This window comes from Mustelus asterias, chromosome 22 (assembly GCF_964213995.1).
Source record: "Mustelus asterias chromosome 22, sMusAst1.hap1.1, whole genome shotgun sequence".
NCBI lineage: Eukaryota > Metazoa > Chordata > Chondrichthyes > Carcharhiniformes > Triakidae > Mustelus > Mustelus asterias.
In genome coordinates, this window is record NC_135822.1 from 75,620,941 (window position 1) to 75,854,387 (window position 233,447).

Genomic DNA, 233,447 nt, shown 5'->3' on the forward strand with positions numbered 1-233,447 from the left:
TAGCTTAGAGGTTTAAAAAAAGGGCGGCATGGACAAGTTGGACGGAAGGGCCTGTTTCCATGCTGTAAACCTCGATGACTCTATAAAATAGTGACCTGGCCATTATCGCATTGCATTGGATTTATATTATTGTAAATGCGAACAGTGGCTACAATTCACTAAGTAATTAATTTGTTGCCAACTGATTTGGGATGTAAAAGGTGCTATAGAAATGCAAGTTCCTTCTCTGTTCTTCGAGCACTGCACACTTCCAAACAAGACTGATGTCCCGTTTAACCCATTCCAGCCTTGATGTCCCCCAATCTCTAAATCTCTGCCTCGATTTCTGAGTGATTAGCTTCCTTGTTAACCAACGTCCAGATCAGCTTCTCTGCTGCTGGTGAATGATTCACAATGGGACTGAAATTGAAGGTTGCTCCTTGCTGCTGTTGTGTGTCAGCCGTGTTATTCCCCCTCCCAGGGAAGGGTTAAAAAACCCCAGACCACAGCCAGAGCCCAGTCTGTTCAGCGCCAACCACACCCAACCCTGTCTCATTCAGAGCGAACAAGAGGCTGTGAGGAAGACAGAATTCCCATCTGAAGACTTTGTCTTCATGAAACTGGAGCAACCTGTGTCAGGAATGTACATCTAGCGATGTGGTACACACAGTAAATATCAGGCAACAACATCCTGTGTACCCAACAGCCTTTAGTATACATCAGATTCCAATCTGTAACTCCTTCCCAGTTTAGTTGAGAATTCTGATTAATTCTAAATACCAACATGAGGATAATTAGCAGCTAATGGTTTAATATGTGGTTTGAAAATAAGACAAAATATTTAAGTAACATCTTAATAATGTCTCGAAGAAATTAATTTGTAACATGCCAGTAAAATGAAAGTATTCATGAAAGATATTAGCACAAGGGTGGCACGGTGTCACAGTGGTTAGCACTGCTGCCTCACAGCACCAGGGACCCGGGTTTGATTCCCGGCACGGTGTCACAGTGGTTAGCACTGCTGCCTCACAGCACCAGGGACCCGGGTTTGATTCCCGGCACGGTGTCACAGTGGTTAGCACTGCTGCCTCACAGCACCAGGGACCCGGGTTTGATTCCCGGCTTGGGTCACTGTCTGTGTGGAGTTTGCATGTTCTCCCTGTGTCTGCGTGGGTTTCCTCCCACAGTCTGAAAGACGTGCTGATTAGGTGCATTGACCCAAACAGGTGCTGGAGTGTGGCAACTAGGGGAATTTCACAGTAACTTCATTGCAGTGTTAATGTAAGCCTTACTTGTGACACTAATAAATAAATAAACACAAGTCAGGCACAAATTGTGCAACAAATTACCCAGGCCGGGTAATTTGATAAATGATAAAGGCGCCTTCATTTGGTATTAGAGCCGGTTTAAATTGGTTAGAGAAATGCTGAATTATAAGAAACCATTTTTGGGAGAGAACTTCAGCAAAACGGACAGATGAATGACAGATCAATATTGAAGTGTCAAACTATAATTGATTGAAGGACATGCCATCGTTAGACTGACAGAGCAGTGAATGAGTGAAATTGCTGTTAATTAAGTGCTGATTTGTATAATCTGTTGACAACTCAACTAAACTGGGAAGGAGTTACAGATTGGAATCTGATGTATACTAAAGGCTGTTGGGTACACAGGATGTTGTTGCCTGATATTTACTGTGTGTACCACATCGCTAGATGTACATTCCTGACACAGGTTGCTCCAGTTTCATGAAGACAAAGTCTTCAGATGGGAATTCTGTCTTCCTCACAGCCTCTTGTTCGCTCTGAATGAGACAGGGTTGGGTGTGGTTGGCGCTGAACAGACTGGGCTCTGGCTGTGGTCTGGGGTTTTTTAACCCTTCCCTGGGAGGGGGAATAACACGGCTGACACACAACAGCCGCTAGAAGCAACCTTCAATTTCAGTCCCATTGTGAATCATTCATCAGCAGCAGAGAAGCTGATCTGGACGTTGGTTAACAAGGAAGCTAATCATTCCGCTCTTTGGAATAAAATCTGAGATCCTTTGCGAAAGCCTCATTGCTCATTTTCTGTGTCGGTGAAATCAGAGCTCTACCTTTCGGCCAAAAGAAATTTGTCTTGTCTTAATTGTATGTATGTCTGAATATTTTTAAGTTGTAATGTTTTTGATTCTGACATTTCAATGTTTTAACAAAACTAGTTTTAAAAGAATAAAATCTTATTACGCTTTGAAGGCTGAGTTCCATTTACCTTTGCAAGAGTTTAACTTATCAAAGTTGCTTATTTAGAACTTTCTAAAGTAATCCAGCCACCAAAACGGAATTCCCCACTTCACCGGCTATCTGTTATTCCCTGAGATAAAAGCAAAACACTGCGGATGCTGGAATCTGAAACAAAAACAGAAAATGCTGGAAAATCTCAGCAGGTCTGACAACCTCTGTGAAGAGAGAAAAGAGCCAACGATTCAAGTCTGGATGACCCTTCTGAGCCCGCTCTGACAAAGGGTCATCTAAATTCGAAACGCTGGCTCTATTCTCTCCCCAGATGCTGCCAGACCTGCTGAGATTTTCCAGCATTTTCTGCTTTTGTATCTGCTATTCCAGACTAAAACCACACAAAATCCTTCCATGAGACTCCAGTCTGGACTTTACACTGAACATTCCATGTATCATGAACTCTCTGTATACAATTAAAGGGTATTATTCCAAATAACATTATTATTAAAACATGGTTTCCAATTGTGAGCCTTGACAAGATGCCATTGTGATCAGCCCTGATCTTAATGAATGCTGGAATAGGTTGGAGGGGCCGAATGGCTCCCTCCTGCTCCTATTTGTTCTGTTTCTGATTGAGGATGTGTAGGATGAGGAGGCAGGGTGGTGTTAGTCAGATCAGTGAGCCCTGATCCTCATTCTGACTGCTTCTCCAGTTTAAAACTGTTTCAGAGAACATTCCCCACAATCAGTTCCTGGGTGGAGATGGCAAAATGAAACTGGACAAATAGCAAGGTGTTTCTGGTAATCGGAGTGTTGGAGCTCCCCCCATTGAACAGGAAAGGGGTTGGTCATCTCCAGCAGGTATGAGGAGAGGTCCTGCCTTCACAGGAAGGGAGAGAGAGACCATACCAGGAGTTGTTAAAGGACAGGGACACGGGTCATCCGAGGGCACTGGTCATCAAGCTCTGGGAGACTGAGACATTGGGATTGGGTCTAAATTCTACCAAAGCATTCCCCAAACTGAGAGTGGGCACCACCCCAGCTGGGGTCACAGACACAGCGGTGGGGTTAAAGGTTCCTCTGAAGGGATCATAGAACCCTACAATGCAGAAAGAGGCCATTCGGCCCATCGAGCCTGCACCAACCACAATCCCACCCAGGCCTTATTCCTGTAACCCTACACATTTACCCTACTAATCCCCCTGACACTAAGGTCAATTTAGCGTGGCCAATCAACCTAACCCACATATCTTTCAGACTGTGGGAGGAAACCGGAGCACCCGGAGGAAACCCACGCAGACAGGGGGAGAACGTGCAAACTCCACACAGACAGTAACCCGAGCTGGGAATCGAACCCGGGTCCCTGGCGCTGTGAGGCAGCAGTGCTAACCACTGTGTCACCGTGCCGCCCCCGGTCCCTGGCGCTGTGAGGCAGCAGTGCTAACCACTGTGTCACCGTGCCGCCCCGGGTCCCTGGCGCTGTGAGGCAGCAGTGCTAACCACTGTGCCACCGTGCCGTCCCGGGTCCCTGGTGCTGTGAGGCAGCAGTGCTAACCACTGTGCCGCCCGGGTCCCTGGCGCTGTGAAGCAGCAGTGCTAACCACTGTGCCACCGTGCCGCCCCGGGTCCCTGGCGCTGTGAGGCAGCAGTGCTAACCACTGTGCCACCGTGCCGCCCCGGGTCCCTGGCGCTGTGAGGCAGCAGTGCTAACCACTGTGCCACCGTGCCACCCCGGGTCCCTGGCGCTGTGAGGCAGCAGTGCTAACCACTGTGCCACCGGTGCTGCCCCGGGTCCCTGGCGCTGTGAGGCAGCAGTGCTAACCACTGTGCCACCGTGCCGCCCCGGGTCCCTGGCGCTGTGAGGCAGCAGTGCTAACCACTGTGCCACCGGTGCTGCCCCGGGTCCCTGGCGCTGTGAAGCAGCAGTGCTAACCACTGTGCCGCCCGGGTCCCTGGCGCTGTGAAGCAGCAGTGCTAACCACTGTGCCACCGTGCCGCCCCGGGTCCCTGGCGCTGTGAGGCAGCAGTGCTAACCACTGTGCCACCGGTGCTGCCCCGGGTCCCTGGCGCTGTGAGGCAGCAGTGCTAACCACTGTGCCGCCCGGGTCCCTGGCGCTGTGAGGCAGCAGTGCTAACCACTGTGCCACCGTGCCGCCCCGGGTCCCTGGCGCTGTGAGGCAGCAGTGCTAACCACTGTGCCACCGGTGCTGCCCCTTTCTCATCTTCACACTCCTAAATGTTACACAGTTTGATTGGTTCTGTGTGAGCATGCCAAGCGCAGCATTATTGTCTTGGACATCCTCCACATTACAGCGTTTATCCTGGGCTGCCGACAGGCTGGTGTATGTGAAGTGTGAAGGGTGGTTGTGCCAATGAAGCCATGAAGTTGAGCCTTTGCTATGTTGATTGGGGCCCCACCTACCTTTTGAGGGCATTATCTCTGTACATTGGAAATGAGAGCAGAAGAAGGTTTGACATATTTTATACCTGTCTATACCGCCCCTCTTCCAGCTTGGAGGTTACACAGTGGCACAGTGGTTAGCACTGCAGGGATCTGGGTTCAATTCCCGGCTTGAGTTGCTGCCCGTGCAGAGTCTGCACGTTCTCCCCGTGTCTGCGTGGGTTTCCTCCGGGTGCTCCGGTTTCCTCCCACAGTCCGAAAGACATGCTAGTTAGGCGCATTGGCGATGCAAAATTCTCCCTCAGTGTACCCAAACAGGCGCTGGAGTGTGGCGACTAGATTTTCACAGTAACTTCATTGCAGTGTTAATGTAAGCCTACTTGTGACTAATAAATAAACTTATAAACAATTGAGCCTCCAATGTCAATGGATTTAATGAGTTACCCAGAAAGATGGCTACACCTCAGCAAGTGCATTCAGAAGGGCAGGAGTGTGGCGAGAGGTTAGAAGAAAAGCCACTTGAAACTAACCAAGAGTTCCATTGAATTGAAGATTAGAATTTAATTGTTTTTGGTGGTGCCTGGGCTGGCATTACTTTTCAAGTGTCACAGTGTACATTAGAAAAGAGTTTGGAAAGTGCTGGTCTCTCAACTCCAGGAGACAACAGAAAGAGATCTCAAATGTAGCAGGAACTGGCTCTGGAGCAGGGTCTGTGTCCCTGGGGACTTGCTGCAAGTTAACATCAAGCTGACTTTGATGGTGAAATTGCAGTGAGTGCCCGAATATTCGTCTCGCTTCAAATCGCAGTTGGAACATTAAAGATTTGCCGCAAGCTCCTGCGTTTAGTCAGAGCAAAGAAACTGCACCAGGAATCTTGTTATTTGGTACAGTTTCCAGTGCGCTTGCCATCTCTTTGAACTTTATCTCGAAAGAAATTGTGATTCATTTTTTGCAACAGTCCTTTTCTGAGTGAGCAGAACACGAAGCAGCAAACTTCAGAAACATCAGCTTTGGAAAGTAAAACTGAAACTTGTGTGGGAGTCAAGTATATAGGAGAGAGACTGGCATTGTACAAAGCAAAAGACCTTTTCATGACATCAGATACCATCACACAGTAAACCGACCTCAATATTCACTCAAACCGCTTCCGAAATTACTGAGCATCTTTATTATTGCACCCGTTTCCTACATTGTAGCATCTTTTTTTGTTATTAATGGAATATTGGATGCATTCTTTTGAGAAATATTCTGTTACATCAGAACCAAATTGCTTATTCCAAACACACAAGCCTCAAGTCCCCTGAGAAATGCTCTCAAGATGCTCACATTCTATCTCTACAAGTGAGAGTATTTGCTTCACAGAATATCAAAAAAACAAGAACAGGTAATTCAGAGCATCCCAAAGCAGTCCTCCCACACCCCACTAAACTGTCCCATCAGCTCATCTTCAGCCTGTTTCCTTATCCCAGAGCTTGGGGTAATTTCAAACAGGTTATGGAAGCCCAATTTATCCATCTTGCTAATGACCTGTGATCATCTCTCCCCGGCCCTTCACTCTCCAATAACCAATCTCAGGATGCTTCCCTCCTCCAGAGCAATCAACCCCAGGTTTCCCATCCTCTCTCCAGGGATCAATCCCATCCCTTTATATTGGCTCAGAATTAGACTTTCATATATTTAATCGGAGGTTGTGGTTGGCCAGCATTTATTGTCCATCCCTAGTTGCCCATGAGAAGGTGGTGGTGAGCTGCCTTCTTGAATCGCTGCAGTCCATGTTCTGTGGGTTGACCCACAATGCCGTTAGGGAGGTAATTCCAGGATTTTGATCTAGTGACTATGAAGGAACGGCGATATATTTCCAAGTCAGGATGGTGAGTCAGCACTTTTCAAAGCCACGCCCACTTCTATCTAGAAGGACAAGAGCAGCAGATACATGGGAACACCCCCACCTGCAAGTTCCCCTCCAAGGGGAACTGTGCTGTCTAAGGACCTTTGGTGAGTTGCTGCAGTGTATCTTGTAGATAGTACACACTGCTGCTACTGAGTGTTGTTGATGGAGGGATTGAATGTTTGTAGATGTGATGCCAATCAAGCGGGGCTGCTTTGTCCTGGATGGTGTCGAGCTTCTTGAGTGTTGTTGGAGCTGCACCCATCCAGGCAAGTGGAGAGTATTCTATCAGAGCCTTGTCTTGTACCTTGTAGACGGTGGATAGGTTTCGGGGAATCAGGAGGTGAGTTACTTGCCACATCGTGTCTGCACTGGCTCCCCAAATGAGCATCATGACTTAGTACCATTCTCCTGCCTTTTCCCTGAGCCCCTGCACATTGTTTCTATTCAAACAACCAGCTAATCCCCTATTAAATGCTTTGACTGAACTACCCCCACCACGCTCCCAGACAGTGCATTCCAGACCTGAATCGTTCGTGTGAAAAACATTTTTTCCCACATCACATTTGCTTCTTTCCAAAATCACTTTAAATCTGCGCTCTTTCGTTCCTTTCATACATGGGAAAAGTTTCTCCCCATCAACTCTGTCCAGCTCCCTTTGTCCAGTGACTTTGGCCAGAGTCGCGGAGCAGAAACTGATAGCCAGGTTCCGCACACACAAGGACGGCCTCAACCGGGATATTGGGTTTATGTCACACTATTTCACATAAATATTTCTGCTTTTTTCCTCCTGAGTCTTTATCATGCGATCCTAGAATCAGAATTTATGTCACACTATTTGTAACTCCCACAGTTGCGTGGACCTGCAGAGTTTCACTGGCTGTCTTGTCTGGAGACAATACACATCTTTTTAGCCTGTCTTGATGCTCTCTCCACTCCCATTGTTTTGTTTCTTAAAGACTGGATTAGTTGTAAGTATTCGCATTCCAACCATTATTCATGTAAATTGAGTCTGTGTCTTATAAGTTCTGTTTGTGAACAGAATTCCCACTCACCTGAAGAAGGGGCTCAGAGCCTCGAAAGCTTGTGTGGCTTTTGCTACCAAATAAACCTGTTGGACTTTAACCTGGTGTTGTTAAACTTCTTACTGTGTTTACCCCAGTCCAACGCCGGCATCTCCACATCACAGCTCCCTTTGAGCAGTCCTTTCAAACCTCTTCTTAACCTTCTCTCCAAGGAGAACAGCTCCAACCTTTCCAATCTAATCTCATCATGTCAGTTTCTCATCCCTGAAACTATTCTTGTAAACCTCTTCTGCACTCTATCCATTGCGTTCACATCCTTCCTGTAGCACGGCACCCAGAGATGTAGCCATGATGTGGAGGTGCCGGCGTATACATTTCCACTCCATCTGACGAAGGAGCAGCGCTCCGAAAGCTAATGGTATTTGCTACCAAATAAACCTGTTGGACTTTAACCTGGTGTTGTTAAAACTCTCACTGTGTTCACCCAGAAATGTATACAGTATTCCAGCTGAAATCTAACTGGTGTCTTGTACAAATTCAGCATAACTTCCTGTGCCCTTATTAATAAATCCAGACACTATATATTTTAATAACTGCCCTCTACCTGTCCTTCCACCTTCAGTGATCTATGCACCCAGCTCTCCCTGCTCCTGCACCCCCTTAAGAATTGTCCCCCTTATTATAGACTGTCTCTCCATGTTCTTCCTACCAAAAAGTTTCAGCTCACACTTCCCCACATTGAACCTCATCTGCCACCTATCTGCCCGCTCCACCAACTAGTCCTTTGAAGTTCCACACTGTCCTCCTCACAGTTTACAATATTTCCAAGTTTCGTATCATCTGCAAACTGTGAAATTGTCCCCTGCTTCCCAAGATCTGTCATTAAATTAGTCAAGAAAAGCAAGGCTCTCCACACCAACCCTCGGGAACGCCATGACAAATCTTCCTCCAGCCCAAAAAGTATCCATCGACCATTACTTTGCTTCTTATTATTCAGCCAGTTTTGTATTTAAGTTGCTGCTGTTCCTTTTATTCCATAAGCTATAACTTTTATAGAACATAGACATAGAACAGTACAGCACAGAACAGGCCCTTCGGCCCACGATGTTGTGCCGACCTTCATCTGAAACCAAGATCAAGCTATCCCACTCCCTACCATCCTGGTGTGCTCCATGTGCCTATCCAATAACCGCTTAAATGTTCCTAAAGTGTCTGACTCCACTATCACTGCAGGCAGTCCATTCCACACCCCAACCACTCTCTGCGTGAAGAACCTACCTCTGATATCCTTCCTATATCTCCCACCATGAACCCTATAGTTATGCCCCCTTGTAATAGCTCCATCCACCCGAGGAAATAGTCTTTGAACGTTCACTCGATCTACCCCCTTCATCATTTTATAAACCTCTATTAAGTCTCCCCTCAATCTCCTGCGCTCCAGAGAGGACAGCCCCAGCTCCCTCAACCTTTCCTCATAAGACCGACACTCCAAACCAGGCAGCATCCTGGTAAATCTCCTCTGCACTCTCTCCAGCGCTTCCACATCCTTCTTATAGTGAGGTGACCAGAACTGCACGCAATATTCCAAATGCGGTCTCACCAAGGTCCTGTACAGTTGCAGCATAACCCCACGGCTCTTAAACTCCAACCCCCTGTTAATAAAAGCTAACACACTATATGCCTTCTTCACAGCTCTATCCACTTGAGTGGCAACCTTTAGAGATCTGTGGATATGGACCCCAAGATCTCTCTGTTCCTCCACAGTCTTCAGAACCCTACCTTTGACCCTGTAATCCACATTTAAATTTGTCCTACCAAAATGAATCACCTCACATTTATCAGGGTTAAACTCCATTTGCCATTTTTCAGCCCAGCTTTGCATCCTATCTATGTCTCTTTGCAGCCTACAACACCCCTCCACCTCATCCACTACTCCACCAATCTTGGTGTCATCAGAAAATTTACTGATCCACCCTTCAGCCCCCTCCTCTAAGTCATTAATAAAAATCACAAAGAGCAGAGGACCAAGCACCGATCCCTGCGGCACTCCGCTAGCAACCTGCCTCCAGTCCGAAAATTTTCCATCCACCACCACCCTCTGTCTTCGATCAGATAGCCAGTTACCTATCCAATCGGCCAACTTTCCCTCTATCCCACACCTCCTTACTTTCATCATAAGCCGACCATGAGGGACCTTATCAAACGCCTTACTAAAATCCATGTATATGACATCAACCGCCCTACCTTCATCAACACACCTAGTTACCTCCTCAAAAAATTCTATCAAATTTGTGAGGCACGATTTGCCCTTCACAAATCCGTGCTGACTATCCCGGATTAATCCGCATCTTTCTAAATGGTCGTAAATCCCATCCCTAAGGACCTTTTCCATCAATTTACCAACCACCGAAGTCAGACTAACCGGTCTATAATTACCAGGGTCATTTCTATTCCCTTTCTTAAACTTTTCTCACAATCTGTTGTGTGATGTGGTGATGCCGCTGTTGGATGGAGGTAAACACAGTAAGAAGTCTCACAACACCAGGTTAAAATCCAATAGGTTTATTTGGTAGCACGAGGTTTCGGAGCATTGCCCCTTCATCAGGTGAGACACACGGAACAGCCATGGGGACCAAATTCACACCTCAATATGCCAACAGCTTCATCCACAGGTTCGAACAAGACCTCTTCACCGCACAGGACCTTCAACCGATGCAACACACTAGATACATCGATGACATTTTCTTCCTTTGGACTCACGATGAACAATCACTGAAACAACTATATGATGACATCAACAAGTTCCATCCCACCATCAGACTCACCATGGACTACTCTCCGGAATCGGTTGCATTCTTGGACACGCGCATCTCCATTAAGGACAGTCACCTCAGCACCTCACTGTACCGCAAGCCCACGGATAACCTCACGATGCTCCACTTCTCCAGCTTCCACCCTAAACACGTTAAAGAAGCCATCCCCTACGGACAAGCCCTCCGTATACACAGGATCTGCTCGGATGAGGAGGATCGCAACAGACACCTCCAGACGCTGAAAGATGCCCTCATAAGAACAGGATATGGCACTCGACTCATCGATCAACAGTTCTGACACGCCACAGCGAAAAACCGCAGCAAACTACCCAGCCTTCAGGAGAACAATGACCACGACACCACACAACCCTGCCACAGCAACCTCTGCAAGACGTGCCGGATCATCGATGCGAATGCCATCATCTCACGTGAGAACACCATCTACCAGGTACACGGTACATACTCTTGCAACTCGGCCAACGTTGTCTACCTGATACGCTGCAGGAAAGGATGTCCCGAGGCATGGTACATTGGCGAGACCATGCAGACGCTACGACAACGGATGAATGAACACCGCTCGACAATCACCAGGCAGGAGTGTTCTCTTCCTGTTGGGGAACACTACAACAGTCAAGGACATTCAGTCTCTGATCTTCGGGTAAGTGTTCTCCAAGGCGGCCTTCACAACACACGACAGCGCAGAGTCGCTGAGCAGAGACTGATAGCCAAGTTCCACACACATGAGGACGGCCTCAATCGGGATCTTGGGTTCATGTCACACTATCTGTAACCCCCACAACTTGCCTGGGCTTGCAAAATTTTACTAACTGTCCTGGCTTGAGACAAGTCATGATGTGGAGATGCCGGCGTTGGACTGGGGTAAACACAGTAAGAAGTTTAACAACACCAGGTTAAAGTCCAACAGGTTTATTTGGTAGCAAAAGCCACACAAGCTTTCGGAGCTCCAAGCCCCAGGGGCTTGGAGCTCCGAAAGCTTGTGTGGCTTTTGCTACCAAATAAACCTGTTGGACTTTAACCTGGTGTTGTTAAACTTCTTACTGTGTTGAGACAAGTCATACACCTTTAACCTGTGCTTAACCCTCTCTCCATTTGCATTGTCTGGACCTGTAAAGACTGTACCTGTAAACAGGACAGTTTGCACCTGAACCAGAGGGGCACCAATACCCTGGGAGGGAAATTTGCTCCGGCTCTTCGGGGGGGCGGGGGGGGGGGTTTAAACTAATTTGTCAGGAGGGTGGGAAAACGAGCTGTAGTCCAGAAGCCAGTGTTGAGTGTAGTGAGGTACTGAGGAAGGTATCAAGGTCGCAGGAGTGTACCGGCAGACAGGAAGGTGGGTTGAAGTGTGTCTACTTCAATGCAAGGAGCATCTGGAATAAGGTAGGTGAACTTGGAGTGTGGATTGGTACTTGGGACTACGATGTTGTGGCCATTACGGAGACATGGGTAGAACATGGACAGGAATGGTTGTTGGACGTTCCGGGGTATAGATGTTTCAGTAAGTGTAGGGAAGCTGGTAAAAGAGGTGGAGGAGTGGCATTGTTAATCAAGGATAGTTTAACGGCTGCGGAAAGGCAGTTTGAGGGGGATCTGCACACTGAGGTAATATGGGCTGAAGTTAGAAATAGGAAAGGAGCGGTCACGTTGTTAGGAGTTTTCGATAGGCCCCCAAATAGTAATAGAGATGTGGAGGAAGAAATTGCAAAGCAGATTATGGATATGTGTGGGGGTCACAGGGTAGTTGTCATGGGTGACTTTAACTTTCCAAATATTGATTGGAACCTTTATAGGTCGAATAGTTCGGATGGGGCAGTTTTTGCACAGTGTGTGCAGGAGGGTTTCCTGACACAATATGTGGATAGGCCAACAAGAGGTGGGGTCACATTGGACTTGGTACTGGGTAATGAACCGGGCCAAGTGTTAGATTTGGTTGTGGGGGAGCACTTTGGAGATAGTGACCACAATTCGGTGTCTTTCATTATTGCAATGGAGAGGGATAGGGCCATACGGCAGGGCAAGGTTTATAACTGGGGGAGGGGGAATTATGATGCGATTAGGCAAGAATTAGGGAGCATAAGATGGGAACAGAAACTGTCAGGGAAAGGCACAAATGAAAAGTGGAGCTTGTTCAAGGAACAATACTGCGTGTCCTTGATAGGTATGTCCCTGTCAGGCAGGGAGGAAATGGCCGAGTGAGGGAACCATGGTTCACGAAAGAGGTTGAATGTCTTGTTAAGAGGAAGAAGGAAGCGTATGTAAGGATGAGAAAACAAGGTTCAGTTGGGTTGCTTGAGGGTTACAAGTTAGCAAGGAATGAGCTGAAAAAAGGGCTGAGGAGAGCTAGGAGGGGACATGAGAAGTCCTTGGCGGGGTCAGATCAAGGAAAACCCCAAGGCTTTTTACTCTTATGTGAGGAATAAAAGAATGACCAGGGTGAGGTTAGGGCCGGTCAAGGACAGTAGTGGGAACTTGTGCATGGAGTCAGAAGAGCTAGGAGAGGCGATGAATGAATACTTTTCTTCAGTGTTCACCAAGGAGAGGGGCCATGTTTTTGAGGATGAGAGTGTGATACAGGCTGATAGGCTGGAAGAGGTAGATGTTCTGAGGGAAGATGTATTAGCAATTTTGAAAAACCTGAGGATCGATAAGTCCCCTGGGCCAGATGGGATATATCCTAGGATTCTTTGGGAGGCAAGGGATGAGATTGCAGAGCCTTTGGCTTTGATCTTTGGGTCCTCACTGTCCTCGGGGATAGTGCCAAAGGACTGGAGAGTGGCGAATGTTGTTCCTCTGTTCAAGAAAGGAAATAGGAACATATGAAATAGGAGCAGGAGTTGGCCATCTAGCCCCTCGAGCCTGCCCCGCCATTCAATAAGATCATGGCTGATCTGAAGTGGATCAGTTCCACTTACCCTCCTGATCCCTATAATCCCTAATTCCCTTACCGATCAGGAATCCATCTATCCGTGTGGATAGACCTGGGAATGACCCTGGTAATTATAGGCCGGTTAGTCTTACTTCAGTGGTCGGTAAATTAATGGAAAAGGTCCTGAGGGATAGGATTTATGACCATTTAGAAAGAAGCAGCTTAATCCGGGATAGTCAACACATTCGTGAAGGGTAAGTCTTGCCTCACAAATTTGATTGAATTCTTTGAGGAGGCAACTAAGTGTGTAGATGAAGGTAGAGCAGTTGATGTCATATACATGGATTTTAGTAAGGCGTTTGATAAGGTTCCCCATGGTCGGCTCATGAAGAAAGTAAGCAGGTGTGGGATAGAGGGAAATTTGGCCGATTGGATAAGTAACTGGCTATCTCATAGAAGACAGAGGTGGTGGTGGATGGAAAATTTTCAGACTGGAGACCAGTTCCCAGCGGTGTACCACAGGGATCAGTGCTTGGTCCTCTGCTATTTGTGATTTTTATCAATGACGTGGAGGAGGGGGCTGAAGGGTGGATCAGTAAATTTGCTGATGACACCAAGATTGGTGGAGTAGTGGATGAGGTGGAGGGCTGTTGTAGACTGCAAAGAGACATTGATAGGATGCAAAGCTGGGCTGAAAAATGGCAGATAGAGTTTAACCCTGATAAGTGCGAGGTGATTCATTTTGGTAGGACGAATTTGAATGCGGATTACAGGGTCAACGGTAGGGTTCTGAGGAATGTGGAGAAACAGAGAGATTTTGGGATTCATATCCACAGATCTCTGAAGGTTGCCACTCAAGTGGATAGAGCTGTGAAGAAGGCCTATTGTATGTTAGCGTTTATTAACAGGGGGTTGGAGTTTAAGAGCCGTGGGGCTATGCTGCAATTGTACAGGACCTTGGTGAGACCACATTTGGAATATTGTGTGCAGTTCTGGTCACCTCACTATAAGAAGGATGTGGAAGCGCTGGAAAGAGTGCAGAGGAGATTTACCAGGATGCTGCCTGGTTTGGAGGGTAGGTCTTATGAGGAAAGGTTGAGGGAGCTAGGGCTTTTCTCTTTACAGCGGAGGCAGATGAGAGGCGACTTAATAGAGGTTTATAAGATGATGAGGGGGATAGATAGAGTGGACGTTCAGAGACTATTTCCTCGGGTGGATGTAGCTGTTACCAGGGGGCATAACTATAAGGTTCATGGTGGGAGATATAGGAGGGATGTCCGAGGTAGGTTCTTTACTCAGAGAGTGGTTGGGGTGTGGAATGGACTGCCTGCTGTGATAGTGGAGTCGGACACTTTAGGAACTTTCAAGCGGTTATTGGATAGGCACATGGAGCACACCAGGATGATAGGGAGTGAGATTGCTTGATCTTGGTTTCGGACAAAGCTCAGTACAACATCGAGGGCCGAAGGGCCTGTACTGTGCTGTACTGTTCTCTGTTCTAAAGACTTGATTACCTGTTAAGACTCACATTCCAACCATTATCTTGTAATTGAGTTTGTGTCTATATATGCCCTTCACTCACCTGATGGACTCACCTGATGAAGGGGCAGCGCTCTGAAAGCTCGTGCTCCCAAATAAACCTGTTGGACTTTAACCTGGTGTTGTGAGACTTCTTACTGAGTCTGTTGTGTGGCACTGTATCGAATGCCTTCTGAATATCCACGCCCACCACATCAGCAGAATTACCCTCTGACTCTTTCTGTTATCCCTTCAAAAAATTCCTGCAAGTTCATTAAACATAGGGTGGGATTCTCTGGCCTCACACGCCCCAAGACTGGAAATTCTCACCTGAGCTCAATGGAATGCTGAATTTTCTGTCTCGCCCGCTATGATTCCCACAGCAGCAAGATAGGAGATGTTCCACCATGATTTTCCCTTTTAAAATCTATTCTGGCTCTTCCTAATCAACCCATGTGTTTCGATGTGACTACCAATTATGGGCTGCCATAATATCTCAATAACCCTAACCCTCATTTTACCAAACCCAGCTTGAAATATACCCCATACCCACACCCAAAAAGTGTTTTGACAATGCAATTAATTCCGCGGCCAAGTTTATAGTGAATCAGTCTGAATACATGCTCTCTGAAAGCAAGGAGATTGTCCTTGTGCATGGCTTCAATTTTGGTGTTGCTACACCCCATATCAAACAGGAAGAGGACATTGCTGAGTTTGAACTCTTCGATTCTCAGCACCCCACCACAAACCAGTGTCCAATGAAACTGCTGAGTCCTTGAAAGCATGTCCAGCTGATCTAGCTCGTACGTATCGTTTGATTTTCACATGGTGTGAATGTCTGGTGGCATTGAGAGACCTTCAGGCTAACCCAGTCATACATATTTGCAAGCCAGATTGGAATAGTCTTCCTTAACAAGCATGACTAGAATCATAGAATCCCTGCAGTGCAGAAGGAGGCCATTCAGCCCATCGAGCCTGGACGGACCACAATCCCAACCACGCCCTCTTCCTGTAACCCCACATACTTACCCTGCTAGTCCCCCTGACACTAGGGTCAATTTAGCATGGCAGAATGTACACTATTCTTCATGATGGATCCCAATTTCTCTCCAAAGGCTGCCAAGCCATGACGGCAAAGCTCTTCTCAAAAGCAATTCACAAAAACCTTTGTTAGAAATGCGTCAGAGGAATGTGCTGTATATGATGGGATTTTTCTTCATGGTTCTCTCTGTCCACATTAGTACGGGCTGCCCAAGGCACACAAAGGTGATTTCCTATAATGCCCCACCTGATCTGTGACTCGTTCTACACAATCTGAATTGGCCAAGTGATGGAGTTATTACGTGTTCTGAGTGAGTATTCCATTTGCACGGTGAAAGCTTCCTTCACTTACATGAAGACTTTACTGACCTGCATACATCAGCTGTGCCATGTCCATATGCTCAGAGTCATAGAGGTTTACAGCACAGAAACAGGCCCTTCGGCCCAACTTGTCCAATGCTTGTTGGACATTGCTAGGCTATTAGTATGCTGATGATGGAAGCCACAGATAGTTGCACTCTATCACTATTTCATGGTAATCTGGAGGTGCTGCCATGTTCTGAATCTGTATTCATTGAACTTGTTCATTTAGCAACTGGTACAGTTGAATTCAGCTTTAAGAATACTACCTCTTGTATGGATGGTGTCACCATGGGTTTCCTTCTTGGGACAACTCTCACTGTTACATATCAACTGAAGAAAAGTAATCTAGTGTCACCCCAGTGGGTTACAGTAAAACTCCATGCAGGTTTATTGAGATTTTGCTGGTTCCAGGTATGAGATGGAAGAGCCCCAAAACCCCGCAAATCTCTCTCCTTACATCACCACAGGTCATGTGATGTTATACCAGCAGAGATACAAACACTTTAAATACATAACATCCCTCCCCCTTTACTTCCTTCGTCCCTAAACAACACTTTTCAATGTTTCAATCACAGTGGATACATTATTTTGCATCATTATTCCCAAATATACAATTAAAAAGGCAGTCTCTCAGCTGGATATCCATTTCTTTTGGCTTGTACTCGATGTTCTGCAATTTGGTTACTTGACACCTTGTCTGTGTCTTCATCTCCGCTTCTGATCTTATCGATTCTTTTTGTAGACTTCAGTAGAAGTTGGAAAAAAATTAAACTCAACTGGGGAGCCGTAAACCAACTGGTTGATAGACTGACCTACAGTTGTTGGTATAACGTCACATGACCTGTAGTGACGTAAGGAGAGAGATTTGCGGGCTTTTGGGATTCTGCCATCTCAGACCTGGAATAAGCAATATCTTCTTCATAAACCTGCATCATGTTTCACTCCAACCCACAAGTGTGACACCGCATCACCTTTCTTCCTGGGCAAATCTCTGGCAAACCTGTTTGACAATTGCAGTCTGCTCAGTCCCTTTACTGGCTCACTCACAACCATGTCCTCCTTTCCCTCACTGCTGACCAGAACAGATGACCCCACCCAAAGAAGTGTGACCATCTTCTGGAACAAAGTGCCCACATAATTCTCCCCCTCCCTTACGTAGTGCTGAGTCTGCAGATCAATAATCCTGAATTCCTCCAGCTGTTTATACTTTCTGCAGATGTGTTTGTCCTGGATTATCTAGGCTTCTGAAAGCCTCCACATTCCACTGCTGCAACATAATCCCTGTCCTGCCATTGTTACCTAAGTTATTTAATTTAGAATATTTCCTGAGTATACCAAAACTTACTGTGCTTATTAAATGGCAATGCCACCAATAAATATCGACTGTACTCACGCTTGCAAAACTCATAAATGGGCGGCAGATGCTGAGTGTGCTAGGAATTACACTAACAACCAATTTAAGGGCATCAGTTGGGCTCACAATGCAGCTCACGTACGCTTGATAGAAGTTACATCTATTCATACGCTGGATCTGTGGTCTTCATGTAAAAGGGATATGTCCAGACATTGCACTGAATGGTGAAGCGGGTTTAAAGATCTGAATGACCTATCCTGGCTCCTCAGTCCTCTGTCTGTTTGATCCGACCTTTGAAGCTGAACTTTTAGTGTTGCTCTCCTCAGTTTGTCACGTCAGTTGGCGATGTGACTGCTATTGGAAGCAGTTATGTCAATGTAGCCACAAGATGTCCATGATCACCCGGGCCTGTCACTCTGACCCCATCTCACTCTATCACACCGAGCGAGTGCTTTCAACTGACCCACTTGTCTATCAATTGGATAAGACCTGCACTATTATTTCACGTTTCATCTCCAAATAGTCAGTTTGCTTTTCCCTCTGTCGATCCCATTATAATCTGCCTTTCTGAATTTGAAGGAATTTGATGATAATTCGGAGCTGTCTGAGAATTGGACAAAGCTGCGTTTTCTTGGAGTTTTTGTACAGAGGAAAATATTCTCTCTCAGTTCCAGTCTGATCTTGACCTCCGCAACATCTTTGATTTTAATCCCTCCACCATCTTCATCAAACTGAGACCTAAACTCTGGAATTTTGTCCCAAAACCTCTTTGCCTCTCTTTCTCTTTTAGGAAATTCCTTAAAAGCTATCCCTTTGACTAAGCTTTCAGTCACCAGCAGGAACATCTCGTTCTGTAGCTCGATCACGGATCTATTTTACTGTTCTGAGCACTGGGCTGTTACTAGAGGTAATTCAGTATTGGTGTTGGATAGAAAGTTGAATGATTCTTTGAGCACAAGTTGACTGAGATGGGAACTGTGAGTAATTTATTGAGTGCGATTTACAGTTAAAAGATCAAATGACAGGAAGGAACAAAGTCACTGTGCCCAGCAGACTAGGTTTTCAATTATTTTACTCATTTGGCAAGAAATGCTTCTTGCAAACGTCAGTCAGGTATTATCTGAACACTGGAAAAACGCCACTGTGGCGTAATCCATTTTTTGGATGACATTAAAACAAGGCTTCATTTGTTTGGTCTCTCAGGAGGACATAACACATCCCATGGTAAGTATCAGAAGGTTCTCACCCGTGTCCTGGCCTAAAATTAACATCATTTTTAAAAAGTGTATTGAATTATTCATTTCATTGCTGTTTGTGGGAGCTTCCTTTGCTCAAATTGGCTTCCATGTTTGTTACGACTGCGAATACACTTCAAAAGCACGTAATTATCCATAAAGCACTTTACAATTTCCTGGGAATGTGAAAGTCACAGAGGTTTACAGCATGGAAACAGGCCTTTCGGCCCAACTTGTCCATGCCGCCCTTTTTTTAAGCACCTTTTTAAAGGTGCTACATAAATGCAATTCTTTCTTTTCCATACCTTCTGAATCCTTACAACGAGCCTTCAGTCAGCTAAAAGCAAACTGAAACCTCATCAAGGAAAGAGAAAGCATTTATATAGCGTCTTTCACATTTTCAGAATACCTCAAATTGCTTCACAGCCAAGAAAATATTTTAGAAATGTAGTTACTTCTGTAATTATTAAAATGGTAACCAATTCTCACACAGCAAGCTCCCACACATGTACAGCAATGACAAGCTATGTTGTATTTGTGAATTTGGTTGAAGGATAAACAATGGCTCAGGACAACATGAAAAGCAACTTCACTCTTCACAGAAGCTGTTCCATAACTTGGTGTCCAGCTTGAGTGTGTTAGACTCATGGACGAGGGGCCTGTTCATTCCCCAAGAAATTCAAATTCCCTAATCCTAACCCAATAGCTCTAATTATCATTCTACCTGCGTCTAACCTCACTTTCAAATATGAACAGTCTGTCCCCTCGATTACAAGACCTGACTTAGGAACCCCCACAGGGAGTTGCTCAGGGTCCCGAGCTCTTGCTTCAGGAGGCCACTGACAGGGAGGTACATTGCCTGTTCATGCTTTTCGGAGATCATAGCTTTCCACTTGTTTAATAAACACGGGACCAGGAATGGGCTATCAGCTCCTTGAGTCAACTCCATTATTCAATTAGAAAGGCTGATCTGGATCTGAACTCCATTTACCCACCTTTAACTCTTTCTTATCCCTTGATAACCTTAGCAAGGTTCCCACTGAACTGCCTGGGTGTGCAGCTGCAAGGTTGTGGGCATGTCTTCTTCAAGGAATTGTTCTTCTCACTATCCAGTACACATTGGGGTAAATACCACAGATGTGGCACTGAAAAAACTGGCTTTGCAACGACATTTTATGGAGATCATGGATCCTTACTTGCCAAAAAATGCCTCAATCCTAGAGTGCCTTTGATCCAATCAATTGCAGCCACAGTTCCACCAGAAAGTAGAAAATCAGTTGCTGTAACGATACAAACACAAGTTCTCAATACCCACAAGATTTTCCACCAGCTCTTGTTTTGTGTCACGTTATCAAGGTACTTTTTATTATTTTGACAAAATATTTCACTCAAGAAACTTTTCCCACTGAAATAAGGAGGTAGATCGCCTTCATTCTCAGAACTGCAAAACATGCCAGAGGGAAACCCCCTCAAATTTCAGCAACTGTTTCCAAAGGATTCCAGGAAATGGGGCTGTGGTTTTGGTGACGCAGTCCAATTCTGAGAGTACAGTTAGTTTCAAACATCTTCAAACTCACCCTGCTGGTGCTCACAGAACTAATACCCAGTCCCTCTGAACTGTGGGCATGTCTCATATCAACTTATTGATGGAATAGGTCTGACTCTGGGTTGGAACAAGGGGTTTGGGGTGCATCTACCAACAGAGAATTCACTGCTCACAGGGGCTACATTCAACCCAACTCCTCAATGCCAACATTTATGCTTCACATCAACCCCTGTCCAGCCCTCTGCAGCTCACCCTCTTAAATATTATTTGCCTCAACCACTTCATGTGGAATCAAGTTCCAACATTCTCAGCACTCTTGTGGGCGGCACAGTGGTTAGCACTGCTGCTTCACAGCGCGAGGGACCCGGGTTTGTTTCCCGGTCTGGGTCACTGTCTGTGTGGAGTCTGCATGTTCTCCCTGCGTCGGCATGGGTTTCCTCCGGGTGCTCCGGTTTCCTCCCACAGTCTGAAAGACATACCAGTTAGATGCATTAACCCAAACAGATGCTGGAGTGTGGCGACTAGGGGAATTTCACAGTAACTTCATTGCAGTGTTAATGTAGGCATTACTTGTGACTAATAAATAAACTTTAACTTTAATTCTTTGGTAAAGAACATTCGCCTGAATTCCCCATTGTTAGATAGAGGAAGAAATTGTGCAAGAGTTAGATTCTAGCTCGGGTGAAGTGGGGAGTACTATCACAAAGCTCAGGTCTCAGTGCTGTAAAAGATTCCAAGGCATTATTGAAAGAGGGAAGTTCTCCCCATAGACCTGACCAATATTTATCCCTCTCCAACATCAAGAAAAATACTGCATCCACTGAGAATCTCAAATAAAAACTAGTAGTGCTGGAAATATGCTCCAGCTCTGGCACTATCTGTGGGGAGAAATAAATGTCAATGTGGGCAGCACAGTGGTTAGCACTGCTACTTCACAGCTCCAGGGGCCCAGCTTCAATTCCCAGCTTCAGTCTGTCTGTGTGGAGTCTGCACGTTCTCCCCGTGTCTGCGTGGGTTTCCTCCAGGTGCTCCAGTTTTCTCCCACAGTCAGAAAGAGGTGCATTAGCTATGATAAATTCTCCCTCAGTGTACCCTAACAGGCGCCGGAGTGTGGTGACGGGGGGAATTTTCACAGTAACTTCATTGCAGTGTTAATGTAAGCCTACTTGTGACACTGAAATGTTTCAGGACCACAATATTTCATCAGAATTCTGATGAAAGGTTACCAGAGAAAACATATCACATTATCATATTGCTGTGTGGGGGGATATTTCTGTGTACAAATGGGCTGCTTTTCCTTCTACACTGTGAAATGTGCCATTGGCAGCAGTTTGGGGGATTGAGGAATGTTTGTGGAGGGACGGTCATACAATTAAACATACTGAACTGGAGCTGGTAAATTTCAATGATAAAAGGATTTCAGAAAACATGAGGAAAATTCTGGACCAGTTGTCAGGCAATTAATTAGTTGCTGCAGTGAAGGAGATAATGTTCATCTTTAAATGGCTGTAAACTGGGATTCTGTTATTTCAATATCTAGTATCTTCCCATTCACATTCTATGGAATTCTAACTTCACAGGCTAATACAAGTGACTAACCCGTGCTTGTTGTGCTTTGATTTTCAAAGGGACTCAGAGAGGGAGAAATTGGGCCCTTCCTGAAGACTCTGGACCTGAACCCCAGTACTCAGAATCTGAAGGCTCCATTACAGAAACACAAATTCCAAAATACGACCATTCTCTCCAGCAAGCAAATAATATCTCGGCGCCTCTGCTGCACTTTTGTGGAAATGAATTGAACTTTTGGTTTTTTTGCCTTTTTCCGATGTGAATTCTAATCAACGTTACATTGCGATCAGTTAATTGTTAGGTGAGAAAAGGAAGTGAAAGTTGCAGATTTCACACGGTAAAGTATTTATCAGAGCAAAAACAAAAAAAGCTGAAACTCCTCGGGAGGCCTGGCAGCATGGAAAAACAGGGAAATTGTTTCACGTCAGGCGTCTTTCTTCAGAATGATCCTGGATCGGAAATATTAGCTCAGTCAAACCTGCTAATGTCAGCTCTGTCAGACCTGCTGGGGTGGTTTTAGCATCCACAATATTCTGCTTCTTACGTTTTTCAACAGAACCAATTGTTCAGCAGGATAAGCTTTTGCTGGGTACTTTTAAGGCTTGAACCAATGTACTTTGAGTTTTGTTCTATTCCTGAAGTTGTAGAGTGAAGTTTGCTCGTATCATAACCCATTATCACAGGCTTTATCTCCTGCATTACAAATCCAGCAGTTCTGAAAAAGCAACTGGTTTAGATTGCGGTTCACAAGGCTGTGGAATTAGTTTTACAGTAATTTGCAGTCCTTTCATAGTTTTGTCAGTTTACATCTAGGTCAGAGTCTGTGGTGCAATTTTTTGTTTGAGTTGCACCTGTGGTTTCAGGATTTTGCAAACAGACGTTAAGTTGTTGGTGCAGGGTCAGATCGTATTGAAGCAGATACAATCTGTCTATGAAGACCACTGAACAGCATCTGTGCTACCCGATGCCACAGATGTAGCAACTGTTACTGCACCAACTGGGCACTAACATACCCAGGCCACAAGATGTAAGTGCACCGTACACATACACACAACCAGAAACTCTAATACAGCTTACTGAGTGCTTCTGGAGACTGTGACCTGTTGCTGCCCCCTGGTGCTGAATCCATACATTGCAGCACAGCAGCAATGACTGGGCAGTTGGCAAACTCCACTCAGCAAAGCAAGCAGTACTTGGAAAATTTAATCTCCCGTGCACGAAAACAGGCTTTCCACTGTGCAGCACGTCCTTGTAGGATTTAATTCCACATCTCCATTCCCTGGCAATTGGACTTTCATAGCAATACTCAAGATTTTGCAGAGCTGTGGCAAAGGGGCAGGAGAGGAACTCATTGGGTTGAGAGATTCCATGTGCATTAGTGAGATATGGCTAACATGCCTCCCAGCCTCCAGGCAGCAAGACGCAGCCCACCTCCAACATGCACTGTATGAAAAGCAGCAAGTGTAGCGTACTGGGGAGGGGGGTTGGGAGCAGGGCACTGGAGCGTCACATTTAACCAGGAAAGATGTGAGATCGGCACAACATCGTGGGCCGAAGGGCCTGTTCTGTGCTGTACTGTTCTATGTTCTATCATGTCTGGAGTTCTGCACTTTGCTTTTCAGGCAATGGGAGCTCATTGGAACATTTTGTAACCAGTACGCAGACAGCAGTAATTCATCGCAATACTGCCAATACCAATAGTGTCCTTCCCTGAGGAAGGATGTCCTTGCTATAGAGGGAGCGCAGCGAAGGTTTACCAGGCTGATTCCTGGGATGGCAGGTCTGTCACATGAGGAGAGACTAAGTCGGTTAGGATTATATTCACTGGCGTTTAAAAGAGTGAGAGGGGATCTCATAGAAACTTATTGTAACCCCCAGCTGACCACTATTTAAATATTCAATCAACAGGATCCCGAATTCCTAGCGGTTGATGTTGATTTGGCTAATTCCCTGTTTACCCATAAATGTCAGTACTGTAATCGGGATATCAAAAATAAATTTAATAACACATATAATTAACAGACATAAAACAGTGAGCTCTGAGCTATAATCGTTGGGGGCCCTCCGTTGGTGCACATATAGGGAAACTCATCCTCCGTAACACATTCGTAGATACTGATCCAGTTGGACTGTATAGTCCCCACCAGTTACTCACGACACCCACACACAGTCCAGGAGAGACACACGTGTGGAAGATGATGCCGCAGGAGGCAGAGGTGCCGCGAGCTATCCGTGCAGCAACGTAGGTCCAGTGTGCTGAATGCTGTCCTCCTCAGCAGTAATGAAAAGAACAGGCAGGGGAACGCCTGGCTGCCTCTCACTCCAAACCGAATTCTCCCTGCCTGGAAAAAGCTCTCTCTCTGCACCTTCAGCTCTGCCTCTCTCTCTGCCTCTCCAGCTCTGCCTCTTCACTTCCTGGCACCTTTTTTTTTCCTCCCGCCCCCAGAGCAATCCCATTGGCCCAGCCCACATCACTCAACCAACAGCATCCTGTTTACAGCACCCACCCGGCAAACAGGACACTGAAGCCCACAAAGGACAAAGAACACTGGTAACTGTCTTCCCCACAAATTTTCCTCAGTCCCTTACATTATAAAATTTTAACAGGGTTAGACAGAGCAGATTCAGAAAAAATGTCCCCAATGGTGGGGAAGTCCAGGACTGGGGGTCATAGTTTGAGGATAAGGGGTAAAACTTTTAGAACTGAGGCGAGGAGAAATTTCTTCACCCAGAGGGTGGCGAATGTGTGAATTTCACTTCCACAGAATGTAGTTGAGGCCAAAACATTGTCTGATTTCAAGAAGAAATTAGACATAGCTCTTGGGGCTAAAGGGACCGAGGGATATGGGGAGAAGGGGGGGGGGGGGGGGGGGGAGATCAGGATATTGAATTTGATGATCAGCCATGATCAAAATGAAGGGCGGAACATGCTCGAAAGGCCGAATGGCCTCCTTCTGCTGCTAGTTTCTGTGTTTGATACAATAAGCCACACACCACCAGAACTAAATGTCAACCTTTGACTTAATAGGTCACATTCTCACATCAGATGGTTGTTGGTTCATGTACCAACTTCAGATACCTAAGCACATTGCCTCAGTGGCACGTCACTGGGAATGTCTGACAATGCTGGAGGAGTTGATAGAATGTATTCACGATAGCTTCCTTGAACAGTATGTAATGGAACGGACAAGGGAGCAAGCTATCCTAGATCTGGTCCTGTGTAATGAGACGGGAATAATTAATGATCTTACAGTTAGGGATCCTCTCAGAAGAAGCGATCACAGTATGGTTGAATTTAAAATACAGATGGAGTGTGAGAAGGTAAAATCCAATACCAGTGTCTTGTGCTTAAACAAAGGAGACTATAAAGGGATGAGGGAGGAGTTGGCGAAGGTAGACTGGGAGCAAAAACTTTATGGTGGGACAATTGAGGAACAGTGGAGGACTTTCAAAGCGATCTTTCACAGTGCTCAGCAAAAGTATATACCAGTGATAAGGGAGGACTGTAGAAAAAGAGATAATCAGCCATGGATATCTAAGGAAATAAAGGAGGCTATCAAATTGAAAGAAAATGCATACAAAGTGGCAAAGATTAGTGGGAAACGAGAGGATTGGGAAATCTTTAAAGGTCAACAGAAAGCCACGAAAAAAGCGATAAAGAAAAGTAAGATGGATTATGAGAGTAAACTAGTTCAGAATATAAAAACAGGTAGCAAAAGTTTCTACAAATATATAAAACGAAAAAGAGAGGCTAAAGTAAACATTGGTCCTTTAGAGGATGAGAAGGGGGATGTAATAACTGGAAATGAGAAAATGGCTGAGGCATTGAACAGGTATTTTGTGTCGGTCTTCACAGTGGAAGACACAAATAACATGCCAAAAATTGATGACAGGAAGGCGATGGCAGGTGAGGACCCAGAAACTATCATTATCACGAAAGAGGTAGTGTTGGGCAAGCTAATGGGGCTAAAGGTAGACAAGTCTCCTGGTCCTGATGGAATGCATCCCAGGGTACTAAAAGAGATGGTGGGGGAAATAGCAAATGCACTAGTGGTAATTTACCAAAATTTGCTGGACTCTGGGGTGGTTCCCGCAGATTGGAAAACAGCAAATGTGACGCCTCTGTTTAAAAAAGGAGGTAGGCAAAAGGCAGGTAACTATAGGCTGGTTAGCTTAACTTCTGTAGTGAGGAAAATGCTTGAATCTATCATCAAGGAAGAAATAGCGAGACATCTGGATATAAATTGTCCCATTGGGAAGACGCAGCATGGGTTCATGGGCAGGTCATGTTTGACTAATTTGGTGGAATTCTTTGAGAACATTACATGTGCAGTGGACAATGGGGAACCTGTGGATGTGGTGTATCTGGATTTTCAGAAGGCATTTGACAAGGTGCCGCACCAAAGACTGCTGCATAAGATAAAGGTGCACAGTGTTATGGGTAATGTATTAGCATGGATAGAGGATTGGTTAACTAACAGAAAGCAAAGAGTGGGGGTAAATGGGTGTTTTCCTGGTTGGCGATCAGTGACTAGTGGTGTGCCTCAGGGATCAGTGTTGGAACCGCAATTGTTTAGGATTTACAGAGATGATTTGGAGTTGGGGACCAAGTGTAGTGTGTCAAAATTCGCAGAAGACACTAAGATGGGTGGAAGAGCAAAGTGTGCAGAGAGCGCTGAAAGTCTGCAAAGGGATGTAGATAATCTAAGTGAGTGGGCGAGGGTCTGGCAGATGGAGTACAATGTTGGTAGATGTGAGGTCATCCATTTTGGTAGCAATAACAGCAAAATGGACTATTATTTAAATGGTAAAAAATTGCAGCATGCTGCTGTGCAGAGGAACCTGGGTGTCCTTGTGCAGGAATCTCAAGGAGTTGGTTTGCAGGTGCAGCAGGTAATTAAGAAGGCAAATGGAATTTTGCCCTTCATCGCTAGAGGGATGGAGTTTAAAAACAGCGAGGTTATGTTGCAGCTGTATAAGGTGCTGATGAAGCCACACCTGGAGTACTGTGTACAGTTTTGGTCTCCTTACTTGAGAAAGGATATACTGGCACTGGAGGGGGTGCAGAGGAGATTCACTAGGTTGATTCCGGAGTCGAGAGGGTTGGCTTATGAGGAGAGACTGAGTAGACTGGGGCTATACTCATTGGAATTCAGAAGAATGAGGGGAGATCTTATAGAAACATATAAGATTATGAATGAAATAGATAAGATAGAAGCAGGGAAGTTGTTTCCACTGGCGGGTGAAACTAGAACTAGGGGACATAGCCTCAAAATAAGGGAAGCAGGTTTAGGACTGAGTTGAGGAGGAACTTCTTCACACACACGGTTGTGAATCTGTGGAATTCCCTGCCCAGTGAAGCAGTTGAGGCTACCTCATTGAATGTTTTTAAGGCAAGGAGATATATTTTTGAACAGTAAAGGAATTAAGGGTTATGGTGAGCGGGCGGGTAAGTGGAGCTGAGTCCACAAAAAGATCAGCCATGATCTTATTGAATGGCGGAGCAGGCTCGAGGGATGGCCTACTCCCACTCCCAGTTCTTATGTTCATGCTGCACTGACAGAGGTGCTGCCTTTCAAATATCAATCCCAGAACTGTGTCTATGGTTATTGCCTATAATAGAACATTTTGAAGAGGGCCACGTGAATTCTCTGATGTCCTAATCATCACTCCAGCAACATTATGAGCTCAGAACTTCCCCTGCGGTACTTTACAGCCAATGAAGTACTTTTTGAAGTACAGTCACTGTTCTGATCTGGGAAATATGACAGCCAATTTGCAAACAGTAAGATCCCACAAACAGCAATGTGATAAATGCTCAGATAATGAAGCCAGTTGTTGAAAGGTGTGGGGACCAGGAATATCGAGGTTTAATTCCAGATTCTAACATTCCAACTGATTGTGGAGAGCATCACAGGAGACTGATGCATTGGAGAAACTTGCAGACATCTGACCAGCAGCGCACAGAATCAGGAAGCCTGACCAACTTCTTATCCCTTTTGTACAAACATAACCAGGAAGATCAGGACCCCAGAAAAAAAAACACCTTTATTAAATCCAACAAGTGACAGAGTGAGGAAAGCTGACAAGTGATCAAAGTGGGCGAGGGAATGTTCTTAGTTTGCCGCATGTTGAAGGAATGAGAGTATAGCCAATACGACCCTGTAATGGCGCACTCCGGACCTGGAATAGACTCTGCCAGTAATACAGGTAGGCTCAGAAAATCATCAATACATTACTCTTACACAATTGCCATTGTTCAAAATAAATCATTTCAAAAATCAAGATTCACAATTGTTATTATTTTAGACAGCGTCTTAATTAAAATCCAGATAAAGCCTGCGATCTGTCATCAGAAAAACCTCATCAAACCAACTCTACAGACTCACACAAACACTGCAGCAGATAAAAGCTGAGCAGAGCGGGTCTCAGCCTCCGATAGGGAAGGTGAAGTGGGAAAGGGGGTGCTGGAGCAACCTCTAATCCTGGGTTCTCTCGATGACCCCCCCCCCCCCCCCCCCAACCCTCTCCTGACCCCACTCCTGAAAAGAGGGAAGAGTGCCAGGGTCAGGAGGCCTTCATTTCCTGCTGGAAGGGGCTGTGCTGGGGTGGGTCAAGTGTAATACTAAGGGGGTGGGGGGAGCAGGGTAGAGATGGGGCTGTGGAGAGGGTGGTGATGGGGATGATTTTGTGTCCCTGTTATTGTGATCCTTCTGGGAGCAAGGGCTTAATAATGCTGTCACAGACCTGCCCATTTTACTCTGTATTTACTCCAAAGCTGCGCAGCTTTGAACCAATCCCAATTCTGGGCATTAAGCTGAAATGTTCATTCTGCCTCTCTGCCCAGGCAGTGTCTGACCTACACCTTTTCCACATTCCCAGCACCTGCAGTATGTGGCTTTTGTGTTGCCACTCAGTCACAGCACGACGCAAAGCCAAGAGCACAGCAAAAAAAATCACAAGCTTGCAGCCCCTTTAATTAGCACAGACAAATTAGCCAAACGTACAACACCCAGCGATAAAAGGAATGTGAAAGTCTTATCACCAAAATACTGGATTAGTAAAAACATTAATCTCCACTCTCTTGGTCAGAAAGAGTCCAGTGATGGCTGAGTGTACCCACCCTAACCCTGTCCTGTGGCCCCAAACACACTGACTCACCCAACATCTTATAGTCCTCACCAATTCCCTGGCCAATTGGGAGTGGGGGGGAATGGAGGAGGGGGAAGCGGGCAAAGGTTGGTGGTGAGGTGAGGGAGTGCAGCAGGGGTAAAGGTACAAGGGGGAGTGACCCCTCTAGTGGTTTTAGAGCCAGCGCTTTGAGAAATGAGAACACGACCCTCCCCTCACCCAACACCCCCCCCCCCCCCCCCCCTCTCTCTCTGCTAAATGACAAGGAAAGCGAGGCACTGAGTAGATTTGGCTTGTGATTGGCGATTGAGAACAATGTCTTCTTGGTGCTGATCAGATGGACCGGCACATCTGGCAATCTGTGCGCTGACTAACCGCTCAGGAGCTCCACGTAATTGGCTGGGAACATCCCGAAACTACCATCCACCGCGTAGCCTCGCCACCAACCCTCATCAATTTGCTCAATTCTGGTCAGGATATCATCCGGATCGAAGGATATCTCCGTTTCATCAGCTACAAGTTTCCAGCAGAGAGAGAGGGGGGGTGGGGGGGGGGGGGGGGGAAAGAGGGAGGATGGTGAGGGGTGACACAGAGAGAGAGAGAGAGAGAGGTTAGCAGAACAGTTCCCATGCTGAAACAGCAGACACAGTTTTCTTCTCCTATTTCTCAATGAAGAGACAGACCGAGTTATTGGAATGAATCGGTTTCATGGAATTGCTCTGGAGTCTCAGCGAAGAAAACCTGAGGCGTTTCCAAATTCCTTGATTATTAATTTTAAAAACGTCAGCGATGAGGATAATGCTGTTAGCCAGAGCGCTGCAATCATTCCCCTGGGGTGGACCAATGGTGGCAATGTGTGGGTGGGAGGTTATATGATGAAACCTCCAGGACTACATCCAGACTTGGTAACCTTCGTGCAAATCGCTACCTTGGCAATCAATTGCACCACTAAAACACCATCCACTGCTTCACCCAAATACCTGCACTCAAGACTGAGTGATGATGTGGAGATGCCGGCGTTGGACTGGGGTGCGCACAGTAAGTAGTCCCACAACACCAGGTTAAAGTCCAACAGGTTTATTTGGTAACACAAGCTTTCAGAGCACTGTTCCTTCGTCAGGTGAGTCACCTAATGAAGGGGCAACGCTCCGAAAGCTCGTGTTACCAAATAAACCTGTTGGACTTTAACCTGGTGTTGTGGGACTACTTACCAAGACAGGGTGAGGTTGTAGGTTACAAGGTATCTCCCCGCCACCACATTGGAACAGGAAGTCAGTGCTGGTCACACCACCATTCTGCCCCATTCCCCTTCCCTGCTCACCGGTCACTGGTAGGGTGGAAATCACAATCATGATTCCAGGACTGCAGAAAGTGATGAAATAAAAGAGATTTTATTGAAGCCGCACTTAAGATATCTCTGTATCGCTGAATATCACATATTCTTTGGTGCAGTGACTAACACTGCGACTGCAGGTTTGGTGAATGCACCTTGTGTACAGATGCAGTGGCAGCAAACGCAGCTTTAAGCTGATGAACTACAGCCATAAGTCCTGGTCACAAAGTGAAAAGCAGTGAGTAAAGACAGGAGATCTGAAACCTCGGCCTTTTCTACGCTGCATGACCCCATGACCTTTTGTAGATGACAGTAGGTGACCTTTGGGGGTGCTTTACCATTGGAAGGAAGCACATTCACTCTCCCCAATTGCACATGAACCTTAGCTTGTCCATCCAATCACCGTGCCACCTCTAAACCTGGAAAGTCTGATGGAAATTTTCCTGCTGGGAGCAAAGCCAGGCACAAGGTTCCTCATTCACATAAGCAGGATATGCAGCTTTGGCAGGCCTACCCAGCATTCAGAAAACAGATTGATCAGTGGTTAGCTCTGCTGCCTTACACGCTAGGGACCCGGGTTCGATTCCCGGCTTGGGTCACTGTCTGTGCGAAGTCTGCACGTTCTCCCCGTGTCTGCATGGGTTTCCTCCAGGTGCTCCGGTTTCCTCCCACAGTCCATAGATGTGCTGGTTAGGTGGATTGGCCGTGCTAAATTGCCCCTTAGTGTCAGGAGGATTCGCAGGGTAAATTCATGGGGATAGGGCCTGGGTGGGATTGTTGTCAGTGCAGACTCGATGAGCCTCCTTCTGCACTGTAGGGATTGTGATTCAATATCGACGTCACACAGCTGAGGGGACAAGATGTTATTTCCCAAAATTGGTTTTCGTTGTAAATGTTTTATGCCTGAAAATTTGGATCCAATTTCTCATCCATCAGCCTTGAACTGAATATGAATGGATTCCAGCAGGCTTTAATACACAGGGATTACAAGGTTGATGTACGTACCAGCCTGGTAGTCATACAGTGCCCGGGCACACAGTCCTTGGTATTCAGTATCTGCCACAGGTTGGTACACATTGGTGTCTTCAGTGACAGCCTGTTCCTCAAGGTCCTTAACAGAGAGAGAGAGAGAGAGAGAGAGAGAATGGGAAATAAATACAATATAGAAATGATTGAAAGAAAATTGCAATTTGAGCGTTTACCCAATTCCCTTTTCAAAGTTACAAGTGAATCTGCTTCCAACAGCTTCGAGTAGGAAATTCCAGATAACAACTCAATCACATTTAGAACTCTCACCTTCCCTTGCTTCTCATCTTCAATCAGTGTCCATGGTTCCCAACTCTCTTGCCCCTGGAAGCTGGTTCTTGTGATCTATCAAAACCCGGACTATTTTGACCTCTCCTTTTAAACATCCTCTGAACCTCCTTCGTTTTAAGAACACTCCCAGCTTCTCCGCACAACTCAACTTCCTTATTTCTGGTATCCTTCCAGTAAATCTGCAACCTCTCCGAGGTCTGGGGCCCACAATTGAACACAATACACCAAATACCCTGAGCCAATGGAAACTGACTGCTTCTAGTTACTCTGACCAATCCCTTCAATAAATTCTAAACCCTCCACTGAATCATGCCCTAATCTCCTATGTTTGAACGAGACTAGTCCAGTGCATGATAACTCTTCAATCAAACCAGCAATGAACTGCGTTGTTCAGGTCATTACAGACCACAGGAAATATTGTTAAACTTAGCAAATTTTAACAGGGTTAGACAGTAGATTCAGAAAGAATGTTCCCGATGGTGGGGGGAGTCCAGAACTAGGGGGTCATAGTTTGAGGATAAGGGGGTAAACCTTTTAGAACTGAGGGGAGGAGAAATTTCTTCACCCAGTGGGTGGTGAATGTGTGGAATTCACTACCACAGAATGTAGTTATAGAGTCATAGAGGTTTACAGCATGGAAACAGGCCCCAGGCCCTTCGGCCCAACTTGTCCATGCCGCCCTTTTTTTAAATAAAACCCCTAAGTTAATCCCAATTGCATTGGGCCCACATTTGGCCCATATTCCTCTATACCCATCGTACCCATGTAACTGTCTAAATGCTTTTTAAAAGACAAAATTGTACCCGCCTCTACTACTACCTCTGGCAGCTTGTTCCAGACACTCACCACCCTGTGTGTGAAAACATTGCCCCTCTGAACACTTTTGCATCTCTTCCCCCTCACCTTAAACCTATGCCCTCGAGTTTTAGACTCTCCTACCTTTGGGAAAAGATGGTGACTATCTACCTTGTCTGTGCCCCTCATTATTTTATAGACCTCTATAAGGTCACCCCTCAGCCTCCTACGCTCCAGAGAAAAAAGTCCCAGTCTATCCAGCCTCTCCTTATAACTCAATCCATCAAGTCCCGGTAGCATCCTAGTAAATCTCTTCTGCATTCTTTCTGGTTTAATAATATCCTTTCTATAATAGGGTGACCAGACTTGCACACAGTATTCCAAGTGTGGCCTTGTACACAGTATTCCAAGTCTTGTACAACTTCATCAAGACATCCCAATTCCTGTATTCAATGTTCTGACCAATGAAATAAAGCATGCCGAATGCCTTCTTCACCACTCTGTCCACCTGTGACTCCACTTTCAAGCAGCTATGAACATGTACCCCTCGATCTCTTTGTTCTGTAACTCTCCCCAACGCCCTACCATTAATTAAGTCCTGCCTTGGTTCAATCTACTCAAATGCATCACCTCGCATTTATCTAAATTAAACTCCATCTGCCATTCGTCAGCCCACTGGCTCAATTGATCAAGTTGAGGCCAAAGCGTTGCCTGATTTCAATGAGAAAATGCCATCCCCACACCCCCACTACTCGCCTTCAAACAATCACGCAATCTCAAACAGACCATTGTCCAAGGCAAACTACCCAGCCTCCAGGAGAACAGTGACCACGACACCACACAACCCTGCCACAGCAACCTCTGCAAGACGTACCGGATCATCGACACGGATGCCATCATCTCACGTGAGAACACCATCCACCAGGTACATGGTACATACTCTTGCAACTCGGCCAACGTTGTCTACCTGATACGCTGCAGGAAAGGATGTCCCGAGGCATGGTACATTGGGGAGACCATGCAGACGCTATGACAATGAGTGAATAAACACCGCTCGACAATCACCAGGCAGGAGTGTTCCCTTCCTGTTGGGGAACACGTCAGCAGTCAAGGGCACTCAGCCTCTGATCTTCGGGTAAGCGTTCTCCAAGGCGGCCTTCAAGACACATCAACGCAGAATCGCCAAGCAGAAACTGATAGTCAAGTTCCGCACACGAGGACGGCCTCAATTGGGATCTTGGGTTCATGTCACACTACATATAACCCCCATCATTTGGCCTGGGCTTGCAAAATCCGACTAATTGTCCTGGCTTGAGACAATTCACACCTCTTTAATCTGTGTTTAACCCTCTCTCCACTCACATTGTCTGCACCTGTAAAGACTTGATTACCTGTAAAGACTTGCATTTCAACCATTACCTTGCAATTGAGTCTCTATCTATGCCCTGTTTGTGAACCCAACTCCACTCACCTGATGAAGGAGCAGAGCTCCGAAAGCTCGTGATACCAAATAAACTTGCTGAACTTTAACCTGGTGTTGAGAGACTTCTTACTGTGCCCACCCCAGTGCTGGCATCGCCACTTCAAGAAGAAATGAGATATAACTCTTGCGGCTAAAGGGATCAAGGGATATGGGGGGGAGGGGGGGGGGGGTGGAAATCAGGATATTGAATTCGATGATCAGCCACAATCAAGATGAATGGAGGAGCAGGTTCGAAGGGCTGAATGGCCGACTCCTGCTGCTAGTTTCTATGTGAGCTGCATATAATAATTTGGTCTTGTGATGTGCACCAATGTTCACTCAGATTCTTTAACAGTTGCCTGGAGCTGGCACTGAGCCAATCCACTGAAATATCTGATTTCATTCTGGATCAAGCGGGAAAGGATCTCTATCCAAAGCCCTGTCCTTTCAGAGGGGTTGGCGAAGAAAGGATCGTGTTATTTTGGTTCAGGTCAGTCTCGCCACCCCCTGTTTCTGTTTTAACAAAGCTTTTTTGTGAGACATGGGCAGGGAACATCTAGTTTGAGATGTGTTGCTGAGGCAGTGAATTGCACACGTTCAGATCACCGATTACAAACGGAATCCTGAATGAATTTCCAGGCATGGCTGGTACCACTCATTGCCAGGAGTTTGGGTGCAGAGGCCTGGCTCTGTTAAGCTATCATAGACAAAATACTGCGGGTGCTGCAATTTGAGATAAGAACCAAGAATGCTGGAAAAACTCAGCAGGTCTGGCAGCTTCTTCAGGGAGAGGAAACAGAGTTAATGCTTCAAAGAACAGTACAGCACATGAAACAGGCCCTTCGGCCCTCCAAGCCTGTGCCGCTCATTGGTCCAACTAGACCATTCGTTTGTATCCCTCCATTCCCAGACTACTCATGTGACTATCCAGGTAAGTCTGAAACGATGCCAGGCCCCCACCACTCTGTGTAAAAAACGTTCCTCTGATATCCGAGTTATACCTTGCCCCTCTCACCATGAGCCCGTGACCCCTCGTGATCGTCACCTCTGACCTGGGAAAAAGCTTCCCACTGTTCACCCTATCTATACCCTTCATAATTTTGTACACCTCTATTAGGTCTCCCCTCATTCTCTGTCTTTCCAGGGAGAACAAGCCCAGTTTACCCAATCTCTCCTCATAGCTAAGGCCCTCCATACCAGACAACATCCTGGTAAACCTTCTCTGCACTCTCTCTAAAGCCTCCACGTCCTTCGGGTAGTGTGGCGACCAGAACTGGACGCAGTACTCCAAATGTGGCCTAACCAGCGTTCTATACAGCTGCATCATCAGACTCCAGCTTTTATACTCTATACCCCGTCCTATAAAGGCAAGCACACCATATGCCTTCTTCACCACCTTCTCCACCTGTGCTGCCACCTTCAAGGATTTGTGGACTTGCACACCTAGGTCCGTGTTTCTATACTCCTGATGGCTCAGCCATTTATTGTATAACTCCCCCCTACATTAGTTCTTCCAAAATGCATCACTTCGCATTTATCTGGATTAAATTCCATCTGCCATTTCTCCGCCCAATTTTCCAGCCTATCTATATCCTGCTGTATTGCCCGACAATGCTCTTCACTATCCGCAAGTCCAGCCATCTTCGTGTCATCTGCAAACTTGCTGATAACACCAGTTACACCTTCTTCCAAATCATTTATATATATCACAAATAGCAGAGGTCCCAATACAGAGCATGCGGAACATCACTGGTCACAGACCTCCAGCCGGAAAAAGACCCTTCGACTGTTACCCTCTGTCCCCTGTGGCCAAGCCAGTTTTCTACCCATCTAGCCACCTCTCCTTGTATCCCATGAGCCTTAACCTTCTTAACCAACCTGCCATGGGGGACTTTGTCAAATGCCATACTGAAATCCATATAGACGACATCCACGGCCCTTCCTTCGTCAACCGTTTTTGTCACTTCCTCAAAAAACCCCAGCAAATTTGTAACGCACGACCTCCCTCTTACAAAACCATGCTGTCTGTCATTAATGAGACTGTTCCGTTCTAAATGCGCATACATCCTGTCTTGAAGAATCCTCTCCAACAACTTCCCTACCACGAACGTCAAGCTCACTGGCCTATAATTACCCGGGTTATCCCTGCTACCCTTCTTAAATAACGGTACCACATTCGCTATCCTCCAATCCTCAGGGACCTCACCTGTGTCCAACGAAGAGACAAAGATTTCCGTCAGAGGCCCAGCAATTAGATCTCTTGTCTCCCTGAGCAGTCTAGGATAGATGCCATCAGGCCCTGGGGCTTTGTCAGTTTTAATGTTACCCAAAAAACCTAACACTTCCTCCCTTGTAATGGAGATTCTCTCTAACGGGTCATCACCTCCCTGAGACACTCCCAGTCAACAAGTCCCTCTCCTTTGTGAATACCGATGCAAAGTATTCATTTAGGATCTCCCCTGTTCCCTTGGGTTCTAAGCATAATTCCCCTCCTTTGTCCCTGAGAGGTCCGACTTTTTCCCTGACAACTCTTTTGTTCCTAACATATGAATAAAATGCCTTAGGATTCTCCTTAATCCTGTCTGCCAAGAACATTTCGTGACCTCTTTTTGCCCTTCTAACTCCCATTCAAATCCATTCATCAGAAATAAAGAGCGGGAAAATGTGTTCAATGTTAAACTGTAGCTGTGTAAGATTGCAACAAGATGTAACAACCTCAAGAGCAAAAGACAAATGGCCTGGTGTGGGAGGGAGAGGGTGTCATGGAGACAAAGATGAATGGGTTAAGATGGAGGAGAAAGTTCACAACCACAAGTTGTTAAACTCAATGTTGAGTCCCAAAGGCTGTAAAGTGCTGAGTCAGTAAGAAGTCTAACACCAGGCTGTTCCGAAGTCTAACACCAGGCTGTTCCGAAGTCTTACTGGATTTCAGTAAGGCATTTGACAAAGTCCCACATGGCAGGTTGGTTAAGAAGGTTAAGGCTCATGGGATACAAGGAGAAGTGGCTAGATGGGTGGAGAACTGGCTTGGCCATAGGAGACAGAGGGTAGTGGTCGAAGGGTCTTTTTCCGGCTGGAGGTCTGTGACCAGTGGTGTTCCGCAGGGCTCTGTACTGGGACCTCTGCTATTTGTGATATATATATATAAATGATTTGGAAGAAGGTGTAACTGGTGTAATCAGCAAGTTTGCGGATGACATGAAGATGGCTGGAATTGCGGATAGCGAAGAGCATTGTCGGGCAATACAGCAGGATATAGATAGGCTGGAAAATTGGGCGGAGAGGTGGCAGATGGAGTTTAATCCGGATAAATGCGAAGTGATGCATTTTGGAAGAAATAATGTAGGGAGGAGTTATACAATAAATGGCAGAGTCATTAGGAGTATAGAAACACAGAGGGACCTAGGTGTGCAAGTCCACAAATCCTTGAAGGTGGCAACACAGGTGGAGAAGGTGGTGAAGAAGGCATATGGTATGCTTGCCTTTATAGGACGGGGTATAGAGTATAAAAGCTGGAGTCTGATGATGCAGCTGTATAGAACGCTGGTTAGGCCACATTTGGAGTACTGCGTCCAGTTCTGGTCGCCGCACTACCAGAAGGACGTGGAGGCATTGGAGAGAGTGCAGAGAAGGTTTACCAGGATGTTGCCTGGTATGGAGGGTCTTAGCTATGAGGAGAGATTGGGTAGACTGGGGTTGTTCTCCTTGGAAAGACGGAGAATGAGGGGAGATCTAATAGAGGTGTACAAGATTATGAAGGGTATAGATAGGGTGAACAGTGGGAAGCTTTTCCCCAGGTCGGAGGTGACGATCACGAGGGGTCACAGGCTCAAGCTGAGAGGGGCGAAGTATAACTCAGACATCAGAGGGACGTTTTTTACACAGAGGGTGGTGGGGGCCTGGAAAGCGCTGCCAAGTAGGGTGGTGGAGGCAGGCACGCTGACATCGTTTAAGACTTACCTGGATAGTCACATGAGCAGCCTGGGAATGGAGGGATACAAACGATTGGTCTAGTTGGACCAAGGAGCGGCACAGGCTTGGAGGGCCGAAGGGCCTGTTTCCTGTGCTGTACTGTTCTTTGTTCTAACACCAGGCTGTTCCGAAGTCTAACAACACCAGGCTGTTCCGAAGTCTAACAACACCAGGCTGTTCCGAAGTCTAACAACACCAGGCTGTTCCGAAGTCTAACAACACCAGGCTGTTCCGAAGTCTAACAACACCAGGCTGTTCCGAAGTCTAACAACACCAGGCTGTTCCGAAGTCTAACAACACCAGGCTGTTCCGAAGTCTAACAACACCAGGCTGTTCCGAAGTCTAACAACACCAGGCTGTTCCGAAGTCTAACAACACCAGGCCGTTCCGAAGTCTAACAACACCAGGCCGTTCCGAAGTCTAACAACACCAGGCCGTTCCGAAGTCTAACAACACCAGGCCGTTCCGAAGTCTAACAACACCAGGCCGTTCCGAAGTCTAACAACACCAGGCCGTTCCGAAGTCTAACAACACCAGGCTGTTCCGAAGTCTAACAACACCAGGCTGTTCCGAAGTCTAACAACACCAGGCTGTTCCGAAGTCTAACAACACCAGGCTGTTCCGAAGTCTAACACCAGGCTGTTCCGAAAGCTAGTGGCTTTTGCTACCAAATAAACCTGTTGGACTTTAACCCAGTGTTGTGAGACTTCTTACTGTGTTTACCCCAGTCCAACGCCGGCATCTCCACATCAGTGCAGAGGAGATGCTGCTTCTCCAGTTTGTGTTGGGTTTCACTGGAGCAGGTCAATGGACATGTGCGCACGAGAGCAAAACACTGAGTTAAAATGGCAAGAAACAGGAAGGCTGCGGGGGGGGTTCATGCTTGCGGAACATCTTCTAGACTAGAAACATTCATGTTTTCTCTCCTCACAGATAATGCCAACCTGCTGAGTTTTTCCACCATTCCCTGATCTGTTAAACGTGTGCGCACTCACCCCAGGGGCAAAATTGATGCAGACGTGGGAGAGGAGAGTGTACTGAGGCAAGAGGTAAGCTTTGGAAGGCACTCACCGCACTAACAGGCTCGTGGCTGTCTTGCTCTTGCACACGTTCCTCGGGATCTTCGTAGATATCATCCTGCTCTAACGTTTCAGAATGATGGAACTGCCAGCTGTAACCTTCTTTACTCTCTGGCTTATCTGTGTGGTGTGTGCAGAGAAATAATCAACAATACAAATAGTTGGAGACAGAAACCGCAGCGAGACAGTGAAACAACTCAAGCATGCATACACTCTCCTGAGATATCCCCTATCACCAGGACATCACACCTAAACATGAAGAGGCCTTTCAAACAGTTTGACACTCAGGGACACAAGATTAACCATTTACCCCACAGGGATTTCAGGGTAAGAATCTCAGTTTTGTGTCGGTCGAATGGGGAAACCTCAAAAGCAACGTAGTCCGGGGAGCAAGTTTGAATCAACCCAAAACTGAACTCTGCTTCGACACAAAGCACAAATCCTTCCACACGGACTTGCTGAGCTGTTTATCCATGAACCATACCCCACACCAATTCCCAAAACTGGTCACCCCACAAAGACCCCAGGCACACTAGCCTTGATCCCACTGCAGCAACTGAACAGCAAAGTGCCAGGAAATTTAACAGAATAGTCCAGTTGACACGCAATCTAACTGTGGGGGTTGTCAGAGGTCTTGTGCAGACCCTGCCCATTAAGGGCGTGAGCAGAGTCTCCTCACAGCGGTTTTGGAAGTCAGTGTTAAAATGGGATCAGTTTGTACTCATACAACAACTTTAAAATGGCAATATACCCCCAGCTGTGTCACAGGAGCAGGAACAGACGGACTCATTTTACCATCTCAGCTGAAAGACAACAGTGGACTGAAAACAACTGACTCTTAGTTTAAAAGCAAGTTAAACTCCCCAGTAACCATCGCCTCAACATTACAAATATACACAGATAGAACCCAACTCACAATCACAGACATACCGTTCCACTCAGTTTGCAGATCATCTTCCTGTGGTTGGGTTTCCACCCTTTCTGGGGCATTCTGCAGAATCTCTGCTGAGGATTGCATGTAAACATATGAGTTCTTGTGTATGACACCAATCATTTAAACTTTGTAAACACTGTACTGAAAACTACAGCATGCTATTAAATAATTTCTGATCTTAACAGAAAACGAGGTTAGAGGGGTGGGAATAATGAGGAAGCTGTTTAGTAATGCTCAGAATACAGCAATAAGGTTTCTGCACACAAACACTGCAAATCCCGTCACTTTCAGCAAGGTTTCATTTATAAGTAACTTTTTTTATTGTGCATTTATTACAATGTTGTCCAGATGCAAGGCACAGATTGACAGGGACATTAATGTATGAAGTTATGTTGAAGTTGTATCAGCCTTGGTTCGATGAAACTTTGAACAGTGTGGGGAATTTTGGTCTTTGCAGTATTTTAGATATGGAGGTGCTGGAGAAGGTGCACAAATGTTTCATGAGGATGATCCTAGAACTGAGAGATTGTTAACTATCAGGAAAGGTTGGACAGGCTGTGCCATTTTCTCCAGTAAAGAGAAGGATTGGACAGGGTGGGAGGGGAGAGCTGACTTGATCGAAATTATGGAACCATTTCATAGGGTCGACACAGGGAAGGTGTTTCTACTTGTTGGAGAACCCAACCTCTATTCGCTATAGATATAAGATAGTCAAATTCAGGACAAATGTCTTGAAACAGGGAATGGCAAGAATGTAAAGCTCACTACTGCAAGGAGGAACTGAAGTGAATAGATGGATTAAGAGGAAGCTATTTTAACTGAGGGAGGCATTGGGTGATAGGGTGAAAGGAATTGAGGGGGTGACACTCCTGTGAGCTGCACAGATCAGTTGATTTTCTGTCTAAATTCTATTTCCGCTCATGAGAATGACGGTGATTTGCAGTGTGATCCAGTTCACACGGTCCAGCAGGAGAGGGTGACTGACATCACTCAGAGCTTCGAGGAACACCCTGTTATGATATCCAATTCATCAGGACTCGGGTGAGAACCAGCTGAAAGGGCAGGTTTAGGAATCCAATACATTGTACTCTGATTGCCTGTCAGTCAACCCTCCCTATGACCTCGAGCTGGCCTCCCCCACCCCAACTCAAAACCTCCAAGTGGAAGCGCCAACCTTGTGGTGTTGGCTGGGCTGCTGCACGAACTGGTGAAGGAGGGGGCTCTGGCTGGCTGCTCCGCGACTGCAGGAAGGGACTCCTGAGCTTGCCTGACAGAAGAAAGCAAAACGGAAGCAAGGCACAACAAACAATAAGCAGCACTGTCATCGGAACATGACACAAAGCATCACCGCAAGAGATTCAAAGCAGCTTATTCTGCAAACAACATGGCAAATTAATCGCTGTTTCATTTATCTCCTCCTCACTTTTTATTAACTTGGAAAATGCATTTTCAGGGTTTGTCTTCAGTATTGTGTTGACAGACCTGTGGTGATGATGTAATGATGTGGAGATGCCGGTGTTGGACTGGGGTAAACACAGTAAGAAATCTCACAACACCAGGTTAAAGTACAACAGGTTTATTTGTAGCAAACGCCACTAGCTTTTGGAACGCTGTTCCTTCGTCAGGTGGGTGGGAGTTCTGATCACAAACTGACCACCTGACGAAGGAACAGCGTTCCGAAAGCTAGTGGCGTTTGCTACAAATAAACCGGTTGGACTTTAACCTGGTGTTGTGAGACTTCTTACTGTGATGATGTAATGCAGGAATGCATCAGGTATAGCCTCAGAACATGGATGTCACTGGCAAGGCAACCATTTACTGCCCCATCACTAAATGCCCGTTAGAAGGTGGCAGAGAACCGTCTCTTTGAACCACTGCAGTTTGTACGGTAAAATTAACACTGCATGCTGTAACGTCGGAAATTCCAGGATATTGATCGAGTGACAATGAAGGAATGGAGATCTATTCCTAAGTTGGGATGTTGTGTGACTTGGAGGGCAACTTGGAAGGGTTGGCTTTCTTAGGCACTTGCTGGTCTCAGCCATCAGTTAATGCAAGGCCCGAATACAACACCCTGGAGCCACAGAGCGTATGGGCTGGCTGCTGTTTCTATCCTGCCCCTCCCCACGCAAGCTCCTAACAAAAGCAAAACGCACAATGATACAGCGCAGCGAGCAAAATGAGAGCAGGCGCAGGGGGAGAAGCAAGAAAGGGTTTTGCTGGCACCAACTGGAAAAGCTCGTTGCCAGGGACAAGAATGAAAAACAGGAAAATCAATCAGCAACCCATCATGACAGGAAGCAGCTAAGCTGCAACCACATCCTGCCTGGGATCCATAACTCTGGGCAAAGCCACCACTGCACAGTGTTTGAACTGAATCCTTCAATTCATTCACAGATCATCCGTGGAGTTGAGATCCTGTAGCTGTGATGAGGGTATGGGGGCTGGGAAATCTAAATCGAGGAGCTCAAAGCGATTGGGGCTGAGATTGAACAGATCGGGAGAAACTATTTCCACTGAGGGAAAGACAGCAATGAGAGAGCACAGCTGGTGTGTTAACCGAGTGACTGTCACCTCAATCCTATCTTTCGGACTGAATTCAAATACCGATAAAGCCATTCATAAGATGTGTGGGTTCGGTGGATTGGCCATGCAAAATTCCCCCTTAGTGTCAGGGGGACTAGCAGGGTAAATAGGTGGGATTACAGGGATTGGGCCTGGGTGGGATTGTAGTCTGTGCAGACTCACTGGGCTGAATGGCCTCCTTCTGCACTGTATGGATTCTACGTTGAAAACCTGTCTGTTGAGAAAGATTGCAAGGATTCTGCAAATGAATTAATCTCAGGAGGGAAGGTCTTGTAACCCGAGGTGTTTGCTGCCAATATATGTGCAAGCAACAGCCATTCCCTTTAATCTTGATAGTGTTAGGCCAGGGTTCCACAGTGCCTGGGGCTCACATTACATGTGCTTATTCTATTAAACCACGATCAGATTAAATCCCATCCTAAGAAGTTGCAACATCAAATTCCATGGATCTGGTCACTGACGGCAGGGAAACGTGACAGGACAAGGTGCCAAGTAACTATGCAAGTCAGACTGATTCATTCCAGTGTACATATTTCTCCCTCAATGAATACATACCTCCATTCAGCAAGGATTGCATGGCAGGTCAGCACATACCTTTCTATCTGTTAAACCAGTGGATGCGGTTTATTTAGACTTTCAGAAGGCTTTCAATAAGGTCTCACATAACAGATTACTGTGCAAAGTTAAAGCACATGGGACTGCAGGTAATGTCTTGAGATGGATAGAAAGCTGGTTAGCAGATAGGAAGCAAAGAATTGGCATAAATGGGTCTTTTTCTGATTGGCAGTCAGTGACTAGTGGGGACCGCAGGGATTTGTGCTCGGACCCCAACTGTTCACATTATATATTAATGATTGGGAAGAGGGAACTGAATGTGTTATCTCCAGATGATAAAAAGTTGGGTGGGAGGGTGAGCTGTGAGGAGGATGCAGAGATGCTTTAGCGTGATTTGAACAGGCTGAGAGTGTGGGCATCTGCATGATAGGTGCAGTATAATGTGGATAAATGTGAGGTTATCCACTTTGGTAGCAATAATAGGAAGACAGATTATTACTTGAATGTGTGTAAATTGAGAGAGGTGGATACTCAACATGACCTTGGAGTCCTCGTACATCAGTCGCTGAAAGTAAGCGCGCAGATACAGCAGGCAGTAAAGAAGGCAAATGGTATGTTGGCCTTCATAGTGGGAGGGTTTGAGTATAGGGATAGGGATGTTTTGCTGCAATTGTATAGGGCGTTGGTGAGGCCACACCTGGAGTATTGTGTGCAGTTTTGGTGTCCTTGCTATAGAGGGAGTACAGCGAAGGTTTACCAGGCTGATTCCTAGAATGGCAGGTCTGTCACATGTGCAGAGACTAAGTCAGTTAGGATTATATTCATTGGAGTTCAGAGTGAGAGGGGATCTCATAGAAACATATAAAATTCTAACAGGGTTGATTCAGAAAGAACGTTCCCAATGGTGGGGCAGTCCAGAACTAGGGGTCACAGTTTGAGGATAAGGGGTAAACCTTTTAGAACTGAGGCGAGGAGAAATTTCTTCACCCAGAGAGTGGTGAATGTGTGGAATTCACTCCCACAGAAAGTAGTTGAGGCCAAAACGTTGTGTGATTTCAAGAAGAAATTATTATAGCTCTTGGGGCTAAATCAAGGGATATGGGGAAAAGGGGATTCAGGATAGTGAATTCAATGATCAGCCATGATCAAAATGAATGGCGTAGCAGGCTCGAAGGGCCGAATGGCCTCTTCCTGCTTCTAGTTTCTAACTATCAGAGACACATGTCGCTCACATTCAGTAGATTTGATGCAATCTGGCAGCAAACAGACGAGGGAACAGTAAATGCTACCCAGGCAGCGAAGCAAAGTGGGCTTAGCTGACTGAAGCTGCCTCCTGGGAGGGTAAAGCGTTGAGAAAAGTCCTGGCTGTGGGCAGAGATAAGAGGAGAAAAGCCAAGCTGAAGATGTTCCTGGTTCTGTTACCTGGCTGCATGTTTCCACTGGGCGAAGAGGAGTCCCCCGGCATGCCACGCTCACGCTCCTTGAACAGCTGCTTTGGATTCACTGACCTCTGGGAAATAATGGACGCAGCCTCCTGCAAAGAGATCAGCAAAGAGTGGTGGAAACGGAAGGTCCCAGGGATTACTGAGAAACTTTAAACAAGCAGCATTCAACCTCCACAGCAGCAGATGGAACTCAGCTCAAAGCACCAACCTGTGCCTTGCCACACACCCCTTAACATTCAAGGAAAAGTAACTGGCAATATTCGAGCTAGTTTCTATAAAGCACCATTGTATCTTAATCACTGTAGATTTCTACCAATTTTACATGTTCCAGTGAACATGGGCCCGAGTCAGAAGGTTTGAGGTTCGAGTCCCATTCCAAACCCTTGAACTCATAAATCCAGACCAACATTATTTGTCAGGGCTGTGCTGAGAGTCTGCTGCATAGATAGACCCATGCTCAACAATAGTATTCCATAACCAATACCATCACAAACAGATGAAGTGCCCAGCTGTTTTTGCTGTCACGCTGTGGGAGTTTGCTGTGTGTAAACTGATTGGTACATTTGCCTCCTTTACAGCAGTAACTCCATTTCAAGGCACTTCACTGACTTGAAAACACTTACCCAACAAAAATCTATGTTTGTCACGCGAGGATAGCAACACAACTACACTTTGACACATTGTGCAGGAACAGGATAGTGGAGCAAACAAAGTCTGCATACCGTCGCCTTCTCGATGGACTGACTTCTCTTAAAGCCCTTGCGCATCTCCGCCTGGTATTCCTGCTCCTGCTCATTCTGCAAAAACACCAAGACGGCATTAGAGGCAACATACTGACCCAGAGACTTACCATTAGGCTGGCGAAACTACCCACGCATCATGTCCAGAAAGGCCGAGGAAGGAACCTGATCAGAGAACAGCGAACTGAATTAACAAGCTGAAATGTCAACCAGATTTGGAGAATCTGTACAAAAAAATTATCTATCCATTCATTTGCTCAAAGATGCCAATGATTGAACACCTTGGCAGTGTTTGATGGGGACAGCGTAGAGGGAACTTTACTCTGTATCTAACCCCGTGCTGTACCTGTCCTGGGAGTGTTTGATGGGGACAGCGTAGAGGGAACTTTACTCTGTATCTAACCCCGTGCTGTACCTGTCCTGGGAGTGTTTGATGGGGATAGTGAAAAGGGAGCTTTAGTCTGTATCTAACAAAGAACAAAGAAAATTACAGCACAAGAACAGGCCCTTCGGCCCTCCAAGCCTGCACCGACCATGCGGCCCAACTGAACTAAACCCTCGTCCCTTCCGGGGACCATATCCCTCTATTCCCATCCTATTCATGTATTTGTCAAGACGCCCCTTAAAAGTCATTACCGTATCCACTACCACTACCTTCCCTGGCAACGAGTTCCAGGCACCCACTACTCTCTGTGTAAAAGATCTGCCTCAGACATCTCCTTTAAACCTTGCCCCTCGCACCTTAAACCTGTGCCCCCTAGTAATTGACTCTTCCACCCTGGGAAAAAGCTTCTGACTATCCACTCTGTCCATGCCCCTCATAATCTTGTAGACTTCTATCAGGTCTCCCCTCAACCTCCGTCGCTCCAGTGAGAACAAACCAAGTTTCTCCAACATCTCCTCATAGCTAATGCCCTCCATACCAGGCAACATCCTGATAAATCTTTTCTGTACCCTCTCCAAAGCCGTCACATCCTTCTGGTAGTGTGGCGACCAGAATTGAATACTATATTCCAAGTGCAGCCTAACTAAGGTTCTATAAAGCTGCAACATGACTTGACAATTTTTAAACTCAATGCCCAGGCCAATGAAGGCAAGCATGCCGTATGCCTTCTTGACTACCTTCTCCACCTGCATTGCCACTTTGTGACCTGTGTACCAGTACACCCAGATCCCTCTGCCTATCAATACTCTTAAGGGTTCTGCCATTTACTGTATATTCCCTATCTGTATTAGACTTTCCAAAATGCATTACCTCACATTTGTCCAGATTAAACACCATCTGCCATCTCTCCGCCCAAGTCTCCAACTGATCTATATCCTGCTGTATCCTCTGATGGTCCTCATCACTATCCGCAAATCCACCAACCTTTGTATCGACCGCAAACTTACTAATCAAATCAGTTACATTTTCCTCCCAATCATTTCTATGTATTACAAACAGCAAACGTCCCAGCACTGATCCCTGAGGAACACCACTTGTCACAGCCCTCCATTCAGAAACGCACCCTTCCACTGCTACCCTCTGTCTTCTTTGACCAAGCCAATTTTGTGTTCACCTTGCCAGCTCACCTCTGATCCTATGCGACTTCACCTTCTGCACCAGTCTGCCATGAGGGACCTTGTCAAAGGCCTTACTGAAGTCCATGTAGACAACATCCACTGCCTTACCCTCATCAATCATCTTCGTCACTTCCTCGAAAAACTCGATCAAGTTCATGAGACACGATCTCCCCTTCACAAAACCATGCTGCCTCTCACTAATATGTCCACTTATTTCCAAGTGGGAATAAATCCTGTCTCGAAGAATCCTCTCCAATAATTTCCCTACCACTGATGTAAGGCTCACCGGCCTGTAATTACCTGGATACTTCTTGCTACCCTTCTTAAACAAAGGAACAACACTGGCTATTCTCCAATCCTCTGGAACCTCCCCTGCAGCCAGTGAGGATACAAAGATTTCTCTCAAGGCCCCAGCAATTTCCTCCCTTGCCTCTCTCAGTATTCTGGGGTATATCCCATCAGGCCCTGGGGACTTGTCTACCTTAATGTTTCTCAAGAACCCCAATACCACCACCTTTTTGATCTCAACATGACTCAAACTATCTACACATCCTTTCCCAGACTCGTCATCCACCAAGTCCTTCTCTTTGGTGAATACTGACGCATGGTACTCATTTAATACCTCGCCCATTTCCACTGGCTCCACGCACAGATTCCCTCCCTTGTCCTTGAGTGGGCCAACCCTCTCTCTGGCTACCCTCTTTCTCTTTATATATGTATAAAAAGCCTTGGGATTTTCCTTAATCCTGCTGGCCAACGCTTTTTTGTGTCTCCTTTTAGCCCTCCTTACTCCTTGCTCAAGTTTCTTTCGACTTTCTGTGTATTCCACACTTGCTTCGTGTGTTCCCAGCCTCCTAGCTTTGACAAATGCTTCCTTTTTCTCTTTGACGAGACTCACAATATCTCTCGTTATCCAAGGTTCCCAAAACTTGCCATACTTATCCTAACTCCGTGCTGTACCTGTCCTGGGAGTGTTTGATGGGGGACAGTGTAGAGGGAGCTTTACTCTGTATCTAACCCCGTGCTGTACCTGTCCTGGGAGTGTTTGATGGGGGACAGTGTAGAGGGAGCTTTACTCTGTATCTAACCCCGTGCTGTACCTGTCCTGGGAGTGTTTGATGGGGGACAGTGTAGAGGGAGCTTTACTCTGTATCTAACCCCGTGCTGTCCCTGTCCTGGCAGTGTTTGATGGGGGACAGTGTAGAGGGAGCTTTACTCTGTATCTAACCCCGTGCTGTACCTGTCCTGGGAGTGTTTGATGGGGACAGTGTAGAGGGAGCTTTACTCTGTATCTAACCCCGTGCTGTACCTGTCCTGGGAGTGTTTGATGGGGACAGTGTCGGGGGAGATTTACTCTGTATCTAACACCGTGCTGTACCTGTCCTGGGAGTGTTTGATGGGGACAGTGTAGAGGGAGCTTTACTCTGTATCTAACCCCGTGCTGTACCTGTCCTGGCAGTGTTTGATGGGGGACAGTGTAGAGGGAGCTTTACTCTGTATCTAACCCCGTGCTGTACCTGTCCTGGCAGTGTTTGATGGGGGACAGTGTAGAGGGAGCTTTACTCTGTATCTAACCCCGTGCTGTACCTGTCCTGGGAGTGTTTGATGGGGACAGTGTAGAGGGAGCTTTACTCTGTATCTAACCCCGTGCTGTACCTGTCCTGGGAGTGTTTGATGGGGACAGTGTCGGGGGAGATTTACTCTGTATCTAACCCCGTGCTGTACCTGTCCTGGGAGTGTTTGATGGGGACAGTGTAGAGGGAGCTTTACTCTGTATCTAACCCCGTGCTGTACCTGTCCTGGGAGTGTTTGATGTGATAGTCTTGACGGAGAAACAACTACTTTGCATCTAGCCTATGCTGTAGCTATTTTGGGAATGTCTGACATCAAAAAGATTGGACGCAAAAAAAGGGAAGTGGTTCTTTCCCCAGGAACAAATTATAAGGATGAGAACCCGCACATTTCCAACAGTGAGTCACATCAAGCCCGTCAATCAGATAGTGGCCAGTACCCTGTGATACTCCCGTGGTTAATATGTACAGTGATGCAGCTTTTCACTGCTGAAGTTACACTCACCCAGCGCTGCTTCTCAAACTCTCTGCTCTGGGAATCCTGTTTTTTCTGGAACTGCCTGTAACGGTGGGGGACAAAAGCTGCGTGAATTCAAGGACAATTTCATGAACAGATTGACAACTCAGACATAAACTTGGAACTGCACTGCTTTTCCACGGTTATCAATTCTCAAAACACCTGCAAACTGTATTAAACATACTGGCCATCTCCTTCAGCTAGAGCAGCAATTTGTACCAAATTACCGGAACATGACTGAGAATCATAGAATCCCTACAGGCCATTCGGCCCAATGAGTCTGCACTGACAACAATCCCACCCAGGCCCGATCCCCATAACCTTTACCCTGCTAATCCCCCCCACACACAAGGTCAATTTAGCATGGCCAATCAACTTAACCCGTACATCTTTCGCAATGTGGGAGGAAACCCAAGCAGACACGGGGAGAACATGCAAACTCCACACAGACAGTGACCCAAGCCGGGAATCGAACCCGGGTCCCTGGCGCTGTGAGGCAGCAGTGCTAACCACTGTGCCACCGTGCCGCTCCATCTCTTTCCCAGAGATTAGCGAGTATGTGGAATTTGTGAGCATGGAGAGTGAATGAGAAGAGCAGATACATTTAAGGAGAAGCCACATAAACACATGGGGAAAAAAACCAGGAGGGAGGTGTCTCTGTGGAGCATCAGCACCAGTTTGTAGACCAGTTGAGCTGAAGGGTCCGTCTTCTGTGATATGGGGGTAAAATTTACACTTCCACCCGCCACGGGAATCGGAGCAAGCGAGAGGCGTACCATAGAAAGATCCGCTGACCTCGGACGGTTCAGGATGAGCGCAGCCGGCAATTCCCACCCATGAATTCTATGGATGCGGATCGAGAGGATGGATAAAACTGGGTGGAATGAATGATCCCATTTCAATGTAATAAATTCTAGCTGTCCTGAAGGCCCTGATCCAGCCGCTCGGAGACAGTTTCACTGACAGAAGCAAAGATGACAAGATGATGAGACTCACTTCTCTTGGTCGATCTGACTGGACCTCTCTTTGAACCGTTGCTCCCGCAGCTCAGACTCTTTCTGTTCCCTCACCTTCCTTTCCTGTTCCAAGCCCTCTTGCTCCAGCACCCTCTTCTTTTTATCTTCTTCCCTTCGCTTCTCTTCATCTTTCTGGTGGGAAAGGGGCGAGTGTTTAGTTTAGGATTCAGTTGCTGTGAATCAGACAATCGATACACCGCCTGATTCCAGTCACAGCACAGGTTCAAAACTTCAAGCAGCAACCAATGGGCAAAACGTAAAGACTGCTCCACTCCTGCTGCCTTTATCATCAGCACAGTGCAAGCGCCACTGGCAAAGACAGCATTTATCACCCAGCCCTCGGTGTCATCAGGAGTTGACGTGCCACTTTCTTGAATAGTGCGTGACTTGCTTGGCCATTAGAGCAGGCAGCTGAAGAGTTAACCTCATTGGTGTGGTTTGGAGTCACACAGATCATCTAAGCGTGAAAGCTGTCCTTCCCAAAAAGGGGAGCCAGCTCGGATTCACAACAATCCAACAGTCTGTCCCATGGTCACCATGACTGAGACACATCCTTTCTTTCCCAAGCTTGAGAAGAAACAGATTCTCCGATTGCTGCGACGGGTTTGGAGCGTACAATCCCTGGATGATTCATCAATCAGCCAGCTGGATAACCAACAAGCTCTGACCGGTGACCAAAGCTCACAATATTAACCCTTCCCAACGCAGAGTCAAAACCTTACCTCAGTCTGTGCCCAGAAACTCTCTTTATTCACACTTCGGATTTCCGACATGGCATTAGTCTTCTTATAAACTGAGCCCTAAGGGAAGGGAATGAAAGGTAAGTGGCTATCGACACAATGCTATCCTGACATCCCCGCCAGTAGGTACAGTCGTTTCACCAGCTCTAAATAAGGGAGGTACGGTCATCCAGAGTTTACACCCTTTGATCACTGATCCCTGGTCAAAGTCAAGCATCTCCTGTGGTTGCTATGAACAATGTCAATGCTTTTCCCTGGATAAACCGCAGTGTGTCAAAGTGCTGGGGAAGAGACACTGGTGAGCAACAATCCAACACAAATCCACACCTTCCACAGCAGGAAGAAACTTTGTCTAAAGACATGAGCCAAGCATCCACCTCACTGTCCGTCACTCAGCAGCAACAAGGAAGCAGCAAGCACCAGCTTCCGGCCCTCCTGCCCTTCAACCCAACCTGGCGATGCCAACCAGGTTTCCCAAACTGAACTAGTCCCATTTACCTGCGTTTGGCCCATATCCATCTAAACCTTTCCCACCCATGTACCTGTCCAAATATCTTTTAAATGTTATAAGTATACCCGCTTCTACCACCTCCGCAGCTCATTCCATACACACACCACCCTGTGTGAAAAAGTTACCCCTCAGTTCCCTTTTAAATCTTTCCCCTCTCACCTTAAACCTATGCCCTCTAGTTTTGGACTCCCCTACCCTTAGCTATTCACCTTATCCGTGCCCCTCATCATTTTATAAAGGGCTATACGGTCACCCCTCATCCTCCTCTGTTCCAGGGAAAAAGGTCCCAGCCTATTCTCATCATTCAAACCTTCTAGTCCCACTAACAGCTTTGTAAACCTTCTTTGCACCCTTTCCAATTTAATAACATCCTCCCTATAACAGGGCAATCAGAATTGTATGCAGTACTCCAAATGTGGCCTTACCAGTATCTTCTACAGTTGTAGCATAACATCCCAACTCCTGACCGATGAAGGCAAGTGTGTCAAACACCTTCTTCACCATCCTGTCTACCTGTGACACCACTTTCAGGGAACTATGTACCTGCACCCCTAGGTCTCTCTGATCAACACTACTCCCCAGGGCCCCACCATTAACTGTGTAAGTCCTGTCCTGGTGTGACTTCCCAAAATACAACACCTTGCATTTATCTGAATTAAGCACCATCTGCCATTCCTCAGCCCACTGGCCCAGATCATCAAGATCTCGCTAGAGTCTTAGATAACCTTCTTCACTGTCCATTACACAACAAATCCGCAAACTTAGTAACCATGCCTCTTCTACATTACTGACTCATAGGGGCATAGACAAGGTAGATAGTCAATATCTTTTCCCAAAGGTAGGGGAGTCTAAAACTAGAGGGCACAGGTTTAAGGTGAGAGGGGAGAGATACAAAAGTGTCCAGAGGGGCAATTTTTTCACACGGAGGGTGGTGAGTGTCTGGAACAAGCTGCCAGAGGTAGTAGTAGAGGCGGGTTCAATTTTATCTTTTAAAAAGCAATTAGATAGTTACATGGGTACGATGGGTATAGAGGGATATGGGCCAAATGGGGGCAATTGGGATTAGCTTAGGGGTTTTTAAAAAAAATAAGGGTGGCATGGACAAGTTGGGCCAAAGGGCCTGTTTCCATGCTGTAAACCTCTATGACTCATGCTCCTCCATTGACTGAGACAGGGCTACATCAGTGCTGCTCAGCATTACATTAAACCACGCAAAGCGATAGAAAAATCCTTTGTACTGCCAAGATCCTGCTCTTCCCTTCCTGTCCCTCAGCTGATGGGACGGTATGCCTTTAAGAATTTTTTTTTAAAAAATCATGTTCTCTGCAGTTATAAGCAGGCACCGAGCTGTCTGCTTAGGTGTCCTTTATTGCTGCTTAAATGGGGTTTTGTTTATTTTAATCTGGGCCTAATGTGATGTCCTGGAGTTTTACGAGTTTACGACCCTTTTGAATTGTTGGGGGAAGAGTGATTGATAGGTCAGGTGACAAGAGTTGTTTTACTTTCAGTTTGGCTGCTGTTTTAGTTAGGTGGTGTTTGGACAGCAGACTGAAGACAGGATTTCTGTGCCTCTCTCCCTGGTATTAGGAATGCTGCTATATTGGAAGCAGCTTTTCTTGCCTACCTGGAGTGAAAAATTCTAATCTTGGTGCTTTGCTATCTTGATGCCAGCAGTGGCAATATCTCTACCTCGAGGTGCTGGGAGTTTCCAGAACGGGGATGTCAGAGTTTCCATTCTCCAACCAAAGGACTAAGTTCCAGCATCACGTGAGTGTTCTCATTTTCTGTGCTAAACCTGCAGCAAGTATATGTTTATAAGGATGTTTGTTGCATTGAAACAGTGTGTTCAGTTGTTGAGGTTTATACAATATCATGGGGTTTTTTCTTGTTTCTAATTGGTAAAAGCTATTGCTAATTATCTTTCTGTGTTAACTGTATTCTTAAATAAACTTTGTTTGATAAAAGCTTCCTAGTGGGTCATTTGAATCATACCTGAAGTGACTCTCATGCTCAGCATAGAATCATAGAATCCCTACTGTGCAGAAGGCGGCCATTTCAGTCCACCGAGTCTGTACCAATCACAATCCCACTCAGGCCCTATTCCCGTAACCCCACATATTTACTATGCTAACACTCCACCCCCCCCAACACTAGGGGTCAATTTAGCATGGCCAATCAACCTAACCCACACATCTTTGGATTGTGGGAGGAAACCGGAGCACCCAGAGAAACCCACGCAGACACGGGGAGACTGTGCAAACTCCACACAGTGACCAAGGCCGGAATCGAACCCAGGTCCCTGGCGCTTTGAGACAGCAGTGCTAACCACTGTGCCACCGTACTGCCCTAGCCAAATTCAAATTGCGAAACTTATGGTCTCGGCTGACTTCATAAAACACTTTGGAGTTTCTGATTTGGGTTATAACAGTTGACAAGTTTCTAACAATCTCTGACCATCACTTGGGTTAATTCTGCACGCCCCCTTCTCCGAGTTTCTCTAGTACGGACAGAGACTCACCACTGGTCCCTGTGGGTGTGTGTCCTGGAAGCGGGAACTCTCCTTATGGAAGCTGTAGTTGGCCCCTGAGGCCTTCGCCACTTTTTCAATGATCACCTCTGGTTCCACATCCTCATCTGCACGGGCATTGATAGTGACATGGGCACCCTGGAGAGAAGTACGGGTTTGACAGCAACTTGCATTAGTGAAGCAAAATGTCCCAACCAAGTTCACAGGTGAAAGGTTGGATCAAACTTAGCATGGAGAAGCGTAAATTGTCTCTTTTGGACAGGTGACCAAAAGCCTGGTGAAAGAGGTAGGTTTTAAGAGAGGCGAAGAGAATACTGGAGCTTAGTGCTGAGGCAGCTAAAGACCATGGTGAGGTAAAGGAATTAAACATGTAAGAGATGAAGAAGCACAGAGATTTTCATGGGTTCTAGCTCTGAATAAAGTCAGAAAGATTGGGAAGGTGAGATCATGGAGCGATTGGAACTCAGGATACAAAGCCAGGAAAACATTGGCATAGTCAAGTCTGGAAGCAGCAGAGGCACGAATTAGGGTTTCAGGTGGGCTGAGGTAGGGGCAAAATCGAGTAATAGGAGCATTCGGAAGTGCAGTTAGACACCAGGCACTGCAATATTTGGTGGGATAAACAAAAACCTGGACACATCTTACCTTTAAAAAGTTGGCCACAGTACTGACATGATTGGCACACAACCCTTTCCTGGCATCCTTCACTCCTTCACCAGTCTGAAGAGAAAGGGTCAGGTAAGTAGGCTGAATGTAACTGTGATGTTCAGTTGTTCCTACAGCTGAAACAACTGCAGCTTTATATAACCCGATCTTATCTGTCCCTCAAACTGAGCAAACATGGATTTAAGGAGCACAGTTCCCGTGGAAACCAGGCAAAACCAATAAGATGGTGAAAGGAATTAAAACTGATCCTTGCAAAGTTAATATTGGTCAAATGTTCAAATACCAAAAGGACACAAAACCAGAGGTGGTGTTCTGTTCTCAGCTGTACACTAAAGATGAAGGAGGGATACCAGAACCAGAAGTAGGTGTAGGGACAGGACATAAAGCCGGTGTCTCCCAGCGTTAGCCAGGTTTCACAGTGCAGTGACCATTCAGAAGACGAGGCAAAGAAAAAGCACCATCAATCACCCCGTCATTCATTCACAGTAAACTGTCGAGTCATTTAGAAATAAATACTGACATTGCCACAGCTTGACACTTACCCAGTTAATCAGGACAAACTTGGGCAATCCTGAATTTGGGTCTTTCACTCGGCAAAAGGCATACATCACCTTCCCACTGTTTAGTTCTTCCACTAACTCTTCAAGACCCCCATCTGAAAATGGCAAACGAACAAGCAATGAAGATAAACTCAGCACAAGTTGTCCTGTGTGCACACAGTCTTTCACAATCCTCTTCTTACAATGGGCAAGCTTTGCACCTGGGTTTGTTAAGAATGATGCATTCCTTCTCAAGGAAGGTAAGGAGACTGTCTTGGTGACGGAGAAGAATTGGGAGCCAAGTTTAAGGTCAAAGATGAGATTCAGATTCACACTGAAAGGGGAATCAGTGGCAACAGAACAGTGTGTGGTGAGAACGGCCCCATCTTATTGATGTTTAGACTGGAGGAAAGTGCAGCTATTCTGGGATGAAATGTCAGACCAATAAGCTGATAAAAGGCAGGGGAAGAGTTCAGCAAGGAGGCGGGAGGGGTGATGGCATTGTCATTTGGAGGCTGACCCATATGTCTGCAAGACAAACATTTGGAGATAGGGCAGGAAGGATATGACATCATGGCCACCTGTGACTTAGACCTGGGCTGTTTCAGTGTGGCAATGGAGACAAAAATCTGACTGGAGAGGCTCGGGGGCTGCTGATGAGGATCTATGAAAAGTTCACACGCAACACTGACTGAAATATAGAATCAAAATTAGTTTCCCTGTCTCTCAGTATAAATTAAACAAGAAGTTTAATGAGGAACAGAGTGAGGCATAGTTGCTGCATCTTGGCAGAAAGATCCCTGCAACCGATCCCTGCATCCCTGGAAAGCGTACAAAAGGTCCAGAGACCTCGGCGATGATAGGGATCTAGATGAGTATACGGCTTGTAGGAAGGGGCTTAAGAAAGAAATTAGGAGAGCCAGAAGGGGTCACGAGAAGACCTTGGCAGATAAGATTAAGGAGAACCCTAAGGCGTTCTATAAATATGTGAAGAGTAAAAGGATGAGATGTGAAGGAATAGGACCTATAAAAGGTGAAGGTGAGAAAGTCTGTACAGAACCGGAAGAAATAGCAGAGATGCTTAATGAATACTTTACCTCGGTATTCACCGTGGAAAAAGACCTGGGTGGTTGTACTACAGGATTGCGGCAGACTGAAAAGATTGAGTATGTGGACATTAAGAAAGAGGATGTGTTGGAAATCTTGAATAGCATCAAGATAGATAAGTCGCCGGGTCCGGATGGGATGTACCCCAGGTTACTGTGGGAGGTGAGGGAAGAGATTGCAGAGCCTCTGGCGATGACCTTTGTGTCGTCGATGGAGATGGGAGAGGTTCCGGAGGATTGCGGATGTGGTTCCTATATTCAAGAAAGGGAATAGGGATAGCCCAGGAAATTACCGACCGGTGAGTCTAACCTCAGTGGTTGGTAAGTTGATGGAGAAGATCCTGAGGGACAGGATTTATGAACATTTAGAGAAGTTTAGTGTGCTCAAAAGTAGTCAGCACGGCTTTGTCAAAGGCAAATCGTATCTTACGAGCCTGGTAGAGTTCTTTGAAAATGTGACTAAACACATTGACGAAGGAAAAGCGGTAGATGTGGTTTACATGGACTTCAGCAAGGCGTTTGATAAGGTCCCCCATGCAAGACTTCTCGAGAAAGTGAGAGGGCATGGGATCCAAGGGGCTGTTACCTTGTGGATCCAGAACTGGCTTGCCTGCAGAAGGCAGAGAGTGGTTGTAGATGGGTCTTTTTCTGAATGGAGGTCGGTCACCAGTGGAGTGCCCAGGGATCTGTTCTGGGACCCTTGATGTTTGTCATTTTCATAAATGACCTGGATGAGGAAGTGGAGGGATGGGTTGGTAAGTTTGCCAACGACACGAAGGTTGGTGGTGTTGTGGATAGTTTGGAGGGATGTCAGAAGCTGCAGCGTGACATAGATAGGATGCAAGACTGGGCGGAGAAGTGGCAGATGGACTTCAACCCGGATAAATGTGTAGTGGTCCATTTTGGCAGGTCAAATGGGATGAAGGAGTATAATATCAAGGGTAAGACTCTTAGAAGTGTAGAGGAGCAGAAGGACCTTGGGGTCCGGGTCCATAGGACTCTTAAATCGGCCTCACAGGTAGAGGAGGTGGTTAAGAAGGCGTATGGTGTGCTGGCCTTCATCAATCGAGGGATTGAGTTTAGGAGTCGGGAGATAATGATGCAGCTTTATAAGACCCTCGTCAGACCCCACTTGGAGTACTGTGCTCAGTTCTGGTCGCCTCATTACAGGAGGGATGTGGGAATTATTGAAAGGGTGCAGAGAAGATTTACAAGGATGTTGCCTGGATTGGTTGGCATGCCTTATGAGGATAGGTTGAGGGAGCTCGGTCTTTTCTCCTTGGAGAGACGAAGGATGAGAGGTGGCCTGATAGAGGTGTACAAGATGTTGAGAGGTATAGATCGGGTGGATTCTCGGAGGCTTTTTCCCAGGGCTGAAATGGCTGCTACGAGAGGACACAGGTTTAAGGTGCTGGGGAGTAGGTACAGAGGAGATGTCAGGGGTAAGTTTTTCACTCAGAGGGTGGTGGATGAGTGGAATCGGCTGCCGTCAGTGGTGGTGGAGGCAAACTCGATAGGGTCTTTTAAGAGACTTCTGGATGAGTACATGGAACTTAATAGGATTGAGGGTTATAGGTAAGCCTATATATAAGCCTAGGTAGGCAGGGACATGACCGGCACAACTTGTGGGCCGAAGGGCCGGTTTGTGCTGTATTTTTTCTATGTTCTAACCAATGCCCACTAGGTAGATGAATTCATCACAAAAATATCGTGACAAATCCACAGCAGCTTCATTTATCTTACCTCAGGCCAATGAGGTTATCACTTATTACTGAAGAAATGGGCTATGGGCCAAGTAAGTGCTGGCAAGTGGGATTAGGTGGGCAGGTCAGGGCCTGTGTCGGTGCAGACTCGATAGACCAAAGGGCCTCTTCTGCACTGTAGGATTCTGTGATTTTGTGAAATGTCAGATGCAAATTCAAATGCCAGCCGATGCCAGTGACTGATGGCAGTGAGATGATGTGACCCTCACCTCCAGTTTCAGCCAACCGCAAATCATTGCTGTTCCCTTCATATGTAAAAAGTGCCCTGAAACAGAAGACAAAGCAGTTAGATTCCCTCTGGACATGGTACAAAGTACACACTCTCAACAGGAGATAATACCCAGACAGAAAAGCTGCCAAATGCAGCCAGCATTTCCCATTGCAAGCAGTGGCAGTGCCTCAGATGGAGTTTAGACAGAGGCAATGCAACTCACTACTTCCACACTGTTAATGGAGCTCAAATCAGAATCATACCATGCACAATTCAAGTCTTCATCAGCTGGGAGATGTTTACCTCAGCCCAAGGATGACATCTCTGATGGTATAGCCTCCCCTCAACATTGCACTGGGATCGGCTTTGAAAATTTACCCTCTCTCTGGAGTGAACCAAAGGGTTTTGGACACGGAGAATAGTCCTCACCGAAACCAAGCCACAACCAGCGATGACCTCTCTGGACACGTGAAAGGGAGTGTTAAATGAGACTGAATACGAGATGGTTCATTTGTGCAATGACTATTCCTCTGACTCAGAACTAACTCTTAGACCAGTTTCTCTGGTGAATGCTTATCAAACGGAGACTGACAATGACTACAGTTGGTCAGTGCAGCTGAGTGCTGGGTGGTTAACTGTTATGATGTGGAGATGCCAGCGTTGGACTGGGGTGAACACAGTAAGAGTTTCACTCCATCTGATGAAGGAGCAGCGCTCCGAAAGCTAATGGCATTTGCTACCAAATAAACCTATTGGACTTTAACCTGGTGTTGTTAAAACGCTTACTTTTGGTTAACTGTTAGTCATGAACCAAGATACAGACCTGCTGCTGTTCTGCACTGCAGGGATGCAAATGCATATCTACAATTAATCTGCAGCTACAGGGCCAGGTCAAATCTTGTCTTCCTCCCCAATCAGACTGCTCAGCTTCTCTTTGGCTGGTTTCCTGTTTCCGACACGTAGCAAGATCAGTTGCTGTGTCCTTTTTCCTCTCCCCGCAACAACGTTGGTTTAAATTCACACTCCTGCTCACACAGAACATCTGAACCACACTCTTCATACTGCTCTCACCCCACAGGCATGCAAATATTGTTTTTCTCAATGCTTCACCCAATTCTCTTTCTGAAAGCTCCGACTGAACCTGCTTCCATCGCCTTTTCACACACTGCATTACAGATCACGACAACTGACTTGTGTTCAAAGGAAATGATCACCACCCCACTGGTTCCGTTGACAATCTGTACCTTCTGGTTATACATCCTCCCGCAGGGAGGAACTGTTTCTCTCAGTCCATCTCCCTTTCAAAAAACCTTTCAGAATTTCAAATGCTTCCAACCAATCTTTATTCACATTAACACAGGGGAGTCAGAGCAATGAAGATGAGTCATGTTATAATCAATCCTTTGAGGATTTGGAACGCCAGTGTCGTTAAACACTGCTGCCAGACAGCAGCAGAACCGTACGCCCAGTCATCCCCTGCCTCTCTCTCTCTCTTCCCGCTGCTGTCAATATCACTGGTGTCAGGATTGTAGACCTAACAATATGACCATGTGCCAGGTACAATTAACATAATAAAGCCCTTTAAAATTAGTCAACGGTAACTTTAAAACACATATTGTGGGAAGAGAAACATTTGAAACAATCTCCCAGGCAGGAAGATGAGGCCTATGTCAAAAACAATGAGATACTGCATGAAGGTTTGTGAGGGTAATACATGATGAAAAGGGTAGATCATAAGCATTTAGGACATTATAGCTCAGAATTGTGAAAGCAGACACATTTTCATGGATAGCCATTTTTACCCAGAAGCGGCACGGCGGCACAGTAATTAGCATTGCTGCCTCACGGCACCAGGGACCCAGGTTCAATTACAGCCTTGGGTGACTGTCTACGTCAGTGGTTCCCAAAGGGTGCGGCGCGCCACACTGGTGCGGCGAGAGAGGATGGCAAGTGTGGCGGGAAGATTCAAGGACAATCAAAGAAACATTTAAACATGGATAGATATTTTTCCAAAGTGAGAGCAAGAGCATCAAGTGATGCTGAGGACGATGTCCCATGATCATATTATAAAGTAGTGGTGTTCTGTGTTATGAATCAAGCACTGCAAGGAGTTGTTTTTTTTGTTTTTGAATGTATTTCTTATCAATAAAAAATTCGGTGTGGCGCCAGCAAATTTTTATTCCGAAAGTGTGGCCCAGTGAAAAAAGTTTGGGAACCACTGGTCTGTGCGGAGTTTGCACGTTCTCCCCGTGTCTACGTGGGTTTCCTCCGGGTGCCCCTGTTTTCTCCCACAATCCAAAGGTGTGGGGGTTAGGTGGATTGGCCATGGTAAATTCTCCGTTAATGTTCAGAGATTTGTCGTTAGGGGGATGAGTGGGGTAAATGCACAGGGTTTTGGGGATGGGGCTAGGGATGGGCCCGGGTAAGATGTCTGTCGGAGAGGCGGTGTAGATGTGATGGGCTGAATGGCCTCCTTCTGCATTGTAGGAATTCTATGGGATATCCCGTGATACCATTAAACAAAAGATCTATCCATTGTTGCCAATTCCAGTGGTCCTGGAACAAGTTGTTTGTGGTAGAAGAGGTTCACAAGCTGCCTCTGTGTGAACAAGAGATCCTTCACGTCTGCCGTGAGCAGTCTTTGCCCTGGATTCTACACACCAGAGGAAATAGTTTCTCTCTCCATGTTATCAAAATAATTTAGTATTTTTATGCACAATTAGACAATATTACTGAACAAAAACACAGATCATTGCACATGGTAAGATCCCACACAGCAAAGACACTGCTCCGGTGCCAACTATTCAACAGTAACTACATCTCAAAAGGCACTTCCTTGGATGTGAAGCACTCTGGGAGGTACTGAGATTAACAAAGATGCCATTTAAATACAAGCTTTATTTCCCCCCCATAACCATCGAAACCTAAGGGAATATAAACTCAGCTTCGACAACACAGTCTCTAAAACTAAACTCTTTCTTTCTTACTACCGTCCCGGTGAATCTACGCAGCACGCCCTCAAAGGCAGCGTCCTCCACCCTGAGGTGGTGACCAGCACTCCCAGCTCAAGGCCAGTGTGAAGGCTGAATCAAACAACACACTGTGATTTTGTAGTCGGGCCAAACGGAGAGAAACATTGAAGAACGAAACTCAGGTTCACAAGATAGCTGGGGAAGGGTTTGGGCGTTAATAGTAAAGATGGGAGCCAAGCTGGGAGATAGACAGTGCTATTTTGTAACATAATGCACTGAAGAGCTGCTGCGTGTGGAGCAGACAGAACCAGTAGGACCACTTTCTTCGGCAGCGGGAATAACAAGCGAAGGGCAACAAACTCTCATGTGATTTGACAAGTGATGATAAAGAGGGGCGGAGGGTAAAGGAATTTGCAGAAGCGAGTTGTGGAATTTTCTTTAAGCCGCCTGTGTTACATGAGCACTCAGATCCTGCGCGGATCAGCTGGCGGGGGTATTCACAGACATCTTCAAACTCTCTTTACAACAATCTGAGGTCCCTATTTGCTTCAAGACAACAACCATCATCCCGGTACGTAAGGAAAGCCAGGCAGCGTGCCTTAATGACTATCAGCCGGTGGCTCTGACATCCATCATTATGAAGTGCTTCGAAAGGTTAGTCATGGCACGAACCAATTCCAGCCTCCCGGACTACCTGGATCTACTACAGTTTGCCGATCACCGCAACAGGTCCACAGCAGACACCATCTCCATGGCCCTGCACTCAACCCTGGAACTCCTGGATGACAAAGACATCTATTTATCGACTACAGCTCAGCCTCCAACATTATTCCTACGAAACGCATCTCCAAACTCCGTGGCCAAACAACCTAGCACTAAGTTGATCTTTCTCTACACCCTAGCCAAGATTGTAACACTACATTCTGCACTCTCGCCTTTCCTTCTCTATGAACGGTATGTTTTGTCTGTAAAGCACGCAAGCAACAATACTTTTCACTGTATGTTAACACATGTGACAATAATAAATCAAACGAAACATGTCCTAAACAGATTGGGGAGATCACTGACTGGCACACTGTTGGTGTAGAATGTGGGAAATAAGACATATTTTCAATTGTGGAAGTAAAGCAGAGATGAAAAGAGGGGCAGTGAAAAGCAAACAAACTCAACGCTCATTCTGAGCAATTTCTGATGACTAACTTGGAGAAGCAAAACTCAAAAGCCCACGAATAAGGCTCCCACTCAAGGCGGGTATCTGTTGTACAATCAGAAACTTGCCTACTTCCACTATTCAATCTTGGGCTCAGAATGAATTGGTAACCAAGTATCCCTGCAGTGAATTAACATCCTCTCTTTCCAAGTGTACATTTGTGTGGCAGCTGATTACAAAGTGTTCAGTAACTTCACTCGAGCAGACTGGGATTGAGCAACCTGACCGGTGATAAAGTCCTTGACTTTGTCCGTAACAAATCGCTGGTGTGATCAGGGACCGGGATTTGGCGAGAATATTCTGCACATCCAATCGACACAGATAAGCTGGGAGAGGGTCGACTTTCGATCTCTCTGATTCTGGGGTACTTGATTGCTCTACTCGAGATGTGCACAGAGGCAGTGCAGGGGTCCAGCCAGCTGCGTGTGGTTGTGAAAGGAGGTTAACCAACAAGTGAACAGATCATTGTGAACTTTTACTGGCCAACATGTTTCCACTTATTGAGAACTTGTGGTTAATCACTAGACACATTTTCAAATTCTATCACCAGTTTAGCATGTCAAAGTCTGGATAATTCTTGTGGCTCATGCATGAAGCAACAGTCTAACGTGCAAACATAACTAACATTGCAAAAACCTGGGGCTTTATTCTTTGAAAAAGACAAGGACTGAAGGGTGACTGGACTGAGGTCTTGAAAATCATGAAACGTTTTGAGAGAGTAGATACAGAGTAACAGTCGCCTCTGGCAGGGCCAAGCACAAGAGAAACCATCACTGTAGGAAAGTTAATAAATCCGGGGGGGGGGCGTGCGCAGAGAGAGAGAGTGTTCCATGGAGATGTGCGGGGAAGTGTTTTTTCACACAGAGGGTGGTGGGGGCCTGGAATGCACTGCCAAGTAAGGTGGTTGAGGAAGACACGTTAGCCACATTTAAGACTTATCTGGATAGACACATGAACAGGTGGGGAATAGAGGGATACAGGCAGTTGGTTTAGATAGGTAAACGTGATTGGCACAGGCTTGGTGGGTCGAAGGGCCGGTTCCTGTGCTGTATTGTTCTTTGGGATGAAAGCTGAGAGGATCTGAAGATGTTGCAGAGATTGGGTGAGGTTATGTTCTAGAAAAGGGCAAAGTAAGGAAACTGTAAACGCGATCAGTTAAAGCAAACAAGCACATTCTGATTCACTGAGCAGTGCAAGGACTGCACTAGTTCCTGATTTACTTCCCTCTCAGCTCCCCTTCCTTATTTCACACTGCACCCACTCCAATGGCAGCACAGTGATATATTTCACAATTGCTATGACTACAGCTTACTCACTCCCCTTGAACTGCAAAAGGTGATCCGTCCACATCCTTTATTTCCGTGTCTGGATCGAGTGTAACACAAGGAAAGGTGTTCTTTCACACTATCTCCTCACCTTCAGTCTCCCCCTTCCTCCAACAGTCCAAACCCCCTCAACATCGCTCCACCTCGCTGTCAGCTGTTGCTTTCCTGTGTCACAAACCATTCCTCTACCCGCTATGCTTGTGTTAGAACATTCTCACCCCCAATCACACAGGGGAACTTGGACAGAGACCATTAATTCCGCCTCTTCCCCTCCCAAACATCCCTTGTTCACAGTGACTTAGTCAATCACCTCTGCCATCAATAACCCCACATTACAGATCCTTTTCATTGAAACATTAATAACTTACAGCACAGGAGGCCAGTCAACACATCACATCTCTACCAGCCAAAAAAAAGTGATCCAGCCTCATCCCACCTCCCAGCCCTGTTGGTACTTACCAAGTGTATTTTAAATGTAGTGTGGGTTTCTGTCTCATCCTCTCTTTCAGCCAGTGAGTATACCACCAGTCTCTGGATAGAACAATTGCCCAACTTTCCTTTAATTACTGTCAATTACTTGACATCTATGTCCCTGACTATTGACCTCGCCAAGGGAAATACAATTTTCCTGCGCACTCACTCATGCTCCAAATTAAATCTTCCCCCAGTCACCTCTCTGCCAAGGAAAACAGCTGGTCTCACCTCCCTGCTCTTACAGTATTGCTGAAATTCTTTGTTCTGACAACACTTGTAAATACTCCATGCAGTCTCGCTTGTCCCTGTAATATGGCCACCAGAACTGTGTGAATACGCTAGCTGTGGTCTAATTAGTGTTTTATACAGCTCCAGCATAACTTGCCTACTCTTATATTCTATGCCTCAGCTCGTAAAGTATCCATCTATCTTCTTAAGCACAAGATCTACCTGTCCTAGTACCTTCAAAGATCTCTGGCCACATACTCTAAGGTGCCTCCTTTGCAACATTCAGTATCCTGTCATTTGTCTATTCCTTTGCCCTGCTCCAATGCCATATCTTGCACTTTGCAGACTAAATTCCATTTGGAATTGTCCTGCCCAGTTATCAGAGCATTGAAATCTTCCTGCGGTTGACAGATTCCTTCCCATCAACCACACAATCAATTTTGAGATTGCTGAATTGTTAATCTGACCGCTACATTCAAGTCAACAATATTGGTATGTACTACCACCAGAACACCAAGCCTTGCAGAACCAGACTGAAAACAGCCTTCGAGATACCAAAATACCACCAACCATTCCCCTGTTTCCTGCCTCCGAGTCAAGTTAAAATCCAATTTGCCATTTGCCCTTGTGGGTGGCAGTTAGGTGGATTAGTTATGCTACGTTTCCCCTTAGTGTGCAACGTGTGCAGGTTAGGGGGATTAGTGGGGTAAATGTGTGGGGATAGGGCGGTGGGTGGGCCTGGGTAAGATGTTCTGTCAGTGAATCAGTGCAGACTCGATGGGTGGAATGGCCACCCTCTGGACTGTAGGGATTCTCTGATTCCCACTGGCTCTCATCAGTCTTTCAGTTCTGAGGGCACACTTCAGGCAAAATGTGAAGGCAAGAGGGAGAAACTGTTCCCATTGGTTCGATGATCAAGAACCAGAGGGGATTGATGTGAAATGATTGGCAAAAGAAGCAACAGCAACGTGAGGAGGAACTTTGCGATCTGGTTAAGATCATGAATGCGCTGCCCAAGAATGTGTTGGGAGGCAGATTCAACTAGGTTTTCAGCAGGGAATTGGAGAACGACCTGAAAAGGATCAATGTGCCAGGCTATAGGAAAGCAGTCGGGAATGCCAGGAGAGGAATGACACCCTCAGAGGGCCAGACCGAACAGAAAGGGCCGAATAGCCGCTCTGTTTCCACCATTCTACGAGTCTTGTTAAAATCCATACAGACCACATCAGCCAATCCTTCTTGTGGCCTCTCTGGAGCAGTGGGACAGCAGTGTCCCTAAGTGCACACTGCCCTGGATCCAGCTCCTACCTGCTGCCCTGCCACAATCCCGGCTGCCCCCCTTCCCCCTCCCCGGCTGCCCCCCCTTCCCCCTCCCCGGCTGCCCCCCCTTTCCCCCTCCCCAGCCCAATGCCTACCCACACACAGGATCAGAGCCCCGGCTGCCCCCCTTCCCCTCCCCTTTCCCCTCCCCTTTCCCCTCCCCGGCTGCCCCCCTTCCCCCTCCCCGGCTGCCCCCCTTCCCCCTCCCCGGCTGCCCCCCTTCCCCCTCCCCGGCTGCCCCCCTTCCCCCTCCCCGGCTGCCCCCCTTCCCCCTCCCCGGCCCTCACCCACACACACAGGGCCAGAGCCCTGCCTGTTCCCCCTCCTCAGCCCTCACACACACAGGGCCACAATCCCGCCTCTCACTCCGCTGTCCCCCATCCCTATCACTCCCACACCGCGCCCTGTGCTCACCAGTCAGTGGCGGTCTTGTCGCTCACTACATCCTGGTAGGCCGCCTGCAGCGCCGGCCCGTTCCGACTCAGGTTCAGCGCCATCACTAGCACAGCCCGACACCCAGTGCGCAGTCTCAGCACACAACCCCTGCTGGCCGGTATGCGCATGCTCCGAGCACCGCCCTGTCCACCGCCACTCTGCGCATGCGCCCAGCACCGCCCCTCTTCCGCCACTCTGCGCATGCTCCAAACACAGCCCCGGCACCCGTAACTCTGCGCATGCGACCGCTTGAGGATTTGCCAGGATCCAACCACGCATGCGTCATTTTCATGTCTGCTTGCGACCAACCAACTGCGCATGCATCCTGTTCACCGCCTGCCAGGATCCTTACCGCGCATGCGTCCCGCTCACCGCCTTATCGCGCATTCGCTTGTTAGCCATAACTTTCCCAACATCACGCCTCACTCTGATATTCTTTTTGTGCTTCTTCATAGTCAGGCGGCTGCTGAGAGGCCAAGCAGCAAGAAGCCAGCAATTGGGCAGTCCTTTCAATCTCCCTCCCATCCCAGTTCACAAAACGACATCCAGGCGCCACCTCCAGTTGTTGTTGTCAAATATCCTATGGCGCTGGACAGGCCGGTCAGACTGTGGGCCCGGGCTCGATGCCGGTCAGTGGGTGGGCCCAGGCTCGATGCCGGTCAGTGGCTGGGGCCGGGCTCGATGCCGGTCAGTGGGTGGGCCCGGGCTCGATGCCGGTCAGTGGCTGGGGCCGGGCTCGATGCCGGTCAGTGGCTGGGGCCGGGCTCGATGCCGGTCAGTGGGTGGGCCCAGGCTCGATGCCGGTCAGTCTGTGGGCCTGGGCTCGATGCCGGTCAGTGGGTGGGACCGGGGCTCGATGCCGGTCAGTGGGAGGGCCCGGGCTCGATGCCGGTCAGTGGGTGGGACCGGGGCTCGATGCCGGTCAGTGGGAGGGCCCGGGCTCGATGCCGGTCAGTGGGTGGGCCCGGGCCCGATGCCGGTCAGACTGTGGGCCCAGGGCTCGATGCCGGTCAGTGGCTGGGCCCGGGGCTCGATGCCGGTCAGACTGTGGGCCCAGGGCTCGATGCCGGTCAGTGGGTGGGCCCGGGCTCAATGCCGGTCAGTGGGTGGGCCCGGGCTCGATGCCGGTCAGTGGGTGGGCCCGGGCTCGATGCCGGTCAGTGGGTGGGCCCAGGGCTCGATGCCGGTCAGTGGGTGGGCCCGGGCTCGATGCCGGTCAGTCTGTGGACCGGGTCTCGATGCTGGTCAGTGGGTGGGCCCGGGGCTCAATGCCGGTCAGTCTGTGGGCCCAGGCTCAATGCCGGTCATTCTGTGGACCAGGGCTCGATGCCGGTCAGTGGATGGGCCCGGGCTCGATGCCGGTCAGTGGGTGGGACCGGGGCTCGATGCCGGTCAGTGGGTGGGCCCGGGGCTCGATGCCGGTCAGTGGGTGGGACCGGGGCTCGATGCCGGTCAGTGGGTGGTCCCAGGCTCGATGCCGGTCAGTGGGTGGGCCCGGGGCTCGATGCCGGTCAGTGGGTGGGCCCGGGCTCGATGCCGGTCAGTGGGTGGGCCCGGGGCTCGATGCCGGTCAGTGGGTGGGCCCGGGGCTCGATGCCGGTCAGTGGGTGGGACCGGGCTCGATGCCTGTCAGTGGGTGGGCCCGGGGCTCGATGCCGGTCAGTGGGTGGGCCCGGGCTCGATACTAGTCAGTGGGTGGGCCCGGGGCTCGATGCCGGTCAGTGGGTGGGCCCGGGGCTCGATGCCGGTCAGTCTGTGGGCCCGGGCTCGATGCCGGTCAGTGGGTGGGCCCGGGGCTCGATGCCAGTCAGTGGGTGGGCCCGGGCTCGATGCCGGTCTGTGGGTGGGACCGGGGCTCGATGCTGGTCAGTGGGTGGGCCCGGGGCTCGATGCCGGTCAGTGGGTGGGCCCGGGCTCGATGCCGGTTAGTGGGTGGGCCCGGGCTCGATGCCGGTCAGTCTGTGGGCCCGGGCTCGATGCCGGTCAGTGGGTGGGCCCGGGGCTCGATGCCAGTCAGTGGGTGGGCCCGGGCCCAATGCCGGTCAGTGGGTGGACCCGGGCTCGATGCCGGTCAGTGGGTGGGACCGGGCTCGATGCCGGTCAGTGGGTGAGCCCGGGCTCGATGCCGGTCAGTGGGTGGGCCCGGGCTCGATGCCGGTCATTCTGTGGGCCCGGGCTCGATGCCGGTCAGTGGGTGGGCCCGGGCTCGATGCTGGTCAGTGGGTGGGCCCGGGGCTCGATGCCGGTCAGTGGGTGGGCCCGGGGCCCGATGCTGGTCAGTGGGTGGGCCCGGGCTCGATGCCAGTCAGTCTGTGGACCGGGCTCGATGCCGGTCAGTGGGTGGGCCCGGGCTTGATGCCGGTCAGTCTGTGGACCGAGCTTGATGCCGGTCAGTGGGTGGAACCGGGGCTCGATGCTGGTCAGTGGGTGGGCCCGGGCTCGATGCTGGTTAGTGGGTGGGCCCGGGCTCGATGCCGGTCAGTCTGTGGACTGGGCTCGATGCCGGTCAGTGGGTGGGCCCGGGGCTCGATGCCGGTCAGTGGGTGGGCCCAGGCTCGATGCCGATCAGTGGGAGGGCCCGGGCTCGATGTCGGTCAGTGGGTGGGCCCGGGGCTCGATGCCGGTCAGTGGGTGGGACCGGGGCTCGATGCCGGTCAGTGGGAGGGCCCGGGCTCGATGCCGGTCAGTGGCTGGGCCCGGGGCTCGATGCCGGTCAGTCTGTGAGCCCAGGCTCGATGCCGGTCAGTGGGTGGGCCCGGGCTCGATGCCGGTCAGTGGCTGGGGCCGGGCTCGATGCCGGTCAGTGGGTGGGCCCGGGCTCGATGCCGGTCAGTGGGTGGGCCCGGGCTCGATGCCGGTCAGTCTGTGGGCCTGGGCTCGATGCCGGTCAGTGGGTGGGACCGGGGCTCGATGCCGGTCAGTGGGAGGGCCCGGGCTCAATGCCGGTCAGTGGGTGGGACCGGGGCTCGATGCCGGTCAGTGGGAGGGCCCGGGCTCGATGCCGGTCAGTGGGTGGGCCCGGGCCCGATGCCGGTCAGACTGTGGGCCTAGGGCTCGATGCCAGTCAGTGGCTGGGCCCGGGGCTCGATGCCGGTCAGACTGTGGGCCCAGGGCTCGATGCCGGTCAGTGGGTGGGCCCGGGCTCGATGCCGGTCAGTGGGTGGGCCCGGGCTCGATGCCGGTCAGTGGGTGGGCCCGGGCTCGATGCCGGTCAGTGGGTGGGCCCGGGCTCGATGCCGGTCAGTGGGTGGGCCCAGGGCTCGATGCCGGTCAGTGGGTGGGCCCGGGCTCGATGCCGGTCAGTCTGTGGACCGGGTCTCGATGCTGGTCAGTGGGTGGGCCCGGGGCTCAATGCCGGTCAGTCTGTGGGCCCAGGCTCAATGCCGGTCATTCTGTGGACCGGGGCTCGATGCCGGTCAGTGGATGGGCCCGGGCTCGATGCCGGTCAGTGGGTGGGACCGGGGCTCGATGCCGGTCAGTGGGTGGGCCCGGGGCTCGATGCCGGTCAGTGGGTGGGACCGGGGCTCGATGCCGGTCAGTGGGTGGGCCCGGGGCTCGATGCCGGTCAGTGGGTGGGCCCGGGCTCGATGCCGGTCAGTGGGTGGGCCCGGGGCTCGATGCCGGTCAGTGGGTGGGCCCGGGGCTCGATGCCGGTCAGTGGGTGGGACCGGGCTCGATGCCTGTCAGTGGGTGGGCCCGGGGCTCGATGCCGGTCAGTGGGTGGGCCCGGGCTCGATGCTGGTCAGTGGGTGGGCCCGGGGCTCGATGCCGGTCAGTGGGTGGGCCCGGGGCTCGATGCCGGTCAGTCTGTGGGCCCGGGCTCGATGCCGGTCAGTGGGTGGGCCCGGGGCTCGATGCCAGTCAGTGGGTGGGCCCGGGCTCGATGCCGGTCAGTCTGTGGGCCCGGGCTCGATGCCGGTCAGTGGGTGGGCCCGGGGCTCGATGCCAGTCAGTGGGTGGACCCGGGCTCGATGCCGATCAGTGGGTGGGACCGGGCTCGATGCCGGTCAGTGGGTGAGCCCGGGCTCGATGCCGGTCAGTGGGTGGGCCCGGGCTCGATGCCGGTCATTCTGTGGGCCCGGGCTCGATGCCGGTCAGTGGGTGGACCCGGACTCGATGCCGGTCAGTGGGTGGGACCGGGCTCGATGCCGGTCAGTGGGTGAGCCCGGGCTCGATGCCGGTCAGTGGGTGGGCCCGGGCTCGATGCTGGTCAGTGGGTGGGCACGGGGCTCGATGCCGGTCAGTGGGTGGGCCCGGGGCTCGATGCCGGTCAGTGGGTGGGCCCGGGCTCGATGCCGGTCAGTCTGTGGACCGGGCTCGATGCCGGTCAGTGGGTGGGCCCGGGCTTGATGCCGGTCAGTCTGTGGACCGAGCTCGATGCCGGTCAGTGGGTGGGCCCGGGCTCGATGCCGTTCAGTGGGTGGGCCCGGGCTCGATGCCGGTCAGTCTGTGGACCGGGCTCGATGCCGGTCAGTGGGTGGGCCCGGGCTTGATGCCGGTCAGTCTGTGGACCGAGCTCGATGCCGGTCAGTGGGTGGGCCCGGGCTCGATGCTGGTTAGTGGGTGGGCCCGGGCTCGATGCCGGTCAGTCTGTGGACCGGGCTCGATGCCGGTCAGTGGGTGGGCCAGGGGCTCGATGCCGGTCAGTGGGTGGGCCCTGGCTCGATGCCGATCAGTGGGTGGGCCCGGGCTCGATGCCGGTCATTCTGTGGACCGGGCTCGATGCCGGTCAGTGGGTGGGCCCGGGCTCGATGCCGGTCAGTCTGTGGACCGGGCTCGATGCCGGTCAGTGGGTGGGCCCGGGCTCGACGCCGGTCAGTGGGTGGGCCCGGGCTCGATGCCGGTCAGTGGGTGGGCCCGGGCTCGATGCCGGTCAGTGGGTGGGACCGGGGCTCGATGCTGGTCAGTGGGTGGGCACGGGCTCGATGCTGGTTAGTGGGTGGGCCCGGGCTCGATGCCGGTCAGTCTGTGGACCGGGCTCGATGCCGGTCAGTGGGTGGGCCCGGGGCTCGATGCCGGTCAGTGGGTGGGCCCAGGCTCGATGCCGGTCAGTGGGTGGGCCCGGGGCTCGATGCCGGTCAGTGGGTGGGCCCGGGCTCGATGCCGGTCATTCTGTGGACCGGGCTCGATGCCGGTCAGTGGGTGGGCCCGGGCCCGATGCCGGTCAGTGGGTGGGCCCGGGCTCGATGCCGGTCATTCTGTGGACCGGGCTCGATGCCGGTCAGTGGATGGGCCCGGGCTCGATGCCGGTCATTCTGTGGACCGGGCTCGATGCCGGTCAGTGGGTGGGCCCGGGGCTCGATGCCGGTCAGTGGGTGGGCCCAGGCTCGATGCCGATCAGTGGGTGGGCCCGGGCTCGATGCCGGACATTCTGTGGACCGGGCTCGATGCCGGTCAGTGGGTGGGCCCGGGGCTCGATGCTGGTCAGTCTGTGGACCGGGCTCGATGCCGGTCAGTGGGTGGGCCCGGGCTCGATGCCGGTCAGTGGGTGGGCCCGGGCTCGATGCCGGTCAGTGGGTGGGCCCGGGCTCGATGCCGGTCAGTCTGTGGACCGGGCTCGATGCCGGTCAGTGGGTGGGCCCGGGGCTCGATGCCGGTCAGTGGGTGGGCCCAGGCTCGATGCCGGTCAGTGGGTGGGCCCGGGCTCGATGCCGGTCAGTGTGTGGGCCCGGGCTCGATGCCGGTCAGTGGGTGGGCCCGGGCTCGATGCCGGTCAGTGGGTGGGCCCAGGGCTCGATGCCGGTCAGTGGGTGGGCCCGGGGCTCGATGCCGGTCAGTGGGTGGACCCGGGCTCGATGCCGGTCAGTGGGTGGGACCGGGCTCGATGCCGGTCAGTGGGTGAGCCCGGGCTCGATGCCGGTCAGTGGGTGGACCCGGGCTCGATGCCGGTCAGTGGGTGGGACTGGGCTTGATGCCGGTCAGTCTGTGGACCGAGCTCGATGCCGGTCAGTGGGTGGGCCCGGGCTCGATGCCGGTCAGTGGGTGGGCCCGGGCTCGATGCCGGTCAGTCTGTGGACCGGGCTCGATGCCGGTCAGTGGGTGGGCCCGGGCTCGATGCCGGTCAGTCTGTGGACCGGGCTCGATGCCGGTCAGTGGGTGGGCCAGGGGCTCAATGCCGGTCAGTGGGTGGGCCCAGGCTCGATGCCGATCAGTGGGTGGGCCCGGGCTCGATGCTGGTTAGTGGGTGGGCCCGGGCTCGATGCCGATCAGTCTGTGGACCGGGCTCGATGCCGGTCAGTGGGTGGGCCCGGGGCTCGATGCCGGTCAGTGGGTGGGCCCAGGCTCGATGCCGGTCAGTGGGTGGGCCCGGGGCTCGATGCCGGTCAGTGGGTGGGCCCGGGCTCGATGCCGGTCATTCTGTGGACCGGGCTCGATGCCGGTCAGTGGGTGGGCCCGGGCCCGATGCCGGTCAGTGGGTGGGCCCGGGCTCGATGCCGGTCATTCTGTGGACCGGGCTCGATGCCGGTCAGTGGATGGGCCCGGGCTCGATGCCGGTCAGTGGGTGGGCCCAGGCTCGATGCCGATCAGTGGGTCGGCCCGGGCTCGATGCCGGACATTCTGTGGACCGGGCTCGATGCCGGTCAGTGGGTGGGCCCGGGGCTCGATGCCGGTCAGTCTGTGGACCGGGCTCGATGCCGGTCAGTGGGTGGGCCCGGGCTCGATGCCGGTCAGTGGGTGGGCCCGGGCTCGATGCCGGTCAGTGGGTGAGCCCGGGCTCGATGCCGGTCAGTGGGTGGGCCCGGGCTCGATGCCGGTCATTCTGTGGGCCCGGGCTCGATGCCGGTCAGTGGGTGGACCCGGACTCGATGCCGGTCAGTGGGTGGGACCGGGCTCGATGCCGGTCAGTGGGTGAGCCCGGGCTCGATGCCGGTCAGTGGGTGGGCCCGGGCTCGATGCTGGTCAGTGGGTGGGCACGGGGCTCGATGCCGGTCAGTGGGTGGGCCCGGGGCTCGATGCCGGTCAGTGGGTGGGCCCGGGCTCGATGCCGGTCAGTCTGTGGACCGGGCTCGATGCCGGTCAGTGGGTGGGCCCGGGCTTGATGCCGGTCAGTCTGTGGACCGAGCTCGATGCCGGTCAGTGGGTGGGCCCGGGCTCGATGCCGTTCAGTGGGTGGGCCCGGGCTCGATGCCGGTCAGTCTGTGGACCGGGCTCGATGCCGGTCAGTGGGTGGGCCCGGGCTTGATGCCGGTCAGTCTGTGGACCGAGCTCGATGCCGGTCAGTGGGTGGGCCCGGGCTCGATGCTGGTTAGTGGGTGGGCCCGGGCTCGATGCCGGTCAGTCTGTGGACCGGGCTCGATGCCGGTCAGTGGGTGGGCCAGGGGCTCGATGCCGGTCAGTGGGTGGGCCCTGGCTCGATGCCGATCAGTGGGTGGGCCCGGGCTCGATGCCGGTCATTCTGTGGACCGGGCTCGATGCCGGTCAGTGGGTGGGCCCGGGCTCGATGCCGGTCAGTCTGTGGACCGGGCTCGATGCCGGTCAGTGGGTGGGCCCGGGCTCGACGCCGGTCAGTGGGTGGGCCCGGGCTCGATGCCGGTCAGTGGGTGGGCCCGGGCTCGATGCTGGTCAGTGGGTGGGACCGGGGCTCGATGCTGGTCAGTGGGTGGGCACGGGCTCGATGCTGGTTAGTGGGTGGGCCCGGGCTCGATGCCGGTCAGTCTGTGGACCGGGCTCGATGCCGGTCAGTGGGTGGGCCCGGGCTCGATGCCGGTCATTCTGTGGACCGGGCTCGATGCCGGTCAGTGGGTGGGCCCGGGCCCGATGCCGGTCAGTGGGTGGGCCCGGGCTCGATGCCGGTCATTCTGTGGACCGGGCTCGATGCCGGTCAGTGGATGGGCCCGGGCTCGATGCCGGTCATTCTGTGGACCGGGCTCGATGCCGGTCAGTGGGTGGGCCCGGGGCTCGATGCCGGTCAGTGGGTGGGCCCAGGCTCGATGCCGATCAGTGGGTGGGCCCGGGCTCGATGCCGGACATTCTGTGGACCGGGCTCGATGCCGGTCAGTGGGTGGGCCCGGGGCTCGATGCTGGTCAGTCTGTGGACCGGGCTCGATGCCGGTCAGTGGGTGGGCCCGGGCTCGATGCCGGTCAGTGGGTGGGCCCGGGCTCGATGCCGGTCAGTGGGTGGGCCCGGGCTCGATGCCGGTCAGTCTGTGGACCGGGCTCGATGCCGGTCAGTGGGTGGGCCCGGGGCTCGATGCCGGTCAGTGGGTGGGCCCAGGCTCGATGCCGGTCAGTGGGTGGGCCCGGGCTCGATGCCGGTCAGTGGGTGGGCCCGGGCTCGATGCCGGTCAGTGGGTGGGCCCGGGCTCGATGCCGGTCAGTGGGTGGGCCCAGGGCTCGATGCCGGTCAGTGGGTGGGCCCGGGGCTCGATGCCGGTCAGTGGGTGGACCCGGGCTCGATGCCGGTCAGTGGGTGGGACCGGGCTCGATGCCGGTCAGTGGGTGAGCCCGGGCTCGATGCCGGTCAGTGGGTGGACCCGGGCTCGATGCCGGTCAGTGGGTGGGACTGGGCTTGATGCCGGTCAGTCTGTGGACCGAGCTCGATGCCGGTCAGTGGGTGGGCCCGGGCTCGATGCCGGTCAGTGGGTGGGCCCGGGCTCGATGCCGGTCAGTCTGTGGACCGGGCTCGATGCCGGTCAGTGGGTGGGCCCGGGCTCGATGCCGGTCAGTCTGTGGACCGGGCTCGATGCCGGTCAGTGGGTGGGCCAGGGGCTCAATGCCGGTCAGTGGGTGGGCCCAGGCTCGATGCCGATCAGTGGGTGGGCCCGGGCTCGATGCTGGTTAGTGGGTGGGCCCGGGCTCGATGCCGATCAGTCTGTGGACCGGGCTCGATGCCGGTCAGTGGGTGGGCCCGGGGCTCGATGCCGGTCAGTGGGTGGGCCCAGGCTCGATGCCGGTCAGTGGGTGGGCCCGGGGCTCGATGCCGGTCAGTGGGTGGGCCCGGGCTCGATGCCGGTCATTCTGTGGACCGGGCTCGATGCCGGTCAGTGGGTGGGCCCGGGCCCGATGCCGGTCAGTGGGTGGGCCCGGGCTCGATGCCGGTCATTCTGTGGACCGGGCTCGATGCCGGTCAGTGGATGGGCCCGGGCTCGATGCCGGTCAGTGGGTGGGCCCAGGCTCGATGCCGATCAGTGGGTGGGCCCGGGCTCGATGCCGGACATTCTGTGGACCGGGCTCGATGCCGGTCAGTGGGTGGGCCCGGGGCTCGATGCCGGTCAGTCTGTGGACCGGGCTCGATGCCGGTCAGTGGGTGGGCCCGGGCTCGATGCCGGTCAGTGGGTGGGCCCGGGCTCGATGCCGGTCAGTGGGTGGGCCCGGGCTCGATGCCGGTCAGTCTGTGGACCGGGCTCGATGCCGGTCAGTGGGTGGGCCCGGGGCTCGATGCCGGTCAGTGGGTGGGCCCAGGCTCGATGCCGGTCAGTGGGTGGGCCCGGGCTCGATGCCGGTCAGTGGGTGGGCCCGGGCTCGATGCCGGTCAGTGGGTGGGCCCGGGCTCGATGCCGGTCAGTGGGTGGGCCCAGGGCTCGATGCCGGTCAGTGGGTGGGCCCGGGGCTCGATGCCGGTCAGTGGGTGGACCCGGGCTCGATGCCGGTCAGTGGGTGGGACCGGGCTCGATGCCGGTCAGTGGGTGAGCCCGGGCTCGATGCCGGTCAGTGGGTGGGCCCGGGCTCGATGCCGCTCATTCTGTGGGCCCGGGCTCGATGCCGGTCAGTGGGTGGACCCGGGCTCGATGCCGGTCAGTGGGTGGGACCGGGCTCGATGCCGGTCAGTGGGTGAGCCCGGGCTCGATGCCGGTCAGTGGGTGGGCCCGAGCTCGATGCCGGTCATTCTGTGGGCCCGGGCTCGATGCCGGTCAGTGGGTGGGCCCGGGCTCGATGCTGGTCAGTGGGTGGGCCCGGGGCTCGATGCCGGTCAGTGGGTGGGCCCGGGGCTCGATGCTGGTCAGCGGGTGGGCCCGATGCCGGTCAGTCTGTGGACCGGGCTCGATGCCGGTCAGTGGGTGGGCCCGGGCTTGATGCCGGTCAGTCTGTGGACCGAGCTCGATGCCGGTCAGTGGGTGGGCCCGGGCTCGATGCCGGTCAGTGGGTGGGCCCGGGCCCGATGCCGGTCAGTCTGTGGACCGGGCTCGATGCCGGTCAGTGGGTGGGCCCGGGCTTGATGCCGGTCAGTCTGTGGACCGAGCTCGATGCCGGTCAGTGGGTGGGCCCGGGCTCAATGCCGGTCAGTGGGTGGGCCCGGGCTCGATGCCGGTCAGTCTGTGGGCCCGGGCTCGATGCCGGTCAGTGGGTGGGCCCGGGCACGATGCCGGTCAGTGGGTGGGCCCAGGCTCGATGCCGATCAGTGGGTGGGCCCGGGCTCGATGCCGGTCATTCTGTGGACCGGGCTCGATGCCGGTCAGTGGGTGGGCCCAGGCTCGATGCCGGTCAGTGGGTGGGCCCGGGGCTCGATGCCGGTCAGTGGGTGGGCCCGGGGCTCGATGCCGGTCAGTGGGTGGGCCCAGACTCGATGCCGGTCAGTGGGTGGGCCCGGGGCTCGATGCCGGTCAGTCTGTGGACCCGGCTCGATGCCGGTCAGTCTGTGGGCCCGGGCTCGATGCCGGTCAGTGGGTGGGCCCGGGCTCGATGCCGGTCAGGGGGTGGGCCCGGGCTCGATGCCGGTCAGTGGGTGGGCCCGGGCTCGATGCCGGTCAGTGGGTGGGCCCGGGCTCGATGCCGGTCAGGGGGTGGGCCCGGGCTCGATGCCGGTCAGTCTGTGGGCCCGGGCACGATGCCGGTCAGGGGGTGGGCCCGGGCTCGATGCCGGTCAGTGGGTGGGACCGGGCTCGATGCCGGTCAGTGGGTGGGCCCGGGCTCGATGCCGGTCAGTGGGTGGGCCCGGGGCTCGATGCCGGTCAGTGGGTGGGCCCAGGCTCGATGCCGGTCAGTGGGTGGGCCCGGGGCTCGATGCCGGTCAGTCTGTGGACCCGGCTCGATGCCGGTCAGTCTGTGGGCCCGGGCTCGATGCCGGTCAGTGGGTGGGCCCGGGCTCGATGCCGGTCAGTGGGTGGGCCCGGGCTCGATGCCGGTCAGTGGGTGGGCCCGGGCTCGATGCCGGTCAGGGGGTGGGCCCGGGCTCGATGCCGGTCAGTGGGTGGGACCGGGCTCGATGCCGGTCAGTCTGTGGGCCCGGGCTCGATGCCGGTCAGTGGGGGCAGAACTCCGCCGCTGCAATGACCGGGAGCCTCGGGGAATCTTCCAGAAGCTCGGCCGCGCGTGCCGGTCGGTTCCGAGCACGTGGTTCAACCTGAGTGACAGCTGGACTAGCCAATGGGAGGCTGGTCCCGCCTCAGCCTCCCAGCCAATCAGACCCTGGGCAGCAGGGCCCGGCCTGAGTGACAGCCAGCCTGGCCAATGGGAGCTCAGCCTCGGCTGGAGCTGCCGCCAATCGGGGCGGGGCCCGTAGGCACGTGGCCGGCGGTTGGTTTGACGGGACTTCCGTCCAATGAGAGGAGAGGAGGCCGCTGCGGCTCGGCCAATCAACGCGGGCGCGGGAGAGAGGGGGCGGGGCGGCGTGGCGGTACCCGGGACTCAGAGCGGAGGCGACGGCAGGTGGGAGAGACCGGCCCGGGAGAGAGAGCTGGCCCCGGGGGGAAGGAGACCCGGCCCCGGGGGGGAGGGAGACCCGGCCCCGGGGGGGGGGGAGACCCGGCCCCGGGGGGGGGGAGACCCGGCCCCGGGAGAGAGAGCTCGGCCCGGGAGAGAGAGCTGGCCCCGGGGGGAAGGAGACCCGGCCCCGGGGGGGGGGGAGACCCGGCCCCGGGAGAGAGCCGGCCGGGGAATGGGGAATCCGCCCTGCGACAACTCAGCCCGGAGCTGCACCAGTCTCCCCGGGCTGTGTCTCAAGGGGCCCCGTAAGAGGAGGGGGGGGGGGATCTGGGTCCCGGGGCGGGGGGTTTCTGGGCCCAGGGAGGGGGGGGGGGGTTTCTGGGCCCAGGGAGGGGGGGGGGGGTTTCTGGGCCCAGGGAGGGGGGGGGGAGGATCTGGGCCCGGGGGGAGGGGGGGGGGGGGGATCTGGGCCCGGAGGGAGGGGGGGGGGATCTGGGCCCAGGGAGGGGGGGGGGGGATCTGGGCCCGGAGGGAGGGGGGGGGAGGATCTGGGCCCGGGGGGAGGGGGGGGGGATCTGGGCCCAGGGAGGGGGGGGGGGGGATCTGGGCCCGGAGGGAGGGGGGGGGGATCTGGGCCCAGGGAGGGGGGGGGGGGATCTGGGCCCGGAGGGAGGGGGGGGGAGGATCTGGGCCCGGGGGGAGGGGGGGGAGGATCTGGGCCCAGGGAGGGGGGGGGATCTGGGCCCAGGGAGGGGGGGGGGGATCTGGGCCCAGGGAGGGGGGGGGGGGATCTGGGCCCAGGGAGAGGGGGGGGGGGATCTGGGCTTGGGGGGGGGGGGATCTGGGCCCAGGGAGAGGGGGGGGGATCTGGGCCCAGGGGAGTTGGGGGGGGGATCTGGGCCCAGGGGAGTTGGGGGGGGGGGGATCTGGGCCCAGGGGAGTTGGCGGGGGGGGGGGGGGATCTGGGCCCAGGGGAGTTGGGGGGGGGGGGGGAATCTGGGCCCAGGGGAGTTGGGGGGGGGGGGGATCTGGGCCCAGGGGAGTTGGGGGGGGGGGATCTGGGCCCAGGGGAGTTGGGGGGGGGGGATCTGGGCCCAGGGGAGTTGGGGGGGGGGGATCTGGGCCCAGGGGAGTTGGGGGGGGGGGGGGGATCTGGGCCCAGGGGAGTTGGGGGGGGGGGGATTTGGGCCCAGGGGAGTTGGGGGGGGGGGGATCTGGGCCCAGGGGAGTTGGGGGGGGGGGATCTGGGCCCAGGGGAGTTGGGGGGGGGGATCTGGGCCCAGGGGAGTTTGGGGGGGGGGATCTGGGCCCAGGGGAGTTGGGGGGGGGTGGATCTGGGCCCAGAGGAGTTGGGGGGGGGTGGATCTGGGCCCAGAGGAGTTGGGGGGGGATCTGGGCCCAGGGGAGTTGGGGGGGGGATCTGGGCCCAGGGGAGTATGGGGGGGGGGGGGGGTTTCTGGGCCCCGGGGAGTAGGGGCGGGGTTTCTGGGCCCCAGGAAGGGGGGGGTATCTGGGCCCCAGGGAGGGGGGGGGGGTTGTGTATCTGGGCCCTGGGGAGGGGAGGGGGGGTATCTGGGCCTGGGGAGGGGAGGGGGGGTATCTGGGGAGGGGGGGGGTATCTGGGCCCCGGGAGGGAGGAGGGGTGTGTATCTGGGCCCTGGGGAGGGGGGGTATCTGGGCCTGGGGAGGGAGGAGGGGGTGTGTATCTGGGCCCTGGGGAGGGGAGAGGGGGGTATCTGGGCCCCAGGAGGGGGGGGGGTGTGTATCTGGGCCCTGGGGAGGGGGTGGGGTGTATCTGGGCCCCGGGGGGGGGGGGGGGGGCTGTGGGGCATCTGGGCCCCGGGGGGGGGGGTGTCTGGGCCCCAGGATGTGGGGGGGGGGGTGCGGGGCATCTGGGCCCCGGGGTGAAGGGTATCTGGGCCCAGGGTGTGGGGAGGTGTGGGGTATCTGGGCCCCAGGCCCCAGGGTTTGGGGGGGTGTGGGGTGTCTGGGCCCTGGGGTGGGGGGGTTGTGGGGAATCCGGGCCCCTGGTCGGGGGTGGGGTATCTGGGCCCCGGGGTGTGAGGGGGGGGTGCAGGGTGTCTGGCCCCCGGGGGGGGGGGTGGGTGTCTGGGCCCCGGGGTGGGGGTTTGTGGGGATTCTGGGCCCCGGAGGGCGTATGTGTGGGGTATCTGGGGCCCGGGGGGGTGTTGGAAATCTGGGCCCCGGGGGCTATGGGGTATCTGGGCCCCGGTGGGGGGGCGGGGTGGCTGTGGGCTATCTAGGCCCTGGGGTGTGGGGGGGTGCGGTATCTGGGCCCCGGGGTTGGGAGGGTATGGGGTATCTGGGCCAGATGGGTGGTGGGGGTATCTGGGCCTGGGGGGGTATTTGGGCCCCGGTGGGAGTGGGGGGTGTCTGGGCCCCGGTGGGAGTGGGGGGTGTCTGGGCCCCGGTGGGAGTGGGGGGTGTCTGGGCCCCGGTGGGAGTGGGGGGTGTCTGGGCCCCGGGATGGAGGGGGGTATCTGGGCCCCGGGGGGGTGGGGTATCTGGGTCCTGGGGTGTGGTGGGGTGGGGGGTCTGGGCCCGGGGGGGGGCGGTGTCTGGGCCCTGGGGTGTGGGGGGTGTAGCTGGAGCTTCAGGGGAAATATTCACTGCCCGTTTTTGGTGGAGGGAAGAAATCTGACCAGAACATGTCCAACTTGAATTGGAAATGGTTTCTCTTATAAACAGCTCTCTGGAAGAAACAGCAAGGTTCTGTTCAATCACCACACTTGGAAAATTCCCCATGAGCTGTGAAGCACTCTGGCATATCCAAGGATACCGCCCCCCGCCCCCCGCAGGAGGGCCGAAGGGCCTGTTCCTGTGCTGTATTGTTCTTTGATATTGTTGAAAAGTCTAGAATAATCCACACTGTGCATCCTTCCTTCAGCTCAGATAAAAATCACTTGCCTCATTGTTCTGGTGTACAGGAGCAGCCTGTCTGCTGAGTTCCCAGCCAGCTTCATAGACTCATAGCATCCCTCCAGTGCAGAAGGAGGCCATTCAGCCCATCGAGTCTGCACTGACCACAATTGCACTCGGGTCCTATCCCCGTAACCCCATGCATTTACCCTGCTAATCCCCCTGACACTAGGTTTAGCATGGCCAATCAACCTGACCTGCATATCTTTTGTCTGTGGGAGGGAACCCACGCTGACACGGGGAGAACGTGCAGACTCAACACAGACAGTGACCCAAGCTGGGAATCAAACCCAGGTCCCTGGTGCTTTGAGGCAGTTTGCTAGCCACTGTGCCGCCCAGTAGAGAGAACTTGTCGAACCGGCACCGAGCAACTGAAGAAAGGTCAAAAAGCAAATTACAGCGGATGCTGGAATCTGAAACAGGAAATGCTGGAAAATCTCAGCTGGTCTGGCAGCATGATCAGCTCGTGGTTTCATGGACACGACTTATTAGTATTATCTTCCTTTCTCCTACCTGGAGTCCTTGAGTTTACAATACTCCTTGTCCAGTGAGCCTCCTTATCATTTTCTATGAATGCCCTCCCTAATCTTATGTGTCTGGTTTTCATCCGAGACCTTGGACTATAGACTGGTACCAGCCACCAGTATCTGTGGTCTATTATACACAAGCTTGTGATTAAGCCAGCTAATTGTGTTCAGGAATGTGGCTAACGCAGTTAGTATCCATTTTGTGTCATTTTAATATTCTGAACTTCTGTTCACATGGTGAAGCTTATATGCAGGCCTTTTGTAATCGTATAACAAAAAATTCATACACATTTATTATGTACTATCTATCTCTACCAATATAAATTGCTATACAGGAACCTATGAATATAAATTGTTACCTAGACTAACGATATTATTCCCTCTAAGCCTATTCTTTACATCTCCCTTCACCAGGATGGTTGGCTTCACTGAATACTGGTTGTGAGAAGCAGCCTTGGTTTACTGACAGGCTATACCATAGATCATCTTCACCTAGGTTTACTTTGATTTCTAGCACTGAAGGAAAGGCAAAGGGCACACAATTTGATACTGGCGGCAGAATCCAGTTTGCAAGCAGTTAAATTCCGTGTCAACGTATATTCCAAAGTGAGTGGTTGGAATCTGGAATGCACGACCCCGAGAGTGTGGTGGCAGCACGTTGAATTGAGGCTTTCCAAAGGGAGTTTGATGAGCACCAAGTTGGAGCAATACTGGGATTGGAAGTGGAACTAGCTTAAATTGCGGAGAGCTGGTACAGACTTCACAGGCTGACTGAGCTCCTTTGGTGCAAGAACCACTCTGATTCTCTGTGGCATCCATACCGAGCTATTACTTCTGTCAGCAATACTGGAGATCGATGCATCCTCGAGCCCTGAAAGCAGCAAGAAGGACAAGAATGTTGATTCTTTACAATAGCAGTGTAGTTTTCTTTCACATGCACACAATCATGTCATACTGGTGTGAATTTGATCTATTGGAAATATTGTGGAGAAAATGGAATTGGTTAGCTTTTTCACGCTCATGGGCTGAATAGCCTGTGTTGTGTGATGCAATAAACTGGAGCACACATTTTAACAACAGAGCGCTTAAAATGTCCTGGAATTAAATGAAAAATTAGCTCTAAGGCCAACAATCTGGAGCTGATGTTGACAACTGTGACCTGCATTGATACAGCACCTTTAACGTACGGATAATCAGATAAGACTTGACACACAGCCACCTGAGCAGTGAGGGCGATTCCCAAAAGCTTGGTGAAAGAAGTATGTTTTAAGAAGCATCACAAAGGAGGAAAGGGAGTTGGAGAGTCTCAGGGAGGGAATTCCAGACTTTAAGAACGGGTAGCAGAAGGCTCAGATGTCAATGGTGGAGCACTTAAAATCCAAAATAGAAGAGGCAAGTAGGAAGGCTGGAGGAGGTTACAGAGATAGGGAGGTGAAGACATAAGGTTTGGTAAACAGGGATAAGAATTTTAAAGTTGAGATGTTGCTGGACCTGGAGCCCATGTCAGTCAGTGAGCACAGGAGTGATGGGTGACCAGGACTCGGTGTGAATTATGGGGAGGAGAATTCGGACATTGGGCATCATTGAGATTTGACCCAGTGTTCGGGTAAACAGTGTAAAGACAGAATAAAATTGGTGGGATCTGGACAAGAGTAAGTGGAAAGAGGAGATATGACATTTGATCATGAATATTGAATGAAGGCAGAAGATAATCGAGCATTGGAAGAAACATGCAAGCACTGGTTGTCAGCTGAGGGAATCTGATCAAACGTGTACTGGATTGTGGCCTGTGCAACACTGGATTGAATGTCGAAAGTATAAAACTGTTTTGACATGTGCATACTCCAGGCATGTGAGAAACAGCAACGTCCCAAAGAAAGAAGTGCGGTAGCCCTCGGAGATAAGAACAAAGATGTATTGTTGGATTGAAATTGGTATTGATTTACCCTGCATCCCACTGTGCTTTATGCAGCCACCCTGCTCAATACCAAGTGGCCAAAATATAACTGCGCTCATCCTTATCCTGATGATTGAGCAGTTTGAGATCTGCACTAGACCTCCTCATGGCTTTAGCATTACCAGACACTGCTGCAAAGTGACCCTGCTTACCTTGTGACTGGAGTTCACAACAACTGCAAAATGTCTCTGTTGTATAATGGTGTAAAATTAACTTCCTCCTTTGAGCAGACTGTAATCTGTCACCTGCTTCCATGGAAGTTTCTCATGTCTTCTAGGAGTACGAGTGTGAGCCGAGAGGCTGCCTCATTTGACATGGAGTACATTACCAGTTCACAGTGATAAATTCATTCTGACCTCAACTGTCCTATGTGAAATGAGAGACAAATCAGGATTATTGAGCCCTTCCTTTCACCGAGCATCGAGGATTCTCTTCAGTTTCTGGAGGGAACCTTTCTCCACGCCTCTTTCCACTCCAGACTCCTTCAGGCTGGCTCAGCAGCAACTTGATAGAATGCAGGTGTTTTAAATCACCTGCTGTCCCCCTGCTAAGCTCACCTTTTCTGGGACTGTGAACTAAACTGTCAGTTAAACTTGCTCCCATCACTCAGCTTGTGAGTTAACTGATGATTACAAAGGGGAATATCATCAGAATCTGTTTATAATCTGCACAGTCTCAAACTAGCATTGCGCAGGAGCTAAACAGACAGACCTTGGAGCACCAAGCTATTTGAACTGAAGCATTGGAATCAGTCCACAAAGGACTGCTGTCACAGTAAATCGTGTGCCAAAAAGGCTTCTGTTGCTGGCGTAGTGACAATACCTCTGGCTGCTTTGGGGCATCCTCAAGACAGGAAAAGTGCTATATCAATGAAAGGTAGTTCCTCTCTCAAATTCCCAGAGTGAAATGTTCCATGGAGGCAGCACCACTTTCCTGATGGAGCTTGTGAGCTCACTAGAATTGGAGTTTGATTTGATTTATTGTTGTCACATGTATTGGTGTACAGTGAAAAGTATTGTTTCTTGTGCGCTATACAGACAGCGTACCGTACATAGAGAAGAAAAGGAGTGTGTGCAGAATGTAGTGTTACAGTCATAGCTAGGGTGTAGAGAACGATCAACTTAGTGCGAGGTAGGTCCATTCAGAAGTCTGATGGCAGCAGGGAAGAAGCTGTTTTTGAGTCGGTGGTATGTGTCCTCAGACTTTAGTATCTTTTTCCCAACAGAAGAAGGTGGAAGAGAGTATGCATCCCGGGGTGCGTGGGGTCCTTAATTATGCTGGCTGCTTTGCCGAGGCTGCGGGAAGTATAGACAGAGTCAATGGATGGGAGGCTGGTTTGCACGATGGACTGAGCTTCATTCATGACCCTTTGTAGTTTCTTGCAGTCTTGGACAGAGCAGGAACCATACCAAGCTGTGATACAACCAGAAAGAATGCTTTCTATGTTGAGAGTCGTAACTGACATGCCAAATTTCCTTAGTCTTCTGAGAAGGTAGAGGCATTGGTGGGGCTTTCTTAACTATAGTGTGGTATTGGGGGACCAGGGTAGGTTGTTGGTGATCTGGACACTGAAAAACTTGAAGCTCTCGACCATTTCTATTTCGTCCCCATTGATGTAGGGGCGTGCCCTCCATTACACTTCCTGAAGTTGATGACTATCTCCTTTGTTTTGTTGATGTTGAGGGAGAGATTATTGTTGTCGCACAGATTCTCTATTTCATTCCTGTACTCTGTCTCGTCATTGTTTGATGCCAAGCAGTTTCATTCGATTCCAGTGTTTTTGGTTTCATTAAACAAGCTGATTGCTTCACATCTTTGGAGATGACATGTTTGTCGTAAGAGTGAATGAAAGACCTTGCATTTCTCGAGAACCTTTCACAATCTCGCGACCATCTCTGCCCCCCCCCCCCCCCCCAATAGTCCTTCAGAGTCAATGCAATGCTTGTGTAGTGTGTCTGATGCTCCTTGATAAAATCGTGCCTTGAGATTCTTTACCCACATTGAGAAGGAGCTGAGGCCTGAGTTCCAGCTCTCCTACGAAAGGCAGTATCTGCAATCGGAGAATACTTATTGCTGGCACTGTCAAGGCTGCGTTGTTGCCTTGTGTGTGATGTGAGACTCAAACCCGTGAACTTTTGACTTGGGTGAGTGCTACTTTCTGGACCATCACTGACAAAAGAAATCCAGATCTAGTCCAAATATCGCTGTGTTCTGTGTACAGGATATTAGAATGTAATCTTACAGTGAGGGTGCTTTTTTCACAGGTTCTGGTTCTGCCCTGCGTACTAGATGTCCGATCGGGCGAGTCTTCCTTTCCGAGGTGACCTGCCTCGTGCAGCTCTCGACCCCCGTTTCCCTAGAGCGTGCCAGCAGCCGACACAGGTATCGGGAGTAGACTTGGTGAGAGGGAGGACAGTTCCAAGCCTGCGGCCCCCGAGGTCTGAGTGGGTGGGAGATGTCCCTCAGCTTGCAGCCAATCCCAGACTCTCCTACCCAGTATGTACGGTACGTTGTTTGGATAAAAACTGAAATTAGTTCAGCAAAATGTCTCACTGAGAAAGCTTGAATTTAAATTTAGTGTGGAGGATGTCGGTTTATGCATAGCTTTACAAGAACCTGGTGTTACTCTGTGCAGTTCAATGAATCTATTCATGTACATTAGATCTCTCTTAAGGTCACAAAGCCCAGTTGAAAACAGATTTCCTTGGTAAAGTAAAATCGATGATTCCCAAGGAAATCTTCAGCTAATCATTTCCCTTGCCTCATTTACACTGATGATGTTTAAAGTGAATGTCTGCTTGATTATTTCCTGAATGCGTAACCTCAATCAATATAAAGTGTAGCTGGAGAATGTTCTTGTCATGTTTTAGAGAACAACCTTCTGAAGAAATGGAATCCAAATATGACTTTACTGGAGCTGACTAAATTATTGACGTGTTCTTGGAGCTGTTCAGGGTTCAAAGCCTGTCTTCAAGAAGAATCATGTTCCTCCCAACATTAACTCTGTTTCTCTCTGCACTGATACTGCCAGCCCTGCTAAGTATTTCCAGCACTTCCTCCTTTTATTTCAGATGTCCACCACTCACAGCACTTTGCTTTCATGCAAAGCCTTCAATTTGGGAAAAACTATCAATATCCCTTAAGGAAAAAGTTTGGTGAAATATTCAAAGGTACAGAAGGCCCATGTAGCTTATAGATTAATTTAACCGTGTGTAAAATAACATGGAACTCTAAGAACAACATGAGAACTTGGATTTACACAAAGCATTCCAAACCCTTTGGGTGTCCCACAGCACTTTGTGTCCAATGAAGTGTTGTCACTGTTGTAATGTCATGATGTGGAGATGTCGGTGTTGGACTGGGGTGGGCACAGTAAGGAGTCTCACAACACCAGGTTAAAGTCGACGAAGAAACAGCGTTTCGAAAGCTCGTGATTCCAAATAAACCTGTTGGACTTTAACCTGGTATTGTGAAACTTAAAAACATAAGAACTAGGAGCAGGAGTCGGCCATCTGGCCCCTCGAGCCTGCTCCACCATTCAATAAGATCATGGCTGATCTTTTCGTGGACTCAGCTCCACTTACCCACCCGCTCACCATAACCCTTAATTCCTTTACTGTTCAAAAATTTATCTATCCTTGCCTTAAAAACATTCAATGAGGTAGCCTCAACTGCTTCACGGGGCAGAGAATTCCACAGATTCACAACCGTATGTGTGAAGAAGTTCCTCCTCAACTCAGTCCTAAATCTGCTTCCCCCTTATTTTTAGGCCATGCCCCCTAGTTCTGGTTTCACCTGCCAGTGGAAACAACTTCCCTGCTTCTATCTTATCTATTCCCTTCATAATCTTATATGTTTCTATAAAATCTCCCCTCATTCTTCTGAATTCCAATGAGTATAGCCCCAGTCTACTCAGTCTCTCCTCATAAGCCAACCCTCTCAACTCCGGAATCAACCTAGTGAATCTCCTCTGCATCCCCTCCAGTGCCAGTATATCCTTTCTCAAGTAAGGAGACCAAACTGTACACAGTACTTCGTACTGTTGTACTGTAGGTAAGGTCAGAGTCCACGATGGCATGCATTATAAATAGCATGTTGGAAGGAATGAGCCCAATAAAATAAACATCCTTATCTTTATACTTGGTGTACTGCTCTTAGTGTCTGGATATTTAGTGTCTGGATATTTGCTGCCTTGTCTGTTACATGCCAGAGGAGGGCAGTGTCTAAAGCAGTTCCAAACAGCATTATGTCGCTTCACATTTTCAATGTCAAATTACCTCTGTTTCTTTGGAGAAAGAGATGCATTTCCTCATAACTACAGCTGGCCAGGCCCCATGGTAATTTTACTTTGCTGCTGCTTTACTGGCAGTCCAGTTTCATTTAAACTGACCCGTGAGGACTTGTACCAAATTTCATGTCATTAACAGTTGGATGTTGCTCTTAAATACCTTGCTCACAGAGATATACAATTTCCACAACATCATAATGGTGAAATATTATTCATAGCATCGCAGTGACAACCTTGTGTTTGTAAAGGAATTGGAAAAGTAGCTGATAACTTGGAATCATGGAGAACAGCGGGAAGTCATTCGGCTGCTCTTATTCCCACCGCCGGACTCTATCCTCCAGTCACCTCATTCTCTTTCCTTCCTGCATGTGCCAACCTCCACCAAACTGGGAGCTTGTAAATAGATTTTGGCCATGCCCTGTTTCCTTCCACAGATCTACACGTTGAATTCTGATTGTTTTCAGGAACAGCTGGCTTTGTGACTTGATTTACTAAGTAGATGATGTTCCTGATGGTAAGGGTATTAAGGGTTATGGTGAGTGGGCGGGTAAGTGGTACTGATCCACGTCAGATCAGCCATGATCTTATTGAATGGCGGGGCAGGCTCGAGGGGCTAGATGGCCTACTCCTGCTCCTATTTCTTATGTTCTTATGTTCTCTGCTTTGATTGTACTCTTTTTATCTCCCACGCTTCACATCCTGGAAATGTTCTTTCAAAACAGTTACCCGGTGACCATTGCAGGCTGATGCTGATCAGATCACCAACCACACAATACAAACCATCTTGTTCCCCTGACAGCACACAACCTGAGCCCGTAATCAGGGCTGATGTTCACAGCTAGTACAGAAGGAGTGCTGCACTGCTGGAGGTGATGTCTTTCGGCTGAGATGTTAAGTGAGGCCCATGATTGTCCACTTGGTGATGTTCTTCTCTCCACTGAAGGGATTCTATGTCTTGGCCAATCACCAACATTGGAAAGAATTGATCTGCTCAGTGAGTTCATTGTAATTTGTGGAGTTTTGTTGTGTCCAAATTGGCCGTAGCATTTCCTACATTCCAGCAGCGACTGCAGCTTAAAGGGACTTCATTGGCATTGAAACGTTTTGGATTCACCTTCAACTCATATTGAATCTCACAATAAGAGTTTCAACAAGTATTTAAATAGGAAAAGAATATTGAAAGCTAGTGTTGCCCCTCCCCAGAGAACAAGTCTGGACAATTAAAGAACAAAGAAAAGTACAGCACAGAAACAGGCCCTTCAGCCCTCCACACCTGTGCCGATCATGATGCCCTAATTAAACTAAAAATAAACCTCCTGCCCTTACTTGGCCCATATCCCTCTATTCTCCCTCTATTCCCTGTGGGGCAGCATGGTGGTACAGTGGTTAGCACTGCTGCTTCACAGCGCCAGGGACCCGGGTTCGATTCCCCGCTTGGGTCACTGTCTGTGTGGAGTTTGCACGTTCTCCCTGTGTCTGCGTGGGTTTCCTCCGGGTGCTGCGGCTTCCTCCCATATTCTGAAAGATGTGCTGGTTAGGTGCATTGACCCGAACAGGTGCCAGAGTGTGGCGACTAGGGGATCTTCACAGTAGCTTCATTGCAGTGACTAATAAATAAACTTTATTTTACTATTCATCTACCCATCCATTCTTAAATGTTGCTGATGTGCCTGTTTCCACCACCTCCACTGACAGCACATTCCAGGCATCCACCACACTGTGTGAAAAACGTACCTGTACATCTCCCTTAAACTTTTCCCCCTCTCACCTTGAACCTGTGCCTCCTTTTAATGGACACTTCCACCCTTGGAAAAAGCCTCTGACTATCCACCCTGTCCCAGGCAGAAGTCCCAAAGAGAGAGGGAACAGGGAGAGACCAAGTGAAGAAGAAGCGGAGCAGAGAAAAAAGTGTCCAAGCAGATCAGGGACTGCAGTTGGCAGACTTTAAATGGTGAGGACTCAGAAGATGCCCTGGCAATCAGAGGACTCAGGAGAAGCTCTGGCAATCAAAGAGGAGTCAGGACAAGCTCTGGGGATTGAAGAAGGCAGCAAGCGATTGGGATTGCATGTTGCAGGCCGTTGGGGCAGCAGTAATCTGCTCAGCGCAGTTGAAGAGCTGAAGTTGTGCTTCTGAGTTGGTGCTGGAATGCAGACTCAGTAATCCGGGGAATGAAATCTCGGGAGATGAGATTGAAACCTGCAAGTTGGGCCGCCATTGACATTGTCCAAGTTGGAACAAAGGTTTTTGAGAATTCCAAAGTGAGATCTTCGAAGGTGAAGACCAGAATTTTTCATGGTCGACTCACGGTGCTAACTGACATTTGGAAATGTCGCTGAGAATTCCATGGAATCTGTCTTGGTTGCATCTGCCATTTATTGTGTAGTGTGGTGTGTTTGACCACAGTTTTCCTGTAAATTCACATATATCACATATTAACCCTGAATGTTAAAGCATAATTTTACCTTCCTGACATGTAGTAAAGTTTAATTTTGTTTGTTCGAAATCTGTGGCATCTTGTGGATTGATTTTTTTAGTAAGTATCTTAAATCTCAAACTTAGTCTGCTTTTAAACAAACCGAACTGGATCATACAAGAACTTGGGGGTCTGGTCCGGGATCATAACAAACATCAGGGGAAGGCGATGGCTAACTGGTATTATCACTAGACTATTAATCCAGAAACTCAGCTAATGTTCTGGGGACCCGGGTTCAAATCCCACCACAGCAGATGGTGGAATTTGAACTCAATAAAAAATATCTGGAATTAAGAATCTACCGATGACCATGAAACCATTGTCGATTGTCGGAAAAACTAATGTCCTTTAGGGAAGGAAATCTGCCGTCCTTACCCGGTCTGGCCTACATGTGACTCCAGAGCCACAGCAATGTGGTTGACTCTTAACTGCCCTCCAAGAGCAACGAGGGATGGGCAATAAATGCTGGCCAACCACCGACACCCATGGCCCACAAATGAATATTAAAAATATCAAGAACCGAATGGGCTCCTCCAACTTGGAAGTCCTATATTCCACTGAAGGGTAAGGAGAGGTGATAGGAATGCAAGCTCTTCCTTTCTAATTGTCTGTTTGTTTCCTCAGCCACTGGGTCGTTCAGCCGGACAGGTCCGAGATGTCTCCTCACTGCTGCAGTTCGAAGCATACGGGCGTGGAGATCACCTTGGCAAGTGGATCTGTTCCTCAGCCTACAGAAGAATTGACCCGAGATGTTTGACCCTGCCTGTTGATATCCTACAAAACTGTTGCCAGCGGCGTTAATTATTCTTTGTCTCCCGTCATTCATTGGCTTTAGGAGGTCCACACACACACACACAAACACACACACACCTGCCCCCAGTGGTCCAGAAGGCAGGACAGTTGTCTGACTTGGTTGGATTGGTTCAACACAGGCAGAGGCAGTATGCTCTAACTGAGCCGTTCTTGCAATTCCTTGAATGCAATCTGGAGCTCAGTGGGTTCAGGGAACAAGTCCCTGTTCCATTTAGTTGCTTATCCCTAACATGTTGCCAGTGTTTTATTTTTATTTGTTCTGGGATGTGGCAGTCGCTAGTTAGGCCAGCATTTATTGCCCATTCCCAATTGCCCTGGAGAAGGTGGTGGTGCCATCCTGAATCGCTGCAGTCCATGTGTAGGTACACCCACAGTGCTGTAAGGGAGGGTGTTCCAGGATTTTAACACAGCAACAGTGAAAGAACAGAATACATTTCCAGTGAAGGAACACTGATTATAGTTCCAAGTCAGAATGGAGAGTGACTTGCAGCTGCTGGTATTCCCATCCACCTGCTCCCCTGTCCTTTTAGATGGTAGAGGTCGCAGTTTGGAAGGTGCTGCCCAAGGAGCCTTGGTGAGTTGCTGCAGTGCGTTTCGTAAATGGTACAGACTGCTGCCACTGTTTACCGGTGGTGGAGGGAGTGAGTGTTGAAGGTGGTGGATGGGCTACTTTGTCCTAGATGGTGCAGAGCCTCTTGTATTGTTGGAGCTGCACTCATTCAGGTAAATGGAGAGTATTCCATCACGCCCCAAACGTGTGATTTGAAGATTGCATACAGGCTTTGGGGAGCCAGGAGCTGAGTTACTTGCTGCAGAGTTCCTAGCCCCTGACTTGTTCCTGTAGCCACAGTATTTATATGGCTAGTCCAGTTCAGTTTCTGGCCAATGCTAATCCCCATGATGTTACTGGTGGGATATTCAATGATGGTAATTGGGGAGATGGTTAGATTCACTCTTTCTGGGGATAGTCACTGTCTCACACTTGCGAATGTCACACGCCACTTAGCAGCCCAAGCTGATCAGAGATTTTGTTCAACAGTGTTGCCTCAGATACTCTTATTTAGCTTTGTAAACTTTATCATGAAGCAATGTTTCGGGTTCATAAATACAAGGTAGTTAGTGATAAATCCAGTAGGGTATTCAGCATCTTTACCCAGAGAGGAATGAAAAAATGGACCTTGCTCCAAAAGGGAGTAGTGGAGGTGAATAATGTGTATGTATTTAAGGGGAAGCTAGATAGAGGGAGAAAGAAATGGAAGAGTACGCTGATGTGTTGAGATGAAGAGGGATAGGAGGAGGCTTGTGTGGAAGTTGAAGACTAGCATGTATGAATAGGGCCGAATGCACTCTCTCTGGGCTGTAAATACCAGGTATATAATATGCTGGTTCCTCAGACAGCGGGGGTGACATTATTGTGGAAAGATGGCAGCACCTCGCTATCAGCTGGTATCTGAGCTTGTTCAGTTAGTGGTGGGTCAAAATGTTAACCTGAACCTCACGTCTGAGGAGATTTGGCCTTAAATATTTCCCATTACACAGGATGGAGAAAATGAGCCCATGCCAGCTGGGTGGGGGTTTGTCTGCATGGGTGGTCGGGATGTTAGGGACACAAATGAAGGCCATCGTCTGCCTGTGGTGAGGTGGCATGGAGGTTTGTCTACACTGGTACGGTGGGAGTGGGTGGTGAAGAGAACCCAGTGGACCCTGCAGTGAAGTTGTGTGGCTAGTGGTTTCATGGCTCTTTTCCCTGGAAGAAAATGCCACATGGAATAAGAATGTTTCACATTAACAAGACGAACCACATTTCTGTAGCACCTTTAACATCATAAAACATCCTCAGGTGCTCACAGTTTCATCCGGCAAAATCTTAGAGTCATAGAGGTTTACAGCATGGAACCAGGCCCTTCGGCCCAACTTGTCCATGCCGCCCTTTTCTTGACCAAAGAGTTGGATTTTCAGGATACAGAAATCTCAGGTTCAGGAAAGGAATTGCTGCTTTTGTATACTAATACATATTTGGCCCTTACTAACTGTTTTATACTGTCACTGTCCAAGAGTGTGGTGATGCTGAACTTGTATTCTTTGCTTCCTCACAGGGAGAGGATTGTTGGGAAGAGGAATAAGCAGTGACTTGTTTGGACTGTTCAAACATGAAGTGGATCAGGCAGCTGGAGACACCTTTACCTTTCCAGCAAGGACACTAATGCCACGGGATTATGAACAAGGCAGGTAAGGATATCCAAGGACAACTGGGAGAGGCTGAACTAGCACAATTCACCCACTGAGATGTGTCATTGTTAATTCTCTGTTGTTATCGTTGACATTTTTCCCCAGTCTATAGCAGACTTGCTTCGACGCTGCATTATCTAAGGAACCAAACTAATGTTTACCTTGCTACATTGTCATCCTGACTCTCTGCTCTTCACCCAAAGAACAATGGATTTCCTTAACACTCTGTCTCCTACCAGGGATTGTACTCACTCAGTATTCTGTGTAGCTCAGTGCAACATGCAAGCCTTCCCACCACTTTGAGGTGCAGTCCAGAGGGACACTTGTAGCCACACAGTACATTCCAGTCGGCAACCTCCTACTCACATTGCAGTTGGGATTGCACAAGTTGCAGGTACTCTTTACCCGCCCTTGGGTCACTGTCTGTGTGGAGTTTGCATGTTCTCCCCATGTCTGCGTGGGTTTCCTCCGGGTGCTTCGGTTTCCTTCCACAGTCCAAAGATGTGCAGCTTAGGTGGATTGGCCATGCTAAATTGCCCCTTAGTATCCAAAGATGTGTATGTTAGATGGATTAGCCAGGTAAATGTGTGGGGTTAAAGGGATAGGGCACAGGGGAGGACCTTTGTAAAATGTTCTGTCAGAGAGTCGGTGCAGACTCGATGGGGCGAATGGCATCTTTGCACTGTAGCGATTCTATGATTGGTGTCCTTGGAGATTGGCAGCCAGCATTCTCTGAGAGATTTAGCAGTTTTGGAGCAGGTTTTATCACTAGACGTTCCAGTGTCAAATGTACCAGATATGCAAAGGTGGTGAATGATTTTTTGGTAAAGTGACTGACTTTAAAAGTGAAAAGAGAAGATCATAGCTTAAAACATGCACACACGTCATGCCACAACCTTAAACTGAAAACTTAAATCAATTGTTGGATGGAAAGTTTCATATGAAGAAATATTCTATCCCAGTTTGGAAGTTATTTGTATAATTTTGTATATTTTTTAGAGGCACAGAGGTTTCTGGTGGAGAAGAGGACCATTTTGGTTGTAAAAGTGCTGAGCCCACCTTGCAGTTCTTGGTCTAAAGGTTACAGAATCCCAAGTGGATGTAGTGTTTTTTAAATGTAATGAGGACTCCTGCCTCAAGCTCCTTTCCAGGCAGCGGCTCCGAGACCCCATTTCTCCTCAATTCCCCTCTAATCATTCTGCCAATTTCTTCCAAATCAATCAGAGCTTTCCAATCAATATGGGGCAGCACGGTGGCACAGTGGTTAGCACTGCTGCCTCACAGCGCCAGGGACCCGGGGCAGCACGGTGGCACAGTGGTTAGCACTGCTGCCTCACAGCGCCAGGGACCCGGGGCAGCACGGTGGCACAGTGGTTAGCACTGCTGCCTCACAGCGCCAGGGACCCGGGGCAGCACGGTGGCACAGTGGTTAGCACTGCTGCCTCACAGCGCCAGGGACCCGGGGCAGCACGGTGGCACAGTGGTTAGCACTGCTGCCTCACAGCGCCAGGGACCCGGGGCAGCACGGTGGCACAGTGGTTAGCACTGCTGCCTCACAGCGCCAGGGACCCGGGGCAGCACGGTGGCACAGTAGTTAGCACTGCTGCCTCACAGCGCCAGGGACCCGGGGCAGCACGGTGGCACAGTGGTTAGCACTGCTACCTCACAGCGCCAGGGTCCTGGGTTCGAATCCCAGCTTGGCCTCTTTTAAGGAGAATCCCGGCTTGGGTCACTGTCTGTGTGGAGTTTGCACGTTCTCCCCGTGTCTGCGTGGGTTTCCTCCTGGTGCGCCAGTTTCCTCCCACACTCAAAGATGTGCTAGTTAGGTGCATTGGCCATGCTAAATTGACCCGTGTGTCAGGATTAGCAGGGTAAATACGTGGGGTTAGGGGAATAGGGCCTGGGTGGGATTATTGTCGGTGCTGACTCGATGGTCCGAATGGCCTACTTCTGCACTGTAGGATTCTATGATTCTCTGAATGCCCACAACCTCCCACTTCTCGTACCTGGTTACTGACCTCTCTGCTAATGGAAATAGGTCCCTCCTATTCACTGTATCTCAGCCTCTCATAATCATACGCGTCCCTCAGCCTCCTCTGTTCAAAAACAAACAAACTCGGTCTATCTAACTTTCCCACGTTGCTCAAATTCTTTGTTGCTAACAAGATGCTAGTTAATGTATTCTATATTCTCTCTCTTGTGTGGTCACCCAGTAAGATGGTGTTATCTGAAACCTGATTCTCATCCCAGTTGTAGGGGTAGAGGGGCGGTTCCCGAAGCTCCACTCTCCGGCACTGAAGAACTTGCAGCTCAAATGAAGGGATTGGAGTTAGGACGGGCATTGCTGGGGAGAAGCAGAGCTTTCCAGCCTCCGGTGATAGTTTCACCTGGAAGTACATTTTCCCTCGATGAGGCCGTCACTGGAGCTCGACAGAAAGAAACTCAAGGGTGAGTGGTGAGAATGGAGCACTGAATGGATGTGTGCTGAGGTGAGCTGTGGGGTTGTTGGCCGCCTGTCCAGGCTTCCTGGCTGTTGATTGCACCACCGAGCTGCGTAAGGATTGCATCTTGAGAGGCTGCTACCAATGCACTAAAACCCAAAGATTCAGAAACTGATGTGAAGTTGGTCTTTGGCTCAATACAGACAACCAGTACCAGCTTTAAACCAGCCTTTGTACCTTGGGTTACACCGGGTGGACAGCACAGAAAGAGGTCTTCTGTCCGTACTGGTCTGTGCCATTGTTCCTACTCCGCGTGAATGTGCTACCACCTTGCTCCATAATCCTATCAGCACTTCCTCCTATTCCCTCCCTCCCTTGTGTTTATGTCATTTCCCCTTAAATTAATCTTTGTTTTTTTGCCTCAACCACTCCCTATGGAGACAAGTTCCACAGTCCAACCACTCTGTGGTGAAGAAGTTTCTCCTGAATTCTCTATGGTATTTATTGCTGAGGATCTTATATTTACAGCCCCCGAATTTGATCATCCTCAGAAGTGGGACACCCTCGCATCCCTCCTTCAACATGAATGTTCTATGCAGAAATATTTAAGTGACTTATTTCACTGTTGGTTGAGGCCAACAGACTGCATGTGTTAAATGTATTTTGTACCACGATATGGTGATCATTCCTGTTGTGTGTTTATTTAGGGAACCAGTAAAGAGGGGATCTTCAGGAACATCCATACCTCTGGCAGTAAACCTGACTAAAATACACTGTACAAATGAGGCTGTTTATCAGTATCATGTCACCTTCAGGTATGAGAGTTTAACCTGTGCATGTTGTGTGGGAGCTGGGATTGACTGCATTTGCACACTACAACATTGTGGGTTCACCCTTCAGACACCGAGGCTGGCCTGGGGTATGAACCCCTTGAGTTCTGTTTTTAGCAGAGGAGTCTTTTGGACAGATGGGATTCATGTTCAGTGGGAATTCTTAGTGAAGAATCTGAGTGTCCAGGGAGACCATGTGTTATACTGACGAAACACTGTCTCCAGTTTGAGGTAAAAACAGGGAGGAGAAAGAGACTAAAAAAGGAACAAAGCAAAGAAACACTCATTAATTTCCTCTACAAGTTCCGATAGTTGCCTGTGAAATATTCTGTGCAGACTCTTTGACCAGTTTATTACTGAAAAAATGTGTTTACCCAGCTGCTCTTACTTTATGAGACAAACAAAAGATTGCGGTTGAAACTTAGCTTTATTTAAACACTTATAAGTTGAAGAAACAACTCTTACACAATAAATTAAGTTAACTTCTCTCCAAACTAGGCTGACTGCCTGAAAAACACAGATACGACTTGCTCTGGCAAACTTGACCGGGCTGTTAGATTCACTTCACTGAGCTCATGTCGACGGATTAACTCAGGGTCATCTTGATACGAAGGTGGATCTCGCTGTCCTCTTCCAGCATCACGGGGTGGGACGCAGCAGGCCGGCCAAGTCTTTGTCCGGGGGTTGTCTCCAGCTGTCCATCTTTATCCTCTGTCCGAGCCCTTCTGGAATGTTCTTTGGCTTTCAGCCAAGGGGGTCACGGGACTTGGGTCACAGCACCCAATGACGTTGGGCCAGGTCACCCTAGGTGTCCTGGGTGCGCTTATCACCTTCCAAGATATGGTTCCAAGGAACACAAACTGGGGGAACAGCACGTCACCTTCCGATTAGGCACTTTACAGCCTTCCAGACTGAACATTGAGTTCAGCAAGTTCAGAACATGAACTATCTCCTCCACTTCCATTTAGTTTATTTTATTTTATCTTTTTAAAAAGATATTTTATTACTTTCAAAATTTTTCTTCCATCGTTTCATTTGTCCACTTTTTAAAAAATGTCACTTTCCATCTTGTTCCCTCCGACCCTCACTCGGGCTATCTGTTACATGTCTCAGGTTGTCCTTTGACACTCTGTTTACCTTTGTTCTGCCATTTACACAATCTGCCCCCTTCCCAGCCATGACCATCAACATTTACATTCCCTGTCTTTTTGTGAATGACATCTGTCAGTTATCGCACCCCTCACAGTATAAATCTCATCCTGTTTTCTTTGTCTTCAGCTGCTGCGATTTTCCAACATTTTCTGTTCTTGTTCTGGTTCCAGGGAATCTGGCTGAAACTGGGGAATACCCAAACATAATGTCTTTTTCTATTTGTCTGGCTCAGTACCTCTTGGCGCGTTTCAGCTCATAATGTTTTCATTGTTTCGCTCGAGCACCTCTGTCCCATTTGCAAGACAGGCCTGGGCTTGATTGGTTTTGGACCTGTGGTAACTTGTCCTGTCCGCGTTCTGTCAGGCTTTTTGCTTGCAGAAGCTGTTTAGCTATGGATTAATTAAAGTGTCCAGTTTTATGTTGGGTCTGGTTGCTTAGGTTGTTGGCCACTTGGCCACATGACCTACTGTTCTGAAAGGGTGGACAACCCGGAGGGCTGCCTGCTCCAAATGTAATGCACCAGTTTGGCATTTAAACTTCTGAATACAACCCATATGTGGTACTCAGCCCCGTGTACTTTCATTAAAAGAACACAGGATATGGCAGAACATTAAACCAGTTCCATTATACCTGGTATATCGATGGTTTAATTCTCTCTTTGTCGTCTATCATCGAAGAAGTGACATCCAGATGGAGAGGTTACATCTTCAGCTAAATGACACCATCGGGATGTTGCCTGACCCTAACCAGGGCCAATATTTGTGCTGAGATTCGCTGAGTTCTACTCACTTTAATTTACTTCACTCAAACACACATTGCTGTTTGGTTTAGTCCTAATGTAGAATGTCGGAATATACGCTATGGAATGTTGAAGGAACATCAGCCAATTACTGGAAAGGTCACTGCTTTTGATGGCACCATACTCTATCTGCCTTTGAAACTACCTGAGGTAGGCTGACTTTTTATACTTGTATTCATTGTAATGCATCATGTTTATTGATCAATGTTTGAATGCCTCTATTAAAGTGGCTGCGTATATCGTGGCACTGGGGTTATGTCACAGGACTAAAGATCTGGACATGAGTTCAAATTGCAGCTGAGAGTTTGAAGTTATTGGATGAAATGTGTAATAAAAAGCCAGTACCATTCATAGCAGCCATGAAACTAGCAGCTTCTCATAAAAGTGTATCTGCTTTGCTGATGTCCTTCAGGGAAGGAAATCTGTCTTCCTCACCTAGTCTGGCTTGTATGTGACTCCAGAACCACAGCATTCACTGGACTCTTGCTTGCTCTCTGAATTGGATGAGCAAACCACTCAGTTGTACCAAATACCTACACTTGCAGTGATTCAGAAAGTGGCTCAACACTTGTGCCTTATCAAAGGCATTTGGGGTCAGGCAATAAATGCTGGCCTTGCCAGTGATGTTCACACTCCATCGATTAATGAAAAAATATGTGCCAGGTTCAAGTCCCATTCCAGAGACTTGAGCCATAATCCAGGCCACCACTCACAGTGCAGTACTGAACGTGCACTTCTCTGTTGGAAGTGCTGATTTTTGCTTGAGACATTACAATGAGGTCCCACCTGCCCTGTGTCCTGATGAAGGGCCATCGACCTCTTTCTCTCTTGATCGATGCTACCTGACCTGCTGAGGTTATTCCAGCATTTACTGTTAGAATTTCAGATTCCCAGCATCTGAAGTATTTAATGTTTTTTTTTCGAACCAGCTCAGTTTTGGGAATCGCTGCAAGTTATTGCCCCAGAGCTGAGAGTCCCAATATGTGCGTTACTTGAAGCCTACATCTTAACCCAGTGTTTTGTGTTAGGTGGTCACTCTCAAATCACAAAGAAAAACAGACAACACAGAGGTGGACATCAAAATTCAATTGACCAAGGTCCTGCAGCCAAACTCTGATCTCTGCATCCCGTACTACAACGTAGTGTTAAGAAGGTAACATGGCTGTACTGTCTCCTCATGTAAATAGCTCTCTCCCTCCCTCTCTCTCTCCATTTTTATTCTCTCCCTTTCACTTTGTTTTTATTCCTTTTACTTTCCTTCTTTGGGATTTTTAAAAATCAGTTTTGTGCAGAGAAAATATGAATAAGAGTTGCATATAAATATCGGGGTTTTCAAGCAGGGACATTTACATAATATTTTGGTTAAAGAGTGCTGAAGGTGAAAGGTGATTGGACTGCTCATTGTTAGGCTTTAAGATCGGTTCCCCAAAGGTTATATTGGGGTTTTTTTTACACAGAGGGTGGTGGGTGCCTGGAACTCGGTGCCGGGGGAGATAGTGGAAGCAGATACTGTTGTGGCTTTTAAGGGGCGTCTTGACAAATACATGAATAGGATGGGAAAGGAGGGATATGGTCCCTGGAAGGGTAGGGGGTTTTAGTTAAGTCGGGCAGCATGGTCGGTGCAGGCTTGGAGGGCCGAAGGACCTGTTCCTGTGCTGTAATTTTCTTTGAGTCAGTTCTGAGTGATTTGAGAGGCTTTCTGCTGCATGCACCTTGGTTGAAAGGTAAAATTGGGACAGAAATGCATATCATATGTTTTTAAACACCAAGCTGCTTGGGCAGAGTGGATGCGAGTCCCGGTTGGAAAGCTGGAGGGGAATTAGACGTCATTTAGTTTCATTAAGCATGATGACCAGCTAATTGGATTGTATGGTGCACTCCAGACTTTGTGTTGTGTGAAGACACGTGGTCTTGATTGAATGACAAGTCTGCTCAAGATTTACCTGTCCAAGAATTACAAGAATTTCATATTTCATTCTAGTTTCATCTTGCTAAAGTCTTTAAACAATTGGAGAAAAGCGTGCGTGTTGCGAATATCTAGTTCATAATTCATACATTTTAAAATCTAACTTTTAATTTGGGGAATTAGTGTTCGATGTAAGATGATTGCAAATCCTGAGAAACTAGTAATAATGCAATCAGAGTTGATTTCACTTAAATGGTGAGTGTACATTTGTGTATCTTCAAGGTCTGAGTTAACAGGGTGGAAGCCTCAGGTTAGAGGTGAGGTAGGACCTCACCTCTAACCTCTCCACTCACCCGATGAAGGAGCAATGCTCCAAAAGCTTATGATACCAAATAAACCTGTTGGACTTTAACCTGGTGTTGTGAGACCTTTTACTGTGCCCACCCCAGTCCAACGCCGGCATCTCCACATCACAGCTTGTTTTGAGCAGGCCTGGAGTCACTTGCATTCTGGAGAAGCAGTTGAGCCTTTCGCCCTGCTACCCGCAATCGGGGCTTGCGTTCTTGACTTGTTTCACTGCCATGACCCTCAGTTTCATAGAAATCATAGAAACCCTACAGTACAGAAAGAGGCCATTCGGCCCATCGAGTCTGCACCGACCACAATCCCACCCAGACCCTACCCCCATATCCCTACATATTTTACCCGCTAATCCCTCCTAGGACATCCTGGGACACTAAGGGGCAATTTTTTAGCGTGGCCAATCAACCTAACCCGCACATCTTTGGACTGTGGGAGGAAACCGGAGCACCCGGAGGAAACCCACGCAGACACGAGGAGAATGTGCAAACTCCACACAGACAGTGACCCAAGCCGGGAATCGAACCCAGGTCCCTGGAGCTGTGAAGCAGCAGTGCTAACCACTGTGCTACCGTGCCATTTGGGTTTGTACCCCTTGACTTGCACTCATCCTCCCAACACTTGATCGTGGCTCATATCTCTTAGAACATAAGAACTAGGAGCAGGAGTAGGCCATCTGGCCCCTTGAGCCTGCTCCGCCATTCAATAAGATCATGGCTGCATGGCTGATCTTTTCGTGGGCTCAGCTCCACTTACCCACCTGCTCACCATAACCCTTAATTCCTTGACTGTTCAAAAATTTATCTATCCTTGCCTTACCATTCAATGAGGTAGCCTCAACTGCTTCACTGGGCAGGGAATTCCACAGATTCACAACCCCTTGGGTGAAGAAGTTCTTCCTCAACTCAGTCCTAAATCTGCTCCCCCTTATTTTGAGGCCATGCCCCCTAGTTAGCATTTAGAAAGGAATAAACTCATTAACGATAGTCAGCATGGTTTTGTGCGAGGGAGGTCATGCCTCACTAACCTGGTGGAGTTTTTTGAAGAAGTGACTAGAATGGTTGACGAGGGAAGGGCCGTGGATGTCGTCTATATGGACTTTAGTAAAGCGTTTGACAAAGTCCCTCATGGTAGGTTGGTGCAAAAGGTTGGATCTCATGGGATAAAGGGGGAGGTGGCTAGATGGGTGGAGAACTGGCTTGGTCACAGAAGACAGAGGGTGGTAGTGGAAGGGTCTTTTTCCGGCTGGATGCCTGTGACTTGTGGTGTTCCGCAGGGCTCTGTATTGGGACCTCTGCTGTTTGTGATTTATATCAACGACCTGGAAGAAGGTGTAACTGGGGTGATCAGTAAGTTTGCGGACGACCCGAAAATGGCTGGACTTGCAGATAGTGAGGAACATTGTCAGAGGCTACAGAAGGACATAGATAGGCTGGAAATTTGGGCAAAGAAATGGCAGATGGAGTTCAATCCAGATAAATGTGAAGTGATGCATTTTGGTAGGACTAACGTAGGGGGGAGCTATACGATAAATGGCAGAACCATAAAGGGTGTAGATACGCAGAGGGACCTGGGTGTGCAAGTCCACAGATCCTTGAAGGTGACGCCACAGGTGGAGAAGGTAGTGAGTAAGGCATATGGCATGCTTGCCTTTATAGGACGGGGCATAGAGTATAAAAGTTGGGGTCTGATGTTGCAGTTGTATAGAACGTTGGTTCGGCCACATTTGGAATACTGCGCCCAGTTCTGGTCGCCACACTACCAGAAGGACGTGGAGGCTTTAGAGAGAGTACAGAGGAGGTTTACCAGGATGTTGCCTGGTATGGAAGGGCTTAGTTATGAGGAGAGATTGGGTAAACAGGGGTTGTTCTCCTTGGAAAGACGGAGGATGAGGGGAGACTTAATAGAGGTGTATAAAATTATGAAAGGCATAGATAGGGTGAACGGTGGGCAGCTTTTTCCCAGGTCGGTGGTGACGTTCACGAGGGGTCATAGGTCCAAGGTGAGGGGGGGGGGAAGGTTTAACACGGATATCAGAAGGATGTATTTTACACAGAGGGTGGTGGGGGCCTGGAATGCGCTGCCGGGCAAGGTGGTGGAGGCGGACACACTGGGAACGTTTAAGACTTATCTAGATAGCCACATGAACAGAGTGGGAATGGAGGGATACAAAAGAATGGTCTAGTTTGGACCAGGGAGCGGCGCGGGCTTGGAGGGCCAAAGGGTCTGTTCCTGTGCTGTATTGTTCTTTGTTCTTAGTTCGAGTTTCACCCGCCAGTGGAAACAACTTCCCTGTTTCTATCTTATCTATTCCCTTTATGGTCTGATATGTTTCTACAAGATCTCCCTTCATTCTTCGGAATTCCGATGAATTTAGACCCCGTCTACTCAGTCTCTCCTCATAAGCCAACTCTCTCAACTCCGAATCAACCTAGTGAATCTCCTCTGCACCCCCTCCAGTGCCAGTATATCCTTTCTCAAGTAAGGAGACCAAAACTGTACACAGTACTCCAGGTGTGGCCTCACCAGCACCTTATACAGCTGCAACATAACCTCACTGTTTTTAAACTCCATCCCTCTAGCAATGAAGGACAAAATTCCATTTGCCTTCTTAATTACCTGCTGCACCTGCAAACCAACTCCTTGTGATTCTTGCACAAGGACACCCAGGTCCCTCTGCACAGCAGCAGTCTGTAATTTTTTACTATTTAAATAACCGTCCATTTTGCTGCTATTCCTACCAAAATGGATGACCTCACAATTATCAACATGGTACAACATTGTACCATCTGCCAGACCCTCGCTCACTCACTTACACTATCTATATCCCTTTGCAGACTTTCAGGGTCCTCTGCACACTTTGCTCTGCCACTCATCTTAGTGTCATCTGCGAATTTTGACACATTATGTTTGGTCCCCAACTCCAAATCATCTGTGTAAATTGTAAACAATTGCAGTCCCAACACTGATCCCTGAGGCACAACACTAGTCACTGATCGCCAACCAGAAAAACACCCATTTACCCCCACTCTTTGCTTTCTGTTAGTTAACCAATCCTCTATCCACGCTAATTGGGTTGGATGGAGAGAAATTTGTTGTGTATTCAGGAGGAATTTCACATTCAGTATGTGGATGGCCCGACTAGAGAGGGGGCAAAACTTGACCTCCTCTTGGGAAATAAGGAAGGGCAGGTGACAGAAGTGTTAGTGACGGATCACTTTGGGACCAGTGACCATAATTCCATTAGTTTTAAGATAGCTATGGAGAATGAAAGGTCTGGCCCAAAAGTTAAAATTCTAAATTGGGGCAAGGCCAATTTTGATGGTATCAGGCAGGAACTTTCAAAAGTTAATTGGGGGAGTCTGTGGGAAGGCAAAGGCACGTCTGGTAAGTGGCACGCTTTCAAAAGTGTGTTAACCAGGGTAAACACATTCCTCTTGGAGTGAAGGGCAAGGCTGGCAGAAGTCGGGAACCCTGGATGACTCGGGATATTGAGGCCCTGGTCAAGAAGAAGAAAGAGGCACATGACATACACAGGCAGCTGGGATCAAGTGAATCTCTTGAAGAGTATAGGGGGTGTAGGAGTAGAGTTAAGAGAGAAATCAGGAGGGCAAAAAGGGGACATGGGATTGTTTTGGCAGAAAGGGCAAAGGAGAATCCAAAGAGCTTCTACAAATACATAAAGTGCAAACGAGTAACAAGGGAGAGAGTAGGGCCTCTTAAGGATCAACAAAGTCATCTATGTGCGGATCCACAAGAGATGAGTGAGGTCCTAAATGAATATTTCTCATCAGTATTTACTGTTGAGAAAAGCATGGATGTTGGGTAACTTGGGAAAATAAATATTGATGTCTTGAGGAGTGTACATATTACAGAGAAGGAGGTGCTGGAAGTCTTAAAGCGCATCAAGGTCGATAAATCTGCGGGACCTGATGAAGTGTATCCCAGGACGTTGTGGGAGGCTAGGGAGGAAATTGCAGGTTCCCCCAGCCGAGATATTTGAATCATCGATAGTCACGGATGGGATACCTAAAGATTGGAGAGTGGCAAATGTTATGCCTTTGTTTAAAAAGGGCTGCAGGGAAAAGCCTGGGAACTACAGGCCAGTGAGCCTCACACCTGTGGTGGGTAAATTGTTGGAAGGTATTTTGAGAGACACGATCTACAGGCATTTAGAGACGCAAGGACTGATTAGGGACAGTCAGCATGGCTTTGCGAGTGGAAAATCATGTCTCACAAATTTGATTGAGTTTTTTGAAGGGGTAACCAAGAAGGTAGATGAGGGCAGTGCAGTTGATGTTGGCTGCGTGAACTTTAGCAAGGCCTTTGACAAGGTACCGTATGGTAGGTTGTTGCACAAAGTTAAATCTCACGGAATCCAGGGTGAGGTATCTGAATGGATACAAAATTGGCTTCTTGACAGAAGCCAGAGGGTGGTTGTACAGAGTTGTTTTTCAAACTGGAGGCCTGTGACCAGCGGTGTGCCTCAGGGATCAGTGCTGGGTCCACTGTTATTTGTCATTTATATTAATGATTTGGATGAGAATATAGGGGGCATGGTTAGTAAGTTTGCAGATGGCACCAAGATTGGTGGCATAGTGGATAGTGAAGAAAGTTATCTCCAATTGCAACGAGATCTTGATCAATTGGGCCAGTGGGCTGACAAATGGCAGATGGAGTTTAATTTAGACAAATGCGAGGTGATGCACTTTGGTAGATTGAACCAGGGCAGGACTTACTCAATTAATGGTAGGGCGTTGGGGAGAGTTACAGAACAAAGAGATCTAGGGGTACATGTTCATAGCTCCTTGAAAGTGGAGTCACAGGTGGACCTCAGAGTGGTGAAGAAGGCATTCGACATGCTTGGTTTCATCGATCAGAACATTGAATACAGCAGTTGGGACGTCTTGTTGAAGTTGTACAAGACATTGGTGAGACCACACTTGGAATACTGTGTGCAATTCTGGTCACCCTATTATAGAAAGGATATTATTAAACTAGAAAGAGTGCAGAAAAGATTTACTCGGATGCTACCGGGACTTGATGGATTGAGTTATAAGGAGAGGCTGAATAGACTGGGACTTTTTTCTCTGGAGCATAGGAGGCTGAGGGGTGACCTTTTAGTGGTCTATAAAATAATGAGGGGCATAGACAAGGTAGATAGTCAATATCTTTTCCCAAAGGTAGGGGAGTCTAAAACTAGAGGGCATCGGTTTAAGGTGAGAGGGTCATATTCTGCATGGAGGTCGGTCACCAGTGGTGTGCCCCAGGGATCTGTTCTGGGACCCTTACTCTTTGTGATTTTTATAAATGACCTGGATGAGGAAGTGGAGGGATGGGTTGGTAAGTTTGCTGATGACACAAAGGTTGGAGGTGTTGTGGATAGTGTGGAGGGATGTCAGAAGTTGCAGCGAGACATTGATAGGATGCAAGACTGGGCAGAGAAGTGGCAGATGGAGTTCAACCCAGATAAGTGTGAGGTGATTCATTTTGGCAGGTCAAATAGGATGGCGGAATATAATATTAATGGTAGGACTCTTGGCAGTGTGGAAGATCAGAAGGATCTTGGGGTCCGAATTCATAGGACGCTCAAAGCAGCTGTGAATGTTGAGGCTGTGGTTAAGAAGGCGTATGGTGTACTGGCCTTCATCAATCGAGGAATTGAGTTTAGGAGTCGTGAGATAATGTTGCAGCTATATAGGACCCTGGTCAGACACCACTTGGAGTACTGTGCTCAGTTCTGGTCACCTCATTACAGGAAGGATGTGGAAGCCATAGAAAGGGTGCAGAGGAGATTTACAAGGATGTTGCCTGGGTTGGGGAGCATGCCTTATGAGGATAGGTTGAGTGAGCTCGGCCTTTTTTCCTTGGAGAGACGAAGGATGAGGGGTGATCTGATAGAGGTGTATAAGATGTTGAGAGGTATTGATCGAGTGGACAGTCAGAGGCTTTTTCATCGGGCTGAAATGGTTGCCACAAGAGGACACAGGTTTAAGGTGCTGGGGAGTAGGTGCAGAGGAGATGTCAGGGGTAAGTTTTTCACTCAGAGGGTGGTGGGTGCGTGGAATGGGCTGCCAGCAACGGTGGTGGAGGTGGATTCGATAGGGTCTCTTCAGAGACTTTTAGATAAGTACATGGAACTTGGTAAGATAGAGGGTTATAGGTAAGCCTAGTAATTGCTAAGGTAGGGACATGTTCGGCACAACTTTGTGGGCTGAAGGCCCTGTATTGTGCTGTAGTTTTTCTATGTTTCTATACTAAAGGGTCCAGAGGGGCAATTTTTTCACACAGAGAGTGGTGAGTGTCTGGAACCAGCTGCCAGAGGTAGTAGTAGAGGCAGGTACAATTTTATCTTTTAAAAAGCATTTAGATAGTTACATGGGTACGATGGGTATAGAGGGATATGGGCCAAATGCGGGCAATTGGGATTAGCTTAGGGGTTTTAAAAACGAAAGGGCGGCATGGACAAGTCAAGAACCAAGGGAAGGCAAAGAATAGAATAGTATATCGACTCGTGCATGACCAGGCTGTGTTTCCATGGATTTTCAGTAAGTTTGTTTCATTTGATATAGTGAGCAATCTAACTGATCTGATAATTTGATCTGAAGTTTGTCTGAGAATTCTATCACATGGGAATAGTTTGTCCGTGTTAATGGCATTGTGTTGAATGTGCTGTTTTTCTTTGTGCAGAGCTATGAGGATTTTGGAATTAAAATTGGTTGGACGGAATTTTTATGACCCAACAAATGCGATTGTGCTCCCCCAATACAGGTGAGTGCGATCGACGACTCATTGGCTGGGATCCTCACGGTGCAAAACTCCGAGAGAGGCCAAAAGCAAGATTCCCACTGGCATGATCTCGCCTCTCTCTCTCTCTCCCCCCGCCCCCAACCCCCCCCAATTGGCATAACGAGGTTCCCCACCTTCCTGGGCATTTAAATGCATCAACATCTAACTGTTGGGCTTGCCCACTGTATTGTCCCTGACATTGGGATTTCCCCCACGTCGGTGAGGTTTACGACAGATTTTTTAAAACGTGAATTAGGCAAAGGCAACTGCGTGATGGGATCTTCGTGTGCGTTGGGGAGGGGAGGGATGCGGTTTCTCAGGCCCCACCCTCCAGCACCATGAGACTTGCCTCCAGCATTTTTCTCTTCTCAGTGCTGGACAATATGGTGAGGAAAAACCAAGGGCAGCAGGAGAGCTACACGCTGCTTTTCTCACCTGAGCCAGCACTTAGAAGAAAAATGACCCATTTATGACAACAGTATGTTTTCTGTCAATCTTCTATCCATAAGACATCGGAGCAGAATTAGGCCACTCGGCCCATCGAGTCTGCTCTGCCATTCAATCATGGCTGATATTTTTCTCATCCCCATTCTCCTGCCTTTTCCCCATAACCCCTGATCCCCTTATTAATCAAGAACTATCTATCTCTGTCTTAAAGACACTCAATGACCTGGCCTCCACAGCCTTCTGCGGCAAAGAGTTCCACAGATTCACCACTCTCTCTGGCTGAAGAAATTCCTCCTCATCTCTGTATTAAAGGATTGTCCCTTTAGCCTGAGGTTGTGCCCTCTGGTTCTAGTTTTCCCTACTAGTGGAAGCATCCTCTCCATGTCCACTCTATCCAGGCCTCGCAGTATCATGTAAGTTTCAATAAGATCCCCCCTCATCCTTCTAAACTCCGAGTACAGACCCAGAGTCCTCAACCGTTGCTCATTCTACAAGCTCTTCATTCCAGGGATCATTCTTGTGAACCTTCTCTGGACCCTTTCCAAGGCCAGCACATCCTTCCTCAGATACGGGGTCCAAAACTGCTCACAATACTCCAAATGGGGTCTGACCAGAGCCTTCTCCAGCCTCAGAAGTACATCCCCGCTCTTGTATTCTAGCCCTCTCGACATAAGACCATAAGACATAGGAGCGGAAGTAAGGCCATTCGGCCCATCGAGTCCACTCCACCATTCAATCATGGTTGATTTCAACTCCATTTACCCGCTCTCTCCCCATAGCCCTTAATTCCTCGAGAAATCAAGAATTTATCAATTTCTGTCTTGAAGACAGTGTGGGCATTGCTCGCATTGCGTCCATGCCAATGTGCTACCCCCTAACCACAAGCTTTTATTGTTCGCAATATCCTTTGTGGCGTCTTGTGGAACAAGTAGCAATAGACAATCAAGGTGGGCTTCTCGGCTTCTTTTGCTTCTGAGTTGTTTCTTTGTGTCTAAGGGAAGTTTCTGTTGTGCAGGCTGCAGATATGGCCAGGATACTCAGCAAACATTCGAAGGACAGATGGTGGATTGATGTTACTCATTGGTGTGTCCCACAAAGTCATCCGAAATGACTCAGTCATTGATGTTATGTGAGTATCGTTCTGTGTTTGTGAATGTTTAACATTTAATTTGTTGCTCTCTCCACCTTGGTTTATGATGTCCTAATCTAGTAATCCACTCTCGTTAGTTTTTTATTCATTCATATTCATTTGTGGGACATGGGCGTCGCTGGCTGGCCAGCATTTATTGCCCATCCCTAGTTGCCCTTGAGAAGGTGGTGGTGAGCTGCCTTCTTGAATCGCTGCAGTGCGTGTTCTGTGAGTTGACCCACAATGCCGTTAGGGAGGGAATTCCAGGATTTTGACCCAGTGACTGCAAAGGAACGGCGATATATTTCCAAGCCAGGATGGTGAGTGGCTTGGAGGGGAACTTGCAGGTGGTGGTGTTCCCATTTTTCTGCTACCCTTGTCCTTCTAGATGGAAATAATCGTGGGTTTGGAAGGTGCTGTCTAAGGATCTTTGGTGAATTGCATCTTGAAGATAGTACACACTGCTGCTACTGAGCGTCGGTGGAGGAGGGATTGAATGTTTGTAGATGTGGTGCCAATCAAGCAGGCTGCTTTGTCCTTTGTTCTTGAGTGTTGTTGGAGCTGCACCCATCCAGGCAAGTGGGGAGTATTCCATCACACTCCTGACTTGTGCCTTGTAGATGGTGGACAGGCTTTGGGAGTCAGAAGGTGAGTTACTCACCACAGTATTCCTAGCCTTCCAGCCAAGCTTTACTTAAGGTGAATTGTCCTGCCTCAATGATTTGATTTTTGACTAGCCCTCTGGAAGCCGGTAGGCACCATTCAAGCCACAGAGCAGGGGAGGGGAGAAGATTCCACAAAAGTACATGGCTTAGGATTTCTTCTCTTTTCCATTGACTCTGGTTTGAGCTTTGAATCCAGTGATTCTTCAAGGATTGACATATGAGGTCAAGTTGCTTTGAGTTCCTTTGACTATGGAAGATTAGTGGGTGATCTGGTGAATATTTTCAAAATGTTAAAAGATATTTGCTCGGGTAGGGAAAGGAACGATATTCCCGAAAGAAGAACCAACAGAAAGGTCACTCGGGTAAAATCTGGGAACATTTTTCACGAAAGGTGTGGTGGAACATATTGAGGTTGCTCAGTTTGTGCAATCCTGTTTATTCCAACCCCACAGCCACCACCTTCACCACCACCACCTGCTCCAAACTCTCTGCAATGCATGAACTTCCCTCTGGTCTGGATAACAATTCCAACATAGAAACAGGACTTTTCAAGCAATGGATTCACACTGGTGTTAATGCTGCCCACGAGTCTGATCTCACCCTATCAGCAGGTCCTTCTATAAAAGCAAATTACTGCGGATGCTGGAATCTGAAACCAAAAGAGAAAATGCTGAAAAATCTCAGCAGGTCTGACAGCATCTGTAAGGAGAGAAAAGAGCTGGTGTTTCGAGTCCAGATGACCCTTTGTCAAAGCATGTCCTTCTATTCCTTTCTGCCCCATGTATTTATTGAGCTTTCCTATAAGTACACCTGTGTTAATTAGCTGAAATATTCCCCCTGGTGAGTTCCATGCTCTTGTTGCGATCCGTTTCGTGCTGTTCACTCCAACCCATGTGTTGCCTTTCTTTCCAGGCAGGCTATATACCAGAGGAGCAATGAGAATTTCCAGGATGAGTGTACAAAACAGCTGGTGGGCAGCATCATCATGACCAAGTATAACAATCGCACCTACCGCATCGATGACATAGACTGGGACAAGGCTCCAACAAGCTGCTTTCAGATGGCAGACGGCAGAGAGATTACCTTTAGTGACTATTACAGGTTGGTTTGAAAGATAAGGAGTGACAGTCTAGCAGGAGCAGACCATACAAGCTGTCAGGCTCTCTCCTCCGTTCAGTACAATCTTTGCTGATCTTGGGCTTGAACTTGTAAATAGCTGATGCCCCAGCACTGATCCTTAACTGCACTCCACCTGTCACAGCCTGCCAACCTGAGAATGGATTATTTGTGCCCACTTTTTGCTTCCTGTCCATTCGCCTATCTTCTACCCATGTTGACAGATCATCCCCAGTTCTGTGAGCCCTCATCTTGAAGTATTAACCTTTTGTGTGGCACCTTATCAAATGCCTTTTGGAAATCCAAGTATCTGACATGTTCTGCTTCCCACTTATCTACTAATTATATCCTCAAAAATCTCAAATAAATTTGTTAAACATGATTTCCCTTTGGTAAACCATCTTGACTTGCTCTAATCATACTATGTTTTACAAAGTGTATTATTAAGACTGCCTTAATGATGGATTCCTGGCACTTTCCCGATGACAGGTATCAAGCTGACATGACCTGTAGTTCCCTGTTTTCTCTCCTTTCTTGAATAGCAGTGGCACATTTTTCTAACTTCCAATCATCAGGGACCATTCCAAAATCTAGGGAATTTTTGAAAAATATAGCCAGCATGTTCACTCTCTCTGCAACTCTTTCTTTTCGAACCCAGGAATGTCGACCATCAGGTCCTGGGGATTGTTCAAATTTCAGTCCCTTGAGTTTCTCCTGTGCTTTTCCTCTGATATTAATTACCTTACTTTCCGCACTGTTATTGTTAGAGTGTCACAGTAAACATCTTCCCATTTGAATGTCTATACTGAAGTCTTCAGTGGTTATGAGCATGCGTGAGTGACGTCATCAGTAGCGTGGGCTTTCACAGGTTTAGTCTTACCACGAGGGAGGTGTGTAACTTGTTGCCTCCAGATCTGAATCCATACTGTACTTTATTTCAATATTTTTATAAGTAAGGAAGATTGAATATCACAACATGTTGGGCTTCCTTTCTGTGACCAAGTTACCACATCTTTCTGGTGATGACGGCAAAATAAAAGGAAAAGTTGAGTTTTAGCATGGCGACACACAGATTTGCACAGTGAGTAACTAGTTTGTAATGAGAGTGGCGGTCGAGGGTTCTGATCAACGGGTTTGTGAGTTTACCGCTGAAAAACAGGTTAGTGCCATGACTATGTTCCGGACCATCAGTGAGTTTGTGGAAGAGAACAGGGTCGGGACTGAATGTGTGGAAAGGTTGGAACACTTCTTGGCAAATGGAATTGCAATGTGGCTAAAAAGCGCTCAGTTCTCCTGAGCGTCTGTGGGATGAAGACTTAGAAGCGAGTGAAGAATTTAGCAACACCACGGAACCTGGGGAACATTTCATTTGCCATTTAGCTATGCTCTTTGAGAATCATCACAATCCTAAAACCCTCAGTGATTGTCCAGCGGTTCAAGTTCCAGTCATTTGCATAAAGCAGGACAGTCTGTAGCTAACTTTGTTGCTGAAGTAAGCCAGCTGTCTGAACATCGAGAGTTTGGTGCAGTTTTGGAGGACATGCTCCAGGTCAGACTAGTCTGCGGCATTATTGGAGACAGCATTCAGTGTCGTTTGTTGGGAGAAGCCACACTGACTTCAAGAAGGCTCCAGAAATTTCTCAGGGCATGGAAATGACTGCCTGCATTGCAAAAGATATTCAAAAGATCAATGGTGATGAACAGGCGAGTGCAGCACATCAGGTAAAGGAAGAGGCTGCAAGCAAAAAGGTGAAAGAGTGGAATGTTTCAGGCGTGGAAGGACACTGTGAATCATTGCAAATTTATGGATGCTGTTTCTCACCATTGCAACAGAGAGGATCACTGAGCTAAAACGCAGGAGTTCTCAGAGCAAGTGGAAAGCCGAGCAGCGAAATTCAAATTCAAAAAGCCTCAGTCAGCTACACATCACCTGGAAAGCTCCGAGCAGGCAGAGGAGCACTCTTACCATATGTTTAATGTGAATGAGGGGTGTGCGGAGCCTGTCTATGCTGCAGAGGAGGTGGAGGGGAAACAAATCTGGATGGAGGTGGGCACAGGAGCCTCAGTAAGGAGACTTACTGGAAGACTTGAGGCTCTGAGCAGGCATCAGCCCTCATTCAGGCAGGGATCCAACTTCAGATGTACACCGGAGAGTCATGGAGGTTTACAGCATGGAAACAGGCCCTTCGGCCCAATTTGTCCATGCTGCCCTTTTTTTTTTAAACCCCTAAGCTAATCCCAATTGCCCGCATTTGGCCCATATTCCTCTATACCCATCTTACCCATGTAACTGTCTAAATGCTTTTTAAAAGATAAAATTGTACCCACCTCTACTACTACCTCTGGCAGCTTGTTCCAGACACTCACCACCCTCTGTGTGAAAAAATTGCCCCTCTGGACCCTTTTGTATCTCTCCCCTCTCACCTTAAACCTATGCCCTCTGGTTTTAGACTCCCCTACCTTTGGGAAAAGATATTGACTATCTACCTTGTCTATGCCCCTCATTATTTTATAGACCTCTATAAGGTCACCCCTCAGCCTACTGCTCTCCAGAGAAAATAGTCCCAGTCTATCCAGCCTCTCCTTATAACTCAATCCATCAAGTCCTGGTAGCATCCTAGTAAATCTATTCTGCACTCTTTCTAGTTTAATAATATCCTTTCTATAATAGGGTGACCAGAATTGCACACAGTATTCCAAGTATGGCCTTACCAATGTCTTGTACAACCTCAACAAGATATTTCAACTCCTGTATTCAATGTCCTGACCGATGAAACCAAGCATGCCGAATACCTTCTTCACCACTCTGTCCGCCTGTGACTCCACTTTCAAGGAGCTATGAACATGTGCCCCAGATCTCTTTGTTCTGTAACTCTCCCCAACGCCCTACCATTAACTGAGTAAGTCCTGCCCTGGTTCAATCTACCAAAATGCATCACCTCGCATTTGTCTAAATTAAACTCCATCTGCCATTTGTCAGCCCACTGGTCCAATTGATCAAGATCCCGTTGCAATTGGAGATAACCTTCTTCACTGTCCACCATGCCACCAATCTTGGTGTCATCTGCAAACTTACTAACCATGCCCCCTATAGTCTCATCCAAATCATTAATATAAATGACAAATAACAGTGGGCCCAGCACTGATGCCTGAGGCACACCGCTGGTCACAGGCCTCCAGTTTGAAAAACAACTCTCTACAACCACCCTCTGGCTTCTGTCAAGAAGCCAATTTTGTATCCATTTAGATACCTCACCCTGGATCCCGTGAGATTTAACTTTATGCAGCAACCTATCATGCGATACCTTGTCAAAGGCCTTGCTAAAGTCCACGTATTCAACATCAACTGCACTGCCCTCATCTACCTTCTTGGTTACCCCTTCAAAAAACTTAATTAAATTTGTGAGACATGATTTTCCACTCGCAAAGCCATGCTGACTGTCCCTAATCAGTCCTTGCATCTCTAAATGCCTGTAGATCCTGTCTCTCAAAATACCTTCCTACAATTTACCCACCACAGACGTGAGGCTCACTGGCCTGTAGTTCCCAGGCTTTTCCCTGCAGCCCTTTTTAAACAAAGGCACAACATTTGCCACCCTCCAATCTTCAGGCACCTCACCCGTGGCTATCGATGATTCAAATATCTCGGCTCGGGGACCCGCAATTTCCTCCCTAGCCTCCCACAACGTCCTGGGATATGCCTCATCAGGTCCCGCAGATTTATCTACCTTGATGTGCTTTAAGACTTCCAGCACCTCCTTCTCTGTGATATGTACACCCTCAAGACATCACTATTTATTTCCTCAAGTTCCCTAACATCCATGCTTTCCTCAACAGTAAATACTGATGAGAAATATTCATTTAGGATCTCGCCCATCTCTTGTGGATCCGCACAGAGATGACCTTGTTGATCCTTAAGAGGCCCTACTCTCTCCCTTGTTACTCTTTTGCCCTTTATCTATTTGTAGAAGCTCTTTGGATTCTCCTTTGCCTTATCTGCCAAAACAATCTCGTGTCCCCTTTTTGCCCTCCTGATTTCTCTCTTGACTCTACTACACTCCCTATACTCTTCAAGGGACTCACTTGATCCCAGCTGCCTGTGCACGTCATGTGCCTCTTTCTTCTTCTTGACCAGGGCCTCAATATCCCGAGTCATCCAGGGTTCCCGACTTCTGCCAGCCTTGCCCTTCACTCTCAGAGGAATGTGTTTACCCTGAACCCTGATTTACACACTTTTGAAAGCCTCCCACTTACCAGACATCCCTTTGCCTTCCCACAGACTCCCCCAATTAACTTTTGAAAGTTCCTGCCTGATACGATCAAAATTGACCTTGCCCCAATTTAGAATTTTAACTTTTGGGCCAGACCTATCATTCTCCATAGCTATCTTAAAACTAATAGAATTATGTTCTCGGGTCCCAAAGTGATCCCTCACTAACACTTCTGTCACCTGCCCTTCCTTATTTCCCAAGAGGAGGTCAAGTTTTGCCCCCTCTCTAGTCGGGCCATCCACATACTGAATGAGAAATTCCTCCTGAATACACTCAACAAATTTCTCTCCATCCAACCCTCTAATACTATGGCTGTCCCAGTCAATGTTGGGAAAGTTAAAATCTCTGACTATTACCACCCTATTTTTCTTGGAGCTATCTGTAATCTCCTGACATATTTGCTCAATTGCCCGCTGACTATTTGGGGGCCTATAGTACAACCCTATAAAAAGTGATTTTCCCCCTTCTTATTTCTCAGTTCTACCCATATAGACTCAGTGGCCGAACCCTCGGATATATCCCCTCTCAGTACGGCCGTGATGCTTTCCCTAATCAAAAGTGCAACTCCCCCTCCTCTCTTACCTCCTGTTCTATCTTTCCTATAGCATCTGTACCCTGGAACATTAAGCTGCCAATCCTGTCCCTCCCTTAGCCATGTTTCAGTAATTGCTATAATATCCCAGTCCCACGTACCCATCCATGCCCTGAGTTCATCTGCCTCCACGTCAGGCCTCTTGCATTGAAATAAATGCAGTTTAATCTGAACTTCCCTTGCTCTCTGTCTTGCTTCTGTCTGATCTGTCTGGTACTAGGATTACTGACACTGCCTTTACTAATTAATGTGCTCTCTTTAACTTCCTTGCTGTCCTCAAACTTCTCTTCTGTCTCCCTACTACTTTGGATCTCACCCCCCTGCCAAACTAGTTTAAACCCTCCCGAGTAACTCTAGCAAATCCTCCCGCTAGGATGTTAGTCCACCTCCACTTCAAATGTAACCCATCCCTCTTGAACAGATCAGCCCTTCCCCAGAAAAGATCCCAATGATCCAAAAATCTAAATCCCTGCACCAGCTCTCAAGCCACGCATTCATCTGCCTAATCCTCCTATTCCTACTCTCACTATCACGTGGTACCGGTAGTAGTCCTGAAATTACTACCTTCAAGGTCCTGCACGTTAGCCTTCTGCCTAACTCTATATTCACATTTCAGGACTCATCCCTTTTCCCACCTATGTCGTTGGTACCAATATGTACAATGATCTCTGGCTCACCCTCCCCCTTAAGAATGTCCTGCAATCGCTCAGAGACGTCCTTGGCCCTGGCATCAGGGAGGCAACACACCATCCTGGAGTCTCGATTGCAGCCACAGAAACGCCTGTCTGTGCCTCTAACTAGCGAGTCCCCTATTACTACTGCTCGCTTGCTCTTTGCCCGACCCTGTCCCACAGCAGAACCAGCTGTGGTGTCACAGGCCTGGCTGCTGCTGGTATCTCCCCCTGACAGGCTCTCCCCCTCAACAGTATCCAAAATGGTATACCTGTTTGAAAGGGGAATAGACACAGGAGACTCCTGCACCACCTACCTGCCTCTCCTGGCAGTCACCCGTCTACCTGTCTGAACCTGTGGTGTGACAACCTCCCTGTAACTAGTGTCTATCACACTCTCTGCCTCCTGTACGCTCCGCAGTGCATCCAGCTGCTGCTGCAATCAAACAATACGGTCTGTGAGGAGCTGCAACTGGACACACTTCCTGCAGACAAAGTTGTCAGGGAGACTAGATTGCTCCCTAATTTCCCACATCTGGCAGGAGGAGAATGCCACTGCCCTAGCTGCCATATTGCCCTTATACGGATAAAAGAATTGCAACTCACCTCTCCCTTGCTTGTGGTCCTCCTGCCGACTTTTTTTTGGTTAGAGGAGGCGGGTGGGAGGGCAACACTGAAGTAGTGTTTGGGGTTAAACTGTCCCCTCACAGCAGCTCCTCCACAAACCATTGCATTTATGCAAATGTGACCTGCAACCACCAATCACCTTCGCCGGTAAGTTAGTTTTATACTCACAGTTACGCTCAGCTCCGCCCTCTGACCGCTCCCTGCAGACTAGGCCGCAGATCCCCGAGGTAAGTTAGTTTTATACTCACAGTTACGCTCTGCTCCGCCGGAGCAGAGGTTGTACTATTGCTTGGGGCGTTTGAGGTGGGCATTGCATACCAAAGCAAAGAAGCCAAGAGCTTCTGGTGGGAAAAGGGAAAGGGCCGAGTTTACTCGGGTATGACAGGCTCAGTAAAATTCCATTGAACTGGAGTGAGGTACAGCACTGGGCTCTCACACTCTCCTCTTACCAGTATAACACATAATTGACAGAGGATGTCATTCAGAAATGCTCTGAGGTTTTCAGAGGAACTGGGTACATTGTGTGGCACTCCAGTTGAGTTGTTTGTCGATCCTCTGAGTTCTCGCTTTTTCAAGCCCAGGACAGTGTCGTACCCCATGAAAGGGAACGTGGAGGAGGAGTTGTAGTGACTGCAGAGGCTTGGAATCATTGAGCCCATTCAGTCCTCACGCTGGGGAGCTGCAATTGTTCCAATTCTTAAAAGTGGCAGTCCGATGCACGTATGCAGGGATTGCAAACTTACCATTCATCAGAAGTCCAGGCTGGACACTTACCCAGTGTTACGGATGGAAGATCAATTTTCAACCCTTGCAGGAGGCAAGATGTTCTCAGAACTTGACATGAGCCACACCTACCAGCATCTTTAGTTAGAGGAAAGCTCGTGATACCAAGTAAACCTGTTGGACTTGAACCTGGTGTTGTGAGACTACTTACCAGTCAGAGGAGTGCAAAAAAAAGTGTGCCACAATCAACACTCAGATACAACTGTCTGTTTTTTGAGATTTCCTCCAGTCCTGTGATTTTTCGGAAGATAATGGACACTCTATGTTGCAGGAATTCCTCATGCAGCAGTTTACTGGGACAACATTCTGATCACACTGAAGACCCAGTAACCTGGATCAAGTGTTGGAGATATTCAGAGGTAGGCTGAGCCTGAAGTGTAGCACGTGCATCCCTCCCATGGGCTTGGTGAGAATACAGCACTGGGCTCTCACTATCCTCTTACCGGTATAACATTGTGTGTAGCGCAGGGAAGGTGCATTGACTCCTCTCCCTTACCAGACATGCCAAGGCAGTGGTTCCTCCAGAGACAGTTCTCCCGCTTGAGAGATTTTCACATTCTCCAGTGAATGCTGAACAGTTAGGCAATGGATGGCCCAGGTCCCTGTTCTATATCAGCTGAAGAGATTCCTTCCATAGGGATGACCGATGGTTGCAGGGGGTAATGAATTCAGACCATATGCAAAGCAGAAAGATCAGCTGAGTGCAGAGGATGGTTATATCCTTGGGGGTCCAGAGTGGTTGCCCATCCCTTGGTTGTTCAGAAATCTTGGAAGTTTAGCCAGGTTGTATGCTTGGTGGCCTAATATGGATCAGGTCTCCGGGAACAAGGTGAATTCGGGTTCTGTGCATCAACTGAACCAAGTGATGGCACCTGCACACAACACTCTGAAAGTGGCCTGATTGTCCATGGTCTAGACTTCATGTGGACTTTGCAGAGCCTGTTATGGGTCATGTGTTTCTAGTCATTATGGACATGCATTCTCAGTGGTTAAAAGTACACGTAGTGATAAACATTGCAGCTCTCATTACCATAGAGAGGTTACGGCAAGTTTCTGCAACTCGTGCTTTACCGGATTCTCATGTTTCTGATGATGGTACAAAGTGATTTGTTCCAAGAGTTTCTGCAAAGGAATGGAATGCCCCTTGTGCCTACTGCGTCTTTTCAATGGTTTGGCAGAGTGAGTCACTCGGACATTGAAGGAAGAATTGTGAAGAATGGCAGCTGATAATTGGCAAACCTTTGAAATTTTCCAGTATCGTATCACGCTACAGACAAGAACAGGACTCTCTCCAGCCAAATTACTGATGGCACGGAAACCAAAGTCTCACCTGGATCCAGATGTCAAAGTGAGAGTGAGAAGGAGACTGGAAAAGCAGGAGGAGACACGACGAGCATGCTGAGGAGAGACATTTGAACCTGAATGATTGTGTCTATGAGAGGAAATTTGGCAGTAACCAACATTCGCTGTCTGGACTTACTCTCAACCAAAGCGGTCCAGTGTCTGTCTTAGTGAAACTGACCAATGGAAGAGTTGTTCACAGACACCAGGATCACATTTGTCTACACCATGGTTCAGAGATGGCAGAAGTTCTGGATAACATGGTGGAAATGCTGTAGACATTGGACAGGAAGTGGTTCCTATTGTACAAGGATTTCCAGTGGAATCTACTCCCGGAGAGGAGCAGAGACACTCATTCACAGATACTCAGTCTAATCCTGCACCTGCAAGTCCAGCTCCATTGAAACAAGCTGCTCCAGTATCTACTGAGTACTGCACAGATCACAATGTAGTTGCAAAGCTCCTGAAAGACTGACATGGTTGAAACATGAGCTCCATTATGTTCTTAAGGAGGGAGTAAAAGTAAGAGAAGAGAAGTGTTCGGACTGTTACAATAAGCATCTTTCTATTTAAGTGTATATACTGATGCCTTTAGCGGGTATGAGCAGGCGTGAATAATGCTGGCTTTCAAGGGTCTAGTTTTATCCCAAGGGACCTGTGTAACTCACTGCCTCCAGTTCAGCATTCATGCTGTACTGTATTTCCATATCTTTATAAATAAATCGGATATCATAACACCTTCGACTACCTTTTTGTGGCTAAGTTATCACAGTTATTGTTTATTTCTGGGAGGTAACTTATGTTTTCTGCTATGAAGGCAGATACAAAATATTACTTCAGTTTCTCTGTCATTTCCTCATTCCCCAAAATAATTTCTCCTGCCTCTGATTCTAAGGGAACATTTACTTTTGCTACTCGCTCCCTTTTCATCTACTTGTTAAAGTTTTATAATCTGTTGTTTATATACCTGGCTCTCCATTCTATTTTTATTCCCTTTTTATCAACTTTTGGTGGCCCTTTCTTTGGTTACTACAACAGGCTTGTGACTATCCTTTGCAACTCTATAAGCCTCTTATTTTAGACTAATTTTATGCTTAACTTCCTGAGTTAGCCACAGATGGATCTTTATTGCTGAGTTTTGGACTTGTTTCCTCACATAGTTCCCACTGTTTATTTGCAGTCATTTTAGTCTGTCTATCTGATGAATCTTAGGTAGTTCTCTCCTCAAACTATATAATTGGCTTTGTATAATATTTTTCTTTGTGATTGGAGAGAATACAGCATGAATAGAAGTGGGCAGCAAAGGAGTCTGGGAAGGGTTTTTATTTTAACTTTAAAAGTCAGTTACCTGGGAGGTTCCCCCTCAGTAGTAGTTTTTTTTTTTCTCTCGGGCCCCTAGCCCTATAAATTGGTGCAGAGGAGATACCCGATCCTCTACACTGGTAGAGGATCCCACCCTTCCATCCTCCTCTAACCTAATTATAAGTGTGGGGAAGTTTTTTGTTTTCTTTTTTTCTTGCTGGTAATGGCTTCAGGGATGGCAGTTCAGGCAGTATGCTGCATCTCCTGTGGGATGTATGTGGTGAGGAAATCCAGTAGTGTTTCAGGAGATTTTAGTTGTAAGAAGTGCATTAGATTGCAGCTTCTGGAGGAGCGTGTAAAGGAGCTGGAGGGGGAGGTAGAGGAACTCCGCATAATTCGGGAGGCGGAGGTGGAAGTTGATAGGAGTTATAGAGAAATAGTAACTCCTAGAAATGAGGCTTGGGTCAATGCCAGGAGGAGGGGTAAGAAGCAATCGGGAAGACAATCCCCTGGGGCGGTTCCCCTCCATAATAGGTTTTCGGTGCTGGAGGCTACAGTTGAGGAGGAATCAACTGAGCATAGAGAGCAGATCTCTGGGGGTGAGCCGAGTGAGAAAGCTCAGGTGGTTAGGGGCTGTAAAAGACTGGGCCTTGTGATTGGGGACTCCACAATTAAGGGGACAGATAGGAGGGTCGGAACTAAAGGTAGGGACTCAGGGTTGGTGTGTTGCCTACCAGGGGCTGGGGTCCGGGATGTGTCTGACAGGGTATTCAGGACTCTTAGGGGGGAGGGAGATAAACCACAAGTTATTGTACATGTGGGGACACACGACATAGGGAGGATAGGGGAAGGGGATATTAGGCAGGGATTTATGGAGTTGGGGTGGAAACTAAAGGCCAAGACTGACAGAGTGGTTATCTCTGGACTCTTGCCTGTACCACGGGATAGTTTAGAGAGGAATAGGGAGAGGGAAGGTTTGAATTCATGGCTGAGGGGATGGTGCAGGAGGGAGGGGTTCAGGTACTTAAGCAATTGGGGCTCGTACTGGGGAAGGTGTGACCTCTATGAGAAGGATGGTCTACACCTTAATCAGAAGGGGACCAATATCCTGGGGGGTAAATTTGCTAAGGCCATGCAGGGAGGTTTAAACTGATTCGGGGGGGGGAGGGATCCTGAGTAGTGGGGCTGAAAGTGAGGGATGCATGGATGGGGACTGCAATGCACGGCATTGCAGAGGTGGGGTGGAGCAGGGTTTGAAATGTGTATACTTCAATGCCAGGAGTATTCGCAATAAAGTGGGTGAACTTGCAGCGTGGATCAGTACCTGGGACTTCGATGTTGTGGCTATTTCAGAGACATGGATAGAGCAGGGGCAGGAATGGATGCTGCAGGTCCCGGGGTTCAAATGTTTTAGTCGAAGTAGGGAAGGAGGTAGAAGAGGGGGAGGGGTAGCATTATTGGTCAGAGATTGTATCACAGTGTCAGAGAGGAGGTTTGATGAGGACTTATCTGTTGAGGTAGTATGGCGGAGATTAGAAATAGGAGAGGAGAGGTCACCCTGTTGGGAGTCTTTTATAGACCTCCTAAAAGTTCTAGAGAGGTTGAGGAAAGGATTGCGGAGTCAATCCTGCTTAGGAGTGAAAGTAATAGGGCAATTGTTATGGGGGATTTTAACTTGACTAATATTGACTGGAATTGTTATAGCTCTAGCTCGTTAGAGGGGTCAGTTTTTGTTCAAAGCGTGCAGGAAGGTTTTTTGACTCAGTATGTAGACAGGCCAACTAGAGGTGAGGCTATATTGGATCTGGTGCTGGGAAATGAGCCAGACCAGGTGCTAGACTTGGAAGTTGGTGTGCATTTTGGTGATAGTGACCACAATTCGGTTACGTTCACCTTAGTGATGGAAAGGGATAGGCATGAACCTCGGGCCAGTGGTTTTAGCTGGGGGAAGGGTAATTATGAGGCTATTAGGAGAGAATTAGGAAACATAGGTTGGACTAGGAGATTACAGGGACTGGGAACGTCCGACATGTGGAGTTTTTTCAAGGAGCAGCTACTGCGAGTCTGTGATAGGTATGTCCCTGTCAGGCAAGGAGGAATTGGTAGGGCTAGGGAACCGTGGTGCACCAAAAAAGTTTCTTTGTTGGTTAAAAAGAAAAAGGAGGCTTATGTTCGGATGAGACGTGAGCACTCGGGTAGTGCACTAGAAAGCTTTAGATTGGCTAAGAGGGAGTTGAAGAGCGAGCTTAGAAGGGCTAAAAGGGGACATGAGAAGACTTTGGCGGATAGGGTTAAAGAGAATCCTAAGGCGTTCTATAGGTATGTCAAGAACAGAAGGTTGGTTAGGGCAAGTTTAGGGCCAGTTATAGATGGCAGAGGGAAGTTATGTGTGGAACCGGAGGAGATTGGTGAAGCATTGAACCAATATTTCTCTTCGGTGTTCACGCAAGGGGACATGAATATAGCTGAGGAGGACACTGGGTTGCAAGGGAGTAGAATAGACAGTATTACAGTTGATAAGGAGGATGTGCAGGATATTCTGGAGGGTCTGAAAATAGATAAATCCCCTGGTCCGGATGGGATTTATCCAAGGATTCTCTGGGAGGCAAGAGAAGTGATTGCAGCGCCTCTGGCTCTGATCTTCAGGTCGTCGTTGGCCTCTGGTATAGTACCAGAAGATTGGAGGTTAGCGAATGTTGTCCCATTGTTTAAGAAGGGGAACAGAGACTTCCCCGGGAATTATAGACCGGTGAGTCTCACTTCTGTTGTCGGCAAGATGTTGGAAAAAATTATAAGGGATAGGATTTATAGTTATTTGGAGAGTAATGAATTGATAGGTGATAGTCAGCATGGTTTTGTGGCAGGTAGGTCGTGCCTTACTAACCTTATTGAGTTTTTTGAGAAAGTGACCAAGGAGGTGGATGGGGGCAAGGCAGTGGACGTGGTATATATGGATTTTAGTAAGGCGTTTGATAAGGTTCACCATGGTAGGCTTCTGCAGAAAATGCAGATGTATGGGATTGGGGGTGATCTAGGAAATTGGATCAGGAATTGGCTAGCGGATAGGAAACAGAGGGTGGTGGTTGATAGTAAATATTCATCATGGAGTGCGGTTACAAGTGGTGTACCTCAGGGATCTGTTTTGGGGCCACTGCTGTTTGTAATATTTATTAATGATCTGGATGAGGGTATAGTTGGGTGGATTAGCAAATTTGCTGATGACACCAAAGTCGGTGGTGTGGTAGACAGTGAGGAAGGGTGTCGTAGTCTGCAGGAAGACTTAGACAGGTTGCAAAGTTGGGCCGAGAGGTGGCGGATGGAGTTTAATGCGGAGAAGTGTGAGGTAATTCACTTTGGTAGGAATAACAGATGTGTTGAGTATAGGGCTAACGGGAGGACTTTGAATAGTGTGGAGGAGCAGAGGGATCTAGGTGTATGTGTGCATAGATCCCTGAAAGTTGGGAATCAAGTAGATAAGGTTGTTAAGAAGGCATATGGTGTCTTGGCGTTTATTGGTAGGGGGATTGAATTTAGGAGTCGTAGCATTATGTTGCAACTGTACACAACTCTGGTGCGGCCGCACTTGGAGTACTGTGTGCAGTTCTGGTCCCCACATTACAGGAAGGATGTGGAGGCTTTGGAGAGGGTGCAGAGGAGGTTTACCAGGATGTTGCCTGGTATGGAGGGGAGATCCTATGAGGAGAGGCTGAGGGATTTGGGATTGTTTTCGCTGGAAAGGCGGCGGCTAAGAGGGGATCTTATTGAAACATATAAGATGATTAGAGGTTTAGATAGGGTGGATAGTGATAGCCTTTTTCCTCTGATGGAGAAATCCAGCACGAGGGGGCATGGCTTTAAATTGAGGGGGGGTAGTTATAGAACCGATGTCAGGGGTAGGTTCTTTACCCAGAGGGTGGTGAGGGATTGGAATGCCCTGCCAGCATCAGTAGTAAATGCGCCTAGTTTGGGGGCGTTTAAGAGATCCGTAGATAGGTTCATGGACGAAAAGAAATTGGTTTAGGTTGGAGGGTCACAGTTTTTTTTTTTAACTGGTCGGTGCAACATCGTGGGCCGAAGGGCCTGTTCTGCGCTGTAATGTTCTATGTTCTATGTTCTAATTTGATTGTATTATGATCACTATTTCCTAATGGGTCTTTAACTGCTGCATGACGAGTTAACCCTGCCTCGTTACACAATGTGGAGATGCTGGCGTTGGACTGGGGTAAACACAGTAAGAAGTTTAACAACACCAGGTTAAAGTCCAACAGGTTTATTTGGTAGCAAAAGCCACACAAGCTTTCGGAGCCCCAAGCCCCTTCTTCAGGTGAGTGGGAATTCTGTTCACAAACAGAGCATATAAAGACACAAACTCAATTTACATGAATAATGGTTGGAATGCGAATACTTACAACTAATCAAGTCTTTAAGAAACAAAACAATGTGAGTGGAGAGAGCATCAAGACAGGCTAAAAAAATGTGTATTGTCTCCAGACAAGACAGCCAGTGAAACTCTGCAGTTCTAGGCAACTGTGGGGGTTACAAATAGTGTGACATGAACCCAATATCCCGGTTGAGGCCGTCCTCGTGTGTGCGGAACTTGGCTATCAGTTTCTGCTCAGCGACCCTGCGCTGTCGTGTGTCGCGAAGGCCGCCTTGGAGAACGCTTACCCGAATATCAGAGGCCGAATGCCCGTGACCGTTGAAGTGTTCCCCAACAGGAAGAGAACAGTCTTGCCTGGTGATTGTCGAGCGGTGTTCATTCATCCGTTGTCGCAGCGTCTGCATAGTTTCCCCAATGTACCATGCCTCGGGACATCCTTTCTTGCAGCGTATCAGGTAGACAACGTTGGCCGAATTGCAAGAGTATGTACCGTGTACCTGGTGGATGGTGTTCTCATGTGAGATGATGGCATCTGTGTCGATGATCCGGCACGTCTTGCAGAGGTTGCTGTGGCAGGGTTGTGTGGTGTCATGGTCACTGTGAAAGACTTGATTAGTTGTAAGTATTCGCATTCCAACCATTATTCATGTAAATTGAGTTTGTGTCTTTATATGCTCTGTTTGTGAACAGAATTCCCACTCACCTGAAGAAGGGGCTTAGAGCTCCGAAAGCTTGTGTGGCTTTTGCTACCAAATAAACCTGTTGGACTTTAACCTGGTGTTGTTAAACTTCTTACTGTCGTTACACAATACCAGGGCCAAAATCCCGAGTTGGTTCCACAATGTGTTGCTCCAGGTAACTGTCAGGAAAACATTCTAAAATTCATCTGGATCACCCTTACCAATTGGACTCGACCAGTCTATTTAAAGATTGGAATTCTTCACAACTATTACATGGCCTTTGTTACACACTCTAATAATTCCTTGTTTCATGCTCAGTCCAGCAGTACAGCCCCTATTGGAGGACTTGTAAACTATTCGTACCAGCACTTTCTCACTCTTGCTCTTAATCTCCACTGAGACTGAATCTACTTCCTAATCTTCTGAGCCAAGATCCTTGTCACTGATGTCCTTGTGTCATCCTTCAGGATCAGAGCTATCCCTCCTCATTTGCCATTTTCTCTGACATTTTGAATATTGTGCATCCTGGAATATTTCGAGCCCAGCCTTAGTCACCTGCCTCTAGTAATTGGATCTAAAAACCATTTATCTGCATTTGTGTCACGAGTTAATCTGTTTTATTTTGGATGCTTCGCACTTGCAAATAAAAAGCCTTCAATTTCCTTCTTTCAACGGCTATTGCTTGTTTGACCTTGTGAGCTCATGCAGAATTACTTTGGTCTCTTCCTGTCCTACTCTGCTTATTTTTAACCACATTGCTATGCGTTCAGTTGCCTTGGCTTTTATCTTTGGATTTCTAGCTTTCCCTTCACCTGAACCCTCATGACACCGCCCTATTTATTAAAGCCTGGTCCCATCCCAGTTTAAGTGATGTCCATCCCAGGAGAACAGCTCGTTCTTTCCTGGGTTCTGATGTCAGTGTTCCATGAATCAAAACCCTATGTCACATTACTCTTTAATCCAAGCGTTGAGTTTTTTCATCTGTTTGACCCGGTGCTAATTGGGACGTGGCTCAGGTAACAATCCAGATATGATCAACTTTGTTCTGCATTTTCATTTGGACTTTGGCTCTTCAAACTCTTATTGGTTCCTACATGGACCACAACAAATGGATTCCACTTCTGCGCCAAGTTAATCTCCAGCCCCAAAGGGACATCCTTGTCAGCAGATGGACAGTATGAAGTTTCTGGTAGCTGTGACAGAGTACAGTGTCTATCACCCTGACGATACTGCCCCCTTTCTACCAACTTCCTTTTCACTCTCCCTGCACAATGTGCCACAGCCAGTCCTCGTCCTCACAGATTGCAAGCAACTTGCACCTTAGCCACAGTCAACAGCTCCATCACTACCTTCTGGATTCCAACTCACAGTCACAACCTCCTGTGCCTGACCATTGACTAACTCTGAAGTTGTACTTGACCTCAGGTTTGTGACTACCTCCTGGAACAAAGTGTCCCGTTAACTCTGCTCCCCGTGATGCTCTGCCATGTTTGTAACTCTCACTCCAGCAACTCTTGCTCAAGCTGCAAAAACTTATCCAAGATATGGTTGTGTGACATTGAAATTTATTGCACAAATTCCCACATGTTGCCTTCATGATGCGACCATCCGTGCTATTTCTGTCTAACCTTGTTTATTTAATTAGACAATTTCTCATTGATGTGCAGTAAGTGAACCGTTTTTCCCATGTGTAAGAGTGAACAAGTGATCTTACCCTAGTGCGACAGGTTGGATGAACTATCTCGCCTGTGTATGCCCAGGCATGCAATCCTGCCCGTGTGTATCAGAGAGAGCATGCAATCCTACCCGTGTGTATCAGTGAGAGCATGCAATCCTGCCCGTGTGTGTATCAGAGAGAGCATGCAATCCTGCCCGTGTGTATCAGAGAGAGCATGCAATCCTACCCGTGTGTATCAGTGAGAGCATGCAATCCTGCCCGTGTGTGTGTCAGAGAGCATGCAATACCCAGGATGATTACAGGAGAAACAGTGGAACAAGAGATATGTTTGAAAACTCTCGAGGGATGATGGGAACATTTTTTCGGATGTCCTGACGTTTAATCAAAATATGAAGGAAAGAATAAGTTAATGATTTGTGTGTGTATTCGGTGCAGAGTTAAGATGCAGCTTTCTGTACTGTACTGTTCAATGTTTCTGTTGTATTTGAAAATTCAACAACTCCTGCACTGAACAGAGTTGGAGAGATTAAGGATGGGTTCCATGAAGCTAGCCTGTGATGAACTGATTCACTCGTCATTTCAGTGGGATTAAGGTGCTGTCGTTGACCACATTGAATTTACAATTGCAGCAAAAGCTATGGGATTACCATTCAGGACTTGAACCAGCCTCTCCTTGTATATCGACCAAAGCAGAAGTATGGACCGCAGGGACAGGTACAAGATAGAATCATAGAAAGAGAGCTATCCAGTTAGCCCCACCTTTATTGCTCTTTTCACATTGCCCTGCTTCAGGCACTGAGCAATTCTTTTTTGAAATTTATTATTGAGTCTGCTTTTCAGGAACTGTGTTCCAAAACATCACAACCCACCATGCAACAAAGAAATGTCACGAATGGCAAATACCTTCAATCTGTGTTCTCTGGCTACAAACCCTTCTGCAACTGGAAACAGTTTCTCCTTATTCTACTTTCAAAACCATTTATGATTTGAATTGTCTCGATTAAATTTTCCCTTGTTCTTTTATTTTTATTTATTTGTGGGCCATGGGCGTCGCTGGCTGGCCAGCATTTATTACCCATCCCCAGTTGCCCGAGGGCAGTTGAGTCAACCACATTGCTGTGGCCCTGGAGTCACGTGGACCAGACCGGGTGAGGACGGCAGATTTCCTTCCCTCAAGGATATTAGTGAACCAGATGGGTTTTTCCGACAATCGACAATGGTTTCATGGTAATCAGTGGATTCATAATTCCAGATATATTTTATTGAATTCAAATTCCACCACCTGTCGCGGCGGGATTCGAACACGGGCCCCCAGAACATTAGCTGAGTTTCTGGATTAATAGTCCAGCGATAATACCACTGGGCCATCACCTCCCCCAAGAGCAGAAGAGGTTAATGCCAGCTTCTTTTGGTTTTCTATGTAATTCCTTATCCCTGGAACCATTCTGTTAAACTTCCTTTGACCCTTTCCAAGGTTTGATATCCTTCCTGAAGCATGTTGCGTGACGTGTGTATGAGTAATGTCTGTTTTATGAATGGCTATCATGTGTTTGCCTGTTGCACAGTGCTGGTTCACACACGTAGGTCTGATTGTAGCTGTGGAAGTAGAGGCTGATTGTTTTCGATGGGTAAGCTAATCTCGATACGAAAGCTCCCTTCATAAATTCAGCCTTCACCCGTTTTTATCCACAGCTTATCCACAGCGAGATCCTTCTCGTGCCCGAGCTGTCCTTTATGACTGGGATACCCAATCAGATGAGGAAGGATACCCGAGCAATGAGGGCAAGTAGCAGTTCTGTTGATGTCCTTTCATTGTCCTGAGTAAATGCTGTCTAGCTATTATACTCAGTTGATGGCAGGTAGTAAAGTCTGTTTTGCAGTGATATAGAAGCTGCTTCTTCAAAGAATGAGGAGGCCATTCAGCCAGTTATGCCCATGCTAGTTCTTTGAAAGAACTATTTAATGAGTCTCTCTCTCCTTGTCTTATCAATTTTTTTTGCAATTTTTTTCCAATGCAAGAACACATCCAGTTTCCTTTTCAAAGTTACTATTGAATCAAGCAATGCATTTCAGAACATAACAATTAATTGAGTAAAATAATTTGTAGGAATAACAGCAAAATGGACTATTAGTTCAATGGTAAAAAATTGCAGCATGCTGCTGTGCAGAGGGACCTGGGTCTCCTTGTGCAGGAATCACAAGGAGTTGGTTTGCAGGTGCAGCAGGTAATTAAGGCGGCAAATGGAATTTTGTCCTTCATTGCGAGAGGGATGGAGTTTAAAAACAGCGAGGTTATGTTGCAGCTGTATAAGGTGCTGGTGAGGCCACACCTGGAGTACTGTGTACAGTTTTAGTCTCCTTACTTGAGAAAGGATATACTGGCACTGGAGGGGGTGCAGAGGAGATTCACTAGGTTGATTCCGGAGTTGAGAGGGTTGGCTTATGAGGAGAGATCGAGTAGACTGGGGCTATACTCGTTGGAATTCAGAAGAATGAGGGGAGATCTAATAGAAACATATAAGATTATGAAGGGAATAGATTAGAAGCAGGGAAGTTGTTTCTACGGTGGGTGAAACTAGAACTCGGGGGTATAGCCTCAAAATAAGGGGAACATAAGAACTAGGAGCAGGAGTCGGCCATCTGGCCCCTCGAGCCTGCTCCGCCATTCAATAAGATCGTGGCTGATCTTTTTGTGGACTCAGCTCCACTTCCACGCCCGCTCACCATAACCCTTAATTCCTTTACTGTTCAAAAATTTATCTATCCTTGCCTTAAAAACATTCAATGAGGCAGCCTCAACTGCTTCACTGGGCAGGGAATTCCACAGATTCACAACCTTTTGTGTGGAGAAGTTCCTCCTCAACTCAGTCCTAAATCTGCTTCCCCTTATTTTGAGGCCATGCCCCCTAGTTCTAGTTTCACCCACCAGTGGAAACAACTTCCCTGCTTCTATCTTATCTATTCCCTTCATCATCTTATATGTTTCTATAAGATCTCCCCTCATTCTTCTGAATACTAATGAGTATAGCCCCAGTCTACTCAGTCTCTCCTCATAAGCCAACCCTCTCAACTCCGGAATCAACCTAGTGAATCTCCTCTGCACCCCCTCCAGTGCCAGTATATCCTAAAGCATAAGAACATAAGAAATAGGAGCAGGAGTAGGCCATCTAGCCCCTCGAGCCTGCCCCGCCATTCAATAAGATCATGGCTGATCTGACGTGGATCAGTACCACTTACCCGCCTGATCCCCATAACCCTTAATTCCCTTACCGATCAGGAATCCATCCATCCGCGCTTTAAACATATTCAGCGAGGTAGCCTACACCACCTCAGTGGGCAGAGAATTCCAGAGATTCACCACCCTCTGGGAGAAGAAGTTCCTCCTCAACTCTGTCTTAAACCGACCCCCCTTTATTTTGAGGCTGTGTCCTCTAGTTTTAACTTCCTTACTAAGTGGAAAGAATCTCTCCGCCTCCACCCTATCCAGCCCCCGCATTATCTTATAAGTCTCCATAAGATCCCCCCTCATCCTTCTAAACTCCAACAAGTACAAACCCAATCTCCTCAGCCTCTCCTCATAATCCAAACCCCTCATCTCCGGTATCAACCTGGTGAACCTTCTCTGCACTCCCTCCAATGCCAATATATCCTTCCTCATATAAGGGGACCAATACTGCACACAGTATTCCAGCTGCGGCCTCACCAATGCCCTGTACAGGTGCATCAAGACATCCCTGCTTTTATATTCTATCCCCCTCGCGATATAGGCCAACATCCCATTTGCCTTCTTGATCACCTGTTGTACCTGCAGACTGGGCTTTTGCGTCTCATGCACAAGGACCCCCAGGTCCCTTTGCACGGTAGCATGTTTTAATTTGTTTCCATTGAGATAGTAATCCCATTTGTTATTATTTCCTCCAAAGTGTATAACCTCGCATTTATCAACGTTATACTCCATTTGCCATATCCTCGCCCACTCACTCAGCCTGTCCAAATCTCTCTGCAGATCTTCTCCGTCCTCCACACGATTCACTTTTCCACTTATCTTTGTCGTCTGCAAACTTCGTTACCCTACACTCCGTCCCCTCCTCCAGATCATCTATATAAATGGTAAACAGTTGCGGCCCGAGTACCGATCCCTGCGGCACGCCACTAGTTACCTTCCTCCAACCGGAAAAACACCCATTTATTCCGACTCTTTGCTTCCTGTCGGATAGCCAGTCCCCAATCCACTTTAACACACTACCCCCAACTCCGTGTGCCCTAATCTTCTTCAGCAGCCTTTTATGGGGCACCTTATCAAACGCCTTTTGGAAATCCAAAAACACCGCATCCACCGGTTCTCCTCCATCAACCGCCCTAGTCACATCTTCATAAAAATCCAACATGTTCGTCAAGCACGACTTTCCCCTCATGAATCCATGCTGCGTCTGATTGATCGAACCATTTCTATCCAGATGCCCTGCTATCTCCTCTTTAATAATGGATTCCAGCATTTTCCCTACTACAGACGTTAAGCTGACCGGCCTATAATTACCCGCAGATTTATGACTGAGTTGAGGAGGAACTTCTTCACACAAAGAGTTGTGAATCTGTGAAACTCCCTGCCCAGTGAAGCAATTGAGGCTACCTCATTGAATGTTTTTAAGGCAAGGATAGATAAATCTTTGAACAGTAAAGGAATTAAGGGTTATGGTGAGCGGGCGGGTAAGTGGAGCTGAGTCCATGAAAAGATCAGCCATGATCTTATTGAATGGCGGAGCAGGCTCGAGGGGCCAGATGGCCAACTCCTGTCCCTTCTCCATATGTTCTTATAACCCATCGTCCCTATAAGTTTTTAACTGATTAACATTAATCATTAGTTACCCATCATTGTAGCAGCAGGCAGTTTCTCCCTGTCTATTTTGCACATTTCTATTAAATCTCTCCCAGCCTTTCATTGAGAAACTCGAGTGTTGTCGAATACATGACCAGGCTGACCAGATGAGTCAAGGAAGTGATGCATTAGGCAGCTTCAGGATTAAGATATAAAAACCATTCATTTCTCAGAGAGAGCTAGGCAGGAAAATGGGAAAAGTATATCATTTAAATGAGAGATTGCAGAACTATGTGGTACAGAGGGATCTGGGTGTCCAGGTACATGAATCACAAAAAGCTAGTCTGTTACTATAACAAATGCTTAGGAAGACAGCTGGAATGTTGGTGTTTATTGCAAGGGGAATGGAATATAAAAGTAGGAAAGTTTTACTGAAGCTGTCGAGGGTGTTGGTGAGACCACATCTGGGATACAGTGTACAGTTTTGGTCTCCTTCAATGAAAAAGGATATAATTGCACTTGAAGCAGCTCAGGAGTTTAGAAGAGTAAGAAGCGACTTGATTGAAACATGTAAGATCCTGAGGGATCTTAACATGGTGGATGTGGGAAGGATGTTTCAATGTTTATGCTTATTTATTAGTGTCACAAGTAGGCTTACATTAACACTGCAATGAAGTTACTGTGAAAATCCCCTCGTCGCCACAATCCGGCGCCTGTTCGGGTACACTGAGGGAGAATTTAGCATGGACAATTCACCTAACCAGAATGTCTTTCAGAGGAACTGGAGCACCCGGAGGAGACCCACGCAGACACAGGGAGAAAGTGCAGACTCCGCACAGACGGTGACCCAAGCCGGGGATCGAACCCGGGTCCCTGGCGCTGTGAGGCAGCAATGCTAACCACTGTGCCGCCCCGATGTTTCCTCTTGTGAGAAAATCTTAGACTCTGTTAGGTTGCCTTTTTTTCATTCATTCGTTGGAAATGCTGGCTGGCCAGCATTTATTGCCCATCCCTAGTTGCCCGCGGGCAGTTGAGAGCCAACCTCTGTTTAAAACAGAGATGAGGGAAAACTTAATTCTCTGAGGGTTCTGAGTCATTGTTCTGTTCCTCAGAAGGTGCTGGAGTATTTGAATATTTTTAAGGCAGAGCTAGATGAATTCTTGAGTAACAAGGGGGTGAAAGGTTATCAGGGTAAGCAGGAATGTGCGGTCGAGGTTAACATTATATCAGCCATGATCTTATTGAATGAAGGAGCAGGCTTGAAGGGCCGAGTGGCCTAGTCCTGCCCCTAATGAGTAAGTCCGTGTGTATCTATTGGAGTTTGGACAAATGAGAGGTGATCTTATTGAAGATTTAAGATCCTGGGGGGATTTGATAGGGTGGATACCATGAGGGTGATTCCTCTTGTTGGGAGGGACAAGAACGAGGGGACACAGTTAAAGAATAAGAGGTCTCCATTGAAGATTGGAAATGAGAAGAAATTCTTTCTCAGACCGTGGCTAGTCTTTGGAATTCTCTGCGTCAAAAAGTAGTAAAGATTTCATCATTAAATTTATCTAAAGATAGGCAGAAGGAGTCTGTGGCAAGAGGGTGGCCTTGAGACCAGAATCGGATTAGCCAAGATCTTATTGAATGGTGGAGTAGGCTGAAAGGGCCGAGTGGCCTTCTCCTCCTATGTTCCTCTCACTACCAAGCTGTAGAATTGCTATAAAATCCCAGCTGATTCACTCATTCCCTTTCGGGAAGGAAACTGCCCTATCTGCTCGAGCCTGTGGTGAGGAGATTATGCACTCTGGGACAAACTAGATGGGAGGTTTTCTGTTGGAAGTCTGCAGTAGATTGGAGTACTGCAGTAGATCCTTTGTTTTTATATTTCAGGTTTACGGGATTGACAGGTTCTCAATTTAATGTCTCAACCAAATGGCACTTGCGGCAGTGCTGCACACCCTTTGTCCTGCACTGTCGAGCATCAGCCATGATTTAAAATCCTTGAGTGGGACTTAAATCCACGATAACTTTCTGTCTCGGAGGCTTGGCCGACAATAGTCCAATATACAGTGATGTTTCTATTGGTGGTTATGATTCTGGGTTTTGTTTGAGTTTATAGGACTTGGCTGTGCAGGTTAACCTAAATCCAGAGCAACACCGCAGGGCTTTAGGAAAACTACTGAACAACCTCAAGAAAAATGCCGTAATCCAGGAGGATCTGGCACACTGGGGGCTGGTCATAGAAGATGATATTTATAAGGTGCGTACTTGTACTTTCCCTCGTAGGAAAGCAGCTTCCCAATCTGTTTTAAAAGTTTGAAGTTTATTTATTAGTCACAAGTAAGGCTTACATTAACATTGCAATGAAGTTACTGTGAAATTCCCCTCGTCGCCACAGTCCCAACGCCTGTTTGGGTCAAGGCACCCTAACCAGCACATCTTTCAGACGTGTGGGAGGAAACCGGGGCACCCGGAGGAAACCCACGCAGACACGGGGAGAAAGTGCAAACTCCACACAGACAGCGACCCAAGCTGGGAATTGAACCCGGGTCCCTGGTGCTGTGAGGCAGCAATGCTAACCACCGTGCCACCGTGCCGCCCCGGGTCCCTGGTGCTGTGAGGCAGCAGTGCTAATCACCGTGCCGCCCCGGGTCCCTGGTGCTGTGAGGCAGCAGTGCTAATCACCGTGTTGCCCCAATCTGAGAGCTCTGGGTGAGAGGGAAATGTCACCATACTGCAGTGTTGCAGGCTGGGTATATCCCCAGGCGGAGAAGGAGAGCCCAATTCCTGAGGTACTCATGCAGCACTGCGCAGTTCCATCTTGTTATACCGCAAAGCAGCTAGGTGTGGATTTGCCCATTCTCCATGGGATGAGTTTGGCGCTTATCCACAGGGGAACCTGGGGAATAGTGAGTCAGCCATCATCACCATGCACCATCAGTGTCAGGCTTGCCTTGGTGGAATCAGGCAACCACTTGCCCCTCTTGGTGCATGTTATGGAGAGATTCAAGAAAGAAAGACTCTTATATGTTTCTTTCAACAACCGTAGGAATTCCCAAAGCACTTCACAGCAATAAAGTAGTCTCTGTTAGAGTGTAGAAAATGTGGCAGTTTGCTCACCGCCTGATCCCAAACAGCAATTGACAAATGGCCCTTAAAAATTGATCAGAAGTCCAGGACTAACTCGAAATCAGATCCATCTGGGATTGGGTGGGGCCTTGGTTGAACTTCTCATCCTGAGAAGACAGCACCTCTGATAGTACAGCACCCCCTCAATACTGGCCCTGGAGCATCAGCCTCTGGAGTGAGGCTTGAACCCACTACGTGGCCCAGAAATGTGCTTGCCACCTACTGAGCCACAGCTGACACATTTCAAGATAAGAGAACACAAGAAGAAAAGGGACTCTATTTTTAAATTGGGACAGAGAAAGGTGAATGGAACCAGCGGTTAGTTAGTTACACACCATCATGAAAGGAAGTGTACCTTCAGATAGCAAATCAGACTGAATTATTCAGTTGTAAGTTAAATTGACTGTTTCTCCCCATTGGCTGAATCCTCTGATAGCTGGAGGGAAGAATCTTGCCTCCTGAGAAGATCATCGTGCGATACAAGTCATTTCCGAGTGGGACTGATGTTAACTGGTCCAGAGATGTTGTGCGAGAGAAAGTGATATCAGCGGTAAGCCCTGTGGGGAACAAATGCAGCTGCCTGTTACACATCTGATTGAAATTCTTGTTCCTTTCATAGCAGTAATCCATACATAAGCTGGGGTTTATTGATGTATTCGATTCAGTGATGAATCATCTAGAAATTACACCCTGGAAATAGACAGCTAAACCCTTCCAGTCCTTATTGGCATTTACTCACTTTTTAAAATTCATTCGAGGGACAAACAAACAAAGAACAATACAGCACAGGAACAGGCCCTTCGGCCCTCCCAGCCCATGCCGCTCCCTGGTCCAAACTAGACCATTCTTTTGTATCCCTCCATTCCCACTCCATTCATATGGCTGTCTCGATAAGTCTTAAATGTTCCCAGTGTGTCCGCCTCCACCACCTTGCCTGGCAGCGCATTCCAGGCCCCCACCACCCTCTTGTGTAAAATATGTCCTTCTGATATCTGTGACCCCTCGTGAACATCACCACCGACCTGGGGAAAAGCCTCCCACCGTTCACCCTATCTATGCCTTTCATAATTTTATACACCTCTATTAAGTCTCCCCTCATCCTCCGTCTTTCCAGGGAGAACAACCCCAGTTTACCCAATCTCTCCTCATAACTAAGCCCCTCCATACCAGGCAACATACTGGTAAACCTCCTCTGCACTCTCTCCAAAGCCTCCACGTCCTTCTGGTAGTGTGGCGACCAGAACTGGGCGCAGTATTCCAAATGCGGCCGAACCAACATTCTATACAACTGCAACATCAGACCCCAACTTTTATACTCTATGCCCCGTCCTATAAAGGCAAGCATGCCTTATTCACTACCTTCTCCACCTGTGACGTCACCTTCAAGTATCTGTGGACTTGCACACCCAGGTCCCTCTGCGTATCTACACCCTTTATGGTTCTGCCATTTATCATATAGCTCCTCCCTACATTATTTCTACCAAAATGCATCACTTCGCATTTATCAGGATTGAACTCCATCTGCCATTTCTTTGTCCAAATTTCCAGCCTATCTATATCCTTCTGTAGCTTCTGACAATGTTCCTCACTATCTGCAAGTCCTGCCAATTTTGTGTCGTCCGCAAACTTACTGATCATGTATTGCACATCCCGAGTTGGCCTTGGAGGGCAGTTGAGAGTCAACCACATTGCTGTGACTCTGGAGTCACATGTGGGCCAGACCGGGTAAGGACGGCAGATTTCCTTCCCTAAAGGACATTCGTGACCCAGATGGGTTTTTCCAACAATCGACAATGGTTTCATGGTAATCAGTGGATTCATAATTCCAGATATTTTTTATTGAATTCAAATTCCACCAGCTGCCATGGCGGGATTCGAGCCCGAGTTCCCAGAACGTTAGCTGAGTTTCTTGATTAATAGTCCAGTGATAATTCCACTAGGCCATCACCTCCCCACTGTTGCAGGCTTTGATGTCAACCTTTAAATTGATCACAACTTTACCCTTAAAGTAACCAGACCAAGTCATGGAGTTCTCTTAAACAGCTGTTTTAATCATGCTATATAGCTTGGACCCTGTTGAGCCACAGGTCACAGCCTGTAACTAGCCAGAGTGCAGAATTCAGAAATACATAAGCAATTATAGTTTCAAATTCGATTGCAGATAATTAGCATTTACCAATCACAGTATAGGAGTCCTCTCGATCCACTCAGTTATTGATTAAGGTTACATCATTCAGATATTAAAAATAATCACCTTACACTTAATTAAAATATGCAATCAGTGTTAAGACTTATCATGAGGAGTGTACATATTGCAGAGAAGGAGGTGCTGGAAGTCTTAAAAGTGCATCAAGGTAGATAAATCCCCGGGACCTGATGAAGTGTATCCCAGGACATTGTGGGAGGCTAGGGAGGAAATTGCGGTTTCCCGAGCCGAGATATTTGAATCATCGATAGTCACGGGTGAGGTGCCTGAAGATTGGAGGGTGGCAAATGTTGTACCTTTGTTTAAGAAGGGCTGCAGGGAAAAGCCTGGGAACTACAGGCCAGTGAGCCTCACATCTGTGGTGGGTAAATTGTTGGAAGGTATTTTGAGAGACAGGATCTACAGGCATTTAGAGAAGCAAGGACTGATTAGGGACAGTCAGCATAGCTTTGTGAGTGGAAAATCATGTCTCACAAATTTGATTGAGTTTTTTGAAGGGGTAACCAAGAAGGTAGATGAGGGCAGTGCAGTTGATGTTGTCTACATGGGCTTTCGCAAGGCCTTTGACAAGGTACCACATGGTAGGTTGTTGCATCAGGTTAAATCTCACGGGATCCAGGATGAGGTACCTAAATGGATACAAAATTGGCTTGATGACCAGCGATGTGCCTCAGGAATCGGTGCTGGGTCCACTGTTATTTGTCATTAGTATTAATGATTTGGACTAGAATTTAGGAAGCATGGTTAGTAAGTTTGCAGATGATACCGAGATTGGTGGCATAGTGGACAGTGAAGAAGGTTATCTCGGATTGCAAGGGGATCTTGATCAATTGGGCCAGTGGGCTAGCAAATGGCAGATGGAGTTTAATTTAGACAAATGCGAGGTGATGCATTTTGATAGATTGAACCAGGGCTGGACTTACTCAGTTAATGCTAGGCGTTGGGGAGAGTTACAGAACAAAGAGATCTAGGGGTACATGTTCATAGCTCCTTGAAAGTGGAGTCACAGGTGGACAGAGTGGTGAAGAAAGCATTCAGCATGCTTGGTTTCATTGGTCAGAACATTGATTACAGGAGTTGGGATGTCTTGTTGAAGTTGTACAAGACATTGGTAAGGCCACACTTGGAATACTGTGTACAGTTCTGGTCACCCTATTATAGAAAGTATATTATTAAACTAGAAAGAGTGCAGAAAAGATTTACTGGGATGCTACCGGGACTTGATGGATTGAATTATAAGGAGAGGCTGGATAGACTGGGACTTTTTTCTCTGGAGCATAGGAGGCTGAGGGGTGACCTTATAGAGATCTATAAAATAATGAGGGGCATAGATCAGCTAGATAGTCAATATCTTTTCCCAAAGGTAGGGGAGTCTAAAACTAGAGGGCATAGGTTTAAGGGGAGAGATACAAGAGTGCAGAGGGTCATTTTTTCACACACAGGGTGGTGAGTGTCTAGAACAAGCCGCCAGAGGTAGCAGTAGAAGCGGGTACAATTTTGACTTTTAAAAAGCTTTTAGACGGTTACATGGGTAAGATGGGTATAGAGGGATATGGGCCAAACGCGGGCAATTGGGATTAGCTTATGGGTTTTTAAAAAAAAGGGCGGCATGGACAAGTTGGACTGAAGGGCCTGTTTCCATGCTGTAAACCTCTATGACTATGTTAGCTAATCTAATCCATCTATCCAGTCAAAGGTAGGGTTCTGAAGACTGTGGAGGAACAGAGAGATCTTGGGGTCCATATCCACAGATCTCTAAAGGTTGCCACTCAAGTGGATAGAGCTGTGAAGAAGGCCTATAGTGTGTTAGCTTTTATTAACAGGGGGTTGGAGTTTAAGAGCCGTGGGGTTATGCTGCAACTGTACAGACCTTGGTGAGACCACATTTGGAATATTGTGTGCAGTTCTGGTCACCTCACTATAAGAAGGATGTGGAAGCGCTGGAAAGAGTGCAGAGGAGATTTACCAGGATGCTGCCTGGTTTGGAGGGTAGGTCTTATGAGGAAAGGTTGAGGGAGCTAGGGCTGTTCTCTCTGGAGCGGAGGAGGCTGAGGGGAGACTTAATAGAGGTTTATAAAATGATGAAGCGGGTAGATAGAGTGAACGTTCAAAGACTCTTTCATCGGGTGGATGGAGCTATTACAAGGGGGCATAACTATAGGGTTCGTGGTGGGAGATATAGGAAGGATATCAGAGGTAGGTTCTTTACGCAGAGTGGTTGGGGTGTGGAATGGACTGCCTGCAGTGATAGTGGAGTCAGACACTTTAGGAACATTTAAGCGGTTATTGGATAGGCACATGGAGCACGGCAGGATGATAGGGAGTGGGATAGCTTGATCTTGGTTTCAGATAAAGCTCGGCACAACATCGTGGGCCGAAGGGCCTGTTCTGTGCTGTACTGTTCTATGTTCTATATTGTTACAAGTTAGCATTGTCCCAGTGTGTGCCTGTGAATATCACTCCCTTTTTCCAGTTCCAGGTGTCTGATAGAATGAATTTTCTCAGGCTGATGGCCTTGGTGCTTATCTCTGAAAACTTTTAGAAGAGGACCTTTGTTTTCATAGCAGCTTCTGTGTTTTTTAACCTTGTGTGATTATTAACCCTTTCAGTAAAGAACGTGTTGGCATGACATTGAGATACTGCATAAGTGTGCAGATGAGTTGCTTATGAAGTAACTGATATGCAGGAAACCTGTCCAAAATCAACCCATTCAAGGGTTTGAAAGTGCTTACAATTATGCATTTAAGAAGAAGTCTCAGACGTGCATACCCATGCATGCATTTAGTCCGAATCACAGTTCTAGATGACAGATTCCCTTCCCACCTGTATCCAGGGTTGAAGTTGGCCTAGTTTCTGACTCCACCACTGTTCCTGAAGTGCTTTCATATGTAGAACTCCAGAGCGCAATTTTATCGCTTTGGGTGGCACAGTGATTAGCACTGCTGCCTCACAGGGCCAGGGACTCGGGTTCAATTCCAGCCTTCCGTGACTCCGGTTTCCTCCCACACTCCAATGATGTGTGGTTTAGGTTGATTGATCCATGCTAAATTGCCCCTTCGTGTCAAGGGGATTTGCAGAGTAAATATATGGGGTTCCAGGGATAGGGCTTGGATAGAATTGTTGTCAGTGCAGGCTGGATGGGCCGAATGGCCTCTTCCTGCACTGTACGGATTCTATGATTTAGGAGTGCACAAGGCTGCCAAGCTTTAAATCTATTCTCGACCTCTTTCTGACCTCCGTCTTGATTGGTGTCATGAGTTTAGTGCTTAAAATTTCCATCTCTTATAAACTCCAGAATTAAACAAGTTCTTGATGCTACGAGTGACCTGCAAGATCATCTGATCTGGACCCATCTGTACTTGGTTTTCACTGGTTTCAGTGGTACTAAATACAATATTAAATTGGTTAAACTTTGAACTTTCCCATGCACTTACAATGTGAAATATGGAGTAAAAGTAATGCTTGGGATTGGGAGATGGAGCAGGTACGAGGCACATCGGCTTTTTAAAAACCTGGATATAGACAAAGCCTTTCACAACCTCCCGATTATGCAAAGCCCTTCACAGCTGATGAAATGTTTTTAAAGTGCAGTCACTTATAACATTGGACACAGAGTTGCCAGGCTACACACAGCAATCTTCCACAGAAATGACCAGATGATAGCTTTTTTAACGAGTTGTTTGAGGGTTAATTATTGGCCAGGAATAATGTTCTGTGTGGGGGAACTCCTTTGCTCTTCCACAAATGCCAAAGAAACTTTACATCCACTTGAAAGGTCACATAGGGCCTCAGTTCAACATCAGATCCAAAAGATGGCACCCTGTGAGAGAGCAGCACTGAAATGTGGGCCTAGATTTTGTGCTTAGCATAGAGTGGGACTTAAACCCACAACTTCATGCAAAAGCAGAAGGAGTTTTCTTTCTAAAATGCTACTGCTGAATGTTGGCTTTCTTGCTTTGAGCACAGGCCCCGTTACACTGCTGGGCTCTCTTTTACACCAAGCAAAGTGCCACACATGCCAAGGATCTGGTCAACTTTATGTCCAAGGTGGCAGAACCCATTGGAATGCCCTTCCAGCAGCCTGCGTACATTGAGCTCAAGGATGATCGCACACAGACCTATATCCGAACGCTACAGTCGCACTTGGAGAGCAACGTAAGTTCCAAGTTACTCTTTGCACTTTTATGTTTCAGTTGGAACTAACCTCCTGTTCTCAGCAGTGTATTATCTGTGTGCAGCTGTATAGGACAATTTACTGACTCCACTGAGTCAGGAAGGTCGGACAAAACATGCTTACAAATTCAAGCGCAGGTAAGTTGGTGTGGAGTGATAATCTGCCACTCTGAGGAAGTTATGACCCACTGTCTTTCAGACCAGACATTAAGCCATGTCTGTCCTTTCAGGTGGTCATAGAGAGCCCCGTCACAGGAGAGTTTGCCAGTTTCTCCCCGGTATTTATGCCTCAACTGCAAAGGCAGATTCAACAAGCGTTTGACTATCTGTGGCGTTGTGCTGCTGAAATTGGATGCCCTGTTTGCATCCGCAGCAATAATTCCAGTTCCAAAGACACTAGCTGCAGCAAATTAATGCCTGTGGGATGTCCTGAGGATGTGAAAGACACGAGCAACTGCAGTTTATTTCCCCCGTCTCTGGAGCTTTAGAAATACCAAACTGTTCCATTAAAGGCTTTGGTGAAGACAAATTGGGGCTGAGTAGGAGAAGCTGAACTTTGGGCCTCCCATGCTGTTAGTGGATATGTCAGTACTCACCCCTGAACCTGGCAGTGGAGGATGGGTTTTATTGTCCTGTCACTGTTGTGATGATACTGGGCTGCTTTGATATATTTTATGTTTAAAGTGGGGTTGCTTTAAGCGGAAGTGCTTTGTTACAAGAGCCCATTTGTCTGCTAAACAGGTAGCAAGTGGCTAAGAACACACACTAATTATTGATTTGAGCTAGGGAAGTAATGGATCTTTTGTTTATTTAGGTTCTCCTGAGATAATAGACTCGGTATGCAGAGTCTTATGTGAATTTTGATTTGGATAGTTGACAGGGATAGAGTCATGTGATTAATGGGAGGAGCTAAGCTTGTAGGAAAGAGTTTCAAATTCATTTTAAGCCAAGAATAGTTGCTGCCTGGGCTGCCAAGAGAAAGCAATGTCTCTCTTTCTCCAAGGGCTTTCTGAAAGCTCCAAGCCTGATAACGTAAACCAAAGCAAGTATCCCTGTGTTTTGCTCAACTTATAACTCACCATTGCTCAAGAGGGGTTTAAGTCTGTCAATGAAATATTGCTTGATTGGTTAGCAGTTAAGGATTGTGTTTTGTCATATTTAAGTACTGTTCAATTGTTAAAAGTTAAGCTAATTCATTTGTTACAGTTAAACTGTGTTCAATAAAGTTTGTTTTGATAAAAGCTTCCTGGTCTGTCAGTGGAACCACGCCTGGAGTGAAATATGTTATCCTCCCACTGATGCCGAAGTAGAAAAGTTGTTGGAGTCTAGTATGGCTTCATCATAAAGCTTGGGGTTTCTGATCTGGTACCCTAACACTCATCAAGTCCAAAACATCATTAAAGGTGGAACAAATCAAATAATGCTGCCACAGTGAAATTTCAGATCAATTTAACAATGTCACACTTGTGTTTCACGTTCGCAGGGCTTGGTTAAGATTGTAGTGTGTATTGTGACTGGAAACCGTGACGACCTGTACCACGCCATTAAGAAACTCTGCTGTGTGCAATTTCCGGTCTCCTCACAGGTAGGCGTTAATTTGCTGGACAGCTGGAAGATCCTGATGATGGTGGAAATAACCTTATTCACACGCATCTTCTGAAGCCTTGACATTCCACTGTTGTCAATGGGCAGCAATTGTCCCTGAAACTGCACTGTCTCAGTGTAATGTCCGATCTGTGTGAGGGGTTGTGGGTTTTAAACAAAAATAAGGATGTGGTTTGCACACACCCATTCAAACTAACAATTGATATATTCCCTGTACAGAGAACAAACTGAAAGTCAAACAGCCGCCTCTGTCAACACCCTAACGACATCACCATCAAATCAGGCGACCATCTCTTAAAGCATTGCTGCCTCACAGCACCGGGGACCCAGCTTCGATTCCCGGCTTGGGTCACTATGTGGAGTTTGCATATTTTCCCCGTGTCTGCATGGGTTTCCTCCGGGTGCTCCAGTTTCTTCCCACAGTCCAGAGATGTGCAGGTTAGGTGCATTGACTATGCTAAATTGAACCTAGTGTCAGGGGGACTAGCTAGGGTTACGGGGATAGGGCGTGGGTGAGATTGTGATCGGTGCAGACTCAATGGGCCGAATGGCCTCCAGCACTGTAGGATTCTATGATTCTATAACCCTTTTTAATATATTACAGTCCGGGATTAGTGTTGAGCAGTTGCTGTACAACATATTAAAAGGAGCAGTAGAGGACATTCAGCCTCGAGCTTTTCCGATCAAATGATAGCTAATGTCTAATTCCACTTTGTTTATTATGATGTGGAGATGGTGTTGTGAGACTTCTGACTTTATTTACCCACCGTAGTTTCATACCTCTTCAAGCGAAGTTGGAAGTGGAAATGGAACTTTGTGCGTCACATGGAAGTGTAAGTGACTGTGAAGAAAAAAGGAACAGACTGATCAAATCTTGAAGGATCTGGATAGACTGAGGAGCTGGGTTGAGGAGGGGCAGACATCATTGAGCACTGTCAAATGCAAGTCACGCAGTTGAGAATGAATGATGACCAGTTGGACAAGGCAGTGATGCAGTAGTGACTGCCTAAGGGCAAGTTCCTCTGCTTCTTTGTCCAAGCCCCTCAGTCTTGTTCTTCAATGAACGCTATGACTAGGGGAAAGAATACATGAGGTGAATGAATACATCGAGGTGTGACCTTCCTTGTGTGGTTATAAGAAACAACCCGCCCCCTTCCCCAAGAATCCTGTAAGCGACTGTTGACCCTTGAGGTTCTAGCTTATCACTGCCATCACTGTCTCTCCGCATGCTTCAACCTTTCATCCCCGGAATCAATCTGGTGAATCTCCTCTGAACTGCCTCCAGTGCCACCACATCCATCCTCAAATAAGAAGACCAAAACTGGACACAATACTCCAGATTTGCATGTGATACAAAGTTGGGTGGGAGGGTGAGCTGTGAGGATGATGCAGAGATGCTTCAGCGTGATTTGGACAGGCTGAGTGAGTGGGCCTCTGCATGACAGATGCAGGATAATGAGGATAAATGTGAGGTTATCCATTTGATAGCAATAATCAGAAAACAGATTGAGTGCAAATTGAGAGACAGGATACTCAACGAGACCTTGGAGTCCTCATGCGTCAGTCGCTGAAAGTAAGCACGCAGATACAGCAGGCAGTGAAGAAGGCAAATGGTATGTTGGTCTTCATTGCGAGAGGATTTGAGTATAGGAATAGGGATGTTTTTCTGCTAATGTATAGGGCGTTGGTGAGGCCACACCTGGAGTATTGTTTGCAGTTTTGGTGTCCTTATCTGAGGAAGGATGTTCTTGCTATAGAGGGAGTACAGCAAAGGTTTACCAGCCTGATTCCTGGGATGGCAGGTCTGTCCTATGGGGAGACACCAGGTCGGTTAAGATTATATTCACTGGAGTTTAGAGTGAGAGGGGATCTCAAAGACATTTATAAAATTCTAACAGGGTTAGACAGAGTAGATTCAGAAAGAATGTTCCCAATGGTGGGGGAGTCCAGAACTAGGGGTCATAATTTGAGGATAGGGGATAAACCTTTTAGAACTGAGGTAAGGGGAAATTTCTTCACCCAGAGGGTGGTGAATGTGTGGATTTCACTAACACAGAATGTAGTTGAGGCCAAAACATTGTCTGATTTCAAAAGAAATTAGATATAGCTCTTGGAGCAGGCTGAGGGTAAGAGAGTGGGTTTTCTGACTGTAATTAATTATTTATTTTTTCAGTTAATTTTGGGTTTAAAATCGGAGGTTTTTTTCAAAACCGGAAGTCAGGCCAGGGGAAGTTTTTGGAGGGTTTAAAAAGGGCTTACCTTGGAGGTTCAGCTTCATTGTTCCCAGGAGCAGGCTGAGGGTAAGAGAGTGGGTTTTCTGACTGTAATTAATTATTTATTTTTTCAGTTAATTTTGGGTTTAAAATCGGAGGTTTTTTTCAAAACCGGAAGTCAGGCCAGGAGAGGCCAGGGGAAGTTTTTGGAGGGTTTAAAAAGGGCTTACCTTGGAGGTTCAGCTTCATTGTTCCCAGGAACAGGCTGAGGGTAAGAGAGTGGGTTTTCTGACTGTAATTAATTATTTATTTTTTCAGTTAATTTTGGGTTTAAAATCGGAGGTTTTTTTCAAAACCGGAAGTCAGGCCAGGGGAAGTTTTTGGAGGGTTTAAAAGTGCACCAAAGTATACAGCGGGCAGCAGAGTGAGTGGGAAGTTGAGTGAGCTGTCAGGGCTTTGGCTCACAGGGCTTGGACGAGCAGGGGTGAGTTTTTGTTTCCTTACACTCTTATTAACTTTTCACTGTCTTACTTGACATAAAGTGTCCAGTATGAGTGTGAAACCAGTGTGTTGTTCCCAGTGTAGGATGTGGGAGGTCCTGGAGGCATCTTGCCTCCCGGACATCCACATCTGTGAGGGGTGTGTCGAGCTGCGGTTCCTGAGGGACCGTGTTAGGGAGCTGGAACTACAGCTCGAGGATCTTAGGCTGATGAGGGAGAATGAGGAGGTGATAGACAAGAGCTATCATCAGGTGGTCACACCAGGGCCACGGGAGGAGGCCAAGTGGGTGACGGCCAGGAAGGGTAAGGCTAGGGTGGTTGAGAGCACCCCGGTGGATTTGCCCCTGCACAACAAGTACTCCTGCTTGAGTACTGCTGGGGGGGACAGCCCGCCTGGGGGAAGCAGCAGTGGCCGTGTCTCCGCAGTGGAGTGCAGCCCTGTAACTCAGAGGGCTAAGGAGAAGAGGAGGAAGGCGGTATTAATCGGGGACTCGATGGTGAAGGGGACAGACAGGCGTTTCTGCGGAGGTAGGCGGGATTCTCGCATGGTGGTCTGCCTCCCTGGGGCCGGGATCCAGGATGTCGCTAGTCGCGTCCCGGAAATCCTGAGGTGGGAGGGAGAGGAGCCTGAGGTAGCGGTACATATTGGTACCGCTGATGTGGGTAGGAAGGGAGAAGGGGTCATGAAAAGGGAGTACAGGGAATTAGGGAGACAGCTGAGAAAGAGGAAAGCAAAGGTAGTAATCTCAGGATTACTGCCTGTGCCACGGGAAGGTGAGGGCAGGAATGGAGTGAGGTGGAGGATGAATGTGTGGCTGAGGGACTGGTGCAGGGGGCAGGGATTCAGGTTCCTGGACCATTGGGACCTCTTTAGGGGCAGGGGTGATCTGTATACAAAAAACGGGTGGAACTTGAATCACACGGGGACCAATATCCTGGCCGGTAGGTTGGCTAAGGCTACTGGGGAGAATTTAAACTAGATAGGTTGGGGGGAGGGGAGCTAGAAGAGTTGACTAGGATCAAGGAACTAATTGATGGGGGGGAGGATGCAGGGGTAAGGGGAATTACAAAATTAATGGTAGAGGAGAGGGTGCAAGTGAATGAAGGCGGTAATTTAGATAAGGGAGTAGAGGGAGAGGGTGTTCGCGACTCATCAAAGCGGGTCCAGATAAAAGCTGGAATAAGGACACTTTGCCTGAATGCACGAAGCATTCGGAACAAGGTGAATGAGTTGATGGTGCAAATCAGCACAAGTGGGTACGATCTAGTGGCCATTACAGAAACGTGGCTGAAAGGTGACCAGGACTGGGAGATGAATATCCAGGGGTATCAGGCGTTTAGGAAGAATAGACAGGAAGGAAAAGGTGGTGGGGTCGCGCTATTAATAAGAGATAATATCAGGGTAGTACTGAGGGATGACATAGGCTCTGAGGAACAAAACGTGGAATCGTTATGGGTAGAGATGAGGAATAGTAGAGGGAGAAAGACACTAGTAGGTGTGGTATATAGGCCCCCGAATAATAATGTTGAGGTAGGGAGGGCACTAAACAAGCAGATAAGGGATGCGTGTAAAAACGGAACGGCAATAATCATGGGGGACTTCAACATGCACATTGACTGGCAGACTCAAGTCGGTAAGGGTGGAATGGAGGAAGAGTTCTTAGAATGCTGTCGGGATAGTTTCCTTGAACAGCATGTTACGGAACCGACGAGGGAACGAGCTATTTTGGATCTGGTATTGTGTAACAAGGTAGGTAGAATTAAGGATCTTATTGTGAAGGACCCTCTTGGGTCTAGTGACCACAATATGGTTGAATTTCTGATTCAGATGGAAGAGGAGAAAGTTTGGTCTCAAACCAGTGTCCTCTGTTTGAACAGAGGGAAATATGATAGGATGAGGGATGAATTGGCTAAGGTAGACTGGGAGAGCAGGCTGGCAGGTAGGACAGCTGAGGAACAGTGGAGGATTTTTAAGGAGATCCTTTTCAGTTCTCAGCAAAAATATATTCCAGCAAAAAACAAGGATTGTAAGAAAAGGGAGAACCAGCCGTGGATAACGAAGGAAATAAAGGAGAGTATTAAAATAAAAACAGCTGCGTACAGAGTGGCCAAAAATAGTGGAGAAACAAGTGATTGGGAAAAATTTAAGAAACAACAAAGAGAGACTAAGAAAGCGATAAAGAAAGGAAGGATAGACTATGAAGCTAGGCTAGCAATTAATATAAAAAATGATAGTAAAAGTTTTTATAAATATATAAAACGGAATAGAGTGGCTAGAGTGAATGTTGGACCCTTGGAGGACGAGAAGGGGGAGTTAATCGTGGGAAATGAGGATATGGCTGAGTCTTTAAATAAGTTTTTTGTGTCGGTCTTCACGGTGGAGGACACAAATAGTTTGCCAAATATTAACGATAGAGGGTTGGCAGCAGGAGAAATACTTAATACGATTAATGTTACCAGAGAGGCAGTGCTGGGTAGACTAATGGGACTGAAGGTGGACAAGTCCCCGGGTCCGGATGGAATGCATCCCAGGGTATTGAAAGAAATGTCAGAGGTAATAGTGGATGCGTTAGTGATTATTTATCAAAACTCGTTGCATTCTGGGGTAGTGCCGGTTGATTGGAAAACGGCTAATGTTACGCCGCTGTTTAAAAAAGGAAGGAGACAAAAGGCGGGTAACTAGGCCGGTCAGCTTAACGTCTGTAGTAGGGAAAATGCTGGAATCCATTATTAAAGAGGAGAGAGCAGGGCATCTGGATAGAAATGGTTCGATCAATCAGACGCAGCATGGATTCATGAGGGGAAAGTCGTGCTTGACGAACATGTTGGATTTTTATGAAGATGTGACGAGGGCGGTTGATGGAGGAGAACCGGTGGATGCGGTGTTTTTGGATTTCCAAAAGGCGTTTGATAAGGTGCCCCATAAAAGGCTGCTGAAGAAGATTAGGGCACACGGAGTTGGGGGTAGTGTGTTAAAGTGGATTGGGGACTGGCTATCCGACAGGAAGCAAAGAGTCGGAATAAATGGGTGTTTTTCCGGTTGGAGGAAGGTAACTAGTGGCGTGCCGCAGGGATCGGTACTCGGGCCGTAACTGTTTACCATTTATATAGATGATCTGGAGGAGGGGACGGAGTGTAGGGTAACGAAGTTTGCAGACGACACAAAGATAAGTGGAAAAGTGAATCGTGTGGAGGACGGAGAAGATCTGCAGAGAGATTTGGACAGGCTGAGTGAGTGGGCGAGGATATGGCAAATGGAGTATAACGTTGATAAATGCGAGGTTATACACTTTGGAGGAAATAATAACAAATGGGATTACTATCTCAATGGAAACAAATTAAAACATGCTACCGTGCAAAGGGACCTGGGGGTCCTTGTGCATGAGACGCAAAAGCCCAGTCTGCAGGTACAACAGGTGATCAAGAAGGCAAATGGGATGTTGGCCTATATTGCGAGGGGGATAGAATATAAAAGCAGGGATGTCTTGATGCACCTGTACAGGGCATTGGTGAGGCCGCAGCTGGAATACTGTGTGCAGTATTGGTCCCCTTATATGAGGAAGGATATATTGGCATTGGAGGGAGTGCAGAGAAGGTTCACCAGGTTGATACCGGAGATGAGGGGTTTGGATTATGAGGAGAGGCTGAGGAGATTGGGTTTGTACTCGTTGGAGTTTAGAAGGATGAGGGGGGATCTTATGGAGACTTATAAGATAATGCGGGGTCTGGATAGGGTGGAGGCGGAGAGATTCTTTCCACTTAGTAAGGAAGTTAAAACTAGAGGACACAGCCTCAAAATAAAGGGGGGTCGGTTTAAGACAGAGTTGAGGAGGATCTTCTTCTCCCAGAGGGTGGTGAATCTCTGGAATTCTCTGCCCACTGAGGTGGTGGAGGCTACCTCGCTGAATATGTTTAAAGCGCGGATGGATGGATTCCTGAGCGGTAAGGGAATTAAGGGTTATGGGGATCAGGCGGGTAAGTGGTACTGATCCACGTCAGATCAGCCATGATCTTATTGAATGGCAGGGCAGGCCCGAGGGGCTAGATGGCCTACTCCTGCTCCTATTTCTTATGTTCTTATATGGGAGGAAAGGGGGATCAGGATGTTGAACTGAGTTTCTGGTCAATGGTAACCCTAAGGATGTTGACAGTGGAGGATGGTAACACCATTGAATGTCAAGGGGCAATGGTTAGAGTGTCTCTTATTGGTGATAATCATTTGTGTGGCGTGAATGTTATTTGCCACTTGTCAGCCCAAGCCTGGATATTGTCCAGATCTTGCTGCATTTGAACATGGACTGCTTCAGTATCTGAGGAGTCGCAAATGGTGCTGAACATTGTGCAATCATCGGCAAACATCCCCACTTCTGACCTAATGAATATGACCCGATTTGTTCTTGGAGGAATGCAGGGTTGGTGACAGTGAAGGAATCAAGTGGGATAAGGAAAGATAAATGAATTCAAAATAGTTCAAGGGATCTGGACTGGCTGGATATACTGGTTGCAATGGGTTAATAAGAATCAGGTGGCAAGGGCAACATGCCCCAGTAAGGAGTCTTCCTGACATTGCAAGCAATTAATGAAATAGAAATTGAGGGATTTCTGTGCCTGCTTTTCGTTTGTATCCTGTGTCCACATTACCCAGTACTGCGCATGCCAAGAACATGGCAATCTACCCCGTGATTCTTGAAAGGGGTGGGCATGGACTGGCATCGATATGTTAATGATGTAATGTGGTGCTGATTTTAACTCCTCCAGGTGATTAATGTGAGAACCGTCTCTCAGACTGCTCGGATGAGAAGCATCTGCCAAAAGATCCTGCTACAGATCAACTGCAAGCTGGGTGGAGAGCTGTGGGGTGTGGACATACCACTGGTGAGTGCACTGACCTTGGTTCCAAACCCATTCAGTATCGTTGGATGCAAGTGGTTTCAGTGTCACCAGGGCTGCAGACTCCAGCAACCAGTATCAGTTAGATTCAGTGGGCAGCACTCCCTCCTCTGAGTTTGAAGGTTCTGGGATCAAGCCACCATTCTGAATCAAGAGCAGATACTCCAGATTGTGGCTGAAGCTTTGATTCGATTTATTTTATTATTGTCACATGTATTGGTATACAGTGAAAAGTATTGGTTCTTGCGCGCTATACAGACAAAACATACCGTTCATAGAGAAGGAAACGAGAGAGTGCAGAATGTCGTGTTACAGTCATAGCTAGGGTGTAGAGAAAGATCAACTTAGTGCAAGGTAGGTCCATTCAAAAGTCTGACAGCAGCAGGGAAGAAGCTGTTCTTGAGTCGGTTGGTGCGTGACCTCAGACTTGTATCTTTTTCCCGAAGGAAGAAGGTGGCAGAGAGAATGTCCGGGGTGTGTGGGGTCCTTAGTTATGCTGGCTGCTTTGCCGAGGCAGCTGGAAGTGTAGACAGAGTCAACGGATGGGAGGCTGGTTTGCGAGATGGATTGGGCTACATTCACGACTTTTTGTAGTTCCTTGCAGTCTTGGGCAGAGCAGGAACCATCCCAAGCTGTGATACAACCAGAAAGAATGCTTTCTATGGGGCATCTGTAAAAGTTGGTGAGAGTCGTAGCTGACATGCCAAATTTCCTTCGTCGTCTGAGAAAGTAGAGGCATTGGCCTCAGTGCAGTCCTGAGGGAGTGTTGGAGTAGTATAGTCAGAGGTGCTGTCTTTTAGATGTGACATTAAACCAAGGCCCCGACCTGTCCATCCGCTTTGTAATACATTCACAACACTGTTTCCAAGAACAGGAGGGAGTTCTCGCCAGTGTTCTGGGGCCAGTATCACGCCCAGTTGCACTATCTGGTTTTGGTTCAGGTTCAGTGACATTCTCCGTCTGAGTTTCCCTGAGGCTTGATTTGTAAAATTTAGATAGCTCAGTAATATTCAGATGCTGAAACACATCCAAAACAGTTATTACACAAGAGCTTTCACAAAACCACATTATCCACTGAGTGTAATAGATGAAAACCTTTACTATAAACTGCATTACTGCATTAACAATCTGTGCCTGCAAACTATCAGATTGTTAGTTACTAAATCTGGGTGGCACCACAAGATGTTCCACCTTGACTGCAGCTGTCCTGGGAGCACAGACACTGACGTAGCTGCCCCTCTATTAAAGGCCTAAAACTACAGTCTATGTGGCACATGGTAATTAACTCAGAGGCAAGTTACAGAGCAAACATCTTGTGTATGAACGAGTGTTGTTGCCTCATCATTGAACTTATTCCTTTCACATGTACATTTCCCAGTACATTAGATTTATGCATTTAACCCTCTTCCCACAATTGAGTTTCAGTAGCGAGACTGTGACGTTTGTCGACAATGTTTTTCCCTCTGAAAGGAACGTTCGTCTTTTGTTTGCCCCTTGAAACAGCAGCACTGAGTTGGCTCCAGTAAGAGATCCCACATCCCTCTGAGCTTCAGAAACAAACGCTTTTGAAGTTTCGTCACTGATGTAAAGTAGGAAACGTAGCAGCCAACTCGCACACAGCAAGATCCCACAAACTAAACAGAAACATGTTTGATCATCAGTTGTAGTTTTGTTGGAAGAGGGATGAATATTTTCCCCCAGACATCAGTGAGACCTTCCTGCCCGCCCCCCTTTGAATAGTGCCATTGGATTTTTTAACATCCACCTGAGAGGGCCAATGGGACTTGATGCTTAATGTCTCACCTGAAGAATGGAGTTTACGATAGTGTAGCCCTGACTTCGTACTGCCCAGGTAATGTCAGCCTGGATTCTGTGCTCAGGGCTCCAGCCTCGATCTCAAATCCACAACCTACTCACTCGTGGAAGCAAAGGCCGACAGTTCTGATTGCTTTCTCCCTCAAGTGAAACAGAGAAGGTTGAGAGGAGATTGGTAAAGGGTCTTCAAAATAACGAGGGACTGCACAGAGTAGAGTGGGAAAAGCTCTTCCCACTGATAGGAGAGAGAATGAGGGGCACAGATTTATGCAAAAACCTACCATGCGGTACCTTATCAAATGTACATGTGAAAGGCATAAATCTCACGGGATCCAGGGTGAGGTAGCCAGTTGGATACAAAATTGGCTTGATGACAGAAGCCAGAGGGTGGTTGTAGAGGGGTATTTTTCAAACTGGAGACCTGTGACCAGCGGTGTGTCTCAGGGATCATTGCTGGGTCCACTGTTATTTGTCACTTATATTAATGATTTGGATGAGAATATACGAGGCATGTTTGCAGATGACACCAAGATTGGTGGCATAGTGGACGGTGAAAAAGGTTATCTCAGATTGCAACGGGATCTTGATCAATTGGGCCAATGGGCTGATGAATGGCAGATGGAGTTTAATTGAGATAAATGCGAGGTGATGCATTTTGGTCAATCGAACCAGGGCAGGCACCACTCAGTTAATGGTAGGGCATTGGGGAGAGTTATTGAACAAAGAGATCTAAGGGTACATGTTCAAAGCTCTTGAAAGTGGAGTCACAGGTGGACAGAGTGGTGAAGAAGGCATTCGGCATGCTTGGTTTCATTGGTCAGAACATTGAATACAGCAGTTGGGACGTCTTGTTGAAGTTGTACAAGACATTGGTAAGGCCACACTTGGAATACTGTGTGCAATTCTGGTCACTATTATAGAAAGGATATTATTAAACTAGAAGAGATTTACTAGGATGCTACCGGGACTTGATAGTTTGAGTTATAAGGAGAGGCTGGATCGACTGGGACTTCTTTCTCTGGGGCGTAGAAGGCTAAGGGATGATCTTATAGAGGTCTATAAAATAATGAGGGGCACAGATCAGCTAGATAGTCAACATCTTTTCCCAAAGTTAGGGGAGTCTAAAACTAGAGGGCATAGGTTTAAGGTGAGAGGGAAGAAATGCAAAAGTGTCCAGAGGGGCAATTTTTTCACATAAAGGGTGGTGAGTGTCTGGAACAAGCTGCCAGAACTAGCAGTAGAGGCGGGTACAATTTTATCTTTTAAAAAGCGTTTGGACAGTTACATGGGTAAGTTGGGAATAGAGGGATATGGGCCAAATGCGGGCAATTGGGATTAGCTTAGTGGTAAAAACTGGGCAGTATGGACAAGTTGGGCCAAAGGGCCTGTTTCCTGCTGTAAACTTCTACGACTTTATGATTACAAAAGAAGCAATGGTGACATGATGAAAAACTTTTAAATTAGCAAGCAGTTAATATCTGGAATGCACTGCCTGTGGTTCAGTCAAGGTGTTGGAAAGGAATTGGACTGTTGTTTAAATGTCAGTCTTCTGTGCTGAAACCATTCTGTGATACTGTGCGATACACTCTTACTGCTGTCAAAAAAAAGACTTTTCAGGAATTCAACTTCTACCTGCAGAGGGTGGCGGAAGTTTGGAACTATCTTCTGTAAAGGGCAATTGATCAATTGTCCATGTTAAAATAGTTTGTTTAGAATAGAAAAGCAGTATGTTATTTAAATGAATAGAGATTGCAGAATTCTGAAATACAGAGGGATCTGGGTGTCCTGGTACATGGATATAAAAAGTTAGTCTGCAGGTACAGCAAGTGATTGGAAAGGCAGATGGAATGTTCTTGTTTATTGCAAGGGAAATTTTGTGACAGTTGCACAGGTGTTGTTGAGACCACATCTGGAGTACTGTGTGCAGTTTTGGTCTCCTTAGTATGGTATCATTGCATTAGACATAGTTCAGAGAAGGTTCGCTCAGCTGATTCCTGAGGTGAAAGGGTTAAGTAACGAAGAAAGGCTGGACCTGTCTCCATTGGAATTTGGAAGAATGTGAGGTGATGTTATGGAAATATATCGGATCCTGAGGGGACTCGACAAGGTGGGTGCTGAGAGAATATATCCCCTTATGAGAGAGACTAGACTGTGGGGGATATCGTTTAAAAATGAGGGGTGTCCCATTTAAAACGGAGGTGAGCAGATTTTTTTTCTGAGGGTCGTCAATCTGGAATTCTCTTCCCCAGAGTGCGCTGGAGGCAGGATCATTAAGTATCTTTAAGACTGAGTGAGATAGCTTGTTGATTAACAAAGAGTATGGGGGACGTAGACTGGAAAGGAGAGTTGAGACCACAGTCAGATCAGCCATGATCTTATCAAATGGCTTGAAGGGTTGAAAGGCCCATTTCTGCTCCTAATGTTTAATATAAGAACTAGGAGCAGGAGTAGGCCATCTGGCCCCTCGAGCCTGCTCCGCCATTCAATAAGATCATGGCTGATCTTTTCGTGGACTCAGCTCCACTTACCTGCCCACTCACCATAACCCTTAATTCCTTTACTGTTCAAAAATGTATCTATCCTTGCCTTAAAAACATTCAATGAGGTAGCCTCAACTGCTTCACTGGGCAGGGAGTTCCACAGATTCACAACCCTTTGTGTGAAGAAGTTCCTCCTCAACTCAGTCCTAAATCTGCTCTCCCTTATTTTGAGGCTATGCCCCTAGTTCTAGTTTCACCTGTCAGTGGAAACAACTTCCCTGCTTCTATCTTATCTATTCCCTCCGTAATCTTATGTGTTTGTTCGAGTATTCGGGGGTTATGGGGCCAGAATAAATACAAGAATTTGGGTTGCAGATCAGCGATGATTTCATTGGCAGTGGAACAGGCTCAGGGGTCTAATTGGCCTCCTCACGTAAAGCTACTGAATTGTATCTGTGCCCTTTGCCTCAAACAGATATCTCCCATTCACTGATAATCTTTATCAAGTTGCTGTCAGATCTGGTGTGTAGAAATAACTCCTGGCCTTGCTGAGATTAATATCATAGTGAACTATCTGCATGCCCCTCGTGCTCACTTTGTGTGTCTTCCCTGTTTCAGAAGCAGCTGATGGTGATAGGAATGGATGTGTACCATGACCCTGTCAGGGGCAAGCAGTCCGTTGTTGGGTTTGTTGCCAGCATGAATAAGTAAGTCCCTGCTGCTGCTTTGGATTACTTGTGTGACTCTCTGCTGTTGTCTTAAACAGTATTTCTTTCCAAGGGATCTTTCTCTGAATCACATCAAACACTGCCATTCAGTGGCTGTGCATTTGGATAAGGAAAATCCATCATGAGTGAGCTCAGGTGGTATAGAAGCTGCAAGGACCGAGCAGCCCTTGCTTTAGAGGAAGAGAAAACTGTCTGGGTTGTTACTGTGGCTCTGTTTATTAATTCTATGCCTGACCTGGGATTAATTAATGAAGGTGTGCATCGGTAGCAGTGATTATAATATGATGGACTTTTAATTGAGAGAGACGAGTGGGTCTAACATCTTAAACTTCAGTAAGGGCAGTTATGAAAGCAAGAAAGCAGAACTGGCAATTTACGTAAAGAGATACCTCAATAGAGGTGGAGTGACAGACATTTAAGGTGATATTTCAGAACACGCAGAGTAGATGTATTCCAACGAGAAAGACAGATTCCAAGGGGAGAACCAACGATCCGTGGGGAACTAAAAAAAAGTTAAAGATGGTATCAGATTTGCAGATAAAGTATATAATTACACAAAGATGGGTGGCGGGTCAGAACATTGGACAGAATCTAAAAGCAAAGAATGACTAAAAGATTAATAAAGAGGGAAAAATTTGAGTCTGAGAGAAAGGTGGATAGAAATGTGAAGACAGATAAGAAGAGTTTCTATCGATCCTTTAAAAAAGAGTTAAAGTGAGCATTGGTCTTATAGAAAGTGCGTCTGGGGAATAAATAATGGAAAATAAGGAGATGGCAGGTGAATGGAGCAGGTATTTAACATCAGTATTCACAATAGAGGATACAAGTAACATCCCAGAAACATCTGTAAATCAGGACTTGGAAGGCAAGGAGGAACTCAAGAAAATTACAATCACCAGGGTAGGGGTACGTAGCAAATTGCTGGAACTGCAGGTTAACAAGTCCCTCAGCCTGAGGGATTTCATCCTAGCATCTTAAAAACATGTGGCAACTGCAATAGTTGATGCGCTGTGTTTAGTTTTCCAAATTCCCTAGATTCAGGGAGTAAGTTCAATTAAACTGGAAAATAACTAATGTAACTACTTTATTCAAACATGGAGGAAGACAGAAAGCAGGAAACTATAGGCCAGTTAGCCTAACATTTATCATCAGGAAAATGTTCAAAGCTATTCTTAAAGACATTATAATAGGGCACTTAGATAAATTCAAGGTAATCAGGCAGAGTTAACATGGTTTTGTGAAAGGGAAATCATGTTTAACCAATTTATAGGAGTTCTTTGAAAAAGAAACAGGTGCGGTGGATAATGGGGAACCGGTGGATGTACTGTACTTGGATTTCCAGAAGGCATTCGATAAGCTGCTTCACCAAAGGCTATCACAGAAAATAAAAGTTTATAATGCAGGACGTAACGTATTGACATGGATGGAAGATTGGCTAGTTAACTGAAACAGAATAGACATGGGTGGCACAGTGGTTAGCACTGCTGCCTCACAGCGCCAGGGACCCGGGGCAGCACGGTGGCACAGTGGTTAGCACTGCTGCCTCACAGCGCCAGGGACCCGGGGCAGCACGGTGGCACAGTGGTTAGCACTGCTGCCTCACAGCGCCAGGGACCCGGGGCAGCACGGTGGCACAGTGGTTAGCACTGCTGCCTCACAGCGCCAGGGACCCGGGGCAGCACGGTGGCACAGTGGTTCACACTGCTGCCTCACAGTGCCAGGGACCCGGGGCAGCACGGTGGCACAGTGGTTCACACTGCTGCCTCACAGCGCCAGGGACCCGGGGCAGCACGGTGGCACAGTGGTTCACACTGCTGCCTCACAGCGCCAGGGACCCGGGGCAGCACGGTGACACAGTGGTTAGCACTGCTGCCTCACAGCGCCAGGGACCCGGGGCAGCACAGTGGTTCACACTGCTGCCTCACAGCGCCAGGGACCCGGGGCAGCACAGTGGTTCGCACTGCTGCCTCACAGCGCCAGGGACCCGGGGCAGCACGGTGGCACAGTGGTTAGCACTGCTGCCTCACAGCGCCAGGGACCCGGGGCGGCACGGTGGCACAGTGGTTAGCACTGCTGCCTCACAGCGCCAGGGACCCGGGGCAGCACGGTGGCACAGTGGTTAGCACTGCTGCCTCACAGCGCCAGGGACCCGGGTTCAATTCCCAGCTCGGGTCACTGTCTGTGTGGAGTCTGCACGTTCTCCCCGTGTCTGCGTGGGTTTCCTCCGGTTTCTTCCCACATTCTGAAAGGCATGGTGGTTAGGGTGCATTGACCCGAACAGATGCTGGAGTGTGCCAACTCGGGGAATTTCACAGTAACTTCATTGCAGCGTTAATGTAAGCCTTACTTGTGACTAATAAATAAACTTTAACTTTTAACTTTAAATAATTTTCTGGTTGACAGGATGTGGTGACTGATGTGCCACAGGGATCAGTGCTGGGGCCTCAACTCTTAATTTCTGTAAATTATTTGGATGAAGGGCTCAAAAGTATGTTGTTAAATTTGTTGATGACGCAAAGATAGTTAGGAAAGGGGCAGCACAGTGATTAGCACTGCTGCCTCACAGCGCCAGGGACCCGGGGCAGCACGGTGGTTCACACTGCTGCCTCACAGCGCCAGGGACCCGGGGCAGCACAGTGATTAGCACTGCTGCCTCACAGCGCCAGGGACCCGGGGCAGCACAGTGGTTCGCACTGCTGCCTCACAGCGCCAGGGACCCGGGGCAGCACAGTGGTTCGCACTGCTGCCTCACAGCGCCAGGGACCCGGGGCAGCACAGTGATTAGCACTGCTGCCTCACAGCGCCAGGGACCCGGGGCAGCACAGTGGTTCACACTGCTGCCTCACAGCGCCAGGGACCCGGGGCAGCACAGTGATTAGCACTGCTGCCTCACAGCGCCAGGGACCCGGAGCAGCACAGTGGTTCACACTGCTGCCTCACAGCGCCAGGGACCCGGGGCAGCACAGTGATTAGCACTGCTGCCTCACAGCGCCAGGGACCCGGAGCAGCACAGTGGTTCACACTGCTGCCTCACAGCGCCAGGGACCCGGGGCAGCACAGTGATTAGCACTGCTGCCTCACAGCGCCAGGGACCCGGGGCAGCACAGTGATTAGCACTGCTGCCTCACAGCGCCAGGGACCCGGGGCAGCACAGTGATTAGCACTGCTGCCTCACAGCGCCAGGGACCCGGGGCAGCACAGTGATTAGCACTGCTGCCTCACAGCGCCAGGGACCCGGGGCAGCACAGTGATTAGCACTGCTGCCTCACAGCGCCAGGGACCCGGGGCAGCACAGTGATTAGCACTGCTGCCTCACAGCGCCAGGGACCCGGGGCAGCACAGTGATTAGCACTGCTGCCTCACAGCGCCAGGGACCCGGGGCAGCACAGTGATTAGCACTGCTGCCTCACACGGCCAGGGACCCGGGGCAGCACAGTGGCACAGTGATTAGCACTGCTGCCTCACAGCGCCAGGGACCCGGGGCAGCACGGTGACACAGTGATTAGCACTGCTGCCTCACAGCGCCAGGGACCCAGGGCGGCACGGTGGCACAGTGATTAGCACTGCTGCCTCACAGCGCCAGGGACCCAGGGCGGCACAGTGGCACAGTGGTTAGCACTGCTGCCTCACAGCGCCAGGGACCTGGGTTCAATTCCCGGCTTGGGTCACTGTCTGTGCGGAGTCTGCACCTTCTCCCCGTGTCTGTGTGGGTTTCCTCCGGGTGCTCCAGTTTCCTCCCACAGTCCGAAAGATGTGCTGGTTAGGTGCAATGGCCATACTAAATTCCCACTCTGTGTACCCGAACAGGCAAAGGAGTGTGGCGACTAGGGAATTTTCACAGTAACTTTATTGCAGTGTTAATGTAAGCCTACTTGTGACACTAATAAGTAAACTAAACTGAAACTAAAAACCACTTCTGCCTCTCAGCACCAAGGACCTGAGTTCAATTCCGGCTTTGGGTGACTGTGCGGATTCTGCATGTTCTCCCTGTTTCGGCGTGCGTGAGTGCTGCACTTCATTCCCACACTCCAAAGATGTGCATGTTAGGTAGATTGGCCATGCTAAATTGCCCCTCAATGTCCAAAGAAGAGCTGGATAGGTGGATTAGCCATGGTAAATGTGATGGTTACAGGGAGGGGAGAGCCTGGGTGAGATGCTCTTTCAGAGAGTTGGTACAGACTAGATGGACTGGAATGGCTCTTTCTGCCTCTTTCTATGTTGTGGGGATTCTATAGAAAATAAGTTCAGGACATAAAGAGGCTACAAAAGGATATAGATAGGTGAGTGGGCAAAGATCTGGCAAATAGAGTATAATGTGGGCAGGACAAATAAATGGTAAGAGATTACAGAGCTCTGAGATCCAGAGGGATCTGGATGTGCTCCACATGAATCACAAAAGGCTAGTATACAGGTACAGAAAGTAGTCAGGAAAGCTCATCAAATGTTATTGCTTATTGTGGAGGGGGATTGATTATAGAAGTAGGAAGTTTATGCATCTGTTACACAGGGCATTGGTGAGACCACATCTGGAGGGCGATGTATAGTATTGGTCTCCTTATTTCAGGAAAGATGTAAAAGCATTGAAAGCAGTTCAGCGAAGGTTTACTAGATTATCAGCTGGAATGGGCAGGTTATCGGGACAGGCTTGACTTGTATCCGCTGGAGTTTAGAAAAGTATGATGAACTTGATAGACCTGAGAGGCCTTGACAGAGTGGATGTGGAGAGGATGTTTGCTCTTGTGGGAGAATCTAGAGCTGGGGGGCCGCTGTTCAAAAATTAGGTGTCACCCATTTAAGACAGAGATGTGAAAAAGTGATTTGACTGAGGGTTGTGAGACTTTGGCATTCTCTTTGTCGAAAGGCAGAGTATTTGATTATGTTTAAAGCAGAGCTAGACAGATTATTGATAAACATGGAGGAGCGAGGTTTTCACCGATAATCAGGAATGCAGAGTTGCGGTTAAAATCAGATGAGCCATGATCTGACTGAATGTGGAACAGACTCGAGGGGCCTTCCCCTGCTCGTCATTCCTTTCTTTGTAAAACTTGTTTTCTGTTGCCGCTGTCAAGTTGTAAGTGGCTCATGATAGGACACACCCAGAACCTATGTGCCAATGTTCCAGCACACTGGCTGGACGACTTCCTGGTTGTTTTATTCTCCACTGCAAAGTTTCACCAAACAGTGTGATAAGTCATCTCGGTGCTGCCGTATGTTTAAATTCCGAATGTTTGCCCATGGGGGCACATCTGTTCTAGAACATTTTGTGGGAGACCGGTCTACGTGTACCAGATTTCACGTGTAGGGTTGGTTACACAGCTGATGTGACCTTGTCCTTGAGAGTGAGCTGCCTTCCCGCATTACTGCAGTCCATGTGTAATACTCCCAGGTTAACCTGGCTGGCTAGCTAACACAAATGTTGTTTGAGAGTATTTGATTTTCTTCTCTAAAGAAGAGGTCAGAGCCTTCCCACCAGCCAGTACTGAACTGAGAAAGGGAAAATCCTGTTGCATTTCATACACAGCTGAGAGTGATCGGAATTTTGATAAAATCTGAGGCCGATCTCTTTGACCAGGCATTCAGTGAGTGTTTTTATTTCTCCACTAGCTCATGGCAGCTTTTGTTTGATTCCACTCCTGTAATAAAAATAAAAACTTGCTTTTATATCATGCCTTTCACAGCTCCACCTCACAAACTGCTTTCCAGTTAAAGGCGGCGTTTTGGAGTGTGTTCACAGTTGTAATGGTAGCGATTTGCATGCAGTGAGGTCCCACAATCAGAATAATCAGATAATGTACATTTGAAATGTTCGTTGTGGGATAAATATTAGTAAAGACACCAGGGAAAATCTCCCCTGCTGTTACAAATAGTGCATTGCAATCTCGAGTAGCTAGAACCTCGGTCTGGTGTCTCATCTGGTTCATTAATGTCCTTTAGGGAAGGAAATCTGCCATGCTTACCCGGTCTGGCCTACGTGTGGCTCCAAAGTGACAGCAATGTGGTTGACTCTCAATTGCCTTTGGGCAACTAAGGATAGGCAATAAATGCTAGGCAGCCAGTGACTCTCATGTCCCATGAATGAATTTAAAAAGTGAATACATTTAAGTCTGAATTATTAATCGTGGACAATACAGCGCACTCTCACCACTGTGCTGGAATCATAGAATCCCTACAGTGCAGAAGGAAGCCATTTAGCCCATCGAGTCTGCACCGTCCACAATCCCACCCAGGCCCCATCCCCACAACCCTGCTTACTTACCCTACTAACCCCCTGACATTAAGGGACAATTTAGCATGGCCAATTCTCACCCACACATCTTTGTAGAGTGGGAGGAAACCAGAGCACCTGGAGGAAACCACTCAGACTCGGGGGGGGAATGTGCAAACTCCACACACAATGCCAGCCTGGATTATTGATACAAGTCTGTGGAGTGGGATGCAAGCCCATGACTTCCTGAGAATGCCAAGAATTCTGCCATTGATCCAAGACTAATTCCTGTTCAGATCATTTTATGACATAAATGTGTCATGTTGTTGCGGGTAAAGTCAGCAATCCTACATTCTCGAGCAGAATCCTCCTAAAACACTGGTCCTAATTTCCTCCAGTTGCCCATCACCTGATAAGATGTGGTGAGGCATACAGGAGCTTGATCCAGACCACCTCTCCATGTAGCTGAAAACTCTGAGACTACACAATGAGATTGCAGCAGAATAAATCTGCAGTTACATTACCGCGGGTAAGAGCGTGGAGTAAGATTGGATGCTGAGGTGAAGGGGCTGCAATTTCTCTCTCATTCTGTGTTTCTTTTACCAGGTCAATGACCAAATGGTTCTCGAAGGTGGCATTTCAGCTGCCCAATCAGGAAATCATTGACGGCTTAAAGATTTGTATGGTGGCATCCCTGAAGAAATATTACGAGGTAGCCAGCAAAGGAATCAAAGTCAACATGCTGCGTACCTATTATCTCACACAATAGGTTGGAGATAAGCTAGTCTCATTCAGAGGGTTCTCCCATCTGCCTTTGTTTCTACCCTCTTTCAATCCTTGTTCAGAATCAGTCTGCTCAGCTAGTCTTTCTGTGCAGAGTTTGCTCCCAATCAGAATGTCTTTTATTTCTCTGTCACCGTAAACCGCCTTCAAATTAAACATGGTGATACCAGAGCCTGTAGATGTGGGAGAATCTACCGACCTCCCTGGGGTCGGAGAAGGGTTCTCTTTTGCCTCTGTCAGAAAGGAAGGTAGTCAGTGCTGATATTTTTATTCATCCGTGGGACATCGATGTCGCTGGCTGACCAGCATTTATTGCCCATCCCTAGTTGCCCTTGGAAGGCAGTTGAGAGTCAACCAGATTGCTATGGCTCTGGAGTCACATGTAGACCAGACTGGGTAAGGACGGCAGATTTCCTTCCCTAAAGGACATTAGTGAACCAGGTGGGTTTTTCCGACAATCGACAATGGTTTCATGGTCATCAGTAGATTCTTAATTCCAGATATTTTTTACTGAATTCAAATTCCACCACCTGCCGTGGTGGGATTCGAACCCGGGTCCCCAGAACATTAGCTGTGTTTCTGGATTATACTAGCGATTGTACCACTAGGCCATCACCTCCCCCTCTGAAGGAAATAGTCTGGTGACGGAAGATTCACAGGCAATAGCTATGGTGACAGCAAGGAAATAGTTCTGAAATATAAAAGGGGTGTAAATGGCACATGGCACCATGAATTATTCAGACAGTGTACCCTTCCCTACATTTACAGTGGGCTTGGGTACAAGGCATCTGCTTAGAATGGGCAGGGGTAGAAGGCACCAACTCTCTGCTATTCCTCTAGTTCCAGTGTACAGTATCTCTCTCTCTTCTTGTCCCTTTTTCTCTGTTCAACATGGGCAGGATGTGGCCCTGGATTGAAGTGGGTGAATGCTGGTGGCCTTGACTGGCTGCAGTGAGCAGAATGGCTGGGGTCTGACATACGCTGACACACTGTCTCTTCACCCTTCAGATGAACCACTGTCTCCCAGAGAAGGTAGTCGTGTACCGGGATGGAGTATCTGATGGCCAGCTGAATACAGTAACAGACTACGAACTGCCTCAACTTTTGAAGTGCTTTGAGGTGTTCAGCAATTATCACCCAAAAATGATGGTGATTGTGGTGCAGAAGAGGATCAGCACCAATTTGTATGCACAGGCGGGCTCTGGAAGGCTCGAGGTGCCACCTCCTGGAACTGTGATGGACCACACTGTCACCCACAAGGAATGGTGAGCTACAGTCACTCATGACCAGACTTGGCATCAGTGTTTCCAGGGACTGTTAACACAGGGTAGGCCTCACTTCCTGCAGCTGATTCTGCATTTGCATCGGTGGAGCCCTGGGATCTGCTGCTTGGCTTGCTGTGTGAACTGCCCTCTGATCTGGTCATGCACAGTGCAAGGTGCAAGAGACAGAGCTCTGGAGAGTGAAGCACAGGCATTAAACACGAGCTTTACTCGTGGAGCCGATGCTGACTGCGAATCTCACTGATGTGTTAAAACAAGGCCCCTGTAACTTGTGGTCATGGGAGAAACCTGGTGTTCAGAGTAATAACCTTTCCATTTCAAGCTGTATCCAAGATCTGGCAGTAACCGTTACTGACCAGCAGCAGAAAGTAAGATGTGAATCCAAAAATCAATTCTGTCAAACCTACCAAACCGTTATCTCACACCCCGCTTTATGCCAGCCTTATTGTCCAGCATGTGTTGTTGGGGTTCAAATCTGATATGTTGAAGTCTCTTTTCTTTGGCTTAATTTGTCTTCCTGTGTGTTCCAGTATCAGAACCACTTCACCAACCTGAGAAGCAGCTGCAAGTTTCCCATACCATGGATTAGGCACACTTTCTGTCTTTGTACTCTTGTGCTATTAGCATTCTTCACTGCCTGACCAGTTCCATTGTGCATGAAGCAGTGTCCGTGTGAGCTTAGTTCCTCTCAACACTGATTGTGCTTTTCCTGTTTTTAAGGACCGACTTCTTCCTGTTGGCCCATACTGTTCGTCAAGGTTGTGGAATCCCAACGCACTACATCTGTGTATTCAACAGCCTGAAGCTCAGCCCTGACCACATGCAGAGGTAAGGTGGGCAGGACAGAGCACGGCATAGAAAACATTAAAAAAGCTTTACATTTTACAAAGAAAAGTTTGAGGATGTGAGATTTCCACATTTATGTAAAGGCGATCTCATTCTGTGCTTCATAATTCTGGTTATGGAGAGAATAAAGTCCACAAGTAGTGAAGTGGGTTTAAAAGACACTGCGTAACTGAACCACAGCACAAAGCTTTGCTAAACAAATTACAGTAAGAGGTCTCACAACACCAGGTTAAAGTCCAACAGGTTTATTTGGTAGCACAAACTTTCGGAGTGTCGCTCCTTCTTCAGGTGATTATAGGTAGCTTTAATTATAGGTAGATGTAAATTATAGGTAGGTATAAAATGCAGAAACAATCAGTCTCCATTTTAAAGTTGTACATGCCATCTTTATCTTTTGTATGATTAATTACAAATTAACCAAACATCAGTGAAATCTGGGAGGCAGAGTTTATTCAAAGAACAATACAGCACAGGAACAGGCCCTTTGGCCCACCAAGCCTGCGCCGCTCATGTGCCCACTAGACCATTCTTTTGTATTCAATCAAAGGAATTTTTCTGACCAACGAGTTGGTGAGTGCACTTTAGAATTGTCAGTCACAAAAACGTGAGACTTGGATACTCCATTACGCCTGGGTACAGGGAGTTAAAATGGGAGAAGTGAAGGCAAAGGGAGTCAGGTTTGTTGAAGTGAGATTAATGTAAATGTTAGATTTTTCCAGGGTTAAATGCAGTTCTACATTTGTGATGTAAAATTTTGTATAAACTGTGGAATGCAAATCTAAGTTGTGTAATCTCATCACTTTGCACTTGAGCTCATCTGTGTTTAAAATAACAAATGATGACAAAATGACATTTCACTTGTGGCACAGCTACAGGCCATAAAATGTAGCCATTCATACCAGCTTCGAGGAATCTATTTCCACTTCAGTTATACTGAAGCCCCGAATCTTCTTAGAATATTTTCACCAGTAGCCACTGTTGCTCCAGTATTATATCCCCAAATACTTGTCAGGTTTTCTAGGCACAAGTAATAAAGGAAAGGCTGCCTCCCAAGTTAGAGTAAGTTTGGATTTGTACGTTGCCTTTAACATCCTCAGGATATCCTAAAGCACATGACCAACTTGGACGTGCTTTTAGAGTCATTGTTTGTTGCCAGATATTACAATGAATTTGGACACACACAGCAGTGTGATAATGACCAGAAATCCCTTTCTGTGATGTTGGCTGAGGGCTGAATGTTGGCCAGATGCAGGAGAACACCTTTGCTTTACCACAGGGTCTGTTGCATCCACCTGAACAGGTAACTGGGGTCTTGGTTTAGTGCCTTGTCCAAAAGACAGCATCAGTAACGGTGCAGTATTCCCTCAGTGTTGTGATACTGAATTACTGGATACTGGATTATCTGCTCATGTCTCTGAAGCGAGAATTAAAACCACAATTTATGACTCGAGGTGTGAGTGCGATCCACGGCTGATGCAAATATTAGGGTTGGCTTGAATTACAGACAGCTTTTATTCTCAGAACTGTGTACAGCTGCATTTGAAATACAACCATGACTCAATGCGTTTGAGTCAGATGGTTGAGGTTCAAGAGCCATTCCCGAGACTTGTAAACACAATCCAGACTGACTTTCGGGGAGTTAGGCAGATTGGCTGTGCTAAGTTGCCCCTTAGTGTCCCAAGGTTAGGGGAATTAGCGGGGTAAATACGTGGGATTGCAGGGACAGGGCCTGGGTGGGATTGTGGTCGGTGCAGACGCGATGGGCCGAATGGCCTCCTATGATTTCTGAGTGTTGAAATGTACCATGATTCAGGTGGATGCAACAGACCCTGTGGTAAAGCAAAGGTGTTCTCCTGCATCTGGCCAACATTCAGCCCTCAGCCAACATCACAGAAAGGGATTGTCTGGTCATTATCACACTGCTGTGTGTGTCCAAATTCATTGTAATATCTGGCAACAAACAATGACTCTAAAAGCACGTCCAAGTTGGTCACGTGCTTTAGGATATCCTGAGGATGTTAAAGGCAACGTACAAATCCAAACTTACTCTAACTTGGGAGATGTTAAACTAAGGTCTTGTCTGCCCTTCTAGATAAGAAGCTGCAAGTGAGTTCTCCCCGGTGATGTGGCCAACATTTATTTACCTCTCAAATAACATTTTTAATGATTTTCTGCTCAGTATCACATTGATGATCTTGGGAGCTTGCTGTGCACAAATTGGCTGCCATATTTCCTACATGACAGCAGTGATACTTCAAATGTACTTCATTGGCTGTAAAGCACTTTGGGAATGTCTAAGGATGTGAAAGGTGCTATATAAATGCAAGTTTTTTATTTTTCTCTTACTGGCTTATGCATTCTGGGTACCGTTAGGTCACTCATCCACTTAATCCCAATGAAAACCTTGCTGTGTTTATTTTTTACAGGCTCACCTTCAAGCTGTGCCACCTGTACTGGAACTGGTCGGGCACAATCCGCGTACCGGCGCCCTGCAAATACGCCCACAAACTGGCCTTCCTGTGCGGCCAGTCTCTACACCAGGAGCCGGCCGCCCTGCTGTCCGAGCTGCTGTTCTACCTGTGAAGCCGAGTGGCACAAACTGTGGGAAAACTGTTGGGACAGTGGCGTGCCAAGGACACCTTCCCAAAATGGGATCCCCGCTCAGGGTGGGATAGAGGTTTCTTTCCTCTGAGACTTTGCTTATTCCAACTGCAGAGGATTCTCTTGTTAAAGCATTTTATTTTCCTTTTCAATGTGCCGCATGGTTAGGGGGGAAATGATGAAATGAGCCTTATGCAACAAACCAAGCAAACATTGGCTTGGGCTGAATCGGTTTGTGTGTTTATTCAGTGTTTTTATTTTATTGTTTACAATTAGTGCCAATGACACATTCCCCTCACCATGCAACAGATTTATTTTTTGGGTTTAACACTAAAAATGTGGCTTGTCTTCAATGTGCTGCACATTTGACCATTTGCTTAATTTTGGGAGGGATCCAGGAATTTGAAGGAATGCTGGAGGAAGATCTTGAGCAAGGCCTTGGCGAAAGGGGAGGTATAAATTGGAATCAATGCCAAAGGGCTACGTTATTCTGAGCAAACATCCATTGTGATTGGCCAATTCCTGTAACAGTCCGCAGTGTCCGGGACTGCACATCTTCATCTCGATTAGGTAGGATCTTATTCTAACCCTTTGAAACTCTTGCACTGAGGAATATGGCAACAAGAGTAGGTTAGTCATCCATAGTGAAAACTGGAGATGCTGGAAATACTTGGTATGTCTGGCAGCATCCGTGAAGAGAAAAACAGAACCTTCCTCTCCTGATGCTGCCTCAGCGGCTGGGTATTTCCATACAAACAATGGCAGGCAGGAAAAAGATCCACTGCTCTATCCGGGGTAGCCTGTCACGCACACGCCATTGCAATGTGCCATGCGTCACCCCATCTCCCAGGAGAGGCAAAATAATAAGTAAAACCCCAGAACACTGAAGGGAAAGAAATCTGGAAATTTCTTCTTCAACCTGCTCTGGCGATTGGAGCTATTTGAGTAGATCAATCTGTCTAATGTAAGGTCAATTCCACCCCAGCACTTGGTCGAAGGGATTGAGTGAGTCAGTGTTCCATCAGCCTGCTCCACAGATCCACTGTTGTCTGGAACAAGAGAACTCCAACAAAGTTCCGGCTGTTTCTGTTTTCATTTCATTCAAAAGGGGATATGTGTTGCCATCTAATCAGTGTGAAAGGGACAGTTTCTTTGGGTCAAATTAGTTTTTCTTTTTCTGGGACCAGAAGTTCCCCAAGATGTTGATGTTTTTTGGAAGGAGTGGACAAAGGGCTTTCCTCTGCTTTTTGTTCATGTGAAGTGATTGGTGCTGCTGCCTGACAGCTGCTCATTTACAAACACAGCAACAAATGGGAAGTTCTTTCTCTTTCCCGGCGCTGTCATTACACCTTTAGTTTAATTTTGTTGCCCTTTTTTCATGAGCTAATTGCATTTGCATTGAAATTTGCTTGTAATAATGAAGAACTGTTTATCTCTGAAAGATATTTACATTTTCATTGTCACATCCCTAAAGGACCTGGGCATTGTCGACAAGGTGAACATTTATTGCCCATCCCTGGGTCGCCCTTTGAGGAGATGGTGACGAGCTGCCTTCTTCATTTGCTGCAATGTGTGTGTGGTGTAGGTACTCCCACAGTGCTGTTAGATGGGGAATTCTAGGATTTTAACCTGTGACGAAGCTTTGTCTGATTATACCTGTTATGTTGTGTGTTTTTTTTACAAGCTTTGTTATTTTGGGGCTAAGTCTCTGGATCTTGAATGATGTTGGAGGAGTGACCTCCTCTTCCTATTGCTAACTGAACTTTCAAAGAACAGTCCATTCATTTAATCCAATCTTGATGCCATCTGATACCAAATGAAGATCATCTCTGTAAATTCTCAAAAATAAAGGGAGAGTTATTCTTACACACACCAGTCAGTCACCTGAATTTGTTCTGTGCTACAGGACGAGGGATTCGCGAGGCTAGTTGAAAGAATTTTGTTGGGGTTTTATTTACAAACTCTTCAACTTGAAAAGTTAACATTTTCAGCAAATGTTTGTCTGTAATGAGGAAATGAATCTGAGGAGAGTCTCAAATCCATTACCTATCAATCCCATCTTCTCAAAATCCAAAGATAGAATACAGGAAGAGGCGGAAGCTAATCAGCTCTTTAAAGCTATTCTATCATTCAGTTAGATCCCATCTGCTCAGTATCTGAAATCCACCTAGGTTCCTTCATCCCTAAATTTTAGCTGGCTAAGTTTATTATCAATCATCCTCCTCCCCCGCCCCAGTCTCCAACCTCAACTTGGGTGAGTTACTATTGGTGGGAAGAATTGCCAATTAATCCTTGGACAGCCCAGTTCACATTTTTAGATCATGTCCCTTGTACCGGACTCCACAACCAGAGCAAATAGTTTCTCCTTATCTGCTCCATCAGCTCCTTTTAGAATCTTAAACAACACAATTAGATCACCCTTTAATCTATGCTCAATGGGTGGAACTCTGTGCAAAGGTTGTTCTTCCAAACTCAGCAGGGATGATTTGCTGCCTGCTAGTTATTAAAAGAACACTGTAACCTCCAGCTGGGAAGGAGTCACCAGCTTGGTTACTTACTGCTGTCTGCTTCATCAGTGAAGAGCCAACATGTCAATCCTAAATTGTTCCATCATATGAAGTGTGTCTAGCCATCTGGTTAGCGGAGGAGAAGCATGTTCTGTCTTGAACATATACTTCATTTGAATTGTTTTCATTGCTTTAAGACCATAAGAAATAGGAGCAGAATTAGGCCGCTCAGCCTATCGAGTCTGCTCTGCCATTTGATCATGGCTGATCTGTTTCTGAACCCCATTCTCCTGCCTTTTCCCCGTAACCTTTGATCCTCTCACCAATTAAGAACATATCTATCTCTGTCTTAAAGACACTCAATGACCTGGCCTCCACAGCCTTGTGTGGCAAAGAGTTCCACAGATTCACCACCCTCTGGCTGAAGAAATTCCTCCTCATCTCTGTTCTAAAGAGTCATACCTTTAATCTGAGGCTGTGCCCTCGGATCCGAGTCTTGCCTACTAATGGAACCATCCTCTCCACGTCCACTCTATCCAGGCCTTTGTGTTCTGTAGGTTTCAAGGAGATCCCCCCTCATTCTTCCAAAGTCCATCGAGTACAGACCCAGAGTTCTCAAATGCTCCTCGTACGTCAAGGTTTTCATTCCTGGGATCATTCTCTGGACCCTTTTCAAGGCCAGCACATCCTTCCTTAGATACGGGGCTCAAAACTGCTCACAATATTCCAAATGGGGTCTGACCACAGCCTTATACAGCCTCAGCAGTCCATCCCTGCTCTTATATACTAGCCCTCTCGACATGAATGCTAACTTTGCATTTTCCTTCCTAACTGCCGACTGAACCTGCAAGATAGCCTGAAGAGAATCCTGAACTATTACTCCCAAGTTCCTTTGCACTTCCAATTTCTGAATTCTCGCCCCATTTAGAAAATAGTCTATGCCTCTATTCATCCTACCAAAGTGCACAACCTCACATTTACCCACATTGTTTTCCATGGTTCACTAATGTCCTTTAGGGAAGGAAATCTGCCGTCTTTACCTAGTTTGGCCTACATGTGACTCCAGAGCCACAGCAATGTGGTTGACTCTCAACTGCCCTTGGACAACTCGGGACGGGTAATAAATGCTGGCCAACCAGTGATGCCCAGGTCCCACGAATGAATAAAAAATAAACCTGCCACTTCCTTGCTCACATTCCTAACCTGTCCAAGTCCTTTTGCAGCCTCCCCACCTCCTCAATACTACCCGCCCCTCCACCTATCTTTGTATCATCTGCAAACTTAGCCACAATGCCTTCAGTTCCTTCATCTAGATCACTGATATATAAAGTGAAAAGTTGTGGTCCCAACACTGACCCCTGTGGAACACCACTCGTTGCTGGCTGCCATCCTGAAAAGGACCCCTTAATCCTCACTCTCTGCCTTCTACCAGTCAGCCAAACTTAAATCCATGCAGTACCTTGCCTCTAACACCATAGACTCTTATCTTACTCAGCAGCCTCCTGAGCGGCACCTTGTCAGAGGCCTTTTGGAAATCCATGTACATAACATCCACTGGCTCTCCTTTGTCTAATCCACTCGTTATCTCCTCAGAGAATTCTAACAGATGAAGTATGCCTGGAAGAAGAACTTTGTCTTGCAGAATAAAACTACCATCTGGTCTCAAGTTTTTGTCAGCAACTCCTGTCTTAATCAGTGTGCCTTTCAGTTCTTCACATCTGATTCTGCAATCCTGCTTGTGCGAGTCTGACCAGTTCTATTTAGATTCCAGCCCTGCGATTGTCCAAAGCTCCATTCAATGTGATCGTTCTACACTACCAGCTTAATACCAATGGGCAAACCTGCAATATCATCCAGGTAGTAAACTTGTGGATTGTCAAAATTACTCTGAAGCCAAGACTGTTTCATCCAGTGATTCTTTCACCTCCAGCTCTGAATCAAGTTAAACACTGACTCCAGATTCAGATTGCACCTACACTTTATCCACAATGCCAATGCAAAGCATGTTCACTTCATGCAGAGTGCATAATCATGATGTGAGTGCAATGTTAAGAGTTGGTGTGGAGACTTCAGGGCAGCACGGTGGCACAGTGGTTAGCACTGCTGCTTCACAGCGCCAGGGACCCGGGGTGGCACGGTGGCAGAGTGGTTAGCACTGCTGCTTCACAGCGCCAGGGACCCAGGTTCGATTCCCGGCCTGGGTCACTGTGTGGAGTCTGTACATTCCGTATCTGCATGGATTTCCTCCGGGTGCTCCGGTTTCCTCCCACACTCCAAAGATGTGCAGGTTAGATTGATTGGCCATGTTAAGTTGCCCCTTAGTGCCAGGGTAAATAAGTAGGGTTATGGGGATAGGGCCTGGGTGGGATTGTGGTCGGTGCAGACCCGATGGGCCGAATGGCCTCCTCCTGCACTGTAGGGATTCTATGGCTTGTCCACCATTGTCAGGCTGGCTGGGCTTGACTAGTTCATGGGTAATCGCACTGCAGTGTGTTCAAACATCTGATGTGCAGATGCTCCGTTTCATTCTATCCATCTTTTTTCTCTCTCCCTCTCTCCACATCCCACTTGCTCAAGGCTAAAGAACATTGGCTCAGGTTGATGAATGTCCAGGCTTAGGAAGAGTACAGGGAACGTTTGACTTACCAGCTGAAAGAGAGGTTTCCTTCAGAACAGAGCTTGCTGCGAATCCAGTTGGAACCACCGACCCATTCGGGCATTGTCACCCGAGACCCATGGGCCTGTCACGCCAGGAAGCTTGACTACCTGATTCACTGTGCTGTGGATCTGCCTGGCTTGTGTACCATATAGCCAAGTCTGCCACTGAGACAGGATTCGATTCCAATCACCCTGTCGCCAGAATGGTTATCTGGAACTCAGCTTAACGCTGTTTCATTCACATGAAGAGTAAGAAGTCTCACAACACTGGGTTCACCTGATCAAGGAGCGGCGCTCCAAAAGCTCATGATTCCAAATAAACCTAATGGACTTCAACCTGGTGTTGTGAGACTTCTTACTGTGCCCACCCCAGTCCAACGCCGGCATCTCCACATCATTCCTATTACTCACATGAATGATCGTCTGGTTGTTCAGTGATTGGCAGTCGAGGATCAGGGGTGGTTGGCTGTTAGCAGCTCCGAGGAACTGTACCTTTGCAGAACAAGCCATGGTGAGGAAGTAGCCCACTGTTACTGCAGGCCCACAGTCTCATTGGAGGGCAGGCTGCAGGGCCCATTGAAGAGGCTGACCTTTCAACAACCCAAAAGGCCAGGCAGCTGGAGAAACAAACTCATGTTTATGTCCATTATATTTAATATGCAGCATGTTATTGTGATCAGGAGTAAAAAGATGATGGAAGCAGATTTAATAGTAACTTTCAAAATGAATTGGAAAGATACTTCAAAATGGAGCATCTGGGCGACGGAAACAGCAAAGTAATGGGACTAATTAGATCACTCTTGTCGTCACAAGCAAGATGGGTCCAAATGGCCTCTTTCTCTGCAGTACGATTCGAGACGGCAGTTCCAGCACTCCAGTTGAAGTGTGATGGACACGTGTCTTCAGCAATTTCAAAAGACCTTTGCAAAGTAAGATTGTGCCACCATAAATCTTACTCCACATCTTCCTTCGGGTTCTTTTATCCATTGTTCATCGAAACTGTTCTTGACACCAGAGTCCAGAGGCATGCTCCCCAGGATAAGCCACTACCTGCTTAAGCCTGATCCTTATTAAAGAGGCTTTGTAAAGGATGTTAGGCTGTCTCTCCCGCTGTGCTTAGCTTGAGCAGGTTGGTGTGACCTGCTTCCCTCCGACCATGGTATTGTGTTTGTCTTTGACACACGTTGTTATCTTCTGGCTTTGCCCTGAAACTTGCCGATGGGCAATGGGAGCCCGCAGTCTGTGGGTCTAACAGCTTTATAAAGGAGAGTTTTTCAGGGATACATCCTGTACACCATAGGATTTAAGATTCAATTTGTCTAGACAAAGAACAAAACACCTTTTGACCTCATCTTGGGCACAGTCCAGAAGGTGGTGTCTGAGTTTCAGAGCCAGGACTCAATCTGGAATTTTAAAAACTTGGATCAATAAAAGTGACTGTGAAACTAGCAGATTGGCATAGAAACCCGGTGCTTCACTCAGCTTCTTCAGAGCGCAGTGCCTAACTTGTTCTGGTTTGTGTGTGACCCCAGACTCCCAGCAATGTGGTTGACTCTTAATGTTCTCTGAAATGCCTCATAAAGCTGCTCAGTTATTTTCCCACCATCTCAAGGCAACTATAGGATAGATAACAACTTCTGGCCTTGCCAGTGACATCCAGGTTCTGAAAAAGAACTGAGAAACAATAGTGCAGTGTTTTATCTCTGTCAAGCCGCAATACCACTGATTGGCAGCACCACCACTCCCCCTGGCTAGCCAGAGGCTGAGGACAGAGCTTTAAATCCCAGGGGATTTCACCAATGCGCCCACAAAAATAATTACCTTTTTAATTGGATGAGAGGTTTCAAAACCATCATTGACAATGCTATCTAACATGTTGGGAGAGGCATGGAGTAGAATAATGAGAGTAGGCAACCTTGCCTTACCCCACTTCTAAGAGAGAGGGGACCTCATCCATCAACTGTGTGAACAGGGTCAAAGAGAAGATTCATCCAGTTTCCTGGTGACGTGATAAACTTGTGTCCAGTGCCAATTCAGAATTGCATATTTACCTGGCACAGTGGCCTTTTGAACCCCGAATTGAATGTTCCTGCGCCCTGAATTAAGGAACTTTGAATGAACTGGAGCAAACCATCTTCCCAGAGCTATTGGCACCTTTGTGAGCTCAGCATGAAGCACAGGCCACAGAACATCTCCTGCAGACTGATATCAAACAACAAGCTGTTTGAAATCTAACCTGTATCTTTTTAATTATTCTGTGGCTCTGTAATGCATCTGACACACATACTGCAGTGATCAGTCAAGCCATGGAAATAGTGCAGCCTAATTCACCTGCCTTCACTCGTGTGCCTAGGCTTCTAATTCACCAACATCTCATTTAAAATTCTTGTCCTTGCTTCTCTACCCCATTCTCTGCTCCTTTCAGAGATTCCTCAGCGCCACATTGTCCTCTCCTGATACCTCATTATGTAACTTCAGGGCCTGTGAAGTGACTGGGCTTTAACTTTGTTAAAGATGCGATATAATTGGAAGTTGTTGTTGGTCTTTGACTTGTCATTACAAGTAAATGCGTAAAATGAAGCCAGACTTTGAAAAAAGCAAGTTCTTGTGTTTGTGTTTCGATGTTGGAAATGTGGACATCTCATTTTCACTGAGGTTTCCTTCTTGTTCCTCTTGATTCCATTTTACTAAACTCCTGATCACCCAACCCTCTGGATCGAAATGTTGGTTTGCATTATAAATCACTGCCTTTCTCCCTTCCAGACTTTCCAAATCCCTCCTCAGTAAGATCACTGTTTACCTCTCAGTCCATCCCCAATCCAACTTCCTAGCCAGAGGATAAAGTGTCCAGCTTTCCAGAGGAACTTAGGAATTGCTAAATGAGTGAAGACCACGGTCCGTGTAGAAATCATGGAAACCCTACAGTGCAGAAGGAGGCCATTTGGCCCATCGAGTCTGCACCGACCACAATCCCACCCAGGCCCTACCCCCATATCCCTATATATTTACCCGCTAATCCCTCTAACCTACACATCTCAGGACACTAAGGGGCAATTTTTTTTAGCGTGGCCAATCAACCTAACCCGCGCATCTTGGAAACTGTGGGAGGAAACCGGAGCACCCGGGGGAAACCCACACAGACACGCGGAGAATGTGCAAACTCCACTCAGACAGTGACACGAGCCGGGAATCGAACCCAGGTCCCTGGAGCTGTGAAGCAGCAGTGCTAACCACTGTGTTACCGTGCCGCCTCCTAGTTTGCCTCCTACCATCCTGGCAATCACACAATGTGATAATAGAATTGTTGATTAATCATAGCTATCAGTTAGTCCACAGCAGACCTAGACACGGTGAAGAAATCCCCAACGGTGGAGAACTTTGGAAATCATTGGACCAAAGTCACCTGATCCCCCTCTCCCTTCCGGGTATGTTATACTTAGCACGTCATGACTCTGTGCTTATTTTCTGCAAATCCCTGTTTGTATCTCTCCATCTCACGCAACATTAAATGTTGACGCTTTCTGAGACTTCTCCCTCCTTGACCTCAAAGTAACCTTTAACAGATTAAAAATAAGGAGTTGCATGAGGCAAAAAGATTTGGACAGTAGTTTGGAATACTCTTCCTGAAAAGACGGTGGAAGTCTTTGAATATTTTTAAGGCAGAGTGAATAGATTCTTTGGAGGTGAGTGGGATGCAGCTTTGAGGTTACTATCCGATCAGCCGTGATCTAATGGCAGAGCAGGCTCAAGGGGTCCATAAGACTAGGAGCAGAATTAGGCCACTCGGCCCATTGAGTCTGCTCCGCCACTCAATCCTGGCTGATATTTTTCTCATCCCCATTCTCCTGCCTTTTTCCCCATAACCCCTGATCCCCTTATTAATCAAGAACCTATCTATCTCTGTCTTAAAGATACTCAATGACCTGGCCTTCACAGCCTTCTGCAGCAAAGAGTTCCACAGATTCACCACTCTCTGGCTGAAGAAATTCCTCCTCATCTCTGTTTCAAAGGATCATCCCTTTAGCCTGAGGTTGTGCCCTCCAGTTCTAGTCTTTCCTACTAGTGGAAACATCCTCTCCACATCCACTCTATCCAGGCCTTGCAGTACCCTGTAAGTTTCAATAAGATCCCCCCTCATCCTTCTAAACTCCGAGTACAGACCCAGAGTCCTCAACCATTCCTCATACGACAAGCTCTTCATTCCAGCGATCATTATTGTGAACCTCCTCTGGACCCTTTCCAAGGCCAGCACATCCTTCCTTGGGTCAAATGGCCTACTCCTTGTTCGTGAGTTCGTAACTACACCACCAGCTTCTGTAAGAACGTAAGAATTAGGAGCAGGAATAGTCCATTTGACTCCTGCAACCTTTCCCACCATTCAGTCTTGGCTGATCTTCTACAACAACTCCACTTACTCTGCTGTACCCAAATCCATCGATCCCTTTAGTACCCAAGATCTTCTGATCTGTCTGTACTCCGTGACCGAGCATCCACACATCTCTGAGGTAGAATCATTCAGAGTCACAACTCTTAAATTGATTTCCCCCCATTGCAGTCTGAAATAGCTCTTATTCTGAGACTGTGACCACTAGTTCTAGACTCGCCAGCCAAAGAAATATCCTCTCGGCATTTACCTTATCAAGCCTCAAATGAATTTTATACCTTTCAGTGAGATCACCTCTCAGTCTGAGCTTCAGGGAATATAGACTTTGACTACTCAACTTCTCATCATAGGGGAATCGCTCCATCCCAATAGTCAGGGTAGTAAACCTTCATTGCATTCCATCCATATCGAATATATCCTTGCTTAGCAAGGGGGCAGCACGTGGTTAGCACTGATGCCTCACAGCGCCAGGTACCCGGGTTTCAGCCTTGGGTGACTGTGTGGAGTTTGCACCTTCTCCCCGTGTCTGCGTGGTTTTCCTCTGGGAGCTCAGTTTCCTCCCACAGTCTAAAGATGCACAGGTTAGGTGGATTGACCATGGTAAATTGCCCCTTAATGTTCCAAAATGTGTTGGTTAGGGGGATTGGTGGGGTAAATGTGCAGGGTTACGGGGATAGGGTGGGGGCTTGAGGTAAGATGCACTTTCAGAGAGTTGGTGCGGGCTTGATGGGCCAAATGGCCACCTTCTGCACTGTAGGGATTCTATGAGACCAAAATTGCACACACTACTCCTGGTGTGGTCTCATCAAAGTTTAATATAATTGCACTAACAATCTCTTACTCCCTATCTTTGCAATAAAGGTTAACATGCATTTGCTTTCCGAATTGAAACAGTGGAGGCAGATTCAGTTGTGGCTTTCAGAAGAGAATTATCTGAATTGTGTGCGTGCGTGCGTGCACACGCAGGTGAATTGTAAACGAGAGCCAGCACAGACAAGATGGGCTGAAAGGCTAGTTAAACACTGGAAAGAATGAGAAACATTCAATTTAACATTTCTTTCTTTTGACAATAGTTCTACCTTCATTTCTCAGACACAGAACAGACGGAGACCATTAACCCCTTACTTGAGGAGGGATGTTGTTGGATTGGAGGCAGTTCAGAGGAGGTTCAATAGATTGGTTCCAGAGATGAGGGGTTTGTCGTATGAAGAGAGACTGAACAGTTTAGACCTATTCTCAGTGTAGAAGAATGAGGGATATCGAATTGAGGGATACTTTGAAAGAGCAAGTCAGTTCGTACCTTTGTTCTTTCCCCCACCCCTTGTGAAATATTTATCCAACTCCCTTTTTTAAATTGTTAGTGAATCTGTTTTAATGCAGCGCAGTTTAGGTCACAGTTTGATCCAGAAAACAATTTCTTGCCTTTAATTTTACAAACTTTTATGACCTGTAATTGGCAATCAGGCTGGACAGTTATTAAGCCACATTTTAAAATGGAAGCAGTCTTCATTCTCCTCTGTAAATCAGTAATAAATTTAACTTGGTCTCTTATTCATAGAGTGCAGTTGTCTAAAAGGAATCAGGAAGTTGTCCATTGGGTTTAGTTAAGAAGCCCTGAAGCAAACTCTTTAGTAAATGAAGCAATAAAATGTGGTGAATTGTAGCTCATATTATGAAGCCAGAGTGGAACCTTCAAACAAAGTAGGAACTGGTAGTTCTTGTACACTTGCTGCTTAGCAAGCTGATATGCAAGAGGTTGGCCACTTCTGCATCCGGGCTTTCTGGACTAACAGAGACCACAACTGCCGTGACAACTTGGGCATTGCTCTGCTTTGAGTGCTTGTAACATAATAAGAAACGTTTTTTCTCCGGGATGAGAGAAAACAAGGCGGAGATGAGAATATTTTCCTTGATGTAAGATGGCCTGGAATCCAGTGTCTGGAAGGACGGTAGAAGCCAATTCAGTTGTAACTACAGAGGAACTTGTTTTCCTTTTTAAGCATATGTTCAATGTGGGACTGTGGAAAGTGGGGTGAATTGAATCGCTGTTTCAAAGAGATGGCACAGACATGATGGGTCAAATGGCCTCCTATTGGGGATAATTCTATTAAATGTTCATGTCTCATTATCATTGCTGGGAACCTTACTCCTGCATTGTCACCATGAAGGTTTTTCTTCAACAAAGTTCACTTTGGAAATTCCAACATACTCATTGACATGCCTCATTTCCCACACTTACATGGGTAAGATGGGTATAGAGGGATATGGGCCAAATGCGGGCAATTGGGACTAGCTTAATGGTTTTTAAAAAAGGGCAGCATGGACAAGTTGGGCCAAAGGGCCTGTTTCCATGCTGTAAACCTCTGACTCTCTGACAGTACCACTCACCGTGTTATTGCAGAGATTCCTGACACTCTCTGAACTGACTTCAAGGTTGTGTCCCTTGGATTCCAATCTTTCCATGGTCCTAATGTGTCCAGTTTGAGCTTACCCTGCTTGACCCTGGATTACTGTCACACTCAAACAGAGGCTGCTTCCTGGTTGTTTTTGGGAATCCTCTCCCAGGTTCGCTTTCCTTACCAGCTCCCTCCCTGTCACCAAATCTGTCTCCTATTTCTGAGGCCCTGGCCTCTTGGATGTCACATGAGGAGTGTTGTAGAATTATCTGCTGTGGTGTTGGATTCTTGAGTTACTCATCTTGTTTCCTGCCTGTTTTTGAGATTAAAAGAGCTTGAACGTTAGTTGTAGCAGTTTGGATTTGTGACTGACCCTCTGCACACGTCACAGCTGCCACTGCACTTACACCTTTGGACTTGTGACCTCTTCCATCCTGACATTCTCATTGCAGCTCTGCTGTGGCAGGATAGGGTACACCAGCTCACCCTGTTATAGGGCTCCTGGCCCATGACACATCTCTCACATTCATCACCAGTGCAGCATGAGTTTGTTTCAAGCTGTGAGATTGTAACATAAGAACATAAGAAATAGGAGCAGGAGTAGGCCATCTAGCCCCTCGAGCCTGCCCCGCCATTCAATAAGATCATGGCTGATCTGACGTGGATCAGTACCACTTACCCGCCTGATCCCCATAACCCTTAATTCCCTTACCGATCAGGAATCCATCCATCCGCGCTTTAAACATATTCAGCGAGGTAGCCTCCACCACCTCAGTGGGCAGAGAATTCCAGAGATTCACCACCCTCTGGGAGAAGAAGTTCCTCCTCAACTCTGTCTTAAACCGACCCCCCTTTATTTTGAGGCTGCGTCCTCTAGTTTTAACTTCCTTACTAAGTGGAAAGAATCTCTCCGCCTCCACCCTATCCAGCCCCCGCATTATCTTATAAGTCTCCATAAGATCCCCCCTCATCCTTCTAAACTCCAACGAGTACAAACCCAATCTCCTCAGCCTCTCCTCATAATCCAAACCCCTCATCTCCGGTATCAACCTGGTGAACCTTCTCTGCACTCCCTCCAATGCCAATATATCCTTCCTCATATAAGGGGACCAATACTGCACACAGTATTCCAGCTGCGGCCTCACCAATGCCCTGTACAGGTGCATCAAGACATCCCTGCTTTTATATTCTATCCCCCTCGCAATATAGGCCAACATCCCATTTGCCTTCTTGATCACCTGTTGTACCTGCAGACTGGGCTTTTGCGTAACTACACTCACTGACCTCTAATCTCACCGACTTGTAGAATTTTACAGTATTGAAGGGAGCTAATCAGCCCATGATGCCTGTACTATTTCACTTTATCACTTTCCCCTTTTAATGATTAACTTTTCAAATGTTTCTCCACTTTCCCTTTCAGAATGTTTGATTCTGACCTCTTCCTCACCACCCAGTTTCTGGTCAAACTTTACTTGTCCAGCTATGTGAAAAGAATTTGTCCTTGAAGTCCCTTTTCTCTTTCTATTTTTGCACCTGCACCAAGGTCTAATTTAAAAATAAGCTTATTTTTTTTGGAAAGGCACCTGAGAATGATACAGTTCCATTTATACCTGCTCCCCACTTTGTGAAGGTGTGAGTGGGAACTGTGAGGTCCGGCGGGTGTCAGTGAAATTAGAACTAACCCACCGATTACTCTCAGAATCAACTCTCGGGCGTAAAAAAACTGATGAGGGACTTGCTTTGTCCACTAACTCAGAGGCTGTGCAAGCACCTCGTGATAAGTGCTGCTTTTAAGTAATCCATTTTCCGAGTCCACAGCTCTATAGGTGGTGAATGTGTGAGTCATAGTGGAACTTGGCTTTCAGTGGGGAAGTCAAAAGCCAGTTAAAGTTTAGGGAGCTGGTTACCTGATTCAGCTCCTGCATTATGAAATGGAATTGCGTCATGATTTATTATGAATGATGACTGCTTTGATTCAACCACTTCAGCCGTGCCCCAAATTCCACATGTTCACCACCCTCTGGGTGAAGAAATTTCTCCTCACCTCAGTTCTAAAAGGTTTACCCCTTATCCTCAAATTATGACCCCTACCTAATGGTGGACTCCCCCACCATTAGGAACATTCTTTCTCAATCTACTCTGTCTAAGTCTGTTAGAATTTTATACGTTCCAATGCGATCTCCTCTCACTTTCTAAACAAGTCAACCATTCATGTCCCCATTGCTGTTGGTAGGATGCTGCTTTTCCTATATTACAGCCAATACTACAGCCCAAATGTCCTTCATGGGGAGGTGATGGCCCAGTGGTATTATCACTGGACCATTGATCCAGAAACGCAGCTATCACTACAGCTCTGCTATTTGTGATATATATAAATGATTTGGAAGAAGGTGTAACTGGTGTAATCAGCAAGTTTGCGGATGACACGAAGATGGCTGGAATTGCGGATAGCGAAGAGCATTGTCGGGCAATACAGCAGGATATAGATAGGCTGGAAAATTGGGCGGAGAGGTGGCAGATGGAGTTTAATCCGGATAAATGTGAAGTGATGGATTTTGGAAGAAATAATGTAGGGAGGAGTTATACAATAAATGGCAGAGTCATCAGGAGTATAGAAACACAGAGGGACCTAGGTGTGCAAGTCCACAAATCCTTGAAGGTGGCAACACAGGTGGAGAAGGTGGTGAAGAAGGCATATGGTATGCTTGCCTTTATAGGACGGGGTATAGAGTATAAAAGCTGGAGTCTGATGATGCAGCTGTATAGAACGCTGGTTAGGCCACATTTGGAGTACTGCGTCCAGTTCTGGTCGCCGCACTACCAGAAGGATGTGGAGGCATTGGAGAGAGTGCAGAGAAGGTTTACCAGGATGTTGCCTGGTATGGAGGGTCTTAGCTATGAGGAGAGATTGGGTAGACTGGGGTTGTTCTCCTTGGAAAGACGGAGAATGAGGGGAGATCTAATAGAGGTATACAAGATTATGAAGGGTATAGATAGGGTGAACAGTGGGAAGCTTTTTCCCAGGTCGGAGGTGATGATCACGAGGGGTCACGGGCTCAAGCTGAGAGGGGCGAAGTATAACTCAGACATCAGAGGGACGTTTTTTACACAGAGGGTGGTGGGGGCCTGGAATGCGCTGCCAGGTAGGGTGGTGGAGGCAGGCACGCTGACATTGTTTAAGACTTACCTGGATAGTCACATGAGCAGCCTGGGAATGGAGGGATACAAACGATTGGTCTAGTTGGACCAAGGAGCGGCACAGGCTTGGAGGGCCGAAGGGCCTGTTTCCTGTGCTGTACTGTTCTTTGTTCTTAATGTTCTGGGACTCGGGTTCGAATCCTGCCACGGCAAATGGTGAAATTTGAATTCAATTAAAAGAAATATCTGGAATTAAGAATCTACTGATGACCTGGAAACCATTGTCGAAAAAACCCATCTGGTTCACTAATGTCCTTTAGGGAATGACATTACCTTGTCTGCCCTACATGTGTTGAATTTTTAAAAAAATTTATTAGTGTCACAGGTAGGCTTACATTAACACTGCAATGAAGTTACTTTGAAAATCCCCGAGTGGCCACACTCGGCGCCTGTTTGTGTACACTGAGGGAGAATTTAGCATGGCCAACGTACCTAACCAACACGTCTTTCAGACTGTGGGAGGAAACCCACGCAGACACGGGGAGAATGTGCAAACTCCACACAGACAGTGACCCAAGTCGGGAATCGAACCCAGGTCCCTGGCGCTGTGAGGCAGCGGTGCTAATCACCGTGCCACTATTCCATCCTCCAGAGCCACAGCAACGCGGTTGACTCTCAGCTGTACTCGGGCAACCAGGGATGGGCAATAAATGCTGGCCAGCCAGCGACGCCAATGTCCCACGAATGAATTTAAAAAAACTTCATTGGTTTTGAAACACCAAGAGGTCCAATCTTTGTGAAAGGTGCAATATAAATCCGAGTCTCCCTGTTTGTAGAATCTTTCTTCCAGCAGCATGTGAATTAAACAGATGGATCAGTGTTTGTAGATCCTTCCCAGTCCCTGTATCAATGGAGATTGATCCATTCGTGCCCTCTGTGTGAATTGGCCAACAATGAACTTGTAGCATTGCTATCGGCTGGCTCTCTGCTGCTGACTCGGGAAAAAGTGAGTCTGAAAGAACTCCTGTTTCGTGAGCAGAAGTGCGTTAAAATCAAAATTTCTTCCCTTTCTTCGAAGTCTATAAAATAATGAGGGGCATAGATAAAGTAGACAGTCAACATCTTTCCCCAAAGGTAGGGAAACTAGAGGGCATAGGTTTAAGGGAAGAAATACAAATGTGCAGAGGGGCAGTTTTTTCATACAGAGGGTGGTGAGTGTCTGGAACAAGCTGCCAGAGGTAGTAGTAGAGGCAGGTACAATTTTGTCTTTTAAAAAGACAGTTACATGGGTAAGGTGGGTATAGAGGGATATGGGCCAAACGGGGGCAATTGGGACTAGATTAGGTGTTTAAAAGCTGTGCGGCATGGACAAGTTGGGCCGAAGGGTCTGTCTCCATGGTGTAAACCTCTATGACTTACAGCGTGTATTTAGTGAAAAATAAACTGGCTATCACAACTCCCTGATAATAGAATAACAACAGTTTACACAGCTGATCAATGTGCCTTATAAATAGAGCACAGAAACATTGAGGTTAAAGTAAACTTTTTATAAACCAGTGTTTAGGCCTTGGCTGGAATTTTACAGCTCTTCATGCCAACGGGATCTTCCTGTGCAATGTGAGCAGCGATTTCAATGGCTCGCCAGCCCTACTGCGGGGAAACCTAGGTGTGTGTGATGTGGGGGGAGTGGGGGATTCTGGCCTATTTGTCTAATTCTGGGCAGCACACTTTAAGAAGAGTGTGAAGGCTCAGGAGAGGGTACTGAGAAGATTGACTAGAATGGGACTAAGGATGAGTCTTGCTCCTTTGAGCAGTGGAGATGAGCGACCCAATCAGAGAATCCCTACAGTGCAGAAAGAGGCCATTCAACCCATCGAGACCATACCAACTCTCTGACAGAGTATCTTGCCCAGGCCCTCTCCCCCACCCTATCCCCACATATTTACCAGACTGATGCCCTTTAGGGAAGGAAATCTGCTGTCCTTACCCAGTCTGGCCTACATGTGACTTCAGAGCCACAGCAATGTGCTTGACTCTCAGCTGCCCTTGGGCAACTAGGGATGCTGGCCAACCAGCGACACCCATGTCCCACAAATGAATTTTTAAAAAATCCCAACACATCTTGGGACACTAAGGGGCATTTGTTTTAAACCATGGCCAATCCATCTAACCCGCACATATGGTAGGAAACCTGAGCACCCGGAGGAAACCCACACAGACACGGGGAGAATGTACAAAGTCCACACAGTTACCCAGGGCTGTATGCACACCCGGGTCCCTGGCGCTGAGAGGCAGCAATGCTAACCACTGTGCCACCGTGTCGCCCCCGTGGCAACCTTCAGAAGGAAATTGGATCATTGCTTGAAGTGAATGAATTTGCAGGGCTGCCAGCACAAGGCGAGGGAGTGGCAGAGAGCAGACAAAGATGCCACAGAATGGCTTTCTTCTGTCCTGTAACCATTCTCTGATTCTCTTCTGTGATTTAATAGAGGTTTTAAAATGATGAAGGGTTTTAATAAGGAAAAATGTTTTCGCTGGTAAGTGGGCCAGTAAATAACCAGTGGGCACCTGAGTTTAGTTCATTGAGAGAATCAGAAGAGGAGATTGTTTTTTTGCACAGTGCATTGTTACGATCTGGGATGTGCTGTCTGGAAGGGCGGTGACATTTCAAGAAAAGCTTTCAAAATGGAATTGTTTAAATGCTGATGGTGAAAGAGTGGGAGGACTGGGATTAATTGGATAGCTCTTTCACAGATACAGACGTCATGGGCTGAAAGGCCTCCTTCTGTGCTCTCATGCACATCAGAGGGAAAGCCAATAGCGTCCAAACAAAAATGGCATTAGAGATTAATTTAGAATATGAGCAAAGAAAGGTACAGTACAGGAACGGGCCCTTTGTCCCTCCAAGCTGATCCCTCTGTCAAATGCAGTAATGCTGCTTTAATATTATTGAGGAGCACCCTCACCCAGAGCTCAAAATCAGCCCGTTTTAACTTTCCCAGTTCTGGCACAGGGTCACAGACCTGAAACATTAACTCTGTTTCTCTGTCCACGAACGCTGCCTAACCTGCCGAGTTTTTCCACATTCTTCTGTTTTTATTTTATGATCTGTAGATAGTTTATTTGAGTCGGTATAGTTAAGCTGGAGACAGTCTCACTCCAGGAGTTAAACTGACTCAACCTGCCTCAGTAGTCTTCCTGCCAGGTTAAATAGTTTTGCTCACAGTCCCCAGGACAATTATTGATTGAAATGATTATCGGGAAATTCTTGGCATTCACATGACATTCAGAAATGCCAGCCATCAGCATTGTTTTCATTGTGACTGAAAGGTCTTGTCATTTTGGAGATGACTAACATTCCAACATTGTGATCGAATTTGGCTGGGGACATGAATTGACAGCAGTGCCTTTTTAAGGAGCTTGTGGACTGGACTGCACTGTCCCTTTGACCAGGCTTACCCATCACTTTCCTAACCTGTCCTCAGCAATTCCTCTTAACTCGTGATCCTGACTGTTCCAATGATCTCATAGAATCATAGAAACCCTACAGTGCAGAAGGAGGCCATTCGGCCCATCGAGTCTGCACCGACCACAATCCCACCCAGACCCTACCCCCATATCCCGACATATTTACCCGCTAATCCCTCAAACCTACACATCTCAGGATTCTAAGGGGCAATTTTTTAGCATGACCAATCAACCTAACCCGCACATCTTTGGACTGTGGGAGGAAACCGGAGCACCCGGAGGAAACCCACACAGGCATCAGGAGAATGTGCAAACTCCACACAGACAGTGACCCAAGCCGGGAATCGAACCCAGGTCCCTGGAGCTATGAAGCACTGTGCTAACCACTGTGCTACCATGCCGCCCTAGATCTGTTTACCAACCTGCTCTGAACTTCGTTACCCATTTCTTAACTTGCTCCTGGTCCAACAACATGTTGACTTTCGCATTCCCATCCTCGAGCTCAAATCCTTCCATGGGCTATCCCTTTTCCTCACACTGATCTCCTCCAGTCCTGTCGTATTCGCCATCTCTGCACTTTTCCCATCTGGGGCTTCCTCTGATTTAAACTGGTCCATCATTGGGTGGCTGCGAATTCAACCCTGCTCTAGAATCTCCCCAAAACACCTCGCCCCCTCTCTTCTCCTTGGAGACTCTCATTAAAACCTCCCTCCTTAATTGAGAGCTTGCTCACTAACCTGGTACCTCCTGATAGGACTCCATAAGAGATATCGGAGCAGAATTTGGGGAAGGCGATGCCTAGTGGTATTATCACTCGACTATTAATCCAGAAACTCAGCGAATGTTCTGGGGGACCCGGGTTCGAATCCCGCCACGGCAGATGGTGGAATTTGAATTCAATAAAAAATCTAGAATTAGGAATCTTGATTGTCGGAAAATCCAATCTGGTTCACGAATGTCCTTCAGGGAAGGAAGTCTGCCGTCCTTACCCGGTCTGGCCTACATGTGACTCCAGAGCCACAGCAATGTGGTTGACCCTCAATTGCCCTCCGAACAAGGGCAAACTAGGGATGGGCAATAAATGCTGGCCAGCCAGTGACGCCCATGTCCCACAAAGGAATAAAAAGAAGAATTAGGCCATTCGGCCCATCAAGTCAGCTCCACCATTCAATCAGGGCTGATATTTTTCTCATCCCCATTCTCCTTCCTTTTCCCCGTAACCCCTGATCCCCTTATTAATCAAGAACCTATCTATCTCTGTCTTAAAGACACTCAATGACCCGGCCTCCACAGCCTTCTGCGGCAAAGAGTTCCACAGATTCACCACTCTCTCTGGCTGAAGAAATTCCTCCTCATCCCTGTTCTAAAGGGCCGTCCCTTTACTCTGAGGCTGTGCCCTCGGATCCTAGTCTCTCCTACCAATGGAAACATCTTCCCCGCGTCCACTCTATCCAGGCCTTTCAGGATTCAGTATCCGGCCTCACATTTTGTTTGATAAGTTTGCTAGAAATGCAAGTTGCTGCATGGTCCACCCCTGTCCCTGTGCCCTCCTGCCTGGGCACTCAGCACACCCCAGGGTGGCTGGTTTAGAGGTGTCCAATCTGAATGGATGGGACCCAGTTTGGGGGTAGTGTCCCTTTAAGGGGGCGGGACAAGCCAGGCGGCCTGTGATTGGTCGGGTGACGCGGCTCCGGTGACATTGCCGGGAATTGACACATTGTATCGGCGGAGAGGGAATCCCCGGGAGCGGAATCCCAGCGGAGAGCGGCCGGGCCCGGCACAGACACAGCTACAGGTACCCCATGCAGCCCACCTGGACACTGCGCTGACAGAGGCACAGCTGCAGCAGCGAGGCCTCCAGTCACAGCGGAGCCGGCCGCAGAAACTGGCACAACAGGGAGAGACAAACTGGGGCATAGGATCAGAGAGAGAGACAAACTGGGGCATAGGATCAGAGAGAGAGACAAACTGGGGCATAGGATCAGAGAGAGAGACAAACTGGGGCATAGGATCAGAGAGAGAGACAAACTGGGGCATAGGATCAGAGAGAGAGACAAACTGGGGCATAGGATCAGAGAGAGAGACAAACTGGGGCATAGGGTCAGGCAGAGAGTGAGAAACTGGGGCAAAGGATCAGGCAGAGAGAGAGAGAGAAACTGGGGCAAAGGAGGAGAGGATCATAGGACTCCGGGTCCATAGGACTCTTAAATCGGCCTCGCAGGTGGAGGATGCGGTCAAGAAGGCGTACGGCGTACTGGCCTTCATTAATCGAGGGATTGAGTTTAGGAGTCGGGAGATAATGCTGCAGCTTTATAGGACCCTGGTTAGACCCCACTTGGAGTACTGCGCGCAGTTCTGGTCACCTCATTACAGGAAAGATGTTGAAGCCATTGAAAGGGTGCAGAGGAGATTTACAAGGATGTTGCCTGGATTGGGGGGCATGCCTTATGAGGATAGGTTGAGGGAGCTTGGTCTCTTCTCCCTGGAGAGACGAAGGATGAGAGGTGACCTGATAGAGGTTTACAAGATGTTGAGAGGTCTGGATAGGGTAGACTCTCAGAGGCTATTTCCAAGGGCTGAAATGGTTGCTACGAGAGGACACAGGTTTAAGGTGCTGGGGGGTAGGTACAGAGGAGATGTCAGGGGTAAGTTTTTCACTCAGAGGGTGGTGGGTGAGTGGAATCGGCTGACGTCGGTGGTGGTGGAGGCAAACTCGTTGGGGTCTTTTAAGAGACTTCTGGATGAGTACATGGGATTTAATGGGATTGAGGGCTATAGATAGGCCTAGAGGTAGGGATATGATCAGCGCAACTTGTGGGCCGAAGGGCCTGTTTGTGCTGTGGCTTTCTATGTTCTATGTTCTAAACTGGGGCAAAGGATCAGGCAGAGAGAGAGAGAGAGACAAACGGGCAAAGGATCAGACAGAGAGAGACAAACTGGGGCAAAGGGGGAGAGGATCAGGCAGGGAGCGAGAGACAAACTGAGGCAAAGGATCAGAGAGAGAGAGAGATAAACTGGGGCAAAGGATCAGGCAGAGAGAGAGGGACAAACTGAGGCAAAGAGGGAGAGGATCAGGAGAGGGGAGACTGGAATTAGGAGCAGAAAGTGGCAAATTCAGCCCCTTGGAGCTGCCTCCGACTGAGAGAAATACAGGGAAAAGGTCAGCCAGAGAAAGGGGCAAATACAGGGGAAGACAGAGAGAGGGAGCCACAGAGGGAGCCACAGCAGTGCCAACCCTGCCGGCACCTTCCTGTGCTTTCAGCTCACTTTCCAATGATTCTGTGTTACCCTGGAAACGTGTAATTGGAATTTCAGCTTCCAGTATTGAATTAAAGCAATAGACAGCACCAGAAAGTCTGATCTGAAGATGGAGTGAGAGGCGGGGGAAAGGTGCACTTGTTTGCTCTGTCAGAAATCAGAGGAGAGCGATGGCAGTGTATGTTCATGGCGAGAGCGTGCGGCAGTCGGTGGTACAGAGGCATCTGGGTGTCCGGGTACATCATTAGGTTAATCTGCAGGTACATTCAGCAATTTGATAGAGAAATGGGATGATGGTGTCTGTAGCCAGGGGAATGGAATATAAAAGGGAAGCTGTACAGGGCCTTGGTGGGACCATATCTGGAAAGCTGCGTGGAGTTTTGGTCTCTTTATTTGAGGGAAATATATGTTTGAATTGGAAGCAGTTTGGAGAAGGTTCGCTCAACTCATTCCTGGGATGAAGGGCTTATCCTAATGTTGAACAGGCTGGGCCCTATACTGACAGCCTTAGAAAAGTGAGACGTGACCCAATGGAAAAATATAAGATAACAGATACATATATAATATAAATATATAATTATAATATAAAAATATAAGATAACAGATACATATATAATATAAATATATAATTATAATATAAAAATATAAGATAACAGATATAAATAAAACATCACAGATATATATATATATATAAGTAGAAATAACACATATAAAATTATAAGATAATATACATAAAAGATAACATATATATCTAAATATAAGGTAACATGTATAAATATAAGATGAGGAGATTTAATCGGGTAAAACACTGGAAGGAAGTTTCCACTTGTCGGGGAAACTTGGACCAGGAGACACAGTTTAAGAATAAGACGCTATTTTTAAGATAAATGAGAATTTATTTTTCTCAAGCAGTCATTACTTTGAACAATTCACTTCCCCAGGAGCAGTATGCTGTTGAATATACGCAGGGTAGAGTTTCCAGATTGTTGATAGAAACAGGAGTTGAGGGTTATGGGGAGCGCAGATGAGAGACTGGCATTGAGGTTCCAAACAGATCAGCCACGAGCTTATTGAATGGCAGAGCAGACTCGAGGAGCCAAGAGAATGGCCGACTCCTGCTCCTAAATGTACCGTAAGAGTTTTAACAACACCAGGTTAAAGTCCAACAGGTTTATTTGGTAGCAAATGCCATTAGCTTTCGGAGCGCTGCTCCTTCGTCAGATGGAGTGGATATCTGCTCTCAAACAGGGCATACAGAGACACAAAATCAAGTTACAGAATACTGATTAGAATGCAAATCTCTACAGCCAACCAGGTCTTAGAGATACAGACAATGTGAGTGGAGGGAGCATTAAGCACAGGTTAAAGAGATATGTATTGTCTCCAGACAGGACAGCCAGTGAGATTCTGCAAGTCCAGGAGGCAAGCTGTGGGGGTTACTGATAGTGTGACATAAACACAAGATCCCAGTTGAGGCCGTCCTCATGTGTGCGGAACTTGGCTATCAGTTTCTGCTCAGCGACTCTGCGTTGTCGTGTGTCGTGAAGACTGCCTTGGAGAATGCTTACCCGAAGATCAGAGGCTGAATGCCCGTGACCGCTGAAGTGCTCCCCGACAGGAAGAGAACAGTCTTGCCTGGTGATTGTCGAGCGGTGTTTATTCACCCATTGTCGTAGCGTCTGCATGGTTTCCCCAATGTACCATGCCTCGGGACATCCTTTCCTGCAGCGTATCAGGTAGACAACGTTGGCCGAGTTGCAAGAGTAGGTACCGTGTACCTGGTGGATGGTGTTCTCACATGAGATGATGGCATCCGTGTCGATGATCCGGCAGGTCTTGCAGAGGTTGCTGTGGCAGGGTTGTGTGGTGTTGTGGTCACTGTTCTCCTGAAGGCTGGGTAGTTTGCTGTGGACAATGGTCTGTTTGAGGTTGTGCGGTTGTTTGAAGGCAAGAAGTGGGGGTGTGGGGATGGCCTTGGCGAGATGTTCGTCTTCATCAATGACATGTTGAAGGCTCTGAGGAGATGCCGTAGCTTCTCCACTCTGGGGAAGTACTGGACGACGAAGGATACTCTGTCCACCGTGTCCCACACGGTGTATCCACAGAGATACTATGCATGTCATCCCTATTGTCGCTGTCCTGGAAGTGTTTGATGGGGACAGTGTAGAGGGAGCTTTACTCTGTATCTAACCCCGTGCTGTACCTGTCTTGGGAGTGTTTGATGGGGGACAGTGTAGAGGGAGCTTTACTCTGTATCTAACCCCGTGCTGTACCTGTCCTGGGAGTGTTTGATGGGGGACAGTGTGGAGGGAGCTTTACTCTGTATCTAACCCCGTGCTGTACCTGTCCTGGGAGTGTTTGATGGGGACAGTGTAGAGGGAGCTTTACTCTGTATCTAACCCCGTGCTGTACCTGTCCTGGGAGTGTTTGATGGGGGACAGTGTAGAGGGAGCTTTACTCTGTATCTAACCCCGTGCTGTACCTGTCCTGGGAGTGTTTGATGGGGACAGTGTAGAGGGAGCTTGACTCTGTATCTAACCCTGTGCTGTACCTGTCCTGGGAATGTTTGATGGGGACAGTGTAGGGGGAGATTTACTCTCCCCGTGCTGTACCTGTCCTGGGGGTGTTTGATGGGGGACAGTGTAGGGGGAGATTTACTCTCCCCGTGCTGTACCTGTCCTGGGGGTGTTTGATGGGGACAGTGTAGAGGGAGCTTTACTCTGTATCTAACCCCGTGCGCAAAAGCCCAGTCTGCAGGTACAACAGGTGATCAAGAAGGCAAATGGGATGTTGGCCTATATTGCGAGGGGGATAGAATATAAAAGCAGGGATGTCTTGATGCACCTGTACAGGGCATTGGTGAGGCCGCAGCTGGAATACTGTGTGCAGTATTGGTCCCCTTATATGAGGAAGGATATATTGGCATTGGAGGGAGTGCAGAGAAGGTTCACCAGGTTGATACCGGAGATGAGGGGTTTGGATTATGAGGAGAGGCTGAGGAGATTGGGTTTGTACTCGTTGGAGTTTAGAAGGATGAGGGGGGATTTTATGGAGACTTATAAGATAATGCGGGGGCTGGATAGGGTGGAGGCGGAGAGATTCTTTCCACTTAGTAAGGAAGTTAAAACTAGAGGACACAGCCTCAAAATAAAGGGGGGTCGGTTTAAGACAGAGTTGAGGAGGAACTTCTTCTCCCAGAGGGTGGTGAATCTCTGGAATTCTCTGCCCACTGAGGTGGTGGAGGCTACCTCGCTGAATATGTTTAAAGCGCGGATGGATGGATTCCTGAGCGGTAAGGGAATTAAGGGTTATGGGGATCAGGCGGGTAAGTGGTACTGATCCACGTCAGATCAGCCATGATCTTATTGAATGGCGGGGCAGGCTCGAGGGGCTAGATGGCCTACTCCTGCTCCTATTTCTTATGTTCTTATGTTCTTATGTTTGATGGGGGACAGTGTAGGGGGAGATTTACTCTCCCCGTGCTGTACCTGTCCTGGGGGTGTTTGATGGGGGACAGTGTAGGGGGAGATTTACTCTCCCCGTGCTGTACCTGTCCTGGGGGTGTTTGATGGGGGACAGTGTAGGGGGAGATTTACTCTCCCCGTGCTGTACCTGTCCTGGGGGTGTTTGATGGGGGACAGTGTCGGGGGAGATTTACTCTCCCCGTGCTGTACCTGTCCTGGGGGTGTTTGATGGGGGACAGTGTCGGGGGAGATTTACTCTCCCCGTGCTGTACCTGTCCTGGGGGTGTTTGATGGGGGACAGTGTCGGGGGAGATTTACTCTCCCCGTGCTGTACCTGTCCTGGGGGTGTTTGATGGGGGACAGTGTTGGGGGAGATTTACTCTCCCCGTGCTGTACCTGTCCTGGGGGTGTTTGATGGGGGACAGTGTCGGGGGAGATTTACTCTCCCCGTGCTGTACCTGTCCTGGGGGTGTTTGATGGGGGACAGTGTCGGGGGAGATTTACTCTCCCCGTGCTGTACCTGTCCTGGGGGTGTTTGATGGGGGACAGTGTCGGGGGAGATTTACTCTCCCCGTGCTGTGGGCTGCACATAACGCAGGAGTGACATTTGTTTTCTGTTGTGAATGGATAAGATGTTTTGTTCTTTTGTCAAGGTTACTGAAGGTTATCGTTTGCAGTCATTCTCTGGCCTGTTGTTATCTGAAGGCTTGCATCCCAATTTCCAAGTCTCTGTCAACACCCTAATCACTGCCTTTCTATAGTGGGTGTTATTGTGATGGACACTGGGCAGACCTTCACCAATCACATACTGTCCGATGCGTGCACATTACGAGAGAAATGGAGTACCAGAGGACACCGACTGGGAAAAGCAGCAATGGCGACCTGAGGAAAACCTTTCGTTATGCAGTCAGGATGTAGAATGTACTGTCTGAGTGTGATGGAGGCAGCTTTAATCCAGGCATTCAGGAGGCAATTGGAATGTTCTCTGAAAGGGAAGAATGTGCAGGGTGACGGGGGGGAGTGGCACCAGGTGAACAACTCCTGCAAAGAAACAACACTGACGTAATGGGCTGAATGACCACCCCCTGGCATGTCACCATGCTGTGGCTCTCCGGAGCTCTTCGAACTGTCCCGTGCCCTGTTCTCTCCACAGCCCTAACGTCACACCTCAGTCAGCCCCTGGAATCTGCAGCGTGCTTCTGGGCACAAAGCAGATCGCAAGGGGAAAGCATGCGACCGTTGCAACCCAAACCAAAATCCAGGGATTATCAGTCCCAAAAAAACCCAGAAAATGGTGGAAAATCTCAGCAGGTCTGACAGCATCTGTGGAGACAGAACAGAGCCAACGTTTTGAGCACTGGCACTGGAGGGGGTGCAGAGGAGATTCACCAGGTTGATTCCGGAGTCGAGAGGGTTGGCTTATGAGGAGAAACTGAGTAGACTGGGGCTATACTCATTGGAATTCAGAAGAATGAGGGGAGATCTTATAGAAACATATAAGATTATGAAGGGAATCGATAAGATAGAAGCAGGGAAGTTGTTTCCACTGGCAGGTGAAACTAGAACTAGGGGGCATGGCCTAAAAATAAGGGGGAGCAGATTTAGGACTGAGTTGAGGAGGAACTTCTTCACACAAAGGGTTGTGAATCTGTGGAATTCCCTGCCCAGTGAAACAGTTGAGGCGACCTCATTGAATGTTTCTAAGACAATGATAGATACATTTTTGAACAGTGAAGGAATTAAGGATTATGGTGAGCGGGCGGGTAAGTGGAGTTGAGTCCACTCCAACTGGCGGGGATGGGTCTGTCACTGTATAACACTGGGGTACAGTACTGGTGGGGATGGGTCTGTCACTGTATAACACTGGGGTACAGTACTGGTGGGGATGGGTCTGTCACTGTGTAACACTGGGGTACAGTACTGGTCGGGACGGGTCTGTCACTGTATAACACTGGGGTACAGTATTGGTGGGGACGGGTCTGTCACTGTATAACACTGGGGTACAGTACTGGTGGGGACGGGTCTGTCTCTGTGTAACACTAGGGTACAGTACTGGTGGGGACGGGTCTGTCACTGTATAACACTGGGGTACAGTACTGGTGGGGACGGGTCTGTCATTATAATATTGGGGTACAGTACTGGTGGGGACGGGTCTGTCACTGTATAACACTAGGGTACAGTACTGGTGGGGACGGGTCTGTCTCTGTGTAACACTAGGGTACAGTACTGGTGGGGACGGGTCTGTCTCTGTGTAACACTAGGGTACAGTACTGGTGGGGACGGGTCTGTCTCTGTATAACACTGGGGTACAGTACTGGTGGGGACGGGTCTGTCTCTGTGTAACACTAGGGTACAGTACTGGTGGGGACGGGTCTGTCATTATAATATTGGGGTACAGTACTGGTGGGGACGGGTCTGTCTCTGTGTAACACTAGGGTACAGTACTGGTGGGGACGGGTCTGTCATTATAATATTAGGGTACAGTACTGGTGGGGACGGGTCTGTCACTGTATAACACTGGGGTACAGTACTGGTGGGGACGGGTCTGTCATTATAATATTGGGGTATGGTGCTAAAGGAACCAGGTCTCTTCCACCTTCAGTTGCCATGCTGTCAGAATGTGTCGGCACATATGTACCTTTATTGAATTAACCTATGATTATTCTTGGCCATGTTCTGCCGTGCTTTGCCATTTCCCTGTGTTGTGTGACTGACCCAGACCTGACTTGATTTTACCACCAGCCATCAGGTGTAAGAGAATTATTTACAAACTGATCATCTATTTGGCCACATTGTGAATGCATCTTCCCTGGCAATCAAGTGCTGAAGTGGCTTCGGAAGCTGCAGTTTCTGAGGTAGTAATGAAACCTCTGTGCCTTAGGATCTCTCTGGTTCAGGTCTAACATTGTTCAACTCCTGATTATCGGACTTGTGGCAACTCCCACAGAATCTCCAAACATCCCGCAACTGTGATATCAGATGATAAAATTCACACCAATTCAGGGAAGGAGGTTTTCAGACCGGTGAACAAGTCGTTGGCCAAAGGGTTTGGATTTTAAGGAGAGAGGTGCGGACTTTTAGGGAATCAGTTCCAGAGGTTAGGACCCAGGAAGTTGAAGACAGAGCCACCAATGGCAGGGCAGTTAAAATGATGTGGAGATGCCGGCGTTGGACTGGGGTGAACACAGTCAGAAGTCTCACAACACCAGGTTCAAGTCCAACAGGTTTATTTGGTAGCAAAAGCCACTAGCTTTTGGAGCGCTGCTTCTTCATCAGGTAAGTGACACTTAACCTGACGAAGGAGCAGCGAGCGCTCTGAAAGCTAGTGGCTTTTGGTACCAAATGAACCTGTTGGACTTTAACCTGGTGTTGTGAGACTTCTTACAGGGCAGTTAAAATCAGGGATGTGTAAGGCGCCAGAATTGGAGGATTGCCAAGGGGAGTGATAGAGAGTCCAGAGGGGCAATTTTTTCACACACAGGATGGTGAGTGTCTGGAACAAGCTGCCAGAGGCAGTAGTAGAGGCGGGTTCAATTTTGTCTTTTAAAAAACCCTTTGTTTCGAGCGGAGCAAGCTGAGAGGAGCGACTTGTGGAGGGAGCTTTTTACTGGTAAGAGTTTTACTTGCTGTATCTGATTTTTAGCGGGGTTTTTGTTTTTAAAAGTTTATTATTTTTAATGGTAAAAGTGGAAGGAGGCCGCGGGGTGACCTGGGAAGGGGTCATTTAGCGCGTGAGGTTTTAAAAGACAGGCCGCACTATTCAGCGGGCAGCGTTGTAGCGGGCAGCGGAGTGAGCAGGTAGCAGAGTGAGAGCTGAAGGGCTTTGGCTCAACGGGCTTAGGAGGAAACGGGCAGAGGGAGGGTAGGTTTAAAGAAAGAAAAAAAAATTTTTTTTTTGCTTTCAACTTTTAAATCTTAGTTCTTTCCCTGTGGAATCTGAGGAAAAGGGGCATTATGAATGTGAAACCAGTTTGCTGTTCTCAGTGCCGGATGTGGGAGGTCGTGGAGTCTCCGAGCCTCCCAGAAGTGCATATCTGCGCTGGGTGCATCGAGCTGCAGCTCCTAAGGGACCGAGTTAGGGAACTGGAGCTGCAGCTCAATGACCTTCGTCTGGTCAGGGAAAACGAGGAGGTGATAGATAGGAGTTATAGGCAGGTGGTCACACCGGGGCCACAAGAAGCAGGCAAGTGGGTCACAGTCAGGAAAGGGAAAAGTCAGGTGGTAGAGAGTGCCCCAGTGGTTGTGCCCCTTAAAAATAACTACTCTTGTTTGAGTACTGTTGGGGTCGACAGCCCACCTGGTGGAAGCAGCAGTGGTCGTGTCTCCGGCGCGGAGTCCGGCCTTGTAGCACAGAAGGGTAAGGAAAGGAGGAGGAAGGCAGTGGTGATCGGGGACTCTACAGTGAGGGGGTCAGACAGGCGTTTTTGTGGAGGAAGTCGAGAAACGCGGATGGTGGTTTGTCTCCCTGGTGCCGGGATCAGGGATGTTTCCGACAGGGTCCAAGAAATCCTGAAGTGGGAAGGAGAGAAGCCAGAGGTCGTGGTGCATACTGGTACCACTGACATAGGCAGGAAAGGGGAAGGGGTTATGAAAAGAGAATATAGGAAATTAGGTAGGGAGTTAAGAAGAAGGAACACAAAGGTAGTAATCTCGGGATTGCTGCCTGTGCCACGAGACAGTGAGGGAAGGAACGGAATAAGGTGGAGGATAAATGCGTGGCTGAGGGATTGGAGCAGGGGTCAGGGATTCAGGTTCCTGGATCATTGGGACCTCTTTAGGGGCAGGTGCGACCTGTACAAAAAGGACGGGTTTCACTTAAATCCCAGGGGGACCAATATCCTGGCGGGAAGGTTTGCTAAGGCTACTGGGGAGTGTTTAAACTAGAATGGTTGGGGGGTGGGAATCAAAATGAGGTGACTGGGAGAGAGGAGGTTAGCTTAAAAATAAAAGGGGCTTGTTGACAGTGTGAGAGGGAGGATAGGCAGGTGAAGGGGAAGTGGAGCTCTCAGACCGAAGGGTTGAGACGTGTCTATTTTAACGCAAGGAGTGTAGTGAATAAAATGGATGAGCTCAGAGCGTGGATCACTACTTGGAAGTGTGATGTGGTGGCCATTACAGAGACTTGGTTATCTCAGGGACAGGACTGTTTACTTCAAGTGCCGGGTTTCAGATGTTTCAGGAGGGACAGGGAAGGAGGCAAAAGAAGTGGGGGAAGTGGCACTGTTGATCAGGGATAGTGTCACGGCTGTAGAAAAGATGGACGCCACAGAGGGATTGTCTACGGAATCTCTGTGGGTGGAGGTTTGCAACAGGAAGGGGTCAATAACTTTACTGGGTGTTTTCTATAGGCCGCCCAATAGTAGCAGGGATGTGGAGGGGCAGATTGGGAAGCAGATCCTGGAGAGATGTGATAATAACAGAGTGGTCGTGAGGGGAGATTTTAATTTCCCAAATATCGATTGGAATATCCCTAGGGTAAGGGGTTTAGATGGAGAGGAGTTTGTTAGGTGTGTTCAGGAGAGCTTCCTGACACAGTGTGTGGATAAGCCTACAAGAGGAGAGGCTGCACTTGATTTGGTATTAGGGAATGAACCTGGGCAGGTGTCAGATCTATCAGTGGGAGAGCATTTTGGGGATAGTGATCATATCCTTTCCCAAAGGTAGGGGAGTCTAAAACTAGAGGGCATAGGTTTAAGGTGAGAGGGGAGAGAAATAAAAGTGTCCAGAGGGGCAATTGTTTCACACACAGGGTGGTGAGTGTCTAGAACAAGGTGCCAGAGGCAGTAGTAGAGGCGGGTACAATTTTATCTTTTAAAAAGCATTTAGATAGTTACATGGACACAATGGGTATAGAGAGATATGGGCCAAATGCAGGCAATTGGGATTAGCTTAGAGGTTTAAAAAAAGGGCGGCATGGACAAGTTGAGTCGTAGGACCTGTTTCCATGCTGGAAACCTCTATGACTCTCTCTCCTTTACATTAGCATTGGAGAGAGATAGGATTAGTCAGGCTAGGAAAGTGTTTATTTGGAGTAAGGGCAATTATGAGGCTATTAGGCAGGAAATTAGAGGCATAAATTGGAAGGCGGTTTTCTCAGGGAAATGTACAGAAGAAATGTGGCAAATTTTCAATGAAAATTTGTCTGGAGCTCTGCACGGCAACGTTCTAGTGAGACAGGGGAGTTATGGTAGGTCACAGGAACCATGGTGCACGAAAGCTGTAATGAATTTAGTCAAGAAGAAAAGAAAAGCCTACAAAAGGTTCAGGGAGCTAGGTAATGTTAGAAATCTAGAAGAGTAATGACTAGTAGGAAGGAACTTAAGAGGGAAATTAGAAGAGCAAGAAGGGGTCATGAGAAGGCCTTGGCAGACAGGATAAAGGAAAGCCCCAAGGCATTCTACAAGTATGTTAAGAGCAAGAAGATAAGATGTGAAGGAGTAGGACCTATCAAATGTGACAGTGGGAAAGTCTGTATAGAACCGGTAGAAATAGCAGAGGTACTCAATGATTACTTTACTTCCATATTCACAGTGGAAAAGGATCTTGGTGGTTTCAGTGCAGACTGAGAAGATTGAGCATGTGGACATTAGGAAAGAGGATGTGTTGGAGCTTTTGAAAAGCATCAAGTTAGATAAATCACCGGGACCGGATGGGATGTACCCCAGGTTACTGTGGGAGGCGAGGGAAGAGATTGCTGAGCCTCTGGCGATGATCTTTGCATCATCAATGGAGACGGGAGAGGTTCCGGAGGATTGGAGGATTGCGGATGTGGTTCCGTTATTCAAGAAAGGGCAAAGAGATAGCCCGAAATTATAGACCAGTTAGTCTAACCTCAGTGGTTGGTAAGTTGATGGAGAAGATCCTGAGAGGCAGGATTTATGAACATCTGGAGAGGAATAGTATGATCAGAAATAGCCAGCACGGGGGGCTTTGTCCAAGGCAGATCATGCCTTACGAGCCTAATTGAATTTTTTGAAGATGTAACTAGACACATAGACGAGGGAAGAGCGGTAGATGTAGTTTATATGGATTTCAGCAAGGCGTTTGATAAGGTGCCCCATGCAAGGCTTATTGAGAAAGTGGAGGGGCGTGGGATACAAAGGGACATTGCTTTGTGGATTCAGAACTGGCTTGCCCACAGAAGGCAAAGAGTGGTTGTAGATGGGTCTTTTTCAGCATGGAGGTCGGTCACCAGTGGGGTGCCCCAGGGATCTGTTCTGGGACCCTTGCTCTTTGTGATTTTTATAAATGACCTGGATGAGGAAGTGGAGGATGGGTTGGCAAGTTTGCTGATGACACAAAGGTTGGTGGGGTTGTGGATAGTGTAGAGGGATGTCAGCAGTTGCAAGGAGACATAGATAAGATGCAAGACTGGCCGGAGAAGTGGCAGATGGACTTCAACCCAGGTAAGTGTGTGGTGGTTCATTTTGGCAGGTCGAATAGGATGAAAGAATATAATATTAAGCGTAAGACGCTTGGCAGTGTGGAAGATCAGAAGGATCTTGGGGTCCGGGTTCATAGGACGCTCAAAGCAGCATCGCAGGTAGAGGCTGTGGTTAAGAAGGCGTATGGGATACTGGCCTTCATCAATAGAGGAATTGAGTTTATAAATCGGGAGATAATGCTGCAGCTGTATAGGACCCTGGTCAGACCCCACCTGGAGTACTGTGCCCAGTTCTGGTCGCCTCATTACAGAAAGGATGTGGAAGCCATAGAAAGGGTGCAGAGGAGATTTACAAGGATGTTGCCTGGATTAGGTGGCATGCCTTATGAGGATAGGTTGAGAGAGCTCGGTCTTTTCTCCTTGGAGAGGCGAAGGATGAGAGGTGACCTGATAGAGGTGTATAACATGTTGAGAGGTATTGATAGAATGGATTCTCAGAGGCTTTTACCCAGGGCTGAAATGGTTGCTACGAGAGGTCACATGTTTAGGGTGCTGGGGAGTAGGTACAGAGGAGATGTTAGGGGTAAGTTTATCACTCAGAGGGTGGTGGGTGCGTGGAATCGGCTGCCGGTAGTGGTGGTGGAGGCGGATTCGATCGGGTCTTTTCAGAGACTTTTGGATAAGTTCATGGAAGTTAGTAAGATAGAGGGTTATAGGTAAGCCTAGTAGGTAGAGACATGTTCGGCGCAACTTGTGGGCCGAAGGGCCTGTTTGTGCTGTAGCTTTTCTATGTTCTAAAAAGCATTTAAACAGTTACATGGGTAAGATGGGTATAGAGGGATATGGGCCAAATGTGGGCAATTGGGACTAGCTTAGTGGTAAAAACTGGGCAGCGTGGACAAGTTGGCCGCAGGGCCTGTTTCCGTGCTGTAAACCTCTATGACTATCTCATAAGGATGTAAGGTTGGAGAAGATTACAATAATAGGGAGAGTTGGGAAACTCTGGGGCAATGTGAATGTGGGGGTGAAAGTTCAAAGACGGAAGCATTGCCAAACCAGGACCAAATGTAGGAGCAGAATCGCGGATACTTTTATCCAGGAGTGAATCCAGGTCAGTGAAGGTCGGGGTGATGAGTCAACAGGACCCGGTGTGAGTTTGAGCTCAAATTTATGAAGCACAGGCTCAGGTAGAAAGTTGCAATATTCAAATCTGGAGGGAACAAGAGAACAGATGGAGATTCAGCAACAGGAGGGGTGAGTACGGAGTGGAGTCAGGATAGGTTGGAATGGACAGTGGGAATAGTCATGGCACGGGAGATGGTTTATAAATCCAGTGATTCTGTCAACTCTCTGATTCAGGCTGAGACTGTTGCCAGGGTGATGGGTGGTGTTGGTGGTTAATAAATGGAGTTTGTGCTCAGGATAAAGGCAATTGCTTCAGTCTTCCCACTACCTAGTCAAAAAGAAACCTTTGCTCATTGAGTCTGGATGTTGGATAAGCTTCCTCACAATCAGAACCAGGAGGTGTGGAGAGAGATTGTGGAGAGGTGGAGCTGGCTTTCAGCAGCATTTTCACTCGGGGACAGCATGTAGATGTGTAAGTGAGATTGATGTAGTTTCACCATCTCTCCAGTCCCTATTCGAGCTCGGTTCCCGTCTGACGCGCCACACTCTGCTGTCTTCAGTTTCAGATCAGACATCTACCTTCTCCCTAATCGTTGCCTTATTTCATTTTACACTTTACAACAACCAGTTTCCACTTCAGTGATTGCAAGGTAGGCTTTAAGTTGAGCTTCCCTCGTGTACTGTGCTGTGCAGTGCTGCCCTTCCCTGTGTAGAGGGAGCTTTATCTTGTATCTAACCAGGGCTGGACCTGCTGTGCGAGACTTTAATGGACCCTGGATGCCTTTCCAGTGAGGGACTGTTGATGCTTTGCCTCAATAAATACATTGCTCAGATGGGTGCAGTTAATAAATACAATGCAGGTGGCAAAGGGCTTCTTTCCAAAGAAGTCTTTTCAACCTTGGACAATTCCCAACCTGCTGCCAAGCTTTTCATTCCAACTGTGAAGCTGGTGATTTTATCTCTTGGTATTGCACTTGCAGGTATGTTGTTATGGAAATAGTTCAGGGCGCTTGGCATGGGCACTGCACACACTCAGTTCCAACTCCCAGCAGACCCATTGCATCAAGTCGAATTGGGCGGCACGGTAGCACAGTGGTTAGCGCTGCTGCTTCACAGCGCCAGGGACCCAGGTTCGATTCTCGGCTCGGGTTACTGTCTGTGTGGAGTCTGCACGTTCTCCCTGTGTCTGCGTGGGTTTCCTCCGGGTGCTCCAGTTTCCTCCCACAGTCCAAACGATGTGCTGGTTAGGGTGGATTGGCCGTGCTAAATTCTCCCTCAGTGTTCCCGAACAGGCACCGGAGTGTGGCGACTAGGGGAATTTCACACTAACTTCAGCCTACCTATGACACTAATAAATAAACTTTGAAACCTCTTTCTCCATGGAAGCTGTTGATGAGTGTGATAATCCCCAGGACTTGCATGGGGGAATTACTGATTGACTTCCCTGTCGGACGTGGAGAATACAAGCTCCCAGGTGATTGGTAATTAACTTACCAGGTGGAACTCAGATACCAAACTCTGTATAAAGCAGGCCCCTGAGTGGGTCCATTATTGCATCGCCCTGGTTGGAACCTGTTTGTGTTCACCATGGGCTTGTGGTTTTTGCTTTAGTTTGTGCAACAAAGCACTGTTTCTTTATATTATTAGATGTTATTTTGTTTATTAGTGTCACAAGTAGGCTTACATTAACGCTGCAATGAAGTTACTGTGAAAATCCCCTAGTTGCCACACTCCGGTGCCTGTTCGGGTACACTGAGGGAAAATTTAGCATGGCCAATCCACCTAACTAGCACGTCTTTTGGACTGGGGGAGGAAACCGGGGCACCCGGAGGAAACCCACGCAGACACAGGGAGAATGTGCAGACTCCGCACAGACAGTGACCCAAGCCGGGAATTGAACCCAGATCTCTGGCGCCGTGAGCTGACTCCTGGAGTTATTATACTGATAATCAAGGCACTGTTTCCTGGGCAGACAGAGCGGTCTCCCCACTGGGGAAGAGGTGAAGGGTGGGTGTATGAACAAGGGCCAGTGCAGGCGATGTGACACTTTCAGACCCAGGGGTGAAGCCATGGCAAATATAGACAAATGTTACAAACGAGACTTGCTTTTTCGCAATACCTTCTGACAGTAAAACGTATTCCGAAAAATTTTGCAGCCAATGAATAATTTTCATACTGTAATCTCTGTTACAATGTAAGAAATGCTGCAGTCAGCTGGTGCACAGCAAGATCCCATAAACAGAGACATTACAATGAACAGATAATCTGTCCAAGCGATGCTGTTTGAAGGATGAATATTGACCTGGAGACAGGAATCTTCCAGTGGGGCTGTGGGATCTTTTACATTCTCCTGAAAGAGCAGACAGGGCCTTGGTGTAAGGCCCATTTGGAAACACTGTGCGGCACTCGTTCTGTGCTGCACTGGGAGTCTTGGCTTACATTAGGTGACAAAGTCTCCAGAATGTATATAATTATCCCACAACCGACATTGCTGCAAAGAGGAAAAGCATCCATTCGCCTCGTGGCCATGTCTGTGGGATCTGGCGATCTGCCAACTGACTGGGCTGTCACCCACAACACAGCAGTGAGTTGTTTCACTCTGAGTCGATGCCTGTGAATCACTTTGCAATGTGCGACAGGGCTGAATGAAGCTGGAAAGAGCAAAGTTCTTCAAGTGTCCAGTTTGTAGAAGCTTTAAAACCACTGTTACGGAGTGATAACTGGGCAAGGAGAAGGTGTTTGTCAGACGAACAGGAAATCAGGCAGCTGGCCAGCACTAACTGATTAATACTTTATTGCAATGTGTCAGAGCAAACATGCTGATGCCAGACCAGTACTGTACCCCAGTGTTATACAGTGACAGACCCGTCCCCACCAGTACTGTACCCCAGTGTTATACAGTGACAGACCCGTCCCCACCAGTACTGTACCCCAGTGTTACACAGTGACAGACCCGTCCCCACCAGTACTGTACCCCAGTGTTATACAGTGACAGACCCGTCCCCACCAGTACTGTACCCCAGTGTTACACAGTGACAGACCCGTCCCCACCAGTACTGTACCCCAGTGTTATACAGTGATAGACCCGTCCCCACCAGTACTGTACCCCAGTGTTATACAGTGACAGACCCGTCCCCACCAGTACTGTACCCCAGTGTTATACAGTGACAGACCCGTCCCCACCAGTACTGTACCCCAGTGTTACACAGTGACAGACCCGTCCCCACCAGTACTGTACCCCAGTGTTATACAGTGACAGACCCGTCCCCACCAGTACTGTACCCCAGTGTTACACAGTGACAGACCCGTCCCCACCAGTACTGTACCCCAGTGTTATACAGTGACAGACCCATCCCCACCAGTACTGTACCCCAGTGTTACACAGTGACAGACCCGTCCCCACCAGTACTGTACCCCAGTGTTATACAGTGACAGACCCGTCCCCACCAGTACTGTACCCCAGTGTTACACAGTGACAGACCCGTCCCCACCAGTACTGTACCCCAGTGTTATACAGTGATAGACCCGTCCCCACCAGTACTGTACCCGAGTGTTATACAGTGACAGACCCGTCCCCACCAGTACTGTACCCCAGTGTTATACAGTGACAGACCCGTCCCCACCAGTACTGTACCCCAGTGTTACACAGTGACAGACCCGTCCCCACCAGTACTGTACCCCAGTGTTATACAGTGACAGACCCGTCCCCACCAGTACTGTACCCCAGTGTTACACAGTGACAGACCCGTCCCCACCAGTACTGTACCCCAGTGTTATACAGTGATAGACCCGTCCCCACCAGTACTGTACCCCAGTGTTATACAGTGACAGACCCGTCCCCACCAGTACTGTACCCCAGTGTTATACAGTGACAGACCCGTCCCCACCAGTACTGTACCCCAGTGTTATACAGTGACAGACCCGTCCCCACCAGTACTGTACCCCAGTGTTATACAGTGACAGACCTGTCCCCACCAGTACTGTACCCCAGTGTTATACAGTGACAGACCCGTCCCCACCAGTACTGTACCCCAGTGTTATACAGCGACAGACCTGTCCCCACCAGTACTGTACCCCAGTGTTATACAGTGACAGACCTGTCCCCACCAGTACTGTACCCCAGTGTTATACAGTGACAGACCCGTCCCCACCAGTACTGTACCCCAGTGTTATACAGTGACAGACCCGTCCCCACCAGTACTGTACCCCAGTGTTATACAGTGACAGACCCGTCCCCACCAGTACTGTACCCCAGTGTTATACAGTGACAGACCCGTCCCCACCAGTACTGTACCCCAGTGTTATACAGTGACAGACCCGTCCCCACCAGTACTGTACCCCAGTGTTATACAGTGACAGACCCGTCCCCACCAGTACTGTACCCCAGTGTTATACAGTGACAGACCCGTCCCCACCAGTACTGTACCCCAGTGTTATACAGTGACAGACCTGTCCCCACCAGTACTGTACCCCAGTGTTATACAGTGACAGACCCGTCCCCACCAGTACTGTACCCCAGTGTTATACAGCGACAGACCTGTCCCCACCAGTACTGTACCCCAGTGTTATACAGTGACAGACCCGTCCCCACCAGTACTGTACCCCAGTGTTATACAGTGACAGACCCGTCCCCACCAGTACTGTACTCCAGTGTTATACAGTGACAGACCCGTCCCCACCAGTACTGTACCCCAGTGTTATACAGTGACAGACCCGTCCCCACCAGTACTGTACCCCAGTGTTATACAGTGACAGACCCGTCCCCACCAGTACTGTACCCCAGTGTTATACAGTGACAGACCTGTCCCCATCAGTACTGTACCCCAGTGTTATACTGTGACAGACCCGTCCCCACCAGTACTGTACCCCAGTGTTATACAGCGACAGGCCTGTCCCCACCAGTACTGTACCCCAGTGTTATACAGTGACAGACCTGTCCCCACCAGTACTGTACCCCAGTGTTATACAGTGACAGACCTGTCCCCACCAGTACTGTACCCCAGTGTTATACAGTGACAGACCCGTCCCCACCAGTACTGTACCCCAGTGTTACACAGCGACAGACCCGTCCCCAGCAGTACTGTACCCCAGTGTTATACAGTGACAGACCCGTCCCCACCAGTACTGTACCCCAGTGTTATACAGTGACAGACCCGTCCCCACCAGTACTGTACCCCAGTGTTATACAGTGACAGACCCATCCCCACCAGTACTGTACCCCAGTGTTATACAGTGACAGACCCCTCCCCACCAGTACTGTACCCCAGTGTTATACAGTGACAGACCCGTCCCCACCAGTACTGTACCCCAGTGTTATACAGCGACAGACCCGTCCCCACCAGTACGGTACCCCAGTGTTATACAGCGACAGACCCGTCCCCACCAGTACTGTGCCCCAGTGTTATACAGTGACAGACCTGTTCCCACCAGTACTGTACCCCAGTGTTATACAGTGACAGACCCATCCCCACCAGTACTGTACCCCAGTGTTATACAGTGACAGACCCGTCCCCACCAGTACTGTACCCCAGTGTTATACAGTGACAGACCCGTCCCCACCAGTACTGTACCCCAGTGTTATACAGTGACAGACCCGTCCCCACCAGTACTGTACCCCAGTGTTACACAGTGACAGACCCGTCCCCACCAGTACTGTCCCCCAGTGTTATACAGTGACAGGCCATTCACCACCAGTACTGTACCCCAGTGTTATACAGCGACAGACCATTCCCCACCAGTACTGTACCCCAGTGTTATACAGTGACAGACTTCCCCACCAGTACTGTACCCCAGTGTTATACAGCGACAGACCATTCCCCACCAGTACTGTACCCCAGTGTTATACTGCGACAGACCCGTCCCCACCAGTGCTGTACCCCAGTGTTATACTGCGACAGACCCGTCCCCACCAGTACTGTACCCCAGTGTTATACAGTGACAGACCCGTCCCCACCAGTACTGTACCCCAGTGTTATACAATGACAGACCCGTCCCCACCAGTGCTGTGCCCCAGTGTTGTACAGTGAGAGTCCCATCCCCACCAGTACTGTACCCCAGTGTTAAACAGTGGCAGATCCATCCCCACCAGTACTGTACCCCAGTGTTATACAGTGACAGACCCGTCCCCACAAGTACTGTACCCCAGTGTTACACAGTGACAGGTCCGTCCCCACCAGTACTGTACCCCAGTGTTATACAGTGACAGGTCCGTCCCCACCAGTACTGTACCCCAGTGTTACACAGTGACAGACCCGTCCCCACCAGTACTGTACCCCAGTGTTATACAGTGACAGACCCGTCCCCACCAGTACTGTACCCCAGTGTTACACAGTGACAGACCCGTCCCCACCAGTACTGTACCCCAGTGTTATACAGTGATAGACCCGTCCCCACCAGTACTGTACCCCAGTGTTATACAGTGACAGACCCGTCCCCACCAGTACTGTACCCCAGTGTTATACAGTGACAGACCCGTCCCCACCAGTACTGTACCCCAGTGTTACACAGTGACAGACCCGTCCCCACCAGTACTGTACCCCAGTGTTATACAGTGACAGACCCGTCCCCACCAGTACTGTACCCCAGTGTTACACAGTGACAGACCCGTCCCCACCAGTACTGTACCCCAGTGTTATACAGTGACAGACCCATCCCCACCAGTACTGTACCCCAGTGTTACACAGTGACAGACCCGTCCCCACCAGTACTGTACCCCAGTGTTATACAGTGACAGACCCGTCCCCACCAGTACTGTACCCCAGTGTTACACAGTGACAGACCCGTCCCCACCAGTACTGTACCCCAGTGTTATACAGTGATAGACCCGTCCCCACCAGTACTGTACCCCAGTGTTATACAGTGACAGACCCGTCCCCACCAGTACTGTACCCCAGTGTTATACAGTGACAGACCCGTCCCCACCAGTACTGTACCCCAGTGTTACACAGTGACAGACCCGTCCCCACCAGTACTGTACCCCAGTGTTATACAGTGACAGACCCGTCCCCACCAGTACTGTACCCCAGTGTTACACAGTGACAGACCCGTCCCCACCAGTACTGTACCCCAGTGTTATACAGTGATAGACCCGTCCCCACCAGTACTGTACCCCAGTGTTATACAGTGACAGACCCGTCCCCACCAGTACTGTACCCCAGTGTTATACAGTGACAGACCCGTCCCCACCAGTACTGTACCCCAGTGTTATACAGTGACAGACCCGTCCCCACCAGTACTGTACCCCAGTGTTATACAGTGACAGACCTGTCCCCACCAGTACTGTACCCCAGTGTTATACAGTGACAGACCCGTCCCCACCAGTACTGTACCCCAGTGTTATACAGCGACAGACCTGTCCCCACCAGTACTGTACCCCAGTGTTATACAGTGACAGACCTGTCCCCACCAGTACTGTACCCCAGTGTTATACAGTGACAGACCTGTCCCCACCAGTACTGTACCCCAGTGTTATACAGTGACAGACCCGTCCCCACCAGTACTGTACCCCAGTGTTATACAGTGACAGACCCGTCCCCACCAGTACTGTACCCCAGTGTTATACAGTGACAGACCCGTCCCCACCAGTACTGTACCCCAGTGTTATACAGTGACAGACCCGTCCCCACCAGTACTGTACCCCAGTGTTATACAGTGACAGACCCGTCCCCACCAGTACTGTACCCCAGTGTTATACAGTGACAGACCCGTCCCCACCAGTACTGTACCCCAGTGTTATACAGTGACAGACCTGTCCCCACCAGTACTGTACCCCAGTGTTATACAGTGACAGACCCGTCCCCACCAGTACTGTACCCCAGTGTTATACAGCGACAGACCTGTCCCCACCAGTACTGTACCCCAGTGTTATACAGTGACAGACCCGTCCCCACCAGTACTGTACCCCAGTGTTATACAGTGACAGACCCGTCCCCACCAGTACTGTACTCCAGTGTTATACAGTGACAGACCCGTCCCCACCAGTACTGTACCCCAGTGTTATACAGTGACAGACCCGTCCCCACCAGTACTGTACCCCAGTGTTATACAGTGACAGACCCGTCCCCACCAGTACTGTACCCCAGTGTTATACAGTGACAGACCTGTCCCCATCAGTACTGTACCCCAGTGTTATACTGTGACAGACCCGTCCCCACCAGTACTGTACCCCAGTGTTATACAGCGACAGGCCTGTCCCCACCAGTACTGTACCCCAGTGTTATACAGTGACAGACCTGTCCCCACCAGTACTGTACCCCAGTGTTATACAGTGACAGACCTGTCCCCACCAGTACTGTACCCCAGTGTTATACAGTGACAGACCCGTCCCCACCAGTACTGTACCCCAGTGTTACACAGCGACAGACCCGTCCCCAGCAGTACTGTACCCCAGTGTTATACAGTGACAGACCCGTCCCCACCAGTACTGTACCCCAGTGTTATACAGTGACAGACCCGTCCCCACCAGTACTGTACCCCAGTGTTATACAGTGACAGACCCATCCCCACCAGTACTGTACCCCAGTGTTATACAGTGACAGACCCCTCCCCACCAGTACTGTACCCCAGTGTTATACAGTGACAGACCCGTCCCCACCAGTACTGTACCCCAGTGTTATACAGCGACAGACCCGTCCCCACCAGTACGGTACCCCAGTGTTATACAGCGACAGACCCGTCCCCACCAGTACTGTGCCCCAGTGTTATACAGTGACAGACCTGTTCCCACCAGTACTGTACCCCAGTGTTATACAGTGACAGACCCATCCCCACCAGTACTGTACCCCAGTGTTATACAGTGACAGACCCGTCCCCACCAGTACTGTACCCCAGTGTTATACAGTGACAGACCCGTCCCCACCAGTACTGTACCCCAGTGTTATACAGTGACAGACCCGTCCCCACCAGTACTGTACCCCAGTGTTACACAGTGACAGACCCGTCCCCACCAGTACTGTCCCCCAGTGTTATACAGTGACAGGCCATTCACCACCAGTACTGTACCCCAGTGTTATACAGCGACAGACCATTCCCCACCAGTACTGTACCCCAGTGTTATACAGTGACAGACTTCCCCACCAGTACTGTACCCCAGTGTTATACAGCGACAGACCATTCCCCACCAGTACTGTACCCCAGTGTTATACTGCGACAGACCCGTCCCCACCAGTGCTGTACCCCAGTGTTATACTGCGACAGACCCGTCCCCACCAGTACTGTACCCCAGTGTTATACAGTGACAGACCCGTCCCCACCAGTACTGTACCCCAGTGTTATACAGCGACAGACCCGTCCCCACCAGTACTGTACCCCAGTGTTATACAATGACAGACCCGTCCCCACCAGTGCTGTGCCCCAGTGTTGTACAGTGAGAGTCCCATCCCCACCAGTACTGTACCCCAGTGTTAAACAGTGGCAGATCCATCCCCACCAGTACTGTACCCCAGTGTTATACAGTGACAGACCCGTCCCCACAAGTACTGTACCCCAGTGTTACACAGTGACAGGTCCGTCCCCACCAGTACTGTACCCCAGTGTTACACAGTGACAGGTCCGTCCCCACCAGTACTGTACCCCAGTGTTACACAGTGACAGGTCCGTCCCCACCAGTACTGTACCCCAGTGTTACACAGTGACAGACCCCGTCCCCACCAGTACTGTACCCCAGTGTTATACAGTGACAGATCCGTCCTCACCAGTACTGTACCCCAGTGTTATACAGGGACAGACCCGTCCCCACCAGTACTGTACCCCAGCGTTATGCAGCGATGGACCCACCCCCACCAGTACTGTTCCCCAGTGTCGTACAGTGACAGACCCATCCCCACCAGTACTGTACCCCGGTGTTATACAGAGACAGACCCATCCCCACCAGTACTGTACCCCGGTGTTATACAGAGACAGACCCATCCCCACCAGTACTGTACCCCAGTGTTATGCAGCGATGGACCCACCCCCACCAGTACTGTCCCCCAGTGTTATACAGTGACAGACCCGTCCCCACCAGTACTGTACCCCAGTGTTATACAGTGACAGACCCGTCCCCACAAGTACTGTACCCCAGTGTTACACAATGACAGGTCCGTCCCCACCAGTACTGTACCCCAGTGTTACACAGTGACAGGTCCTTCACCTACAGTACTGTACCCCAGTGTTATACACTGACAGGTCCGTCCCCACCAGTACTGTACCCCAGTGTTATACAGTGACAGACCATTCCCCACCAGTACTGTACCCCAGTGTTACACAGTGACAGATCCATCCCCACCAGGACTGTACCCCAATGTTATACAGTGACAGACCCGTCCCCACCAGTACTGTACCCCAGTGTTATACAGGGACAGACCCGTCCCCACCAGTACTGTACCCCAGTGTTATGCAGCGATGGACCCACCCCCACCAGTACTGTACCCCGATGTTATACAGAGACAGACCCATCCCCACCAGTACTGTACCCCAGTGTTATACATAGAACATAGAACAGTACAGCACAGTCCAGGCCCTTTGGCCCACAATGTTGTGCCGAATCTTTTCCAAAACCAAGATCAAGCTATCCCACTCCCTATCATTCTAGTGTGCTCCATGTGCCTATCCAATAACCGCTTGAAAGTTCCTAAAGTGTCCGACTCCACTATCACAGCAGGCAGTCCATTCCACACCCCAACCACTCTCTGAGTAAAGAACCTACCTTGGACATCCCTCAGGACTGACGCTCTGACAGTGCGGGACTCCCTCAGTACTGACCCCAAGGCTTTTTACTCTTATGTGAGGAATAAATGAATGACCAGGGTGAGGTTAGGGCCGGTCAAGGACAGTAGTGGGAACTTGTGTATGGAGTCAGTAGAGATAGGAGGGGTGAAGAATGAATACTTTTCTTCAGTGTTCACCAAGGAGAGGGGCCATGTTTCTGAGGAAGAGAAGGCGTTACAGGCTAATAGGCTGGAGGAAGTAGATGTTCGGAGGGAGGATGTACGAGCAGTTTTGAATAAACTGAAGGTCGACAAGTCCCCTGGGCCTGATGAAATATATCCTAGGATTCTTTGGGAGGCAAGGGATGAGATTGCAGAGCCTTTGGCTTTGATCTTTGGGTCCTCACTGTCCACGGGGATAGTCATGATGTGGAGATGCCGGCGTTGGACTGGGGTAAACACAGTAAGAAGTTTAACAACACCAGGTTAAAGTCCAACAGGTTTATTTGGTAGCAAAAGCCACACGGGGATAGTGCCAGAGGACTGGAGAGTGGCATGTTGTTCCTCTGTTTAAGAAAGGGAATAGAAATGACCCTGGTAATTATAGGCCGGTTAGTCTTACTTCGGTGGTTGGTAAATTGATGGAAAAGGTCCTTAGGGATGGGATTTACGACCATTTAGAAAGATGCGGATTAATCTGGGATAGTCAGCACGGATTCGTGAAGGGCAAGTCGTGTCTCACAAATTTGATAGAATTTTTTGAGGATGTAACTAAGTGTGTTGATGAAGGTAGGGCAGTTGATGTCATATACTTGGATTTTAGTAAGGCGTTTGATAAGGTCCCCCATGGTCGGCTTATGATGAAAGTGAGGAGGTGTGGGATAGAGGGAAAGTTGGCCGATTGGATCGGTAGCTGGCTATCTGATCGAAGACAGAGGGTGGTGGTGGATGGAAAATTTTCAGACTGGAGGCAGGTTGCTAGCGGAGTGCCACAGGGATCAGTGCTTGGTCCTCTGCTCTTTGTGATTTTTATTAATGACCTAGAGGAGGGGGCTGAAGGGTGGATCAGTAAATTTTGCTGATGACACCAAGATTGGTGGAGTAGTGGATGAGGTGGAGGGCTGTTGTAGACTGCAAAGAGACATAGATAGGATGCAAAGCTGGGCTGAAAAATGGCAGATGGAGTTTAACCCTGATAAATGTGAGGTGATTCATTTTGGTAGGACAAATTTAAATGTGGATTACAAGGTCAAAGGTAGGGTTCTGAAGACTGTGGAGGAACAGAGAGATCTTTGGGTCCATATCCACATATCTCTGATGGTTGCCACTCAAGTGGATAGAGCTGTGAAGAAGGCCTATAGTGTGTTAGCTTTTATTAACAGGGGGTTTGAGTTTAAGAGCCGCGGGGTTATGCTGCAACTGTACAGGACCTTGGTGAAACCACATTTGAAATATTGTGTGCAGTTCTGGTCACCTCACTATAAGAAAGATGTGGAAGCGCTGGAAAGAGTGCAGAGGAGATTTACCAGGATGCTGCCTGGTTTGGAGGGTAGGTCTTATGAGGAAAGGTTGAGGGAGCTAGGGCTGTTCTCTCTGGAGCGGAGGAGGTTGAGGGGAGACTTAATAGAGGTTTATAAAATGATGAAGGGGATAGATAGGGTGAACGTTCAAAGACTATTTCCTCGGGTGGATGGAGCTATTACAAGGGGGCATAACTATAGGGTTCGTGGTGGGAGATATAGGAAGGATATCAGAGGTAGGTTCTTTACTCAGAGAGTGGTTGACATGTGGAATGGACTGCCTGCAGTGATAGTGGAGTCAGACACTTTAGGAACATTTAAGCAGTTATTGGATAGGCACATGGAGCACGCCAGGATGGTAGGGAGTGGGATAGCTTGATCTTGGTTTCAGATAAAGCTCGGCACAACATCATGGGCCGAAGGGCCTGTTCTGTCCTGTACTGTTCTATGTTCTATGCTGTATTATGCACAAGTTCCCACTACTGTCCTTGACCGGCCCTAACCTCACCCTGGTCATTCTTTTATTCCTCACATAAGAGTAAAAAGCCTTGGGATTTTCCTTGATCCGACCCACCAAGGACTTCTCATGTCCCCTCCTAGCTCTCCTAAACCCTTTTTTCAGCTCATTCCTTGCTAACTTGTAACCCTCAATGGACCCAAATGAACCTTGTTTTCTCATGCTTACATACACTTCCTTCTTCCTCTTGACAAGACATTCAACCTCTTTTGTGAACCATGGTTCCCTCACTCGGCCATTTCCTCCCTGCCTGACAGGGACATACCTATCAAGGACACGCAGTATTTGTTCCTTGAACAAGCTCCACTTTTCAATTGTGCCTTTCCCTGACAGTTTCTGTTCCCATCTTATGCTCCCTAATTCTTGCCTAATCGCATTATAATTACCCCTCCCCCAATTATAAACTTTGCCCTGCCGTACGGCCCTATCCCTCTCCATTGCAATAACAAAAGACACCGAATTGTGGTCACTAAATCCAAAATAGAGACGGTCTCCTTTTCACATTTAATCTAAAGGACTGACCCTCTGACAGTGCGGCACTCCCTCAGTACTGACTCTCTGACAGTGCGGCACTCCCTCAGTACTGACTCTCTGACAGTGCGGCACTCCCTCAGCACTGACCCTCTGACAGTGCGGCACTCCCTCAGTACTGACCCTCTGACAGTGCAGCAGTCCCTCAGCACTGACCCTCTGACAGTGCGGCACTCCCTCAGTACTGACCCTCTGACAGTGAGGCACTCCCTCAGTACTGACCCTCTGACAGTGTGGCACTCCCTCAGTACTGACCCTCTGACAGTGTGGCACTCCCTCAGCACTGACCCTCTGACAGTGCGGCACTCCCTCAGTACTGACCCTCTGACAGTGCAGCATTCCCTCAGCACTGACCCTCTGACAGTGCAGCACTCCCTCAGCACTGACCCTCTGACAGTGCAGCACTCCCTCAGTACTGACCCTCTGACAGTGCGGCACTCCCTCAGTACTGACCCTCTGACAGTGCGGCACTCCCTCAGTACTGACCCTCTGACAGTGCAGCATTCCCTCAGCACTGACCCTCTGACAGTGCAGCACTCCCTCAGCACTGACCCTCTGACAGTGCAGCATTCCCTCAGCACTGACCCTCTGACAGTGCAGCACTCCCTCAGCACTGACCCTCTGACAGTGCAGCATTCCCTCAGTACTGACCCTCTGACAGTGCGGCACTCCCTCAGTACTGACTCTGTGACAGTGCGGCACTCCCTCAGTACTGACCCTCTGTCAGTGCAGCACTCCCTCAGTACTGACCCTCTGACAGTGCGGCACTCCCTCAGTACTGACCCTCTGTCAGTGCAGCACTCCCTCAGTACTGACCCTCTGACAGTGCGGCACTTCCTCAGCACTGACCCTCTGACAGTGCGGCCCTCCCTCAGTACTGACCCTCTGACAGTGCGGCACTCCCTCAGTACTGACCCTCTGACAGTGCGGCACTCCCTCAGTACTGACCCTCTGACAGTGCGGCACTCCCTCAGCACTGACCCTCTGTCAGTGCAGCACTCCCTCAGTACTGACCCTCTGACAGTGCGGCACTCCCTCAGTACTGACCCTCTGACAGTGCGGCACTCCCTCAGTACTGACCCTCTGACAGTGCGGCACTCCCTCACTACTGACCCTCTGACAGTGCAGCACTCCCTCAGTACTGACCCTCTGACAGTGCGGCACTCCCTCAGTACTGACCCTCTGACAGTGCGGCACTCCCTCAGCACTGACAGTCTGACAGTACGGCACTCCCTCAGCACTGACCCTCTGACAGTGCAGCACTCCCTCAGTACTGACCCTCTGACAGTGTGGCACTCCCTCAGTACTGACCCTCTGACAGTGCAGCACTCCCTCAGCACTGACCCTCTGACAGTGCAGCACTCCCTCAGTACTGACCCTCTGACAGTGTGGCACTCCCTCAGCACTGACCCTCTGACAGTGCGGCACTCCCTCAGCACTGACCCTCTGACAGTGTGGCACTCCCTCAGCACTGACCCTCTGACAGTGCGGCACTCCCTCAGTACTGACCCCCTGACAGTGCGGCACTCCCTCAGTACTGACCCTCTGACAGTGCGGCACTCCCTCAGCACTGACCCTCTGACAGTGCGGCACTCCCTCAGCACTGACCCTCTGACAGTGCGGCACTCCCTCAGTACAGGAACTGAAGAATGTAGATTCGGGGCAGACATTTGAGGGCAAATCCACATCTGGCATGTGGGAGGCTTTGAAGTGTAAGTTGATAGGAATTCAGACCGGCACATTCCTGGAAGGATGAAGGATAAGTATGGCAAGTTTTGGGAACCTTGGATAATGAGAGATATTGTGAGCCTCGTCAAAGAGAAAAAGGAAGCATTTGTCAAAGCTAGGAGGCTGGGAACACATGAAGCAAGTGTGGAATACACGGAAAGTAGAAAGAAACTTAAGTAAGGAGCGCTAAAATGGGTCACGAAAAAGCTTTGGCCAACAGGATTAAGGAAAATTTTGGTAGGTCAAATGGGATGAAGGAGTACAATATAAAGGGAAAGACTCTTAGTACTGTAGATGATCAGAAGGACCTTAGGGTCCAGGTCCATAGGACTCTAAAATCGGCCCCGCAGGTGGAGGAGGTGGTTAAGAAGGCATATGATGTGCTGGCCTTCATCAATCGAGGGATTGAGTTTAGGAGTCCGGGGATAATGATGCAGCTATATAAGACCCTCGTCAGACCCCACTTGGAGTACTGTGCTCAGTTCTAGTCGCCTCATTACAGGAGGGATGTGGAAAAGATTGAAAGGGTGCAGAGAAGATTTACAAGGATGTTGCCTGGATTGAGTGGCATGCCTTATGAGGATAGGCTGAGGGAGCTCGGTCTTTTCTCCTTGGAGAGACGAAGGATGAGAGGTGACCTGATAGAGGTGTACAAGATTATGAGAGGTATAGATTGGGTGGATTCTCAGAGGCTTTTTCTCAGAGCTGAAATGTCTGCTACGAGAGGACACAGGTTTAAGGTGTTGGGGGGTAGGTACAGAGAAGATGTCAGAGGTAAATTTTTCACACAGAGGGTGGTGGGCGAGTGGAATCGGCTGACGTCAGTGGTGGTGGAGGCAAACTCAACAGGGTCTTTTAAGAGACTCCTGGATGAGTACATGGGACTTAATAGGATGGAGGGTTATAGGTAGGCCGAAAAGGTAGGGATATGTTCGGCCCAACTTGTGGGGCCGAAGGGCCTGTTTTGTGCTGTAGTTTTTCTATGTTTCTATGTTTCTTAATAGGATTGAGGGTTATAGGTAAGCCTATATATAGGCCTAGGTAGGTAGGGACATGACCGGCGCAACTTGTGGGCCGAAGGGCCTGTTTGTGCTGTAGTTCTTCTATGTTCTATGTTCTAAAATCCCAAGGCTTTTTATACATAAATAAAGAGCAAGAGGGTAGCCAAGGAGAGGGTTGGCCCAATCACGAACAGGGGAGGAAATCTATGTGTGAAGCCAGAGGAAATGGGCGAGGTATTAAATGAGTACTTTGCGTCAGTATTCACCAAAGAGAAGGACTTGGTGGATGATGAGTCTGGGAAAGGATGTGTAGATAGTTTGAGTCATGTTGAGATCAGAAAGGAGGAGGTATTGGGGTTCTTGAGGAACATTAAGATAGACAAGTCCCCAGGGCCTGATGGGATATACCCCAGAATACTGAGAGAGGCAAGAGAGGAAATTGCTGAGGCCTTGAGAGAAATCTTTGTATCCTTACTGGCTACAGGTGAGGTCACCACAGTAAAAGTTTTAACAACACCAGGTTAAAGTCCAACAGGTTTATTTGGTAGCAAATGGCATTAGCTTTCGGAGCGCTGCTCCTTCGTCAGATGGAGTGGAAAGGGGAGGTTCCAGAGGATTGGAGAATAGCCAATGTTGTTCCTTTGTTTAAGAATGGTAGCAAGAAGTATCCAGGTAATTACAGGTCGGTGAGCCTTACATCAGTGGTAGGGAAATTATTGGAGAGGGTTCTTCGAGACAGGATTTATTCCCACTTGGAAATAAGTGGACGTATTAGTGAGAGGCAACATGGTTTTGTGAAGGGGAGGTCGTGTCTCACGAACTTGATCGAGTTTTTCGAGGAAGTGACGATGATGATTGATGAGGGTAGGGTGGCGTTTTCGAGTGGCGTTCCTCAGGGATCAGTGCTGGGACCTTTGCTCTTTGTAATATATATAAATGATTTGGAGGAAAATGTAACTGGTTTGAATAGTAAGTTTGCGGATGACACAAAGGTTGGTGGATTTGCGGATAGCGATGAGGACCATCAGAGGATACAGCAGGATATAGATCAGTTGGAGACTTGGGCGGAGAGATGGCAGATGGAGTTTAATCCGGACAAATGTGAGGTAATGCATTTTGGAAGGTCTAATACAGATAGGAAATATACAGTAAATGACAGAACCCTTAAGTGTATTGATAGGCAAAGGGATCTGGGTGTCCAGGTACACAGGTCACTGAAAGTGGCAATGCAGGTGGAGAAGGTAGTCAAGAAGGCATACGGCATGCTTGCTTTCATCGGCCTGGACATTGAGTTTAAAAATTGGCAAGTCATGTTGCAGCTTTATAAACCTTAGTTAGGCCGCACTTGGAATATCGTGTTCAATTCTGGTCGCCACACTATCAGAAGGATGTGGAGGCTTTGGAGAGGGTACAGAAAAGATTTAGCAGGATGGTGCCTGGTATGGAGGGCATTAGTTATGAGGAGAGATTGGAGAAACTTGGTTTGTTCTCACTGGAACGACAGAGGTTGAGGGGCGACCTGATAGAAGTCTACAAGATTATGAGAGGCATGGACAGAGTGAATAGTCAGAAGCTTTTTCCCAGGGTGGAAGAGTCAATTACTAGGGGGCACAGGTTTAAGGTGCGAGGGGCAAGGTTTAAAGGAGATGTACGAGACAGACTTTTTACACAGAGTAGTGGCGGGTGCCTGGAACTCGTTGCCGGGGGAGGTAGTGGAAGCGGATACGGTAGTGAGTTTTAAGGAGCGTCTTGACAAGTACATGAATGGGATGGGAATAGAAGGATAAGGGTAGGGGGTTTTAGCTCAGTCGGGCAGCATGGTCGGTGCAGGCTTGGAGGGCCGAAGGGCCTGTTCCTGTGCTGTAATTTTCTTTGTTCTTTGTTCTGATGTCACACACCAGAGCGCTTAAAATCATTGGCTCCCTCATCTTCCAATGGCAGGTCTGGTACTGGAGGCCGGGAACCCAGGGAGAGTGTGAGCACCCTTTCGACACGGCACCCATAGACACCCAGCTCCTCTTGGACTGGGTACTCGGGGACAATCAGCGCTCCCTGAACTGGGCTCTGATAAAGCGTTCGCACCCTCTCCACAAGTTGTTGGATATTTATTTTCAGATAATTTACGGCAGTGACCAGCCAAGGGATCATGTTGACCTGCCCCCTCTGACATCATGAGATCCAGATAATCTGCCAAATATCGAGCCAAGATCAACTCAACTATCAGACTGACACCCCACCCCACTCTCCCCACGGCTATGTGCTAAACACTTCACCACTCACACTGAACAGTGTGCTCTATTCAATGTCAGGTCCTGCAGTGCCAAGTGAGCTTTACAGGGCAAAGCTCCCTCTACACTGTCCCCCATCAAACACTCCCAGGACAGAGACAGCACGGAGTTAGATACAGAGTAAAGCTCCCTCTACACTGTCCCCCATCAAACACTCCCAGGACAGATACAGCACGGGGTTAGATACAGAGTAAAGCTCCCTCTACACTGTCCCCCATCAAACACTCCCAGGACAGAGACAGCACGGAGTTAGATACAGAGTAAAGCTCCCTCTACACTGTCCCCATCGAACATTCCCAAGACAGGTACAGCACGGGGTTAGATACAGAGTAAAGCTCCCTCTACACTGTCCCCATCAAACACTCCCAGGACAGGTACAGCACGGGGTTAGATACAGAGTAAAGCTCCATCTACACTGTCCCCCATCAAACACTCCCAGGACAGGTACATCACGGGGTTCGATACAGAGTAAAGCTCCCTCTACACTGTCCCCCATCAAACACTCCCAGGACAGAGACAGCACGGGGTTAGGTACAGAGTAAAGCTCCCTCTACACTGTCCCCATCAAACACTCCCAGGACAGGTACAGCACGGGGTTAGATACAGAGTAAAGCTCCGTCTACACTGTCCCCCATCAAACACTCCCAGGACAGGTACAGCACAGGATTAGATACAGAGTAAAGCTCCCTCTACACTGTCCCCATCAAACACTCTCAGGACAGGTACAGCACGGGGTTAGATACAGAGTAAAGCTCCCTCTACACTGTCCCCATCAAACACTCCCAGGACAGGTACAGCACGGGGTTAAATACAGAGTAAAGCTCCCTCTACACTGTCCCCCATCAAACACTCCCAGGACAGGTACAGCACGGGGTTAGATACAGAGTAAAGCTCCCTCTACACTGTCCCCCATCAAACACTCCCAGGACAGGTACAGCACGGGGTTAAATACAGAGTAAAGCTCCCTCTACACTGTCCCCATCAAACACTCCCAGGACAGGTACAGCACGGGGTTAGATACAGAGTAAAGCTCCCTCTACACTGTCCCCATCAAACACTCCCAGGACAGGTACAGCACGGGGTTAGATACAGAGTAAAGCTCCCTCTACACTGTCCCCCATCAAACACTCCCAGGACAGGTACAGCACGGGGTTAGATACAGAGTAAAGCTCCCTCTACACTGTCCCCATCAAACACTCCCAGGACAGGTACAGCACGGGGTTAGATACAGAGTAAAGCTCCCTCTACACTGTCCCCCATCAAACACTCCCAGGACAGGTACAGCACGGGGTTAGATACAGAGTAAAGCTCCCTCGACACTGTCCCCATCAAACACTCCCGGGACAGGTACAGCACGGGGTTAGATACAGAGTAAAGCTCCCTCTACACTGTCCCCCATCAAACACTCCCAGGACAGGTACAGCACGGGGTTAGATACAGAGTAAAGCTCCCTCTACACTGTCCCCCATCAAACACTCCCGGGACAGGTACAGCACGGGGTTAGATACAGAGTAAAGCTCCCTCTACACTGTCCCCCATCAAACACTCCCAGGACTGGTACAGCACGGGGTTAGATACAGAGTAAAGCTCCCTCTACACTGTCCCCATCAAACACTCCCAGGACAGGTACAGCACGGGGTTAGATACAGAGTAAAGCTCCGTCTACACTGTCCCCATCAAACACTCCCAGGACAGGTACAGCACGGGGTTAAATACAGAGTAAAGCTCCCTCTACACTGTCCCCCATCAAACACTCCCAGGACAGGTACAGCACGGGGTTATATACAGAGTAAAGCTCCCTCTGCACTGTCCCCATCAAACACTCCCAGGACAGGTACAGCACGGGGTTAGATACAGAGTAAAGCTCCCTCTACACTGTCCCCATCAAACACTCCCAGGACAGGTACAGCACGGGGTTATATACAGAGTAAAGCTCCCTCTACACTGTCCCCATCAAACACTCCCAGGACAGGTACAGCACGGGGTTAGGTACAGAGTAAAGCTCCCTCTACACTGTCCCCATCAAACACTCCCAGGACAGGTACAGCACGGGGTTAGGTACAGAGTAAAGCTCCCTCTACACTGTCCCCATCAAACACTCCCAGGACAGGTACAGCACGGGGTTAGGTACAGAGTAAAGCTCCCTCTACACTGTCCCCATCAAACACTCCCAGAACAGGTACAGCACGGGGTTAGATACAGAGTAAAGCTCCCTCTACACTGTCCCCATCAAACACTCCCAGGACAGGTACAGCACGGGGTTAGATACAGAGTAAAGCTCCCTCTACACTGTCCCCATCAAACACTCCCAGGACAGGTACAGCACGGGGTTAGGTACAGAGTAAAGCTCCCTCTACACTGTCCCCATCAAACACTCCCAGGACAGGTACAGCACGGGGTTAGATACAGAGTAAAGCTCCCTCTACACTGTCCCCATCAAACACTCCCAGGACAGGTACAGCACGGGGTTAGATACAGAGTAAAGCTCCGTCTACACTGTCCCCATCAAACACTCCCAGGACAGGTACAGCACGGGGTTAGATACAGAGTAAAGCTCCCTCTACACTGTCCCCCATCAAACACTCCCAGGACAGGTACAGCACGGGGTTAGATACAGAGTAAAGCTCCCTCTACACTGTCCCCCATCAAACACTCCCAGGACAGGTACAGCACGGGGTTAGATACAGAGTAAAGCTCCCTCTACACTGTCCCCATCAAACACTCCCAGGACAGGTACAGCACGGGGTTAGATACAGAGTAAAGCTCCCTCTACATGTGGACATCATTCCTCGATACGGGTCTGGGCCAGTAGGCATTGCAAAGTACTTTTTCCAAAACAGGCTCACTGCTGGTTCTGTAAATGATGTTATTTTCCCACGTTTAGGAGCACAGAGTGTGAAATATTCCAACAGCCGCAAAGAAGCTCAGCACCTGACTCCGTGACAGCTCATCCAAAAGGACTCGATTCGCTGTCCATCACTTTGGGACGTCTGGACCTGGTCAAAGGTGAAGTATCAGTTCTGATGTCCCAATCCTTTCAGTGAAGCTTCTGGTCAGAACATTGGTCACAGGAATTGGGACGTCTTGTTGAAGTTGTACAAGACATTGGTAAGGCCACACTTGGAATACTGTGTGCAATTCTGGTCACCCTATTATAGAAAGGATATTATTAAACTAGAAAGAGTGCAGAAAAGATTGACGAGGATGCCACCGAGCTTGATGGTTTGAGTTATAAGGAGAGGCTGGATAGACTGGGACTTTTTTCTCAGGAGTGTAGAAGACTGAAGGGTGATCTTATAGAGGTCTATAAAATAATGAGGGGCACAGATCAGCTAGATAGTCAATATATTTTCCCAAAGATAGGGGAGTCTAAAACTAGAGGGCATAGGTTTAAGGTGAGACGGCAGAGATACAAAAGGGTCCAGAGGGGCAATTTTTTCACACAGAGGATGGTGAGTGTCTGGAACAAGCTGCCAGAGGTAGTAGGAGAGGCGGGTACAATTTTGTCTTTTACAAAGCATTTAGACAGTTACATGGGTACGATGGGTATAGAGGGATATGGGCCAAATGTGGGCAATTGGGACTAGCTTAGGGGTTTAAAAAAAAAAGGCAGCATGGACAAGTTGGGCCAAAGGACCTGTTTCCATGCTGTAAACCTCTCTGACTCTACACTGTCCCCATCAAACACTCCCAGGACAGGGACAGCACGGGGTTAGATACTGAGTAAAGCTCCGTCTACATGTACAGGAGTTGATACTGATGCACATGATCGGTGATGGAAGGGAAATGTTCCCACCTGTCTGCTGCAGGAAAGCAAACTAAACTAAAGTGGAAACAAATAGCCAAGCAAACTGTTCCCTTTATCAGCACAGTTCCCCTTGGCAGCACAGGAGTTCAGGGACGTCTGCTGCCTTCAGTGAAGCCTGGTGCTGGTGAACTGGAACCCAGCTGTGAATTGCTGGCCAGATCACATCATTCCTCGATACGGGTCTGGGCCAGTAGGCATTGCAAAGTACTTTTTCCAAAACAGGCTCACTGCTGGTTCTGTAAATGATGTTATTTTCCCACGTTTAGGAGCACAGAGTGTGAAATATTCCAACAGCCGCAAAGAAGCTCAGCACCTGACTCCGTGACAGCTCATCCAAAAGGACTCGATTCACTGTCCATCACTTTGGGACATACGGACCTGGTCAAAGGTGAAGTATCAGTTCTGATGTCCCAATCCTTTCAGTGAAGCTTCAGCCACAGACTGAACCATTGGGGTGTAACCTCTAGTTAGGACATCCCTGGAGAGGTCAACCTGTGATCTCCTTCACCCGCCAGCCTTTGCTTTCCCCTCCTCAGGGCAATGTGACAGAGACGGTCACAATTAGACCCACACCTGCAACTAGTTATCAGTTTAAAAAGCTCAGGGATGGGAATGTCGGAGTAATGGGGGGGGACACACAGAGCAATCTCATTCAATGGGGTGGCACAGTGGTTAGCGCTGCTGCCTCACAGCGTCAGGGACCTAGGTTCGATTCCCAGCTTGGGTCACTGTCTGTGCGGAGTTTGCACATTCTCCCCGTGTCTGTGTGGGTTTCATCCGGGTGCTCCAGTTTCCTCCCACGGTCCGAAAGGTGTGTGGGTTCGGTGCATTGGCCATGCTAAATTGACCCTCAGTGTCAGGGGATTAGCTAGGGTAAATGCATGAGGTTACGGGGATGGGGCCTGGCTGAGATTGTGGTTGATGCAGATTTGATGGGCCGAAAGGCTTCCTTCTGCACTGTAGGGATTCTATGATTCTAGCTCACCTCTCTAAGACTGATGGACCTGTAACAGGCAGAATGGATGCTGAACCCAGTCAATGTACTGATCCCTCAGCACTGACCCTCTGACAGTGCGGCACTCCCTCAGCACTGACCCTCTGACAGTGCAGCACTCCCTCAGTACTGACCCTCTGACAGTGCAGCACTCCCTCAGTACTGACCCTCTGACAGTGCAGCACTCCCTCAGTACTGACCCTCTGACAGTGCGGCACTCCCTCAGTACTGACCCTCTGACAATGCAGCACTCCCTCAGTACTGACCCTCTGACAGTGCGGCACTCCCTCAGCACTGACCCTCTGACAGTGTGGCACTCCCTCAGTACTGACCCTCTGACAGTGCGGCACTCCCTCAGTACTGATCCTCTGACAGTGCAGCACTCCCTCAGCACTGACCCTCTGACAGTGCAGCACTCCCTCAGTACTGACCCACTGACAGTGCGGCACTCCCTCAGTACTGACCCTCTGACAGTGCGGCACTCCCTCAGCACCGACCCTCTGACAGTGCGGCACTCCCTCAGTACTGACCCTCTGACAGTGCAGCACTCCCTCAGCACCGACCCTCTGACAGTGCAGCACTCCCTCAGTACTGACCCTCTGACAGTGCAGCACTCCCTCAGTACTGACCCTCTGACAGTGCAGCACTCCCTCAGTACTGACCCTCTGACAGTGCAGCACTCCCTCAGCACCGACCCTCTGACAGTGCAGCACTCCCTCAGTACTGACCCTCTGACAGTGCAGCACTCCCTCAGTACTGACCCTCTGACAGTGCAGCACTCCCTCAGTACTGACCCTCTGACAGTGCAGCACTCCCTCAGTACTGACCCTCTGACAGTGCAGCACTCCCTCAGTACTGACCCTCTGACAGTGCAGCACTCCCTCAGTACTGACCCTCAGAATTGCACTGGGATTTATGCTTATATCTCAATTTTCCCCCTGATGTTTCTCATTTACAAGTCAGAGTCGGGGAGTTCTCAGCCAAGGCTTGGAGCAGAGGTGGAAATACAAAAACGCTCCCCGAGGACAGCGGCAATATTGGAGCTGCCGCCTCTCGGATGGCATAGTAAATCTGTCCTCTGAGGTGAATGTACTAGATCCCACGGCATGAAGAACAGGCAAGTTTTCACCAGTGTCCTCGCGAAGATTCATCCCTCAGCTAACGTCACCAAAGCAGCTGATCTGGGCCATTGTCACATTGCTGCATATGGGATCTTGCAAACTGCATTCTGTCACATAGTGACCAGAATTCCTCAGTATTGAATTGGTGATGAAGCACTCTGGGGGGCATTCCATGGTTTGAAGTTCTGTGTGGTATTTCTGTTCCCTTCCTCAAACTTCCTTTCATCTACAATGTGGCTCACACTTTTTGTCACCATTCTCATTCTTATTTCTTATGTCGAATGTCACGGTGTCCTCACACCTTATAGCCACTAACGATCTCTTTGCAAGTTTAGCCGTTGTTCTCTGTGTCAGGAAGAGTTACTCTGTTGACTGATGTTGGGCAGAGATCTCACTCTAAGATGATTGGCCCAGACCAATCCGAGTGTGTTCAACCCAGATAAATGCGTCGTGCTCCATTTTGGTAGGTCAAATGGGATGAAGGAGTACAATATAAAGGGAAAGACTCTTAGTACTGTAGAGGATCAGAAGGACCTTGGGGTCTGGGTCCATAGGAATCTAAAATCGGCCCCTCAGGTGTAGGAGGTGGTTAAGAAGGCGTATGGTGTGCTGGCCTTTATCAATCAAGGGATTGAGTTTAGGAGTCCGGGGATAATGATGCAGCTATATAAGACCCTCGTCAGACCCCACTTGGAGTACTGTGCTCAGTTCTGGTCGCCTCATTACAGGAAGGATGTGGAAAAGATTGAAAGGGTGCAGAGGAGATTTACAAGGATGTTGCCTGGATTGAGTGGCATGCCATATGAGGATAGGCTGAGGGAGCTTGGTCTTTTCTCCTTGGAGAGACATAGGATGAGAGGAGACCTAATAGAGGTGTATAAGATGTTGAGAGGCATAGATCGGGTGGACTCTCAGAGGCTTTTTCCCAGGGTGGAAATGGCTGCTACGAGAGGACACAGGTTTAAGGTGCTGGGGGGTAGGTACAGGGGAAATGTTAGGGGGAAGTTTTTCACAGAGGGTGGTGGGTGAGTGGAATCGGCTGCCGTCAGTGGTGGTGGAGGCGAACTCAATAGGGTCTTTTAAGAGACTCCTGGATGAGTACATGGGACTTAATAGGATGGAGGGTTATAGTTAGGCCGAGAAGGTAGGGATATGTTTGGCATATCCCTACCTTCTAGGCCTGTTTTGTGCTGTAGTTTTTCTATGTTTCTATATCTGACTTTCTTTCTTTTCTCAGGATGTGGCTTTGGCCTGACCATCACAACCTGTGGCTGGTCTTTGTGCTTTGGCTCCCACTGCCAGTGGCCAGAGCAGAGGCCAATGTGACGGCACTGCCCATGGCTTTTCTCCATGATCTTCTGGACCGTTACGGGGACAATGAGGTCATGGTGCTCCATCAGCTGAAGGCACTCCTTAACCGGCTGGATGTGGGCGTGGGGAACGCCAAGATACCAACAGACCTGGGCACTGCTAACCTTTCCAAGGTCAGGACTCAACTGCTTCATGTCCACTCCCTCATCCTCAGCTCATCTCCTGCCCTCTCTCCAAACCTGCGCCAAATCCCATTCACCCATAACCTCTGACCTTGCCGATCTACACTGGCTCCATGTTAACCAATGCCCCATTTTCAATCTTTCTGTGGGGTCATCCCTTCCCTATCTCTGACCCTATCCTAACCTCCTCCGGCCCCACAGATGTCTGAGGTCTCTGCCCCCCTGATTTGAGTATCCCAAATTCTAATCATTCCACCATTGGCAATCAGCTGGAACTCGCTGCCGGGGGAGGGAGTGGAAGCAGATACGATAGAGAGTTTTAAGGGGCGTCTGGACAAATACATGAATAGGATGGGAATAGAGGGATATGGTCCCTGGAAGTGTAGGGGTTTTTAGTTCAGTCGGGCAGCATGGTCGGTGCAGGCTTGGAGGGCCAAAGGGCCTGTTCCTGTGCTGTAATTTTCTTTGTTCTGAGCTCTGCAATTCCTCCCCTAGGCCACTCTTTCGATATTTCTTTTGTTGAAATACTCTTGAAAACATCCTGCTTTCACTAAGCTTTTGGCATCAACCCTGATTCCTGATGTCAGATCTTATCTGTTAAATGCCTTGAGTAACCTTTAGTGACAAGTTGTTACATAAATATAAGTTGCTGTAGCCAAAATCTTATTGGTAATGACATCAGACTCTTGTGTGGACTATTTCCAATTTATATATGCTTTGATTTTTAAATTTTCCATCTGCTTTCTAAACATTGTGCTCAAAGGAACCTTCACAATGTATGTTATACATCTCTTTGAGCAGGAATTGTCGCCAGCAATTAGACCCAAGATTAAGGATTCAAATATTTGCCTGGTTCCTAATTACACTTTTAATTCAGCTCACTGCTCACATTTAAAACACACAAACCAGCAGCAGGAGGAGGCCATTCGGCCCTTCGAGCCTGTTCCGCCATTCATTTTGATCATGGCTGATCATCAAATTCAATATCCTGATTCCCCCCTTCCTCCCATATTCCTTGATCCCTTTTGCCCCAAGAGCTGTATCTAATTTCTTCTTCAAATCCCACAACGTTTTGGCCTCAGCTACTTTCTGTGGGAGTGAATTCCACACATTCACCACCCTCTGTGTGAAGAAATTTCTCCCCAGCTCAGTCCTGAATATTATACTCAGTATTGCAAGATCACAATTGAAGGGAAAAAAATATTAAAACATTGAAGCTTGCAACACAACAAAGAAAATCAACGTAAATTATTTATTACAGACGCACACACCCACTGGAAGTTTCCCAACACACATCCTACACAGCATTTATCTTTCATACAAACTTTACAATTTAAAATGGAAATGAAAATAACATGTTGAAAGAAAACCAAGGAAATGGAGTAATTCGGGAGTCTTCATTCTTCTTTACTCTTCAAAACTGTCATTCAAACTGAGATAAATTCCCAAGAAATTATATTTTAAAAGTTTAACACTCTTTTACAATTAGATAACCTTGGGAGTTAGACCAAAGTGTAAAGCGTCACATTTTATTGCCCCACAATCAGAAGAACATAAGAACTAGGAGCGGGAGTCGGCCATCTGGCCCCTCGAGCCTGCTCTGCCATTCAATGAGATCATGGCTGATCTTTTCGTGGACTCAGCTCCACTTACCCGCCCGCTCACCATAACCCTTAATTCCTTTACTGTTCAAAAATTTATCTTTGCCTTAAAAACATTCAATGAGGTAGCCTCAACTGCTTCACTGGGCAGGGAATTCCACAGATTCACAACCCTTTGTGTGAAGAAGTTCCTCCTCAACTCAGTCCTAAATCTGCTTCCCCCTATTTTGAGGCCATGCCCCCTAGTTCTAGTTTCACCCACCAGTGGAAACAACTTCCCTGCTTCTATCTTATCTATTCCCTTCATAATCTTATATGTTTCTATAAGATCTCCCCTCATTCTTCGGAATTCCAATGTGTACTCCAATTCCAATCACCAATCTCTCAACAGAATAAAGCAATTGCTTTAACAACAAGTCTATCGTTTTAACACAACTTTTCCTCTGCTCACTTCATGTACAATACAGCCACGTACACTAAACAGGCAGCAATCAGAACCAGAGTACGGAGGGGTAACGAAGGCTCAGGCAAGAAAATTCACACACACACTGCAGCTCACAGACAGCAACTCAACATTCCCTCGTCAACTCAGCATTCAACTCTGCTCGAACCAGATTGTGTTCTAAATGTGCGCTCAGAATGCAGTAACTCAAACTCTTTTCCAGACAGTCAGCTTTTTCCAAAGATGCGTTGTCTGTGTTGTCACCACTGAGTTGAGTTTATCACCAAGTTTACCGCACAGAGTGAGACGTTTTTGCATCTTGCCAGTTAGTTGATAATATTTCTGAGTGAGCTGAAGGGATATAGTTTCTCCTCTCCCCACTCTGTAACAGCGCTCATTCCACTCCCCCCACCCCCCCCCCCCCCCCTTGTTTAATTTTGGTGTAAGTCAGGGTTTGAGTTGAGCTCCTTGCCCCGTACAGTCTGTTTGATCGGGTTCAGGGACTGATGGTTCCACTTGTCACATGGGGGATTATCACAGGGGTCACTCCCATCCCTGTACCTCTGCCCCCCCCCCCTTCCCCCAGTCTGTCTCGCTGTCGCACAAGCCCCTCTCTTCAATTTGTCACTGTCACCGTCCACACCTCGATCCTCACATCGCAGCCCTTTGAGCTGAGAGTTACAGCGTAAACTTGTCCATTTCCCTCTGACACTTTGTCAGTCAGTTAATTTCTGTCTGTGTCCTGTGTGTAAGACTTCCACAACAGCCTGTAACTAATCACATCTCTGCTCCATCTCCACAATCCTCCAGTTAGAGTCCTGGAGGTCTACAGCATGGAAACAACTTGTCCATGCCACCTCTTTTTTAAACTCCTAAACTCGTCCCAAATGCCCGCATTTGGCCCATATCCCTCTATACCCATCTTCCTCATGTAACTGTCTAAATGCTTTTTAAAAGGTAAAATTGTACCCGCCTCTACTACTACCTCTGGCAGCTTGTTCCAGACACTCACCACCCTCTGTGTGAAAAATTAGCCCCTCTGGACACTTTTGTATCTCTCCCCTCTCACCTTAAACCTATGCCCTCTAATTTTAGACTCCCCTACCTTTGGGAAAAGATATTGACTATCTAGCTGATCTATGCCCCTCATTATTTTATAGACCTCTATAAGATCACCCCTCAGCCTCCTACGCTCCAGAGAAAAAAGTCCCAGTCTATCCAGCCTCTCCTTATAACTCAATCCAGCAAGTCCCGGTAGCATCCCAGTAAATCTCTTCTGCACTCTTTCTAGTTTAATAATCTCCTTTCTATAATAGGGTGACCAGAATTGCACACAGTATTCCAAGTGTAGCCTTACCAATGTCTTGTACAACTTCAACAAGACATCCCAACTCCTGTATTCAATGTTCTGACCAATGAAACCAAGCATGCCGAATGCCTTCTTCAACACTCTGTCCACCTGTGACTCCACTTTCAAGGAGCTATGAACCTGTACCCCTAGATCTCTTTGTTCTGTAACTCTCCCCAACGCCCTCCCATTAACTGAATAAGTCCTGCCCTGGTTCAATCTACCAAAATGCATCACCTCGCATTTGTCTAAATTAAACTCCATCTGCCGTTCGTCAGCCCACTGGCCCAATTGATCAAGATCCTGTTGCAATCTGAGGAAACCTTCTTCACTGTCCACTATGCCACCAATCTTGGTGTCATCTGCAAACTTACTAACCATGTCTCCTATATCCATCATGAGTGGGAACAGTTTCTCCCTCGCTACTCTGTCCAGACCCCTCATGGTTTTCAATAACTCTGCCTAATTCCTTTCAACCTTCTCCAAGGAAAACAGTCCAAACTTCTTCGATCTATCTTCATTAACTGAAGTTCCTCATCCCTTGAACCACTCTCATGTCTTCACATCCTTCCGAAAGTGTGGCCCCCAGAACAGGATGCAATACTCCAGCTGAGTTTAAACATAACCTCCCTGCTCCTGTAACCTACGTCCCTGTTAATGAAATCTAAGATTCTCTATGCTGCATTAACTGCCTTCTCAACACGGCCTGTCACATTCAATGACACGCACATAGACACTCGCTACCTCATCCCCTGCACTCACAAGTCTTCAACCTCTGTCATTTACCTTTGTAATCCTCAACAACTCTGTCCTCCTGGTCTATTGTTAATGGGAAGGGAGTCGGAGCCCGAGGGTGTGACGTCTGGGCTGAGGGATGTTGCTGGGAGACGGGGGGGTCAGGCGGAGGGTGTGACCTCTGGGCTGGGGGACGTTGCTGGGAGATGGGGGTCAGGGAGAGGGTGTGACCTCTGGGCTGAGGGATGTTGCTGGGAGATGGGGGGTCAGGCGGAGGGTGTGACCTCTGGGCTGGCGGTTGTTGCTGGGAGACGGGGGTCAGGCAGAGTGCGGAGGGTGTGACCTCTGGGCTACGGAAGTTGCTGGGAGACGGGGGTCAGGCGGAGGGTGTGACCTCTGGGCTGGCGGCTGTTGCTGGGAGACGGGAGTCAGGCAGAGTGCGGAGGGTGTGACCTCTGGGCTACGGAAGTTGCTGGGAGACGGGGGTCAGGCGGAGGGTGTGACCTCTGGGCTGGGGGTCAGGGGGGTCAATCAGTGTCCTGAGGAATGGCTGACCCGTGCTGTCCTTTCTCTTTCAGTGCTTCTCTTCCTCACAGCTCTTTGCGGTTCACAATCTGAACAACAGCAGTCGGATAGACAGCGCCGCTTTCAGACACATCTGTCCCACCATCCTGCAACAGCTGGAGAGTGGAGCTTGTGCAGCCGAGAACCAAGAGAATGAGGAGGATGAGGAGACCCTGTTGTTAAAACCCACCCCCTCGGAGGGTAAGTCCCGCTCCCTGAGCTCCCTCACCAATGCCAAGCGTGAATTAATGTCTCAACAAACTGGGAGCAACTTTACAATGTCTGAGAATCTGACCAACTCCCTGCGGCCGTCCCCTCCCCCCCTCCCCCTCCCCTCCCCTCCCCCCCTCCCCCTCCCCTCCCCTCCCCTCCCCTCCCCTCCCCTCTCCTCCCCTCCCCTCCCCTCCCCTCCCCTCCCCTCCCCTCCCCTCCCCTCCCCTCCCCTCCCCTCCTCCCCTCCCCTCCCCTCCCCTCCCCTCCCCTCCCCTCCCCTCTCCCTCCAGCTCCCTCATCCATCACTGCCACTCTCTCCCCTCTCCCCTCTCCCCTCTCCCCTCTCCCCTCTCCCCACTCCCCACTCCCCACTCCCCTCTCGCCACTCCCCTCTCGCCACTCCCCTCTCCCCTCTCCCCTCTCCCCTCTCCCCTCTCCCCTCTCCCCTCTCCCCTCTCCCCTCTCCCCTCTCCCCACTCCCCACTCCCCACTCCCCTCACCCTCTCCCCTCGCCTCTAATACATGCTACCATCCTCTCCCCTATCTCCACCATCTCCAGTAATATCCAATGGGTTCTCAGGATGGATGAGAAACTGACGATGTTTGAAGCGAGCAGTTGGTTGGTTAGTTCCACTCTGATGTGTGGATAGGGAAGGGGCAGCAAGCTCCGAGTCTCTGGGTTCGAATGGACCAGTAAACACGAGCGGACAATAAGCCCTAAACATCCTCATCTCAGTACTGTCTCCCCAACCAGACGTGTTAATTCCTCTGGCATTTTCACCCAGCACTCCACCACCCCCACTTCCTCCCCTCCCTCTCTCTCTCTCCCTCTCTCTCTGCCCCATAAGACCATAAGACATAGGAGCGGAAGTAAGGCCATTCGGCCCATCGAGTCCACTCCACCATTCAATCATGGTTGATTTCAACTCCATTTACCCGCTCTCTCCCCATAGCCCTTAATTCCTCGAGAAATCAAGAATTTATCAATTTCTGTCTTGAAGACGCTCAACGTCTCGGCCTCCACAGCCCTCTGTGGCAATGAATTCCACAGACCCACCACTCTCTGGCTGAAGAAATTTCTCCTCATTTCTGTTCTAAAGTGACTCCCTTTTATTCTAAGGCTGTGCCCCCGCGTCCTAGTCTCCCCTGTTAATGGAAACAACTTCCCTATGTCCATCCTATCTAAGCCGTTCATTATCTTGTAAGTTTCTATCAGATCTCCCCTCAACCTCCTAAACTCCAATGAATATAATCCCACGATCCTCAGACGTTCATCGTATGTCAGGCCTACCATTCCTGGGATCATCCGTGTGAATCTCCGCTGGACCCGCTCCAGTGCCAGTATGTCCTTCCTGAGGTGTGGGGCCCAAAATTGCTCAAAGTACTCCAAATGGGGCCTAACCAGTGCTTTATAAAGCCTCAGAAGTACATCCCTGCTTTTGTATTCCAAGCCTCTTGAGATAAATGACAACATTACATTTGCTTTCTTAATTACGGACTCAACCTGCAAGTTTACCTTTAGAGAATCCTGGACTAGGACTCCCAAGTCCCTTTGCACTTTAGCACTCTCTCTCTCTGCCCTGCTCTCTCTCTCCCTCTGCCCCTCTCCCTCTCTCTCTCTCTGCCCCGCTCTCTCTCTGCCCCGCTCTCTCTCTCTTTGCCCCGCTCTCTCTCTCTCTGCCCCGCTCTCTCTCTCTCTGCCCCGCTCTCTCTCTCTCTCTCTGCCCCGCTCTCTCTCTCTCTCTGTCCCGCTCTCTCTCTCTCTCCGTCCCGCTCTCTCTCTCTCTGCCCCGCTCTCTCTCTTTCTCTGCCCCGCTCTCTCTCTCCCTCTGCCCCGCTCTCTCTCTCTCTCTCTGCCCCGCTCTCTCTCTCTCTCTCTGCCCCGCTCTCTCTCTCTCTCTGCCCCGCTCTCTCTCTCTCTCTGCCCCGCTCTCTCTCTCTCTCTGCCCCGCTCTCTCTCTCTCTCTGCCCCGCTCTCTCTCTCTCTCTGCCCCGCTCTCTCTCTCTGCCCCGCTCTCTCTCTCTCTCTGCCCCGCTCTCTCTCTCTCTCTGGCCCGTCTCACTCTCTCTCTGCCCCGCTCTCTCTCTCCCTCTGCCCCGCTCTCTCTCTCTCTGCCCCGCTCTCTCTCTCTCTCTGCCCCCGCTCTCTCTCTCTCTGCCCCTCTCTCT

General features: G+C 48.5%; 3 protein-coding genes across 8 annotated transcripts in view; 2 read left to right on the plus strand and 1 right to left on the minus strand.

Moving 5' to 3' along the window:
* Positions 1-27,861: 27,861 nt before the first annotated feature.
* LOC144510192 (drebrin-like protein B) lies at positions 27,862-65,996 on the minus strand. Of its 4 annotated transcripts, none has more exons than XM_078239665.1 (15): positions 65,855-65,996; positions 57,910-57,965; positions 54,835-54,947; positions 54,272-54,346; positions 53,618-53,764; positions 50,571-50,648; positions 49,829-49,980; positions 48,821-48,875; positions 45,164-45,238; positions 44,419-44,530; positions 41,030-41,122; positions 39,852-39,923; positions 38,914-39,041; positions 31,302-31,407; positions 27,862-29,476 (listed from the first exon to the last, which is right to left on the minus strand). In XM_078239665.1, exons 1-15 carry the CDS (start codon positions 65,935-65,937, stop codon positions 29,334-29,336), a joined length of 1,488 nt encoding a protein of 495 aa, XP_078095791.1. In that variant the 5' UTR covers positions 65,938-65,996; the 3' UTR covers positions 27,862-29,333. The 4 variants fall into 4 exon arrangements, with proteins under 4 accessions (XP_078095791.1, XP_078095790.1, XP_078095793.1 ...); XM_078239664.1 differs by having other exon boundaries at positions 39,852-39,926; XM_078239667.1 differs by lacking the exon at positions 41,030-41,122.
* An 11,419-nt stretch (positions 65,997-77,415) lies between these two features.
* piwil2 (piwi-like RNA-mediated gene silencing 2) lies at positions 77,416-168,773 on the plus strand. The gene is made up of 23 exons (XM_078239668.1): positions 77,416-77,461; positions 85,147-85,387; positions 90,269-90,350; positions 92,554-92,686; positions 94,937-95,134; positions 95,835-95,942; positions 97,941-98,058; positions 98,937-99,061; positions 106,865-106,945; positions 108,426-108,539; positions 110,117-110,305; positions 127,276-127,360; positions 128,339-128,428; positions 133,570-133,710; positions 135,016-135,129; positions 140,752-140,940; positions 142,442-142,543; positions 150,035-150,151; positions 155,080-155,168; positions 162,001-162,106; positions 163,186-163,442; positions 164,181-164,288; positions 166,733-168,773. Exons 2-23 carry the CDS (start codon positions 85,172-85,174, stop codon positions 166,887-166,889), a joined length of 2,919 nt encoding a protein of 972 aa, XP_078095794.1. The 5' UTR covers positions 77,416-77,461; positions 85,147-85,171; the 3' UTR covers positions 166,890-168,773.
* Positions 168,774-187,156: 18,383 nt separating this feature from the next.
* The window catches only part of slc39a14 (solute carrier family 39 member 14), an 86,596-nt gene continuing 40,305 nt past the window's right edge, over positions 187,157-233,447 (plus strand). For 2 of the 3 annotated variants that reach the window (XM_078239683.1, XM_078239685.1), the window contains exons 1-5: positions 187,157-187,253; positions 221,844-221,965; positions 223,034-223,155; positions 226,120-226,366; positions 231,080-231,266. In XM_078239683.1, the coding sequence (XP_078095809.1) occupies positions 226,121-226,366; positions 231,080-231,266 (433 nt within the window). In that variant the 5' untranslated portion in view covers positions 187,157-187,253; positions 221,844-221,965; positions 223,034-223,155; position 226,120. The remainder of the gene's footprint in view (positions 187,254-221,843; positions 221,966-223,033; positions 223,156-226,119; positions 226,367-231,079; positions 231,267-233,447) is intronic. The other variant, XM_078239684.1, reaches the window with a different exon arrangement.

Bases quoted from the DNA above. Each gene is read 5' to 3' on its own strand.
- piwil2 (XM_078239668.1), top strand. From the start codon at position 85,172: ATGTCCGATCGGGCGAGTCTTCCTTTCCGAGGTGACCTGCCTCGTGCA. The intron at 108,540-110,116 runs GTGAGTATCGTT...CTTTCTTTCCAG, and splicing joins GACTCAGTCATTGATGTTAT to GCAGGCTATATACCAGAGGA. The intron at 127,361-128,338 runs GTACAAGATAGA...TTTTATCCACAG, and splicing joins AGTATGGACCGCAGGGACAG to CTTATCCACAGCGAGATCCT.
- LOC144510192 (XM_078239664.1), bottom strand. From the start codon at position 65,937: ATGGCGCTGAACCTGAGTCGGAACGGGCCGGCGCTGCAGGCGGCCTAC. The intron at 49,981-50,570 runs GTAAGGTTTTGA...CTTTCCCACCAG, and splicing joins GTTTCTGGGCACAGACTGAG to AAAGATGAAGAGAAGCGAAG. The intron at 39,927-41,029 runs GTTGGCGCTTCC...TGCAATCCTCAG, and splicing joins AGCCCAGCCAACACCACAAG to CAGAGATTCTGCAGAATGCC.